Genomic DNA, 288,358 nt, shown 5'->3' with positions numbered 1-288,358 from the left:
CCTTAGAGATGTGTTGTTTTCAAATGTCCATCCTTCAGACATTTACATTACTCACTGCAGAATCCCATTTCACAGGTAACAGTGTTAAATGGACTGTCAAAATGATCAGGCCATGGTCATCCTCCATTCAGAGAGATCTGGCTGGCTTGCTTCTGGATGGGAGTGTGAGGACTTTCCTAAAGGGTCACTTGGCTCTTACCTATCAAATGACTGTGAAGTTCTGGGTATGAAGACCAGATTCAGCCATCTGTAATGTCAAGTAGCAGAGAGTAGCTAGAAAGATTTCTATGCTCTCCTTACACCCACAGCAGCCCTCTTCTCTTCCTGGTACCAAATGGAACATTAAAGAGAAGACATCTAGAAACCACAGATGATGAAGACAGATTATTTGCTTCAATTGAGGCATGCTGAATTGTGATATGCCTCTCTGCACTGCAGCATGGATCCACCCTGCTGCAGAGAGTAGAATCACAAGCTTTCTCCTGGCTGACAACTCTGGTTAATGCAGAAATATATTTGTGTCTACTCAACAAGTATTTTAAAGCTTCCAGAGGGATCAGTGCAACTAACCCACCACAAGCTACTCCCTAGAGGTTTATTCTGCAGAGCCCTACATCTTTTTGACAGCGACTTTCTGGAAGGATTGCTGTGTAATTATCACTCTTGAAAAAACTGTTGTGAGTGCAGTCTGTAAACACTAGAGTGAAGCCCCTCATATGCATCACTTGGGCACTGGATTCACTTTTGTGAATTTCTCAAAAAGGCAAAAAAGGAGTAGCCAGTGTTTTTGCTCTTCATTTGGCAATGATTTTGTGAGGGCTGCACAGAGTTAGGACATTCAGTAGTCTGCAGTTTTAGGCCCCAAGATGCACTTGGAGACTCTGCTGAATCCACATTTCACCAGACAGAAGGTATTTCTGGTCCTCATTCTAAATATTCTTTATCAAAATGTTTCCTGGGTACCACCCAAACAGTGCCTTTCCTTTTTGCCTACTCTGTACTGCAGCCTGCAGATCTGCTTTACAGCACTATGTCAGGGGAGAGAGATATAGGGAGCAAGAAAGGAAAGATAGGGTAAATTAATTTAGTTTCAGGCAGGATCAGCACATACTGCACATTTTATAGGGGGTCCATTTTTCCACAGAACTGCTCAGATGCCATTGTGAAGGAAGAAGCTAAATCATACATCTTAGGATACATAGACAGAGAGATGAGAACATCCATTTAGCCCATGCAGTCTAATTTACAATAACTTAATTCTAAAGCTCTGTATCATCTACTGGCATTCCAAAAAAAAAAAAGAGTAAAACAAACCTAAGAACCACTGTACTTACCAGAGGCTCTTACTAAATCCATTTAGTAAACAGCCTGTATGATTTTCGGTGACTTGTGTTGCAACAGGAAATAGGCTGCAACAGGAACTGCCAAGATAGATTTAGGCTGTAACAAAGTGAAATTGACTGTTTTCATGATATTTAAAGTACATAGCAAACCATCATAAATCCTGCTCTCTGTGTATATATATTGCCATGCCCAGCAGCCCACCAGCAGCCCATATTTTAAATAGCTCCAAAATTGGCCTATTTGTAATGTTTTTTTATTTATTGACTGTATCACTGATTTTTTTTTTTATTTTTTTTTTGTTACCATGTAGGTAGGAAGTAATGCTGCTCAGTCCACAAGGAGCCTGAAACAGAGGAGTTCTGTGGCAGAGTGGGTATATCTAAACAGTGTGTCCTTAAAGCTGTGGGGTCTGCTGCAGAAGGTTTATGTAAAACCAAGCCTGCCACAGAGAAGCAAGAAATGTTTAGTGAGATTGTTTGATTGTTTTTAACTCCCTCTCGCATCCTTCTCCTCTGTCAGTCAAGAACATTAAAAGGGAATTAAAAATGGAAGTTCAAGATGGAAAATAGCTAGTGGAAAAGGGTGGGAGAAATCTGACAAATTAAAAATTAACCTGCATGCTGGAAAATAATTTTCCCTATAAGCCATAATTGCAGTTTCCCTTGTTTCTCTAGTAAATGAACTGTAAATATTTAACCAGAGTACTGGCATCACAATGCCTGCAGGATGTGCCATCCCCTGCCCAGGAGAGGCAGAGCAAATGTTGCAGAACTAAAGCATCCCTGCTGCTCTCCCTCCATGGGGCTGCCTGGCTCTGCAGTGCACCCAGCCCTTCCACTCGTGGCAGCTCTACTATCCCCAGGCAGCTGCAGGGAGTGCTTCCAACGCCATAGAGATGAGCCAGGAGGTACCAGGTGCTTCTGTTGATGCACTTCACATCAGATATGAGCAAAAGCCAGTGGGACAGCAGCCCTTCACAAAGAGTACCGTGGTCTACTACAGCCAGGTAAAGAAGTGAATCATTTGCGTGTTAAAAGACTAAAAAAAATCCAGCAGTTCTTTCATTAACACAAAATTGGGAATGAAATCATTGACAACCTGTTATTTTTCCAAAGAATTTAACACCCACAAGTCTTGCTAAAGTCAATGTTAGAAATAGCCATGTGAAGCATTTAGGAAATCAGACCATAAACCAGGTAACAGCCAGGCTCCCTCCAAAGACAGCATGGTTCCTTGGGGTGTACTCAGTTACATGTTACAGCGACCTGATGAGGTTGTCAGGGTGAGAGAAGTGGACGAGAATCTTAGTTGATGATCAGAAGGCTGGATTTATTGATATATGATATATAATATATTATTACTATACTAAAGAGAATAAGGAGAGAAATTGCAGAGGCTGCTAACCTTAGAATAGCATAGAAAAGAATGAATAACAAAGTTCTGTGTCCAGCAGAAAGCAAGGACAAACTCTCCTGTAAGTGGTCAGCAAATCCAAACACTCACAGAAGACCAATCACCGCTGCACCTGTTACATTCCACACCAGCCGATAACAATTGTTTACATTCTCTTTCTTGGGCCTCAGCTTCCCAGAAGATGAACAAATCCCAAAGAAAGGATTTCTATGAAAAAATGTCTGCGACAGTTACATTCTGTCCAGTCTGCTTTTTCAGATGGTATATGTAGCAGATCCTCCATCACAGCCCTTGGTAATTGTCCCATAACCTAACAGCTCTATTTTCTTGCTGTTCTGCTGAAGTGTTCCCTCTTAACATATTTATCCTCATCCTACCCTCTTGTACTCACTTTAAAATCACTTTATGAGACTATTTGGACTGCACTTCTAGATGCTCCAAGACTGCTTTTCCTACACTTGTTTAAAGATTAATTGCTTCCCTTTTGTAGGGACACTAGGAAGAGACACTGTAACACTCTCTCTTCTGTGCCTTTGGCACACAGTAGGGATCATGGCTGTGCTAGGCTTGGCTAAGGAACAGGCATGGATAAGATGCTTTATGCAGGATATATTACTGTGGATATTAAAAGTGCATAAAAGCAGTGCATTATACTCCTTTTTCCAGGTAAGGAGTTCTGCTCAGTGATTCTCAACCAACATAAAAGCTTGGACTCTGTCCTCATATTTATTGATATCAGACTTACCAAGTCATCCTTAAGAAGCATAGGCAGCTGAGAAAGGCTTCTGCCTGACCAGACCTCAGTCAGGGGACACAACACAGCACACTTTAGGATGAGTTGAATGCCAACAGCTGAAGCCTGAGTGGAGCCTTTAAAATGAAAATCAAATCACAAGATGACAGCTTACTCTGATTCCAGCATTGCCTCACATTGGAGCAGAAGCCCAGGCCTTCTGGGGCACAGAAAGCCACACAGAGTAACTATTACAGCTCATTCTGATATTAATACCTATGAGTGTCTAAAGATTCATCTCCTTCTCTGAAAGTGAAAATCTATAAATATTGACAACTCATTTCACAAGGAAGGAGCTATAATAAAAAAACCAAACCTTTTCTTCCTAGTGGTAAAGGGCATATAACTAAATTTGCCTCTCTTTTGCTTCTAGTAGCTTTGTTTTTTTGATGCAGGAAAAACACTCTGTCTCTGCAATAATCCCCCTTTTTGCTTTTCTCTTACAAAAGGTGTCTGTAGTCAAATTAAATGCCAGAGAGAAGGAACACCTGAGTTCATAGGGTCTCTGATCATCAGAACCACTAGACAATCTGTGGGGTCCTCCACAAGCAGCAATTGGTTTTGCAAAGTGTTTTTTTGAGAATGGCAATATGATTTTCTACAGTGCCATGTGAGTGAAGGGGGGGACAGGGAAAAAGGTGAGTTTTTATTTGATTTTCTTGGTTAGAATGCTAAGATTTTACTGCAGTGATTCTAATCAGAGGTAATTCTTTAGATAAAAGGTAGAGAGAGTTTGGGACTTCATTTGTGGCTCTTGCTGATGGTTCCACTTACAGAACAGTGCCTTCTCTAGGATGCTGATATTTGAACATGAAGTTGCTCTGCCTTGTAGCTCCCTTAAACTTCTGTGGGAGGTGAATAATTTAGAAAGAAAAACAACAACAATAACACAAACAAAACAAAAACCAAATAATCAAAAAACAACAACAAAAAAAAGTGAGCAGACCAGTAGAGGTGGTGGGGAAAATTAAGGGGATGGGAGGAAGGGTTGTGAACAGTTTTGTCTAAATTCTTTAGTGTGAGGAAATTACTATGGCCAAAGAAGAGGACCAAAGTCAGTGAAGGGCTCAGAAAACAGGATTTATGAGAAATAGCTGAGAGAACTGGGGTTTATTCTGGAGAAAAGAAGGTTCAGGGGAGAACTTATCATGCTATACAGCTACCAGAAAGGTGGTTTTGGCAGTGGTAAGTTTATGGTTGGACTCAATAATCTTGAGGGTCCTTTCCAACCTAAACAATTCTATAGAAAAAGAGTTTGTCCAGTCTCTGTATGTCACAAGTATAAGGCCTCATCCTAGCCAGATTATCAGTGCATTCATACCCAGAATGAAGAATTCTTTAGGAAATAGATAATATCTCTGCACCCAAAGCAGCTTCTAAATTAGCTAATCACTCTCTGGAAGTTCAGTTCCAATGTTACACTTCTCAAAGAGACAGTACATTCTGACAGAAAAACCACACTCTTCAGGTCACCAAGCTGCTTTCACCCTCGCCCTCAGAAAGGTCAGACTTTGAGAAGAATCCAGGTGGGTGGAAGCCTAATGTATAAAGTCACAATATAAGCCTGATTACAGTGATTATACAATATTGTACCCTGCTGAGTTTCTTCTCTTTTAGCTAATTCAGAAAACCACTTCGGATTGTAGTTGAAATTTCCTAGAAAAGTGAGATAAGTCTCCCTGAAGCTGCAGCCTGGAGCAAATACATGCTAATTTCAGAAAAAAAAAAAGAGAGAGGAGAAGAGGTGGTGCCTTAAAGCTTGGCACACATAAGTCTATTTCATCATTCTTGTTTGAAAAAGGAGACAAAGCTTCTTCCTATAATATGATGATTGCTTTTGAAGAAACAAGGAATAAGTGTTCCATTGAGAACCGTTATACCTATTTTATCAGAAGAGTTTTCTTGTGTAGTGAAGATCCCCCAAGCTGTTTCACATAGCTCTTCAGAGAATTCAGAGAATAAAATGAGGCAGTCTTTTGGAGGAGTACTAATTTAGCAGGGTCATGTAGCACTCAAAGCGAAAAGTTAAGGACTCCTGAGGGTTTTGCTGGTTTTCCACCTCTGCTATTGATTTGCTGGGTATCTTTGGGCAGCAGAATTGATCACTGCAGGACCCACTTGTAAAAAAAAAATGGGTCACTCAACATTCTCTTACTATGTGGAAACTGCTGAAATGGGTTGGGTAGAAGCACCTATATTGTGAAAGATAAATGCTCCTTCATTAAACAGAGTGCCCAGATCATGAGAAAACTAAGAGAAGTTAAGGGAACTCGGTCAGCTCACGCTACTTCAGACAGAATCCTCTAACCTAGGACATATGAAAAATACAAATGAAAAATACTCATCTACCATCTTTAAATCTCTTGAGAAATTGCAGACTTCAGATCCTTACCTCACTAAAATCTATCCCAAAGTGGCAATTGTGTAGACTGAGGATGAATTAATGTTTTAAAAAAAGTAGATCTATAACTCAGTTCTGTCTCAGCAGCAGGACAAGCATGCTCTATGGCAGCTACTGATCACCTCTGCTGGCAGGGCAGGCTCAGTGAATCACGGCCCCTCCACCCTCTGTGCTGCTGTGTGATGGAGAGCTTGGCCACACCACAGAGAAGCTTATCCTTGTTAAAGTAGGAGGGTGCCCTGCCTCAGTCAGCAAGAGTCTCCCTGCACAGAATTAAAGGCCAGCGTGTACTTAAGTGCTCCACACCTTGAGGGTTTAAGCTCTTATCCAGCACAAGTCTAGTACTTCAAGAGTCATATTCTGCTTTCATTTAACACTGGTGTAAGCATTAATAACTTCACTGAGATTAGTGGCATTACTTTAGCTTATAGCGCTGTGCAATAATACCAGAATTTTACTGTATTAACTCTTTCTTACTGTGCTTGGCTCTTCTGAGCATACTTTTGCCAGAAATTCTATATTTCTGCTGAACTGTCGATTATTTGGGGCAATTGAGAGATTTCCATCTCTGTAATATTAATTTCTTGGCTTCTTTCAGCATGGCCCTAGGGAGCCATCTAACTTCTTTCAACAGAGATATTGATAAATTCCCTAAGACATATACTGCTTTCCTTTTCAGTGCTTGAACTGAATAGATTTATAAGGCAGATATTACTTTAATCTGGAAAATATTCCCCACCAGTGAACATACTATTGTTCTGATGGCTTAGCTGAGATGCTAATGTTCCTTTCTTTGCCCTAGTAACAGCTTTGGAAGTTGATAAAAATGTTGAATCAAAGAGATCTCCGGGCATCTAGTGGTTCACTGGGAAAACTGCATCTGCGTGCCAGAGGCTCGGGGATGAACTGAGAGCAGGGAGAAGGAGATGAGGAATTCTGCAGGGGAACATTGCCACCTGTTCCGAGCCCGGCCAGCCCTTGGGACTCAGGCACACAAGTTCAGTGTCTCTGCATGCATCGCTGCCCAACCCTCATTATCACCATTAGATGACGCTGATAGGAACCAGGCAGGCTGGGGAATGCAGAGATGTGATTGTTTGCTCTATTCATCCATTCACAAACAGTGATAAATCAGATCTTTCCTAATGGAGCAGCAAAAATGAGGACTACCCTTGTGATTAATGGAATACAAAGCCAAGAATGGGATATAAAGAAATGCCTCCATTTTCCTTGTATTAATGGCACATATTAAAAATTGAGTGTTTACAATATGGAAATGCTGCTCACTCCCACAAGAACTGTCCCTCTCAGTACAGCAGCACAGGAGATTAAGTGCAGCTATCACAGTCACACACATATCATTTAAATCCTTATTTTTGTCATATAATTGTAAATAGCTTGGCTAACCGTGATCATTTTGCAGGCTATTATTCACTTTTTTAAGGGTAATGTTTGGCCTAGAGCTAGACTACAAGGGGCTTCTTTCTAAACTCTGCATCTTGCAGGCAACAGTTAAAATTTAAATTTCCAGAGGGCTCAGCTGAGATCAGAGCTTTGTGCCAAGCATTGAGTAAATATATGAAAGAGAGACCTGGGTACAAATTAAAATTCTGAGAGAAACTGAGGTGAAAGGAAAGGCAGTTCATGTGTAGAAACAGACATTTTAGTGCAAGGAAATAGAACAGAGATGAGCAGGGAGGACAAGTAAATGGAAACCAATTGTCGCTTCTATGTCCATCATCCTAAGATCTCCCCCCAGCCTTGAAGTGTTGCCTTGTGTTTTAATGTAGTACAAAATAAAGCACGGGCTCTCTGATTTCAATGCCACAACTGGGCATTGAAAGCAACAGGTACATTTCTCCCTTGATTGTAAATTAGATGTCTACACTATAAGAAGTGAAAAGCATTTTATTTGAGTTGTAACTTCACAGTGTGAAATTAGAAAGTGACAAAATAGTTGAGGTACGCAGAATCTTGGTTCAGTCCTCTTGTGTCTCTATTACACCACACTTCAGTTTCTTGATTATATGCTATTTTTCTCAGTAGCCCCCTGACATATATTGCAGGCCTGGGCTGAACTGATCATCAAAATAATGCATAGCAACTAGCAGGGAAGCTGTCAGCTACTGGAGAGATTTACAACGAATTCAGTAACACCAGCAAAAATGAGATGCCTGTAGTTCACCTGAACAAGGTTAGAGTTCCAATCCATGTATATGCAGAATTTTCCAAAATTGCATTTGTGTGTCAGAAGTTCTCTAAAACTAACAGGAAAGACAAGTGCATGATCAATGTGCTTATCAGACAGTGAACAGCTTAATATGTAAATATGTTTGGAGGCCCTTAGCAAATGCATCATGCAGTGGCAGAACACATTTCCACATAAAGGAAGTCATGGTTGGTGTAATTTGGGTTCAGGCTACCACATAGAATGCTGCTGGCCATTGCTTTCCAGCAACATACAAATACTCTGCTATTTCGTGGTTGCCAAAGTAAAAATATCTAAATGGTGGTCCTGGGACAAGATGAATAGCCTGGAAAAAGTAAGCAGATTAAAGATGAGTACCGATGGCTAATTCTGCCAGAGCCACTTTATTAAAAGCAGTTAGTTCAACTTTTCTCAATAGCAATTTGTTCTTGGAGAAGATAAATCAGTGATGTGATCTTTCTTTGAAATAATACACATCAAGACAGATGTCCTTGAATTCCCAAGGTGATGACAGATTTGCATTTTCAGTAGGTAATTTTAACAAATGTTATTCCAATTTAAATGTCTCTCTCAGTAGATTGATCTCTGCCATGTTAAAAACCAGCACATGAGAGATGGAACATATCTATCTCATTCAGGCTACAGAGTCCAGGTTGATGCCAAATACCTCAAAGAGACACAATGCAGTGTGAACCAGAGTGCTTGAGTTAATTTCAAAGTGAAGTATTCTGGGCATTAAGATTGCTTAAAGGGATGAAGAAAAATAAATCCAAACATTGACCTAAAAGAAAGAAAGTTATTCTAGCTGTGCAGTGTTTAGTAATTCAATCACAGGAAAACTACTTGAGGAAAACAGAGATTTAAAATAGTGACAGATGTAATATAGAATGAGATCATTCAGAATTATTATGAAGAATAGCACTATTAAGAGTTGTGTTTTAATGCTGAATGTTCCTGCCAGGATGAAAACAGAGAAAAAGGTTTGTGTCCTTGCTCCAAAATACTTAACAAAATTGTTTTTAAAAAAGCCCTTATAAGATCACTGAACAAGAATACTCATGTATGAGTACTCCTACCTATCCTACCCACAACTCTTCATGCCTATTTAGCAGTTATCTGAGGAAGGCTTCTACATATCCTTAATATTGATATATTTTAGTGTCCTCTTCTTGTAACTCCAACTTGAATACTCTGCTAATCAGTTTCCAATAATTTTAGATAAAAAGCAGCTCCCTGACAGAGCTGTTTGAGGAGTTCTGAAAAATGTGTCTGTGAAGGTTTGAATAGGTGCTCTGTAGGGCAATTTTTTAGCTCTTGGATGAAAAAAGAAAGTTGTTTGCACACAGGTGTATCTACTTTTCCATAAGATTATGGAAACAGACACTGGAGAAAAAGAACCTCACAATGGTTCTATTAGGAAAGGTAAGCAAGACCCATTTCTTTATTAAAACTGTGTTGTTTTCTCTCTTGCAAAAATATAAACTGCATTATGTGTCAGCTTCTGGTATTTTTTTTTTCTGGAGTATATGAAACTCCTGATAGTAGCACCGGGAAAGTGGAATTGTAGGAAAGGGATCCTAATGCTGTACAACAGCATCAAAAGAGATTGCTTTAGAAGGCCCTCACAGCACAGGTTAGACGGATGCCATTGTTTCTTGATGACAGTCTTGTCAGGTGAATGGACTGACTACAAAAATATGTCCTACTTGCTTCAGGTGAAGAACAGAGTCCTACATCATCTATTAGGGAAATCATATAGATTGTTTTCTTTTTTTAATTTTCTTCCTTTTTTTTTTTTCTTTTTCCCTTTTTTTTTCTTTTAGCCCTACAGCCTTAATGACATTCAGGGTAGCAGTCTGACTTAATCCATGATGCAAGACTATCCAGTTCCTTTCTGTAACCTTATGCCAAAAATCTAACCAGTTCATCCCCTTCATCTTTTTTAAGACAAAAATCGTCAAAACTGGTGAAAGGGAGAGAGCTGTGCAGCAGACCTGAGTGTCAAAACTGTTTTATTCTCTCTCTGATCGTGCTCTGATTTGCTGTGGTACCTTTAAAATAAGGTGGTTGGATCTCTCCTTGCCTCTCTTGCTTGAGCTCTGTGAAATGGAGGTAATTAACACCTGCCTCAGGGAATGCCTTACATTGATACTTAATGGATTAACATTTGTAAAGCTCTTTGAAAGCCTCAGATGCGGGTCTGTATGGAAATTCAAAGCATTGTTATCTTGTGGGATAAACAGGCCAATTTCTCAAGGCCAATCCTGCTTAATGTGAGAGACAACAAACTGTGAGGGTAGATACATCATCATAATTCAGACAAAGCAAAGCCGGCTGGCTTGCCTGTGCATGTAATAATATCATCCTGTCTTCAATATAATCTGATTATATATTAGCCTGAAAGCCCCTGTGCATGTAAGGGTAACTGGTATCTATGACAAAAATCCATGGATTTTTAAAATTCCACGATAGGTGTTGGGAAAAGGCATATCCTGGTCAGAATCCAGAACAAATATGTGTTTTTCCTTCATGTAGTGAACAAGCTAAGAGAGAAGAAACTCTATCAGACTTTATCCCCATGGCTGTGGAAGGATATCAATCCTTCTAACTACAAGTGACGCCCTCTCCTAGTCACTGGCACCAAGGTAACTTTGATAGCCAAAGTTAAAAGTTATCTCTTATTTCTAACAGCAAGGGCCTGTACACTTCAGAGATAATGGGAAAAAGGTTTAATTCTAGTTTTCACTTGTTTTGTAGCAGGTTTGTCTGTGAAGGAGAGGCCCTTCTTCATAAAATCTTGCCAGTGTGTAATGGAGTTCATCTAGCAGGTCAAATATGTAAATAGCACAGCCAAGGTCTTCAGCACACATCAGATTACAGAACTGCAAAAAGAGATGGATACTGCATTGTCAGACCATAGCAATATATGCATTCCCCATATCTTGAGGGAAGTGAAAGCAACTGAGATTAAAATCAGGTTATCCTTTACATGTGTCTTGTGACTCTTCATAATAGATATTTTTGGAATACAGCTTTTAAGTATAGCAAAATGTTCTCATCCCTGTTCTAATTCTTCTACTGCCTTCTTCCTTTCTTACAAAAATTGCACCTATCTGTTTGTAATCCCGCCAACCACAGGCAGAGGAAGTGAATCAAGTCTTTTTTTTGTTGTTGTTCATAACAAATATTATATTAATCCAACACCTTACACACAATCACAAAAACACTGATAATCTTAAATAAGGTAGTTCTGATGAAGAGAATAAAGGAGGCAAAATAAAACTATTTCAGGCTGAGAAAATAACTATGAGGAAATCTTAAAAAAATGTATATTTGTTTTCATCCTTTAGAAAAACATAGAGAGAGAGATTAGTTTCATAATGAATAAAATATTCTCTCTTTATAAGCTGGGAAAATAAGAAAGTATTCCTTTATTTTTAGCAGAGATTTAGATTGAATATAAGGAGTTGCATACTATGATATGGACTAATGATGTGCTACATTGGGCAGTCTAGAAATGTGAAATCTGCTTCATTAGTAGTTTAAAGGAGAAGCCAGACAATCTTAGGATGGTTCCCAGCTAGTTAGACTTGTATGAGAATTGGTGGTTGGAATGTTTTTGGTTTGTTACATACACACCCACACACACACATGATAGATTAAAAAGAGTCCTATGGGTTCTTTTCAACATCAATAAGCAGTACAACTTGATGTACATTGTGTGTTAGTCAGCAAATCTGCATTCCTATAATTTCAACTTGTGAAATCAGTGAAGTGAAGTGAAATCCTACTGATACCCCTAAACTTACCCTTCCTGACACCCCTAGAGTGGAATCTGACCCAAGAGGTGACCAAATAGGAGTGCAGTGTACTCTGGAACTTTGATCTGATGAGGAAATAATCAGTTAGTGCTTGGAGCTCCAGTTCTGTCTGCATGCTGGTTTTGCACAGGAGCAATTTCTTGGTTTCATTGAATTTGCATCAGAATCAAGCTTGTCCCCTCTTATTGCATATTTGGATACATTAATAAATGTTTATTTTACAGGCAGAACATTGCTGGATTTCAGTCACTTTCTCTCTCTGGGATTCCATGACTAACAGAAGCGGGATCCTGGCCACATACAGCATGAAGCAGCATGACTGTGACAGCACAGTGTTAAAAATGAATCACTTAACAAAGGCAGGGAGTGATTAGTACAGAACAGAATAAATTGTACTCAGCTAAAAATATTTTTCCCTGCTCCATTCTTTCAACTTATTTTTTCTTTGAATTACATGGATTAGGGAAACCAGGCTGAAATATTTCATCATAAATTTCCAACCTGAATATTGTGCTAACACATAACAGCGTAAGTTAAATGTGCAACAAGTGACTCTACAGAGACTCATTTCAAGTTGAACTGGGTGAGGATCTGCTCTGACAGGGGAATTTTAAGTCAGCTAATGGTGACTCCTAGAATACTGGACAGTCAAATACATTCTCTCTTGTATGTCTTCACAAGTGTCAGCCATTTATCTAGAGACAAATCATAAGGAAAAGATCAGGTGTATTAACATAGAAATAAGGGAATACTAAAAATTTACAAGTTTATGTATGATGCTGTAATATATCCTATTTCTGACAATCAAAGATGAATATTTTCCTCTTCCTTCTGATTATTGACTTACAGATTGCTTTTATATATTTAAATTATTGTACTCGGTTTTGTACTTCTTGTTTTCTGTCTGAATCTGGAATAATCTCATCATATTGTGTCAGGTCATTTAGTCATTTCTTGTGCCATTCTTCTATTAAACTAAGCCCGGCTATTAGCAAGCTTTTTCTTTCCCTTACTTGCACTTCTCATTTCTGCTGCCTCTTTTGTTGATCATCTCATTACTGACCACAGCTCACTAAAATTTTTTTCTTAAAAACTCAGCAAATTCTGTGTACTGTCTTCTTGATGGTCCATGTTTCCATTATGAAGAAAACAGGATCGTAATCAATGCATTTGGTCACATGAGCCTCCTCTCAAGGGTTTATAGGGGCAATTCTCTGCTCTGCTGATATTCTCCACCTCTAAAATGGAGATAAAAATTGTAGTCTACAGGAGGGGAAGGTTAAAAGAGTTTATGGATGGTTTCAGTCAGATGACAGGAGTTATTTTTACTGCAGAAATAACAGAAAAATGCAAATCACAACCAAGGCAGAGAGAAATCCCTGGACTTAAATAATAAAGTACTGCAAGACAAGGATGGAAGATGCACTATAAGGTAACTTGAAAACTTTCATGCAGTACAAAACTGAAGCCCCACTGACCAGTCCTCTTTGTTAAAAGTAAAATTCTGTCATAAGATGAATGTTAATAGGAACACAAACAACTGCTTCTGATAAGCTTCTTATGGACTCTGATGTATCCACAGGAAATTTAGAGCAAAAGAGAATGTGATTAGAGGCAGCTGCTAAAATTGGAGGGTAGATGGAAACAAAACTTCAGAGTTACATAGGAAATGAGGTAAAATGAAACGAACTAGCCCAGCTGAGATAATAAAATGGTATATGCATTTGCCACACTTATAAATAAAACATTGACTTATTATTGCACTTCTAGGGTGTAAACGTCCCAGGGAATTTAACATAGCATGATGCAAATGTGGGGGCAGAAGGTAAGGCCATATACAAATATGTGATGCTGAAAATTACTTTCCTGGAGTCTGTAGGGGGAGGAAAGGAAAAAAATAAGAGCAAGGACCATTCAAACCTGATTATTGTTTTTCCCTTTAAAACAAAATTCTAATCAGGGCTTGGGTACAGAAAATGCTTTAGCCTTCTAACAGAGTTGTTCAAATTATAGAGGTAGAAGGGTCCATTTATTACAGTTTCTGTATCTCTTTCAGTTTTTGTCACCATCTCAATCCACTGGAGCATGATATTCTATTCATTTCCAGTTGATTCTCCTTCCTGGTAAACAGGAGAAACCATCCAAGTAATGTGAAGTGTCTTGTTGAAAACTAGAGCTACAAACATTTGGACTTTAAAAAGCAGGTTCTCTGTCTTTAACTCCTAATGTTTTGAAAGGAAGGAGAAACTCAATAGTGTATGCTCCAAACAGAGTGGGTGAGTATTTGATGAATGATCAGAACATGAACACAATACAGAGGTGTCCTGTGGAGTGTCTTTGATGTAAATGTGATTTCAAGTGCTTTATGGAATTTAAATTGGGTAAGAAGGATGGAGAAATTAAAAGCCAGGGAGGCAAGGAGATTAGGAGAATTTCTTTTCACCTGATGAGATGGAAAGATAAAAACCAATTTTCAGCTCTCACATGGTGGTAGAGAAAATTTTTGCACTGAGGCAGCAGAGATAAAGTAAAAATTAATAAAATATATATGGAGGGAACTTCTGAATGTGTTTATAAAATTATTGTATTTGTGGGGTTCCTTGTGGGAGGAAGGAATGATGAATCTGACTCCAAGTTCTCAGAAGGCTAATTTATTATTTTATGATACTATATTATATAAAAGAATACTAAACTAAACTATTCTAAAGAATACAGAAAGGATACTTACAGAAGGCTACAAAGATAATAATGAAAACTTGTGACTCTTTCCAGTGTCTCAACACAGCTTGGCCAAAGAGTGAAAACAACCCACAGCAGAAACCAATAAAACAATCACCTGTGGATAAACAATCTCCAAACACATTCCACATGTGAGCACAACACAGGAGAAGCAAATGAGATAAGAATTTGAGAATTTGTTTTCCTTCATCTCTAAGGCTTCTCAGCTTCCCAGGAGAAAAATCCTGGGCAAAGGGATTTTTCCAGAAAATGTGAATGCCACATAAAATGTGTGTTTAAAATTCCCAGATGTTTTTACACAGTCAATTGGAAACCTAGAGCTTTAGTAGAAGGAAAAATACAAAAGATTTTTTAAGAGAAGTAACTTCATAGCCTCTCAATAGGTGTGCCAGAAAGACAAAAGAATGTTTGCTGCCGCTCCACAAATATTTTGGAGGAGGCAGAAAAACTGGCTCTCTATACAAATTGAACAGTTGTCACTTTTTTTACAAATCCTATATTGTAAGCAACTGTTGGCTTTTCCATACCTGTTTCTTTGGGGTAGTTTTTCTGGTTTGTTTTTGTGGGTTTGCATCCTCTCCTTCAAGCAAGAACTGCCTTTGGCAGGGTTTTGTTGGTCCTCTGAAACACTATAGATGTGAAATTGATTCTACCTTCTTAGCAGTTATTCCCTGAAAGTCTTTCAATGACTCCATTACTGCTGACTTCAAATATTTGTCCTTGTGGGCCAAGGAGGATACAACAGGTATGACCTCATGTGCAACACCTTGTTGCTGCCTATTACTGTATTCCTGCTGCCTAGAAATACAGGCTGAGGAATTCTGCCTTCAGTTCATTTACTTTTTCATGAAAGTGCCTTGGTCATCTTGGCAGACACTTCTGTGTTGTGGGCAAGATGTGATACAAAGGAGCTCTCGAGTCTCAATTCTGCTTATGCTGTGCAGAGTGTGATAATCCCAAATGCTGGATAGAGTGAGGCAAGTTATGTTTGTCATTCTTTGTAATTTTAATGCTGGAGAAAAACAGTACCTGTCATTCAGACATAGGGACTGCTTTTGATTTATTTAAGGTATGTACTTTCCAATCAGTCTTTTTATCATTATTTATAGCAACAGTGTATGCACTATTTGGTATCTAAAAGTTTGCTCTAAAGGCTTACTAATATTTACAGCTACCTCAGACATTTGCACTACAGGGAAATTGACTACTTTAATGTCAAAATGGCTCAATGCATTTGGCCAGGTCCATTAAAATGAGTTAAAATTAATCTAATATCATATTCAGAGAAGCAAGGAAGGTCATTTACAGGGCACATTGCCAACGATCAGACTTCCCTGATGGTTTTTTTCTTTGCAAGAAAAAACAAAACAATATAGTCCTCTTTGTCCATTTTTTCTTGAGCACATTGAACTGCCTTACTCTGTACTGACAGCCTTGCATTTACAATTAACTCCTTCAAATCAGCTGGCAAAAGCTCATGGAAAGCACAGTCTTATGAAAGACCTGGCATAACCAATGACCCAGCCATCTGACCAGCCTGCCTGTGTGATGACAGTGAAAAATAGTCCTGCTGAGAAAAAGAGCATCATCCTCTGGTGGCTACACGGTGACGAAGAGGCTCCGAGAAGGGCTCAATACATGCTCTGCTTGACGCTTCATCAGCCCGCCACCTCAAAGATGGATGTTTTTATAAGAGTGCCCAGCAGGATGCTAGCCCAGCACTGAACTGTGTGTTCTGGCTGTGGCTGAGAGCATTTTTGCAGAGTTGCTACAGAAAAGAGGGACAGGGCAGCCTGTCACAGCCCACAGAGGCATATCCCATCCTACTGACACACATGAAGGGCTGCATTCCCAGGTTTGTATGCACCACATCTGCAGAGGTAAAAGCCACTGGATTGAGCCTTCTCAGAGTAAGGCATCAGGGGAACTGATTGTCACACATTAGCTTGCAAATGTGATTATGAGAAATATTAATGGAAACCTTCCTCATTCCTATTGCTAACCTGTCTGGCTAAGGTCCCCTGTGATGATAATAATATTGGAGTTTCTCATGGCATTAGTCATTTCTCTATATTTGGTGGTTTTGTCTGGCAAAGGCATAAAAATAAACAAGACACAATACAGATAAGCAGTAGGTAACAATTTTCCATACAATTGCTCTGTACACTGACTGAAAATGTCACTGTAAGAACTGTATAATCAAGGCACAAATAAGCCAAGAGCACAGAATAAATACAACAGCCCCCTTACTGTAACTTATACAACTTGTACTTACTGAACTGCAAAGAGTGTACTGAACACTAAAGCACCGATCACCTGCAGTAAGCTAAATTGTTTTTCTGCTGATGATACAGTTCCACATGGTGTGGTGATTCAAAGGGAAGAGGACAGTAAAAGAAGTAAAAAGAGGAGGAAAGAACACAACTCTCTAAGAGAATGAAATGCATAAACTAGAGGAAAGGCAGCTCAGCTAAGAAAGTCAGTAATAAGTGATGGTTCCCCTCTTCAAGTGCAGGAGGAACTCAAAGATTTTAATCTATTCAGTGATTTCAAGGTTGGACTATAAAGGTCCTTCTTGTGGCACAGAACAGGGGCTTAATTTTCAGGTAGCACTTGAAGTCAGAAGGTCGCTGAATCTTTTGGCACCTAAATCGCAGACAAGTCTCAGTTCAGATGGAGTCCCTTTCCTAGTCTGTTAATGCACAACTTCCAAAGGCACTGTGACCATATGAGCTGCAGTAAGCACTGGAGCAACAGCCAAAATGAACCAGACTTCTAGACAGATGCATGTGTTATGGAAAGAGATTCTAGAAAACCACATTGCCTACTTCAGCTGAACGCTACATTGCACTAATTGTGTGCTACTGGGTTCAAGCTAGTGAGCACACAGTTCTGATGCTCTGTCAAATGCATTCATGTAGTGATAATGCATTTGTAATCTGTATCATTTATACTGTGCCACACAGTAATGTAAAAAATAGAAATTGACCTCAAAATCTACATTGTTAGGAAGCACAGGAGAGATTCATCTAAATTAGTTCTGAGAAGCTCAAGAGTGGTCTGAAAGTATGCCATCTGGAAAATAAGTCTTATAAATGTACTTAACTTGTCATTTCCCTCAGTTATGTAAGATTTCTGTGCAAGTTTCGTAACAAAATACTTGCTATTTTTCAGATGTTTAGGGGAGTCAAGGAAAAGTAAAGGAAAAGTAAAGGAAACAAGTGGATTACTATTTAAGGGTAAATTATAAAATGTGAATATAGTATTCAGGAGGATATCACTAGAGTATGAACTTCCATGTACATTACTAGCTGAAGACACCAAGCATTAAATTTAATTACTCTGTACTTTCTCCTTGAATTTTCTGTTGATCAACTCCAGTCTGTGTCATGTGGTTTTGGTAGATCTTATTTCATATTTAGCACCTGTATGCATGAGTTTGATGAAAAGCTCATACAGAATTTCATTATATGTAAGGAACACATTACTACCTAAATTCTGGTGCTCCACATAGGATCTTGTAATTTCTATTTGATTTAAGGGTGTCAGGAGACAGGAGAAAATTCTGAAGTGACTACTTTTCCTGCAGTACTAGAGACAGCAAAACCCATCCTCTGAAGCAGCTTCTGACTCCTAGATCACAGCCTGCTCTCATAGACCACCATGCGTAGAATGAAGTCCTCTTATACAGCGTCCCTAATTTGATTGGCATTGCATAAGCCTATGGCACCACCTAGCTGCAAACACTTGGGGTTTATTATTTTTTCACTTCAAACCCACCATTTTAATTTCAGTAGCACTTAATTAAGAAGGAGGATATATATTTACTACAAATGTACTTATCATGTGATCTATGGTTCCCCAGACCTGCTCCAAGTCTTCTGCACGTTCTGGATTATCTCACTGGTTTTTTATAGGATGGTGCCTTAGTGCTGATCTACTGGCACTGATTTGGAAAGAACTTGGAAAACTTGGAGCTGTTGGAAAGAACTCAGCTGTCTCAGGCTCATGTCAAAGTACAAGTCTGAGCTGAGATCCTAACTGTATTTCCTCCTTCTGAACTAGAACACTTCCTGAAGTTATTTCATTAAATTATGTTATCACCCTAAATAGAAAAAAAAAAAAAAAAAAAAAACAAAAAAAACCAAAAAAAAAAACAAAAAAACAAAACAAACCTAGGGATCTAAAACTAACCACCAAGAAAATATATTTATTTTACAGGAATTACAGAAACTACAGGAATTACAGTACGAATTACAGATGCACTTTGGGGAAAAAAAAAAGCTGACAAATTAGTGCACCAAACTGTCTCTTCTTTTCTGCAGCATCTTAAAAACATGAAAAACATATTTTTCTACAAAAACAAACACTTTTTTCAAGTTTATATGAAAAATGAAACAAGAAATTACACAATATCCTCAATATAAGTGTCAAAAGGAACATTCTTACTCTATACAGAAGTGTGTTTTGTCTGCTTTCTCTAAAAATATAGTAATTTCTATGTTAATGTAAGCCAATTCGTCTTCATTCTCTTTCCTCGGATGTTTGTCACAACCATTGAACAAAATCAAATACCTTGTCATTTGGTCAGCTCCACAGAGCAGTCTGGAGACACATTAAATGCATTAATATCTTCATTTCTTTATATGTTTCTCAGAAACCTTGGCATAAAAGAAGTGGAATTTGACATTTACAAAATGAGCCTTTTATGAACTTGACGGCTTTTTATACACTTACATTCAGAAAAGATGCTTGAGTTGTAATGGAAAAGTCTTCATGACTGAGTGATCATTATACCATTAATAGTTATATTTGGTCAAAGAACAGCAGGCTGATGTTTTCTTTGTTGCTGTTCATCTCAGGTAGAGTTTAGAAAAATGCCTTTGAGGAAAATGCAGTACATGCTTTAGAGAACAGAGAATACCTTGGGTGTGTTTTTTTCCTTAGGGATGGCATTTTAGATATATCAGCTTCCTTGTCTCTTTGCAATATGCACAGAAGATTTGCTTATGCCATTGCCCAGAATTACTTAGCCTTATAAACTGTACAGATGCTTCTTTCTGTACTATTATCAAAAGTCTTGTAGAAAAGTCAAAATGACAGATACAGCACAGTCAGCCATGCAGCTATCACCTTCACATGTCCTCTACTTGGTACTTCAGAAGATTTATTTTAGAAGCTGAAAGAAGGAAAAGCAGGTGAAAAGGAGCTCACAATACCAGCACCTTCAATCTTATTCTCCATGCCTCAAAGAATGCTACCACAGACATGAGCAAGATGCAAAATTTCTCCCCCAGAATGTATTATATTAGCAATTAACCTGAGTGCTATGAAATTTTTACTAAGCACACCAATGTTTTTGCCGTATGGCAAGGTGAGCTGTTTGAACCAGAGAGGTAACACTACTCTGCATTTCAACGTTTCCAATGAATTGGAAACTTAGGTGCTGATTTCCCTTAAACAGCACTGTACACAAAGGCTTTTCTAGAGCTTAGGGAAGTTACTGCATCCTTCTTAATGCAATATTGCATTAAGCTGTCACTTTCTTGACAGCTCTGGGAAGCTCTGGACTTCTGCTTCCTCAGGCCAGAGAAGCAATGTGCCAGAGCACCCTAAAAAACAGTATAGTTGAGGGAAAGGGTAAGGGGAAATGCATCATGTCCCCACCTTCTTTTTTTTTTTTTCCTTTGCGTTGTCAGAAAGTACTTTGATATTTCATCTCCTCCACACTGCATTACCAGAATCTCCTTTAATTAAAAAAAAAAATAATTCCAAAGAACCAAAAAACCAAACCAAAACAAAAAGAAAACAAAAGGGAAAAAAAAAAAAAACACCAAAAAAAAAAACAAAAAAAAAAAAAACCACCAAAAACCAACCAAAAAAAAAAAAAACCAACCAAAAAAAAAACAAAGTAAAATTTTATAAAAAAGATACTTGGCCATGAGAGTTGGGAAGAGATTTTGAATCTTTGTTAGAGGAAGATGCTGACCAAAATGTCAGAGTACACTCCCCATTGAAAAGAGCAACAGGACCTAAATATTAGTTTGTTCTAGAATTCTTAATCTGGTGCACAAGAGATTTAATTTTTTTTTGCCACAAGTCCCTAAAACAATAACAATGGCTTGTAGTTACAGTTTCTTTCTATATGGATATTATAAAATAATCTAATAACTGCTTATACTGATCATTAAGGAAATTATTTAAAGTCCTTAATTATTTAGTTTAATGGGACAGATTTTGAGAGATAAATTTGCTGAAGCACAGGCATACAATATACTGAATAGAAAGGATTCTTTTTCCTATTTAAAAAAATGAAAAGTGATTTACTCATGGAAGTAAGACAATTGTTATTTCCCTTCTGTACCTACTCCTGCAGTGCCTTACCTGACACATTTGTTTCTGATGAGTTTGGATAGCTCTTATCCAAACTGGGTCATTTACATCCCAGTAAAGGGGAAAAATCCATAAGGATGACCTTTGAAGATAAGATTTGCAAGAATATTAGGAATAAGAATTTTGTGAGGAGGAAAGCTTTGACCAGAAAAGAAAGTTATGCTTTGGTAATCCAAAAAATGAAAGTACAAAATTAGTTGGAAAACATTAATGTGCTGTGTTTACAAAAATAAATGGAAAAATGTTGCTTATTTGTATAAATAAAAACTAACACATGAAACAAGTGGTGCTGCTATATATAAGGATAGTATGGACTGAAGATAACTGATACATGAGCAAACAGTCAGTAATATGTTGCTCTCTGTTCTAAGTACACATTCTTATAGAAAGGACAGTAAGGGCAAGACTATTAATACAAAAGAATAGATATAGAAACTGCATATTCAACAGGGAAATAGTTGATCCCAGGCTGGTGGAAAAGTTACTTAAAATGCTATCCATTCTAGTCTTAAATGGTTCCATGAGATTTGAGAATAGGTTATTTATATTTTCTATATAAAAAGGGAGTAGAGGTATGATTCAGACAACTGATCTCTTAGTCTGATCTCAGCTCATTAAGCACTATGTAAAAACAACAAACAACATCTTGCTGAAAGAAAAGGCATAGAAAGAGATGGCTAGTGGAGTTTTCCTTGATCTCTCTTCTAACTTCTCTGGTTAAATATTTTCACCAATAATATTGGCTCTGTAATCTGGTGCTCTGATGAAATTTGTTGCATACATTTGCAGTGATTAAAAAACTATAGGAGATATTGAATAATCGATAAGAAGAAGGAAAAACTGGATTAGCATGTGGCCCTAAGTACTAGAAATGAGATTAAATCACAGAAAACAGCAGGTCATACTTTTATATCATACGTCATCACACATACATCATTTCTTTAGTGATGAAATGACAGAAGATCTTGTGTTAACTAGTTAGTCATAGCCTGTCTAATACTACCAATGTGATATGGTCTTCAAAAGGAAAAAATACTTTTTGGGATCATATCAGAAAAGATATTTCCAGCAGTCAATGTATTGTGAAATAATGGTTTTTAATATATAAGACAAAGTTTGAATTTAAGTTTTTGGAAGGAGGTATCTTAGCATGAATCTCTAACCAGTTACCAAGGTGCAGAAGAGGATTTTCTTCTGTCTTAATACTGGATAATGTGCAAGGAAATTACTGGGTCATGTAGAAAGTTGATGAAAATATGTTCCATGTCTAGCAGCATTGAGAGTTTACAGCCCTATTGGGCGGCTGAGCCTCCAGGACTCACTGTCAACAGTATTAAAAAAAAAAAAAAAAGAGGAGGAAATACGTTGCAGGAAAAACTGCAAACACTCACAACATTCAAAGTGTCACTACAGACATGAGCAGACCAAATACTCTCTCAAGGCATCCAGCTTTACAGTCCAAGATAACATATTCAAATGAGATAAGGTCAGAATGTTTCATTTAACCCTACAGCTCTGTTTTATCCTTTTAAAGTAACAGAGGCTTTGTTTGGTTTTGATTTTTCTCACCTATTAATTACCTTAAAGGGAGTGCTTTATTAAGGATATGTTCTAGATTAGAATTTTCTGTGCCAGTCAAGAGTTTTGATAGCACAAACACACTACATGGAAGTAACAGTCATGACTCACTATTGGTTTGTGATTACAGAAGGTGGTGCCACTCCAGTTGGGCGGAAATACAGTGACTATCACCAGATCCTGCAGGTTTGGAGGTCACTCTTTTTTTTTTCTTTTTTTTTTTTTTTTTTTTTTTTTTTTTTTCATTTATGTCTCCTCCTCACTTCCCTGGCCCTTTTTTCATCCTGCATTTTGCTAAATCACAACTACATTCTTCATGATAGGTACTGAGTTCTCTGATATGGGCATAGAGTGCTATAGCACAAAAACTTCAGTATGACTTTCCCTGTAAGAGGATTTTAGCAGGACTTGCTCTGCTCTTGCTTGGATCTTTCTTCTCTGTGGGAGTTCTGTGTGCTGCTACCACCAACCAAGAGGTCAGTCTCTTTCTGCCTCCTCAGAATATGTCCAGATAGCTACTCAAAGTACAAGCCCACAGACTAAGGTCCTGCAGGCTGATGTGCTATAGTAGGTCTAAACTGCAAGGTCATTAGATCACATTACCAATGCAGGAAGTGAAGGATGCAGACAGTGACATTCTGTTCCCTGCCCTGGACTCTCACATATCTAGCTGTTGGAGCAGTGAAGCATTAGGATACACCTTGGCTCTGTGACAGTGCTTTGGCAGTTTCTCTTCAACATTACTTATTCATCATCCCTAGGAGCTAAATAAATGAATGGCACACTTGACAAGTGGGCCAGAGGCTGGAGGGATCCCACATGTCAGGTCATAATGATGAGAGCAGGCAGCAGCAAGCACTGCAGTAAAATTAAGCAAGTATTCCTAGTTCACATCCTTAATGAGGATCATTTTACAGCTATTTTGTCAATCCTTCCAAAACTATGCTAGCAGCACATAAGCATAATTCAACAGTTCCTGGGTTAGCAGTCAAATGGTAGCACCAGAAGCAGAACAATGTAATCAGAGTACAGCTGCATGCACACAAATTATCTTTGCTAGGATGCAGGTGCTGTGACATTATGTCTGTGCTTCTCTTGATCTGATCTGATGTGATCTGATCTGGTAGCTCTGCAGATCCAGGCAGCGTACCCTATGATTGTATCTGCTCCATTAGCTTCAGCTTAGCAGGGTCCTGGCCCTGCTGTGTTGCGCAGTATAGATAGCTCTCTAGCTTGTAAAGGGTAGAGTTTCTCCTTGGAAACCCTGCCGACACCACAAGCTGCTTTTCAAGCCAGTTATCTTTCTTAAGATGTGTAAACTGAAAAAGAAGTTCCTCTGGACTGCTGAGAAATGATACATGGCGTTACTTTCTTGTTTGTCTCAAAAAGACATATTGTTCAAAATCCAGTACTGAAGGAGTAATCTGAACTAAATTGATTTCATATTCTTCATTACTTTGTCCAATATTAAAAGAGTATAAATAAACATATAGAAGTGAGTGAATATAAAAGAAATTAGGTTATTATAATGAAATCCGAGAATTTGATCAGACTGTTTAAATCATGATACCTCAGAAAGTGTAGGGTAAAGAAGGGAGCCAGTAAGGGAGATATTTTGTTTAGAACCAGTCCTTTTTGCTGTTACTGTCATTGAGACTGGTGTACATATTATAACAAAAGATATGACAGGGAAAGTGAAATTTCCAGACTGGAATTAATGTTCCAAGCGCGGTCTTCTGAAATTACAGGTAATGAGGTTATAAACAATCCTTTTTACCAGAGGCAGGGTTGCACACAAGGGGAAAATCCAGTTAGAAGACATCACTTTTCCAGGTGACAGTAGTGGGACATCACAGCATTGCAATTAGAATTCCTAACCAGTGAAATGCATGAATCTTTCAGACTGCAAGGCTGAAAGCTATCTGTCCTGCAGATATTTGCAGTGAGTTTTACTTTTTTTCTGTGACTATGACTATCTGTTTCTGCTCACTAATAGATCCCCACATGATAACACATGTCTCATTCTCCCATCTGAGATGCAAAGCATGTAGATGCGAGGGAAGGGATTTAAAGGAGAGAAATAGAAAATTAGAAATAAGGAGGCTAGAAAAGGAGATGGACAGTAGGACAAGTGGGCCAGAAGTCCTGAGAGGAATTTAGGAGAATAGAAAAGACAAGACACATACACGTTGAGAAAGACATGTATGTAAGGGAATGATTTAAGAGTGTTCAGAGATGGATGCCAAAACTGGTACCATTTGTTTTGTCTCAAATGACTTGGTTTTGCAACTTTAACATAGGGATTGGCTGTTGAGGGGAATACCCTATAACTCTGGTATTAAAATAAAATAAAGGGGAACATTATTATCCAAGAGGAGAGATTTGGATGTCCAGCATTGGGAATTTCAGCTAATTTTGTCTGTAGCTTGGGACTGATGGTCTTTCTTGTACATATTTTCTTCACATCTTAAGTACCCTCACTGTTTTTCAGAAGGTACTGTGTTGCACTGCAGAGACAGCTGAAGTTATGTGGAGAAATCAATCTCTTGTCAAAACACACTGGAAGTTTAACAGAACAATTGCAATTAATTGAAAAACATGCAAAATCATTTTAGAAACTTCAAGGTCATGTTTAGGAGTGTTTGGCTCCAGGTTTCTTGATTGCAGTTGTCTTTTTCAGCATATATCTGAAATTTAAGTAAATATGAAAATCACATATCTCAGTCCCACTTCTCTGCCTTGGCCTTGTTCTCTCCTTTTTCTCTTCTTTCCTGCCTTTTCTGTGTTCAGAGTGCTCAGCTTTCTTCTTGGGTATCTCATGAGTGCATGTGGAGATGAAGGACTTGCACAACTGCAACATGCAGAATGTCTGGCCAGTTCTGCCAAACTTTGTTGGATGCTTTTTGGAACAGAAAGACTTCATCAAAACAAAGCTATTTTCTTCTTTTAGAGGAAAAAACAAACTTGCAAAGAGCAGCCACGTGAACCACCCTTTGATTCAAAGTGTTAAGCTAAAAAAAAAAAAGTAAAGTTGTTCCACTGGCTAAGATGGAAAGACTTTCCAACAAAAAAGAGTCCATTCAGGTCAACATCAAATCAGCCTGTTCCACTTTTGTGCTTTGTTTTATAATTAATTTTCTTTACACACACAGCATTTGAAATTGAAATAACTAGGTCAGGAGACCAGATTTCCAAGGCTGGGATTGCAATGAATACTTCACTATCCATGTGGAAATAAAAGGGCCGGTAGAGTGTCCTGCATGCCTTTTTCCCATTCTCATTTCCCCACAAGACAGTATTTCAGAGGCCTAGTGGTCAGCCAGCCACAAGGGCTGAGCAGCTACCACTGTAGTAAGAGAAAGGCTTAAAAAAAAAAAAAAAGAAAAGAAAGAAAACCTGTGACAAAAAAGCCTACCCCTCTCCAATGCAGTGGGGCATAGCTGTCATAACCTTTGAAACATCAATGCCTGATGGCTTCCCTGAGGTTAGTTTGAATGCCATCATTCAGACACTACAGATACCTCTCAAGGGCTTGATTTTCTGTTATCTTAGAGGTTGTTTGTAATCACTGATGTGAAAGTGAGTGGAAGGAATCAGGAGAGCAGAATTCTCTTCTTCTCTAGGCCCACATTTCCACCATCTAAGTAACCAAACAATGCAGAGCAAAGTAACAATCCTCCCTCCAAAAGCTCAAATTAAATTCTTGCAAGGCATTGTCACATTTTCACCTTTATTTTTTGGAAACACAGCTGAGAATCTGGCAATGCTGAAAACACTGGGAAGAGGAGATGAGAGAACAGAGTGAATACACAAACAGCTCCTCTCTATTTTCTTTTACAGTATCATAGCCAAAGATGTGAAAGAGGCAAACAGTGAGATTTGGTTTATGGAATCACAATTCTTTATTGTGATTTGCAAGAACTCAAAAGAACTGAAGTGCTTAAGGAATCTGAAATGACAAAGAGAAATTAAAGCATGATGCTAACTCTGGAAGTGACTTAACAGTGTCTGGAAAAGTCTTTGATATAAGCATCAAGAAAAAAAAAGCCAACAGACCAAAAATATGCTGTGATATTTTTTCTTTTGTTGTTTTGAGGTTTTGTTTTGGTTGATTGGTTGAGAGTTTTTTTGTTTGGGTTTTTTGGTTTTTTGTTTTTTTTTTGGTTTTTTTGTTTTCTTAGTTGGTAAAATTTTGTTTTGTTCCAGTTTTCTGCCTTCTGATTTTTTAACATGGTAAATCTCTTTGGATAAAAAACTAACTTTCTCAGGGTGATTTTTATTACAGATTCACTTACCTTGTTTAGATGCTTACCAGACTGGAAATCGAGGTATTTTATACAGCAATTTAAGCCAAGAAACAAGAAGAAAAAAGTTGTCTCCTAGGTAAACTAAAAATCTGGCCATAAACACTACATAAACCTAGTTGTGAGAGGCACAATGCAAGGCAGGTATACTGTAGAGCCTTAATGGAACTTAATTGATTTCCAAGTCACATAAAACTCTTCCATCACAAGAAAGTCCTGGATGTCTTTGATCTTGCTTACTGTTTTGTTGGGGTTTGGAGGTTTTTTGTTGTTATTGATAAAACTTCTTGCTTTGATGCAAATTAAATGAGAAATGCTAATCACATTTCATCAGATCATATGTCCCGCTGTTTATCTAAATTAGTTGCTGTTCCAAATACAGGAGTAGCTTCAAGAGAGCAAGACAATACCAGTATTGAAAAATATATTTTTTTCTTTTTTTACATAATGCTTAAATGTTTCTGTTGGAGCAGTGAAGGTGTAATTCCTTCTCTTAGAGTGGATGAAGACCAAAAGCTGGATCTGCACTTCAAGGAAAATGGAGGACCATGATTTTTTTTGGTCCAAAATACTGCAGAATTCTCAGTATTGAGAATCATCTTTCTGACCCTGTGCCTGACTACTGGAGTGTCACTTGTGCTGCTACATGGAGGACCGTCACATACAACCAGTAGAGTTAACTTCAGTCCATTAAGTTAAGCAGGATTTCTTTAACATGGAAGGGAGCAATGGGAGCTACTCATTTGATGAGAGGGCAGAGCATCAGAAGTAAAGGTAATTTTTACAAAAGCAAAAAGAGTCTCCTGGTGTTTTCTAACTCAGGTACCTCCTTTTACCATGCCCTTAAATTCTGTCAAATACAAGAAAATATAGGCATGCTGACAGATTAAACACAATCCCACATCTGGAGCTGCCTGGGCAGAAGAAGCCCACCAAGAGTTAGGTTAAGACAATGTACAAGTTTGTCAAAACTTTCCTTTGGTTATGTCTATGTCAATCTGATTGGATGGGGCTGTCCTGTGACCCTACATTCTTCTCCCAGTACTCGGGCATTAAATGCAATAAGCACACAGTTAGACCAGCAAAAGTGTTATCAGCCCATGAACAGTCTGTTTACAAGGAATGTTGAGTAAGGGTGGAACTGTGTAATCCTGCTCCAGATAAACAGAAGTTTTGTAGATATCCTGCGCACAACCCCCAGATTAAAAAAAAAAAAAAAAAGAAAAGAAAAAAAAAGCAAACAAAGTGCTAAATTGTGTAATAATGAAGGTGAGATGTTGATATTTCATGTAAAGGAAGGAAGCCAAGAGAGAAGGGTATGGTCATGCATAAATGATAAGGTCAAACTCACATCAAAATCCTTTCCTTCCTCCTTTCCTCTCTCTCTCCCTTTCCCTCCCTCTCCCTCCTTCCCTCTCTCTCTCTCGCAAAAATCTTTCCCTCCCTTCCTCCCTTCCTTCCTCTCTCTTCCTTTTTCCTTTTCTCCCTTTTTGCTCTTCTTTACTTCCTTCCTTTTTTCCCCTTTTCTAATTATATCAACCTCTGCTTTTTACACATTTCTTAATTCCCTTAATCCTCTTGTTGTGTGCCTTTGCAAAAGCATGGAAGAGTAAACATATTCTTTGCTTTAATGTGTAGGATCAGTTGGATTTCTCAGTATTATACAGACTTTTACTCTGGACACCACTAGATACTGCTCAAACAGAGAATGCAAACAATTTCAACACTAGGTTTAGCAATATTAAATTTCCAGTTTTTCTTTTCTCATGGTTGTGAGCAGAAAAGATTAATGATATCAAAGGAAATGCAGAAAAGGAGGAGGGTAATAGGCTGAGGGAAGAGAGGGTTTCTCCAGCACACAGAAGGTAAGGAGGAAAAGGTGAAGACATCATTGACACATATTTGCTAACCAGCATGGCTGGCTCCATACAAATTGTTTTCAGACCAATTTGTTCTGATTTCTTCTGCATCTGTGCGAGTGCATCTGCTTTTGTGGCAGCCTTGGCAGTGGTATTTACCAAATCCCTGTTTGTAAGTCTGTGTGCTTTGCAACACATGCTTTTTAATTCCATGGAAGCAGCATGTTCTAGAGAACTGCAGATGTTATTTTGTATCAGCTACCAGGAAGAAGCCCTAGGAAGGCTCTCACTCCTCTTTGCATGTAATGAGGAAAGCAAACAGAAGCCTCTGCTGTATCAGCTCCCTAGGATTTCTAAGCATAGACAAGAATGATACAGTGGTGTGCTTTGAACTGTAAAATGCCATGATGATCCTGAGCAACAGTGAGACATTCTAAGGTAGTCATTTGTACCTCACATGTGCCCTGAAGTTTGGCAGTGAATCTCTTTGTAGTAGTTTCATTTAAGAAGGGCCTGTGCTGTTCACAAGTAACAAATGTGGAGAGGGATATGTTCTGTTGTTCTGCTCTTGCAAGAGATAGACAAAACAGTGAATTTGTGTTGCAAGTTTTGTTATTTCATGCTCAGTTTGCAGGAAGCTGGATACAGAGGCTTTCCCTTGGCTTACACCCATGCAGTCTTTCCTAACAGCAGTCGCAGCACGAGTCCTGACTGTGTTCCAGCTCCACGTGAGGACAGGATCAGGTCTCCACTTTGCCCCGGTTTCTGTTCAGGCATGTGGCCCAAAGTTTCAGAAAGGTGTTGAGTAACTCTTGATGGATGTCTTGTCTCTACAATGAGGCAGTTGTGATTCAGCGTGGCAGATGCATCCAGCTCACAGCTTGAACTCTCTCTTGAGACTTTTAAGTCATTATTATTTTATTAGTAACATATCTCTAAAACTTTGTTCAGTGCTTATTTGAAGCACTGCTGAATAACACTGAATAACACTGGAAGTAGTCCAGTACTTTGCATTTTTATATTGTTTTGGTATACACTCCCAGAGGATATGGATAGGACTCTGCCCTTTAATTGCCCATGTGAGTTTAACACCCCTTGGCAGGCACACAGACCTTTACAAACAGCACAGTGCAGAGCCTTTTGGGGAAAGTTAGCTAATCCCTGGATGTGTAGGAGTGCCAAGGGAAACCCACCCCTAAGGTATTAAGTGTGAATTCAGCAAAATCTTGAAACAAATAAGCAGGTAAATAAGACAGGGCTAATCTAGGACCCCTGGAAGTCAGAAAGGAAGGCAGCAGCAGGAAGAGCAGGAAATGTCTTTCTTTGAAATTTGGACTAAATAAATACCTTGTGTCAAAGACAAGTGAATGTCTTCATGATGCCTAGAAGACAACTGAAACACCAGAGGCAAGAGTTTGCTTTGCCTAAATGTCTCGAGCCTCACTAGAGTGGGCCCTGCAGGTAGAAGCAGATAGGCCTTATCTTGCCAGGACAGAATGTCACACCCAGCTTTGGTTACAGCACAAGGGTATGACACCACACAGCATCTTGGAGTAGATACACAAACCTCAAACCCTTCATTATTTTCTGACTACCAGTCCTTTGGATAGCTGCTGAAAAAAAGCAAAGAAATCAAACCTCCAGCTGCTGTCTGTGGTGCTTACTCTTCATGACTGTGACATGGCATGACACAACATTACATGACACGACATGACAGTGCCCCAGTGAAGTGAAACGAAATCATGTCTTATGCAGATGCTCTTATTTCATTACACTTATTTCATGGCTTCATTTAATGCTGGGCAAGTGTTTCTGAAAACCAGCAGTAGATATTCCTGAGAGTAAAAGTTTGCCTTTGGAGGTATAAAAGCTAATTTTATGCTGGTTTAATGAAACATGCCTATATTTGTACAACCTGAAAACTGAAAAAAATATAAGGCTTCAAGTATGCAAAGACAATTAATTTCTTAACTTTCCAGATATGCTGAACATCAGCATATTCAACTACTGCAGATTCTGATGAAGCCAGCAATATTTTTTTTCTCTTGATGAGTTTATAACAAATTTTCATCTTTACTGATTGCACATCTAATTAAACCTCTTTTGCAACTGAGAAGTTCACTGAATTGAACAATTATTATATTTAATATGAAGCTAAAGTGCCTTCTGTATTTCAATTGCCATTATCACTTGCTCTTCAAATAAATCCAGAAAATCCTTTAATTACAGTTATCCTAGTTCTACAGGGAGATGTGACGCTTCATAAAGCTACTGTAAATGTCAACATCAAATTTGTTTCTGAACCTTTTGAAAATTGTAATTTGAACAAAATTTTGTCTGTGCATGTGTTACCTTGACATCACACTGGTGGACATGGCTTCAATCTGGATATTTAGCCACATTGTAGATCAGTCAAGTCTGTATTTCTTTTCAAATGGTTTAAGCTTTGGGGAGGAAAAAACAGCAATACGGCATTAAGTTTTCCTGTTAGTCTGTAACCAGTCTAAATACTGAATAAAGTCTAAAGTCTAGAGTTAATTGGACAGCAGAAGGGGTTTTGCTACAAAGCAAAGATTTAAGTATAACCTGACTAAACAATTGAACCTGTACCAGCACACATAATTTTGTCTGGAAATAATGGCTGACACAAGCAATAGTTACTCAAACATCAACAAGTAATGCACAGGTCAAACACTAAAGGATTAAGACTGTGCAGAGAATTGCTAATGTGTTTTTAATCGGTAGCTGCAAATTAAATACCACTGACACAGCAATTTTGTAATGGAAAACAAAATTCTTTTAGAATGGAAGTGTGATCATGCAGTAGCATGATGTGTAAAATTGTGAGTTTAATACTTAACAGCTGCACAGTTCCAAGTCTGAGAGCAATAAAAGTCATTCAGGGAATCACATGTCTTTTGGAAGAATAGCTGACATGATTCAGGGAAGGTGATCCAGGGAAAATTTGGGCACCCTGCCAACCACTCCTTTCAGGTGTAAAGTATGTTCGGAACAAGTGGCTGTGGCTCAGCTTGGCAATGGGTGACCATTGCAGACCCTCACCTGGAGATGGACATCAGAGTACTGGACTTTTCATCATGAGCCCCTTGTCTGTGAAGCACTGAGAGCATGGGAAAAACTACATAAGGCAGGAAAACTGAAATATTGCTTTCTTAGGCTCCGTAAGATCCATTATGTTTCATTTAGTCACTGTCCCTATCTTCTGACAAGGTTGTACAGATTTCACTTGAGACTGGTGTTGACTAGAGGAGTTGTTTCCACCACAGATGTGTGGAACTAATGACATTCATTATTTCCGTCCTCTGGCAGCCTTGCTGGGATACCTGTCTCACATGCATGCCCTTCAATGTGTGCGTTTCCCTTGATGGCAGCCAGCAGTCAGAGCTCAGGCTCCACACCTGGCTATTGGAGGGCTGAGGTGAGGGTGGGGAAAGGCAGAGAGCAAAGGCTGACGGCGCAGGTTTTGCCCTTGCTGCTGAGGGACATGGGACTTGGGTCACCAACAGAGATGGTGTCCTGGTTTCGCATTCCTGGAGGAATTTGGGGAAGTGAAACTGCCACAGATGGTGACAGGCCTTTGACGGGAAACCATATGACGAGTGGCTGAGGCCACTTGGTCCAATCAGCCTGGAGGACACTGAGGGGAGACCTCATCACCTTCCCCGAGAGGGGAGGCAGGGAAGCCGGGCAGATGCTGATCTCTTCTCCAGTGACCAGTGACAGACCTTGAGGGAATGGAATTAAACTGTGTCAGGGGAGGTTTAGGCTGGATATTAGGAAAAGGTTCTTCCAGGGTGGTTGGGCCCTGGAACAGGCTCGCCAGGGAGGTGGTCATGGCACCAAGCCTGTCTGCGTTCTAGAGGCAATACTCTTGGGCACATGGGGTGACTATTGGGCGTGATCCTATGTAGGGCTAACAATTAGACTCTATGATCCTTGTGGGTCGCTTTCAACTTGGGATATTCCGTGATTCTGTGAATTGCCCGGTACCGCTGCCCCGGGCGTACACAGCGGTGCCGAGGGACCTTGCGGGAAACCTCCCCCCTTCCCTCGGCCAGCTCGCCTTAGGAGAGCGAACTACAACTCCCGGCGTGCAGCACGGCACCGGCCGCCGGCCGCCGCTCCGATTGGCTGCCTCCCCCCGCCCGCCCTCCCCGCGTGACGGCGCGGGGCTGGCGGCGGCGCCCCCCGCGCGCTGGGGCAGTGGAGCCGCATGGCGGCGGCGGCGGCGGCGGCGCGGTGGGGGCGGCTCCTGAGGGGGGCGCGCGGGGCGGCCTCGCGCCGCGCCTGCAGCAGCAGCGGGGCGCGCGCCAGGGCCGCCTCGGCCGCCGCGCAGGTGAGGCGGGCCCGGGGTCCGGCGGGGCCGCGGTGCGGGCGGGGGGCGCGGGGGAGGTGAGCCGTGCCGAGGCGTGCCGCGCCGAGCCGTGCCGTGCCGTGCCGCCGGAGATCACGTTTGGGAGTTTGGGTGGCGGGCCGGTGCCTCGTCCCTGGGAAGATGTGTTTCGTGGAGGGGCGCTCTGGTGACCGTGGCAGCCCCGGCGGGGTGGGCAGGGATCTTGGGCACCGCGGGCGGAGGCTGCCGGCCCGTTCCCGGGAAATGCAACCTGTCCATAGAATTTTGCAACATATCCCGGATCGACCGGTGGTTTGTGCGGTGAACATGACCTGATTGTGTATAGGGGGAGGGAGGAGTCAACAAAACGTGTAGTAATACATAATGCGGTGTATGCTTCATTTGTTGAAATGTCACCCTTTCTGTGGAAGTATGTGGGACCCGTCTGAAGGACCGAGCCGGTCCTGTGCTCCTGCCCAGCCAAAGGAGAGATTACACAACACTCTTTGATCAGCCTGGGTCAAAACCCGAGTGGTTTGGCAGCTTTCGGTGGTTGTGCTCCCATGGTCATGCGAACTTCGCACTGAACCTGTTTGTGCTGGTCCTGGCGTGAAGTCAGCTCATGAGTTGCCCTGATACGGCTTCTCCCGGTTTAACTTTTGGTCCCTCGGGTGGATTCGGTCTCTTGGTATCTCTTGTTTTTGAGAAGAAAAAGCTACACGGAAAGGCTAGATTCAGTAACTGTCTAGCAGAAACAGGGCATGGCACACAGAGCAGTCCCAGCTGGAACATGATTTATTGAGTTACTTGCAATTGCATGGCTGGCTTCAACAAACAGAAAATAAGCTAAAGCTACTAGTGACAGACTCTGTGTCGCCAGAATTGAATGCATTCACTGCCACTTACTTATTTACAGGAAACCAAATGGATTTGAGCGTTGCTTTATTGAATCCTTACTTGGCTCCAAAAACTAGAAAGGTTATTGAATTTGTTTTGTTTGGTTGTTTTCCTAGACCATAAACATTTTTATAAATTTGGATCAGAATTACTTTTCACTACTTTCTATACATTGGGTAGTTCAGTAATAGTTTTGAGGGAGCTTGATTACAACACCCGTCTGAAAGTCCCTTAGGGGCAAAAAGCCATGGTACCTGGAAGAATGGGCTGGGGGAAACACATTTGTCGTACAGTAAATATTAGAAGTGTGCCAGGCCACTGGCTCATGTTCTGCAGGGCTTGAGAAGCGAGCTAGTGTAAAAAACAAAGGCACTGCAGACTTAGCAACTATACAGTGATAATACACTCATTGCTCCTTTCTGTTCTCAGTTTCTCCTGGGATTCATCTGTAGAGAGAAGTAATTAGCGTTACAGCCATAGGGGACAGTGAAATGTGCTTTCAAATGAGAGAATATTCAAACATTCAAAACAGTTGTGAATACTGCTTGACTGTTTCCTGTGCTGGAGCTGCAAGTATTCATGGGTTCTGTTTAGTTTCCTGAGGTTTTGGGGAGGAGGTGTTTGCAGAGGGGAGAAGAGAGCAGTAGACTATATTTCAGTCCCCTTTAAAAATGGTCATTCCAGCTATGGAAGGAAGACCTCGGGCAGTTCAGGAGACAATTGGGAGGCTGTGTCCAAGGGCAACCATTTGAAGTCTTTCAGTTGGGTTGCAAACAGTGGGGTCAGTACAGCTGTTGTCCCAGTGGTGTGTGGTGAGCAATTTACTTGTTTGAATCTTGGTTTTTGAGATGCAGTTGTCAGTCTCGGAGTGTGCATGGAGTGGAGTTCCTTTTTCTAAGACTAGAACAGGGCATGAAGCTACAGGCACTCTGAAAGTAGCATTTTCACAGTTGTTCTGTTGTGTGCAAGCATGTCTTTGGATTTTTCGTGACTGGTTCACAGTTAACGAAGTTTGATGCCATCCTGCCATCTTTTACCCATGATAATATATGTCCAGAGTCTGTTCTTGAACTAAAATGATCAGGTAGGATGACCCGTTTCTACTACAGAACTGGAAATCAGCATGTTTTTTTAAAGTTGTGCTGTAGATGTATCATGCCCAATAAGGGTCTTGCTACAAAGTTTCACTTAATCTTTCTTCATCTGCTCTTGTAGAGCCTGTAATCCAGACATCACCACCTGAGAATTTCTGTGGCCACAATGAAGCCTTCAGTGCTGGGATAAAGTGGAGAGTCCAGCTTGGCCAGAAGGACCTCACATGGCCCTGATTCTCGGCCAGTCGTGTCTGAAACGCTCTGTGTGCTGTTGCTCTGTTTTGTGGGCAGCCAGTGGCAGTCCCTGGGCAGTGCTCTCCGTGCCAGTACCCGCAAGTGGAGCCTGCTGTTTGGGGTCAGCTGTTGGGCAGCAGCTGCTGAGCCCTCACAAAAACATTTGTCTTGGACTTCTCAGCTCAGACCTCATTCTGGCACTTGGCCTACTTAGACCCATTTCAGCCTCTGCGGTTGTCTGATTTCCAGGTTGAAGCAAGGACATTATGTCACCACTTGCCTGCAGACTAAGATGCTAAAGGTGAGGCAGGGAAGAGCAGAGCTCTTGCTGAGCTGTGTCTGTGACACTGCAGCAGTGGTAGGTGCTATGCTGGGACAGCAGTGCTGTGCACAAACCCAACGGGACTGCAGGAGCTTGAAGAGCCAGTGGGTACAGGAACAGCACTAACAGCGTCATGGGTACGCAGGTTGTGGTAGTCCCTGAGGCCTGTGCAGAAATCTTTGCAAGCTTTAGAGTGCACAAATATCACTGGGAATGAAGTGAAGGTGGAAGAGTAGAGCAAGGATAGTACTTGATCTTCAGCTTGATTAGTAGGTAAGAATTCTGTTGTCTGCCCCCTTGTGTTTAACTGAGCCTTTCTAGCATCTGTCAGTTTGTGGTGTTCCTGGTAGTTATTGATACCTCTGCTGACAGCTTCCAATTTTGCTGCATTGTTAAAATAGTTCTCCTGGAAATCACAGGTGACTTGTCAGGTCTGAAGGGTTGACAGCTTGTCAAAATATAGCTGCTAGGTGCAGTCATCTAAACTCATTCTTTCAGTACTAGTATAGAGCCTGTGATTGACAGCCCAGAGAATGAATGTAGTTTGTTCATGGATCAGATAAAGCGTACTGTGTGACAGGGCATACACCTCCCATGTGCAGAAGTGTCTCCTGTCAACTATGGAGAGAGGAGAGTGGGGACTTGTGGGTTACAGACATCCCTTTTGAGTGAAAAAGTTATCTAATTGGGCATTGATATGTTAAAATACCAGCACCCATCTACCTTTTCCTACTCCAGGAAACTGAATAACCTTTTTCCTGTTGCCTGGGAACTGTAGCAGGCTTTTGCTTTCTTCCTGTTCCAATAGCTCTCACAAAGGCTGCAAGTGACAAGGTTCAACCTCAACCTATTCTTCCCCTTTGGAGAATCCTACTTGCACAGCAACCAGAGGGAATGCTTCATCCTTGTCCTGAGTTACCAGGAAGGCAGCTGAGTTCTCATCTTTGATAACTGGCCTTTTCTGTGGTATTGATAAAAATATGAGCTGGGGCTGGGTGCAGTAGCAGTTTTGGTAGTACAGGCTCCACCTCTGCTGGAGTTCAGGCTGATGGGTATCAGCTATTATGGCTTATGGGTATCTCCTAATTCCTCTGTGCTGAAATCTAATTGGTCAGAAACTGAACAGCTTAAAAATTCCATCTCCTGTCATTCTTCCCTCCTAGACAAACCCAGTACTATACCCAACAAGAAAATGATGGAAATAAGTTCTAGTAGCTGTGTAAAACATTTTTCTTTCCCCTGTACTAAAACTTTGCAGCAAGAGTTACTTATTTCCAATAGAAACTTTTAAGTTTCTTGAGACCAATCTTTGCTGAGTGCCTGTTCTTTTAATGCTGCTTCTTTACAGTTCACTTTAGAGGAATTAATGAAGGGCAGTGTTATTGCTCTTACTTTAGCTACCTTACCTATAGCAGCCATGCAGATGGATGACAGACCAGCAAGAGAACTGGTCTCCTGTGTCCCGCTCCAGTGGGGGCTCTTTCCTGAAAACAGGAAATTATTTTAAGCCTTTTAATGTCTTTGAAAGTATGCAATTTTGTCTTTCGTTGCATAAAAGCATTAAAGTGCCCCTCATTTGCCCCTGCCTTTCTTCCAGGGAGAACATATTTTCTCTTCTTTCCCTGCCTGTAATGCACACTCTAAAACTGGGAGGTGGGAGGTTTGTTCTATTCTGTCTTCAAGTGGAGTGGTAAGGAAGCCCAATCCTGAAAAAGATGCAAAAAAGCATTGGTGGGAAAGAAACAGGAGAGGAAGGCTCCCGCAAGAGTGGCTCAGATAATTTTAATAAACTTGGGAGTGCTTTTCTTCTCAAAAGTGAATACCTTTCCAAAATAATAAAAGGAGAACATCAGATATCCAGCCAGGCCAGAAAGCAGCATAATTTTCAAGAAAAAAAACACTTTTTTGTGTTGTGTTTTTTCTGGGTTTGGCTGATATAAAATATCCTTAGATTTAGTCTGTTCAGGGTTGAGTTTTCTGACTGAGGAAGATGAAGAAATGAAGTCTGGGTATTTACCTGGGCTCTTTGAGTTAACCTGGCTTGTATTTGGAGAAACACTTACTTTCAATAAGTGGAACAGAGCCAGCATTTCTGTCAAAACAAAGGATTCCCAACTTAGGATTTTTTTGGTAACCTAAAGCTGTGCAGAGCTCTGCCGCTACCCACACAGCCCTAGGCTGGAGCATTTTCCCAGGGAGTTTAAAAACCCGATGACTTGTTCAGAATGCTGCAGGAAGGGGAGGTGAAGTGTGTGAGCAGTGGGTGTGGCTGCAGAGTGGTTTCTAGCTACACTTGGGATGCTGCCAGGAAGGGAAGGCCAAGTCTTGGCAGGGCTGGCCTTGCACCCCATATGACTCTGCTGTTGCAGCCCCTGAAACTGAAAGGCATTGCTCTCTTCCTGCAGAAAAGCAATTTCTTGGAAACTACTACTGCAGTTTTATCAGGGGTAAACAGATGTGTTCTGGGCTTTGAAACAGCCACTTTGTATCTCTCTTGTCTCCTCTAGCTCCTCACTGCTATGGATGTTCTTAGAGTAAGGTCTTCTTATCTTACCACAAAGCTTTTTGGATCATGTATAGTGGATTGTTTAAAGGTTAGGGAAAAGATTGTGCTGCTAAGAATGACTACTCCTGCTTGTAAGTTTAGCAGGAGCCTGGTGTTAGCACAGCTGGAAACAAAATTGCTGCTCCTGCTGCTGGTGGCTTAAGTTGGGTCTCTCCCCAGATAACCTTTGCTGTCTGGCTGATTTGATCACTGAGGGTCTCCTCTATGGCTTCCACTCACCCAAAAATGTTTCTTACAAATGTTTTCACAACAAAATGTTTTGAGGAGGCATACTTGGGTGGTTCACCATTTTAGCTGGCCATTTCTAGATTTCTTGCAAGGGCTGTAGGGAAATCCTGTGCAGGACTAGCTCCTTTGGTCACTAGTGATAACCAGAGCCAGGAAGCTGATGGCTGTGGCTGGGTGTGTTCCTGCCCGGTGCCTTGGCATCATCCCATACATTCTGATTTTGGTATGTCTGGAGAGTTCATGTCTGCTTTTCACTGGATGCGAGTCATGACTTCAGCTTAGATAAGCAGTTTAAATACCCACTAATGTGTCATTTTGTTTGGTTCCTAATTCTGGATCTTAAATTCATGTCAAAACTTTATTTAATCCTTTGCCTGCTGCAGCCTATTGAGACTAACGAGCACAATTTTAACTTGAGGCACAGTGCTGCAGCTGATTCACACATGCACACCAGCACGAACTTTGTGAACACCATGTATACAGGAAATGGTTTTGTATGTGCGTTTTCTTCACTAGATATGAAATTCACTGACATGTGCCTTTTCACTTGATATGAAATTCACTGACTGTTAAATGTCTGTATGTGGTTAACTAACGAGGATCCAGTGAAGGTGGTTCCCTTAATTATTTTGTTTTCTCTGGTTCATATAGTGATGCTAGGCAGCTGGCCTCATTCATGACTTACCAAATTGACCTCCTATAAAATGTTAATTTAACTCTGATGTAGTACATGAAAATACTTAGCAGAGTTGGTTTTGGATGTTTGTATATAGTGCCTGAAGCAAGTATCCACCAGCTGATAAAAGTATGTTGGTAAACTCTTGTTTTTCTGCAGTACTGTGATAAGAGTTTACTCGGTTACTGTAAGTTTCACTTAAGGTACCAAAATATTATCTGAAAGTAGCAGAGTGGTTTCAGCTGTGCTTTACAGGTGCAGAAAAAGAGAGCTGCAACATTGTAATTGGAAAGTCATGGGATAAAGGCAGTAAGACTCCCTGCGTTTAGACCTTGCTGTAATTAATCTTTCTGGCATTGACAGTACAGATATTTTGAAGTTACTTGGTATAAACTGAATTGTATTTGTTTGCAGCTACTATTTGGGCTATTTGTTACCTAAAGTGGCCATAAAAGCCTAGAATGGTTTGGGTTGGAAGGGGCCTTTAAGATCATCTAGTTTCAGCCCTCTCCTATGGGGTGCCTTGCACTAGACCAGCTTGCTCAAAGCCCATCCAACACTTCCAGGGATGGGCATCCACAACTTCTCTGGGAAGCCTGTTTCAGTGCCTCACCACCCTCACAGTGAAGAATTTCTTTCTAATATCTAAATCTAGTCTTTTTCAGTTTAAAACCATTCCCCTTTGTCCTATCACTACAGACCCTTGTAAGAAGTCCCTCTCCAGCTCTCCTGTAGTCTCCTTTAGGTACTGGAAAGTGATAATGTCTCCCCAAAGCCATCTCCTCCTCAGGCTGAACAGATCCAGTTCTCTCAGCCTGTTTTCTTAGGAGAGGAGCTCCAGCCATCTGAGCAGCTTTGTGGCCTCATCTGGTCTTGCTCCAGGAACTCCTTGTCCTTCTTACTCTCTCATTCTAGAGGGCAAATACTCATACTTCCTAAAAATCATGCTGCTCTAGAATGTATTACATTGTGCCTAAAAAAAACCCCCAAATTTTTAAGTAGAAATCACTTGTAATATTCACTTCATGACAGTTAATAAAGGAATTGTTTTAATTCTGATATTTTTTATTCAGTTTGAACAGGTGTTCAGAATCACACACTTTTCTTCCAGTTCCACCATGCCCTGCATTATATGTAATCTCTTAACTGAGACAAGCCTTTTGGAGGTATTCTGTTACATGGTTTTAGGCAGGAAGCCTTCGTTGGAAATTAAGACAGGTGTCATGAAACTTTATTGTATATAGCAATAATCCAGTTTTGCTGTTAAAAACATGTTAATATTGCACATGGGATATGGTAGGAACACAGGCAGAGATGCAGTGTTTCATCACCTTCAGATTCTCTTGTGCTGAAGTGCAGGAAGGGCCTCTTCTCTATAATTTCGTTTACCCAAGGGCTGTAGTGAGCATTGGTGATCCTGGATCAATGATTCTGGGAAGAGACAGGCAGTTGAACAAAACCACTTTCCATTCTGCACAAAAAGCCTGAAGCTCCTGTGGCAAAGACAGGGAAAATTGTAGAAATGGATTATGGTAGGGTGTGAAATTTAATAAATGCCCACTTTTGACAGTGGTTTTTTTTTGGGCAGCTGTCTGTGTGGGGAAGAATGGAATAATAATTATCAGTTGGGTTCAAAGTTGATATTTATACAGCAAGTTGACAGGGTAACTGTTAAAATATTTAACGCTTGTTTTTGTTGCAGGAATTACAAAGCTCAGGAAGAGAACGCTTTGTGCTAGAACATGCTGCTCCATTCTCTGCTTTTTTGATGGACAGCTTTGGGCGGCAGCACAATTACTTACGCATTTCGTTGACTGAGAAGTGCAACCTCAGATGTAAGTGTCTGCTCTTTCCTTGCACAAAACTCCTGCACACATTGTACAAAAGCCAAGGTTTGGGTTAGGGTATTATTGCTGTGTTGGCCCTGTGCTGTTTCTTGTCTTCACAAAGTAACAATAAATGACAGATAGAGACTAATTGGATCTGAGCTACTGGTGGGGTGGGAAACCTGGAGCAAGCCTAGGGATCTACCAGAGACAGGTGGAAGTGACAGATCTTTTATCAGACTTGGTGTGGTTTAGATAATGATGCCTGTGTGTCCAAAGTCTCCAAAAGCAGGAGAGCTCATACCTAGGCATTCCCACAGTTACATCTGCAAAGTCTGGTGTTATGTCCCAGTGCTTACACCTTGAACTTGCTGTCTCTGCTTGAATGCAGTTTAGACAGAAGTGAGGTCATCTTTTTCTTCAGAGTGGATCCATTGTAATTTTGAGGCACATCAAATTAGTCTTGGGTTTTCCTCTTAAGTAAACCAGGAAATTGTTAGAAGATTGTAAAATTTTTGCACAGTTGGTGTCGTTTGGCATCCATTAAAGACAGCTGCCCTTGGTACATTTTGCCCATCAATATTAGATCAATTGTTGCGGGTTATTCTTTGCCTCATGTATTTCTGTAACCTTTGTTTCAGGTCAGTACTGTATGCCTGAGGAAGGTGTTCAGCTGACTCCGAAATCAGAGCTCCTAACTACCCAGGAGATAATCACCTTAGCCAGACTGTTTGTGAAAGAAGGTGTGGACAAGATCCGACTGACAGGTGGAGAGCCACTTATCCGTCCTGATGTGGTGGATATTGTGGGTGAGTCCCAGATCAGTACAGAGTGTTTCAGAGTGACTTGGTACGTGTTGGTGCAAAAATTGCTCTTACAGCTACCCACTGACACAGTCTGGCAACTGGAAGAATAATTACATATTTACTGTGGTGTTTTTTCCCAACATTGTGAAATGCAAGGTGCCTTTCAGAAAATTTCCAGTTCTGCTCTGTTGCTTGGATGGAGCTTACGTGTCTTTGTATTATACCATCTAAACTTAGCATTGTTTTTATATTCAACATCTACTACAGTAGCTTGCAATAATGCAGCCTGATGGTGAAAAATTAGGAACTTATATGATCAGGTCCTCATTGAGGAGGAACAAGTGATATGTGCTTACAGACAAAACAAGCTTTCTCTTTGATTTTTTAAGAGTGTGTTTTTTTGGTGGTTTTGTTTCTCTGTATTGATAACAGATGTTGCTTGTGTTTAATAAGGAATGGTGGAAAAATCTGTTTTTAAACTTATTGATGAAGACTGTTACTTCAATGGAGGGTAAATTACTGGGTAAATTTTAGAAGTCTGTTTGCTTTGATTGATACTGTGTTAAATGACACTGCCTGGATTTTTTTCTTGGGTCAGGTGCTTTTTGCTCTGTCCAAAGTCTCATATCTTGAGGTAGATTTGTGTAGTGGCAGTGAATTAGATTAAGGCTGTGTAGGTGGGTGCACTTTGGTGTATTATACACAACTGAACTTGTCTATTTCTGGCCATACACTCTTCTAAGTACTGAAGATAAGAAAAGGTCTTCTTTCAAGACCTTCTTCTTATGTGGAAGAAGAGGGTCTAGAAAGAAGAAAAAAATGCCTACCAATGCAGTGAGCTTTTATGCAGAAAATGTTCACTGCCTCTGGTCAGTTTTGTTCGGGATTTAATGGAAGACCTTTTCCAAAGAAGATGACCTTCTAAAGGAACCAGAAAAGCTGTTGTAGTTTGTAGAACTGACCTGTTCATTGCTGGAAAAGGGGCGACGGGAGTGAGCTGGGGTGTGTCTTTTTGAACTTTGATTGTGAATTCTGAAATTGCACTAACTTTTTAGAATTCTGAAATATCATTGTCCAGAACATTTTGCCCATGCATGATGGGTTTGGGGTGGTTTTAGTACTGAGGAAGCTATATGCCTTTCAAAAGACATGTTTCTTTCAAGATAATAGATTCTTTCCAATGATAATAGGTATAATTATTGGCTCCTGTAAAAGGGAACTAGATTTATAAATTAGGTTGCTGTTTAAAATACAATAAAGCTTTGCAGTTCAGCACATAATATTGGCATGGAAACGAGTTGAAACCAACCATGTCATCAGTTCAGTGCAAAGCTTTCTTTTCTAGTGTATTGTAGGCAGCTTTTTTATTTATCAGTGGTAGCTGATGACTTAACACAGCTCTTATGATGTTGATAGTCTAAGTAGAGTAGTCAGGTCACTGCAAAATCATTATTGTATTGCTGCAATCGAGAAGTATTGGTAATGGAAGGATAGACATCTTTTTGTTTTGGTTTACTCCAATGATAGAATTCTCAAAGGTTTATTTTTGTGCCTGAAAGGAAGAAATGGATATTTTTGAACCACTGGATTTTCATTATTCCGCCTGTGTTCCTGTTCACAGCTGAACTTTGACAGATTCATAGTGATCATTTTAGTGGATAACAGTAGTGCTCTTGGGGTGAAGGTAAGGGATGTCAAGATGTTTGTCATGTTCTGTTAGTTCATTCTGTTGTGGATTTGTATTAGTCTGGCTGAGTTTTTTTAAGGCTATTGAAAATTGTTGAGTTAGGTCCACAAACACTCTCTGTTGTCTCAGACTTTGGTGTTACTCTATGGTGCCCCAGTCCAGGATCTAGATGAGACTCAAAAGAAAATATATCAATGTAATAACTATGGGAAAACTCATTGAGGGAAAATCAAGCCCAAAAATGTCTTCTGCAAAATTTGAGTAAAGTGTCTTTATTGAAGCCATCTTAGCACAATGTACTGGTTTGGTCTGGGATAGAGTCAGTCTGGTTTTCTAGATGGTTTTGGAGAAGCTGCCTACAATATCTCTCATGCTGAATTGGGTTGGGGTTTAAGTTAGGTTTACTTTCAGCAAGTATTTCTCCAAACTATAAATGATCTGTGAAATACCCTTGCTCTTGTGAGTAAAGCTCAAAAATGTTCATGCTGGATTTCTGTTTCCAAATTTTTCAACACACAAATTCAAGTTTTTTAGTTGTTTCAATGAACAGATGCAATTTGAAGCTACTGTAGGAGACCATGCTATTCAGAGACCTGCTACAGTTCTTTATTTAAAATCTTTTAAAAGATGCACATACATAAACTGTGAGTCAGCATCTAACACTTGCTGAAAGCTAAATTATGTCCTGGGGACTGCTGAAAACATATGCTTGAGACTTTTCTGAAGCAGCTGATAGGGGAATATAGAATCCATCCCCTCTGAGATACTCAAAGTTCAAATAAGCATCGAATATAAACTCTCTGAGAGCTATTTGTTATTAGTAGTCTGAGGAGTATGCATCTGCACTGATGAAATCATTTTCAATGGGGTGGAGGGTGGAATATTGGATGCCTTTTCATAGCAACTTTTTATACCCATTTCAAGAGTGAAGTGGTTTAGGATAGACTTCATGTGCTAGGAAGCATGCACACCTTTTCTGGAGTCAATCGGGACAAGTGCAGTTAAGGAAATTATTAGAGGAGAATATGTAAGAAAATTGTCTATTTAAGAAGAGGCTCCATATCCTAAAGGAAAACATAAATGTCAGTTGGTTTATTTCATGGCTCAAGCTTGACATAAAAGTTTTCACTTCATGCTATGGACTTACAGCATCTGTTTTGTTTCCTTTTCTACTTCTTAGTTTTTGTCAGTTGCCTTTGCTTGTGCTGATTGGTGGTAAGGCAGTGACCAAAGGTCAGCAAACAGGTTTTATACAGGTACAAAGAGAGTTACAGAGTTATGAAGTCTCTTTAATCCCTTTTAATTTTAGAGGTCAACAAACCAAGACCCTGTGAAGGTTACACCTGGTAGAGTGTTCTCACTGGTCCATTTTAACTTATTGCTGTTGGTGTTAAGCCTCCACCTCTAACTTCTCACAGTTGTCTACTGTCCAGCTTGTTACTACAGTTGATTCCATGTATTAGTGTATTTCCAGTGTCTTATCCTGTATCTCACCCTGTCTGATGAGGAAAAAGATGCATGGACATCAGCTGCTGCCTGTGGTGATCTAATCAACTAGTGCTGCTTCTTAATTTTTTTTCCATTTTAGGCTGCAGAATGACATTAGTTTTATTCAATGCCTTTAAGCATTTATTTTGTATATTTTCTTTATTTGTAATAAGTATTTATTTATAATATTTTATAAATTTGTAAATGTATAATTTACATTTCTAGCAATGAAACCTGTATGGCACCTAGACTTTTTTTCCCAGTCATTCTGAGGTTGAGCATTATGTGTGTTCTGAGGCTATAAATAAAAGTAATGATGTTCCCAAACTATTCTCTGGCTGTAGCATGTATCCTTTACTCTCACAAAGATTAGGCTGCTAGTGATAGCTAGTGTTCAATAATCTTTGGCAAAATTGAGCCACTAGCACTTACCCTCTAGGAAGAGATTATTCTTGGTCATTTGGGAGAACTTTGAGAGCTGAAGGTCAGGAAAAAAATCTCTCTTAGTAAAGATTACTCTTTCCCTACAACCTCATGTCTTTATGGAGCTCCCAATCATGTTCCAAAATGCTGCTGCTGTAAACTTCAGCATCTTTGCTGTGACCTAGCTTGACCCATTCCAGTGTGCTGGACTTGGCTTAGGGTGAATATTTTGAAAAGAGCTAGGCAATGAGATAAAGCAGAAATAAGGCCGTTATCAACTTGAATAAATAGAAGTAAAATAGTGAGGTACGAAGGGACTATGAAATATTTGTGCTGTAATTACAGCTGTCTCAAGAGTAAGGGTTCTTCAAATAATTCTTAAATAATTAGGGTGGAGGTTATGAGGGAGGGAGGGAGGGAGGGAGGAAAAACCAAAGTAAATTATTTTGCTGTGGCTCTGCTTCTGCGAGTTGTTTATGAGGGTTTTTTTCTTGTTTGTTATTGTACTGATAACTGGAGGTTTGAAAGCTTGATCTCTGGAGATCTGGTATGCTGAGGATTTCTGCATTTGGCTTATGAGGAGGCATTTCTTTTGTAAATCTTAATCTCATGATATTAGCTGTTTCTTATGCTGTTTTCTTTTGTTAGCCATTTTTAGTGTCTTGCGTAAGCCCTCTCCAGTCGGCTGGGCTACCACTGGTAATGGAAATATTTCAGTTGTCAAGTACAAATGTTTGGTCCCTTTGGATGTTGTTGCCTTGGATTCTCTGTAATAGTCTAGTATGTTGACCTTTTTCTGTTTAGTTAGGACTGCATGTGGTATTTCTTTCATAAGTTTAAACTTCTGCTGGCAGCTACCTCTGGGTTAGAGCTGGTTTTTGGTAAAGCATTGTAGGATAGAAGTTCGCTTGCAATAAACTGTTCTCTCATATCTTTTGACATGGATATGTGCTAAAATTGGTCTCTTAAACCAATACAACTGGAAGAAGGCCGAAGCACTAAGTGTCCACATATTCTTCACACATAGAGTGATACAATTTTCTTTGTTTCACAAATCTTTTGGGTTTTCTGTGTAACCTTTAAACTTTTTAGTTTAACTACTTTTTAAAGTGTTCTTTTTACTTTTCTTTCCTAGGTGAACTGTACAAACTGGAAGGGCTGAAAACCATTGCTGTCACAACCAATGGGATCAACTTAACCAGACTGCTGCCCCGGCTGAAAGAAGCAGGACTGAATGCCATTAACATTAGCCTGGATACTTTGGTGCCAGCTAAATTTGAATTCATTGTCCGAAGGAAAGGTACAAAGTTGTCTTCTAAGGCAACTGTGTTAATGCTTGCAGGAATGTCCTGAGTCGCTTACTGTATCTTTCACAGTTAGTTACTTTGGCGGGGGGGAAGTGAATTGCTATCCTTCTGAGGGTAGGAAAAATAGTCTATACTAGATTATTGTATTATAATAGTGACTGTTTTTCCTCCTTTCTGTAATGCTTAGCAGGTGGAGCCTTTTTCGTTGGAGCTGGTGAAGTGGAAGATGTTCAATTTACCACAGTTAGTCATGTGGTTAGTCATATAGTCTATAATTGGTTAGTCATACCTCTCAAGAGGACTCTCCAAATCTTATGTTGGTCTTGTGTGCTGCTCTTCTTTTATACTGTTCAAAAAACCCAGATGTTTCTGCTATACCACGTGGGGACAAAGATGCCACAAGAACTGAACTTCATGTCATGAAAAGTGGCAGTTTCTGGAAGTTGTATTTGGGGTGTGCTAGCAGTGGTCTCACTTGTGGTTAGTGATGTTCTGTATCCACTTCTTTTTAATAGGAATAAACATAAACCATGCCTGAGGTAATTTGAGGAGGTCTGTTGGCTTTGTAACTTCTCTCCTACTGAGCAAGTAATTGCAAGTAAAATTTGAGAAACACTTGGATATGCCCAGTCTTACAGATTCTGGTTTAAATGGATCCTAAAGCTGATGGAGCTCAGCTTCATGGTTGGGCTTCCTTCCAAACTAAAACTGATTTGATATTGTATCATTCTCTTCCTGTCCAGCACTGTAACTTCAGCAGTGTGTGAACTTCTAATTCTGACAAAACCTCTAAGTAGCCACCAGATGGTGCAACAGCCTCAGGTACATGTAGGGAAAGGATTGTAGAAATCTGGAATGCTGTGGGAAGTAAAGTCAGCATTTGAATCACTGCTAGCAAACTGTAGTTCTTCTGGCAGGTGCAGGAAGGTGTCCTTGTCAACAGTCTGTGGGAGCACTACTTCATGTTTCTGTGTCATGGTGCAGAAATCAGTTCCTGTCATAAAGCTGGCTGGAGCATTATCCTTCCAGTGTAGGCTGTTCCATTGATCTGGTTGTGTCATGGCACAGTTGGCTCCCAGAGTGGTATCCAGGAGTAACTAATCACAAGCAGGTGTTGACTGTGCTCTTTCCTTCTGCACTCTGTGTTTGAGTATTACATGGTTTGTGACATTCATTAGGAGCAAGCCCTTCTTTTGCCACTGAAGGGCCAAACCTGAGCCTCCAGCTTCCTGAATTAAAGGCCAGAGATCTTCATATCTGATTAGAAGCTGATAGGAATGTGCTGCCTTATAAAGTAAACTAAAAGTTATGAGGGGATGAAGGTAATTTTTATTTATATAAATGTTCTCTTCCGCCTTTAAAGAGATAAAGGTCTTTTACCAACAAAGAGAGAAATTGCTCAAATGAACAGCATGGACAATGAACAAGGAAATTTCTGTTACTGAATATTTTTTAAAAGGAGAAAAAGTCTCTAAATCATAGGTATATTTTCCAAGCAGAGATCAAGTAAAAATAGTAACATTGAGTTCTATCGCTTTGGGGTTTTTTTTCCCTTTTTTTTCTTTTGTTAAGGTTAAGGGCTGAAATTATGTAAAATGCCTAAAATGCCTTTTTTTTTTTTTTTTTTTTTTTTTTTTTAGGGTTTTTACTTAATAGGAGATTTCCAATTATGGAGTGAGCAGAGAATAGAGTGCCTGCCCTACTGAGTTACCCTGTCTCCTATGGCAGTTCCAGAGGCAACAAGATTTAGCTCTGTTAATGTGACAGGGATCCCTGGACTTGGCTGATAACTTCTCTGGAAAGTAAAGGTGGCATCTGATTATGGAGCTTACCAGGAACTTGAGAAACTTGGAATAATTTCTCTCTTTTGCTGGAAAGTTGATGTAGGGTTTTAAGAAGATGCAGAAAATGTGTATCTTTGTTGCAGGTGCCCTGCATCACATCTGCTCCTACTTGCAGATGGTTGGGATAGACAGAATGACTGTGAGATCATCAGAGATTTCACTGACGTGTGAAAGCATTTTAGAGTACTGTAATATTTCTACCTTTTCCAATCTACCACATTCTAAGGGATGAACAAATGAAGAATGCTTTCATGCAGGCAGCCAGTCTAACCTGTTTCATGGCCTGTCCTTTTTTTTTTATGTGTTTCATACAAGGAAAGTGAGGTACTGCTGTATTGTATTGTTAAATGTAGGCCTGAAGCCTTTTTTCCTGTAAGGATTAACTGATGGGAGGTTTTGTTCCATATAGGATTTTTCTGGGTGGCTCTAAGGTTCTCTATACTATAAAGCTGGCTAAAGTTCTGACTTCAGTAGAAATTAAATATGATGAAAGTACTGAAATTTTTCATTGGGTAAAAGAGGAGAAATGGTTTTTTCCTGGCCTTTTTAGTTACGTTGAGTTTCTCCTTTCTATAATCCTGTGGTTACATATTAGATTTTCTGAGCAGTAGCAGAGATTTTTGATCCCATTTATGGCTCTGGCTTGTGTTTACAGCAATATATCGTTATCTCTGTTGCCATAATCTCTCTGCAATCTTGCTTAATTGGAATGAGATCTACCACAGGTGCTGGAAACTTCCTGGGCACATGCACAAGTAGGTGGTGATTGAGAAGGGTGACAGGCCATAACTGCAAACAGTTGTTTGCAAGAGTTATTTCACTGTGTGAAGTAACAGTGCTCTTCACCAGTTTTTGCAGCCAGGATTAGGATTAGAACTGGTTTATTAAATAATTGTATCTTCTGCTTTCCTATATCCATGCTTTATGATGCCTTTACTAGCCAGAGGGCAGTGAAGTGAATTTTTTGTCTCTTTAGTTTTCTTTTTTACTCATGCATCCCATATTACATATGCACAGAATACTACTGAGTTACTGCTTGTATCTGCTAAAGCACCTACAGAATAATGAAGCTATGACCTGTTCACTAGAGAATCTGTTTCCAGTAGATCATAGATAAGAAAGGGAGGATGATGGACCTGTGTAGAAAAAACATGGCACTAGGAGCAGCATGGGGATTATCATCAAAACTTCTGAGACATACTGCCCTTTTATTAGCACATATAAAGCATTTGCTGTTGAAGATGACAGCTTTGGAAGAAGGAGCTCAGTCTCATATGCTGTTTGGTCTCTCATACCTGAGTTTCATGTGCAGAATAGGAATGAAACTTAGTCTAGAACCTGCCAGGGTAGAAGAGGCATTCACAAACATGGGACGAGCAGCTGAGCACCCCACTCACCAGAAATGTGTGCCCAGAGCTCGGCAGTTTGCTGTCTCATTCTTCTCACTTCTGTTCTCTGCCGGCTGCTGGGTGTGGCAGGGAGGGAATAATACACAAAATATGGAATGGAGGTCCTGATGAAAGGTCTTAACTTTAAAGAAAGTAGACAGAAGAGGGGGTTTGAATGAGATCGTTAAGAGGCTTTCTTAAGTGACCTTGAAATTCTAAAACTGCATTGTTAGTTTCTTTCAGCTTTAAGAGGTACATGTACGGGCAAAGACACTTGCCCTAAATTAACTATATATTTCTCTTTGAGAGCAGCTGGCAGGTGTAGGCCACACCAAATGGTAGGATGAAACTGGGTACTTCATTCCTTGAAGTTGCTGTAGTTTTTTATCTTTGTTTTCAAGGGTCAAAGGCCAATTGAATTGCTTTCCTAAATGCTCTAATCCCTGCCACATTTTGTTCACTAATTTCCTGTGTTTAGTCATAAAAATGATGATCCTGAAAAATGCTGCCTCTGATCTTCTGACTAATGGATAGTCAATAGCTTTGGGAAGCCAATTACATCTGGAGCCAGGGTTGAACAGGGAATCAAGGGGCTTTTTGTTGTTCCTAAACCCATTGCAACCCAAATTTACTTTAAAAAAATGCTTTTAAAATTCACTTAGCAACATTGCTGTCTGATTCAGAACAGAGAAATTCTGTCATTGTAGAAAAGACACAAGCCATTACTATAAAATAAACATGAATTTATTATTCCTTCTTCAGTGCATCTGGAGGCAGTTCATAAATTCTTTCCACTCCCTTTAAGAAGAATGTAACACAAGGAAAGCTATCTTACAGGGGAGTGCAGAATCTTATGCTAATAATATGTGGATATCTAAAGATATAAAAAAATCATACCAGTATTGTTGATTACTTAAATATCAGTTAAATATTGATCTCAATGACTTGAGTATAGTAACTTGGTAGTCTTTGAGGGTTGTGAGGGGGGGGGATAATTAAAGTCTTTTTTTGCAGCTGTTCTTACTTGCAGCCCTGTCTACTGAATCAGATTGATTTTTATTTGTCATCCCTTTGTCTTCTACTAAATAACCACCTTTTGCATTCTGCTTTGAAACAATAAAAATTATTTTTCACTCTTTTTGTATCTTAGGCTTTCACAAGGTAATGGAAGGAATCCACAAAGCCACTGAACTTGGCTACCATCCTGTTAAGGTAAAGCCAGTGTTATTTACTCTGAAACTGTTTTGTTTTACCATACATACCAATCACCTGATGAGGAATTTATTATATTCCGTCTCACCTCCCACCCCACTCCGTGAATAATTTTTAGTAAAACTGGAGAAAAACTTGAAGATCTCATCAAGAAGTAATGAGCAGAATTCATGTCATCTCCTTGTGCAGCTGGGGGTGCAGGTCACACTGTGTTCACTGATTTCAGGTGTGTGCTTTACCTGCAGGTGAATTGTGTGGTGATGCGAGGCTTCAATGAGGATGAAGTGCTGGACTTTGTGGATTTCACAAAGGATCTGCCCCTTGACGTGCGGTTCATAGAATACATGCCCTTTGATGGTAAGTACTGCTGCTTTGAGATTCTTCTTGGACACAGGTGAGCTGGCTGGTAGATGTTCACCCCATAGGTTTGTCTCTGGAAGTTTTGGTAAGCTCTTCAAGGGAATTAGGAATTGCCTGAAGCTTTTTGCAGGTTAGCTTCTTCCCTCCATAAGGTGTAGAAGGACTCGTTGGGGCTGGGACACCTCATTGTCACCTTAAGTGACACTTACAGAGAATGTGAAGGTGGTTCTCTGCTAATTAAGAAAATAAAATAAAGTCTAAGGTTAGGCTGGTTTTGTTAATTCTAGGCAATAAATGGAACTTCAAGAAGATGGTGAGCTACAAAGAAATGCTTGATACAATTAAACAGCGATGGCCGGAATTGGAGAAATTACCCTGTGAGACTTCCAGCACAGCCAAGGTGGGGTTGGACAGAGAATGTGTGAAACATGCCCTTATTCCTTCCCTGCCCCAAATCCCCAAATTATTCCAAGTTCAGCATTGATATTTGACAACCAAAGTAATAAATACTCAGCGTGGTAACTCGTAGGTTTTGATCAAGCTGCCTGCAGGAGACTTGATCTTATGAAGTCCTAGTCATAGTCTGTACCTTTATAAATACAATGTGTTTTCTAGATGTATTTTTAGTCAAATATAAAGAATGCCAGGCCTGTATCCTGTATTTGCAGCTTTTGAAACTTTTGTCAGTCTATGTCTGCACATTAACAATCCTGATGGAAGAGTTGCTCAGTGAAAAAACTATTGTTTTAGAGTGTAGAGTGCCAAATGGGGAATTTCTAGCTCATGCTCCTAGAGGCATCACCTGTTAGTTGATAACTACAAGACCAAGCATTTAACAAGTATGAGATTTCTAGGAACGGGGCAGAATAAACTGGGACACCTGAAAAAACTGACTTTTATTTTTTCTTTGATAGGATCTTAGGGTTGAAGAAAATCTATGTTAAAAACAATTTTCTGGTCTTTAGGCAAGTGGAGCTATAAAAGCTAGGAGTCTGTATTTGACTCTTTTTTTTTTCTCTTCTGTGTTTCTGTAGAGTTACAAGGTGCCACATTTCCAGGGACAAATCAGCTTTATCACCTCCATGTCAGAGCACTTCTGTGGATCCTGCAATCGGCTGAGGATAACAGCAGATGGGAGCCTAAAGGTTGGTAGTGAAGCAGGATTCTTTTCCAGTTCATGCAGTGAAAATAGTGTTGAAATTCGTGCCCTAAAAGTAGCTGGGATGTAAAGATGCATAATTATTACCAGCTAGCTCCTGTTTATTTATTCTGTATGAATTCTTGTTCCATCTTGTCAGGCTGTTAGGGAGATGTTACATCACCTTTTTTTTGGTTTCTCTGTTTTCCTAACATAGTTAACTTCAATTGTAAAACATGGTTGCAAGGCCAGTAAATATAAACATTTCTTCTAATCTTTGATTCAAAATCATCTTAAACATGTGACAAGCAGATGATTTCTCATTAAAAAAGGGTCCAAGCAGCTGTGAGAGCTTGGCTTTTGCATTCCACAAGGATCTTGTCTTGTTTCCCAAACAACTTGTAGCTCTTTTCCTTCAAGAGCAGCCTGTACATTTGCTCAATGGCTGTAGAACAAGAAGGGATAACCATTTCCTGCCACGTTGAAACTGGCAGTTTCTGGGGGAAAATTAAAGTTTTCAATTAAAAATTGGCACTTATGCATTGTCACCTGATATTGACAACAGCTGTGCTGCTGCCTAACATCGGATGACCGAGGCAGCCTGAAGGTCCAATGAGCCTGGGCTGCATAAACATCCCAGGCTGTCTGCGTGTACATGAGAGATAAAGAAAACAATCTCCATAAATGTTCCCTTCAACAGGGTATGACTCTTCAAAGCTCTTCACTCTGGGGTTAGTACAAAATACTTGTAAAAGTAATTTATTTTATTCTTTCTCATTTCTCCTCCTCTGCTTCCCTGGGTTGGCTGCAGGTGTGCCTTTTTGGGAATTCAGAAGTGTCCTTGAGGGATCACCTACGGTTGGGTGCTTCAGAGGAGGAGTTGATTCAAATTATCGGAGCAGCAGTGGGCAGAAAAAAGAAACAGCATGCTGGTATGTTTTTTATACTTTGTTGAGAAATAACAGCAGTGATAGGGAAAACAGTGTCCTGGTACTTGTAACCTTCCATGAGAGTTAGAATCCAAACTGTCTGAAAGACTTTTGGACTGACTTCTGCTCTCAAATATATGCGAATACCACTGCTCATAACAGCAACAGAAAAGTGCACAGCTAAGTAGTTGTGTTGGATCCCTTTTTTTTATTAGTTTACTGTAAAAGAAGGACTAAATTGAGCTGTTGATCTAAGTACTGCATTAAAATGTTTCTAGAAGTGACGAATCTCTTTGCCACCATTGAGGACTTTTTGGGTACTCATCTAGTGCTCTGCATAAGGTTGTGACTCAAGGTCCATGATGTCACATTCTCAGGCTACATTTGTCTTTTCTAAATTTATATTAATATAAACATTAACATCTGAACCTGAATTTTTGTAATCTGGCTCCAGCTGGGAATGCTGACCTTTTGTACATGGACTGGTTTTATAATCATGGATTAGTCCCCTGTACAATAAAAATATGTTTTGGCCCTTTTGTTTTCTTGCAGATTCTGACAGATTAATAGCAGTAGGTTTTTCCCTTTTCTCCTAATGTGTGAAACAAATTTAAAGGTAGCTTTTAAATCTAAGTGTAGACTAACTTCCAAAGGACATTGGTCTGACCCAGATAAAATAGTGCCTTATAAACGTAAGGAAAGGGGAGGGATTTGTTCCTTTATTTGTAGACCGTTTATTTATGAATTCTGGTTTGGGAAAGGAGGGAGTGGATGGGGAAGAGTCTATTAAAGTCATTTTACCATCATCAGCATTTACCTGACATTATCTTCTCTCAGTTTGTGTTAATCTCATTATTGTCCCTGGGGCTTTCTGTGATTGAACTTCTTTGAACAGGAACACTTATTAACAGCTTCTCTATGGAACTAGAGCAGAGAAATGCTGTTACAGACAAGATAGTCTCAAATAGATTGAATTCTTTGGTAGGTAGGCTGTAATTCATATTATGGCAAGCTTTCTTGGAAAGAGTTCTTTCGTGTGTTAGACCCACAGCAGCTGGATGCCTGGAGACTCAGGCAGATAACAGTTTTAAATTATACCGTGCTGGATTCCCCTTCCTCTGGTTCCCTTTGTCTTTACTGAGCTTTGTTTTTCCTAGCATGCAGGTTGCACTCTGAAGAGCAGAAAACTGAACATGTAAACCAGATGCATGACTTAAAGCCTAGAAAGCTGGGATTCTTATGTTTTCCTAATTTTATTTCTAGGCATGTTTAACATTTCCCGGATGAAAAACCGGCCAATGGTCCTGATTGGTGGGTGACAAATCAGTACGTAAAAAACATACAGTGATTTTGTTGGGTTTCTGTCTTTGGGGGAACAGAGAAAATTTGGCTTCTAAGTCTAGCTTTTGGTTCTGCCCTAGGTTTAGGCAAAGAAAAGGGCTTCTTAATTAGCCAGTTATAGTTAACATGCTGAAGTGGAGGAGGAGGAAAGGTTTAGTGTCCCTACTGAGCCTTACCTGGTTTTCCAATTGACAGTCCTGGTTTTGTCTGCTCTAATTAAGACACTTCATTACATTTTCCAAAGGGGTAATCAGCCTTCCTACCATCTTTCTTTGTACTTAACTAAAACAGTGTAGTTACTTACAAAACGGTTTGAGGTGAGTCTTGACTGTATTGCTATATAAATGTAAAGGATGCAGAATGGAGTTTGTCCATGGATTAAGCAATTCAGCTTTGTTTATAATATACATAGAGCCATCAAGCTGACAGAAGTGCAAGTGTTCCTACCTCACTTATTGCTGCAAAGTCTCAGAACATAATCATCAAAGACCTATGAACCAAGAGCCTTTCCTTTCCTTCTAGTGTCTATTGAAGCTGTTTGCTAACTCTCCCTTCTGCTTGAAGCTCTGTTCATGAGTGATGTAGCACTGCTGTGTTTCTCTTACTGATTTTTAACGTCTCCTTCAGTGTGATTTTACCTTGTCCATGCCTATGTTTACCTCTTCTTTAAGAGCTGTCTTTCAAAAAACCTTAAGAAATGGTTACAAGAGTTAGCTTTGTGAGGTTAATTGCAAGATGTCATTGTTCCTTATCAACAAGGTGTGGGGGGAAAAAACAAACAAGGGTGAAAGACATGAATATTACATTTCAAATCCAAACTTATCCTCCCATGGTGTTTTGGAGCAGGTTAGCTGCTAGGCAGCTTAAAACACAGGTTTTAAAACAGGTATTCTGGAGGAGAGGAGCATGCATTAATTTGCAAGTCTTTGCAGCAGGTGATACTATAATAGCAACTACTCTTTTTTTAAACCAAGCCCCCAAGGCTTGTACATATGTTGCCATTATTAGGATATAGGATCCACAGAGATCTTTAACATAGGTCTTCACTGGGAATGTTTTTCACTTGGTGCCTCACTTTAAAGAGCCATAATTTTCCCTGTTGCCTGGTACAAGATTGTGCCTTTGCTTGCTCGTATATGGCCACTGCTGCATTGTGTTCTAGAAAAAGGGTAAGGAGGACCCTTTGTTTAAAGTGTATATTGACTTGATGCATGAGGAAAAATTTTGTTGTTTTATTTTTTTAAGATGAAAAATACTTTATTAAACTCTTGACAGCTCACTGGGACCTACATAATTTTTCAAGTTTTCTTTGAAAGAATTCCCATACTCCAAAGTTAGCATTCATAGCAATGTTTGGATGTCTACAGATCAGAACAATCCAACTTCCTTTTGAAAAGTGCTTTTACATTGTCTTACATGCAGTGAAAGAGGCAGCCTGTCCAGGTCCTCCTCCTTCAGCTGTTCCATCTCCCTTTGAGACTGACTGCTGGCAGTCACCGCATCAGTGGAGAGACTGGAGATGAGTGGAGAGTATCCCACTGTGTCACATGGGGAATCATTAGGAGATTTCCTAATTGTGTTTTGAGTTAGTTACAAACTTCAAATAATGCTGGCGTGCAAGCAGTCAGTGGGGGAGTGTGTGTATGGAATTAATTTAATGAAATTTAATGACTGCTGTGGAAATCACTAATTGGTTTTGCTAGATGCAGTGAGCCAAACCTGGCGTCTTCTCTGCACTGCTGTTGTCTAATCTTTTGCTATATGGTTTGTATCTTATTTCCCTTAATCAAAATATTCCTTTCAGCAGGTTGTTTTTCTCCTGGGTTCACTTCAGTTATGGGAATTTCCTCATTAGTTTAAGTATCTCTGCCTTCTTTCTCCCCCTGAGATTGTGCTAGTTGGAAGCTGACACAATTAAACTTGGGGTGCAGTAATAGTATATAAGGAGATGGAATTAATCAGATGGTTTCAGTATATGGTTCAGTAGAAAACTATTACTTTTTTTTTCTGTAGGTATATGAGCAATTTGGTTGCAAATAGAGATGACTAGATAGAGAACTTCAAGAAGTATAGGCTGCTCAGAAAAGCGAAGATGCTTTGCCCTCATTACTGTCTCTTGCAGTCTGTTTATTTCCCACTTTACTTGAGCAAACTTTTCTCCCTGCTCCCACCCATGTGTGTTTACCCTGTGGAAGGAAGTACTTGTCTGCCTTTGCAGTCTGGCTTCTCCTGAAAACAAGACACTTTCACAGGGGTTCAGCATCAGCTTTAAAGCTTATCAAGGAGTCCAGAAGAACAGAGTGGTTTGAGTTCCTGGATTTTAAAAGGAATATTCAGGTTAGGCCCCACTATGGAAAGAGAGAGCAAGAGAAGAAGAATAAGAAAATAATTTTCTATGCTCTTCTAAAGCAGAGAAATGTTTCACTCAGCACATTTATGTCCATTTAATCCCATTTCTCCGAGGTAAACACATGCCTTCAGATATGCAGGAATCTTGCTTATGGGCCATCAGCTGTAGATGAAAAAAGGCCTTTGCCTGAATTTAAGTTATTGCAGTGATTATTATAGGGAAATCTGTGGTTGATTTAAGCTTCAGGAATGGTACTTTCAGACCAATGTTTGGAGGGTACTCTGGATGACAATGGTGCTAAGTGCATCAGTCTTGTTTTAGCAGAGGCTGGAACTAACAAGGAAGAGTTTGGTGAGTTTCTTTTTAAAAAAGATGGAGGAGCACAATTAAACACAGTCCACGCTGTGTCTATTACTGTCATGTGGACAGTCCCTGGGCAGCAGAGGTAGCTCAGCAATGTGCAGAGGGGCAGGAAGCTGCTTTGATGCACCTGTGGATAGGCTGAAAAGGGAGTCCTTGAATACCATAGCTACCAAAGGAGGTTACTGAGCACAGCCTAATGCCACATTTCTTCAGAAACAGAGAAACATGCTTATCAGTGGTGCTGTTAGACCAGGGCTTAGCCACTTACCTCTATGCTGCTTTCTTTACTTACAAAACGTTTTATTCACTTTTATGTGAAAGAGACTCCTTCTGTCTTCACAGTTGGCATTTAGCCCAGTGCAAATGCCAAAACCAAAGGATTAAATGGCGAAAAGGGGCAGGAGGGCTTACTACCTCTCTGCCAGCTGGGAGCTCTGCCAGCTTAACTTGGAACATGCTTCTGAGTAAATTTAAAATCTGTCTGTCAGTGAGGGGACTGTGGTTTTTCCAGTGCTTAAACTTCAGCTGTCATTAACGTGTTAAGAGCTGGCAATAATATGAGAGGTTCCCATCACCCTCTGAGATTGTAGACAGTGCAGTTGCAGTGCTTCTGGTCCCTGTTGTCCTCAAGTGCTGGCATGACCCTTCCCTGCAGAAGGAGATGAAAGGAGGAAGTGCAGCTGCCTGTGCTGGGAGGGAGGTGTTTGGAAAGGCAGAGCTGAGAATCTGAATGTAAAAATTTCCTCTTAACCCTGCCAAGGTTTTGAAAGAAGGCTGGTGCTGGGATGGTCCCAAATGGATGCTGAGATGCTGTGATTCACTTTTCTTCAGAACTGATGCTTCTATAAGCTTTCTTGGATGCTGTTTCTCAAAAGGTGTTGATACATTTAGAAAGTAAGTTGTTTCTTTTTGTCAGGGACCTTGAAATGAGTCTGAGTCTTGTCTTTTTTAATAGCAAACCAGGAAATGCGGGGAACTGATGAGAGAGAAGAGAAGGAAGTAGGGGAAAAAAAAGTGGGTGTTTGCAGGCTTATTGAGGTTTTTGCAACACAGATAGTCCAAAGCAGTTCTCTGACAGGGTTCTCAGCTGCTACAGGCAGTTTAGCTTTCCAGTTAGTAAGATGTTCTTCTCATCTTACTTTTTTTTTCTCCAGAGCCTGCACTGATGTCATTCCCACTATGCCAAGATGCCCTACAGAATTCCCCAAATTCAAAACGGTGGGGCCACACATTTAGCCATTGGCTGACTTTGAGAGCAAGTTTACCCAAACAAAATGGAAAAGCATCAATGAAAAATAAATTCACAGGACATATTTTCCTACCAGGATCTCACCCAGAGAAACAATGGCACATAGCAACAGGAATTCTACAAACCCAGCTCCGAGGCTACAGTGTCTTCCAGAAGGACCCAAGCTCCACATTTGATACAAAGTGCCTTGATGCTTCTGTTGGCCAAGTTCCTGTGGATTGTCAGTCCAAAGAGGCATGTTCAGGATCTGAATTCCATAACAGGGATTCAGGATCTTGCACCAGGGTACCTCGTGCCTCTGACAATTTGACTCACACTGATGAGGAAGGACGGGCCACAATGGTTGATGTTGGAGGGAAGCCAGATTCCAGAAGAAGTGCTGTTGCTGGTGCCGTGGTTCTCCTGGGTGAGAAGGCATTTGGGATGGTGAAGCAAAACCAGGTGAAGAAAGGGGATGTGCTGGCAGTAGCCCAAATTGCAGGAATTCAGGGAGCCAAGCTGACCAGCCAGTTGATCCCATTGTGTCACAACATCCCTCTGTACCACGTTGAGGTGTCTCTGAGCCTGGATGAGGCCAGGCATGCAGTGGTGATTCGCAGCTCCTGTCACACCTGGGGGAGGACAGGTGTGGAGATGGAGGCTCTCACAGCTGCCAGCCTGGCTGCACTGACCGTGTACGACATGTGCAAAGCAGTCACTCATGACATCATCATCCAAGAGCTCAAGTTGATTAGTAAGACAGGTGGGCAGAGGGGAGAATTCTCAAGGATCTAGATAATATTCAGATACCTCCAACCCTCCAAGTGACCACTGTTTCTGTTCAGCCTCTTACAGAAGTCCTTTTGCTCAGCTGCTGGGCTTGGAGACCTCTGCAGCAACCCCATGCCTCCAGCATTGCCTTACTCTGTCAGCTCACTTGAACAGTGGAGCCACTTATCCCTGTTGAAAACCATGTGTATTTTCTAGAGGACAGACTTCTCTACTCTGCCAGTACCTCCATTTCAGTGTTCTCATGATCGGATTGAGAAAAGATTCCTGCTTATACCACAGAGCTTTTTGGTTTTGGTTTTTTTTTTCCCTTTGTGCTGTGAAATACACCTGCTATCATCACACCATGCAACTGTGAGCTCTGGAAATTAAGCCACTGCTGAAAGTGCTGTTATTTGGAAACTATTTTTAAGTCAAAGATTAAGATTTCAGAATTGTGTTTGTCAGTCTTTCCCCTGACCTTCTTCATTGAATTTAGAGGGTGACAGTGAGAAGAACACAGCTGGGGAACTTCACCATATGGCAGAGTTTATAAACATGGAACAGCCAGAGTCAAGGGGCAGCTCCCATCCCTTTGCAGTGCTACTGCTTCCCTTCACAGAATGAAAGAATCCCAAAATGGATGGCTGAGGTTGGAAAGGCCAACAGTGGGTCACCTGCTCCAACCTCCCCCTGCTCAGGCACCCAGAGCACAGTGTTGTGTCCAGACTGGAATATCTCCCTTGTGGGAGCCTCCATAACTTCTCTCAGCAATCTGTTTCAAGTGCTGAGTCACCTGCAGAGTAAAAAAGTTCAGGTGGAACTTCCTGTGCCTCAATTTCTGTCCATTGCCTCTTGTCCTATTGCTCAGCACCACCAAGAAGAGCCTGGCTCCATAATCTTGGCATCTCCCCCTTAGACACTGATATACATTGAGACATCAGTCATCTCTTCTGGATGCTGAACAGACCCAGCTCCCTCAGCCTTTCCTCATAATAGACACATGCAAGTAGGAAATACCCACATAACCAGTTTCAAAAGGAAAAAAAAAAGGTAGCTGCCCAGTTTTCTGCCTTGTGCTCTGTAAAACATGATGCAGAAAGAGGATTTCTGGGTGTGGAAGAATTATTTTTCTGATCTGAAAGATAAGCTTTACAATGTTAGAAGCATGTTCCAGCATTTTGACCTTAGCACTGAAATACATGGATGCCTTGTTTGCATGCTTAAGGGATTAATTTTGCCATGTACAGAAGTAAGTATTAAGCTCTCCCTGACTTTAGAAGGAGATGTTGCACCAAGCTCTAGAAGATTCCAAATTTTTAATGCCATGGTGCAGCCCCTAGTAACCAGCAACCTGTGTAGTTCTGACAGATAAAACAGACTTTAATACTAGTGGCCACTTGGAAAATGAAGGTAGTTACTATTGCCTTTGCCAGAGTGTTTTCCTGGATGTTTCTCTAATTTGCTTTTCATGAAGTCTTCTGGCCTTGGAGCACTTAAGTGTCCCCATAAATGTAGCAGTGGCCACAGTCATGTAGCATTAATTAGCCTTGATGATTAACTGTCCTAGAGAAGAAATTACTCAACATTCTTGTTAATATTAATGGCTGCTTTTCAAATGTTAATTTAAGTGCTCTAAACAGGGTGTTACTGGTTGCTTATGGCTAATGTGAAGCTGCACCATTATTCAGGGTGCTCCCTCCATACATACAGGGTTCAAGACAATTCTAGTAAGGTCAAAGACTACCAAAAATCATCTTAAGTGGTTAAAGTACTGTGAGCACACCACACTGCCATGCACATCCTGCTCATGTAAAGTAAGCACAGGTCTCAGATGAGGAGGCAATAGGATTTGCTACAAACCCCTCACAAATCTTGTACACCAGCTACAACAAATGGCACTCTTTCCATTGCAGGTGAATTGATTTGATTCTTGTTTGTTGTCATTGTGAGATAAGGTGCAAAGAGCAACAGACATTTCAGCTGTAGCTGAAAGGGAAAGAAATCTGGAACTCTTGGTGCCCAAAATCCATAAACATTTGTACATTAATGATGTGGTTTAGGAATGGTATTCCCCAATTTAGTGTTCCATTTTCTCTCACTCCTCCTTCGCTATGGCAGGCTGAAGAGGAGAATTTGGAGGCACAGTAAGTAAAGATCATGGGTTCAGCTAAGAACAATTTACTGGAAACAGCAATGGCATAAGAAAATGAGCAGTAACACCTTCAATAATAGAGAGAACTGGCGCTATGTGACCGCTCCCTTACTGGAAGAGACCCCTTCCCTGGTCCCCATAATAACTCCCCATGCTGTTAGCCATGCCCTCTCTTGGCTCCTGCAAAAATTACCCATGTCCTGGCACGAGCCAGGCCAATCTGCATGCATTATTACAGTCTTGACTCCTGTCATTCCCAGGAGTGTAGCCAGCACTGCCATACTGACACAATAGTCCCACCCAATCCTGCACCTACAAGAGATTGCATTCATCTATGGAACTGCTGTGCCCATGGCACAAAAGTTTCCTTAGCTCAGCTTGGAAACAAAGTGCCAGGAAAAAGAAGCACACATGGAAGTCTACTGACTGATGCAAGCACTTACCTCCCCTCACCACGCGCAACACACCCTGCCCTCCTGGCCTGCCCCAGGCTCTAGCTAATTCTGAAAATTAAAAGCAAACTCTGTGTACTCAGTAGCAATAAAACAATACTTTGGGCATATGATTCAAGTTTGCTGTTATGCTGCAAAGCTCACACAAAGGACTCAGGGCAATACCAGGGACTACTGAGCACATGCATGACCACCATGCACATCTCGCTACTTACGCACATTTCACTACTTCCTTGGTTTGAGAGTGGCTGGAAGTGCAGGGAAAACTGACTTTGGTGCCATTTTATGCTCATGTTACATTACCAAGTCTTTAAACTATGCACATTTATAGGCAATGAACCAAACATGAGTCAACATTTTGTGAGAGAAATGGATTGAGAGCACTCTGTGTCTCCGTGGTGCTGGGTGGGCCAGGGTGTACGTTGATGATGTTGATGACTACTTTTTGGATGCTTGCTTTTTTTGTCCACTGTATTTTTAATAAATACTAGTTGCAAGGGAGTGTGGTTTGCATTACTTTGAATATCCTTTTTATTTATCTTTATGTTTTAACCCAAAAGCTTCTCTGAACAGTTACTTGGGAAAAGCAACAAGGCAGGCTTTGCAAATTGCATGATTAGTCAGCAATTAGCAAGGGATCAGTCATAACTTATTACCATAAAGAACCTATTTTTTTTGCTGTTGTTGAAAGAAACTCATTTTAATCTGGCTATTCTTAAAATGTGTAATCCTCTGGGTTTAACATCATAATTCATCATCTGTTGTCATTATTCCAGCTTCTCCCACATGCCTGTTCTGAGCCAGTGGCTGTATAAGACATCACTGTTTTTTGTTGCAGAACTGGGGCCTTCAGAGCTCTTCGTCCTAGTCTGAGTGACCACAACTGAAACCAAGGTTCAGAGAAGTGCCTGTATAAAAGTCCATCCCTTCTGTATCATGAATAAGCCTTAAGAGAAATTCCCCTTCTCATCCATCTGAACTTGCAAAGCTCTCAGGTCTCCTGATAGCAAGAAGGCATCAATGACCTTAGAGGTCTTTTCCAACCTAAATGATTTTAAGATTCCAAATGCTGTCAATCCTAAAATAAGCACATTATTTTTCTAGGGGCAGAAACAGAGTAAAGCCCCAAGCGCACCACCTCCTTCTCTTGAAGGGTGCCATAACAGTTCAAGTTGCACTTTTGTACATGTCAAACACAGCTCAAAATACAAATACTGCAGATTATGGCAACCCTCACAATGCACACAGTGGATCTTTTGCCTGCTGGAAACTCAACTGTCCCAGCTCATGGCCCATTGGTGTGTTACAGTCTGTTCACTGCTAATCCAGGCTGAACCCTTTGGGGCATCTCAGCCTGGCTTTCCCTCATGCCCACATCCTGACACCGTCCTATTAAAAACTGGATGCAGCGTATAAGGAGAAGCTGGCACAAGCTGGTCATTAAGAATTCTTAAAGAGATTAAATCTATGTGAAAAGAGCAGTCCTTTCAGGAAGGAGAATGGGCCATGGGGAGAAGACAGCTTGAAATATCTCAGGGAGGGACTTTTTTTTTCTGAATGGGAACTGCTCAAAACTAGTTTCTAAAAGCAACAACAGCTGAACAATAAAAAGAGCAATGAAATTTGTTAGCCATTTTCAGCCCCTGCAGTGATTGCCTGTAAATTCCCTGTTACTCAGCTTTACATGGTATTTGGCTGAACAGAATCGGGCCCTTGGTCCTGCCCCTTCCTTGGTGCTTTGCTGGTTCTCGTCTCCCTCTGGCTGCCTCAGCAGAGTCAGGCAGGCTTGGAACAGCTGAAAAATGGCTGGTGCATCGTGTGTGCATTGGCCAAGACACAGCTGCTAATTAGTTAAACGGAAACACAGTTAGTTCACCTCCCTCCACGCACCAGAGCCTCGCTCCAAGAGAAGCTCAGCATTTCAGGGAATCTGAAATCAGTTGGAGGAATTGCTGGTTGCAGTGGCCTGGCCAGGTTCTCAGGTTTTTGAGATGTCAAGTGAAAGCCTCAACTTAGGTCTCAAAACCAGTGGATGTGAGGAGCTCTCCAAAGTCATGATGATGGCAGGCAACACCCTGATATGCCAGGCATGGTGCCAGAAAGGTTCAGGATGCAGAGCTGAATCCTTTGTCACAGGCTGTGCCTGAAGGGCTGTGGGTGAACTCAGTGCACTCTGTTATAAAAGCAGATTCTCACTTTGGGTAACAGCAAGCTTAAACAGTGGGTGGCTGAGACACAAATCCAGCTGTCTCTACCTTCCCCTGTCTCTCCATGCTCCCTGCCAGTGCCACATTTAGAAAGCTTCCAGTTAGCATCTCTATCTTTGTACTTACTCTGTTTGCTCCTTTGGAGAGTAAAGGGTACCCAAAATAGTAGCAGTAAAGTACAGCTGAATGCAAGTCCACAGGAAGGGATGGGATGGATGCCATGACACTGCTGATCTTCCTTCCAATCAGAGAAGCACAACAAACCAGGCATTGCTCAGCTGCGTGTGCACAACCCAACAGCAATGGCACGGCCGTGGCAAGCTGCCTACTGCCCTTGGCGCTCTGAGGTGCCATCCACACAACACTTGCTCCACAGAAAAACGTTTCACACTTCATGATTTCTTAAGGTTTGCTTCCAGAACTCCAAATTAGCAGCAGAGACAATTACTCCGTCAATGACTCCAGCAGAGTGGGCATGATCTCAAATTCTGGCCAGTCTGCTCAAAACCAGGAACTCTTAGTACTACTAAGCTCTTCCTGCATCAATTTAAAATTAAGTTGAACAGAAACACTCTCTACCCCTGATACTTTCAGGGTGCGCAGCTGAAAGGATGTAAGGCCAGCAAAAGCAGAGTTTGTGTTTGCAAAGTCAAGGGCAGCTTGGCTGCAGTGGGACAAGAGGTAGGGAAGGAAAAGGAGGAGATAGCAGGAGGGCCAGGCAGCTGTAACGTTGTGTTAATATTATGCTTGGAAGACAACACAGGCTATCAGATACACAGCTGCTCCATAGGTAGTGCCCTGGGCCAGTTACCTGCTGGTGCAGGTTGTGGCAAAGCTCTGTCAACACCAGCAGAGCTGTGCGGTGTCACACCAGGCAGCATCTGCTGCTGGGAGAGAGGGGTTCAGCTGCACAGCCCTGGCCTGCCACTACTGCAGCCTTTACGAACTTGGGTTTCATTATCGGGGTGATTTGGGCACTCAAGTCTCCCCACATGCACAGTTGCAGCAAGGCTGGAATTGCTGTTGTGTGAGGCAGTGCCTGGAATTACACCACCCATCCATCCCTCGCTCCCTCCATCCCCTCCCCAGCTGCCACCCACAGTCTCAGTGCTTCAGAGAGCTGCACTTCCCCACCCTGGGCCTGACACTGAATGGAAATGTTTTAGCTCTGTGTGGCTCATTTGGCTTCTGCAGATCAACCCTTGAGGCCATCCTCAGCCCAGATCCAAGAAATGAGCTGAGCTGAGGGAAGGGAAGGGAATAATTTCTGCTGCCCCTGAAGCCTCATCTCTCCTATTGCAGCTGGCAGCTCAAAAGGCTCCATCCTGCCAAGACTGAATCTTAATTGGGATCAGTGGAAAAGACAAGCTGCTGCCAGGGCCGCCCTGATCCTGGGCTCACAGAGAACATGGGCAGAGCTTGCCCAGCCCCACAAGAGAAGGCCTTCACAAGGGTTTACAAAAAATAAAATTCCCTTCAGAGTATCAGTGGAAGCAGCAGGAGGAGGCCAAGGAGAGGACATGGCTTAGCTGGGTAGTTTGCAGAGGAAGAGGAGGCAGAACCACATCACATGGAAAATCCTCCTGTCCCTGTAGCCTGCTGGGAAGAGAAGCCACCAGCAAAAGCTGATGTACAGTTAGTAATCCCCAGGCCCTGCAGTGAATTAAAATCCATCTCTGAAGAAACACACAAAACTATCACAGTCGTGCCCAGAAGTGCTCTTGCCAAGAGCTACAGGAAGAGGGACAAGGTAAGTTTTCATCTTAGAAGAGAAAGACGAGCAAAACCTCTTCAGGCATGCCATCTGCACATGGCACCAGGATGCTACATAATGCTTTTTCCAAGCCACAGCTGCTGACTTCAAGCCCACTTGTTTCAAAGACCCTGGCAGAGCTCACTCATACCTCCATGATTAGGCACAGTCTAGCCACGCTTTTGGCTTTGTGGAGGCAACCAGAATCAGCACTGCCAACTCCTAATGCACCCAAGATGGGTGCTCCTGACCCAGTTTCATTACAAGCACAGAATCCTGTCATCTCAGCACTGTCTCGTCCCAGCAGCAGCAATGTGCAGCAGCAGTGGAGCAGAGCAAGTAGCTGTCAGCCTGGGTTATTTTTACACCATTTGCTCCACCTTGTGTATTTAGGTGCATCTCCAAGTCCCTACATCAGAGGAAGGCCACTGTGGCAGGCCTTACCCAGACTGGGAGCTTTAGAAGAGCCTCCCTTGCTGACTCAGGGGAACAAAGTTAGCAGCAGCTCATGCAGCAGATGCCATGTCAGAGCTGCTGGATCTGAGCAATGAAAATGGGCTCTTGCTCTGGTAAAATGGCTTTAATGGGATTTTCCAGCCAGCAAACATGCTTTGAGGGACACACCCAGGACCTTCAGCCATCAGCAACATATCTGCATGCAGAAGGCTCTTGGCCAGCCAGACGGGGAGGGGCATTTAAACACAAGTTTCTTGCCTGCCATCTTTTATAGCCTGCTATTTCTCTCCTGGGTTGCTAAGGATGCCCCAGAGCACATCCCTCTGGGATGTCCCAGATGCAGCAGAGGCACAGTCTGTAATAGCCCATCACCAGGAAGCCATAGCTTTAGGAAACCTGTGCCAGAGAACTCCAGCTGAACCCCAGCAGCTGGAGGGTTTTTCATTTCCACTTCTCCAAGGCTGGTATTTCAAGGTGTTTTTATTTCTTTTTAATCAATGCACATGGCCAGCTCTGGAGGGGGCTGAACCAAGAGAGGGAGGCAGTGCAGCCACTGTTTCTGTATAAAGTATTTCCACATGCAAGAGAAACGGGGCTCAACTCGCTCAGTGCGTATTTTGCAGTGTGGTTACGGGCTGTCGTTCCGCCTCCACAAAGCTGTTATTTATTTACTTAAAGACTTGCATTCCATGGAAAAAGATGCCCCAAGATAGCACTGTGTTTCTAAAATTAAACCCAGCTGCATGGAGTGGTGAGCAAGCAAGTGAGCACTCCTGTGCTCCCAACAGCAGCGGGAACAGGGTTCCCCCATGTCCCGGCCTCCCCCACCCTCGCTGAGCAGCAGGAGAGCCTGGCAAAATGCCTCCCGTGTCCTCAGCCATGAGGGAGGCAGCTCTCTGGGAAGGCAGACCAAGTGCTTTACTCAACAGCAGGAGTGCCCTACAGGGGACCAGAGTTTAAGGACAGTGATAGCCCTTCCTGCCCCAGCAGCTCTGCAAAGCCTCCACCCTGCTGCAGGACAGCAGACACCTCACTGTGTGCCTGACACAGATTTGAGTGTGGCCAGAAGTCCTTTAACAGAATTTGTGAGGAAGGCTGCATTCATGAGGCTCATCTCCCACCTAACCTAGCCAACATTTTCATCTAGTTTATGTGTCACTGATAGCATCCTGCTCACAGTAAATTAGCCCTTGCTGTTGTAACCCAAGTTAAGAAACCTGTTCTCACAAAATCCATTTATAGAAGGGAAGGGAAAAACCCTAATATTCCTCCAACATCTCATGGCACCAGCAAGAAATCCCTGCCAGACACTCTCAGCACCTGTTTCCCTGTCCACATGAGCACAGGGGCTGCCTCTACATCCACAAGTGGCTCTGCTCAGAAATGAGCACACCAGCTCATCAGAGCAGCTGTGCCAGAGCTCTGCTCAGGGGCTTTACCATGGCCTGCATTTAGCCTCATCCCTCAGACAAAATGTCTCCTCACACACACAGCTGAAGCTTTCCAAAGGACAGGTTGGGCACTGGTGGGGCCCCCTGCACCCATCAGGGCTGGGAGTGCCTTGGAGGCTCTGGGGAAGCAAAGCTCCACCAAGGGCAGAGGTGGCTCTGCGAGGACCACGGGAAGGAGAGTGAAGTACAACTCCAGACCTTGCTTCTCTGCACCAGAAGGGTCACACAAATGTGGGACAAGAAAAGCTGGCAAAGAAGTCTGAGCCAGTCCCAGAATGAACAGGAAAAGAAATAAGAATGATGGCTGATGGGAATGGCTGAGCAACAGGAAAAATGGTGAAAAAAGTGGCAAGGTTACAGTGCCCACGCAGCTGCTGCCTCCAGGCTCATGTGCCAGCTCTTCCAGGGCCCCAGAACCATGTCCTATCCTGAGTACAGGCATGAGCAAAGAGACAGTCCCTGGCATCACATGAAGCTTGTTTCAATCCAGGCAGAAAGGACAGCCCCACCACTACTGGCCTGGACTGTGATCCAAGAGAATGTGACCACATGTATGTGGGCCAGACCACATGTCATGCTTGGTAAATCACTCAAATTATTGTTTGCTGATGGGGACACTAACCTGGTACATTGACCTGTGCACTCTACAGTGAGCACCTGGAGACAGATTTGCAAGCCTGAATACTTCTCATGCCTGATGTGCAATTGGAGAAAATTGCATATTTGTTACCAGATTGACAAGTCTGTTTTTAGCAGATGGGCTTTTGTCCCTTGATTTCTCCTAAATATTAGAGGAAGATTTCACCTTGCTGCCTCCCAAGGCAAAAGCTACACATATGTTGGTGAGAGCCCAGACCCTTTTCTAAAGAGAGTGAGAGCTGCAGACCCTCAGGGTTCATTGCAGAGCTGAGGGAAAGGGGGAGGAGGAATGATAAGTGAACTAGCCACCAGAGAAGATCTCAGGAAAGAGCCTGTCTCCCATCAAAGCTCAGTTATTTCTGTGACTATGCCCATTTTCCCATAATTACACTGGTTCTGCTCTACACAGCACTAAGTCAGGTCTACTGATCCCTGTCCAAACTGCTGCTGCCCTCCTGTTTGTATTAGGGCGCCAGCATGGGTTAAAAATTAGAGAGTAAGATTGCCTCAGTATCTGATTTTTCCCCCTTTCTTCCTTCCATCTTGATTTGGGATGTACTGGTCAGCATCCCCCAGGGAGAGGATTAATCAGGAACAGACAGAGAGCTGGCAGCCTGACAAGGACAAGACCATAGCTATGGGACAAGCTGCAATTTAGAATCTCTTGCTTTGACCCTAGTACAAGTCTAAGACATGCTTGCTGATGCACCCCATCACTGACACCCCAGGAGCTGGCACAAGATCAGCACCCCCAAGACCGCAGCTAGCTCTGGTCCCAATGTCACATTGCCTCAGTGCTGGAGATGATTCTGTGGTGAAGGGCTGCCCATCCCTGTGACTCCAGAGGCAGCTCCTGCTCTCCAGCTGCAGAAAAGGCTTCCTCTCCACTTACAGAGAAGCTCTCATTTCAGGGACCAGAGCAAGGGAAGGTGTTACTGCCATTCCAAAAGGGCAACACAACATCTTTAACATTTGGTTCCTCGATGAACATTTGGTCCAGCTGCACCACAAGGAGGACAATGGGAAGGTAGGACACAGCACTCGATCTGCCTGGCAACTCCTGCCCCATGCAAAGCCAAGCTGAGTGCAGAGCAACAGCGTTTGTGCCAGGGTCAGTTCTCTGCCAGGAGCCTCACCTGGAGACTGAGGTGCCCAAGCTCCTGCAGCTGATAATACCACAGAGAAAGGGCAGCAGATCCTCCCAAGGTGGGCAAGCAAAGGGTCATGGCAACAGAAAGGAATTGTGAGGGTAAAAGAGAGATGTGAACAGGGCTCAGATATTGAAGGAAATCAGAAGCAGAAGCAAGGGGTACTTTACAGCAGAATGGGGCATGGCTCTGAAGAGTTTTCTGCTTGGGAGCCCAAAAGGAAAGAAAACACTGGATTGGACAATCCTGGAGAAAATCTGCACTTTGGGGTTACCCAGCTTCTTCTAAACTTGTTCAGCAGCAAAAACACAGTGTGTGTAAGCCATGGAAACTCTTGCCCAGTCACACCACGTTACTGTGAGTCCATGAGTAGGCGAGTACTGGGCTGATTCAGGCTTCTGTCCCTGAAAACACCTCATGACTGTGCAGGAGCTAAGATAACAGTTACTACTGCCCCCAGATGCTGTCACACCATGACAGCACTCAGCCAGGCAGAGCCTGATCACTGGAATATCCAGTGAGACACTGCAGAACACCATTTCCTACCTCTCAAATGCAGGAACCATCCAACCTTGCTGGTGTAGGGGGGGAATCCATCTTTGTTCTTTTAGTGTTGCTACAACCAAATGAAAAATAGCTCAAGCCTAAAGCAGATGAACATTAACTTTCCTCCTATTTTGTTTGCTTCCTTCTGTAGGCAACGGAGCATGCACAAGTTTTTGACAGTTTTTTGCATTCCTCAGCCACTGTGCACAAAGCACCTTCTGATACCTTTACAGACCGCTGGCTTTCCAGGAACCACCACTGGCAAAACAGTGGCAGAGTTTGACAATCAGAGCATGAGCTATGGATTCACCAGATTCAAGGCAAGTTCTTGGTAGTCTTCCATGGGGCATCTAGGCCAATTCTTACATCACTCGTGATATTTTAGGGGATGATAAAACATAAGCTTTGCCCTGCAGACCTACTGGTAAGGGAGAGTCTTTACTTAAACAGACGAATAACAAGTATTTATCAGATTTTTTGAGACAATCACAGTTCTCCCCCTTCCTCAATCTTTTAAAATTTCTACAAGGAACATGAAGAGACAGAAGCCCTTCTCCCTCCTCTCTGCAGGGGCAGGCAGCAACACCACACAGTGTCCAACACACCCACCGTCCTGTCTGCCCCAAAGGAAGGGGCGTCCAGGGCTGATGTCAGCCCTGATCCCCAGGTCCCTGCAGCCTCTATGTGGCTGTTGTGCTTTCCTTCATTATCAGCTGCCTCAGTCCTTGCTGGAATTGTTCTGAATAGCCCTTCCACAAAAGGAGAGTATGGCAAAGGTCCTGCTATAACATGACAGATCCGACCACTACTGGTCATAGACGCTTCTGGCAAACAGAAGCCTTTTTCCACATCTCACAGCCATAAATTATCAGTCTTTTCCCACATCACAGAATATTCTGAGTTGGAAGGGACCCACAAGAATCATAAAGTCCAACTCCTACATGAATGGTCCATACCACAATTGAATTGAACCCACAGTCTTGCTGGTTTTAGCATCATAGTCTGACCAACTGAGCTTATCTTCCCCTTTCCATTTCCTGATTCTTTTTTTTAATTAATGCAATTAGAGATGTGTTCTTCCATGAGCACTCGAGAAATTGGCTCAACACAATTGTGTCCCACATCTAAAACAAGGTGGGCAAAGAACAATTCCTGGGTCCCATGCTAACCTATTCACAGCACTCCAGAACCCTTCTGGACCCCTGGGGTTCAATGCTGTCACATGGTAGCAAAAATGCAGCAGCTCACTCAAAGCAGGCCCCCACCTCACTGCTGAGTCTGGCATGGAGAAAATTAGGGAAAAATGGAAAAAAAAAATCAAAAGGGAGAGGAAAAAAAGGCAGAAGAGATGAAAAAACAGCAGAAGAGGGGTAAAGACAAAAAGGGAAAAAAGGATCTTACCTCCTGGTGAGCCTAAGCAAAGTAGAGATAAATAGCAACTATGCCTCAGAGAAAACAGCAAGAAGCCCATTAACTACAGGAACATCAAACAAACTCGATCTCAACAATGTTGAAAACCAAAACTTCTGGGCTTTGAGAGAGGGGAAAAACTCCCAAACTTTAATTATTTTATTTCCCAATGGTACAAATCCAGGGCCAAGCAGATTTCTCCCAGAAACCTCCATGTCCACTATGGCAGAGATAAAATTCAGCTTTGTTTAAGCAGAAGGCAAAAGTTATAGAAAGAGAAAACTGAAAAATTACAGATTCAGTCCTTCCCAGCAAGAGCAGAGAGCTCCCCTTACACTCCTCTTCACTCCCAGTCATTCAGCGCAGCTAAACCCCAGCCCTAGATTTGTTCAGAAAAAGCCATGAGGCACTTACCTTGCTTTGTGCAGTGATGACAAGGACAGGGAAGTCCACAATCATGGGAAAGATATCAACCAGGAAGACGGAAGGAGGCTTCTGTGATGGACCCATGCTGCAGGGCAGAACACCAGCTCCTCACTGTGTGCTCCAACCCCAAAGAAAATATTAAAGTCTTCTTACAATCCAGGCAGGATCTCTGCCTTGTTCACTGCAAATAATTCAAATGCCACTGGGTTTCACCTCTAATAAGAAAAAAAGCAACAGTTTGACTTCCTCAACCAAACCCCAGCTGCCAAGGGTAGAGCACTCAGGGAGGCCTCTGCATTTTCATCCTGCCTCTACCACTCACATGATACAGGTATTTCAGAAACATCCCTTTGACTCTGCCCTTGCATTTGTACAACAAGAACCTAAAAGTCAGAATTTTAGCAAAGCACTAACCAAATGGATCAAAACAGAGAAACTGAAAGCCTAACTACTAAAAGCCAACTACCTTCCCACAAAGCACTCCCATTTGCTGCTTGTTGATCCTCAGGCTGTGCAAGCCTGATTGCTTTTGCTGATTTCCACACTTCTTCCCACCTGAGAGCCAGAGCCAATGGCTGGGGCTTTGTCTGGGGTCCCTGAGAACTTCAGTGCTGCAGCAATGTGCTGCATAGCCAGCAAGGCTCCCACTGGAAGCTAGGCATGATCTCAGGAGCTCAAGCTTAAAGCACTGCCCTTTCATGGGTTGCAGATGGGTTTCACACATCGCCTCTATGTTGAGGACAAGGTTCTGCCCCTGAACTCCAAGGAATTCCTCAGCACACTCTTCAATTCAGCCACAAATTAGCCCTAACCTTTGTGTGCATCTTGCTCACCTGTCTGTTCTGTGTCTAACTTCACTCCAGACTCCCCACCCTGCCTTTCTGAAGCCTTCACTACTGATGTTGGCTTTTCTGCTTTCTTTTCAGCTGGTCTCATTTAACTCCTTCCTTGGCAGCAAGGCTCTCCTGCCCATTCCTCCTCCTCCGAGTTGATGCTCTTGCTGTCGGGATGTTGCTCAGTTACATAAGTGAGCTCAGGGTCAGTGCTGCTGCCCTGCACTCCCTTCTTGTTTGGAACAGTCATATCCAGCCATGGATTACGAACTCCTAGACATCAGGACCATCTTACTTTCTTCTTTTTCTTTAAGTGAACTCCTGTGTACCATACATAGTTCTGAAATATGAACAAAAGAGAGCTTTTAAAGGGGACCTTTGGTTATAGTAACCTGCTGGCTCTTTAATGAGCTCTTCACCATTGCACAGCATGGGGAGAATGTGCTTGTGTTCCACAGTGTTGCTTTTGCCCCCAGAACAACCTGTGGAGTTTCTCACCAGCTCTGCAGTGACAATGTCACCTAAAGAGCTGCACCCTCTTGACCAAAAATCCAGAGCTTAACAAAAAACTGCACCCAGACTCTGACTCACCTATCGGACTTTGCGGCAAAATGAACAGAAAATGAAACTACCAAGAAATGTACAGACACACAGTGGGGGCAATATATCTTTAATTTTTTTTTGATTTTGTCTTTTAGTATTACAGTATATTCTTATAAAAAGATACAGATAAAAAGGACACTACAGGATTTGTACATTTAATTCACCTATAGTCTTAAACTGACTAAGAAATGAGGATAGGCCAAGGCATTACAGCAGCACACAACCTCCCACTTCAGTAAGCAGCACTGTACTTTCTAGCTTGGCAGGCAGGGCCACCTCCCAAAGTGGCCTGCGAGTTTCAAGCTGAGCAGGCTTGCAGGGGAGCAGAACAGCTGCAGGTGGGGATGACTTGGAAGGGAGGTGTTAAGCACAGAGTGGCTCAGGTACCGAATATTCCCTCAAAACTCTAAAAACCGCAAAGAGCTTTAAAGAGCCTGTTTGTATGCAAGCAGGAAGGGGGAAAATGGCTTGTCAGAGAGGTTTTTCTAGATCACTTGGCTCAAAGCTCCTAGTGGGGGAGACTGAAAGGACCATGCCCTACATGAGCTGTGGTAGAATATCTTACTTTCTTACAAAACTGCCTAAAGGAGAGTTTTAGTCCAGACCTTACTTTTAATTATGCTGATGTAAAACCAGAGAAACATGAACCAGTTACTGTGGATCAATTCTACATTACTACCCATAACAGAAGACTCTGGTTTGGAACCATCCAGACTCTTTCATTAAGTGAGTTTCCAAAACACCAAACTAGACTAGCATCCTTCTCAGCAGGCACAGTGAGCAAATCTGGCCAGCTTCAGAGAATACTGGTCATCACAACTACTACTTAGATTAGTAGATAGCTTTTTACTGCATTATGTAAATAAATATATAAATTCTATATTTTCAGTTGGCCAAATTGTGTTATCCAGGTTGGCCCCTTCTACCTTTATAAGAGAACCAAGGATGGCCAATGGAGACTACATCTTTGCATGGCAGGCAATCAGAAACCTCCTGTGTCAAGCACAGAAGCCAAGGAGCCATGGCTAAACACCTTCTGACTGCCAGAGACTCCATGGGTTACAAACCAATCAGTAGAAAGATTTTCCTTACCTGAGGTAACCTGGGGAGGTGGGCTGGAGGAGGAAAGAGGTAAAGTAGATGAAATAATTCTTTGGCCATAAAGATAGGGAGGAATATTAGCTCTGGGGAAGGAGAACTGTCCCAATCTTTCTCACTAGTGTGTTAAATCTGATGAGAAATTACAGGCCATGAACCACTTCTGGCCATCTAGTCAAGCTTCTCTGGAATTATGGACCAAATTTGTGTGGAAGAGTGAAGTTTGGGCATGCAACTATGCACCCTAACTCTTTTCAATCTTCTCACCATGACGCATGATTAAAAAAAACATATTTTGTAGAAAGTGGTCTAAAATACCCAGTCTCCTTTAGATCAACACAAGCTTCAAAATGAGAGCTTTCCTAGAACCAGGATCACCAGGGGCAGAGGAATTATGACAAAAGGCAAAGGGGTTTTTTTCCTCCCTCCCTTCCCAAACCAAGACTGCTCACCTGCATCCCCTGGCCTGGCTCAGCTGGCACAGGAGCCAAGCCAGCTCTCCAGCTGGTGTAATGCCCTGGCACGGTCTCAATAGTCTTTGCTGTAATGCAGCGTATACATACATACAAACATAGCAAACTAAAATAAGGCAAAATAAATAGAGGTGTCAGATTTACAGGTTCCCCTTAGAGATTCCTAAAACCTTTTTTTTTTTAAATCATTTAACCCCCAAACAAACAGACAAACAAAACCCAAAACAACCAACCTAGAAACAAAACTGCATATATCATGTACATCATCTACTGTACAACAGATCTCTTTTCCCCTCACGGAAACTCCTGATACAAGCTTCTCCCGTGCAACCCAGCTCAAAGTGTGATCTTTCCTAAAGAAAAGGAAAGATTTAGCCAGTGGGGCTGATCATTATGGAAACGCCTGCCCCACAGTCTCCCATCAGGATCCTTTGCAATTCCTTTCCCTTCCTCAGACATTGTGAACACATTACAGAAATGCTTCTGAAGGACATCCAAGTTTTTTTCCCTAGTGAGGAAGTCTCTCGGCCCTGAACACTAGTCCTGCTCTCGTAGGGAACTGGTGCCTGGACAATGGCTGTGCTACAGAGCATGGAAGAGTCTTGCTCCTTGAAGTTACTTGACCTTGTAGCATTTCTAGAGACACAACAGACTGAGAAGAGTGACTCAGTTCAAAGCAAGTGGAAGGGGGAGGGAGTCTTCTTCAGTCTTTTCTGGGCTCATTCTCATGCAACCTGCACAGCAACAGTGAAGACACGCAGAGGTGAGTGAGCACTAGACCTCTAGGGATAAATTCTGGAGAGTTTGGAAGTAGCTCTTCTAGGTGTGAGGAACTTCATAATAAAGTCAGCAACTACTGTATTTCTGCAGGAAGCAGAACAAGCCCTCAATTATGCCTTTTTTCCTCACATCTCCTTCTTCTCCACTTATTTCCAACCACAGAGTGACTTCTCTTAAAATGCTGGTTCTGTGCACAGGTGCAAGGACAACAGCAGACCCTAGCTCTTCTCCAGCTTCTTCAGTGATGTTAGACCTCAGACCTCTTCCTAAACCTATCCAGGAATAAGATTTTCCTTTTTCCTTCAGCACCAGGCAACTCAACTATAACTGCTGAAGAAGGGAGCATTATATGCACCCATAGTACCCAAGAGATGAGGAACATAGACAAACTTCAGCAAGAATCTGATGCCCTACAGCAGAGCCAATTTTTTCCTTATCTTCTGTGTGGGTAATCTCATCTCATACTGGTAATTTAATGAGCCACTCTGCTTGTCACCACTTGCATGAAAACACTGCTTGCCTCAGTGTGAAACTGAGCTTTTCCAAAACCTTCTTCATGAACTTTCACCATGGAGTCAAGAGCCTGGGGGACTGTCCAGCACACTGAACAAAACTTTTGGCCACCATCGCTGATTCAAAATGGGGAGCCTGGGGCACTGGAGTGCTGAGAAAGTTGAGCTGCATTGAATCAGGGCATGACTCTGAATTTCTGTCCATCCCCTTAAGGATCCCACAGCTGATTTACAGGAGTTGCACAATCTCTCATTATTAATGTATGAGTTAAAGAGGTGGCAAAACTATAGCAGCTTTCTTTGACTCCCAGTGTGGCTGGAGCGTTGTTGCGTACCATCATGCACAACCTCTTTAAAAAATCAGGGCTGAACTGTGTACACAAAGGGACAGAGGATTTATCACTCTCTCTGCTTTTGCTACATTTGTGCCTGGCAAAGTGACTTCAGTTTCAGACAGCACAGCACAAACCTGGTTTGACAAATACTGGGGCAGGGGAAATGCTGTATTTATATTCAAAGGGTTTGCCCTGAGGTGTTTCTTCTCTGGCAGCTGCCACTCTGACAGTCTGCCTTATCAAACAAGTACCTGGGGAGCAGGCAAGCAGCTGTACTTGCACATCATCTTGCACTAGAACTGACCTTGGCACTACACGTGAAGTTCTGGGTGAGTCCTAAACCAAGGGAGAACAAAGAGGGAGGAAAAAAACCCTACAATGTTCTAATGCCTAAAAGCATAATCTTTGGAATTCAGGGATTATTCAAATCTAATCTCAACTGTATACCAATTTGGCACATATTACCACCTCTCATATGGCTTACATGGCATAGGTTACATGGCATGCTTTAAAACAAGACAAACAAAAGGGCTGGGATATATAGCAAGTCTACTTCAGGGAGCAGCAAGGAGCTTGTTAATATAATTTACAAGAGACATTTCTAAAAATTCATTTGTAATTTAAAATAAAAATGCTTAAAAAAGTGAGATTTTTTTTCTTAAACTTTCAAAAACCTTTATGAAATAGTCTTTCTTCTACAAGGTGCTTGTGTCCACTGCAATAGGCATTGCTGTTAATAGCTAATCCCAGAAGGGGAGTGGGATAGTAAGGGAGGAGAATGCACCCAGCTCTTGTAAGATACCAGCTCTTTACGATGAGTATTATACAGAGGCGCGGCAGTCTGGAATGTCCTAAATAGGGAAATTCTGGGGTGGGAGACTCAAAATCCAGTAAACAATGAAACATCAGAGTTTAACAATTCTGACTTTTTTGCTTCTCTTCTCTCAACTCTCTTTTTTGCTTTTAATAGTTTACATAATTATTTAACTCTCCAAGTGTTCAGAAAACCACCACAGTTTGCTTCTCCAACACTGTAGTGTGTAATACTGATCAGGCAGCGTGCATTGCAGAGGAAGTTCTGTTCTGCAGACTCAGTGCAGAGCCTGAGGTTAAGTGACATTCAGAGAAAAATCAAACCAAATGATTAAACTTCCCTGGGATTCCTTGACATTTTGTGCTATCGACTAATGCAGCAATTTGTAGATGGTGGGTCCCTCTTCTCAAATGTTCTCTCTTTTCTTCCTGTCTAGGAGGAAGAATCCATCACCATTTTTTCTTTTCCTCTTTTCCATCCCCAGGGAAGATAATAAAAAAAGAAGACAAGTTTGAAAAAAAAGGTGAAAAAAAAGGCCATGACAGCCCACACAATCCAATTCCTTTCCTAGAACCATGAAGACACACAGAATTCGAGCCTCTTCTTGGGTACTTTGCTTTTCTGCTTATATATTTAATTCATGTAACTTAACTACAAATGTATTTGTTTCTTCTGAATTAAGTCAACTCCAAAGCCTGACTGGCTTACACAATTCTGTGTCCTCCTCGAAAAATTCTCAGTTTTAATTATGGAGCTGTCCCATGGTTCACCCCAAGTGATTTCTTCAAAATGAAAAAGTCGGTGTGCTCCAAGGCTCTCCTTTTTACACCATTCATACTTTTCTAATGACGTGGTTCCCCTCGGCAGGAGTGGAGTGTGTACAGTGGTGGCCAGGCTGTTAGACAGAAAGATCAGTTCATGCCAACAACAATCACAGCTAGCATCAAGTGGAAAAGAAATCTCACTTCCGGCAGGCAGTGGACCTGTTCACTGTTTGCTACTGGAGACCTGTGAATGATACTAGGGAGCTCCCAATTTCCAATCTTGCACAAAAAGATAAGAAATTTTCCACTGATTCTCTGCCAGCCTCCAGCAATGACAACAGACTCTACAGTCATCTACTTGTAATCCCAACCTGGCAGTGGCTTAGTTTTCTAAAGGAAAGCCAGAGTTTCTTTCCAAGAAGATCCATTTCATAGCCTGGAGACTCAACCACCAAGAAATTCCAGAAAACTCATTCTAGCAAAGCAGAATCCAAAAGACTTCTTCAAATTATTGTATCTTGATCCTGATTCTTGATTTTCATTTTGTTACAGAAACTGAAGACTTCTTTCTAAGCTTCACTTGCTTTGGACAGTGTAGGCCACACAAAAATACCATACAGGACATGAGCTAAAATGCTTTTTTCAGGTGCTAATCAATGGCTTATAAAATCCAGTTCTAGAAGGGAATTGGAAACTTGAGAACCACATCTCAACAAACCCCTGAAGGCCAGTCTAGATCCTGAAGAAGTGATAGTTGTTTACAGAGTTGGTCTGAAATTAGTCTTCCTTGTTATCAGCAAGATGGAGATCATGACTAGTTTTTACTTTGGCACACAGAAAATTATCTTGTTCCAGCTGTGAGGCTGTCTGCAAGGCGCAAGTACTTTCTGTCATCACCATGAGGCCTTTGATGACACAACAAACTCCCAGAAGCAGATCTGTCAGCTCTGCATGGCCCAGTCACAGGCTCTGCTGGATCCACAGAGGCACTTTTATAATGGTTCAAGTTAGGAGCACAGAAGAGGGGTGAGAGGAAAGCTGATCACGGAAAGGTAACGTCTCTAGGTACAGACCAAAGCCTTTGGGGCAGCTGTCAGCCAGGCGCCATCACACACATTCATCTTCCTTGCTTTGCACTTTTTCAACACCTTCTTTTGGTTGATTATTTCTCTTCCTCTTGTAGTTAATAATTTAGCTTTGTCACCACCCGCTCACGGCTCGTCTCTAAGCCTTGGTTCCCCGAACGCTTGCGGTTACGCTTGAGCTTGGATAAGTCTTTGTCAAAGACTTCACCTGACCTTAATGCTGACACCAGGTCATCAAACTCCCCACTCTCTTCAGAGATGCTTCCAGCTTTTGCTTTCTTTTGTCGCCTCTCTTTCTCCCTCTGTTCTTTTAGCTGTGGAGAAGGACACAGAGTTTTAGGATTAGCTAATCAAGATGCCAGATCACTAGGTACACTGCCAAGAAGTAGCTAAAATGCATCAGCACAGATTAGGGGGAAAAAAGAGTAGGAGCTTATCCACAAGGCCATCACCTGTGCCAAGAGCAACAAGAGGCCATGCTGGGCTTTTCTTCTACACAGGCGAGAAGAAAGCAGGAGAAATGAGGAATGAGTAGCAGCACACGTCTGCCTCACAAAGCACAACTGGCCTGCAGCTAAAGGACACACGGGATCTCTCCATGCTGCTGCTGTTTTCCACTAATTTTACAGCAGGACAGTGCCAGCTCAGCTCTCTCTTTCCATTGCTCAGCTCCAGAATCAGTAGCACTGGCAAGGGATGGTGGTGGCTATCGGGAAGCAGATCACTCACTCTGTAAATGCTAGCCCCACACTGCAGGAAGACTCTTTCCATGAGGCCTCCCTCACAGCGTATTAGGCCTATGAAACCATCCTACAGTGCTTTAACAGTGGGCCCTGAACGTTCCAGGCTGGCTGAGAGGAAACTTGAGCCTATGTCCTGGCATTTTATCCCTGCATCCAACGCTGCTGGAATCCCGGTGTTTTACCTCTCTCCTCTTCTGAAAGGCAAAACCCACTGCTTTTGGCTCAGCAAACATTTAAATCAGCACCTCCCCGCAGCACGGCCTGGGGCTATGGCAGCAGCAATGGCTAAGGTGGCAGCAGGGGGGAAGGAGGAGGGACTGTGTTCTCAGGCAGCACAGAGGCTGGGGTTAGAGGTGGAGGCTGGTTCACACGAACCCCTGGGGACACACACGTCTGTCTCCCAGCAGCAAAACCCACAGAAAGCTCTCTGCCACGTCAAGGCTAGACACGGCCCCAGTAATGAATGAAGGCATTAAGGCTGGCCAGAGACTGCCAGTGTCGGGGCTGCAGCAGGTGCCAGGGCATTTGCTGTGTCACTGTGCACTGCCAGATGACAGGCACACAGCAGATGATGATGGAGTCTGACTGGAAGCTGACTAGCTTGGCAGGACTGAAGGAAATCTGGCTTCTCTGCTTGCTGCCCAAAAGCTGAATAGTCTGGCATGGGGTGGTGGCAACCCCATCCTTCAAAGTGCCAGGGCAAAAATGCCTGGGCTAGATTTGGTATCTGAATCCAAAAGGAGGTAATTTGGGAGTCAAACAGTACATCCTCGAGATCTGACAAAACACACAGCAGGGAAAATGTCATCTAAAGAACAGAATGATGCCAAAGAGAGGTGTCAGGAAGAAGAACACAAAACAGTGACAGGACATGAGTACTGGAATTTCACTCAAGGCATGAAAAGGTGAAGGAAGGTAACATCTTCCTGTGCCCAGATCCTCACCATGGCCTCCATTCGTGCCCTGCGCTCCTCCTCTTCCTTTTTCTTCCTCATATTCTCCAGATCTTGCTTGGCCTCTCCAAATGACTGTAAGAAAGTGTCGAAGATGCCAAAAAATTCATCTGGCTGCATCTTGCCCTCGGTCTCTCCAAAATGCTTCAGTGCCTTGGCATACTGTCAAGGGGGCAGAAAACACAAGAGCCATAATTAGGGAGGCAGTTTGGTGAAGACAGCAAGGATAGCTTATGAGTAACCACACCAAGTAATTTAATGCCCTCTAGGCATTCATGTGGCAAGAGTAGAAACTACCCCCAGCAACAGAAGTGCTTCTCCTTAAGGCAGGTGCCTCCATCCCTGAAGAGTCTCCTGGATATCCTTTGGGTAACAAGCAGCAATAGTGCTGGAGAGCACTGTCCACTGATACAAAAAGTGATCTTAATTCCTGAGGGCAATGGACTAATTTCAGAGGATGACACTGTGGCCACATCTTGGCTGCAGCTGCAGGACAGCCAGGGTATGGAAGACAGTGAGCTAGCTGGGGAAACAAGTAGTTTTAGTCCATACTTTTCCCTTCCATCTTCCCTTCAAATACACTTTTTAAATGCCTGGAGGTAAAAGGTCTTTGCAATAAAGCTACAGTCTCTCCTCTCAGAAACCTCCTGCCATGTCATCCATCTCTCTGGAATTCTCTGAGTCAGGGTGTTACCCGGGAGAGAGGAGACTATAGACAAACAAGGCATGAAAGAGGGGCAAGGAAAACATCCAGGGCTCCCAGGCAGACTTAAAAGAGAGGGAATACATCACAAGTGGTTTTTATTTTAAAAGGCAAATGTTGAGGCTGCAGGACACATATGGAGGCAGCCAACTGGCAGGACTTCAGTCACAGGGCAGTCCTGATGGGGATATGGTAAATTCACAGCAACCCCTGGCTCTTGGACATCAGTCCTGCAGTAGTTGTACTCTCTCCTTTGCACTCTCACACTCCCAAGCAGGTCTCGCTGCTCACCAAAATGCACTCAAATGCAAGCACATACAGTCTGTCAGCAGCACATACACACGGACAGTAAGTGCTGTGTAAGGAGACACATCCATCCACTGCCCAGCCACCCTCCCTCACACTCCTCAGCGCTGTAGCAGGCAGCCCCCGGAACACACTCCCGACAGGACTTGTGCCCTGAGGCACAGCTTCCCTAGCATTCCCTGCTTGCACTTCAGCACACAACCACAGAGCAGCAGAGCATCCTTACAAACCTCAACATTTACCAAACCAGGCTATGGACTGTCCTCAAGCTTTCTGATGCATGTTTTCAGTCCATACTAACACAGCCCATTTTCCCTTTCCTTATGTGAGTGCTCTTGCAGAATGGAAAAGACAGTAAGAACAGTTCAGGCTCTGATCCCAGCACAAAATTAGTTTGGAAGCAGGTCTTATAAACCCCTCTGGCCCTGTACCAGGTAAAGCATAAACAATGTCTCCCAGTCAACTGCAGGGGGAAGAAATCTCCAAAGAAAGCAACTTCCTTCTGGCACAGCCTGAGAGATTCAGCATCTCCCCTTCTCTGCTATCCCTGCCAGGCCCACAAAGCAGTTTGAAGCAATAGATTCTTTTTTCTTTCTTTAAAAAGGCTGTGTTCTCAGCCAGAAACAAACAAAGAAACCCAAAGAATCTTGGAAAAAAGTGCTGGAAGAAATGCAAATTGCTTTGAGCTACCAAACATGGCAGGAGTTGAAGGAAACACCACATAGAAACAGCAACAGATTACTTCTCTGTTTAACTCCTTTTCTCTGAGGCCTCTGAAGACATACCCAAAGTATGCACACCTACACCCTCTCCCCACTCCTCTCTGTAATTTTATCTGTATATAATACACACATAAGCTTTTTGAATATTAGGGAAGTGCAGCAGTCTACAGTAACCCACGCTGAACCAGCACCAGCTCTTTGGCAGAGAGCATACAGGCTGTAAATACCACAGAAGGAGATAAAGCATCTCCATATGCTCTATTTTCTCATCTTGCTTGCTTCAGTGTGACAATCAGCCAGGGAAGCAGAAAAGTGCCAGAGAAAGACTTCAGCACAGGCATTGCCGCCACTGCCTGAACACACAGAGCACCTGAAGCTCATTGCTCAAAGGGAATATGCTACCTGGAATCTCTTCCCACCTAATTTGTCATTAACTCCTGTGAAAATTGAAAGTAAATCATAAATTAGGAGCAGTGACTAGAGCTGCCAGCTAGAAGGAAGGCTTATCCAACTGCTGCACAGCCTGAAGCCAGGGGCAGCTCACAGGAGATGGCTCTTGCACCTTGCAATGCACTCCTCCATCCCGTGCTCCTCCTGTGCTCAAAGGCAGAGTGAGAGGGCCAGAGAAATGAGCTGACTGAGTCCATGAATGTCCACAGGGATTTCCTAGTCACTCAAGGAAGCTGGAGGTTGAAAAGGCAGAGGTTCCTTGCCTGGGGCTCTTGAATCCTACATACATGGAAGTCTCCTTTAGAGGGTGGTGTTGTCTGCAAATGTTTTGCACGAGGCCTGTCACCCAACTACTAGGACCAGCTAGTTCGTGTCATGCTGGCAAGAGGGGCTTTAACCACTGCCTCCCTGAGGAGGAACAGTGCTGCTGTGCTGGAAAGTCTCAGCAGCCTGGGAGCCTTCCAGACACACTCATGAGTCTAAGGTGTTGCAGTCTCTAAGCAGCAGCAAGGAGGCTGAGAACAGCCTTTGGTGCCCTGTAACACAGAGCTTAGGAGGTCACAATCACTTACTGTAAAGCAGTGAAAGACAAAAAGCAAAAACTCTGTGAGCTGGATGACCTAAAATAACTACAAAAGGAAAAATCTGGACTTCACTGAAATAAACACTCTCCTTCTTTCTCTACCCTCTCTGGAAAAAAAGCTGACTGAGCAGAGGAAGGCAAGTCAGGAGATCCAACTTCTTCTGCCAGCTCTGCCCATGATGTGGCTTGGGAATTCATGCTTCCTTTCTGAGCCTTGTGTTTTCCACTGGTTACTGAACAGAAAGTGTCGCCCCACTGATCTGATACAGCAAATGGCAAAAGCAGTTCACATCTGTACAACAACTGCACTAATGTAATGCACTATTGTAAAGGGACACATGCTGTCTTTTCACTGTTTAAACTACAACAGACCCCTCTAGCTTTATTACTTCTACTTCTCTGCAATTCTGGTTCTGTGACCACATGGGCTTTTCCAAAGCACCACTGCTGGGATGAGGGGCAGTGCTACAGACAGCCCCCACAATGCTGTCACAAAGCCCAGGCTTCTACCTGCCCACAGTGGCTAAAATCACACTGCCTGCCTCACTCAGGGCACTAAGAGGCAGAGTGGCACAGAGGAAGGTGCTCTGGATCACAGCCTTCTCCTTTGCTCTCTGTCATGGGATTTGTGTCACCGTGTACAGATCACTTGACTGTTCCATGTCCAGATTCCCTGCCAAACAACACCAGCTCTTGTGCACAGTTGTGAAATCTGTAGCTAAGTCCTCATGCATGAAAAATGCTTCCCAGAATTTTGCCATGCGCTCTAATATTGTGGAACAAGGGCTGAAACTTGCTTATTCCTGAAGTCATATGGGGACAGATGACATGGGCAAAAGCAAAATGGAAAACTCTGTTTCAGCAGGTTTTCCACTGTAACACAGAATGGTATATCTTTTTTTTTATTAAAAAATTAATTTCTGCACCATAAGGGCCCCCAAGCTCCATGATATAACAGGTCCACGAGCTCAGTGCCAGTTCTGCTTCCTCTGCCAAACTTTCCACTGAATTTATCCTCTTGCCAAAGCAAATCGTTTAGACAGTTGTTTATTTTAAAAAGCCATTTTAGCAAGGAGAGGGAAAGCAGGACAGCAGCACACACAGACTCTGCTGTGCTTGCCAATGAAATGTTAAACAGTGGCAGAGGACCTCTGGAAACGTCAGGAATGGGGCTCTATGAGGAGAAGGAAAAACAGCCATGATAAAAATTTCCTGCTGTCTGTGCTGTCTGCTGTTGTGGGAAGAGCCAATACACAACTGAATTATACCACGCAGCCACGGAACATGAACTGTATTCCTCAGACAAGTACTCTTGAGTGTGCTCTTATGAAGATACCAATTCAGTACTGAGGCAGGTCAAATAAATGCCTTTTCTCTTGATGGGACAAATTCAGATCAGTTAATAGAAAGAGACCTGCCAATTTCAGGCAGGGCTGGGCCTAGCTCTTCTTGTGTCCAAATGCTCTTAAAGGATTCTCCCAGGAGTTACATTGAGCTACAGGTGCTTTAAACTTTTCTCATGTGTAAGATGCCAACCTGCACTGCAGCATCTGAAGTTCTAAGTTACTGTACAAGAGCTGTGTGATTTATTTACCAAATGGCTGGTGGTGTCTTCTGTAGAATACTTCATCTTTCTCAGTCTTTGTCCTGATACATTCCTTATTCATTTCCCCAGGGGCTAACAGAAAACACCAGTCCCCAAAATACATAATTGAACTGCACAGCCTATAACTAGCACTTGAACTATAGCATTTCTTTGTGTTTCATAGCATTCTGCCATTAATGACTATTTTCTTAAATGGTTTTTAATCAGCAAGCTTTCACTGCCTTTCTGTTCTTCAAAACAGTTACTATAGGTGCTAAGCTTATTAAATGTATGTGCTGATTCTGAACTCCTTTCTCCATCACACCTTGCTTGAGCGGAACTGTCATCAGAAAGACTGGAAATAGACACTTTTCCTACCCACCTTGCCCAGGCAGTAGTCTCCACAGTATCTCTATAGAGAGGCTTAAGTTTGACATTTAGCACAGGAATGGCAATATCTAACCAAGCAGACTTTGTACTTCTAACAAGATCCAAAGTGTCTTAAAAACAGGTTTGTTATAAACCAAGCACAAAGCAGAACAATTCTGAGGAAGTCTAGTGATCTAAGTTCATACCTGTCAATATTTAAGTACATAGTAAAGATTCGTATAGGACAAATGTCACCTTTTTCAAGTAGAAAAATAAAATTCATACCATAGGAGGTTACTCTTCCTCTGCTTGGACATTTTCACTGCTTTCCCACAGGAAACAGAGAAAAAAATTTCATGAATAAAATTCAACCACTTCTTTCTTATGCTAAAAAAAATCAATTTTTCATATGTTCAAACACATAAAAACTGGTGAAGGATTCCAGGGCAGAGTTTCACTTTCTCCCACCTCCACCTTCCAGTTTATGGGAAATGGCAGAAAACATTATCCCTTGATCTAATCTATATACTCCCTTATAAAGTGGTATTGAAAGTGAGAAAAACACAAAAAGAACAAGAAACAGCTGTGCTAGAAAGCCTGTTTAGAGAGTTGGTCTAAGTTTTCAATCAGTTCTTAACTGAGCCATCTGTTTACTGCATGAAGATAAGTACAGCTACAAGGTTCCTCTGCAAACATGGATGCCTGCATCTGAAAACCTGGCCCTTTAAATTTAAAATATCACTTCCTCCTCACAGCCACTGACTTTGAATGGTTCTATTCAAGCAAAAGGGGCAAAAAGATACTGCATGGGACTCTGAAAAATATTGTCTGCTGAGAAGGTCAGCACCACACCTTGGTAATGGACTGTTTCTATCACTAAAGAAATTAATTTTGCTAATATTGAAAAAGTTTTAAAAAATATAAAACTTCCCCAGTTTGAAAAGATAAGTCATATTGTTTTAAATCCCAGCTGAGGAAACATGGCTCTGATTAACTCATGACAATCAATTAACCACATCTAAATTTAGGATATCCAACTCCAGCTGTTAAAACTAGGGCTTCATTATTATTAATAAATCTGTGAGTCAGACCAGCTCTTCCTAGGTTCATTTGGATATTGTTCAAAGTCTTCCCTGCCCCACTACCTTTTTTGCTCAATTTTCTTTGCTTTGAGAAATCAAAAAAAAGAACAGGATAATCAGATGTCTTGGTCCTTCTCTTCCTTTAATTGGCTATTCCATTATGTTTCCATGGTAAGAAAAAAGCTTGTGATTCAACAAGCACAGAGAGCCCATTGAGGTTGGAAGATGTTATAAGCTTTGCAAAGCACATCTGGTTTGTTGAAAATTTCCAGCTTTTTCCTTTTTATTTTTTCTTTTTTAAGAAAGAAAAGAGGAAAAAGAGGAAGAAGAGAGGGCCAAAATAATATGAAGCAAACACGAGAAATAGCTCAACACTGGTAAGGACAGACAGTTCCCTTACTGGAGTCCAAAGGCAGCTTTTTGCCAGTGGAAGAACCAAAGCCATAGGCTGAGCAAAAGTTGGAATGGTGTGTGTTCAAACATAGCAAGGGTGTGTGAGGAGAAGGTAGAGTAACGTTTCCTAAGCATGTTATAGTCATTAAAATAAACCATCTCTTTATGTTGAGTGCTTTATGTTGGCTATGTCTAAAAAAGTGTACAACAACTTCCAGACATACTGCTCTGTCTGCAGGGAGTTTCTCTGGTTATTTTTAAAGCAAAAGAATGGCATTTTTCCTGAAAGTGTCTGATCAAGGAAACTTGCATTGCTGTGCTGGACATGTACCACTTGCTGGCTTTTAACCCCCAACTGAACTTATAGAGAATCTGCATTGGGTTTTTGTCCTGGTGTGCCAAAAAGAAAGGAGCACCACCATCTTTAACGCCAAACCAAAAGTGTGCAGTGTAAGCCATGCACAGAGCATCTTTCCAGAAATGTGTGCCTAACTATAATGAGGTTGAAAAATTTACCCAGTCATAATACAAAAGCCCCAGACCATAGAAAACCAAGTTTTTCTCAGTAAATTTAATGGGGTCACAGAAAGTAAAGGATTTTTTTCTGCTTAGATAGCCAGTGTGAACATTATTATACTGAAAGTAGTTTGAATTTTCTCAAGCAACATGACAGCAATGAAAAATTGAAGTGTTCAAGGCCAGGGTGGAGGGGGCTCTGAGCAACCCAATTGAGCGGGAAGTGTCCCTGCCCATGGCTGGGGGGAGGACGTTGGAACTAGATGATCTTTCCTTAAGGTCCCTTCCAATCCAAACCATTCTATGATTCTATGAAACATTAGTCATGTTATTCTCCCCAGAATGTTTTTTGTGGTGTTGTACTGCCCAGCTTTGCCCTCTGAGTGCTGCAATAGCTACTGCCCCACTGGTGCTTGCCAGGGCAGCCCTCACTGACAGCTGGTGGCTCTGGCATTTGCAGCTGCAAGTCACTATCACCAAGTTTATCTCCACAGTGAAGAAATGTTTTTGAATCACAAAATAACACTACTGCAGAGGAACTGTATGAATGAGGAGTCTTACTGTCAAGATCCTCAGTCTCTATTTTCAAAGTCTAAGGTCTTCTGATCCAACAGCACAGCTTGCATTAGTAATGCAATAGGTCCTTTAACACTAAAAGGACTGACACCAGAGTGGAAACAATTCAATCCAAAAGAAATAACCCCTTTGCTTCATATAGCCAAGCACTTTTAACATGCCAGCCAACAAGGGCAGATTTGCCATTACATATAATTTACTTTAAAACTTGCTCTTCTCTAAACATTTTCATACGCTTATGATCTTTTCACATAAATTCTTCCTCATTCAGCTGAGAAACAGAGGGATTACTGCCAGATTCCAGCCATCAGCAAAGAACAAGCACCTCCTTAGGTGTACCAATTGGTAATGGAGGTGCAGACAGTGAAAGGACAAAATGACTGCAGCAGCACCTGAAGAATAAACATGCACATGGTTCTGGGTGTGTAAGAAGAAACCAAAAACTTCAGACAAACCACACATGTTTGGGATTTCTATCTTTGTACTGAAATACACCCAGTAACAGAGAAGTGGAAAAGATCAAGCTGGTGCAGCACTGTACCAGCCGCTGAGAAGAAAATTAACTCTATCCCAGCTGAAACCAGGATACCAAACTACCAGGTACATTTTTAAAGGGAAGAGACAAAGCACAGATGTCCCCAGATGAATGAGCAAAGTGGAATGCAGTCAGAAGGAGAAGGTAAAAAGATGTGAAGTCGCCATCACTAACAAAGGACCCCTTTCTCAGCAATGGTTTAAAGGCCATTCCCTTCCACACTGTGGCAAGGTGTGGTATCCTGTTGTGCAGGATACTGCCACTGCGATTCTATGCCACACAAGAATAATGTGAAGGAAGATTAGAAAGAAGTGGGTAAGAACATGATTCTTCTTTTAATCCTAAAATATGTCCTAAATGGATATAGAACACATTAGAAAAAATAAGAAACTTCAGCCTAAACAATTTTCTGTCTCTATTAAGTTTTCACAGCAGTTCCAGCACCTTAAATTACTGTTTCCATTTTAATTCAGGCTTTTGACTGAGCTGATGAAACTCTAATCACTGCAAAAGGAATTCTTACCTTGTCTCTAGCCTCGTTGAGAAGGTCTTCTAACTCTGAGAAGCTGAAACTGGCCACAGTGATGAAATCACTCATCACAGGAACAAACCTGTCCCCTGATTCTCGCATGCGTCTCTTCTGATAATCCAGCTCCTGAAAGAGAAGAGATAGAGACAGGCAAGTGTCAAAGATTCCTCAGTGATGAGGAAAGCAGCAGGAAAGTCCATCTGTTTCACTCACTGCAGAGCATGCTCTGCTCCTACATGCATCCAGAGCTCTAACTTAGAAAGCACTTTCTCACTAAGTCAGAAGTTTTTAGGTGAGAGAGGGCAGGTCAAGGTGGGATGAAGGAAGGTCCTGGTTACAGTTTCATTTATCCTCAAATGACAACCACTCCCAAGAAAGCTATCAACATGCTAAGTTTCTAAAGCAACTTTATAATTTAAGCATCAACTACATGAAGTGCTGCACTTTTTTCCCCTATGCAATATGACAAATGATAAAAAGCTTTGTGCAGTAAGTGACTTTAGGATTTTTAATAGTGAGTTTTGTTCCATCGTCTCTTCCCATGGTCAATCGAAATGCTGTATACTTAGGAAAATGTGTTCTAGATCTGCTCTTTATTTCTCTGAAAAGCAGCAGGTGAACAGCAAAAAAGACATCAGAATTGGTTCTTCCACTGAAGGACAAGGAGACAGATGCCAGGTGCAACATTTGTTAGCACCCTAAGCATTATCTTGGACATCATAAAAGTGACATAGTTAGAAACTGGGGCTATTGAGCTAAGAGTTATGGTAAAAGTAAAAAGGATACATAAAATCATAGGAAACAATGATCTATTTGTCTGCTACCTACCAAAATAAAAAATATGAGAGCAAAATTCTTTCTTTCTGGCTCAAGTTTTTTAGTTTTAAGCCAAGATTACCCATAGCTATCTCTTCCCTTACTTTAATCATCATGCTTGAAACATGGAGAGAGCTGCAGAGCTCCTCAAACTGACTAATTTATAGTGACATTGGATGTCTCTCATGCCTGTGCTTGGCTTGTGTGCTGTTGGCAGTCTCATGGGGTCAATAAAAATGTAATCTGGGCCTCATCTTTATTCTCAGCTGAATAATCAGTGGGAATGATAAAGCCTGACTTTCTCTGTAGGGAAAGCAGCATGAAGCAGCAGGTCAAGTTATGATCTGACCCTCTGTTCCCTTTGGAAAAAAATACTTTTGTGCTGGCTGCAGCTCTAGCTCCATGCATATGTTGGGTGCTCTCTGTTAACTGCTCATCAAAATAGTAGTTCATAGAGCTGAATGGGTAGGCTTATAAGCACCTATGGGTAAGTTTGTAAGCACCTATGCTGAGAAACATCTTGGGATTTGCTCCACACAGTGCTGCTGAATGCCAAGAACTACTTTGGCCATCAACAAACTAAAATCTGACATGATATATCTTTTGGTCTGGCGTGAGTTGGAAAAAAAAGAATGCAACCAGCACATGGAAAGACCACAAAGGAGAAAAGGGGCGGCAAAGGCAATGTGGAGGTGGCCAGAGAAAGCCCACAATAAAGAAGTGCTACTTCCCCTGCTTTGCATTAAATTCTCTTTTCCTGGTTTCCTAACAGATCACAAGGGACAGTCCTGGGAGCACTGCTCAGTACATCACTTTGCAGTGAACTTTGTCTGTTACAATCACGTTTAAATGAACCTTACAAATACAAGAAATATCACTTCACATGCTTCTAAGAATATTTTTTTTTCAGCCACTCACTTCCATTCTAATTTTGAAGCTTATTTTAGCTGAAAGTTGCTCCACTCTCTCCTTCCCCCTTTCTCTGGCAGGTGAGTATAACAATTCTGTCATCTTACTCTCAGTTGAAAGCTATGGCATTTGTGACTGCTACTTGAGAGCAGGGTTTTTCAAAGGAAAATCAAGATTAGGTGGTCTGCTCTTCAATTTCAAATTCAGTTCTTCTCTGCAGAATAATAACCTCAAAATGCAAGAAAGCTTTAAACCCACACAAGCAACCAGTATGACTATGTAATCAGCCAGAGAGTGACACCACAGAAAAATAAATTCCTCTGGATCTTCTGGAAATGGTCTCTACTAATCATAGTAGCACAACAGAGGCTGGACCTGGCCCTGGTGGGCGGGGCTGCTGATTCTCAAGAGGAATGAAATGATTCAGCCATGGGAGTAATTTCTCAAGTGGGTGGTTATGATCTTCTTGCTGTGTGAGAGAAGGGCTCTGCTGACAAAGTTCCCTTCCATTACTTATCTGTCCTTCTGGAAGCATTCTACACAAAGGCAACAGCTGTATGAATGTCATTGAAAATGAATGCATCTTATTTTTATATAGAAGTGAGCTGCAAATCCAGAGAGCCAAATGGTTCATAGTACCTTTAAGAACATCTGACTGTGAAACTATTTTTAGCTTTCTATTCTTAAGGGGCCTTGAAGAAACACCAGTCACTGGAGCCAAAGCTGTGGTGAGAACACACTGGAAGAGAATCAAGAATCACACCTTCCCCTCCTCCCCCTTCCACCTGACAGTGATCGTCTATTGTTGCTACAGTGCTGCTTTTTACACGCCAGAAAACCACGGACTGAGCAAGCAGACTGGGAGGTGCTGGCAGCCTCAGAAGAAAAATACCATGGCAGGAAGAAGACTGAGGCAGGAAGATGGTGATTGTATGGGAAGGAGAGGTTGCCCATGGAACCCATGTATGGAAAAGAGAAGAAAAATCAGCTGTCAAGGTATAAGGACAAATAATCTCATGAAAGAAAGGAAAACAGAGTTAGCAACTCACATTTCAAAAGGGGGGAATTGTCTGTCCCAGCCAAAAACTGGGCCTCTCTTCATGTCATGAACTCCATGTCAGCCTTCCCTTTACAGGTTCTTTTAATTCCCAAACACTGTACCCCATGTATGGAGCAGTATTTCTTCTCATTGCTGCATTCTCTCTTACCCCAACAATCCGGAAATAAGCTTGGGAAGGTTTGGGGGATTTTTCTTCACAGGAGGATCACTGGTTAATTACACAATGAACTGCTGGCAACAGCCAGACAGCCTAGGGGCCACTGACAGGACAAAGATACCTTCCTCTGTCCCAGAGGCAAAAGCAAATTCAGGTCATGTGAAAGAAAAATGAACTCATCACTGTCTGGTCTCATGGTGAATGAGAAGCACTGGAGGGTCCTGTGTTAGTCCCTTGTAAACAGGTAATCCTTGCATAGAAATCACCCAGTGCAATTTCCAACAACCAGCTTTCATTAGTAGCAGGAAAAATTCCACCACGGTTGCTTTGCTTGCCAGCTCAGCTGCTTCATTTTTAACTGGTTTCTATCCTTCCCTTTGCCTTCCCAAGGAGTGCTTAGGGTAGAAGATAGGGTTGCATATAACAGAGCACTACCTGCTTACTACTACTCCAAGAGCCATGTGAAACACTTGCTCAGCAGCCATCCATCCCTCAGTAAGAAAAAGCATGAATTTTATTTCTTCTTTCAGTCCATGCCACTTTTCAAACTGTCCTTTTACTTTCCAGGTTGAGATCAAACAAGCTTTTCATTAGCCTTAACTCTGCTAAGATCATCAGCAGGAGCTCCACATGAGAAGCTTTTATTTGTTTTTTCTTGGTTAATGCATTCTGGAATGGAATGGAAAGGAATGAAAAAAGAAAGCCCACTTTATCTTATCATAAAATATATACTGCCCCTGATTCTGAGAGAGATATTTTAAGTGTGGCACTTTGGAAACCTTCAGATACTTACAGTTTCAACAGCTTTCAATCCAGTCTTTATGTTGTTGACTTCCTTCTCCAGCTCTACCAGGCTGCACAGGAGACAGAGGCAGAGCAGATAAAACAAAAAGAGCAGTGTTACTCAGGGGTACAGGAACTGTGCAGCAGCACAGACCACTGGCCCATCACGTCTGGGATCCGGCCTCTGGCACCAGCCACGCCAGATGACTCGGAACGAGGGGAGGGGATCTGTTGATGCTCTGTGCTACTTTTGTATGTAAGATGTAAAAGGAGACAGACCCTGCTTGCCTGTGGTCACACTGAAAACTGGGATTTTCCTGGGAAGGAAGGGGTAGGCTGCCCTCAGAACATCTGCCCTGCAAGCTGTGCCTGACCCTTCAGCCAGGAGCGTACACACCACGGCCAGTTTGCAGAGATCAGCTGACACACCAGCAAGGAGCACAGCTTTAGCGCACACATCACTGCAGTCTCAGATTATCTCTACATATGATTCTTACACCACATAACTACTAAATCCCATTAGCAGTACATTTACATGTGATTCCTTTTTTCTCCCTCACAGTTCAAACATCGTTTTTTCCATCTGCACTTCTACCATATGGTAATCTGGGCCAGCTTACACTGTAACTGAGCATAGAAATGTACTGTTAATGTTCATACATGCTTCCCTAGACACAAATGTTATGCTGAATGTCTGCTCATCATACATAAATCTGAGTTCTTTTTTTTCAAGGACTTGTGAGAAAAATAAGTCTTTAATTTCCAGATAACTAGTGAGTACCTATTTGTGAGTCAGCAGGCATCCCCTCCAAATTTTTGGGGAGCAGTAGCTAACATCTCAAAAACACCCCTAAAGCTTTAATGAATGACTTTTAAGTGTGAAAATACATTAATTTTTCACTTGTCTTTCATTAGTTGGAGTAGTTCCTTACATGAAGAATCATGTGTGGGTAAATATTATGTGTAATATTTTTTGAGCAGTGCTTTGGAAAGAGAAAAAAAAAAAGGTTTGTATTTTGGGGGCTGGCTTCTGTATTCATTTTTCACAAACACTTCCAGGAATGGACCATTGACTTTTTTGCAAAAATATGATGCTTTCCATATTTCTGTGCAAGACTGATAGGTGCAAAAGTCTGAACAGTCTTCCTGAAAAAGATTTACTGTAGCCTCTGTGCCTAACTGGCCCTATCTTAAAAACAAACCTGCAATTACCCAGAAAAAATAGCACACTTAGATGAACAACCATAGAATATGGTGGATGAATCACAAGCAACAGCCAGCCTAGTTAGAAAGTCTGATTCAGAAATAAAGTAAATACAGGAAATTCTAAGTTAAGCTATCAATTCAGTTATGTACAACAAAGGCATTACAACTCTAAGGCTGGCCACGGGTTTGGAAGACAGAAGTTAAAAAAATTTATGACAACTAAGTTAACAGAAATCACTGGGAACTCCAGCTCTGAGAAGAAATAGCATGGACTTACTTGACTTTTGCTGCTTCTGGAAGGTGCTGCAACTCAGACTGGATATCTAGGATATCTGGATAATTCTTTTCAAAGATCATAATTAGGTAGTGCAAGAGTGTAATGTTCCTAAAGAAAACAAAACAAAAACAAAAGGTAGAAATGAGAAGGAAGATGATCATGAGAAGGAAAGGTTGGTGAAAGGATTGTGACAAATCAGTGAAAAATATTTGGGTAGGAAATGTGCTTGTTTGAACAAAATAAACAATGTGTCAGCAGTTAGCAGCTGTGCTACTGAAAGAAAAGTGCAAAAGATTGAAATGGATTAGTCCTTTATGAACCATCCTTCCTAAAACCTCAAGCAATATAATGTATCCTAATTTATTCTGGGAACACCAGCATGTTTCCATCCATGTGTGTAGATGGTGTAATAGAAAAGAAAATTGCATAACACTGTATAATATTTGTCACCAGATACTTCAGAGAATAAACAACTAATAGTACTAAAGGGACATTAACTTTTAAGGGAGAAGCAAGCTGTCCTCAGAGGCAATGTGGGGAAAAAAAACCCAGAGTTGATTAAGAAGAGAAAAAAGTTCTTGAAGATTGGAAAAGTTGCAAAAAAACTACTGCAGTAATGAAACAGCTGAGCTTATGTGTAGTGGTCAGGCTCACTAATGTAAAACCAATGGCAGCCCAAGTAGGAGCAGATGGAATTGTGTTGCATGAAGGATGCAGGAGAGGGTTTAAGGAAATTTGTAAAGTAAACAAGAAATTCTGCTTGTAAAGAGAACAGACAGCCATAACAGCTTCTTTGGGTGGGTGTTATGTGGTTAACTGACAGGGGAGATAGCAGATGGCCACTGCTTCACTCAGACTGGAGCCTTGGAGCTGGGAACTGGTGAGGGAACAGAATCTGCACAGGACATCTAATATATGGAAAAATTAGGTCAAGCTACATTAAGGCAAAAAAGAGTTCAACATTTGCTATACAACTGTTAGCCTTGGAACACAGAAAAGGACATTTTGGTAGTCAGAACAGTACTCCGTTAGTTCAAACTCTATTAGGGATGAATTTCTTATAATATTTTACTGCCATCATTCATTCTGTCACAGCCTGAAGTAATTTAACCACAACTATGGTCTCAGCAGGTCTTAAAATTCAAAGAATTTTAGTTCCTTGAAGGAACTAAACTGAATTCAAGGAACCTGCAAGGTTCTTACTCCAAGGAGTTTCCTTTCTCCAAGGAAAACCTTAGTGCTGCTGTAGTTGAGAAGTCATATTCTCTACCCAGTCTCAGCTGGATTAATTTCCAGGACCAGTATAGGGATATGGAGCAAAACACAGAGTGACTATAGAGACCTGCAGTCCATGTAAATGAACAGTAAACTCCACATTCCAAAACCAGCTGTTTTCCTTATCTGCCCTAGATACAACCAGGATCAGTGTCTCTGAGTTATGCCTTACGGTTTCATTAGTGGTATACATAGAGAAAATGTTTGTGACAGTCCTGCCTCAGAAATATACACCCTGTTTCACAGGAGACATAAAATTGTGCTCAATTTTTTTTTTCATGTTTCTATTTTTGCAAAACCATGGCCATAAAACTTTGGTAGAAAGAGAAAATTCCATGGAAATCCTCCTCCTCCCTAAACTTATTTCAGTTTTTGTGAAATACATTTTGTCATCTATGCATAAGGTTGCAGAAACACACTCCAACAGCAGATGTGCGCAACCCAGAGAAACAGTAGAATTTGGTTGCTGTGTTAATAGCTGATCTTAATTGCTGCAGAATCTTTAAGAGTGAAAAGCACTACTTAAATGGCAAATAAGACATGATTTCCAATTGTCTACAGAGCAAAAACCAAACAAAAACCCATTTTCACTACTATGCTAAGAGATGCAGCAGCACAGTTACCAACATATTTATGGCCTTTCACCCCACCTGTCTATGCTGGATTTGGTGTCCGCAATTTTGTTCAGGCTGGAGACTTTGAAGCCATAAGCGCTTCCCCTTTGGCCCTTGTTCATGTAATTCCCAAAGGCAAGAACTACCTCCAGGAGTTGCCTCAAACGCTTGCTTCGGATGAGTTCTTTGGATGCCAGAAGAATGGCTTGAAGAGAGAGAAAAAAGAAGAACAAGTTGTTGCACAGTGGCGGTTTTTAGCATGCTGGGGCCCATAATTTGAAATACCCTGAATAGCATTTGCACAGCAACTGCTGCAACTCTGTGCTGTCCTTCCTGCACCCACACACACCCAGAATGAGGACAACTGGAAGGAAAATGCACTACATCAAACTTGTAGGAAGCTCCTTTCAACATAGAAGCAAGGCTGTTCTCCTGTTACCTCACATTCTAAAAGCATAGCCAGTGAGAACAGAGGGAAGGCTTGAGCTCTTCTGAAAATGTAGAGTAGAATACACTCACTTGTACTCTGTAATAATCATGGATGTGGTACACACCTCCCCTGCTTCTAGGTTACACATTCCCAGAGCATCAGTGTCCTGAAGTATCTATTCAAGTGCCATTTAAAGAGGGAAGGTGCAAGGACCGGAGGGTGAGAAGGGAGGGCTGACCTGCACAGAAAGGCTATGAAAGTTTTTGGCAGCTCAGCACAGCCTGACAGCACGCTGTCATACTTGTCAGGTCATATTTACAGTGTAACAGTCATGGAACAGACTTTATTAAGTCAGTGGGTGAGAAAGAAGAGTGTCAGACAGAACTTATTTCTTAGGATACGACACACCTTGGGCTCACTGGCTCTACAAACACAGCATGCATGAAGACAAGCCTCTCTTGACCTTCCCTACCCCTCTACCCAACTCTTAGAAAAAGCTTTATTAACCATACCTTCCACTTTTGGTTTTGCTTCTGCCAGCCTCTCTGGAAACTTCTTCTTAAAGAATAATGCTTGCAGCCGCTGCTGGTAGTGGTCAATCCTGCATGCAGGGCAGAGGAAAGCCAACAATTAACTGGAGCTCTTGAAGTCCAGGGCCAGTATGCTCCCCACATAACCCAATGGTTGGATGTTCAGTACCATGAAGCCAAGGCATGGGATTATGGACACAGTTCAAACAGATACTACATAATCAACCTCGTTATGAAAATGGTGGACCTCAAGTCACATTTTGCTCTCAACTGAAAAGGAGCTGGAAGAATTCCCTCTATATTCAAAATATAGTCATAGGAGATGCCAGCTAGACCTCCATTAGCAGAAAAAAATGTTATTCCTTATCAGGGGTGTAGCAAAGTTGTAACAAGAAAGAGAGTCAGAGGATGAGGAGATGAGATAGCTTAACAGAAGAAGGGATCTATATGAAATCCTGACCCCTGGCTACACTACATCTGACACTTGTATCTGCATTCCTTTTTGTGAACAAATTTAGGCAGAGGAGGCAGATTTCTGCCTGTTGTCAGGGCACAGACCCTTATGCACAGAGAGTGCTTCTTGTCAATTAAGTTTGTGTCATGAATAGAAATATTTGTAACATTCACAGGCTTCTGGCAAACACAGGGTATAATGCTGGCCCTCAATCTTGCACATTCCCCACAGTGCCAGATGATCCATTTTCAATAACAATTACACCTGCTTCCAAGAAGTCCTGCGTGCACTCTCCTGTAATGTACCAAACAGACCTGCTCATTTCGAAGAGGAAACGATCCGCCCGGGCCATGCGCTCGATTTCGTGTTTGTGCTCCTCCAACAGGTCAGTATCGCTCTTTTCAGGAACAAACTTCAGTAGCTAGAGTGAGAGACACAAACCAAACACTGAGAAGTGAGATCCAAGGAAAATGAGAGGGGGACAGAGGAGCACAAACAAACCCTGGTGTAGTGAGAGCCCTCAGATTTCTCTGCTACCACTGGGAAGCATTACATTGACTCAGCTGTGTGACCATAACTTCAAAAAAGTGCAGCTGTGTCTACAAAACTGACCTCTTCTAAACCTTTGCTTGCTGTTCTGTCTTTATCCTTCACTGACCCCATTAAGATTCATTTTTAATTCTATGGGGAATTTCCCATTTCAAAATCCTAAAGGCCAAGTGCTACTGCAACTTACCCAAGGGGAAGTACAGAGAGAACTTGATTCCCACAGCACTGCTTGGAGTTTAGATTGGTGCAAACAAGAGCAGGATGTGTCCCAAACACAGTGAAGTACCCATCATGCCTATCGTACACACAAAGCCTCATCTATCTCTCTCGGGTATGCCCTACACTGCTGAAACAATAAACAATAACCAAACAACTGGATATGTGTCTGACACTGGCTGCTATTCATCTGCTGACCTTAAAAGCTTGTCCTTGGACAGACTTTTGACAGAACTGGTGGTAGCTGTGCTTTAGTATGGTTACAAATACTACCCTGCACACAGCCTCAGCTCACACCCACAAAACCCAATGACAAGGCATATGAAGCACTCTGCCCTTTACCACTTGCTAATACTTTATTGCACTCTGCAAATATGTGATATTCAAAGGTGTGGAGCATCAGGAGCTCGCAGTGACTTCTGGAACAGCTGTGGTCATTCAGATAACATGACAAGTAGGCTATAAATTTCCAAAATGGAAAAGCTTTTTGTTCATGATTAAACACTGACTGCCCAGAAAGAAGGAATCACATTTATTAGACAGTTCATAATTATAATGTTTTGCACACTCCTAAGGAACTCCATCACATGTTTCTTTGGTCAAAGCAGCGTCTCTCACCTTCTATAAATGGAAATTGGGCAATTATGGTGTAATTGTGGGGGTTTTTCCTCACAAGTTATACAGCCAACCAGGTGCTGGGGATGGAAGTATCTGGCTCCCCTTCTAATGTTCCTGTGAGATCCCTTCTAGTCCTGGCTCTAATCATTGACCTACATGGCCTGGTTCCTGACACTTCCCAATAGAAAAGGCAGGTAAAGAAGGGAGAAGAAGAAAAAGAAAAGAGAAAAGAAAAACAACAGCAATAATAAATAATCAGCAGGAAAAAGTAGAGATGGGAAAAATTATGGAATACAGAGGACATAAAAAGAAACCTCATACCACCTGTAATCATGCAAATTTTGTACCAAGAAGAGAAACAGTTACATGACAGAGGTATACACAACAACATTGGAAAAAATACTTTTCTCATGCTCTCCTGTGTAGCTCCACTGACAGAGCCAAGTTCTCATCTGCAGAAAAACAGCAGTGCCAGTACACAAATCCACTTGAGAAAAGGCAGTGAAGGACCTAAAAGTAAGTTATACCCGACTTTAATCTTTCTCACCTGCTCAAGCATATCTTTCGCTAGGTCTTCTTGCTCATCCATCTTCAAGATTGCTTGTCTGATTTCTTCATTAGACAGCTTCAACCTTTCAAAAGTATCAGCATTGTGCCATTAGTGCAAAGCTTAAGTGACTCTGACAATTCACAAAGTAGGAAGCCTGAAACGCTGCACCAAACAGGCATGAAACAACCACAGCAAGGTCTACTCTGACGTTGCTATTCTAGAATATTCAGAAAGAGGAATAAATCAGTTCTAAACACAGAGGTTTTATGGATAATATACTTTTATCCCCTTCAGCTAATCAAACACACATCAAAAATCAGACAGTGATTAATAACAATCAAGTCCTCATAGCTCAAAAGTACTTCTAAGCTCCTCCATACCAGATGCCTCCCTTATTAAGTTCTTTTGCTATAGTAAAACCCTTCATGCCCATGTGACTTCTGACTGTGAGCTCATATAACATCCTGATTTGTGAATATTAAAGCATCTCTCAGAGTAACAAATAACGGGACTGAAAACTCCCTTACTGAGAAAGAGTTTTCTTGCAAGAAAACTGCTTGTGCATCTGAGGTAACAGAGAGCACACTCTCCTTATCATCTATTTCTGTGTACAATGAGCAGGAGTCATCAGCTACAACTGAACCAAGAATCAATAAAGAAAAGAAGTCTCAAGGTCCACTTGAAATTCGGGACAGATCAGGAGTCGTCAAAATTTGTCATTACCAAGATGTTGCTTGATGGATACCTGAAATGAACTCGGTTGTTCTCAGAGCAGATGGCAACAAAGAAATGCACCAACCCCAACCCATGATACTCAGTCATTTCAGGAGAGTAGGAAATACTGAAATGAACCATAAAGGAAAAGCCATTCACAAGAAAATCTCAGTTTTGGGACTGAAAGAGTGTAAAAAGAAATATTTGAAGAGTGAAGTCTAGAGTCTCCATGAACTTTCTACTATCAATTAATTAACAGTAGAAAGAGAAAATGCAAATATAAAGAAGAGACAGGCTGATGCATGAAGTAAAATGTTTTAGTCTTCAGTGCTAAGAAGTTCCATGTTGAAATTTCATATTGCCATTAGCATTTGGATAGAATCACCGTTTTGGAAAAACATGGTAAAAGCAAAAGAAAAAGCTTTTTTTTTTACAGACAGGAAATATTACTAAATATAAGACACTTAAAATATTTTAATATTGCCCAATATAACCAACAGCTGGAAAATAAAATATGAATCAAGAGACATTTGAAATCTTGTAAGTGTTACATCTCTGAACTAATTTCTCTTATTGTGTTCCAAGCTGGGCATTATGCAGTCTTTCCACAAGGAGAAAAAACTGATACCAGCTAAGCAAGATAAAGAACTGAACATCCAGAAAAGCTTCATAATTGGGCCATGTTCAAATGAGATATAAGGATTAATAGTTTTACAATGGAAAGGTTGGAAACTTTTTACTTCAGGTTATTAGTTTGAAACTGGATGAAAAAAACAAACTTCAGTACATGAGGTTCTGCATAAAGCTCTACAGCCTCAATCAGAAAGTGTAAGGGTTACTTTTGGCTTAAACAGTGAATCGTAATGGCCATGGCTATGTGACTCTGAACTGATCACTGTGACCAGAGAAGGGCTAAAACTGGTGGCTGTCGGCCTGGTCCCTAGGAGATACATACACACATGCCCTAACAATTCAGTGCCTGAAGTTTTTAAAGTGCTCCATATTGTTGATTATTTTTCCTTTAGAGAGCACCTTTGCATTTTTCAGAAGCTGCTGTCTGCAGATTAAACTTGTAACACAGGCACACAGTCTGTGAGAGGGAATGAAATAAAGCAACTCATTATCACCAGGGTGGAGGGGTTTTGTTGCTACTTTTACAGTTTACAAAGAATGAGGGTGCATTTTCACGTGTTTTCCATGCCAGTAACTCGAGCAATCACTCATTGACCACCCATTATACAGGGGAAGTACCTCTGTGTGTATTTGGGGATGCAGTAAACAGGACCAAATAAACAGGTTTGAGGTACAGCAACACAACAGTGTTGCATATATGACCACTGATCTTGTTGTTCTGTCCAGAAGCCCAAGGATTCCATGCTCTTCTGTTTGCTGCCATTCATCAGCATTAAATACACTTGAAAACATCTTCTGCTCAAAAATAATTGAGAGCCCCAAGGACAGAAAGTTATACAAACACTTTGATTTCTTGGATGATTCTGTGCCCCGCCAGCTATCAGCAGAAAAACATCTGGTTTGAATGGTTTAGCCCACAGCAGAGAGAAGCAGAAAGCTTGCCAGTCCCCTGCTGAGAAGTAGTTTAACTTGGTCATTTACAGGACTGCAACAGGGTCATGGTGCCTGCAGGTGTGCATCCTAGATTATTACCAATCTAATTACTAGTACGGAAGGATTTACAGCAGAACAATCTTACTCTTCCAAAACGGGTTTGTTCTTCTTCTGGGACAGGATGCCTTTCAAAAGCAACAGTGACACAAAACAGAGATCTTCCCATTTAAAAATGTCTGAATATGGAGCCAAAGAATTGTTAATCAAGTGATTCTTCTTGTATTTTCAAAACTCATGCCCAGCCATGTAGCAGATCTTAAAGATGGCCAGCAGTAATGTGAAACAGATGTGCTGCTTTTAAACAGAAGCAGGTGAACTGATTAAAGAAGAACCTAAAGCAGATGCGTAAAATCTTTCCATTTAAAACTGAAAAGAGGCATCCCTCAGCGCCTAAAACTCATATGAGAGAGCAAAATTAAAGTGGAATTATGGCCCAAAAATTTACACTACAGAAATTACATTTTGGTATCTATTGGAAAGCTGCAATGACTTTCTTACAAGCTTTGCAGATCCAGGCACTCTTCCTCCAGCTGCTGGAGGTAACTCAATTTGGAACAGCACACAATTCAAGCTGTATTCCCTCTGCCTTACACTTCTCGAAATCACGTATCCTGGAATCACGACACAGGAAGTAACTGTGACCAGAACAAAATACAGTGCCCCTTTGCTCAGCTGCAGCACATTCACTCATAGCACAGATACTGCCTGTTTTTGTTCAACAGGAGCCTGACACTGGCCAGATGAGGAAGGAAAAGGATCTTTACTGAAAATGCTCCCTCCTTCTTCCCTCACCCATACATCTGGTGGCAGTATATGGAAGTCCAACTGCTTGAGTCATCTTCAAGCAATGTTAAAGCTCAACAAGTACCAAATAACTTCTGATATGGTACTTAGCCTGCCTCCCTCTATCCCCTCCGGCGTCATAAATAATCTCTATTGACTCTGCAGAGTAATTCATCACTAATCTCCCCAGGACACCTCGACTGATTTAACACCAGCTTCACTTGCAGACATCAAGTGGTTTATTGTTTCGTCCTTTTGGAGAACGCCGGCAGCCTGACTCAGAACATGCCTGGGAGACATGTTGCAGTTTTACATCAACTTCCCTTACAGACACCCAGCGCTCGCTCATTTTTTCTCCTTAAATATACCCATTGATTTAACTCACAGTAACCCCCCCCCTCTCCTTCTCCCTCCCATGAATCAAAGCAAAATGCTTGTCACTCATTAACCATCTCCCCCTCCAAGGAAAAAGTGAGTTACATCATGGGCTTGTTCTTTGGATCTTTCCTAGCTTTTGAGAAGGAAGCATACTTTCCCACTAACAGAGAAATTGAGGTGTTTTTCAGCTGTGCTAAGTTCCCATACCACAGGGATCACAGACCCACTACCCACTGTTCCTTTTACCTTGGAGAAGAGAACTGATTATCATGTATCAAGGACATTTTATACCTCCTGCTGAACTATGGTGTTCCCAACAGATGCCAACATAGTAGCTGTGACAGTGACAGGCACTGATTGATACTTAGCTACGTCCTAAGGCCAGTTTGTACAGCTCACCCAAATCTTAGCTTTAGTGACTGCAGAATACTCCATCTCCACAAAGTCATTTCACACAGGCGACTAGTCAATTCATTCCCAAACTTTGTGACTGAGACAGAAGACTTGCCTAACTCCTGAGCTCTCCTAAGGCTCTGCACAGCTCCCAAAATGCAGGCTTTTCAATATCTATGTTTTGGGAATACTGATTGTCACTAACCTGTAAAGGCCTCCTTTTAGAAGCAGCATTCCAGAGGCAGGCTGGTCTAACTACACATTCAGCCAGAGGACAGAGAGATGCAGCCACTCCTCCCACATCCCCTTATCCCAGCTGCCCACTCATCTCATTAGTGAAGACAACAGTGCTTTCTCTTTTGTGGGACAACAGCTGGGACATTTTACCAGGTACATCTTACACCATTATATCAACACGCTGGGGGAAAAAAATCCACCAGTGCCTTTTCAGAACATCACTGTGGAACTATTCTGGCAAGTACAGAAAGAAACTGGCTTTTCTTTTCTTGTTCTCTTTCAGCAAAAGCTCATGAGTAACTAAGCAACTTTGCATTCAAATACTCTCAGTTACCTTCCAAGAACGATCTGGGGATGATTATCTTTCTGAGCCAAGAAGAGTAAAGCAGAACCAAATATGGAAATCCCCAAATTACCATTGGTGAAGCAGTGGTTCATCTTTTATCGCAACCCTACCTTCAGGTTCCTAGTTGTGATCTCAGATAGGAGATGCAGGCACTGACAAATGTGTTCAGTTTGCTGTGGAGTATCATACTCAGCATACCAAGTAAAGCCATTTATTGTGGACCTTTATTTAAACCCAAACAATCTCTCCAGGAACCCAGCAGGCACTGGTTACTGCCCAGTGTTTTTCAATACAGCACACTGAGGAACAGGAATGCTGAGTCCAATCAGTTTTTTCTTTATCAAGATATGATTGGTACTCCAGAATATCATACTGCTTCAAATTTACCTTAAAACAAGGGTGAACACTAAATTGTCCCATGGCCGAAAGGCACACAGGGACTGGGGCAGTGCAAAGCTGGTACACAGAGAGTGACATTGGCTGAGGTGCCCCCTTAATGTCTCAACTGAAAGAGTTTAAAAGCACTGAAGAGGTACAGTCATGTATTCCGTATTCTCATTGGAAATTCTGCCCAACCCTTTTTACTTCTCCCTTACTTCAAACGATGTTTGAATTGATAAAGCCAAATATTTGATAAACCTGCCTGCTAGTATCTGTCTAATGTCACATTCACATTTAAAACTATTCTTGTGTAGTCAGATTCTGCCTTTAGCTACTACTGGTCTTATGACATTTTGCTAGCATGCCTACTGTTTCCAGCCTCTTGAGAAGGTTACTGCCAACTCACTGAGCCACAGAAATAACAAACTCATCACATTATTCAGAAGAACACTGACATAATTATTTCACGGGACATCATGCAAAATAATGTGCACAAAGAAGTTCCATAAGTACACGTTCAGCCTTCTTCCAAGCAAGATGTCTCAAAGAACTGAATCTCTCCAGAGCATTCCACAGAGCAAGACAGTGAACAGTACATATCTTGGGCATATTCTGAAATAACATTTAAAGAAATGACACTACAAAAACAGAGCAGCAAAAATATTAACAATTACTTAAGTAATGGAGGCAGTGAGAAGCCATGGTGGTGAGAGAGGTCAGAAAAATTTCCAGCTGCCAGGTGAAAGCAAGGAAACATAGGGATCTGGGATGACTCTTCCAGACCACACAAGTCTGACAACAAAACTCCAGCCTGGAGGAAACTGAAGACATCAGGAAATTCATGAGAGATAGCAGATTTCTAGTGTGACAAAAGTAACTATATGTTTGAAATACCATTAAGAAAGCTAAATTTGAAGCTGGTGGCTGCCTGAACTGAATACAAACAGATGGTTCCATGCCCTGGTTGAACTATGGCCTACTAGAAGTACTGTGAGAGAAACTCATCTTATGCTTTTTAAGCCTTTGAAGATGCCCTATGGAACAGAGCTTTATTTTAGATCCATCAGACTCTATTAAACAGGGACAATTTAGTCCTTTCTCTGCAGGAAAACTGAAAGATGCTACTATCGAGTAGTTGAAACAGGTATCTTTTTATGGAAGTAAAGATGAGATCGGGGAAGAAGGTTTATAAATTTGTTAGATGTCAGCAAAAATCAACTAGCAATTCAATTTTCATCTTTTTTCAGCCTACCATGTGGTAGTCTCTCTGCAAAAGAAAGCAAGAGACATCTATTTCTCACTCTTGATAGGTTTTGGCTTGTTGGACCATATGAAATATGAGCTCTGCCTGACCCTTTCTAACACAGTGTTAGTAAAACAAAAACATTTGGGTAGGGGAGGGAAAGAAAACCCAACACATGCAGCTATTTTACTTTAAAGGACATGATGGTTTAGTGTAAACAAAGGGGGAATAAACTACAGGGATATATGCACCGTACAAGTCAATTGGAAACAGCTGTTGGCACACACTGTGGCAACCTGAAATCTGGGGCTGCAGCTCCGGGTTGCAGAAACTCCTTTTGTTTGTCCTCAGTTTTAAATCCCCTCTCACTGCATGTGAGTGCACACCCCCATGCACATGTATGAGCTGTGCTGCAGGAGCAGCAAGTGCATGGCAGCAGGGCAGAGCAGTGCAGGGATGATTTGGCTGGGAGTGTCTCTTCTTCAGGGTCTAACCTCAAGGAGGAAGATGTGGGGTATGAAAAAATCTGCAAAGGGGTTATAAAGCCCTTTCAACTATTGTCTGAAGCCATTCTTCCCAATTCCTGTCTTTAATATTAGAACCATATAACAGCAAACTGCAAAAAAATAGGCAAGAATGTAAAGGTGCTATTTCAGTTCCCAAAGATTTTTGCTTTTCTGATTGCATTTAAAAGGGAAGTTTGTGGAGGAATACCAATCCTGGGCCAACCTGAACAATATTTCTGATATTCTGGGTGTAACACTATCTGTTACAAACATTATATTATCTAAGCCAGTGGGATAGGCCTGGCAGGTGGAGTTTCCAATACCACAGCAGCAAAGTTAACAGAGCACAGTGCAAACTTGCAGGCTCCATAGGGACATCACAATTGCCAAATCTCTATCGTCAGTGTTAGACACGCTAACAATAAGAGCAGAATATTTCCTAGAGAAGAAGCTGACAGCCACAAAACACAGCTTTCACCTCTGGTTTGAGTCCAGACTAGCAGTTCAAGTTGCACTAACTTCATGGCAGACCTGGAGTGAACAGATGCCATGGATCTTGAAGTGCAGGGTTCATGCTTCAATGACCTTGCTGCTGGAGGCAGCAAAAAGAAAGATAAAACACAGAAACTGTCCCCTCTCTCTTTCTGTATGGAGATGATTCTTCTCAGGTAAGATTGCCCAGACTTGCACACCAGAGGAAGTGAATGTTGAAAAACATGCATTGCTGCTGTCCAGATTGCTTTTTTTTTTGGAGATGGAAGATTTTTACAAAAAAATATCTAGTGCAATACCAAGTCATGGACCACTTTCCTGGATGCTCCTTAGCCCAGCCAACTGAAGACATGATGTTACCACTTCCAGGAAATGTTCCACCTGCTTACAGAGTTAATCTGAACCCCAGACATATTCAGTAGGTTTGTCAAACAGCATGAAAATCCTGGTGCCCTTATGCCTCCCCATGCCTCTGCCCCAGCCTCAGCCAGCTGCCAACACCAGCAAAGACATGTGTTGGCAACTGCTGCAGAGAGAGAAATGTAAGCCTTTCCTCAGGGAAGGTTTGGATGGTGGGGGTCCTGCTGACATGCAGGCTAATGCCACATAAGTAGCATAATGAGAGCCTCCACAGGTTTCACTAAGCATGGGAAAGAACTCACTCCATTCCTGGTGGTCTGGCTGCAACCTTGCTTTAACTATCAGCTTGCTAGAGCAGACAAGCCTCCCATCCATATGAACCCATATTTTCTACCGCCCAATCAGACACTTTTGCTGCTCAGTACTGCCACAGTTTTTTCAGGTTTTGTCTCCAGCCTTGCTGCTCCTCCTCTGGTAGGAAAGGCAACTTTCTCAGTTTAATCAGTGTCTGACAAATCTGATAGCGACAGACCTCAAAGCAGCACTTATGTTGGTTGAAAGGCATGAAAAAAAAGGGCCCTGATGCCTCTGCATTTGAATGCATTAGTCATTGTAGGAATACACAGGAGCAACTCTTGGCTTCAAAAACATAATTTACAAATAGAAGACTTCTGATTTGGAAGGGACCCACAAGGATCACTGAGTCCAACTCTTTAGTAAATGGCGCATACAGGCATTTAAACCACAACCTTGATATTATTAGCACCATGCTGTAACCAGCTGAGCTCATCTCAGGTCTTGAATATGAATGCCTGTGTTTGCCACTGCTCTCAGCACAAGTCCAAAATGAACATCACACTCAGTTCTGCTCTGTTCCAGGGAGGTGGTCAGAGCAATATTTAGAAAGAAACACACAGAACAGAGACAAATGACAGAAATAGAACATGGGGGACACATTACTTAGAGTGAAGTGCAAGCACTGCCAAAGAGCTCCTTTCATCTACCAGTGAGTACTGATCACTTTCTGATGATGAGTCTTCTGAGAGAAGCTGATGCCCTCCTGTTTGACACATGAAATGTGTGTGTGGATATTTTTATTAAGTGAGAAAACATGTATGAGAAACGTCCTTTTATGACACCGTAAGAGAGGTTTATCTGAGACTCTGCAGGTATTAAACAGCAGGGAAAAGAAACACATCAATTTGTTTAATTTCATCCCCTCTTGCCTCTGCATTGATCATGGCACACCCTGTAAGCTAAGGCTTAGCACACTTACTTGGAAAGGAGAATGACACAATTCTGGGCCCTCCGGCCATCAATCACAGAGAGCTCTTTCACCTTTCGTGTGGAGAGGTAGAGGTCTTCTGTTGAGCCCATCTCTTTCTGCATGTATTTCAAAATGGAGGGAAAACAATCAGTTTTATGTTGCTCACTCAAGACTGATAGACTTAGCTCAGTGTAATGAACAAACCCATCCCAACCTGGAAAAATCCACCCACATAATAAGAAAAGGAGATAAAAGCAGAAAGCATGGGGGTAGATCGTGTGTTACTGGACAAACAGAAATAATTCATTAACATCTGTAAGCTCATCTTTGATCCTAAATACTAGACCTGTTTCTGACCTATTTGACTCACTCTACCAACAATTCCATTATGTTAATGTGAAAAATTGGCGTGATAGGAGAATCAGGCACATTATGAGGAAGATCACTGGTGTCACAGCATATCCTTCAGCAGATGCCTCCTCTAGGGGTTACACAGCATTCTTGAAAGGCTGCAGCACAAGCAACAAAACCCCCTCTGTTATGTCTTATGGCTGCCATTGGACCTGACCGATCCATATTATATGAGAGATGTAAATAGTAGAGCATGATGGCATTTATCTTACTAAATATATCTTACTAAATGGTAAAAATCTACATTTAAACTATCTTCTCTTTTAAAAACTAATGAATACATTTAATCATTCAGAAATCACCCCTTTGCAAAGTTGTCTGTATAACCCCATTGCCATACTCATCACCTGAAAAGCACTTGAAAATCCAGTCCAGAACATTTGTCATAGCACACAGAGATAAAATATTTGCAAACTCAGTCTGGCCATCAAGTTTTATTTTCTCAGCTAACTGCTGCAGGAACTATTTATAAAATGCCTTTTCATGACATATCCATATCGTCAGGCCTTGAGATTTTGAGATTTATCAGAATAATATAGCTTTGAATGCACCCATCAAATAAGCAACATGACTTCTTTTTTAGCATATAACAGCAAGCATGCTGAGTCAGATCAAAAGGTCCATCTACCCCAGCATCCTGACCCTGGCAGTGGCCAATAGCAGAAACTCATGGAAACATGTCAGATCATGGCAAGCACACAGAGTGGGTTCTTCTCAGAATTCACTCTCAGGACTCAAGGTTCTGCAGCTCAAGGCTTACTTACATCAGCAAGACTAATCTCTAAAGAGAGTCTGACACCCAAGCATTTGAGAGTTCAGTGTAAATCATAGGTTCATACTGCTAGTTTTCATTTCAGTTATTGTTACAGTCAGCTACCACAAATCTGTGTTGCTCCTGGATATAGAAAGATTCATACAGCCACTTCCAAAAATGTTGCAGTGAGCCACCACCAACAGAAAGTGACATTTTTAAACAACGCACCAGTTGAAGACATGCACTTAGTAAATTCTTCTAGATGTGCCCAAAGCATCTAGCTTGGCAGAAATACAATTGCAATGCTACTCAATAAATCAAATAATGTTTCCTAAAAAGGCAAAATTGACTTTAGGTAAGTTTATTATTTCTGAGAGAATATCTAACGATACCATCAAGAGGAGTTTCCCCAGTATGATCTGGCATGCAGAGATTTCAAAGTTTTCTCAGTTTGTGGGGAGGAAGACAGGGGAATATGGAGATGGGGAGCTGTTGAAAGGAAGAAAGCTACTTGCTGGTCTGTGCTCTTGGTTTAAAAGCTTCACTGTTCCTCACTAGCTAATATTTGCAAAAAAGGACACCTGGAAAGTGACAAGCATCCATCCCAAGGGAAAAAATGTTTCAGTCCTTGGCTATGTATGTGAGGCAGGGGTTCAGCCAGCTTTCTTTAAAGCCATCCAGCAGGAATTGATATAATAGTGTCCATGCCATTTCCAATTCCCCAACTCACAGGGCTGAACACAGATGAATAACTTGAACTATTCAGACATGGCCCACTCCCTGGTCATAAGGGCTAGATTCAGCTAAAAATATATCCTCTTCAACTCATATTGAGGAGAGAGGTATTTATAGCTACTTGGAGTCATGTGTAAGCAAAAGCAGATGAAGCCTCAGGTTTTACCAAAGCCAGATTCCAAGCTTAATTCAAGGAAAACAGATTGCATGTGGACTATCCATATTTTCTCAGACACAGAAAAAGAGGAGCAAAGGGGCAGTGGCAACTAGCTTTTTTAAGAGAGCCCAAGCCCTGAATACAAGAACACTTGGAGCTGGTGTCAACCTGACAGCCAAGATGACTAAGTTTTATGCCATCATCCTTTACTGATGTCTCATCTGGGATAACACTATGTTATGTGCTTCAAAGAATATTTCAGATTTGATATTTTAGTTGCAAATTCAAAATGCAACTAAAATTTCAGTGCTGAAACAACTATACATGTGGAATCTGCTCATCACACTGGTGCCTTGCTTCAAATACAATTTGATTTTGGTTAGCTGAGGACTCGTACCATGGCAGCACCCTAGCTTCTAGCAATTATCAATACTTCAGAGAACTACGTCTACCACATTGACTTGTTCTGATATGCTGCCACGTTAGCCTCCCTCATGTGGCAAAAGCTGTGACCAGACTTCCCAAATACCTGAGCACTCATGGTGAGAACTAATTTCTTCTGAAACCACCAGAGATCATATGATCATTTCTGATCAATCCTTTCCTGATAGCATCACTCTTACCAAAATTATTGCCAAGAATTTTGCTTGAGAGATAGCCAGTTTAAAGACATGTGCATAACCTAATATCTCTATCTAAACACCATTTTAATCTTTTGGTGAATTTTATGAGGGTTTCAGCTGTCCATTTGGAACACTTCTGCCCCTCAGATGGCACAAATCCTTCTGCCAAAGTGCCCAGTTCTATGAAAAGAAATATTTCCTTTATCACAAAGTCTGTGGCTAGCAAGTGCATCTGAAGACTTCAGTACTGAACAAAGCAGACAGAACAGAAATAGAAACAGTGGGAGAAAAGGCTCCCTGAGAGACTCTTTTGTTCTTCTCTCAAGAGAGTATTACTTTGGTTAAGGAAGAGTTGACACTGACATTCTTCTTTGTCCCTTTTTCCTCAGGATCATAAAAAAAGGGACTACAGACACCAGCAGTGAGATATAAACAAGTGAAAGAACAAGAACTACCTCCTATCACAGAGATAATATAGCCAAAAGAATGATCTGTACCACCTTTCCCATTAAGAAAGCAGAGTGCAAGGGCATATGAAAGAGCAGCACGAGCTGTGACCCCACAGTGGCATGGTCCAGGACTTCACCTTCACACACATGGCAAGAGGACCAGGAAGCAGACAATGATACTCACCTGCTTACAGGAGGAGGGGTTAGTTAGCAGGTCCTATGCAGGCAGCAGTCGCAAATAACGAAGAAGGAAACATGCCAAAAATTAGCAAAGAGAAAGGTACCAAGTTTAACAAGGCAGCTGAATTTAGACACACACTATTTTCTAAGAGCATATAATGCTTAGCAAGTAATACTGGCCCAGATGGTTCAAAGGTATTTCAGCACCTCTTGGCATATTTTAAATCAGCAGATGTCACAGAACTAAGAGCCCTAGGTCTTTTATGAAAATAATAAATTTGGTCTCCAAAGCATAAATCTTTTAGGTCTTTAAATATTAACTAGGATAATGCTTAAATACCTTTACAAATCCAGTCCAGAGCCTTACTGAAAGAACTGCCAAGGTTATAACTTGAGGGTCAGTTCTCCTCTCCTGATGCACAGGCACAGTTTGTGGGTATTAACAAGCATAACAAGCAACAACTTGTTTCAATGGCACGCTATACCCTTTAACAACTTGTAGCCAAGCATTTTGAAAGCACTCAGTAACCACCAAAGAGGCGGTACAGCACTTCTGGAAGACAGACTCAAACTATTTCATGACTTACTCATTCCTCCAGGAAAACATCAGCTATACTGAATCAAAAGGTCAATATTACACAGTAAGATTAGAGCAAGGTCAAAAGACAAGTGTAAGAATACTTGGTCCAGCATTCTGTACAGTGGACAGTTTTGCTTTCCCTCACAGCCACCAAAAAGGACACGCTGGGCTTGAGAGAGGAGAAGAGACCCTCTGTCATTAACAAAATTGAAAACAGAAAAATTGTTTAATGTAAATGAAACTGGAAAAACATGAAGGTCATGTTAATAACAGCAAAGAAAGAAAAGTCTTTATCTCTACCCATTCAACATTTCAGCTGCAAAAGAGCAGGGCTTGGCATTGACATTTTTCTTTACAGACATTTGGATGAAGTTTAAAAGTCACAAACCCAGAGAGAACACATACTTGGTCAGAGTGGAACATTTCCGAAAGTAAAAGAGGAAAAAAGACTAAATGTGAACTGAAAAAATTCTCATAAATTTTTAATTCAAAAGCAATTTTGGTTGCTTGATCTTTAAAAAAAAAAAAGAAAATCGATGAGGACTTGTTGATTGGAATCGAGTTCACCTTGAAGCAAGTATGGATGAAACAGGAAGAAGTATCATGTAAAGTAACAACAAAATATTTAAGGAGAAAAAAACCCCAACAAAATAATGTAAAAACCTCAACAAAAGCTGTAAGGGCAACAAGATGTCTAACTGCACAAAAATACAAGAAGCTTACATAAGTGTTACTCTAGTGTCTGGAGCCACTGTCATGAAGTGTGTTTAATGAGGATGGAAGAGTACAGCTTGGAGACCCACGGAGGCAGGGGTAAGGGTCAGGTTAGTTTATGGCTGAAGAGCTCAGGCTGCCTTCCAGTGATTGGTAACATAGTCATAAATATTATGATTCTAACTGAGACCAGGACAGCTTTGGCTTTGGTTTTTGGGGACAAAAGGAAGCAAGGCTTTGCAAGGTCATTCCTAATGAGGAAGCTGCAAGGTTTGCACCTGAAACATTGGAACAGAAGCTCTTGGGACAGGGTCTAAATCCAATCTTTTAACAGCACTGAAGTTTTGTGTGCCTTTCTTCCCTTCTGGGAACGAAGTTCTTCTTTCAAGGAATGTGATTTACAGAAAGAGAAAGGGACCCACTGAAACAGCATCAGCTACTTGCAGAAACAGAATGAGAAATGAAATCTCATCATGCAACAGTTAACATCACATTCTTCATAGCTTATCCATGTGGCTGTGAGCTCATAAATAAGAAGAGTTATTCATTATGTTTATTGGATTAGAAAGAAAATAAAAGAGAGAAGGGAGGAGATGGAAATTCCAAACACAAGGGGTTGGATTGTTAATTTTAAGGTACTGAGTCAGTTAATGAAGTAGCTATCATCACTGTAAGGAATAATCATAAAGGTTGTTTATGACAGTTGGGTCTGTGTCTTCTCCTAAAACTTCAGAGTAATGATCCAGTTCTGCAACATATAAAACACTGAAAATAGTCCAAAAGCAAAGGAAAGCTGGGGGAGTTCAAGGAGTGAAAGTACAATCCATCTGCTGCTAAATCTCATTCAGTGGAGATAGACAGATTGAAAGTGACTTGCTTTCCAAGAAAAAGAGGAGGGAAAAAAGACATTCTAATAAATGGCCAATTTTAAAGTATGCTGTTTGCTCTATAATCTGTAATTCAGACCATTTCTATCACCTAACCACTTCAGGCAGCTGGCTGTTTAAGAAAAAACAGACAAAATGAAAGACAGCTAATACAGTCACCCTGCTCAGCACTCAGGGAAGTACAGCCCTTTTTCTCTGGATGAATGGGAGAAACAGGAAGTTTGACATGCAAATATAAATGTAAAGCTCCACAGCTTCTAGAAGTCAGTGGCCAGTGACATTAACTAGAGCATTACCTGTTGGAAGGTGCTGAAAGCTGCCCATGAGTATGAAGTATATCCATACCAGAAGTTTAGACCCTGCCCCGTGTGGCCATCCCAACTTCTTCTGCTCTTCAGATTTTCTGAACAGTGGCAGAGCATCAAGTGATGCAGCCTGACTGCAGGTGGCCAAGGGCTCAGATCACTGTTGTGTATTCATTTCTCCTCCAGAAATTCAAGACAGAAAAGTTATGGAAGAGTTCACTCCTACCTGGTGCCTCTGATATGCAGAGAACATCTTTTCAAAATCTTCTAGATCCAGCACCTTGAATGCCTTTAAATCATCAATCTCATTCCAGATTGTGCCATGGATCCTCTCCTAAAAGGAAAGAACATATTTTAACTAGATAGCAAAAGTGTTTAGCTTGGACATCCAATCCCATTTGGATAAATCATTTTCTTTTCTTCTTACTGGTCACACTGCTATCTACTGCTGCTGTCATTTTAGAGGACACACTTTGTTTCAAGAGTCAGAGGAGAAAAAATAGTGTTTCATTTTGGGTTTTTGGTTTGGTTTTTTTGTTTGTTTGGGTTCTGTTTGTTTTAAAATACTATTTTGTAGTTTTCATCATAGCAAGCCTCTAATGAAAAGGCACATTCCAAGACTAGCAGACCACATCTCAAGCATTATCCGTGATCCCACAGCATATTTCCTTTCAAGAGTGGCCATCTGTGTAACACAACGATTGTGGTCATGCTGAAAGGAGTGTTACCATCAGGAGGAAAAAGCTTAGGAAAAGCACTGATGCATGACAAACCCCAGACACATCTTCTCTGTTGCAAATTTTTCCAGGATCTTTTGTAAAGCCTGAAGGGTGTGTGGCTTTCATTATGTCTGCCTGTGAAAGTAGTTTAAATTATTATTTTATTTTACTTTTAAGCCTTTGAGTCTTTGAAGTCTAATTGTTTCCTATTACATGAACTGCCTTGTCTACATGAGGTCTTTGTCAAGCCAGATAGACACAAACTATACCCAGATCCCTGAAACAGCATCATTCCCAGTAACTGGAAATGTTCACAACCCTCATGATGATACATTATCCAGAATGCCAGGGATCCTAGCTGTTTGGCAGATAATTAGCATGGAGGGAGACAGGCACAGACTTCTACTCCTACTTGCTGCCCATCAAACCCAGAACAAACAGGCTCCTCTAGTACACAAATTGGCTAATTGGCAATCATCCTATACTAAGTGAAGGTCTTGGTGTCCTGCTGACATTCTCAGGACAGATATCTATTCTGGCTGAGGACACAAAGATCAAACTACCTCCTCCTTCCTACTGACTCTTACGGTGCATTTGTGTGGGACAAGCTTTGGGTGCTCGTCACACCACTGACACCACTATTCTTAGTTCATTTAGTTTACTACATGTATATTTATTATTATTAACTGCAAAAATAATGAAAATGCTGATTAAAAGAAATAAGAAATGGACAAAAAGACTTGTAAAAAAAAGACCTAAGCAAATCTCAGGAGATTAAGAGCCACTGAACAGTGATGCAGAGAAAGCCAGGGACCACAAGCAATAGCAATGAAACCCTCACACACAGGTTCCAGCTCTGAAGAATCTGACTCGTACCTACACAACAAAGTGTGTTAGCACTTCATTATCAGAACTAATTAGGAACAGGCTCTACTTCCCATTCAGAGTCATCAAAAGGAATAAGGGAAATGTGCTAAGCCACAAGGCTCAAGGAGCAAGGGAAAAAAACTGAGGAGGATAAAATGAGGGGGAAATAAAAGTGTGAAGTGTTCTGGAGGAAATTCCTGGCAGGGCAGACACTGTGGAGGAAAACCAACACCCTTTCTCCAGAGACAGCCTGTGAGTGCCGGAGGGTAAGGAGGGGCGTCTGCAGTGCTATTCACAGTGAGGGCATATCCTAGATGGGAGCAGCACCCATCCCTGAGCAGGCTCACCACTATCACTGTATCACCCCTTGCAATCAGCGTGGCTCTTCTTTCCACAGCAGGAAGAACATGTGACTGTAACACGGCAAACAAGTCTGAGAGGCTCGTCTCAGCCAAAGCAATAGGAGACAAAATTAATTTTCTTTTTATCCTAGCCCTGAACTCCACTGCCAATCTTAGCCAGAAGCATCCAGGCAGAGTGATCATTCTCATTCAATTTCCAGGTTGGCTTTGTAAACCATGAATTATAAATCCTGAGGGATGTATTTGAACAGCAGAGCAGTTCTCTGAGAGCCTCACTGTTTCAGACTGTCCAATCAAGCACTGAAATGGTTGACAGGAGTCCTCAGAGTCATCACGGGGATAGAGCCCTGGGGATGCCAAAAAGCTGTATGCTGTGTTTGGCAGAGGCTGGATGTGACTCAAGACAGCTCCTCATGAGTCTTGCCCATCTACCTGTCCAGCTGCAAAAATCTCATGGGAGTGAGGTTTCCTCATTAATGGCAAGAACAGTGAAAAAGTCCTACAGAACAGTCTAGTCTGAATGAACTGCAAAGGGGCCAAAACAGGAAGTTCTGGGACTCAGAAAAGGACTGCAGAGAGTAGTTCTCCCCCTGCTTTCCCAGGAAAACAACCCAATGAAAATAATTCCAACTTCAGATTCATTTTAAGAGCCTGGTTGAATCTGGTTCTGTACAGGATGGTTTGTATTCTACTTGTAGCAGAAAGACAAATTCCAAAGCAGCACCCATTGCAATGGTGTGCACAAACAGAACTTTGACCAAAGCAATCCAATTTTAGGGCTAATGCAGTCAAAGAAAAATCAAGGCAGGCAGAAGTATAAACAATTTAACACTTTGCAATGGGCCTGTCCCCTCTATTTGTACTATAAGCTCCATCCTTGAAAATTTTCATGTTGCTGCCAGATAACTTCCTGGACTGAACTCTTCATACACAGTTTACACAGTTATGGATTAACTGGCTGATAGTTTCTTGTCATCAGCCAGAGAAGACAGAGTATTTTAAGAGAAACAGACTTGCATAATGTGGTTGCTGTGATAAATGATTCCCTCAGCACCATAAAAATATTTATGGTCTCTAAATAACAATTTAAAAATAAATCCTTTATTCCTTCTTTTCTTTTTTTTTTCCCTTCTCTGCCCCTAGAAAGAAAAAAAAAGAAACTAAAAAAATAAGAGCAATCATTTTATCTGTAATGTTTTTCTCTCCATCATAATTTATTTGTTTATTCATTCATTTATTCATTCTACAAGTCTTCCAGGATCTGTGGTTCCTGTGCTTTGGAAGATTTTGGCCCACTTAGAGAAGCAAACCCTGTGAACTGTACTTCCCAGCATCCTCTAATGGAATGGTCACACATACCAGGTCAGGAAACATCTTATTATGAGAAAAAGTATTGACAAAGCATTTGCTCCATCAAGCTGAGTTTTTGGTATGTTGCATTTAACAATTCACTCGCTGTAGCAGTTGCATCATTCCACCTTTATAGTGAATTCCAGTTTGCTGAGAGACCTAACGACACTAGAAAATAGCAGAGTTTCATGGCACTGCAAATCATACCAAGCTGTCCTCTGCTATACCTGATAGATAAATAATGATATTCTGGAAGGCATCAAAGTCCATCCTGCCTCAGTGACTTCACAGCATGAGTGAGAACCTACAGTACCTCTGTTTGACCTGCAGGTTCAGAGAAACCACGGAAACGATGAGTGCTCTGTGGATACTGGAACAGGCAATCCTGCTTATTAGTAGGTTAATATTTGTAGAATACTAGCCAGAAAAGTGGAAGCAACTTAAAGTTTTAATTAAGAATTCCATTATGGATCTGAAAAGTGATATGAACACAGCACATTTTCTAAGTTTTTATCTTACTATTAGATCATTACTTTAGTGTGAGAAAAATCCACTTCAAGCAAAAGCTGTATTTTTTTGCCTGTTTTTTAATCAAGACAGCTATTTTATTACATTGTAGGCCTAGGCACCACCACAGCTATTATGGGTAGCTTCACAATGAAATTTTGGAAAACTCTTTCCATTAACTTTGAATCTCTAGCAGCAGTCCATCATTTTATGCCATAAACCTCAGTCTGTTTTTAGGAAAAAAGTTCCAGAAATCAGAATCATTGATAACATTATAGAAACATTTTTTTAAAAATAAGTGTCAAAATGAACATTTTCTGTTTATGTGACTGACTGTTTTGGAAATTTGGGTTTGGTGGTTTTGATTTGTTTTTATGTGTGTGTGTTTTGGGCTTTTTAAAAAACTCCTATATGGCATGTAGAACAAATACCTTTCTTATGAAACTATTTCAGTCAGGTCTATTTAGGGCTGGCTAAAGAAAGCCTCTCTGACATCACTGATGAGAGTCATTACCAGGACACTTGATGGGAAGCTGCTTCTCCAGACATGAGATAAAAAGCAGAGCAGTTGAAGGCTGACTTGATTTATTCTGAGAGCTTCAAATCAGTGCTTATATTTATCAAATAGGTAACTATTAGTCCACACTTCCAATTTTCTTGAAACCAGTCCATTGCTTGGATTAACCATAAATGTTTGGTCTCTGATTGACCTTTGGTGTTGTGTAAAACTCAAGAGTGAGAGAGTATTGCTGCCCAGAAACAAAGAACGGAATCCTTCCAGGATATTACAGTGGTTATATTGCAATATCTTTTTCTTAAAAAACAGAGACCCTTGGCACCAGTACTACTGTAGTGCTGTATGAATGGAACTCACAAACAATGCCACAGTGCTGTATGAATGGAGCTGTGGTGTGGAAGGGCTTCATCAGAACTCAGACCATGCAGGCATCCAAATGTCTTTGCCACTGGTCATTAGCTTACATCAAAACTAGCACAAAGTCCTTAATTCTCAATGGAAATTAGTGGGCTGTTGGATTGTCCTTGTTAGAAGCATAGATCCCTTCCAGTCAAACATTTTCTTGTGGTGCCCATGGGAACTGTGGACAATCTGTTATTGTCAACTGCTAAGAGCCTGACTGCATTTGATATTTCTCCCAATACCCAGCAGCTCAGTTCTTTTCTTCCAAAGACAAAGTCAGCATCGGAAAAAAAAGGTGTCACATGAACTGCCCTGGAGAAAGCCTTGATTCCACTACTGAGAAAGTACACTGCAGACAAATCCCTCTCAGCCAGCCTTGTCCACACTCCTGTTGGCCTCTGTTGGCTTTCCCTCACTGCCTTGAGGCAGGCTGCAGGGATAGAGAGGAGTTTGCTCGCTTGTGGGCTGCCTCAGTCACCTCCACACTTACCTGAACAATCTCCTGAGAGAGATTCTGTACTAATTGCTTAAAGAGAGGTGATCTAAACAGTATGCAGAGATAACTAAGATATGAATATTTGAATACCTACTTGCATCCCTAACTTTATGAAAAGCTGTTTCCGATGCTGTGTTCCCTCATCTTGCAGTATTTCATGTATTGTTCCTCAAAATGTTTTTGTGAAGAAAAATTGTATTCTTGTGAACTGGAAGGTAAACCCTACCACAAACCACAAAAATACTGTGCACACTTCCAAGCCTCAGTTTCCCAGGCTCAAAAACTCACAATGTGCTGCTCCCAGACAGTGTGCTTGTTTTGAGTCCTCACTCATTCCAGTCTGGCTACTCTGACAGCTCAGTTCAGGAGAACACCACTGAAGTGCAGCAAAGTTAACAAAAGGCATGACAAAGCTCATCCAACCTACTTATGACTTTGTGCTCACAAGATTCATACCCATGTGAATAGAAAGATACCAAAGGAAATCTAGGATAAATGAGGAAGATGACCAAAACATATCAGCTTCTCCCCAGCAGTCAGTGAAATTAAATAATTCCATAACACAGTGCAACCCAAGTAACAGCATGAGACACCTGCATTGACACCACAACCTCTGCCCTTTTGCAGACACCATACCAGGTTCAAAACACTAACACTGGCAGACACTCCAAAATGAAGGCCCCACCCTCTTATGCCCCTTTTCCCAAATATTTTGCCATCCTCAAAATAGTGTCTTTTAGCCATCTCACCACCCAGGTCTTCAATTTTATTAGCACAGCTGCCTTCACTCTTATCCAGAGGGCAGGATAAGCCTACAGTTACTGTACACTAAACAGAAACACCTGTGACTCTCTCTTTTTCATATAAATTCACATATATACATGTATTAGTTATTATTTCTTTTCTTCGGAGCACTAAGTTCCATGTTCTGCAAAGGAAAATAAATCCTCGTCCTTACATTCTCTCCCACACCCCCCACGTGGCCTTGACAGACAAGCACAGACGGTGCAGCAAATATTTCACTTCACTTTATTTTAAAGAAAAGGGGAGAGGGGGAGAGAGAATTCTTGTGGCATTCCAGAGGTCCCTGGACACTCATTCCAAATGCCAGAGTTGGGCCCTGGGTGAGTTTCAGTCTAAAAGAGAACCTGGGTTTCTAGGCAGAAATCCAAACTCAACACAGACATTTTTTTTTTCCTAAATCAGTTAAAAAAATTAAGACCTAAAGAGAAGAGGAGGGAAAAGAATAAGGGAAAAAGAGAGAGAAGGATGAGAGAGAAGTGAAGGAGAAGGAGACACAACCAAGGCAGAAGAAAAATGAGTGCAACAGGAAGAATCCAAGTCCTCTGGGGTTTGTTGTTTTGTTTTTGCCAATCTGGAGTTTTATCACCTACAGACAGAGTTATAACCATTCAAGGAGAGAGGCAGTTTCCCTCATGGCCATGAGCAAACAGTGAGGAGAATCAGGACACCTTTCTCTCCTTGGTGATGGCTCCTGCCAGAGTAGAGGTGGCTGGATGTTTTTCCAGATGGCTCTCACCGTGTTTTGCCCACATTGCCTCTGGTCACCCTTTTCCCTGGTGTACAAGTGAGGGCAGCTCTGGCACACCAGTCCTGGAGATGTCCAGCTCTCACTTAGGTATTCAGCCCCACTACAGCTTTGCTGTACCAGACTATTTGCATGGCCACACCTATGCAGCTCAATCTATCACAGGGGATGCGCTGCATGATGGAGAACTGGGGAGACTCCCTAAATACAATTAATGACACCTACTGACCACAGCCCACAGAAGGCCACTTGTTTCTATGCCACTTTGCATTTCATGGCATTAATCAACACTGGGGTATACTCAGAAAGTAAATCAATTGAGTAATGCAGTTTCTTACCTCACTCAGCTTAGCCCAGTTGAAGGATTTCAGTGGATGTGAAGGCTGTGGGATAGATTTCTTCTTCAGACTGGGGCCACTGGTGCTGAAGGTGGTTGTGGAAGGGGGTGGCACCCCCATGCTGAAGAAAGGTGGTGCTCCTGGTGGAGGAGGAGGTCCTCCTGGTGGAGGTGGTGGAGCAGGAGGTGGGGGACAGCTGGAGAAAGGCAGAGGAGGTGGCAGTGGTGGCAAATTCTCAGACATATGAGAAGAGGACAAAGCTAATGGGCCACCTGGAGGAGGGGGTGGTGGGGGTGGGAAGGAAATGCTGCCCCCTTGCTGGAAAATAAAAAACACAGAGAAAAAGAAAGCAAACAGTTTAAAAGGCACAGTAACTCCATGCTGCCAGCTGATGTGATTTTATTATGACTCTCAAAATATTTGATGTTTTCTTTAAAGCCTCCTGCACTCAAAGCCATGCAATAAAGGGAGGAATCTCAGCTTTCATTTAAGAGAAAGTTTCAAGCCCATGGAGCTGTGGAGAAGAGCTTGAAAAAGGAACCATAAATGGCTCAGAAAAACAAAAAGCTAGTAAAAGAAGCCAAAATGTATTATTTTCTCCTTATGTATGAAAAAAGAGAAAAGTTCAATCTCATGAACTTTTGAACTCCTGGGTTTAAAAGCTAAGGGTTTGAAACACTGAATACCTGTCATTAGGCCTCAGTAATGCAAAGTGGGAGAGGGGAGGAGGGAATGAATCTGCTTTCTGCAGTGTCTAACTTCTCACGGCTGAGTTCTGGTGGCTCAGACACACTGCTGGGATAGAAAGAACACCAAACAGGAGGGAGCATCTGCAAATGCCACTTTTCCTGAGATAGTTCAGATGCTCTTGCAGCATGACAGGAATCCTGTTTCTTCTATACTTTTGTATCAGGGAGATTTCTCTCTATTCCACTAAATAATAACCAGGGCCACCCTACTCAGATGTGAAAATTATGGCTGGAAGAGCACACACGTGCCTCAGCAGCTCCTGCAAGGAAGGTGGCTGAGGAGAAGGAATGGAGAAGCCCATGCATGAACCATTCTATACCACCAGCTCAGGGATTTTGGTCTCAGCTAAAAGCTGAGCAGCTTCTAAGTATTCTCTGTTATGACCACAGATGTGCTTCATGCATAACATGTTTTTTTTCATCATTCACTAGTTAGCAGCCTTTAAACAAGGATGGGGAAGACTCCCAGTCTCATACCGAGAACTCATTAAGCTGAGCCACCAGATCATTCATCTGGTCTCGGGTCTGGCGCAGCTCCAAGGATTCCTTCTGCAGCTTGTCCTTCATTTTGTTCAGGGTCTTCATCATTTCATCCTTCTCCTGGGTTTTTGTTTCACATTCCCTCTCCTTCTTTTCTAGCCGGCTCATCAGCTCTGCATGGTCTAGGGGGAACACACAAGTGGGACTGGTGAAACAAAGCTCATGAACAGTCCCTGGGGATATGTAGGTTAATACAGCTGAAATAAAGCTGACACTTCTGTCAGCTCAAGCAGGGATGTATAATGAGAGCAAGAAAAAGAAAATAGAGTCTGACTGTCTTGACAATGACCTTCAATGATCAAGACAGCAATGCCTAAGTTTCAGTTAGACTGTAAAATCACTTCATGTGAGGACTGAAGGAACCCCCATCCTGTGAAACACATAAACTGTTCACCATGACACAAAATGTCTGCAAAAGGAAAAGTTGTGTCCAGCTCTGCTGCTCACTGCTCTGTGAATGAACTGGGATCAGTTTCTGCCTATGCAAGCAAAGAGGATGAACTCACCTTTCCGGAACTTCTCTGCCTGATCCCTCCACTGCTTGACCTCATTTTCATTCACCAGCCTGAAAGAGGAAATGAGATCATTTAAACTTTTCCTGAGCTACCCAGGCTGAAAGGCAAGCGGTCATTTTGCAAAGTGATCAGCAAAAGGCAACCTGGTAAGTGTACAAGTTTATACAGGATCACACCAGTGGTCCTTCTGGATCCAGATTCTGCTCCCTAGCCTACAGCTAATAGGAAAAGGATGCCTTTTTACTCAATGTCATAAAAAGGGATAAAGGAAAGGCTGTGGAAGAAATTCCTGATACATTCCTGTCTTCAGGTAATGCTCTCAAAGTGCCAAGTCTACTTATTTTGGAAGAGAGAAGTCATCACTAAAATAATCACAGCTGCTATGGGTTACAAATTACCCCATCCTTAATATAAAATCAGATTGCCATTGTTTTTTTCCTTATCGCTGTGGTTCTATTTTTTCTTTCTTACAAGGAGGAAGAACACTTCTCTATTGGGTAATACATCAGTAACAAGGCAATTCTCGTATCTCACACTGGCACAGCTATTTCCTATTACTGACAGAAAATATGCAGGGCATGCTGGGGATTGATTAGATATGCAGAATGAGGAGTAGCTATGAAAGCAGAAAGGGAAGATCAGGCATGAAATCTACAATGAAGTCTGGTATCCAACACCACTGTATTTTTCCATGACAAGAAATCAGTTTCGATTTTGGCTCACACCTATAACAAAAGGAACTGTAAAATTTTTAGTACAGGAGAATTTGGTTTCATATAGGACTTATATTCTATAAATGTTCTTTTCAGTGGATAATTCGGAAGGGTAATGGGCCATGAATTACCTGCAGAGGCAGTTGGATGAAATGAAGAATCCAAAAGTTTGGCTAAAAAAGGACTGAGAACAGGGAAGTTGAGAAGAGAGCCAGCTCATGTAGCTAGACTTCTCAAATGATGCATCCTATGGGAAAAAATAATGGTAATGCCCTCAACCAAGTCTGTGGGTGAGAGCAAACAGACATTTTATGAAGAGGTAAGGGGTTTTGTGTGCCAAGTGGGGACTGCTTTCCCCTATTTGCAATCTTTCTAAACCATGTGCTCATTAGTAGGAATGGGATCTACATAGAGAATATGATATTATTTTTACTTTTTAATATCAAGGAAAGCTTTCATGAGCATCCTGAATTTAAAAAGGCACATGAGGAAGCCTTGTTATAAAATCATGAGCATTTTTTCTGATCCTCTAACCAGAATAACAGTTACTAGAAGTCAAATACAAGGACTTTGCAGGGAAATACTGCCAAGCTAAGATGTCATTAGAAGGAAACTGCTTAGAAGACTTAACTACTTAACAGGACAAGGAGAAGCTGTAAGTTGAAATAAGGAAGTCCTCACATATGATATTTTATTTCTTAAGCACCCGCATACTGATCATATTCTTATACCTGCATAACAGAAATAAACAATAATAAAGCAGCTTACATTTTAATGATATTTTTGACATTGAAGTTTTCCAATGGAGCTATATCTGGATCATCTCCTCGTTCATCCTGTAGAACAATTTGTTGGAGTATTCTGTCCAACAGCTGCCACTGCTGGAAGTTTCCTCCATTCCTCTTATCTGTATTGAAAAAAGACCAACCCATGAGATCTTCCAACTCCATGCCAAAGTGCCCAGACCTGCCAACAAACTGGCATTCTTTCCTCCCCACCTTTCATCTCAGTCCTGTGTGTGATGAATTACAGAACACAAAGACTGACTCTGAACAGTTGCTAGCGGATTATTTACAAACACCTGGCATACTGGCACAGCTCATAACAGGCACAGGCAACTTTGTGCCTGATGTGCACATTCAGGCTATGCAACCCTTCTGACAGGTTAGCTATAAATTGCACACTAAACATCTATAAAAAGGATTCCTTTGTGATAACTAACACTCAGTGTTTTCTGGGGCTTGATGTTGAGGTCACTGTAGGAACAATGAGATGTTCTATCTGCATGCTTGGTTATCTGCAGGTCAGTGAAACTCAACTGGCATGAAAAATTCATCCAAACATGACTGGAAAGTGCAGAGATAAAGAACAGAATTTGAACCAAAGGTACTGATCCCACGGATATCCAAACAGAAGAGCCAGAGCAACATTAAGTCCACCTCAACTCTTTAAGTTACATAACCTAGATCTTTATAGACTCTTTAAAATTGCTCCAGTACAATCCTGCCCTGGCCTAACAGGATTTGGTCTTTCTGCTACCAAAAATCCCAGTCAACACATAAAGCTCAAGTTCTATTCTAAAGAGTAATATCAAAGAGGACACTGAGACAAAGTACTGCTCAAATTTGTGCATCGCTGTACTTGAATCTAAGGAAAGCCTGAGGACATACCACACATCACACTGCTTGCTGAAAAACACACCCCAGTGCATCTCCCTCATGTTCCCTTCTCGGTTTGAGTGCTCAAATACAGATGGAAATCATGGAAGACTAGCACCTCATCCCTAACAGGATCAAGGCAGACAGTTCTTTAGTGATCCTGCTGTTACACTCTGGATGCATAACTGAATTATTCCATTGCAGTTAATAAGAAGATTCTTATCACTTCTTTGGAAGCAAATTTCAGTATTAGTTTTCACTTTGTGTTTGGGAGCTCTCCATTAAAGCACTGCCATGAGATAGCAGCCTGATGACTTACTGTGGAATTTCCCAGTGGCAGAACAGCTTTCAGTACTGTACTATTTCACCAGAAAAAAATCTTCAGTGTCTTTTTTTAATATTCCAAATGCTATCTCTTTCTGGGAATTCCCTGATCTATAGCATAAGGACTCTTTTTTAAAACCTCTGATTAAAATCATTAAAATCTCTGTCAGTGACTAACTGGAATGTCTCAGCTACTCAATTTTATCAGTGTAAGATATCAAGTTCATTAGCCACAGCCAAGCGCTGAATGGGAGACAATGGCAGTGTGTGCCCTGGTATCTGTGAACACCAGCGTTTCTCCCAGTTCTCCAATACCCCTCCCTCTGGAAGTCTGTAAATGTACTCACATGGCATCTGCAAGCAGTGCTGGAGGATGGATAACAAATAGGGATAGGCGTCTGTGTGCTTCAATCTCTTCTTGATCAACTCAAACATCTGAGAGGCACTTTTTGTATCAATGTGGATCTGAAGTGAGAGAGGAGAAAAACCACCCACAGTAAAAACCTGATTAACTGTGAAAGAGCCAATCAATACAAAGACAGGCAAATTTCCAGCAAGTGGACCTCTGCAAAGTCTTCTGCCATGCCCAGATGCAGCTTCCAGGAACAGGCACAAGGGTCTTTGACACCAGCATTGTCATTCCTATCCAGTATAGAAAAGATCTCCACAGTAAAAGCTAGAAAGGGAGCCATGCAAAGCCACCAAGAACTGTTCTGGAGCAAGCAAAACATTTGGGTCCTGGAAACTGGTGGCACAAATAGTAGAAGCTAAGCAAGAAAGGGTCAGTTGTTCTCTATCTGTGTGTGCAGCAAGAGCTGTTCACAAAGAAAGAGGGGACAAAACCATTCAGGACCCTACAGCTTTTTATTGATGCTACAGGCTGTCTCTATGTTAGTCTTTAAAATCCACATATACTAAAATACTGATCCTGTCCACAGGCTCTGAGGCAACAGGTGTCAGCAGAGTTACATGTGATCTTGGGAAGAATATCAGAAAATAGCCCAAAATTCACCCATAGTCCTGCAAAGGGGATGTCTGAAACTAGAAGGCATCCAGATCATCAGGACTGAGAACCTGAGAGCATGGTTGAGAACCTCCTTCACTCCTGAACATTCAGGCAAGCAAAAGAAAGAAGTTTTTATCAAAAATGCTCATCAGAAGCCCTTTGTGTGACCACTGTTTTCATTGTTCACACAGTGCAAATCTCCTGCTTGCTAAATGAGAAACAGTGAAAACAAGAGCGTCAACCACTCTCAGCATCAAAGTCAAACATTAGTTTTAGGGAGCACAAAGGAAAGGTGCAAGAAGCATCCCAACTGGATGCAAGTTCAGCTTTGGCCAGTTCAGGTACTACAAATTAAAACTTACCAGGTCAAACCGCTTGGCAAGCTCCAGGTCATCTTCATTTCTGACCATCTCAAAGAAATCTAAATGTCTAAGAGGAAACAGAATAACAAAACATCAGGCAAAGTTCATGGCATGATTCAGACTTAAACTAAGTGTGTCACTAGAGAAGCAGCAAAACCTCAGTTCAGCTAGAACATGTAGAAATTGGCAAGCCTTTCTCACATGAAGTGCTGACACAGGTATGCAAGGCAAGGGGGTCAGTGACAGGCCAAAAGAAAAGGCTGGCAGAGGTGCACACACTCTCTAACTCTGTAACACTGTGTTGAGGTAAGGTGCAAAACATCAACATAAAATAGGAAAGGGATATTCTGTTTTTGACGAATGCAATGCCTGCAGAGATAATACAATTCTAAAAAGTCCACACCATACTTGCTAGGCAGGTATGGAATCATTACAAGTTGTTTCTTTTAAGCAGCGAAGCAGAAATGCATTCAGTGGATCAGTTCTCAACAGCCTCTAGGTATGCCTATTGATAAGCACAGCAGCATGACTATGTCTGGATCTGGGTGACCTGGTGAGTGACACATTTGACCATCTGAAGTTTTCTTACACAGAGACTGGAGCACAGTAGGTGAGGTGGAGAAAGGCTGTGGCACATCCCCCTGTACAGATCTGGTACAAGAGTCTTTGTAATCCAGGCATGTGAGATCCTCTCAAACCTTTGTTATTCTCCTAACTTGTAAAATCCAGCTAAGTCCCTCCTAAACACTCCTGGTTACAGTCCAAAGCAATACAGATCATCTATAGTACAGATTTTCTTATTTTTGCTTATAATGTTGCGGATCAAAAGCACCATTCCTGGCTCCAGCTCTGCAGCAAACTGTAGTCATACAACTTGGAAACTCAGAACCTGCACTTAGACCACACATACTCAGTCACAATGAAGTCCACGAACTACTGGCTTCCCTGCCTCCTACCAGGACAGGCTTTTGTTCCAGTGTTGCTTCAAGAGAAAACCATTAGAATACTTTTTGTATTTTTCATTCTGCCTGCCATCCCCCACTGAGAAAAAAAGCAGTTGAGGAACTCCTTTGCCACAGCCTCTGCCAACTTAGCATGTACATTCCTACTTCATCTGCTGATGTTAATTTTAGGATAATTTTTTTTTTAATTTTCTTTTTGTTTTTTTTACGGAGTCAGTTTCAAGAAGAGACAGAATAAGCTCTCTGAAATAGAGAAGAGTTTCTAAGAAGTCTTTCTATTCATCAGTAGCAGTTCTCAGAAAATAAGTCTTACCTGTCCAGTGTGGCATTCTCGTGTCCTCTGAGCTTGTCAATGACGGGTTGAATTCCCAGCATTAGAAACTCATATCGGAGGTGCAATCGGAACTCCAAATTGTCCTTAAAAAATGGGGGAAATCCAAGTTATTTGTTTTCAAAAGCTGTCAATCACATTTTAAAAACATTTGCTTAAAATTTCAGTTCTTCTCTTTTTAATATTCTCTATCCTGACCCCAGATTCACGGGATGAATAATTCCAGTAAAGTAAGCAAAAAAGGAATTAATGCCATTGCTTCCATTTCACTTAAAAGTACATTTATGTACTATGAGTTTTGCATATGCAGTCAAAAGGACAGCACACTCCATGTTGTTCCATGAGGAACAGAAGCTACTGGCACTTTTCCTGCTAGTCCATTAGAGGTTCCTCTCCTGCTTACAGATGAACAGCATCGCAGTCTTCCTCCTAATTTTTTCCTGTTTATTTGTCATAAGACCATAGACATAAAATCACCTACTCTGACAAACCTTCTGACACCTATTCAGTGGGATGCTACAGGATTCCCAGAGATAGAGACAAATACATTGTCAGATAGCTCTCAGGAGCTTGCTGTCTTTTGTGGTTTAACCAAAAACAGAAAAAAGCTAACGTCATAAAAGTAACACTTTTAATGTAATAAATTAGTTTAAACTATCCTTCAGATTCAAAAGGAAGTCTTGTTAATAAAAGTAAAACAACTAGGACCTGGGATTTTTTTTCTGAACATTTTTCTGAAATGTCTCCCCTTGATATTTTAAAATTAAAATGCTTTGACTTTGGCTTTGAGTCAAAACAACTTAACATTTCAAAACATTTCTGAAGGTAAACCAAAATATTTTCTAAAAAGGATGAAATAAAAAGGTAGATGCTTTGCAGTTCTTAAAACAAACAAAAAAATCTTCCACAACCAAAACAGCAAAAAAACCAACCAACCAACCAACCAACCAACCAACCAACCAACCAACCAACCAACCAAAAAACAACCCAAAGTAATCACTTCAGTGTAAGCAGTCTATGCTATATTGAAGAAGCTTGAAATGAAATAATATGGAAGACATAATTTTAAGACTGATCTTAACAATTAAGCATTATTTTCCACAAAATATATCCACCCACTACCACAAGATTTGTGACTTAATCTACTAACTATTTCCAAGGTAAACTAATTTAAACATAACATCTCAGAAAGAATTTCCCAGGCAGTGACTCACCTCACCAGCACCTGCATTCAGAACAGCATTGATAAAGGACATGATGGCTGTTTTGAGGTTTACTTCATCTCGGTATCGCCCCATGCTTCGGTCCAGCTCATTTAACAGCGACTGAAACAGAACAAGCTGGGTTAGAGGACATAAGCTAATTTCTTGCAGGATAGATTGCACTTCTGTATACAGGTGAGATAATTGCAATGAGAAGCTATCCTTTAAGGAATAAAGCCTATGCCTGAACCTTGAAAGATCTATCCTTGTTCCTTCACTTACCACCCCTTAACATGAAGCAGACAAATATTACCTCTTGGTAAGCTCCTTTTAGGGGTTCTCAAATACCAGGAATATCCCTTGTGCATACAGTTCCAAAGCTCAAAGTTGAATTACACATCTCCACTGGAAGTGCAGTTAAGCTCCAGTCTCCATGTTACAGACTCATGGAATGGTTGGGTTAACAATGACTTTTAAAGATCATCTAGTCCTGACTCTCCTCCCACAGGCAGGAACACCTTTCTGCCAGACCTGGGCTTCTCCTCAAAGCGCCATCCAGCCTGGCCTCGAACACTTGCAGGGATGAGGCATCTACAACTTCTCTGGCCAACCTGTTCCAGTGCCTTTTCACCCTCATCTTAAAAAACTCTCTTCCTTTTACCCATTCAATGTCTAGCTTCTTATAGTTTAAACCTTTTAGCCCTTGTCCTGTCATCACAGGCCCTGGTAAAATGTCTTTCTCCATCTTTCTTATAAGCTCTGCTTACTGAAAGGCTGCTGGAAGTTCTCCCTGGAGACTGCATGTCCCCCTGTTAACCAACCCACAGGGAGTGTTCAGCACAGGAATGTTTGTGGTCTAATTTCTGCATACATACTGATATTTTACCATAATCTTGTGAATATCAGGAGACAAAAGAGAAAAAGACTAGACAAGTAGCATTGGTGGCCTTTGCCTTATTCCGGATTAATTCCACTTGAATATTTACCAAAGAGGTTATATGCAGAAACTGATTAGCCATGAAAGCAACTCTACGTTCAGCTTTCTGCTGATCACCATTAATATTCTCTTCAGGATCTTCTCTGATCAGTTCATAATTCCAAGGATGATTTTCCTTACTGGAAGAGTAACAAATTCCACTTCAGATCTGTGAGTTCAGCTGTATGAGTCTCACTCCAGCATAAATAATAAATGCCTCACACTCATATATTTGTTTTGCTATCACACTAAAAAAGAGAATTCTTTTTCAGTCTCCTTAAGAAGTTTTGACCATAAAGGGATAATGAAGACAAAAATAACTTTTTTGTGTTTGGCTCAGCAGACCATCTAAATAACATTTTGCAGCTATGATGCTGAGTAAGGAAGTTCATTTTCCTCTAGTCAGTCTTTTGTCCCTGGTTACTGAAAGTGTTCATTCATAGCAAAATCTTTCCTCGTCTAGTCACCATAGGTCTATCTTGTTTACTGCAGAAAGACACAGAGATATGTCTCAAGAAACAGGAGGAATATCCTCCTGTACATTCTTCAGGAGAAAGAATAACCTCCTTGCTTCATGCTTATTTTTGTGCAAAAATATTTTGACCTATCATACACTGCTACTGACAGCTGTTTTCACATCTGAGCATGGTATGTTCATTACCAAACAAGCTCGATTTCATTAACTCCATTCTCTTGCTGCTTCTAAATTTCCTATCTGGAATTTTCAAATTACCCTACTCCAGGCATTTGAGTTTCAATCCTATCCATCATCCCAGTAACTGTGTTACCACCACATAATATTTTGCTAGAAATGGGAACGAGTCTTACATAAAAGCACATGAAATGCTCTACTGAGCCAGACTGGTGGTCAGCTCAATCCACCATCCTATCTCTAACAGTGACAATCAGAAACTACCTGAGAAGTCTTTAAATTCACCAACAAAAACAACTGTTCAACTTGACAAACAAGCAGAAGTGAAATAAATGAGAGAATTTTATTCTGTTACTTCAAGATTTGACACTGAAATTCAAAACACATGTGCCTTCTTGGAATAAGTGAATTAGCCATCACTACAGAAGCAGCAAAACCAAGGATAGTTTTGCTGGTTTTCTTCAGAGGCTCTTCATTCCTATCATACTTTCTCACAGACTTGTAGGAACATGACAGAATCTATGAAGCAGCATATCAGGTACAGCATCCATACAGCTTGAAAGATGCTAACAAAAGTTTTCTATTCCCCATTTCAGAATGCTGAACTAGGAGCAGAATGCAATGGGAGGCATATCAAATTCTGGGCAAGAAAACCCAAAACTCTGTGTTGCACTAATCCAATTGAAGAGCAGCACATCTTCATGTAATTGTTCAGCTTGAGAAGGAAACACTGTAAGTTCTTGCTATTCCTAAAAATCAGAGTCTACACCCACATACTGTGGCCAAATTCCAATATCTCCAACTCTTTGCAAATGGCTGAGGTTCAAATCCTCACTTGAACATTTCCTGTGAAAAAGATTTCACCACACCTCTTGGCAGCCACTTCTGTGGCCCAATTGATCTTATGATTATAAAGGTTTTTCCTACTATTTAAGCAAAACTTTCCTCACTTAATCCCATTATTCCTCATCACTGACAACCAGTAGGGTTTCACTCAATCTGCAGCAAACCTCAAAAGGCTTTGGCTGAGCCCTAAAGGGAAGAAGGAAATCAAGAGTGAATACAGCCTTTTAATTTGTTCCTTGTTAGATCCTCTACTACAATTCCAAATTGATCAGCTTTCTCCTTACAAATTATGGTCTGTACTGACAGTGTTTGGTATAAACCAGGCAAGGAGGCTCTGGAAGGAATGCTCCTGGCCTCCACCTTTTCAACTGACAATATCAAACTTTCTTTATTCATTCACCTCAAGCTTCAAAATTTCTAGCAGCATTAAGGAGGAAAACAAGAGTTTTCTGCCCAAAGCAGCCCGTTAATATTTCCTCTGTGAAGTGAAACCAGCTTCTTTCAGACAGTACCTAACACCTAGGTTCTCTAAAGACTAAAAGGAAAATTCTTTCTCCCCACAGGGATCCACAGCTAGACGAGTATTTTAAATAGCAAGCTGTGCTGGAAGAGCACTGGAACATCCTGATAAACTTTTTAGGCCAATAGAGCATTACGACTGCAATATTAGTTTTGTCTCAAAATATGGCATGTTAAAAAGTATAATGTGATACAATGCCATGACACAGAGAGAAGGAGGGGAGGCAGAAAGCAGAAAAATAATCATAAAGGCAACAGCTTAGGGGAGAGAAAGAATGTGCCACTTTCACAAGGGAAACCAGTCATAAATACAATAATTCAGACATGAATGACTTTAAAATCAGAGACTCCTCTTTCTCAGTTTTCACAGCATTTTATTAAACTCTATATTCACAAGAATAAAAAAAAAAAGACAAAGCAATGTTTTTATGATCACACAGTGAGCCAGTGACAGAATTATGCTGAATACATGGAAAAAAATCCCAGCAAGGACAATAAGGGCTCAAACAAGAGCTCATCTTCCTAATTCCACATTTCTGCTCTGAGGATTTACTGTTTGGATTTCAAGTGTTTTCTTTCATGTCTGTTCTTCAAGGAGCAGAGTAGGATTTGTAGGCAAAGTAGCATGTTTCAAACAATTGGATGAAGACAGAGTTTTCCAGATTGCCTCAGGAAGGAGATTGAAGGCATGCCCTAATACTGCTGTGGTATTTGAGTACAGAAAGAGTATTACTCTGAGGAGGACAGTTTTCAAGGAACATCTTAACATTAACTACAGACTACCCTGTTGGACATTAAAGTGAGAATCATTCCAGGCAGAAGGGCATTATAAAAGAAGGGTCAATAATTAAAGAAAGCAAAGGGAAAAGTTCAGGCAAGAAGATGCGGCAAATGTGAGAAAATAGGTATAGTGACTATATCAATTGAGACACAAACATAAAGTATAGAACCTTGTTGCAAGTGCCAAGACAAGGATGATCCTGATACACCTATTAGCACCTTGAATATCAAAGACACACGGGGAAGTTGCAGTATGTAATGTCAATCGAGTGAAGACTGGAACCTCAACAAAAAAGAGTAAGTTCTGGAGAATCTCCCCAGGGCTTTAAGGTGAATCCTGACTGAAGTTAGGGACTGACAATTATAGACAGTAGATGAAATGCTGGCAATTTAGAAGGAAATAATACTTGACGTCCATTTCAATTCAGAGTAAAATCACTTTTTTTTTTTTTTGGTAAGGAAATAGTCCTTCATATTCATGTAAATTCTGTTTATATTTTCCATTAACTTAATAAAAAAATTAAAAAGAGAACATATCAGGAAGCAAAGACATCCTTTCTGAAGCATTTCAGTACTGCTTGATTAATGGTCTTCAGTTGATATTACTTGGTGCAATTAAGTTAATTTGGACTTAATTGGGACTAAATATAAATGTTGAATTTATAATGCTCAGGAATTTCACTGTCATTTAATTTTGACTTCAGATACCCTAGCATAAAACTATAAGCTTTCTATTCAAGAAATATGAGCTATTGCAGGACAGAGTTAACGTAAGTTTTGTAAGAACCATACCTTAAGTCACAGCTTTCTTTCTCCACTAATTCACCAGTTGCTGAGTCTTCTGACAACTTTTGGCAGCTGTGCCAGGTAGCAGGAGCTGCATTTAGAACATTGACTGGCAATAACTCCTCATATTAAACAAAATGTGCCATGTTTTATGTTGCTGTGTTAAACACATGATCTCTACACTCCACCACACTTGTGCACACTGGAAATAATCACTGTTTCGATCTAAAGTTGTCAGCAGCAAGTTATTCAGGAGCTCAAGTTTTAGATGGTTGCCAGTAAATCATTCTGAACCTCTCTTCCTTCTTCTTACAAAAAGGAGTGGAAGCAGAAGCATGTACCCCAAATTATTACTCATCACAATGATATTTCTCTTCAAAAGGAAAAAAAAATGTTGGGGAAAAGTAGATCTGTATTAGTGTTAATCACATTAACCTCCTGATGCCCCAACAGACATAGTGCTGATCACCCCAAGTGACACGAGGAGGAACGGGACACCTAGGTTTACTGCTATCTGCAAGAGTTGAAAATAAATCCAAACAGATAATATACAAAGTGACAGCTTTCACAGATGAGGATGAATAAATTGACAGTGTAGATGGCTGAATGGGATGATGAATATTTTCAACCACTGTTGTCAGGAAGGCAACTTAAGGAAAAGCAACACTGGCACTGATATTGTCAGTGGTCAGTATCACCTGTAAGTTATTTGTTGGACATTCCAATAAAAGTGAGCTCAGTACAATTTCCAGAAAGCTCTGCACTTTTACTTCACAAGAACTGAGCTGATTTCCAAAATTTGAGATTACTTTGCTCTGATGCATTGTGGCTCTAATTTGGCCAATGTCTTGCAGAGCTAGATAAAAAGACTGAGCAGTGCCTTCACAGTTCCCAGCTTTCCTTCCCCCCACCACTTAGAATCAGCCTACAATGATGGACCATAGAGGCAAAGGAATAAATTTCTACCCTGAATAGTTTCTCCTGTTCCTACAGTTTAGTTCACAGTTTTATTACTTTCACAGAAAGAATTCTTGTTTGTGGGTTCTGCCAGATTCCTCACTTGTGGTGGAGAGTTTTCAACATAACAGTGTTTAGGTGTGGCTGGTCAAGGTCAAGCTGCCAAGTATAAAGTTTGCTGCAAAGCTCCACAATTTCTGGACACTTCAATACACCAAATGATGCTGCTAGATGCTCGAGCTGCAGGAAACACAGCCCCCAAAGGGCTCTGTTTCGCACCTACAGGATCTCTTCAGATACTTGCAAACTCTGGGTTACAAAGATTACATTCAGGACTAGGATTAAAAGAGGATAGAAAAACGCTTTCATTGTACACTACATCTTTGAAGCTTACAGGAAAGGTAAAGAACAAGCATTTTCAGCTCATCCTTCTTTTAAAATGGCTTCCCATATTCAAGTTACAGTGGATGCTTTTCCTGACAATAAGCTGCAAGACTATTCTGAGACAGAGGTGCAGGAGGGCAAGAGGCAAAGAGATGGAACACTCTTAATTTTAAGTGCTGCAGTATCAGAGAAGAATCCTCTAAAACGTAAGAAAGACCATCACCACATTTGTTTCTTCAGGATTTAAAAAATCCCTAGTCTCTCTGTTAGAAGAATAACTGGAGATGGACGAGGAATGTCTTTGGATGAACACTTACCTCCTCAAAATTAAACTCAAGCTATTGCTGAGTATAGTGGAAAATTGAATTTCAGTCTCTAAACACAAGCATAGTAATTGCAAACAAGAACACATTCCTTCTGCTAAACCATTCTGGGGATTGGGTGGGGCTTCCTTTTTTTTTGTTTTACTTGAGAAATAAAAGAGAGTATCCATCTATTTTTCATTTTTTCCTGAATGGAAAAGTTTTTTGACAAGCACAGTATTTAGACAAAGTACTTTTCATGAGTGTAAGAGACTGGTAAGCACCTGCAAATCATTCCACCAGATTCCTCAAAAGCTACCACATTTTACCCAGCAGTGACTTAGCTCAGTTATTCAGTAACTTTTAAATCAACATAGAAACAGAGAGAGAGAACACCCAGCTAGGGTTAACACAGCATCTGTCCCATACGGAATTATTAAGCAGAGTCAGTTGGTCCAGTAAGGGCGAGTTAACATGGGACAAGTGTAGTCAGGCTTATGAGTTACTGCTTTTCCTAGAGCAGCTCAAGTTATCCCCACCTGTCTCCCAGGTATAAAAACATGCCATATTAATTCAGGAAGGTTTCTTTATTTCAGCTAATTACTAAGGAACAAAATGAATTTTAATGTTTTCCTTCTCCTCCATAGGCAGTACCTAATAATCTCCACATCATAGCTCACGTATGTGGCTTACTTCCTGCACCTGCACTGCTCATTCCTATCCTCCTCCTGTACTAAAGAATGGTGACACATTCTTATGACTGCAGCTGTAATCTCTTCACCTTCCAAGTTTTCCTGTAATTATGATTTTCTCCATTGAAGTAGCCTCGAGAGCTTCCAACTGAGGCTGAAAGGCCCCCACTTCTGCAGCCATCCATCATATGTGTCAGACTTGCATATCAAAGACACTCATTAAATCTGAATGGACAAGCAATGCAAAGGAGGTGGTGCACATCGAGGGACGGACCTGACAATGCCAAATATAGGTTAATACCAAATCAAAATCTCGTGCATCCCTCTCCCAGGTCTGAGTCACAGTCAGTGAATCCCACAGTGTATTTGGTTCTAACACAAACATTGGCAGCTACTGTCCATCAGCACAGACTGTTTCCCATTCACTATTTTATTAGTCTAAAATCCATTAGCTGAGAGGAGGTAAGAGATAATGACTGTCAGGCATTGGGATCCCATGCCTGTTGGCACAACACAGCTCTAATGATTTCCTCTAAGGACAAACAGTAAATGGGTTGGATTATCCCAAAGTTAAGGAGCCACATCTTCACACATCGCAACATTCTCCACTATCTTTTTGTAAAGAAGCTCGGTTCACTGGGAGGAGGAACATTATAGTAGCAGCCAGGAGTTTCCACAATAAAAGCCTGTCACTGACCTATTTCAAGGTCTCTGAGAATGCATTTCCCTTCTGTGGTCTGAAAGGGAGTTATTTCAGCCAACAATTGCTAAGTGATGACGATTCACAAGTTGATTGCTAAGTGGCAAGTGAAGTGCCTCCACCATACCTAATTTAATTCTTCATCTCCACTATTTAATCCACAATTCTTTTTATTACTAAATTAAGGATTTAAGATCATGACAGAAGGTCCTGAAAGTCTGTGGCTTCAGCTTCTAGGACAGAATAAATCATTACCATCCTAGAAATGCCATAAAGCTAGAGTATGAGCAGATAATCAGCTTTCATTTAGCAAAGCAAACCCCTATTTTCAGGCAAGATATATGGAATTTTAAGTTAGCATTAATGACAAGCAATATGTCTTGAAATAGAAGTATAAATATAAGTATACACGTATAGTAAGAACCTATTTGAGGAATTTCCCTTCCTAAAACAAAATGGCAAATATTGCCTTTTTACTACTTAGCAAGCTTGCAATATATGCACTCAAAAATTACTCCTGGCAGAGATTCCTCATTCTGGGTATTTCTGTCAAAGCATCCTCCTTTTACCTGGAATCTTGTCCTTTCTGCAGCATAGACTTGGTAGTGGAGCATGGCTTGCAAGACTTTTTTGTGACCATCTGGTACCAAGCAGACAGCCCCTAGGATCTCCAGCACAGCAATCTTGGTCTTAATGTTCTCAGTCCGCAAGCTCTGGGATATGATGTTGATACTTTCAGGATGGGCCAGGACGTGAGCCCGTCCCTGGGAGTTGTTCATCAGTGCCTTGATACACCCTATAACGGATGTGTGGATGCGACTCTCCGAGGTCTCATAGTCCATGCTCTTCAGGAAGTTCAGCAAACAGCTCAGGCCATCCAGCTCAATAAACCTGGTCACAAACCTGAAAAGAGAAAACACACAAAAAAAAAAAAAGTAGGAAAAATAAGGAAAGCAGACCAAAGGCACTTTATTCAAAAGACACCATATTATTCAACTTCAAATCCTTAAAAGCTGGCTAGTTTTCAGCCTAAATTCACAGAACAATTCCCAGGTATTTAAGAAAAACAAAGCAAACAAACCAAGAGAGAAAACATTCCAGCTAATAATGGTGTATTACATAGTTTCAGGGTAATTATATGCTATCATCTTACACTTCTGTTTGGTCTCTGTGTTCTTTGTTGCAGTTACCACCAAAAACTGCTGTGGTTCACCTCAACAGCTGCTGCCTTTTCAAGGCTGAAGGGATTCTTTTGAATTGTTCCATCTTACATACGTGCTAATACACCCAACACACAGACTTGTCACCACACTTCTAGTTCTGAGTTCAGATTACCTTGAAAACCATTTTTAGGCCTAGCTCTAACTTTCAGCCAATGCTGCTTATAGGTTCCACCTCCAGGATCTGGGCACACTGACAAAGGGGAAGTCATTCCCACTCTGTCCATCAGCCATACTGCCTTCACACTCTAATCCCATGAGATATGTGTAGGAACATGTTATATTTAAAAGGGACATGTTCTTCTGTAAATGGTAATGCTCCTCTGCTTTTGTTGAAAACCAGGGTTAAAAATCCAGATGGGTCAATTTAGACCATGCAAACAGTCCTGTAGACAAATCACTAGAAAAGGATAGAATTAGATGAGCTAATTCAAACCAATCATTCTAGCAATATTTTGTTTGAAGTTCCTAGGATTAAAAATGGGGATTCAAAGACATGGAAAGGGCTGCAAATAATTTCCTTAGATTGCATCGTTTGCCTCCTCTAACATGTTGCTCAGGTAGGTACAGTTTTTGGAATGTCTGAATGCAAAACCATGTGCATCCCACTTGAATTTTCAGTCTACAAAAATGTACACCAGCCATGATTTGTCCATGGCCATGCTTTGAACAGCTTTCTATAGAAAGACACTTCGAGCAATTGAAAAGGTTGCTAACAATTGCCAACTGTGTAACAAATTAAAAGTACCAAAATTCTGTGTCATTGAGCTTCAACTCAGTCCCTCTTCTTCCCTAATGTACCATCTTTCTTTTTCTGTCCATGAGATGCTGTTACTTATAATCAGTAATAATGGAAGTACCGTACTGAAAGACCAAATTTCACTGGTCTCTGTTCATGTCCTGGTACCAGCAAGAGAAACCCAAGCCATACTTCTGTTTCTCTGGATAACATGGATTCATCACATGTATGGTCTTTTGATGGTTACACTCCACACCACAAAGGAATTTTCAGAGCCTACCTGAAAGTTACACTCACTATGCTGATAGATTTGTCAACTTTCAGTTTATGTGAGCCAGTAATATGACCAAAAATATGGAAAAGCCTGGTGTATTCAACAAAGTTTTGGTCTGATGTTTGGCTTTTGTTCAAAACTTAATTTCAAAGTGACTATCAGAGTAAGGGCACACACAGGAACATGTGCACACCAAAATGAAAACATGATTAAACTGAACTCTGCTAAGACAATCTGCCAAATTTGCAAGGTCTGATTGCACATTCTGTGGATGCATCATTTTGTCTACCCTAACAAGTCATAGGAGCAAAAGACCCTCTCTCTCCAGGCTTGAGAGCAGCACTGACATTGTGCACCAGGAAGTCAGCCAAAGCAGCTTGTTATTCAAACTGATTATGGAAAGATTCAGATTTAGTTAAGTTTCTGCAATGCATTTAGCTGCTAGCTTAAAAAAGAACACTGAAACAAGTGCATTCACAGCTAAAAGAGTTGCCGCAAAGGATTTATTTGAAAAAAAAATAAGTACAAACTCAGCATGTTTCTTATCAAGGATGCAAATGAATTCTGATCAATTCCCTGGGCCTATAAAGAGTGGAGTTACTGTTGTCTCTACTACTACTTTAAATTGTCCCCCCTACCTTCAAGTCCCATTCTATACTTTATCTGTTCCCTGTGTCTTTTGGGGGTTGGGGGAAAAGCACAATTGTTTTTCCCTGTTTTTTTAGCTTCCAGGGCTGAGGGAAGACTTAAGATGAATATGTTTCTGAAGTTACAGAGCAATACTGATGGAAACATCCCAAGAAGCAGCAGAGGAAAGGGTCCCCTAAATGCACTTTGGGATAGAACACACAATCTTATGACAAGACAAGCAAGGCACCACGATTTTCATGTATTTTCGCCTGCTCTGATGACCATGTGAAAAAAAAATGGTAAATGCACAAAAGTCACATTGTCCCAATAAAGTACAAACTCTCACTAAATTCACTGGCAGTGCAATTTTTCTAGGACTGTTAGGATGAGGTCATTGCAAGAAGAAGGCATGTGCTGGAAAGCGGTGTGTGTGACAAAACTTGATTAATGACATAATTTAAAACAATGTTGGGACTTTCCTGTACTATTCCTAGCCCAGAGAGCAAACAGTGAGTCGTGTTACTCAATAGCAAGAAAGTACCCTTCTATTTCAGCTGCAACCAGAAGCAAGAATCAAATTATGATTTTCATCTCCCTTTTACAAACACTTAGTTCCTTATTCTCCAGAAAAGCCAGAAACCATGCTGGGGGAGGCAAAGAAATGGCAAAGCAGTTCCTGGCCCAACAGACACACTCAGTATGAGGATTTGTTTGGTGTGGGGAGGTGTGTCAGTAAATGTCTGTAGAAGGTAGAAAAAGAAGTGGGAGTTTAGCCGACAGCCTGAGAGCCACAATCCTCACAGAGTTGGTGTTGGTGCATCTGTCTGCCTCTATGCAGGTGTCTGTGAGTATGTGCAAAAGCAAAGTCAACTTATACAAGTCAAGAACCTTCTTGCACACAGTACACAGCACGTGTGTAACTAACTCCTGCCCTACCCAGCCTCTGTGCTGCAAAGTAAGGTCTTGTTCTAGACTGGGAGGTGTAAAGTTAAACATATACGCCAATGCATTCTGGCTAACACATTCAAATACTGAAATGTAAATAAAGCAGAGTGTGTTTTAATAGGTGCTAAACACACAAATTAAAGCCTAACCTCACCTCAGACTCTCACTTGACCAGTTTAGCACACTTTAAAAGGCAGGGCACCTCTTTGCCTTTCAAGTTTTAGAGAGTGCTGATCAGAATGAGCTAGCTAGCTCTAATAATAAACCTTTCATCCAAATACAGATGTGGTGGCCAAAGAGGAACTGACCCACTGATGGATTCCAAGTGTTGGGGGTACAGCTTCCCTGTAAGACCTGATGCAGCTCAGGAAAGACCAAAAGATCATATGCTGTGGGTGTGCAGAGAGCAGGATGTCCCCACCCTGTTAACAGGCAAGGCTGCACTTCCCTGCAGCATTAGTTTTTGAACCAGGGGGCACACATAATCCTGATAACTACTGAACTGCTGAAAATTCGGCATCATGGATTTTGCTTGCTAGTTGCATACATGATCATCTTCAGAATGTACCTGGATGCAACACTGCTAAGTCAAACAAAAAATAGCAGGCGGTAAATCTGAATAAAACAAACAGAGAAATGCAGACAGTAAAAGGAATGAGTGATGACTCAGACTAAAGAAGGTATTTTTCAAGGGCTCCAAAAAAGCAATTTTTTTCCCAGTCCCTTTTAAGTTTTTGCTTTTGCAGCACTTCTGAACCTCCATTTTGGGGCACTAAAATACCAAATGAAAAGCTCTTCTCCCACTGCTTCTGTCCAACAGTTTGTCATCACAATTGTTTATAGTTCTGAGTTTTTACAAACCTGAGAGAAAATGTGTTTCTTTACAAGATGCAGATGTAGCATTTTTGTTCTCTGTGGCTGTGATCGTTCCCCTGCACTAAGACATAACCTGGCTTTATTATATTTGGGCAGCTTCTAGATATCAGACAAGGTACACTTGCTCAAAGGGGACCAGAAACTGCCCCAGGGATACTCCTATCCCATTTTCTACAAAGAGGATAGGAACTTGAGTTTGGATAGGTCTGCTTTATTTTTAACTGTTAGAACAGGTGGGTTGGAATAGAGGCAGAGCTTAGTAATTACTCTGCATTATCTACTAGAAGAGACACAGTTTACAGTAAAATAAAACAAAGACCCAAATGCAAGTATTTTTCTTCTTTTGATCCCTCTGGATCAGAGAATTCAAGCAGAGGAGCCTGTTGGTAAGCTGTCAGAGCCCCTGTGTAACCTGCTATCATAAAGGGATTCCAGACAGTTCTGGAATCCTGTGTGAATTTAGGTCTCTATTTTCTTCAGAGGCCTGATGAATTGAGGTGGCAAAGAAAACAGGATTTGATATCCAAATTAAACTAGAAAGACTAGTATTTTGAAGGCTGAGGTATCACACTGCTTATGAGAGGGATTTGATGGAGCTGAGGGCCTCTCTACTGCAACCTTTCCATCAAGAAGAAATTGGCTTGTTGATCAGGCACTGGCATGCAGCCCATTTGGCAGCTAACGAATTGAGTCGCTGGAAATTAGTTGAGACACAGGACTTAACTCAAAATTTGGCTTGGCTTAACCGGTTTTTTTTTAAAAAAAGCCCCACAACCATTGCCAGCAATTGAGAAGACTTTATAGGGCAGCCTATAGATGCTTCTACCAAAGCTTGTGCTTGTCAGGGTTATTACAAACAGATGAAGCAACAGGCTGCTGTTAAGGGGATCCAGCAGATGCAATACAGGTTGGAGAAGAAAAATCTTGCAAGGATTCAAGCAAAAGAATTTGCTCAAATGCTCATTTGAATTTGTTCTTTCTTCTTCTCTATTGCATTGTCCTCAACAAGGAGTTTGGGCTGTCTATTCAAAATGACACAGCAGAACAACCAATAGTGGCCACCAAAGTGTTCCAGCTGGACAAAGCAAAGAGGCCTTGCTGCTGTGGCTACATTCAATGAAAGCTGTCACCTTCACAGAGCAATCATCAAACCAGCTCCACATTAACGTAACAGTTCTGTTATATAAAGTCTCAACTGCACAGGACTTTGGTTTAAAAGCCTGGAGAGAATTGGGAGTTTGACAGTTGCCTCAGCTTCCATTTTAACATAGAGTCCAGCTGCATTTTACGGTGTTCTCTGCTTCAGGACAGTGATACACAGCATCAAACAGTCACTCTTGACTTAGGTCTCAGGAAACAACTTCTCTGCTTCCACGTTAAAAGCATTCACTCTACCTACATGTAAAATTACCAAAGCCTGATAAATCTGTATGCTTGAAGAGCACCAGAATATGATTTTGTGCTCTCTTAAAGCCCATCAGAACAGGAAATAAACAGGAGGTAAAAACTAGAGAAGCTGCACGCAGTCAATTTTTTAAAGATTATGAAAGGGAGAAGCACAATCAGCACATAGCTCTGCAAGAAGTCCCAAAAAATCTTCACTTCAAGTCAAAGTAACTGCAATGAAAATTCTTTGAGATTATTTTCTGGATTGCTTTTATTTATTTATTTCATTTGCTTGGTTAGGATCCCCTCCCCAAAAGAGAACTGTATTTGGTTAGGCATTACTGAAGCTCTCTGAAACTATGACTTCAGCATGGTGTGGGTACAAAAGTATTTGGCCAATATAAAAATCATTCAGAATTTTTTTGAGTGTTTCCTGAAATCTTATCAACTAAAGTTATTGTTTCTCCCCACTGCTCTTCCAAGTGTTAAATTGAGAAGGTTTCTATGCTAGTTAGTTTGCTATTGTTCAGAGCTTTGTTCCCAGAAAAAGAAAGATGACCTTACCTTCAAAGACAGTACACAATAAAGTCTCTTTACATTTTTCTGTGCCACAGTTACAACACAGAATGAATGGGAAGAATGCCAAACCAGGTGATGTCAGATGGATTAGCTGCTTTGTACGAAACAGTTCACATTACTAAAGATAAGGGGAAGCTTAAATTCAAAGTTGAGAGTAGAGGCTGAGACTTTGCCCAAAGTGAATCAAATTACATGAGATGGGCAGGGGGCTGTGAAGACTAAAATCTGATCTTCACAGTCATTCCCTGTGTTTGCAAATATCTGCCACAGATTTTTCACAGTACATTTTGTCTTTTATTTTCCTGAAACTTTATGTTTCAGCATTAGTGTGAAATTAGCCTGCCAGCTAAGCAGGCCCAGACCAGGGACTGTAGGGCCCTCTGAGGATTGTCTGAAACCTCAGAGAGGCTTGTGTGAGGTGGGACAATGAGATTTCTGTCCTTGCCACTGCTGGCAGTGTCACATGTGGCCGTGTGGAGGCAGCGAATCGCGATGAAAGGCAAACAGCATTACCTCATGGGCTGCGTCCGCAGAGCTGTCTTCAAGTCTTCAACTATTTTATTTTTCATTTCTGTTTCTTCTTCATCGAAAGCATACAGAGTCTGCATCTGGTCACAAAAGAAGGTGGCAATTAGGAAAGCCTGAGCTGTGTGGAAGCTAAGAGACAGACCAGGAATTATGAAAAACAACTGTCCTATCGACACATGCAGAGGTGCCCGCTGACCTCTCACTAGGAAAGTAGTGCCTCAGCTACAAAACTGAATCCAGATGAGGCTGCTCGTGTGGACTGGCAGCAGTGTATCACTTTGCCACACTGGCTAAACTAGGGTTCTCAGATTACCCCCCAAAAATCACAGTTGCCAGTATGCCCGCAGAAAACTGTACCTAATTTGGAACAGCAATCTGCTGTGGTGATCTATGGATGTGTGAGGCAAAGTTTGTAGGGAGAGGCAATATCTTTTATTAGAGTGACATGACTGGAGGGATTTGGGGTGGAGGGGAAAAAAAAACCCAAACCAGACTTTTGTGTCAGGTTTCAAAGCATAAAATCTTCAAGTGACTAGAAAGCCTGCAAGTACCCTGAATTACATTTTCTTTATATACATGTTTGACTTTTCTTCCCCATGCAAAGGATAGCACCTGTTTTAAGATGCTGGTGTTCCCTGTACACTTTGCCCTTATTAATTAGGAACGTTTACTGGAAAAATCTAGAGCACCATAAAAATCTCATCCTTTTTTTTTTAACAAGTAAACTGAAACACATGAAGCCTAGATCTCCCTCCCCATATGCAGCTTGCAAATACTAGAGCTTGCAGTCAGCTGGAACTGAAGTTGCTGTGGGAGACTGTAAATTAAGGTAAGAGACAATGAGTAGAATACACACAAAAAAAATACAATTCTCAAAGTCAGATAAAGCCCTTAAAAAAGTGATATATCAGTGGAAAATTAGGGTTCCAGATCTACACTCAGCACCACTGCAACCTTGTCATGTGAGGCAAGACTCTGAAGTGCCCTTTGCATATATCACCCAGGCTCACAAGTCCCATGTGTCTTTTGAAAAAGTCAAGACTTAATGCTGGAAATTCTTAGCCTATAGCTCTGTCTTCTTAGTTGCTCAAGCTGTAAAATGAGAGGATAAATGACTCTCTTTTTGGCAGGACTTCTTGTGGATATCACTCAGTGGTATCTGGAAAGCAGCTCTGAACCCCTTCTCAAATGAATAACCCAATTAAACTAGTATCATCTATCAGGGATCTGATATTGTACCTCTCTGTGGTGGAATCTGAGTAGCTACAATTATGGCTCACCACAGCAAAATATTTCAGTCTTTATTTTACTGTTTAGCAAGCAGCAAAGAAAACCTTTGTCTCACCAGAACCTCCTTTAACCTTCTCCATCCTCGCCACCATCCCAAGGAACCTCACTTTCCCTGGAAGGGCTCCCACTGCTCTTGCAAGGCACGTGATGCCAGCACATGTCGGATGCCGAGGGTGGTCACTTGGCTGCACGCTGTTGCTGTCTTATGCAGAACAGCTGGCATGGGGAGATGTGTTTAACTCTAGGGCTCCTCTCTCTGATCCACGCTAAAGTCAAATTCACTCAGTCACAGAGCAAGCTATTTCCTGCCCTAATGCAATGACAGAGCGCTACTGATGGAAAATGAGCTGATGATGTTTTATCTTTTGCCAGCATCCCCCGACAGCCAGAAACATAAATTGAAATTCTTAAGCCAAGCCGTATATGATCCCCCTCTTCGAAAAATAAACAGAAATCCTGACCAGGCATTATGGATGGCAAAGTCCTCGGGTGTGATTTGGGGCTTGATTTGTATTTTCTTGGGTGACAGCCCATCTGGTCATCTTTCCTTTGGCCCATAAATGCTCCTTTGAAAAGTTCCCGTTCCTCCAATGGCTTAATTTCTCCTCTGAGCCATTTTGGGGGGAAAGCAAATGGATGGTAGGAAGGCACTCAACAGTACTTCGTTCAGAGTGAAAAAGGCCCATTTCCAAATGAAACAAATACAAATAATCCTGCCTTTACAACAGAGGGTGATTATGGAAAACCCCTTTTCTAAAGCTGCAGGCAGCCAAGAGCCCTTCATTTCTCACTCTTGTGAATGGCCAGGAATTCAAATCCTCATGCCCTCACTAAAGAAACTGGGTTTGCATTGTGAAATGGCTTTCTCAGCAAGAGTTATAAAAAACATAACTGTCCCTGGGAGACAGAGGGGAGGAAACTGTCATTATTGGAGTTTGGATTTCATTCACGTGGCTGACTGATGAATTGCTTTCCTGAAGAACAAACTGCACTCGAGGACTAACGTCTGCTGGGCTCAGGAGGCAGATAGTTACCATCAGTTAACCAAAATACTAGGAAGGGGAAGCAAAAAAGTGCCAGGTCCTTTTCTGGCACTAAAAGATAGTTTATACATAGGGCCCTTTTCATAAGCATATTTAGTATATTTGAAGTTTTCCAGATCAAGTGTATCACCTTGGAAAGTACAGCATCTATTCACTTGATTTGCCAGTTAAAAAAATTCAAGAATTTGTGAAAGCAATCTTTTTTTGTGGAATTTTATATGTAAAACTTCAGGTAGCATAAGAAATAATTTTGAAATTTTGGCTCCACTTAAAAGGAAAAATTTTAGTTTTTTTAAAAGCACAGATTTTTCCCACACCTTATCCTAACGGCTAATCATTCCCCAAAACTACCAGGAAGGAAAATACATGATGACAGCATGTGGGGAAAAGAGAGAGAGGAAAAGAAAGAAAAGGCATAAACCATCAGCAACAATACACTCTATAACAGACCTAATTTTACTTCATAGCCTCACATGTGTGAAATGAAAAAGGTAAGACACAAAAAGAATGAAGAGTGAAAAATCAACCTGGATGTTCTGACTTGCCATTATACTCAGTTGAAATTCAAGGTGCATATCTCTAACTACATTAAGGCTGAACTAATAGAATAAATTATTATTAGAATAAATTTATTTGAAAAAATTATAAACAATAAACTATGAATGGATGTAATTTTAAAAAAAACCTGAACTTTCATGCAAGTAGAGTTTAAAGTAACATATATGTCATCCAACTTAGAGGAGAAAGTTATCATCCACCTGCTAAATTCTGCTGAAAGATTTATATATTTTTAACCTCCTGTGAAGCTGCTCTGCCTCAAATAAATGTTTTCTGAGTCAAGGAAAAGGTCCTGGTTACAGCTGTATTTATTAATCTTGACCCATCTCACAATCTCGACCGAGCGACCTCTCCAGAAAAGCTGAATTTTCAACTACTGCTCACCTGAAAGTCTCTCCGTGAAAATGCATCCACAGCCAAGATCATAAAAGCAACACAGTGCTGTAAGAATTTTTCCCCCCCAGGGAAGTGTGAGCTGTGTTTATTTGTGCTACCAAGTAGTGTCATGGGGCAAGGAGAGCAGGCAGAACACAGGGACATTTCTTTACATGTTATAATAACAGGGCAGCTGCTCTATTTTTAAGAAAAGAAACTTCTGTGTTTTGATGAATCAGCAGATGACAATGACATTGATAATGGAAAGAGTCTTCTATTGTGGGCATGCACCATTGCACCCTGTCCCCCTCCCCAGTATCATTTATAGCACACAGAGATCAGGGGACTAGACAAATTTGGAGGCTTCACTTTCTAAATTAAACATGATTAACAGCTGTCCCTTTGTCTTAATGACTGGTCCAGAAGACAGTGTACCAACGTTCTACGGCCTTCCAGTCAGACTACCTGGAGTCTGGGACAATGCCTCCACGTGCTGTGAATCACACACTAGTAAAGAGATACAGTTTTAGACATTTGCTCTTGTGAGAATCTAGCTTAAAATGTGTAAAAATCTGAGAAGTCATAGCAACAGAAACAATTATGGGAAGAAAACCGTACATAAAATACACGGTTTTTTGAACTGGATCAGGAATCTGTGACTTAAAGTGCTTCCTAACATAGTGGTCTAAGGTTACAAGTAGGGAACGTCAAACATGTCAGGAATCACCACATTGCTCTCAAACATAATCTGTGAAGGGCAGACACAGCAGGGCTTCTGAGAAAGCAATCCTTGAGCACAGGAGCCCTGGCCCACTGAAGTCCACAGAAAGATACCTAATGATATCAGCATGAAAAAGGTGCCATTTCCACTCATTCAGTGAGTAGGAGGAACATACTTGCCAAGCTAGTATATATTTAAAAAAGACTTCATAATTTAAAAAAAAGGACATAAAAAATGATGTGCAAGACAAATATGAAAAGATTCTAATGTGACAAATCCACAGGAGATGCAAAGATAAAATTTCCTTAAAAGCAGGATTTAAGGCATTTTAAACTAACACTTCTGTGATTATTACTACCACTTCAACTCCAATACTTCTTGCAATACTTCCAACTGAAATATTGCAATACCTGATAGTGCCCAAGAGACACAAACTGAAATACACTAGATATTGTCAGGAAGCAACATGAAACATGTTTTTCTTTCACAGTTTCAAAGTCAACTCCACTTGGAAGCAGTTTAAAAAAAATTTTAAAACCCAACTAAATTTAGAACTGAAATTATACGGTACCCAAAAATAACTGTTTGAAAGTTAGAAATCTCAGAGGTCTAAATAATAATGAACAGAACATGTCTTTTAAAGTGTGTTGGAGCTGGTTCTTAGCTGGATTACTCCAGTTTTCCGCTGATACAATTTCAGCAAAATCGAGTCAACTTGGTTTCACCTGCTGAAAAATGAGGGAACCAAATGGCAAATCAGAAGCAGGGGTTTTAACCCCAGTGTGTCTTCTCAACACCTCAAGCATAAGAATGAATCACGAGTCTTGAAGCCAAATAAAAGGTTATCAATCATTCAGGCATTGGCATCCAGGCATGCAAACAACATTACCAGGGCTGGTGTTTATTGGTGCTCTTAAAACACGTTTAAAATTAGAAACATAGGCCAAAATATAGTCTCATTCCATGGGGCTGTTCCAGATTTGTAACAGTGGTGTATACATATTCATTCCAAGTTTACATCAAGATCATTTAAAGACTAACCAAAAAGTCACTGAAATCAATGGAAAAACTTCAGTAGATTCAAGAGGCCTTGGATCAAATCCTACCAGAAGTATTTGGCTCAGTAACACTGCAAGGTTTCATACTCATTTTTTCCCCCTTAATGGCCCTAGTAGAGTAAATTTGTTCAGTCAGGAAATCAAAGCAGAGTGTCATGCCAGTCACTAAAGCTCAATGTCTTTTCTAAAAATAAGTCCATATTCTTTCTATTCCCTTACTCTGTCCCATGAAAATACAGCACAAAGGAAGGTGATAGTTTTGTTTATTCATGACTCTCAGTAGAAAGCAGCTTTTCCTCTATCCTCTTAAGTGAGTTATTGTAGCTTGCAAATCTTAGGTTGTTTTACTTGGCAAGACATATTTTACCATGAGAAATACATCATTACCGCATATTTAGCATCCATTAAGACATTAGTTTTATGAAATTATTTCATAGCTCATAACAATACAAAAGGCAAAGAGAAGTCTTTATTAATCTAAAATAAAAGCATAAGTAAGCAAGCAAGGTGTACTACCTAAGATGCTAGGAACAGAACTCTTATCGACATTTTTGCACAACCATCAACTACAGCCAAGTAGACACTGCACACGAGTAATTGGAGGAAAAATATTGACTACAAATTAAGTAAAAAAAGCAAATTTAAAAATGTAAAATCTATCAAATCAAAGGAGATCAGTGAACACTATATGCAGATGCTCTGTTTCTGCTGGTGACCAGCTTAACTGGATGTTTCAGAGGAAGAGACACAGTATACAACTATTGAACAGGGACAATTAAAAAGGTTTTCCTCAATTACCTTCTTGGCTTGTATCTTACATCTAAGGTGTTACAGCCTTATGCTCTTTTAATTATGTGCTCTTATATTACTGGATATTATCTTATATAAACAACTACCTTTTCTTTAATTCTTCTACTAAACTAAGAACCCAAGTGTTATTTTGCAGATTGGTTACAAATCAACTTGAAACCATACAACAAAATAAAACTTCACCTAGTTTTTAAATAGTTGCTTTTTGCTGATTCATCAAATATTCTCTTCAGTTTTCATTTCAGACCTGAAATGTTCAGTTTTCATTTTAGACCATAATTTGGTTGCTTTCAGTTCTCAGTATTGTAGAAATAATAACAGGAAATATTTATAGTGCTTTCTAATATAGTGCTTTCTAATGCTAGAGCAAGGCTCTTTCTTAATTCTCACACTCTTCTTTTGAAAGCCCTATTTTAAACCAGTTATGCCTTTGGGCTAACATTCTTTTCCTTCAAGGACTTCTTCCTAAAGAAACACATCCCTGTGGTAGGAAATCTTCCCTGTTTAGCAGGAGAGGTAACTTACTGCTGCCATGGAATTGATGCGGTCAATGTAGTAGTCGGGCCAGCTGGTAGCAAGCTTATTAGGATCTTCTTGTTCCTGAAACAGAAAGTTAGGCAAGGTTACACAAGACAACTTTACAGGATGAAAGCCACTCAAGAACCACCTGGGATTCTTCATTGCTCTGCTCTTTATTGTGTTATCTCCCCTGTATTCTTGTACAATGTACATGGATGTGCGGCATTTATTACAAACATTTCTGAAAGTGTAAAGTCAGCACTGTCACCGTGGTATGCCAGATAAAAAGAATCCCTTTCAGCTCAGATTACTGAACACAGAATAACAAAGTTTGATGGAGATACAGTTATCTTTGGCATCTAAGCAGCAAACCTCAGTCCCTTAAACATATTGTGTTTCCAATTAGAAGGACAGCCCATTTACAGATAGCAGGTTTACATTTCATATCTTTATTCTGACAGATCTTATAAATTATTTGGTCTCCCTACTGCTATAGTGATGGTGGAATTCACCAGCAAAGGGGTTTAACAACTGCTATAGGGAAAAAAAATAGGAACCTGAAAAGAAGATAAAGACTGCATCATTTTGATGTAATAAATCAAAAGAGGTTCAGCCTGGACATTCCGAAGCACTGCTTTACCAAGAGGTTGTTCAGACACTGGAAAAGGCACCCTAGAGAGGTGGCTGATGTCCCAGGACTGTTGATTATTTAAGAAGCATTTGGACAATGTCCTTAACAACTTGCTTTAATTTGATCAGTCCTGAATTGGTCAGGCAGTTGTAGCAGGTGACTTGTCAGTCCCTGCAACTGAAATATTCTCTTCAATCCTGTCCTAATCCTACCATACCATGTAAAGCCAAGCAAAATCTCAGAACATCCAAAGGAGCACAAAAGCATCCCCTCTGTTACAGCAGGAGAAGTATTAATCCTTATCTCCTTACCTCCCAGGTAATCTACCTGAAATCATCTTCAGTAGGCTAATCTCAATGAACCTTCTAAAAGAAGACCTATACTGACTCAGGAACTAATTATTTTTGTTCCTTCACTGCTTAAAGGAAATGAGATTTCCTTCTAATGAATGTATTTATTTCTACATAGGTTTAAATCACCGTTAACGTGAGGATTGCTTTCCAAGAACCTCATGGCCCATTATAAACCAAGAGTAACTAATACTAACACTCCTAGCATATGGTAAGAGATTGAACCACTCGACTCATCCTAAGGATGACCAAAGGTGTATGAAGACTGTGGATCTTGCCAATCTTTTTTGTGTATGCAAGCTTACTCACACTAGAAAAGCTACCCTGGAAGATATACACAACAAAATTAAAAGTGTAGGCCTATCAGAGTACCTCAGCTATTCCACCATTATTTGGTTTAGAGATGAGAAATAGCTCTAACACAGTTTTTGAGCCACATTCAGAAAACACCTTGGAACCTGAGAATTTCCTGCCAGGGTACATACCAACACACAACAACAATTCTACACAACTCAAAATCTTCTTATTTTGAATTAAAAACAAAGTCATGACCAAGATTTGGATCTTCCCCTCTCTTCCTTCCACTGGATTTTCAACATGTAAACTGAAGGAGCATCTCCATTCATGACACTGACAAAACAGCTTTGTCCTCATCTAGAGGAGGATTGCAGTGCAGACACACGTCAGGTCAGTGTCAGGTCACATAGCACAGGTCATAAGACTTTTTTAATCCCTTGCACCCAACTGAGCAGCTAAGAAGAGCAGAAGAATTAAACAAAGCATCACGCAGATGAATATTACTGTACCAAAAGTATGAAAGGCTGGCAAGGCAATAAATAGATACCAACTATATCAACAAATGCTATGCACACACCACGTACCACCTCATGATAATAGATGGTGCAATTAATAACAAGGTGATGTTTCTCACATTAATTGAGAAGTTCTGCTGATTTTCTCTATTTCCCTTTCCGGGCCACAATAAGCAGGAATCAGACAGACCCATATCTGTGTTAAATGTCTATGTCTGGAGCATTACAGAAATATGCAACTCCCTACCAACAGCCAGTTAGAATGGCCACACCTCATGTTTTTGGTCGACTGCCTTTTGCTGCCCTTTTCTGTGCAAAATAATGTCTAGTGGCAGCCACAACCCTGACAACAGGTTCACACTTGGCAGACCTTAACCTCCCCGGCAAAAAATCAATATATGACCTTGACAATGGAAAAGTAAATTAAAACATACAATGGATAAATACAGCATTATTTTTATATGATAATCTAATCATCCTCAAAGAGAACAACAGGAATAGGGAGCTTAATCTAGAAGTGTGAAGTCAGGTCAATCTGCAGGGAACCCGACTGAGCCACCCATCTGACATGCAGCAAGTGCTCATGTGACCTTCTGAAATGTTTCTCTGCAGAAAATTATAAAAGTCCTAATGACAACTATAATAGTTTGCAGAGTACACCTGACAAGAACACTGTCAGAACAGTAAATACATATGTATTCTCTATATTTCTCCTGCCTCCATTCTGAATTCCAAATAAAGAAACAAACACACATAAATTAAGGAATGCCTGAACTCATCCTTTATATTCCAAAATAAGCTACAATATTTTTTCTCCTTAAGATTCTTTAGGAGAAAAAATAAGTATAAATGCTTGAATGCTACAACTAACATTTCTAGATGTCTTTGTTAAAGGTGCAGACTGAAAAGCATCAGGATAGATACACTAGAAAAAAAAAATCAGGATTCTGAACAATTTCCTACCTGAACCCAAACCACTAGAAATCTCACAATCAGAACCAATGACAAGAAGATTCTGATACCCTAAATTATATTTGTATATATGATTAGCTTGACAATGAGGCAAGGTCTTGGATATATCCTGCTTTTGACCATTCTCCATTCATTACAAATTAATCTGAACTCTTAGTCTAAGTCTTATTTTTTGAATTAAAACTGGGAAAAAATTTGTTTCAGTAGAACACAATGTGTAATGTTTTTTCCTGAATTAAAGCCCAGACAGAAGGTGTGCATTGCTGAGGTTAAAAAATTTTAACAGATACTCCACTAAACAATCTTCACTTTCTGAAGTTGTTTTGGTCTGGAAGCATATTAAGCAAAACAGTCCATTCAGTCTCAGCAGTCTTGCACACTCCCTGCTCACACCAGAATTTTATGGTTGTCAATGTGTGGTTTACTTTGCTAGAACAAATGATAATGTGGATAAAACCCGGCATTCTATTTCAATATGAAGTCCCAGAAAGCTATTTATACTTGAGTCTGTAGAATTTTTTTCCCACCCCATGAAGTCATTAGACTTATTTACAGAAATTTCCTGAGTGACATTTTTAACAGAGAGTCATGTTCACACCTGTAACATCAGAGCAATTGGGAAAAAAACCCCAAAACAAACATTTAACTGCCTAAATTATGTGAGTTCTGTCCATGCTAAAAGTTGGTACACCATGCTTTCTGTCAAGAAGAGGAAGATGAATTGAAAATAAAAAGCAATTAAATCTGTGGTGTGGGGTGCAAAAAACAGGGTGCTGGGTTGCTCTTTTGTTGGTTTTTTTTTTTTTTTTTTGCCTTTTTTTTTAATATATTCAGAGAAAACCACAAGGCAACTTGAAGATAATGGCAGAACCTTTCCCTTCCTCCAGGAGCACAGAGAAGGGCAAAAAAGCCAACCAACGGGAAAAAAAAAAAAAAAAAAAAAAAAAAAAAAAAAAAAAAAAAAAAGGAGCTTTAATATATAAAGCTGCATAGGTATCAAAAGCTGGAAACAATAACCCATCTGTATAAGGAAAAACATTAGCTGAAGGAATCTATTAAAGCAAAGCCTTCTTTTAGCTCCTTGAATAGTGTAAATATTACATTAAAAAACAGGCGTCAGCTTGTGCACTTTATAAGGGGCCATATCATTCTTCACTGAAGTAACAACCATGTAACTGCTGTGAAAACAGAATCTTGATACTATACAAGCCTGCAATATAGCCAAGGCATTATATAGGCTTTGACACTAATTTGGACAGGCTCCATGACTTGGTGGAAAGTGGAACTTATGACTTCATCCCAACTAGGACTTAATGGAGTTCTGCAAATATTTGGACCATCTGAACCAATCAAAAATGAAAGAAAATAAAACAAAGTGTGCCCAGCTCAGCTGATCCCAAAAGCCTTTTCTGCAAATCCTGGGAGACCTGATCCATTGGGTAAGCTGTTCTCTGAGACCAGACACTTCTACAGGATGCCTTGTCAGTGGGACAAGCATTTGCCATCCAAAGACTGCCATAACATATTCAAGGAAGCATTGTAGACCACCGCCTTTGTTGCAAAACTTCCTAAAAAGAAGTATCTAACACTAGTGTTACAAAGATCATGCAGAAATTCATCACTGAGCGGATCATGAAAATGAAAGACATTGTTTATATGGTGTTTTTCAAGATGACTTCAGTCTTTAAAGAAACAGCACAGGGAAAGCCTGTACAGTAACTGCCTGCATTGAAGCTCTTTTAGGGCAAGCACTGGGTTTCAGTTTCCAGTGATGACACATTGCTATTTAACTCTGCACCAATCCAGCTCCATAAATATTGAGCAGCTCTCCAGAGCATGACCTGAAATTTTGAGCATCTCAAGGCATTACTAAATACATCCACAGAATTAGCAGCTTTGGAAGGCTTCTTTCCTACAGAAGGAGACAGAGAGGTATATATCCTGACATGACAATTAAAACTCATTGTCAGAGTTAGGAACACAGTGGCACGCTCTGACACTAAACCCAGTACTCCTTTATTTCTACCATCATTTCTACCTGAGTAGATATGTCCTCATCAAGTCCTAACAGGCAAACTATAACATAAAACTTCCTCCTTGAACAGATGCATCAAGAAATGCATCCTCTGTTACAGATGTCACAGGACAAGCATGGGTACTCTTGGTATGACGTCTATTCATTAGCAACATGACTTCCTTCTCAATCCTGTCTCTTCTGTAGGGCAGACAGCTGACCTCTCTGTTTTGCACTGCTTAGAACAGGATGGGAATAAGCCACATGCCTGATGCTAGAAAATGTGGGTTTAAAATCTTTCTTGGACAGGAAGCCATGACACTGTTCACTGAGCTCCCTTCTTTATCAATAAAAACAATGTGCAACACAGATGAAGAATATAAAATGAGGCCACTGTGATATAAATTCCTGTCCAAGCTTGTTCACTGCATCATGTCCAGACACTGCATGCTCAAGTTTATATCCGGGTCAGAAAGAAGTGCATTTCCTTGCAAAAGCCACAGTAAGGTTAGTGTGGTTCCTCCTCTCAACATCTTTCCAGTACATTACAGAGCTGAAAGATGAGTTCTTTTACCTGGTTTGAAAGGTCAGCACCATCACATACAGCTCAGAAAATATTAATAATGGAGTTCAAGTCATTAAAAGAAACTTAGAAAATTTTTGAAAAACTAAAATTTATTATTTTTCACAGCACTGTAGCTGTTTGGTTCTTTTTTTCACATTTCCCATTGAAAAACAATGGTAATTGGAACCTTGATTACAAATTAGTGCTTTTCTGGGGGGGCATTTGGATTTTTTTTTACTGACAGTTGACTGAAATTTTAACACGACTTACATCAATTAAGATGAAAGCTTTGCTGGATAAAGATTCTCAGTTTGTTGCTGAAGCCCTCTCACACTCTTCACAATAACAGCTTAGCTGGTAAAATGTTCATCTGAGACATGTGGGATTCAGACTCATGTCCATGTTCTGTTTCAAAGTGAAGGGTGTGACCCTCATTTTGCACATGAATATTTTGGCCCTAAAAGCAAGGTGGGGTTTTTGTTTGCTTCAAGGGTAGAAGATGGTTAATACTGGTTCTTCATTTCCCACAAGTGCAACTCTTTTCCCTTCAGTGATGTAAAGACTCAGCTCACCACAACATCTACTATTAGTGCTGAATCAGTCTTGCATCACTTTGCACTGCACACTGACAAAGGTCCTTCAAGAAATTAACATATTGGGTTTTTCAGTGTCTCTATCAGTGAGATCAGCAGAAATAGGAAACATGGGATGCAGACAATTACACAGTACCCAGTTACACAGGAAATCTGAATTACAGCCAAGAATCAATCCACATAAGTTGTACTGCACTCTCATTCAAATCACTGTTCTCCCTTTTTTCATGTCTGACCTACTGACTTTCCCTCACTTTAAGAAGTTCAGCTTTCAAAGAAACATTTACTTTTTTATTAACACACTGTCCAATCTATTGGCTATGTGGCAGTTCAGAGCAGCCAAAGTATCACAAATAAAAAGTGCTTTCATTAAAAGACACAAAATGTGTTTGATCTGCTGTGGGACAAAATGCTAATTCAGAAGTGGAGCTGAAATGCATATAAGCTTTTCAGACAGTTTATGCCTCCAAAAAGCCAACCATGTCCCAAGAGATGCTAATTTTGAAACAGCACAGATCATAGGACTGAGCCATTCACTAGACAAATGCAGTCACTGCTCCGTTTCTCAGACTTCATGACTAGCATTTACACAAATAGTCTCAGAGTTTTGGGAAGGAAGCTATACCCAAGCCTTTTAAGCACAATTTACCAGATTGAGAAAAACAAACATTACTTCTCTCCCTGGAATTAAGCTATTGATGTGCAGATAATAACCCTTCTGCCACAAAAGCAGTCTACTGTGTAACTTATTACAAGAGAATATTCATTAATGACCAGTTGGAGCATGCAACTGAGGAGTTCTAATTGCCTCTCACAAAGGTCAAATATATCCATACATGCTTACAGTTCACTGTATTATGACACAGAGGTATTTTCTTTAACTGATCACAGGATGTTTTTTTTCTTTTTTTTGCTTCACTTAGCCTGAGCTCTGCCCTGTTGCCAGTAACTTGACAAACCTAATTACGACTTCTGATGCTGCTTATTAACAATTCTTTCAAAGAAATAATCAAAGGTTTCAGATTATTATTTAAATTACAAAATACCTAATATGTTCACATTGTGGAACTCACTGTCAAAACATAAAGTATAAAAGTAAAAAAGGGATACAACTATGAACAATGAAGATTCCTGCTTAGAAAGCATTTCCTAATACTGAAAGAAGCTTCAGTTCTGCAGAAATTCACCAGCCTTTAGAAATTAAAATGGATTATTAGTAAATTTTGAAAGATGGTCGGCTCTACCAGGGCTGTAAACTTTCCAGTCAAGTTAAATATATAATTTTTTTGAACTAATTATGCCATCTCTCACTTTTTTTTTCTTCCTGAGCACTCAAAGATACAGAATCTCCTGAAGTTTTACCTTATATATGACACATGATTGTAATTTCCAACCTCCTCTAAAACTCAAAGGCACTTCAAATCAATTATTGATAACAGTCGAAGGGTGATGAAGGCCATACTTTTATTTCTTGTCCTCTAGAAAACAGAGGACATCCATTGCATATACACACCAGGAGAGTTTCTCACAGAAAATAGACTAGAATGATAAAACTGGCAGGCAGAAAAGTGGTCAGTGCATTGCTTTGAGCTAAAGATAAGAATTAGTGTTGTTTGAAACCTCAGAATTCTCAACCACTGATTTTAATTTATATTTTAATGTAGTGTTTAAACCAAGATTAAGCTTACAATAAACTTATCTGGCATAAGACTAACAATAGATTATTGATGGAGAGAGTCCTTTTTAATGAACTTTATATTTTAGTAGGACTGTATAGCATACATCCAGTTTTAAGAACCCCCTCTTCTCTTTGCTCTTCTTTTGGTGTTTTATCATTCTCTTCAAGACAGATGGATGTAAACTTGCTGCCAGCACTGATTGCAGCAGCCTCTTCTTATCACTTACAGATCATACAAGCCTGCTTGTCCCTCTTCAAACATATTCAGCCCTGCTATAGGATGGGAATCCCACTATCACCAGGAATTATTTTAGGGGTATTGTGTGTGAAGTGACCAGGGAGATAATCTCACCCCTACATTTACAGAAATACTTAATTGTACAGCTGAGGTTACTGAATTCTTCAGTGATCTCTGCCCTCAGGACAAAGCTTTCTTGCCAAATTGAAGTGCAATTATTGAAATGTATTACTGAAATGTAATATTAAATATTGTTTCACTGCTGAATGTTTAGCCTCTGCCATGAAAGTTGTTCTCTTGTTGAGTAAGTTCTCCTGACTCTGTTGCTGCATAAAGATCCTTCTGTAATATTACCTGAAGTCCATGTTAAATACCTTTTACATGCTCTACTTTTCACACGTGTGATATTTTGTTGTTGATAAGTGTATAATCTAAACCATGAGTTGCCAAATAAGGGGATTCATGAATTCCCTGCACTTTCAATGAGCATATACCCAGGAGCCTACCTTTCCTCAGCCCATCCATTCCTATTGGATGTGAAAGAAAATGTCCACTAGGGAGGCTCCTACCAGCCAGAAGATTGAGGCATGACCATTCTGCCCAGAGGGTGTTGAGAAGACAACAAAACGTTTCTCATGGACATGGCCTGCTCAGGGGGTGTGTGGCTGTGGATTTAGGCTGCACTCCTGAAGCACAGCTCTGTTCCACAAACCCGCAGCAAGCTTGAGGTCACATCCTGCAGTATTGTGTGCCATCTGTGGCAGGTGAAGCCAAGCAGCAGTAGCAGGACGTCTTCTGTTGCTTTGTTAGCAACCCAACTCTGCATTGTCCCTTCTACTGTTTACTCTGTGTTTATACAGGTACTGTGTGTACATTTCCATTAACCCCGTTCAGGTTACGGTCAACATTCCATGGACACACAAAGGGACTTTTCCTTACCCAACCAGATTACCTTGTCTCCTTTCTAACAGCACCGTTTTAAAATGCATTCCTACCACATTAGAATGTTGTCACTTGGACTGCCTCCTTCTTCACTTCCTTTCCTCCTCCTCCTGGCACTCTTTAGGCTATGTAAAAAGCCACAGAAGAGGCCAGACTGTGTAACTGAGCCTCCCAGTTTATCTTTTTGTCCTACTGTTTATCTCCAACAAGCAATGACTTCAAATCTTTTGTAAATAAAATGAAATCACCTACGATTCATGGCAAACAGCCTGCATGTTGTTTGATGATGGGAATGAAATGTCACTTACTGTGCTCAGAGACACAGAACTACCCAGGACACACCTACACACAGCCAGCAGAGACATTTAGGACAAGTCCTTCTGGAAGCACACAAGAGAATTTTTTAATGCCAAGTTCTAAAAGGTTTCTCTTCACTGTTCATAACATGTCCACTGTCTGTTTTTCCAGTGACACTGCTTGCTTTAGTTCACTTCTGCTCGTGGCCCTTTTTTAAGAATGATGACAGTAAGATGGCCAGGGCAGCCAATGTATTTTTAATTTTTCTCCATCATTTAGCCCTTCACTTTTGAAAAAAAAAAGTTAGGAGTTGTTGGACAGGTGAACAAAGGAGATAAATACAGTCTGAGGGGCCCACAGCTCTTTAGCTGCTAGCCCAGCAGATATTTGATGTATCACTCGGGGGCTTTATCTCCATCCTTTCAAAAAAATCAGGTAAAACTGTTTCTACCAGCTTTCATTTTTCTCACTTAGTACATCTGCAAAGTGTTTGGGGTACCAAGTACCTTTCAACATGACTGAATTATCATGGAAGACACTGTAACTTTCACCTCAATTAAGACACATCGATGAAACTCTCACATCTGCAATGAAAACTAAATAACTCTCCAGAAAGTAGAAGGCAATTCCTTTCTTTCTCTTCATGCCTGTCACTATATTCTCACAACAACTCTTTCCTGTGTCCATTTCTAAACTTCTCACTTAAAAGATAGGAATTCAGCAACTCTTCCTGCTCAGTATTCACTAGCTTTTTTAAGGCTCATGAACACTCAGTAAAGTTCAGAGTGATCTCTGCCAAATTTGCTTCTCAAACACCACATTACAATGTATTACAAATAACACATAACAATGTGTTATTTACACATTCTTTGCTCTTGCATATCCACCAAAGCAATAATCTGAATGGTGAGAACAGTGCTGTACAAAGTATATGTTATTATCATTATTGCTATTATTACATGCCATTAGCAGGATGGGCTCATACTTGGATTGTGAAGAACCAGAACTTGTGCAAGAAGACAGACAAGGACAGAACATAATCCAGTGGTATCAGCATTTACATGTACTTCCCATGCAGCAGAACTGGACGGCTCGCCATTATTTTTGTTTTTAAGTACATCGAATTACACCATGTTAGCAGGATGACAGCTGGATAAATGTTTCTCTTTTTTTTCCCTTTTTTTTTTCATGCTAGGGTCAAATCTGCTTCCACTGAGTCCTCCCAAAACTCCCACAGAAGGCAAGGCAAATGCAAAACACAGCATTAGGCATGATGATGACAATTTTCTAACTCAGGACTATTTTGGGCCTGATTTTTGATTAGTGTTGAGTTCTAACTTCAATGGAAATTAGAACTCTACTACTAGCTCACCTGAAAAGCACAGACCTGCAAGATGGACACACAAATTCTGCATACTCATAATCTCTATAGCAAATACCATGGCAAGTTTATGGCACTGACATCTTCAGCAGTCTGACTAAGGAGGTAAGAAGGTATTTTTTTTAAGGAGCAGCTAAATTTTTTTTGTTGGAGAGGAGAGGGAGGAAGGAACTAAAAATATTCCATGCTGTTCCCATGGGGAGCAGGGAAGAAAATACTTTTCAATTATACATAAATAAATATATAATTTCAAGACCCTGACCCAAGGTAACCCCTTACGCTAGGATAAATAAATGAGTCTGCAACTGTTGGCATTTCAACGTGGAAAACATAAACCAAATAAAGCAGGCAACTTGGAAAAACTTATCTCCTCTTACGTCCACTACAATGTGGCCTTTTAGGTGTTACAATTCCAAGCCATAACAATGGCATATCCTCTGAATTGTGCATGCATTTTTGCCTTCTTGACCCTAAACTTACACTTTAAACCATTACAAGAGTGACTTCAAGGAAAATAAAGAGGAGTCTCTAACATCATTAAGCCTGCTATAGTGTTTCTTCAAGTACACACTTTGAGGTCTTTACTACAGAAGCAAAACACATGAAGAAACAATTACAGGAGGTCCAAGAGAAACCATAAAAAACAGGCAATGATTCTTCTCAAGCAGGCTGACCTGCTTAAAAATAATTGGGCAACATCAACAAATTTATATTATAATTATGCAAAATAAAATTTCTAAATTCATCATATGGAACCATAAAAGTATGAGACAGTGTCTTACATGAATCCCCAGTTTTATTTTTCCAGTGAGAACACATTCTCTGCATTAAAAGATGTAGAAGGAGATGTATATAATTTTAGCCTTTACTTTACATTGTGTTAATGGTGCTGCCCAAATTTGGGAGCTAGTGCTTCAGCCAATGACACGCATTGGCAGGTACCATCAATCAAACAGTGTTTCACATTGAAAAGGCCAAGTACACCACTACTCAGGAAATGTGTGGTTTTGCTGCACTGGCGACACTCTTGCAGCATTTTATTGTTTTCTTTTAAGTCCTGTACTTGTCATAGGCCAGAGTTTCTGAATTTGATTTTCTTAAGCCTACTTGCATTTATAGTAAAGTAATTTTTGAAGTCTTGTGCCTTTCTTCCATCCCTAGACTAAAGATACTGATATGACCCAATGTCAGCATCAAGCTAACAAATCATTCCAAACATCTGAGCATGAAGTCATTCTGCTAACAGAAAAAGGAACAGATGCTGGTGGGAAAAAAGGAAGTTAACTCCACAATTGCTGGCATTTTCCAAACATCAAGCTGAAGGAATGCCGTGGTTTGCAAAGGGCAACATCCTCCCACTGTGACTTCCCAGCATTATGAGATTTCCAGTGAGCCCTAGGCAAACTGAAAGCAAGTCTATTTTCAGAGAATTAGTTTGAGAGATTCTACATTTCTGACTGTTTCACCAGAAGCCTTCTAAGCTAAGGAAGTCATGCAATCTTCCCAGACACAAAGAAACCATGGATCCCAGGCACTGAGAGGGAACCAAATAGCATCTGCTACTGCCTGTTTCAAGGAGATGGCCTCACAGCAGTAATACAGGACAGTATACAGGAGGTTGCATGAAGCTTTATTGATGCTCCCTTTCTTTACAGGGCCATACAGCTACTTTCTTAGTTTGATTTATGAACAGTGTAGAGAATGACAAATCAATTTAGGATGGAAGAGGCCTTGAGAAGAAGGGACCCACTCAGAGCTGATGTCAAAGTCTGTTAAGTTTGTTCAGGTCATTGTCAAGGTTTGAATATCGAGTTAAATTAAAATGTTGACTGAAGCTGAACTTCAGCCACAAACTTCCAAAGCATTGGTAGGAAGGGAAACAATTTTCTGATGTACCAAAGACTTCAGATAAAGTATAATTCTTCATATGCAGTGTGGCTTTGCTGGCCTTTGCCCTGTGGCCATGAGACACCCTCATTGATTAATCATCAATACTGCTAATTGTGACATTGCTTACACTGAGCACTCAAAACACCAACACAGCTTCTTCAGCCTCCTACTGCCCACCAACTGCTATTGCTGTTAAGCTATCACATGTGCCGTGAGGGTTACCCTGTGTTTTCCAGACTTCCCAGGGAACAGAGAGTAAAAGTACCCACCCCCACATCCACTCATACTCCCCTTCAACACTTCTGCAGAGCTGAAAGAAAATCTCTCATGAAGTCACATCCAAGACTCATCAAACTGTGAGTCCTTACAAATGGCTTCTCAAATAGTGCAGCAAACCATCCTCTGTGCTCACGTCTGCTGCTCCCAGATACCACATATGGAACAACAACTCTAAAGAAAGGAACTTATAAGGGACACATTAAATGCTCCTTAAAGCTATAAATCCATTACCAAAACAGTTTAATATTCCAAATCAATAACAGACTCTAAGAGTATTTCAAAGAGGAAAAAATAATGCAAGAAGATAGAATTGAAAACAATACAACTTCAAACCACCCACTTCATTTATTATGGGACAACCACGTGCTTGGCAGTCTTCATACAGAAAGGATGAACCCCAAAGGGCTTTCGTAGCTCAGAACAGACAATACAAAACCAAAAACCCACACTCAGACAACACAATAGTGTGATCGTCATCTGGCATACTATATCACTAAATGAGACCAGATGAAGAACCATTTTCTCTCTTCTTTAGGGAAAATGTATCATCTTCTAAATAGCTCAGAACGGGCTGAATGGCAGATCCCAGAGGGATCTAGTGGCCCAGGGTCTATTTAGAGGCCTTTCACTAGTGATGTCCCCTAAGGTTCAATACTGGGTCCAGTACTGTTTCACAAGTTCATCAGTGACTTGGAAGAAGGAACAGATGCCTCCTCATCAAGTTCACAGACAACACCAAGCCAGGAGGAGTGGCTGGTACCCCAGAGTGCTGTGCAGCCCGTCAGAAGGACCTTGACAGGCTGGAGAGATGGGCAGAGGGGAACTGACTGAAATTAAACTATAAGTGCAGGGTCCTGCACCTCAGGAAGAACAACTCCACGGATCAGCACACGGTGACAGCTGTGGTTGACCTGCTGGAAAGCAGCTCTGTGGAGAAGGACCTGTGGTTCATGCCCTGGTGAGGCACGTCTGGAGTGCCGTGTCCAGTTCTGGGCTCCTCAGTACAAGAAGGACGTGGAGCTCCTGAGTGCGTCCAGTGGAGGGTCACAAAGATGATTAAGGGACTGGAACATCTCTCTTACCCGGGAAGGCTGAGGGAGCTGCGCCTGGCCAGCCTAGAGAAGGAATGACGGAGAGGGGATCTTACCAATGCCTATCAGTATCTGAAGGGAGGATGCCAAGAGGATGGAGTCAGGCTCTTCGTGGTGCTGAGCAATAGGACAGGAGGCAACAGGCAAAAACTGATGCACAGAAAGTTCCACCTAAATATGAGGCAAAACTTCTTTACTGTGTGGGTGACCAAGCACTGGAATAAGTTATCCAGAGAAGTTGTGGAGTTTCCCCCAATAGAGATATTCAATAATGGTCCAGATGCAACCTTTGCCACATGCTCTAGAATAACCCTGCTTGCCACAGATGATCCCACCAGCAGTCCCTTATCCATTTTGTGATTCTATAATCTCAATATGTATCTCCTACTTTAAAGCAGGAACCCGAAGACGTGAACTCCTATCTAAATACATCAAGTGTAATGCAGTCTCCTGCTCTTAGAACCTCCATACGAAGACTTAAATGCAAAGAAAATACTTTTGTAATAAAAGCCCTGTCAGTTCACTTTAGCACAGAAATATTTCACTAACTAACTGTCTCTCCATCTTAACCAATCTGAAACTATGCTTCACAGTGCAAAACCACAGATGCACAGCAGCCTTAGAGCAAACAGTAAGTGGAGAAATTTTCACTCACTTCTGAAAGCTTTCCCTAAAGGCAAGGAAGACTCCAGATTTTATATTTGCATCTATCTTGTCCTTCATCCCTGGTAGGCTACAGTAATTATATAAAAAGCTGCAAAAGCAGCTTTGAAATCTGCTGGAGGGATTTAAGTATCTATATCCAGCTGCACAGTATCAAGCTATACTTTTTATGGGGACATTTTGCTGACAATCCAAACCTCAAGGGCAAAGCTCAAACAGAAACTCTCAAAGAAAGAAAAAAGGCCCAAACCAGACATGTAGACATTATCTTCAATAATGCTAGACAGGCAACATGGGACCAAAGTGGGAGTTTGTGAAAATGAGCTGCAAATGGTATAAAAAGACCGTAGTAAAACTACTAACAGCTGATGTCCCACTAAGGCTAGGATTCTCAAGAGTATTTCAAAGCCTATGAGGATGCAGCCCTGAGGTTAGGAAAAGAGAACTGAATGCAAAGTGATGGTGCTTCTTAGTGAGAGAGGTGTAAATCTTTTTAGGAGGACACCTGGGGTATTCTGCACCTGGACTGCAGCCTCAGTGGTTCAGCAGTGATCTGTGACCTCAGCCCAAAGGACTTGGACTCCTTAATGATTGTGCAATGCACAAAAGTGTCTTCTACTCTGTCATTTCTGCTCCTTACAGTGGGCTCACCCAAACCCAGAAACTTCACCACAAGATCATCATAGAAGACAGGTAAGTGCAGAAAAGAAAAAGAATGAACAGTGCTTCATTTGAAAATATATTCAGATATTTCAGCATCTGTCTTGGGGAAAGGGATGCTGTATGTATCCAAGGCATATGTAAATAGCGCAGGGAAAAGGTATAAGATGATGGCATGGCCAAAATGCTTCCAAAAAGTTTGCTAACTACCTGTTCTTTCCTTCAGGTAGAGAGAAATGCATTTATGCATAAACATAACAATGACAGTTCTTTGAAAGTTTAAAACAATTTAAATCAAAGACATTTTGGAACCAAGGAGTTTCCTGACTCCTAATTTAATATCCAGCTTATTAGTTTTTATAGTCATAAGGTAAATGAAAAATATAATTAATAGATATTTAAAAAATAATTACAGAGGATGATGTCATGAAGGATATTCTTTTATTTTCTGCATATTGGCTGTTATAAACTATGGTTCAGGTAAATTTTCCTCAATTTTTATATAATATTTTGCTATTGTGGAGAATCTCTTTCCCATAATAGAAAAAGTAGAACAAATTTACATATTACAAGTACACATTTCTTCTCAGATGCCATGAATGGCTACTTCCAGAAAGTTTCAGTGTGCTGCTTATTACCTCACTACTTGACTTTAAATAATATCACTTGAGTAGATAAAGCACAAATCAACTCAAAGCAACTATTTTAGGACACCACTAAAATCACAAGAGCACAAGATAACACTGAAATATTTTGGAGATCTCAACATATTATTAGAATTGAAGAACTGAGATTTTTGTTGGGTTTTTTTTTTTGTTTGATTAGAAAGAAGCTGCATGATACAGCTAGTCCAGTCTGACTCTTGTTTGGAAAAAGCTTTGCTACCAATTTTTTCCTCAAAGAAAGACAGAAGTATTAAAAAAACCTAACTTGTTTAACTGTGCAAAATGTGTGCGCTTGCTACTAAAATCTACTCAGCCAAAGTCATACAAATTAGTCTCTGGAGGCAGGAAAGGCCATAAAAAGAAAACAACTTGACTTACTTTCCAATAGCAATAAGTCTAACAGCTTGTAGGGCTGTTCAGAAGGCAATGAGCTATGGCCTGCACAATGAGGGCTCATTCTTAGAAACACAAGCTGCATCCAAAGCAATGTGTGCTGAAGCACTGCAATACCTGCACTTTTAGGGATCCCAAGATGAGCTTGTTTATAGATGAGACAAACGAGCAAACAATTATTTTGTTCCATATAATTATTTGATTGCTATTTAATGAGGTTGTGTATGTTAGAGTCAGCTCCTGGGAAAACAGCACTGAAGAACACTGGTTTTCTAAACTTTGACTTTGGAAATTTGTAAATAAATATATTTGAAATCTTGGTCTAGTGCTTGATTTAATTCCTGCAAAACTCGTATCTGTTAGCAAATCTAGAGAGAGGAGTTACAGAGGTGTTTTTTGTAAATTTAATTTTCAGCTTAAGGTGAGACATGAAGATTATTCTAAACAAAACCAGAATAAAATACCTGAACTTAGGGAGGATGCTATGATTTGTATTTTCTACATACGGCCTTAATTAACAATATCAGTGGAAGCTCCTTCTACAGAGGAAGAGGCAATCTAAAACATGTACTGGTGGTTTGAGTAGAGGGGTGCCATCAGTGGTGACTAATCAATGATTCCTCTGATGCAAATAAAGCCAACTGCATTTCCCATTTTCCATCCTGTACTGGTTAATGCCAAGGTATAAAACAGCTAAGATTGGGAAGACATTAACATTTTCCAACAGACCAGCCTTCATTCCTTATAAATAGCTACTCCACAAATGAGAGCAAAGCACCCACTAGAGCTGCTAGCTAGAGCTATTCTTTTAGGTCAAATAATCAGTGATTTGTTTTTAATATTAACGGTCTCAAATATGTACCCAGAATAGCCAAAAGTGACCAAAGCAAGCATGGCTGTGAAATACTGTGTGAATGCTACTCTGTAGGTATCACTCACAATTATGAAATTTCAGTTCAGAATCCAGCCACCTTTGACTCCTGTGGGCTGTTTGACTGACAAGCTGTGCCCCTGGCACACAACTTCCAGTGCACAGACCTACCTGCCTTCCTCCATCTCTTCAGAATGGCTTGATATTAGGAACAGGTGGAATGAGTTTTGTAATACAATAGTGACTTTCTGCCACCACATTGGAATCAAATACCATAGAAGATTACATCTAACATCTGACTGCCAAGATAAACGTGTGTCTACAACAATGACTAATCTTCATTTTTCCAAGTGACATTTGCTTATTTAAGGCAGTCCAATAATCTCACCACCTTTAGAGCACATCAGGAAGCTCTGAATTTCCATTGTTTTTAGAACTAAAAAAGGCACCTGAGATTAAAAATTGAGAACAGTTGGCTCAGTCTGCACTTCTTGACCTTGTAATTTATTTGTTTCTACTTGCCATATCTCAAAGCATAGGGTCCTGCTTGCCAAGAACCCAACATCAGCAAGACAAAGCCCTCTGGGGGCTTGTCCTGGGTGTGTGGAAGCTGAAAGTGTTCTGCCAACTAAGAAATTGGCCCTTTTGTGGCTAAAATCAGACAAAATTCTTCACGGAAAAGGGGGCTTTGCTTTCAAGTGAAGCCTGGCACAGGCTTCTCTGTCACTGCAAAAAAACAATGATAGGTGGATTAGGTAGTGGGCTAGAGAGAGATGTCATCACCAATCATCTGACTGCCTGTGAGGGAAACAGTGAATAACAATGGACAGTTAAGGTTTCAAGTAATTGAAAGTATCTATAATGTTATGAATAGACATCTGGCAATGGTATCCCATCCCAGTAAGAACATCATTTGGGATAGCTGGAGTTCAGCTAACTGAAGTTGCATAAGTGTATTATGAAGATTTTCCAGTATGAAGCTTCTTTAACTTTGGAAGTTTTTAAGATTCTTACAGCAAAGCCACTGCTGTAGAACACAGGGGAAAACGAACAAACAAAAAACCCCAACAAAAACAAAATTCCCAATGTAATGAGTGAATCCAACCAACATACTAAATACATTAAAGCCCAGATCATCTTGCCAAGACTGACTGGTCCGGGAGGTAAGATGTCTCTAAGACAGCAACCAGTAGATCCTCTCCTACCAGAACTGAAAAACCCAGCTGAGCTGGCCAGCAAAAATGTCAAGCAGACATTAATCACAGCAACCTGCACCTTCCCTCCACTTGCAAGCACTGTGTACCAGCAGTAAAAAGGAATGGAGATAGCACGGAAGACCATGGAGCCTAGACTGCTCTTGTGCTCTATTGCTAGCTCAAAGCCATTGTAATTAATTGATTTCTATTAACTTCCCTGTGTGAAGTTAAAAAAAACCCCAACCAACAAAAAAACCCGAAGACAAAACACCCTGATTGGACTAGTTTTCTTTAGTTACATGGTAAGAAAGCTCACTGCCCTCACTTGGAGACAAAAAGGCAGCAAACACAGGATTTAAATCTGCCAAGCTCAGTATTGAAGTCTAAACCTCCTCTTGTACCTTCTGTTACGCAGACTTATGTTTAAATACTATGATGCTATCATAGAATGACTTGCACACTTGGGAAATAAAATTAACCAGCAAACCCAGCACAACTTTTTCCTCCTAACATGTATGGCAAATAAATACATGCTATTGGAGTTATCTTCATTTCTGACCTTGTGTTTCCCAGAGAAGCAAAACTCTTCCAATGCCACATTAGTGTAGAAATTCTTTGTTGAGAAGTTTCACAGCAATGACACAACTTATCCATTCACTTGGCCATCATTCTGCCAGCAACAAAATATTAGTGCTATTGATCAACCTCTGATTTATCATCCCTTTACTGGTTTGGCAGAAATTTGAAGACCTTGAAGGGAGGAGTGTTACGAGCAGGTGCTCCTTGCTTTCCAGTGCACTGTGGAACATTTCCTACAAACTCTGGAAGACCTTGATCTACCAAGTTCTAAGACATCACTATTGTTGTGTACTTTACAGGTATTTGAAGACATTCTGAAAGACTTCAGCAATACCTTTTCTATTTTAAGTAACCTACAAAAGTTTTTAAAAATTCCTTAATGCATTTCCATGATAGCTGTTCTTTCAGCTCAAAGAAAAAACTAACAAACCAACCCAATCCCCCCACAAGCCCCAAACAAACAAGAAAACAAAAAAAACTCCAAACATATAAACGATTCAAAATTAAACAGTGTACTATTTTAAGATGTTAAGACCCTCTTCAGAAATCACAAGTACATACATTACTTATCAGAAAATTGTGCCATATCCATGCTGATAAAAATCCTTCCATCACTTACTCATGTTCTTGAGTAAACAGTAGATAAACACATGGCTCAAATCAAGATGCAGTTATGAACATGCACACAGAATTTATTGGTGAGTTACTCCATTGAGGACAATAGTAGTACCTTCTTTTTGCTGCAGTAAATCTGCCATTTCTTCTCTGGAGGGAGTGCAAACATAGCCTCTCTGTTCTTGTCTGTGAGATCCAATTCATCCTGGAGATGAGAAAAACAGTAAAAAAACAGTCATCAGCTGCATTGGTAAGTTCTAATAGGTTGAGAGGTTTTTGGATCAGGCATGTTTGACTAGCCTTCAATCAAGAGGACTTAACAGCTCCCAAACACTCCAAAGATTTTTGGTTTCGTGATGATTTCCTTGCTACCTTGAGTTCTCCCTGTCAGAGCACAGCCTATGAAGAAAGGCAGCCTGAACAACTCCCATGTCAAACTTCCATTACTAATGATGAGTGAAGGATGGGACGGATCACAGGAATAGGATGAAGTGAAAAACTCAAAGCACTGGATTATGTGACACAGACATTCCTTATGACACTTAGAGAAAGGCTGAAAGTTTGATACATCTTTTTTTTTCCTGGCTGGGAATACCAAATTGCTCTTCTGTAGAGAAATTGAACTATTTCCTTTCTATCCTTCAAGCAAAGGCCATGAGACAGTTGTCATGTCATCAGCAACCTACAGGCTGAAATGTTTTTCCAGATGTTTGTTCTCTAAACCACACAGTCCCCATCAAAGACACCCAGGATTTCAGACATAAAGGACAGAACTCCACAGTGCCACATCAGGCTGATCAGAGCAGCATATTCAGTCTCTGTTAAGAAAAGTGAGCTCAGAAGAACATACCCTCTTAGAGCTGAGCCAAGTTTACAATTGTAAAATGAAGGATTATACTGTGATCTGGAACTGAGCACCAAATTCCACAGCTTCGGTTACTCCTCCGTAAAAGGTGAATAACAACTGATTCTTTTCCAATGCATGTCTCTAAAACTATCAAACAAGAGATTGCTACTTCCTCTGTGTCAATCCAGTACTGACCAGAACAGGGCTCCAATCAAAGCTGCCAGTTTTAGATGCTAATAAAGAGAGCTAAGCAAAAAAGAATGGTCTTCAGGGCAAGCAGACTGTATGAGCAGGGACAGATGAAGATGTCTAAATTAAGAGTTTCAGTAATATAAAGAAAATCTTCCAGTAATGTTTCAGTGAAGCAGTTCTAGCAGAGGTTTGAGATTTTTCCCTATGTATTTGAAATATTTGGAGAAGGAAGTGTCCAGGGGTCCTATATCAAGATGACATTGTGGCACTAAAATGCTGCACACACAGATTCTGGCACCCACACTAACCTTGTCCAAGCAGAGACAATACCTCTTTAACTCAGCCCAACAATGGCTCATTTGGAAAGTGTTCAGGGCTGGGAAACTTGTGAAAACAGTGAGCAAAATTGCACACTGAGCCTGGTAGCTGCTGCTGACAGATTTAAAAGCCCACAGAGATTTAAGCTGCAAAAAGGTACAAAAGAAATGCAAACAGTAACAAGGCGAGGTCAGTGCCAGCAGCCCAAGGTAGAAGAAGCTGGAGGGTTATTTTAAACAAGGAAAAGTTTAAAGGGAAAAAAAAAAATTAGCTGTGCAAAAAGAGTGCAAACCATGTGGAAATGTTTAGTGTGAGTTTCCAAACAAGGGGGCAGCCAAGCGAGGCAAGGAGTTTTATCCTTGCTATACACAATTAGAAAACTCAGGCCAGGATCACATTCTTGGGGGGAGAGGGAGAGTGAAACTACATGTAAGGCCTTAAGACAAGCAAAGGAATGCTGCTAGAGGTCAAGCATGTGGAAGGGAAAGGAGGGGCAGATAGGGAATCAGAAATGCCAAGTTTGGAAGAACCACCATAGAAGCCAGAATATACATGAGCTGTCTGGGCTCAGCTGAATTCTTAGGAAAAAAAATGATTGTTTTATTGACCTGCTTAATGAATGCTCTTACTTTTTTTTTTTTTTTTTTTTTTTTTTTTTTTTTTTTTTTTTTTTTTTAATACAGTGCAGCTAACTTGGTTTTTTTAATCCATAGTTCTTTTTCTGGAATCTGCTGACAGATCAGACAAGTAGCAGAAGCTCTGCACAGAAGCTGAGCACTAAACTAAATGAAGATCTCAAATCAATACAGTTCAAGACAACCATTTCATCAAAAGAATGTACCTGTTAACCAAAACCACCCTGAGGACAGGATTCTGACACTGCAGCTTATAGACACTGCCCTGGATACTGGCAGTATCAGGGATATAAAGGTAAATCTCCTTTCAATGGGACAATAAGAATATGCAACTTCATAATTTTGCATCATGACATGCTTTTCAGGACAGAAGTCTAGAAAGTTAGTTTGAAAGGGTGGAAGATACTGAGGGAAAATAGTGCATCCTGCATTATTGTGACTCAGGAGGGTAGAGGGAGCCAAAAGAACTTTAGAAGTCATCCATTAGCTCAGGTAGCATAGTAACAAGGAAACTATTCAGGATTTCTAGGCATAAGAGGATCACCAGAGGTGGACCCAAACACACCTGCCTGGAAAACAGCGCATGAAAAATGCCTTACCCTTAACTTTGAAAGTTTGTGTGTGTCTTTGTTAGGAGGTAAAATGTTGGGTTCTAACACCCAGGACAGATGGGCAGGGAGCAAGCACAAATATTCAGCAGGGAAAGAAACATGTCCAGAATGCAAAGCAGTTGAGTTAGAACTCAAGCTCCTAAACTCCCTTTCCTGAAGTTAGTGTTCAGCAAGGTGTGCCCCTTCACTGAGAAGAAGAAAGGAGTGGGAAGAACTGAAGAGGTCTGCATGTCCTCATCTACCTACACCAATCAAAACCTACCCTATTAAATTTTTTTTTTAATTTAAAAATTTAAAAAAACTACCCTATTTAAATAAAAAAATCCAAAAAATCCAAGAAACCCTTGCAAAATACAAGAGACATGAGATCTTCTTCAGGAACTCTCCAAATCATTTTACCTCTGCCATTCTATAAAAGATGAAGAAAAGATCACTGTGACTACAGGAAAACCATGGATCTAGCTACAAAAAAAGACCCTGAATTAGGCAGGCTATTTTTATTTTTCTATTTTGACTTGGGATCCTAATAGATGGCACATAAGGAAGCCTGCTGCCTTGGAGGGAAGCAGGAGGAACAAGAAAGAATAAATTTCAGGAGGGTAATTTTGTTTGTGAACAGGTCATTCTGACCCAAAGACAGAAGCAGATCTGTCAGCATACAGAAATGCAGAGTGCAGAGTTAGCTCAGTGATGGCAAGTGGCTATTGAAAAGAGAAAGGAGTTGCCAAATTTGGCAGGAAAGGGGAAGAACGACAAACTGAATGCGGTCATCAAGACTGGGGCTGGAGCCAGACTAAGGAAGCCAATGTGATTGAATGCCCAGGGAGCAATTGTAAAGGGCAAGGAAAAAAGGGTCGGTCAGAACAAAGCAGGGAAAAGTCCCCTCCCCAGCACCTATGCAAGCTTCCCAACAGAAACATTGTAGTCCCTTCTACACCTTGGATGGGCTCCTTGGTTCCAGCAATTCATGCCAGCGTGACCCTGCTCAACAGAACTCAGCCTCCTGGCTCTTAAAAATGCTTGAAGTTGCAGAAACAGAGATTAAAAGGATATTTGCCAGGTTGGACTGAGGAAGACATAAAGCATGCCTAGTTAATAGTGTGTACATTTCCCTCCTTCATTTATTTCCCACTTTATTTTATCTAGTGGTGGTTAATTCAGTTAATTTTCACTTTCTTGTGGGCATTTTATTTACTTACGTAGATTGAATTTCAATGATAAAACATTTAAAAAGAACTGGAACTGGATTTGAGGTTCAAATGCTTCCAGTCCAGTTCTCAGGCCAAAAGAGAAGATGGCCTCCATTCAAAATGGCTACAACCCAAGGAAATAAGAGACAGAGAGAAAGAAGCAGAACAAGAAGGAGGAACGGGTAGGAAATGTAAATCCAGTATTTTGCAGCATTTAAAACCACATTACGTTCCTTGTTTTTGGGAACATTCATCAGAGCATGAAAGCTGGATTAGATGCTGGGCAGCCACCAGCTCAGTAATGATACTCAAAGCTCTAGAAAAGCATTTCTCACCTAGACTGGGCAGTTCTTTGTTTAGTGACACAAAATGAAATTAATAAAGGAGAAAAGTAAGATTTTGGTAATGTAGAAGAGTGGTTCACTTGGAGAGAGACACACTAAAGGTCAACTGTTAACACCTACCAACATGCCTGCCTCTCTAAAGGAGAAACCTCAAGGCCATAAGTACACAGAGAACCACAGCTTCTGCTCTCCAGCATCCCCTGATTTGAAGTCAGAATCACAGAGACCAAGAGCCCCAAACTTGGTTCTCCAGGGATATATGGACACTCATGGGAGGAGACATCCTCAGTTTCACTTTCTCATTCTACTCATCCCAGGTCCATTGGCTGCTGGACTTACCAGTCATGGGGAGTTTCACACTGACTAAAGGTCAGACAGCTGCTTTATTTTGAAAAATACAAAAACCAACAAAAACAACCAACCAACATTTACAGGCTAGTGGGTTGTTTTGTTGTTGTTGTTGATGTTTTGTTTTAGCCTCATAAATGTTTAATGAGTCATGCACAGCATTTTCAGCATTACGAAACCCAGACTCCTCATATGATATGTCTACTGCAGGCAATAACTTGATTAATATGGGCATAACAAATACTTTGCCAGAAGAAAGAGGACATTTTGCTTATTTTCTTATGTTCAGTTGGATAATTATCTTATTTCATCAATTTCTTATGTTTTCAGCTACAGAGAATTGCAGTACACTTTTAATTTTTTTACCTGTAGGTCACAGTTTCTCTTACTTACTCTCTTGGGAGAGTATTCTGTCTATAAGCATCCTCCCCAGGCCTGTGTTTCACATTTAATTGCTATCTTTGTGATTGAGAGATGTTAATGATATATAAGCATATTCTGATTTTTTTTAAAACTTTGTTTCTACCTACAAACATATTCAGGCAACTATTTAAGCATTATTTTAAAATGATATGCTTTTATGATCCTCAAATGGAATAGCTTTGACATGAAATCAATCTTTATTTTACAACATAGAATCCAACACTAAGCAATAACTCATATGCAAATAGGCTTCAGAGATGCCTATTTTGACTGTCTGATTATAGCTCTGTTGCATTTATTGGTTCTTTAACAGCTGATGTGTACTCAAGCAAAAGAACAGCCAGGTCTTCACATTAACAGGCTCCTTGGGAACCAGATGGCACAAACTGGAAAAGCTCCCCAGAAACTCTACTCTTCTTTGTTAAACTCAAAATGGAAACTTTAGAACTTCCAGAACAGATGAGGGCAGCAGTTATTTGACCTGTGACCAGCACCAAAAGTTTCAGAAGGCTGTGTGAAACCCCTTCCAACTCCCTACCTCAAACAGCCTGGCTGATTTTGTGTTACACGTGATTTATTGTCTCTTTCAAGATGGTGATAATAAAGCTATTTGCAATATTTTTTGTGCAGTTTGCTCCATCACACCAGCACTACCTTTAATGATTCTTTGTGAGTCATCAAAAAGGAAAACTGAAATTTTACACACTCTAGGACAGGCTTCACAATTTGAAGATTATTTATTATAACAACTTGCCTGGAATGCTCACTTCAAAAATTTATGTTATGTTCCAAGGGTACATTCATTTTCACGTTATACCCACTGTATGAACTTTATTTTAATGCACTGCTCTTACTGTGCTTGTTGTCCATACTCCCCATATTCCTTTCATTCCCATGTTCATATTCATATTCCTTTTTTCCTTTCTCTTGTACACACCTACCATTTCTTTTGCCCCTCACTAATCTTTTTCTCATTCCCCTTGACCTTTTCACCTGTCAAGTACAAATGCACTCTCCCTCATCCACTTCATCAATCATTCTTTCTCAGTCTCTTAACAGCATCCAATTCATCCAAGTTACAAAATCAATTACAATGCACTGCTGCCAGTATAAATTCCCTGTCCAGTATGATACCTGTTACTTCAGGCTCCCCGAGGTCATTTATATAGATGTCTGTCACCATGTCCCCAAAGAAGCCACATTCCAGTTCCACCAAAGCTCCCAAGTGCCTTAGCACAGCTGACAGCCTTATGCTCTGAACAAATTTGTTTAAATCTTGTACAAAGTAAACAGTGACTATGGCACACCGCGGGATCCCACCCAGCATCCACTGGCAGGCCTCAGAGAAGGTTCATGTTCATGTGTAATTACTTCAAGAGGATTGTTGATGGTGGGTTAATCAATGCTGAAACGCAACTCAAGCAAACACAGGACAGAAGGCACTGGCATGCCTGGGACTTTAGAAGAAAGAGAAGCAGCGGAAGGATATCAGGGGCAACATTGTCAGCAGCACACTACAAGCTTTTGGAATAGAGAATCTTATCCAGCATAACACTACCACTTTAAAAAATGGACCGAGTAGAACCACGTTGCTAACACATGACTGAAAGCTGCATTTTCACATTAACAACAGCCCCAGAAACATTTATATTTCTGTTATATTTTGTTTCATGCTGCCTATGCCAGATTCCATTGGCAAATAACAAGCAGGTTAGTCTGGTTGCTCACATTCAAGCTGTGCCTACCAAAAAGGGAGTAGCAGAAATGCTCTTGTCGTAAGTCCAGAGGCAGCTGTCCAAAAAGCAGTTTCAGAGATAAGTGCAGTGAATGAATAAAGTAATGAACCAAAACAATCTTACTCAGATCTCAGTCTCTGCAAAGAACTTACGAATCCTTCAAATAGAAGAGATAAACCTTCCCTATTTAATCACTGGGTCTACCTCCAGGGAACAGTATAAGCTTGTTCCCCTACAGTTTTCCTTCCACTGTTTTGTTCATTCCAGCTCCCCAGGCTGACTATAAGAGGTAGCCTGCAGGAAGAATGCTCATTTCCAATGCTGAGGAGGTCGATGAGGCATTCTGAAAGACTGCCTGTCTGAACTGTCAGTGTATGAGGCTCATTTGACTGCACAAACCACCTACACTCCAGTACAAACTGGAGCAATGAACAGTGCAAAAGTTTTTGGTCAGTCAACAGCATTACCTCCCACACAGCCAGCATATCTCCAGGTGAAACATACTGGTCAAAAACTGCCACTAGGGCACCTGGTTTATGTGCTAAGCCACAGATAACCCATGAAGTAAAAAGCAAAATGAACCCCAAAACAAGCCAGTCCCTCCCCTCAAGCTCTTCTATCTCATCCTCACCCTTTGAATAAAAGCAGCCTTTGTAAAGCACACGAGCAGCACACTGTGAGAGGCATGGCAGTAACATTTTGATCAGTTTTACAACTGGTAAGCATTATGTTCATCATGGTAAAACATCATTGCGTTCCATGCATTTGCACACACATAGTGTGTGTATGTGCAGATATGCATGCCTCCCACACCTTACATACACAAGAACCATACACACAAGGCATATCACGTAACATCGGCCCATACCCACAATGTTTTATCATTACATTCGTGCATTAGGAAACCACTGTGCACACATGAATTGCTAACCCAGCCTGTTGGCAGAGGAAGCAATGTTTACATTTCAGCTACTGCCACGGATCTGACTGTAAAGCAGAGAAGCAGACAAACAAAAGGCTGCGATTCCCATTACACTCTTTTCCTCCTTGCTTTTTCAAAAAGTTGCAGCTTTAAAACACCTTCAGTATTAGGGGCCCAAATCTCTTGATTCTCAGTCATAACAGTACAAGACAGAAAGCACCTGATGTTTACATACTGAAAGATGTGTTTCTCCTCTACCCTGCCAACACAGAAGTTACTCATTCTTAAGGCTTAGGAGCAGCATCCATGAAAGACACTGCTTTTTGGTGGAGAAATTCTTCATATACAAAGTCAACTAACATGGCTCCCTCTCATCTCCAGATGAGCCCCTCATTGTACTGCTTTTTTTTTCCCTTCTTAATCACTGGTTAATTGCTTCCTTGTTTCCTGGAGAAGAGCTAAATCCTGTCCTTCTCCTACTCCTCAAAGTCCTCTGTGACTTGACAGCACACAAGTACACATAACCAGCAAGGCCTGTTGTGGCAATCCCCTGTCACAGACCACTTGAAACAGCATCTGCTGTTCATTTTTCTGTCCTTCACAGGCAAACCACATGCTTTAGACAACAATCTGCTGGGCCAAACAGAAAGAGAAAGAATGAGGAAAACCAGTACCTTCAGCACTTCATGCAACAATACACACAGGTGTTCAGAGAGAGAAAAAGATCAAGACTCAGACATGCACTCTCATATGCAGGGCTATAATACAGGTAGAGCAAGAGGGACATTCCATGGATATGATTGGGCATATGAGAACAGTAATGTAAAACAGCTGTCTGTCATCACAGCTTTTTCTGTTAAGGTGGGCTGCATGTCCATGTCAGTGAATTTAAATGAGCCCAATGAGAGGGACAGGGATGAAAACTGAATGGTCAGGCTCATGTCTAATCTAAATCCCTGCTGCTGCAATTTAAGCCTATTACTTCCGGCCCTATCACCACTAATGTGGTGAGCAGATTTTTTTCCTTCCTCTTGATAACAGTTTCTGAGGCTGTTAAAGACTGTTGTAATGTCCCTTCTCACTGAGGCTAAACAAACCCATCTCTTTCAGTCCTTCTTTGAGGATATGTCCTCTGGATCTCTCACTCCTCCTCTAATTGACTTCTGGCCTTTACCCAGTCAAAGTACATCTTTCTTGAATTGCACTGTTCAAAAGTGAGGACAGTGCTCCAGCTGAGACCTTACCAAAGCTGAGTGCAAAGTTTATTTCAGGCATCTTCCAGACTGCCCTTCTGGTTGTATACTCCACATATTCCATAGAGCCAATGACCTTTATTTTTATATAAAACCCCTCAAAATCTGCATGACTTATGTTCACTCATGCTCAACTATAATCCCTAGTTTTTTCTCTGAAAAAAATAGTTCCTGGCTGCTTTCTGTCTTGAATTATCAGACTTGTTATTAAAAGGAGTTTTAACTGTCCCCCATGAATGCCATAATTTTTTCACACATTTTCCCACTTTATTTTAAGCTTATCTTTTAACATATGTACAGTATAGGTATGTGCCCTGTGACACACTCTAGAGAGAGGCCCTGCTTACTGAGGACTCATATTGGGGATATCACTGAGAGATTACCAAGCCTCACACGGTCAGCTGAGTATTATCCACTGCTGTTGTTTCAAGTGGGCACAAGCAATAGGAGCAGGAGCAGTCTGAGGAGTACCCAGAGGGATTACAGAGCTCTGGGAGCTATGGTAAGGGACTCTGGAGGGCAGGTATCTTTTCCATCAATTCTCCTGGTCAAAGGGAAGGGGTTTGAAAGGGCCAGTTCAATCTGGTAAATCAACTAATGGCTACAGGACCAGCGACATCAGCCATGGGTTTGCTATTTAAACCATGGGATTCATTTTAATAAACCTGGTCTTCTGGTGCTGACAGGTCCATCTGTCAGAGAAGGGGAAGAGCATCTTCAGTTACCATGTCAGCAAGATGGTGAATAAGGCTTTCAACTAAAGTTGCTGGGGAAGGGGAGCCTCAATCCATCCACTCCTACTAATCTGATGTCAGTGTCAGCAATAGATATTAGATATCTACTAGACAGGGACCACATGTCAGCAGGAGAGCACCTAGAGAGCAGCAAAAAGGAATTCCAAGCACTGCTGCCAGTAAATCAGAGTCATCAGAGACCCTACTAAAATGCCTCCATACACCATGTAGCATGGGGAATAAACAAGAGGAGCTTGAGATGTGCACATGCCTGCAGGGCTTTGATCTCACTGGCATCACAGAGGTGGCTCCTCTGAGCTGGAATGGAAGGCACTTTAGAAAGGTCAGGTAGAGATGATGAGGAGGCAATGGTGCCCTCTCTGCCAGTAACCAGCTGGAGTGCATGGAGTTCCACTTGGGGATGGGTGAGGAGCTGACTGGGAGCTTGTGGGTCAGGTTCAAGGGAGGACAGGGACAAGTGACATTACAGGGAGTCTGCTGTAGGCTGCCTGACCAGGAAGCCCTTCTGCAAACAGGAGCAGGCTCACAGTCACAAACCCTGGTACTCCTGGGGGCTTCAACCACTCCCATATCTGCTGGAGGGACAGCAGAGCAGAGCATAAGCAATCCAAGATTTTCCAGGATCAAATTGAGGATCATTTCCCAATAGATGTGCTCTATATTTCACCATCCAGTCAATTAAATGAAAACACCAAACAGAACTCAAGCTATTCTACCTTGATAGAGTTTTTTCACCATGACAGGTTGCAAGTGCTCTAGTGCAAGTGCCAAATTTACCTCCAAATTCTGATTATATACACAGTACCAAATACCTCTCTCAAACAGAGCTTCCAGCATCAGCATATATAACACTAAATAAAAATAAAATCTGCTGTTTCAGCACAGTGCCCATTTCCCACCCCTTATTTCCTTTCCCTCCCCTCATTTCCTCCCTCCCTTCCCCCTCCCTGTGCCAGGGTTTGTTTTTCGTGCCAAGGTCCTCTAGCTGAGACCCTGTATGGGAAGGGAGTTGTGGGAAAGGTTATTAGGAAACTGCCACCTAAACTGCTACCTTTCCGGCTTCCACACCCTCTCCCTCCCTACAAAGTCCCCTCTGTTCTGTTTTAATACTAATGAGTTCAGAGGAGGTTCCTAGGCTGGAGCAATTCACAGTCTAGACTGTGCCAAAGCACACAGGCACACACCTCTCTGATCGCTTCCTGCCCAAACACAGCCCTGCTGGCTCAACCTTCAAAATGTGGGCTGGGGATTGCTGCTGCTGCTGCTCTGCCAAAGGCAGCCTCAATTTCCAGGGGCGTCAGTGCCACCTACTCCTCCCCTCACAGCTTTATCCTCTTGTGTGCACCGTATTTGCCATATGCCCCTATAGAGGAAAACAAGGGTAAGTCAGAGCTTGGCTGACCTTTAAATCTCTAATAAAATATTACGTAAAAGGGCAGGAGGAACTGAGACGCTGGTTAAGAATTTAATGAGCAAAATTAACATCTTGTTGAGCTTTGGTTGTGCAACTTAGAAGCACATGCTCAAACTTATACACAGGGTAAACTCACAGGAACTCCACTAAATAAACATCATTTTCTGGCAGAAGTTCAGGTTTACACAGACAAAAGCAAAATCAGAAGCTACTTTAGTTGTTCGCTTGCCCTCTGAGTTATTATTCCAAATTTGGTAGTGCAAACCAGAAATCAAAATGGCCCAAGCTCCATTAAATTGAGTGGACTTACTCTGGATTTATACCAATGGAAAATATTAATTGAATAACCTCTTTTAAATTGTAACAGACTAAACCTCTGAGCCTAACCACCCTTAACAGTAGCTAGCTCTATAATCTACAGCATGGATTTCCAACATCGAATAGACTGAGAAGTTTATCAGTCTCCTTTTCACTAATTGTTAACTTTTACTTCAATAAATAAAGATGATCTGTATTTACTACTAATCAGTCCACACCAGCAAGAATATCATCCACATATAAGACTTCTGTTATCTCCTCTGGGTTGAAGAGGAGGGAAATTCCACAATTCTCTTCCCTCACATAAACAGAGTATTTCCACAGTCAAACAGTGAATTGAAGGCATGACAGTATATTTGGTTATTCACTCACACCCTGTCCTGTCTCATTGCTCAAGTATTCTGATAAGCAGAACAGAAACTACTGCACTGACATCACTGGGCTTAAGAAAACACCCCCTAAGATGCTTTTCTCTCCATGTTTCCACTGAAGAAATTATGAGAAATTTTCACAAAATGCAGCAAAAAGAATAAGAGAAGAATGAGCACGTGCCTTGCATTGTCTCCTAACAACAAATCATAATTGCATTTAGTATCTGGTTAAGCATTTGTAATCCAAAGTTCTTCCACATCATTAATGTATAAGCCAACAGCTTCACACCAAGCAACAAAACTTGTGCAGCTGTTCCTCTCTATTCAAGATGTAATGCTGAAACACAGCCACTAAAGCAATCCCAATGGATTTTCCATGACTCAGGGATCTCCCTGGACACCCTCCAAACTGCGAAACTGCAATCTGCTTTCCCCTTGTAATTTCCTTCAGAGAAGTTATTCTTCAAGCCTCCACCTAGTAAACTATTGCATAACACTGTTGTGCATGCTGCTAACCTTTTCCAAAGGTTGTTAAGTGTGGGCAGTCTTTCCTTTCCTTTATGTGGTCAACAAATGATGGGAAACTGCAAAATTAAAAGACGCCCTGAAGCGTTTTTAATGTAAAAGTGCATAGAATATACAAATTTCGACTAGGGCCTTTTTACATACACCAATGGGTCTACAGGAAGGCAGTAGAGTCTTGCATCAGATTTTACCTACAAAAAGAACCAGTAGATAAGAGTAGGGCGATGTCTATGACAGGAGGCCTCAGAAGCATTACTATTCCCTGTTTCACACAAGGGGAAAAAAACCCTCACAAATGCATGAATTTAGTTGTGTAAATTTGCAGGGGTAGCTAGGAAAATGCAATGTCCTTGCAAAGTTTTCCTCCCATCAAGCTTACAGACAAGGTAGCTAATGTTAAAAGCTCTGGGTCAGTGCTGTTGCAGTGCCAGGTGGAAGGCATCTGTCCATACTCCCTAAGAATAAAAAACATCAAAACAGAGCAGAGTGGCAGTCTGGTGTGATGAGTAACAGAAAAAGCACCTTCTGACACTTGCTTTCTATGTGCTGCTCGCACCTGGTGCTGAAGGATGAACAGAAGGACCTCTGCTGTATTGAGTGACACCAAAAGCTTCTACTTACCTAGTGTAGAGCAAGGTGCCAGGAAACTGCTGACCTGAAAACCTTGTGCCCTAAAAAGGGGCTACTCCATCCACCTCACCTGTAGCACCTTGTGCTCTCCACCTTGGAGTCTTGCACACCAGGCAAAGAAGAGGCCATTTCCCTCCAATAATGGAAGAGCAATCCCAAATCACCTCAACATATCCCCTAAATGATAAACAACCTTGAGTACTGTTTGAAGATAGAATCCACCTACAGAAGGGCACAGAGACATGACATAACAAACCCTTTTCCCCCTCTCTCCCTCAGGCTGTATGATACACTATCAGAGCCATGATTATATCTGATATAAATTGTTACTAGGTGAGCAACTACAGAAACTAATCTTAGTCAACATATTAAACAGATGATACTTCATGATTGTTATCATCTTCTTCATTCAATTATCTAATTTTGTTAACAGTTCCACTAAAACCCCAACTGCAGTCTACCTCCCTAAAGATAACTACTATCTGGCAAGACACATCCCATCCTGTTTCTCAATCTTTTCTCTTCACTGGAAAATTTCACTGCTTCCCCAGCTTCAGGTGAGGAATTATTATAAATTATTACAAATTTATAAGGTCTTCATTTACAGAGGGCCTCCCCTTTCTCGCTGACATCAGGCTAAGCATCAAAACATACCTCCTACAGTATCTCAGATCTGGCTCTTCCTCTATAAGCTGCAGAAGAAATAGACATCTGTCATTCAACCTCCCTTTCATTCCCATTCATTCACTCCAAAAACATAGCCAAAGATCTTGACCTAGAATTCATTCCATATCATCTCCATCTTTGCAATCAGTCTTCACTCTCCCTTCAGCACCACAGCTATTTCATTTGTTGTGTCTTTTTCTTCAATACTGTGGAAGACACTTTTCCTTCTTATCACAATCTCCTGCCCAATTACAATCTGGTCAACGTGGTCTTTGCAAGACGTGGTACTTTCCTATTGTTATTTCTCACAGATGCATTTCTGGCTGGCACTTTCTCCTCCCATATTATCTTTCTTATCTGTTTTATAACAATCGCTCACCTTTCCTTAGCAGACCAAATCTAGATTCAAATATTCTCTCCAGAAGGTGAGGGATGAGGTCTTAATAATAGCTTTCTAAGCCATCAAATAGAACTCTGAAAAACATAAGACACTATAAAGAGAATTGAAGGATAGAAACCGCAGAAGGGCAGGAATCATACTCAGAGAAGCCATCCCAAAATGTTGGGGCAAGAGGACATCCCTGTACTGCTGCTGTTCATGCTATTTCTACTGAAGAGAACTCACTCTCTAAGTCATCAGGCAAAGTTGCAGGAAATATATAAGAATGCCGGTGCAATATTAGGAGGAGGGTAGAAAATTGTCTATTCTGTATCCATCCAAGTATAGCTGGAAAAGCTCCAGAAAGCTGAAATAGAGATAAGTTAATTTGATCCTTCCAGCTAGCATGTATGACTCCTACTATCAATATCATCTCAGTGTTTTATCCCTTCAGCAGCCCTCAGGCTCAATCCAGAAAGTTGCTGACACTTTGTTATAGCCATAATGGAACACAAAAACCATTCAAATATTAATTATGCCTTACTAAGGAACAAGGCCAGAGTAGAGCTTTATGTTATTTTTTTCTTCTTATATTATGCTGTCTAACATTTGCATCTATGCAAAAACATGATAGTATTAGAAAATCAGGTGATAAAGGTATTAGAAACACATGGCCACAAGATTTCTGCACATTAAGCATATCTACCCTATCCATGATTTCAGGGTTAGGATATCATGACAGCTCTTGAGCATTCAATAGAGGGAAGACGTAAGATTTACAACTTAGCACTTCCATCCTCTAGTGGTAGATCTGTTCTTTCCCCTCCTTCTGTATCCCAAGCTACATATCTATTGTGGTCCCAAAATCCAGTACTTCTCTTTTGCCCTAGATGTACTGCATGCATTTCCCTGCACGTTCCCATGAAACAAGAGCACTGCCCTGATAAAAATATGTAGTTCTGTGAGAGCTTCCTCAGGCATGTCATGTCTACTGTAAGTAAATCATTCTCAGAACACACTCAGACTTTCAAGTATTCCAACCTTGACCATGACCCTTCCCACTTTTCAGAAAGGCAGTCAGTATGCTCTTCTTGGGATATTCAGAAGCCAACAAGCACCACAAATACAAAAAATACCACACAGGCCAAATTTCAGTCAATGGAGAATGATTTAACTCTGCTGCTGTCTTCGGTGAAACTGAACTGGTTTACACTGGTTTCATCTATCCCTAAGTTTTGTAGTAAAGCAGTAAGATCTAAAACTCAGTATATGCCTGTACAAAATCCTTAAAACTGCACACGTGCTTTGGTGGCAGCCCCAGCTTCTTCACACCCAAAATCTCACACATAAGACCAGGTTTGGATTTACATTTGTTTACACAGCTCTATCGATTCTCAGACACAGAGTGTGAGACTTGGCTCCCATCTCCTGCTCCTCTCCCAGCAGCTGTGTCTCACACATTTGCACAGTGACTGCTGCTTCTCACACAGCTGGTCAGGGAGCTGGGAGCTGCCAGCCAGCTGCACCTGCTGGAAGGGAGATTGAAGTGACAGAGTAGCTGGTGCTGCACTCAGGGCCATAAGCCTGTCCCTATCACAGGAATCCAGATGTAGGTGAGCACCTGAAAGGGGAAGCTGTCTCTGCCACAAAGCCTAAAATGCAATATCTCTTATGGATTTGGACTTGAATTCAACTACAGAAAGCTTCTTATAGTGCATTAAAATCAGAGATTTCAATATGCAAAATACATGTCCACATGTATTTTGGTGTTAGAAACACATATAAAGCATAACGAGCATTACAAAAACCTCTCTGTAGAGCAGGAAGAAAAGAAGAAACATATCCTCCACGTGAAAAAATTAAAAAGAGGAATCCTGAGTATATACAAACTTGGACTATGCTGGACATAAAGGAATTTTGTGCATAACTAGCCAGACTTTGATACCATGAAAAGCTTTTACCTTCTGAGCCTTAGTACCCTTTGCTTCAGAAATTTTAAACCACCTGGTTCTTTTGCCATTATTATAATAGAAGACAATTGCATCTGAGTGCGTGAAAAATATTGATCTGCCAACTATAAACTAAGCCAAAAGAAAGGGACGTCTTTGTGGGCTGCCCACCATCAGTGAAGAAAGTGATTCGCAACCTCAAAATTTTGGACTGTTTCTACTTTCAGAGACAGCATCTTCTACTCAGAGGGCAATGCCAAGGCTTCTTCCTGGATATGAGCCTCTTTTCAGGAAACTTCTGCCTTGGTCTCACCAGCAGCATTTTCTTACAACCTCCACTGGTTCATCCTCATTAAGTGCAAGAAAGGAAGTAATAACTGGGGTGGGGAGTCTCCACTGAGCCAGGCCCAGCAAAGCCTTCTAGTTTGCTGAAGTCAGAGCTCATCAAATACAAATAGAAATTAAGGACCTCTCCAGCTGTCAATTGTGTTTGGCATAACCCTTCCTGACAGATTAGGTAGATTAATTAATTACAGAGAAGCACAGAAGGTATGAGGGATGGGAAGAGGGCATTAAATAACTTCCTCTTATGGGAAAAACACAATAGAGGGACTTTTAAATTATGGTTGCACAGAAATTTGCATTTAGCAACAACTCAAAGCTGCAGGCCAGTCGGAGGCATAGTCTGAAACTATGATTTACATGCAGGGCAAGTGACACAGAAAGTAAACCCCTGTATTCAAATGAATCCAGCATTAGGACAGAATGACTCAAAAGACTAGTAATTTGAAATTAAACACTTAGACCTTGGTAACATGCATGAACTTAAATGAGAATAAATGTGGTTTAAAATGCACATGACAAGTGTTTGCGGGTTGAAGCAAGGAGCTATCATGCATGTTTTTCTAAGTCAATCTTTCAATGAGAAACTAAGGACTTAAATAAGCTTCAAACATAGAAGATACTTTTCTGGAAAGGTGTTGCTCCATGCTGAGCCAGAATAGGTAACACTGCATCTCTGCTTCCCAGAAATATTACAAGAGCTGGAGGAGAAATAGGGAACATTTTTCTTCAAGCCCAGCAGAAAATACACAGAAAAAGACCTGATGCCCTCTTGTTCTTACATACATTGACAAATATTGTCTATATTCACATGAAAGATCACAGTGGAAGCATTTCTTGAACTTTTTACCACATAAATACTCTTTCAGGCTGCAGAGCCAAAAATGGGGCCTCACAAACACTGCCACCGCTAGGACTTGGCAAGCTTGAGTGGGACTGGTGATATATGGGAGTGCTTATTCAATGCGGTGAAGCCTAGTTTTCATCTGAGCTTTATGTTGTATCCATTACACTAAATGGTCTGCAAGGGAGAACCAGGCATGAAGGGAACTTGCTACTTTGAAGTCAGCTGTTTGCAGTGGAAACCACTACTACAGTTACTTAGGTTTGGATCTCATCTCCCTGTAGCTGCTGAAGGTATGTTATCCAGTGTGTGCCAAACTTATGCCTTGCTCAGAAATTGCTTTGCTTCCTTTGACGAAGTAAATAAATAAAAATTCCCATATGCTTCCATAATTTACCTTTCTTTCAATATAAACCCCCTTTCCTTTCTTTTCTCAACTTTCTCTTCTCTGGGAAACAAGACAATAATCACAGAGTTTTACTCTCTTTTAAGGCAGAGAAGGAACAGATGTGAATAGATTTCACAGAGAAAGCAAAGATCAGAATTTTTCCAAACTTTATGCTACTGTTCAATTCATCCAATGCTAATATAAGCATGTCTATGGTGACCTCACTGTTCCTTTGCCTCTGTGCTGAGAGAATTAGCACAGATACCAGTTGTGTGGATGGCTCATGTACTCAGAGAAGACTAATAAACTCTTTTCAGCATTCTGGCACTAAAGTGCTCACAAATACTAGCCTGGTGTGTTGAGAAATCAAGAGATCACCGTAACACACAAAACGGGAGCAAACATCAGCCTACTTCCATAGTTCTGTTTCAGGAAAAGATGAAGACACTGATTTACTTAGGAAGGGATTTGTTCACTGCCATTTTTTTTCCAGCTAGACACCTTGGCTAGATCGTCTTTAATTCAGAAGGTGAGCCAACTTTGATGCTTAGGCATTATATTTCATATAATGAACTCAGAGGTGATGAGATGAAAGACTAAGAGTTGAATTTAGGGTTGTGTCAAGAAGGGACACACTTTGACGTTCTTGTGGTCACTGTTGCAGGGCACTTCAGACAGAAACCAAGGTCACAGTTTCAATCATGGCTCCCAGAATGGGCTGAGGGAAGGACAGAGACCGTGATTCAGCACTTGCTTCCATCTTCATTTAATTGCACTCAGGCAATATTACAGGGAAAATATGGGTTTGATTTCAGTGGTCTTATTGTTCAGGAATATATAGCTGTTCCATATCCATCTTCTCTACAAAATCTGGGGGTTTTGGATAGGATCAAAACACTAGATCTAGAGAGGGAGAGAGAGAAGAGTGTATGCTGCCTCACCTGAGCAGCAACCTAACTCTCAGCAATTCAATGGATGAGAAGAAGTTTAAAGGCAAGCCAAAACAGATGGTGGATAATCCTACATTTTTTAAATATAGAGACTTACTAAGCATTTATACTACTTCTCAACAGTAAATAATGTACATTCAGATTTTATGCCCAAAGTATCTATTAAGTTTTGTTCTGGAAAAGCCTGTGAAGAGGGTACATATCAATATGAACAAAAAGCACCCACAAAGTCAACAAAACTCCTTGCTTAGGGACTTAGAGGAAAAAAAAAAATTAAAAAAGAACAGAAAAATTAAGGAGGGAAAAAACTCCCAAACTGAAAATGAAGTGGATTCAAATACAATGTAAGAGAAACGGTGACAGGGAATTCCAGTCCAACATCCCACCTGAGCTAAAATGCAAGAATGCTTCAAGAGCAGATAAAACCACAAAAGTATAGCAGTAAGCATTTCTCAAATCTTTCCCAGTATAAGAATCTCATGTGCTGAAGGAACTCATTGAAGTTTGAAGGATATAATGACACTATCAACTTTGAAAACATAAACTTAAAAGACAATTCAATTTCTCCCCCAAGGACCTTGCATCTTAAAATAAGGATTTTTGCACTGCACCTTCTCAAATACCATGACCGTGTCACAGTCACTAACTAAACAGAAACAACAAAAGCACAAGCTTTTCACACTGCTCTTTTCTCTGTGCTAGTATTCTTCAATTTTTTTTTGTTTGTTTTTTCCGAATTGCTACCATTTAAGTCACCCTTCTTGGTACAGTCTGAGTTACAACCTGGGATCGGGCTGCTGTTATAAGAGATCTAGATGGCAAAATCTTTAGTGTCAAGCAGCACACCACCTTTAACCATCTAGAAGAGTCTTGGATTCTAACAACAATGAGAAAGTATCAGAATCCACTGTGACAACAATACACTGCTGCTAACAAATATGAACAAGGACATGGAGAAGCTGTTCCATGAAAAAAAGTTAGTTCCTTTGCCTTATAATAGTTCTTACAGATCCTTCTGTAGTTTCTGTAGAAGGGAAAACATGTGCCTAGCACAGATGTTTTTGCCAGCAGGCACAAAACCATTTTGGAGCCCACCAACAGACCACTATCTGCAGCAATACTTTGCCACTGTATGGCAGTATGGAAACAGAAGTGATGCTGGTCACATCAGCCTCGATGGTCAGGTAGGGCCAGTTTCACAATTTGCAAGGTACAGGACCAGTCCACACACTCTGCTGCCTAGAGCGTCCCTCTCTGCTTGTCCATTGAAGGGAATATGCTAACGCTAGCTGTTCTGTCCTCTTTCACAAAAGCAGCCTTTGGAGGACAAAATTTGTGGTCATAAATATTTTTGTTTGCTTTGTATTTTGTGCATCTAGACTTTGATAAGAACTTACCTGCACTGCTACCACTGCATTCATCCCAAGGCAGTTACTGACAGCAGGTGGCCTGAGAGCTGATAAATCACCTCCTGTCTTAGCCCAAACCAAATAATTCCAAATCACCATAAGCCATCATCTTCATTCAGACCTATTCTATGCACATGTTCCCAGTGCAATAAACCAAGTCAGAATTTAGTGCCCATCAGGAATAACTATTTCTGTTTTAATTTTCTAATTAATCAGAAAAGGCATAAACACAGGATCCAGATCAACTAATACATAAGCCTAGAATTGTTTTCCTGGTTGAGTGGCAACAAGAGCAGCCATTTCAGCTGAACTCAGCATCAGCTTATCATCTCACAGTCACTGCCTTGGTCAGAGTCCAGTCAGGCAGCTGCCATTACATAGCTGCATGGTCTGGGTACATCTCCCAAACAGAGTAGCTCACACACGTGTATCTGCCTCAGTCTGGAGGCTACACAAACAAGTTTGAAAGCTTGCAATGGGTCATTCCTAATTTCTTTCCCTTGAAAAATGGACATCTCCAAATTCACTTTTCATGGTACTAGTTTAAGTAGCACAACAAAAACAGAAGACATGCTCCTGATCCTCAAAATGCTAGTTTTCCTCAGAAAGGGAGGTAGAAACATACTGAATATTTACTGGATTGGAAAATTCATCACAAGGGAGACTTCTCCAGCACAGCTATGCTTAGTTTTTCTTGTCATTAACTCTTCCATGGGAAAAATGCCCCAGATTTTAACTGCAACAAGGGAAAAAAATAAGGCTTTTAAAAATTCATTCAACCACACCGATGTTTCATTATACCCTTTGCAGAGCAGATGGCAAGATGATGCTATACCCCCTGGGCCTGCTTCAGGGAGCTAACACAAATGCTCTTCTCACTACACATCTCAGATGATGTTGGTGTCATCATTTCACTTGGGGATTTGGGTCAAAAGGCTTTACACTCAAATCTGGTTTTTACATAGTACAAGTGCACCCCGACTAGACCCTAACGGATAAGCAGCAGGGAGCGAGCACACAGCACAGAGCTCTCTCAGGCACTTCCAGGTCGCTGATTTACCCTGCTGCATTTACAGACTGAATCTTTCTAATCCAATTAAAATCTCATCTGAGCTGTCAATACAGATGTAGCCTGGTTTATTTTAGTGTCTCATAGAACATGCATTAATCCAGGCCTGTGGACAAACTAGCCCTTCTAGGCAAAGTCTGCATTTTGCCAGCCCAGTTTCCAGCCCAGGTTCTCTCACACATAGAGCCCTCAACTGCTCTCATGTTACCTGCCTAATCAGGAACTCCTATGGACATACACTGCCATCCTATCTGGCTGCTTCGTAAAAATGTGTGATGTACACCATTACCCTTCTGAAAAACAGCACTTTTCTCTCCCATCTCACTTCTCATGCAATGATGGCTAGGGTACTGTCATTAAATATAAGAACTGAATATGATCTGTTTTCATTTCAATGGCTTCATTTGTTTGAAATGCATATGCCAGTTACAAGCTGTCAGCACATTTAATAAGTTATAGCAAAAACCAACAACTCTCAAACTACTGGGGCCAAAAATTTTTACAGATCATCACATATATTTGTCATTAAATTTTGCACCAGAAACATTATAAATTATACTTTTTAATAGACTTCCATAAGGCAGCTGTGAGCTGTTTTGCCACAAGCAAGCACATGGAACACCAGTGTTTGCCAGACATAAAACTAGAAGTTAAAAGCATCATTAATACCACCACAAACTCTCAAACTCCTCATAAAACTGATATCCTTCACGGTAAGCAAAAGCCCAGCAGCAACTCAAGCAGGTCTTTCACTATGACCCAAAGGTAAACAAGTTCAAAGTTTAGCAAGCCAAGTTCAGGAGCAAAGCACATCTGTTGGTGACGTCTTCAGCAAGGCTAGATTGAATGCTTCTGCAGATCCTGGTACTGGAGGGAGCTGAACTTTGATACAGCAGTTCAAGCTTTGCATGCGAAAACCAGTCGTTAAGCAGCATCCAGAAATAAATTGTCAGCAGAGCAGATTACAGGTTACACTCTTACTCTTGAGAGATACCTGTCACCACCAGGAATTCTCCACAGTTCGACAGCTGCATTTTCTAAGAGGGACTCAAGTAGTCTCACATAAAAAGAAAACTGACCTAAATATAGACCAGAATTTTGTGAAATATTTCCATAAGAGGAGATTCTCCATTTGCAAATTAGTTCAAAGGAAGTAGACTCTTCTGCTGAACACATTATTCTTCCTGAAACAGCTGCAAATCCTATTGACTCATTTCTATGCCCCTGCCACAGAATACTGAAAATCCTAATGGGTACTGGGGAAGTGTAAAGTTAATGGAAAAGAAATCCATACCCATTTACTATGTACACAGAGGGCAACTTCCAACTGAGGAAGTCCTTGAGATGAAAACTATTTAGAGGGTTGGAGAGTATCCTGGAAAAGACCACCCTATGGCCACACCTTATAGTCTCCAACACCTTACATTTTTCCCTAGCCATTTGCTTTGGATCCCATCTTGAACCTGAAGCCTGGGCTAGGATGTCAGACCACTGATCTGACAAACCACAGCTGTCCCTGTATTTGATATGGCAGACTACAGTTGCCCATACACTAACCTCCAATTGCTTATGCAAATGACATGGTTCTTTTCATTGCTATAGCATTTCAAAGCTCTGGTCACAGACAAGAATTTATTGGGCTAATGTTACAAGTGTAACATAGGAAGACTACTGGCAAATTCCTCTAATGCTGAGATCCAGTATTTTCTGTTCCTCACCTCAGTTGCACTCCTCAGGCATATACACACTTACAGATATCTCACTTTACATAAGCTCCAGTCTCAGAATGGTAATGAGAAACCTAATCAGCTGCATCAAATGGGCATCACCTTTACGACACAGTTTGCAAAACAACCCAGCCCTATGACCTCTGCCTGTGTTTTGCATTCCGGCTGAACAAGAAGACAAAGACAGTGAAGTCATTTGATGCCAGGCATGAAAAGCAAGTGTCTGGCTCCTGAAGTCTGCAACATTTACCACAAAAGAAAACAACAAAGTTCATCTGAAATAATTCCTTCTCTTCCTGTTTATGGCTGTTGCTGCAACAGCACCATTTCATGGTTCAAAGGCAGCTGTGTGATGAAACATAATGAGCATGGTCACCTGATTCTTATACCTCACCAGCAGAATGCTACTCATCAACAAAACCAAATAGCCCTCACTTTACAGATCTGCAAACCCTAAGATTTTCCACGTCATTACACTATACAGCAGATTTTATCCCAAAGCTGTAAACAAGCAATTGACTGTCAGCTCTCTCCAGAGAACTTGAGAAGTTCCTACTAACATACCCAATCCTACATAGTGCTATGAGAATAAATAAGCACATTTAAACATTTTATTGTACTTATACTCAGTGCCACTATCATCCTTTCTCCTACCAAATAACTAGTCATAAAAGAATGAAAAGGTTTTTTAAAAACTTCAACAGAAGCACTCTAATAAATCTCTTAAATCCTCTTATTCTTATTAATCTTTTAAAGGGAAAAGTCCATCCACCCCATAAATATATCAATCTGTCAGCAGAAACTTACCACAAGTTCAGCGAATCTGGCATTGAGCTCTTCTGCTGGTGGGATTGGGACAGAAAACTCAAGGAATTGGAGGGGATTATTGTCCTTGAGGTTGATTTCAGGGAGGTCGCTGCCTCCAAAACAACAAAGAAACCCCAAGGCATGACGATTCCTCTTCCGGGGGGCCATGATCATGGTGTATCGTGCTATCTTCTAATCATGTTCTGTAGAAAAAAAAAAAAAAAAAACAAAACAAAACCAACAGACATTAGATGATAAAAAAGACTGCTGAATCTGTGCAGCTCTGTGCAGTTAGAATGGCTGTCACTGGAGGAACAGATGGAAGAGGACAGAAGGATCTGATACCCAAAAGAACAAAATAAACACTCAAGCCAGATAAGGTAGCTAGGCCTTTGTATGGTATTAACATGTTCTTCCAAGGCAGTGTAGAATTGCTTCTCCCAGTTCTTCTGAAAAAAAAAAGATTCTACCAACTCAGCGTGGAATTCCCCAGCAGGCAGATGTCAGCAATGCTCAGTAGCCAAGGCTGAATGCTACCACAGAATGCTAATATTGGCCTTTTTCTCACTACTACAACAAAGGAAAGAAACTACCAGAAGGAAAAAAGCATGTATGGGAGAATTTTCCAAAAGTATGGGAAGAATCTTCCAAAAGTATCCCATTTGAGCAAAATAAAATGAACATGAAAAAATGAAGCAGACATCAATCTTCCACCACTGCAGAGCCAGACCACCAAACTTTCGCTTATTCCTTCACAGCCAGGAAGCTAGGACTATCACTGCAGGACCATTTTGTCCATCCCATTTTCAAACACATGTAAATAGTTTGGGCTGCTTTATGTATTCAGAGAAGAAACAGCACAGTGCTAATGCATGTCTTTAGATTTACATTTGAGCTGCCAGATCCCATCTTGACAGAACCTGGCTAGAGGGGCTTTGGTATCAGGAGTAGAAAGAGAGGCAGAAGGAGAAGCTGGGAAGTGACTGATTTCACTACCACACAACACCGTTTGTGAGCAGCCCATCCAAACAGGAAGTCTCCTGCCAGCAGTTTGAAAGGAGGGATCTGTGCAGTGCACAGAGAGCCACATATTTTGCCCTTTTAAGGGACTTGTTGTTTGACAGCTCAGGGGCTTATTTGTGTTATATTTTTAAGGACTTCACTTTTTCACTTAATCTGCAGAATAAGCCATATCCTTAGAGAGTAAATAATTAAAGCTTGTTGTGAAGCTGGTCTCCCTGGGCACAGGGCAGGAGAGCAGGAGGGAGGTGGCAGGTGAACCTAACCACAGGATGCTGGATGCTGTATCAGCAACAACACAGCTGAGCTTTGTCATCAGAGCAGCTGCTGCCTTAACCTGCCCTACAATGCTTTGGTCTGTTTGCTTGCCAGAACAAGGCTGCTTTGAGCTTTCATAGAGACTGAGTAGCTGTGCAAGGAAAAGCACCTTTGGGACAGCAGTTGCATAGTGGGACTTAACATACAGAGCACAGCCAGCTCTCCAGGGATGTTTTGTGCAGAAACTAGCATGCTTGCTTAAAAAAAAAACAACCTAAACAACAAACAACAGCCAAAAAAAGTCCAAACCATCCAAACCTCTACCCTTATGGCACTATGTGCTTAGCAGGAACCACCTGCCTTACTCTATGCTAGGATTAATTTATCCAGCACATTCTCTTATGCATTGGAGAGTCATCAGCTGCAACTCTCAGGCAGCTGAAAGAAAAGCAAGCTGGTAAAAAGTACTGTCTTCTGGCATGCCCACTCTGCTTTGCTCTCCATGCCAGCTCTGCAAGGGGTGTTATGTCCCAGCAGGATTCACTAGAGCAGGATGTTGCTGTCTTCAAAAGCCCATTCATAAAAACATTGGGTTCTCACTAGGAGATGCCAAAGGTCAACTTAAAACTGAACTGGTCATTGACACAGCTTCAGTCAGCAAAACCAAAATGCCCTCAAGTCTATCACAATGATGTGCATGGCAATTTGTGTTTCCTCTCAATAGTGGACACTTGAGAGATTCAGCTGCTAAAAGATTTCACAATAGAGCCTCAGAAATTAAACTTGTGCACTACAGACCATCTTCTCAAGTATTATTATTCCAAGTGCAATGCCCTTAATGGCAACCTGGTCATGACTGAGATTAAAACCAATTAGTTTGACAAAACTCTCTTTTGGAAGGAACTGAATTCAATGAGACAAAATTGATTTACATGCAATACAACACTACACTTGCATCAATTCAGTTGCAACCAAGCTCTGGCCCACTGTCTAAAGGCTTCCCCACCAACCATCAAAGAACCAGCATTCTCTGGGGCATGGACAATGAATCCTCCTTGGAAAAACTGGCTGAGCCATTGGAACGATAGGACCATAACAACCTCCTTCATTAGCTCAGGTCAAGGCTCTGGCATAAACTTTGCCAAAAGAGGTGCCTTACCAGGAAATGAGAACTATGTGAATGGATGTGAAGCTCAACATTTTCTACAGGGTAAATACAGCCCTGGTCTGGCTACCACAGGTTGTCCCGCACTGGAATTTCATTACTTGGCTCTCCTCTTAAGCAAGTTTATCTAAGAGGTTGTCAGTCTCCAGGCCTTCCTCATCCATAATGCTGAGAAATACACAAGCTGATGTTTGTTACTGTGATTTTTTTACAGAATCTGCAGTTCCTTGGGATCCACACTTGTGAAACTCAAGGCTACTTAATTTTTATTACTCTGCAAAAGTATGCAGAGCTCACATGGACAATAAGCTCACTTCTGCAAAGCATCATTCCATTGAACAACTCATACTGTTAACACTGGCATTTTCCAGGTGCATCTATAGGCAGCAGGCATGAAATTCATACTAACATAGAGGGGTAAAATAACACTTTTGTACTGCTTACACACTGTAATTGTGTGGATAGGTGAGGTGCCCAGATGCTTTCAAAATACAAACAATTGAGGACTGCTACAGAGGAATCCAGCACAGGTATTTTAGAATCAACTCACTGAAGGAATGAATGAACGAAATTTCTAAGTTGGATCACTGTCTCTCTAAAATTAAACCTGCCAATAAAGTAGATGTCCTTCAGAATCCTGTAAGTTGCACCGTTGATGCTATTTAATAACTAATTAAAACTTATTTATTTTGTTGGGGATCAAAAAAAAAATTTTTCTAATTACCTCCAAGTTTCCTTTCCCTCTTTTTTGCCTTTCCTCTCTCAAGAATCAAATCTGGGAAAAATGCGCTTCCAAAGAATGAGGAGGGTGGGAGACAACAAAGAAAATGAAGAAAAGAGCAACTTCCATTTTTCTGAGTGGCAATTGACAGCAAAGCTGATATAAAAAATTATGTAAATAACAAGAAGTGGGGGGGTTTCCTCTAATAAAAGTTCTATTGCCTCTCAACTTCAGGCAAGTAAAAACGAAACACGTGCAATTACGTATTTCTATATATATACACCCCCAGTGAGAATCAATAGGAAATCTCTCTCTGGAGAGAATCCCACTATTACACACAACTCCCTCCCACAGCCGTTCTCAGTTCTACTGTTTTGCCCTTTTGCACAACACAAACAAGTTGCTGTCATTTCAGCAGCTAACCACGCACCCGCTCCTCACAGCAATCCCTCTCCTGCTTCCCAGCCCCATCTGTGGTTCGGCTCAGGTCAGGAGTCACAGCCTGGAACTCTGCCCAAGGCCTATTTATAACAACGTCCTCTTCCTCTGACAGGGTGTACGTGTTCATTTCTAAACCATTTGGCCCAGTGACCAAACATAATTTAGCTAATGCAATTTTTCCAACCCTTATCAGAAGTTTTAGCCCCATGGAATCAGATCTATGCTAACTGCACACGAGGATCCTCTTTCAACTGCTTTCTGAGTTGCTTCATAAGCCTCACTCTTCTCTTCATTCTCATCTCAGAGATTGTAATTTTCATGCCAACATATGCTAAATAAGCAATGTTCCCCTAAAAGTAAGATACCTAAAGCAACTGCTCTGCCAGCAGCTCTCCTGTGCAAGACAGCTGATTATTGTAGATTTTATCTCACTGTTCTGTCCTTCAGCACACTTAATAGCCACAGCATAACTGTAACTAAAACAGAGAAAATTACTTTTGTATCACTGCCTTTGGAAAAAGGAAAAAAAGAGAACTCAGTGGGTAACTAAAAACACACAGTCATGCAAAAATAGTTCACAACATAAGGAAGCATTAATGGCCAACACTTTCAGAGCTTTATCTCTACTGATCATCAACAGACCCACGATGTCAGTGGATGCAGCCATAGCTCTCATCTGAGTGGGGAGCATGGGACTAAACGTATGATGAAGAATCACTGCCCACACTAGCTTATATGAACAAGAAAGGTAATAAAGTTAAAAATTTCCATTTCCCTGTAATTTATCTATCTTTGTCTGTAGCAGGATAAAACATATACATGTAAGGTGTGATCACTCATGTAGAAAGAAATCTGAAGTCAGAGTTGTTTAGAACACAAGCCAACTCACCCACAACCCCTAAATCCAAGTTAAAACTCCAAATTATTAAACTATTAAGTAATAAACCATGAGAAGTTCCCGGTATTAAAAGAGCTCCCTAAATCATCACTTATTGATGATGAAATGGAGGAAATAAGCACCAAGCTCAAAACTGCCTGTAGACACTGGATAAAGGGAAAGAGCTTCCTACTGATCCTATGCTCAGCTCCATGGACCACATTGCTTCTTCAGTACACAGATGGTGAAATGATGAGCTTCATGGCATGATTTAATTACCATGGGAATTTCCCATGGATGTCACATGTAATGTGACAGATGTCAGATACACTACATGGCAATTGCAGCAGGGGGGATGGGGAAAGGCAGCAGACAAGCAATCCGTTTGTTGCACATGTGATAATAATAACCCAACTCCTTTGGTTTGGATTTGGTATCCTACTAAGGACCCTCCTGGTCTCCAGCACACAAAACAGCAACAAAAAGCCCTGACCACTTAAAATCCACAAAGTTAAAACCTTGTTTTTCAGGGAAGCTTCCTGAAGATCCATGGACACCTGCTTGCTACGTTGGACAGGAAGGCACTGGAACCAAACCAAATCAACAGATTACTGGAAGTGATCTGGAAAAGAGCAGGGTCTGTGCAGCAATAGCTACTCAATCCCAATCAGCCATGGCCCACACGTAAGTTGCCACAGGACAGACGGCAGCTCAAATAAAGCTGTGCATTTTGAAGCTAGTTCATAGATTTTCCTTCTCCCAACACATTGAAACAAGAGTGCAGAGCTCTTGGTGCTTATGAGAACTTTGCAAGACAGTCCAGAAATTCACTGTTTGTTTCTTTTACACACCTTTTCATTAAAAATGAGATGGTTGATAATTTCAAAGCATTGCACAGACCTAAGGATTTTCTCCTATTTTATATTTATTTATTTGCCTCAGAAATAAGTCCTGAGATAAGGGAAAAGGCACAGACTATTTGAAGGCTGTCAGGTGTAGCTATATCCATGAACCTACTTACTGCAACGTGTCTGTCAAAAATCTCTTTATTTTTAATACTTTAAGGATGCTCAGGATGTGCTGGGTGACTAATGACCACTAATGTTAGTCTGTTAACACCCACAAATCCACTACATCCCACCTTATACCAACTTATCAACACACAACAACAACAGAAAAAGAAAGCTAAAGAACTGTAAGAAACTTCTCTTCTGGAATACTATTTGCAACACTTTCCCTGCCTTCACCTAATAAGGGAAAAAATAACTCTACAGAAAAATAAACAAACAAAACCAACCACCAAACAAAAGAAAGCAGGAAAAAAAATACACGGATTAATACTTTTCTATGCTTAACTGAGGTGATCAAACAACCCATTCATTTTTTTACCTGCTAAGGAGTTATTTTATTTTTACAAAGGTACTATAATTGTGTCACAGTTTCCTATGACTTCACACAGAAAGGTGCACAGTCAAAACTAATTTTTTCTCCTAGACACCAAATGCTGAGTCTTAATTGTACTCTTGCATCTCATTTGTAGACAATTAAATCTATGCATCTTTAACATTTCTGAATGGTGATATGACCACCACAGCTTAGACTGCTAACAAAACAAGTAAAACTCACAGCTTAACTCTTTATCCAGGACAAGCATGTCCCTCATCTCCTCAGGGTCTGATTGTACTGCAGATTTGCATCCTAATTTATCAATTCCTCACTGAGGCATGCTTGCTAGCAATCCAAACCACCATGGTGGCGGAACGAACAGGATTGCATACTGCCTAAAAATATAATCGACCTTGCTGGTTTGCATGAAGTAGTGTGGACTCCTTATCCCTCTCCGTATTTCTTCCAAATTCTCTGGTGTTGCAGCACTGCAGTGTCAGTAACATTTACACATACCCTCCACTTCCTTCTCAATCAGAAAGTCACTGCTACCAAGATCAATTTTCTTGTCTTCTTCATCATGAAACACATTTGTTATATTCATATACTTCACCAAAGATAACTCATTCCCTTCTACTAAGAAAAAAAAGTTGCTCCTTTGTAGTCTTACTTCTCCCTTTCTTTCTTTTCTACCAGTTTTAGTTTTATTCTCTATTATTTCACTGTTTCATTACAATATCCTCATTTTTTTCATGACAACTGTTAGAATTGAAATGGCTTCCTGTAGTCACTTCCTATGCTCACACTATAAAACCTTCTTCTTTTTTAAAGCAGATATTGAAGATAAAAATACTTCTAAAGAGACACCTACTGCATGACACAAGCTGCAAAGCCTGCATCACACTTCATATATGTTTTATTTTGTCTGTATTTTACTTTATTGTCCTAGCTGCGGCACTGAGGTTGTAGGTACTCCAGTGTAGGGTTTTACTCTTCTGCTTAAACCAGTTATTTTACAGTGTCAAACAGACTGGGAACAAACAGAAATAAAAGCAGTAGGCCTGCAAAAAGGTAATCACCTGGCTGGAAGCTGGCCAGGCCAAAACAGGCTCACCCCCCCAGTAATGATGCTGCTGTAGAGACAGCATTTAGCAGTGTCCACTAGTCTAGCATGGATAAATTAATTCTTTACAAAATAATGGAATTTATGCAGTGATTTCTCCTACCACAGCATTAGCTTCACTAGATGGGCTGGTTTATAATGTCTCTGTTCATCAAATTGCTGTGGCTGTGACCCAATGGGAAATACACTGCATTGAAAAAAACCATAGAAAAAAAAATTCCACAAACCCCACAGATGTCACCCCAAGACCCAATTCTGACTAAGACCATGAAGCAGCAAGTATTTTTAAACACTCTCTACAATTCACAGATTTTACTTTTGAAATAATTCAGATCCTAAAAATATTATTTTTAAGGCTTGACAAAATTATACAGTAATTCTAGGGCCATGAATTCAGGCCAAGGCTATAATTCTAGTTTGTGTCTATGCTACTCAACAGTGTATCTCAACTTCCTCTTCCAGAAGCTACGGACCTAGACGGTAGAGCCCAAGTTAGACTCTCAATTTTCTTTACTTTCTTTTGGTGATGGGTACAACACAGTGATGCAATTTCACAAAAAAAGTGCTGTGGAATTTGGAGTGCAAGATGAAGCTTTTATTCAAAATAAGAAATCATAGACTGAGGATTAAATGGATCATGCTGACATCAATTAAGCAGACACACACTGACAGCCAGAACCAGCACATCACTTCTTCAGCTTCAATGCAGAAGACTGCTATTTTCCTCTACAGGGAGATTATTTCCCGTACCTTGTACAGGTCTTATGGTATGAAATGCCTTTAAAGTCATTGTATAACAATGACTCTAATCAGTAATGTCTGTCAGTTCTATCTAATAAGAGCAAGTTCCAAGGATGGAACATCCATACACCCAGAGCAACATTTTTGATCAGTAAAGAACAAGGTGTCCCACTCTATCCTCTATTCCATAAGATCAGGAATACTAGTAAAGCTCTTTAGATTAGTACTAAAGCTTGATCTAGGAACTTATAATCTCTTCAATATTTCTATTGGAAAGAGTGGAGTTTAGTTACAAAGGAAGTCAACCCAGTGTTTCCCAGTAACACTACTGCCATGCTCAAAAGAATGAACGCACAAAACCCCATTACTAAGAGCGTCCCTGTCTTGTTTGGGTCATTGTAATTTTTCCATTCTGTCATTGCCCAATTATTTCCAGACATGATGTAACTATTTTGCCAAGGGATTTGGGAGTCAAAATGTTGCCGTTGTTGTCATCGTTATCCTGGGTGCTTGAATTTTCCAGACAAAATAAGCAGCTGAGGGCATTAGAGTGCCTCTACTGAGAGAGAAATACTCTGTAAGAACTGCCAGGGTGCTCCAAGAAAAACAAATAAATAGCAAAGGTCCAATTACATTCCCCCGAACTCCTTATTTCCATGTGAAATGCTGTTTTCTTATTCAGACAATTAGCAGAATAAAATTTCATCTGTTGTCTGATATCATCATAGCATTATTAAATTGATTTGCATTCTAGCACGCTGATCAAGGCCACTATGTGACTTAAAAACTCTACTCCAGTAGCAATGTGCCTTGATTATAACCCCTGAAAACTAACCACAGATGTAGGTGTACCAGTGCTGACTTCACTATTGACAGGTAAATCAATTACCTGCACTGGTAAAACTTTCCTAAATGCCACACACAGAGGAAAAAGCAATTCAGTCCTTATAGCAAATGGATATAACTGGGGGAAAACTCAATACAGAGACCATTTGGATTTTCACCTGGTTTTTGTGGATGGCACTGAATCTCTTCAAAACTGGTGTTCACCAATGCCACCTGTGAAAGCCAAGTTCCAGGCTGCAGAGCTGCCACCTTCCTGCTCAGTGCTCCAGCTACAGCACAGTGTGCTTCTATGTGTCCCTGCAAACCTGTACATAATAAAATGGTGGCTCTCAGTTCTGTTCCACAGACTGAAAAGCCAGTGATGTGGACAATGGTTTAAAACCTTCTTTAGTGATCCACTAATGAAAGAAACAGGCATTAGATGCATTTACAAAGGGAATGGGTCTCAGGGTTTTTATGTTCACTCCATCTTCGAGATGGCTCCCATAGGTCAAGGCACAGACAGGGGGAAAATGTCATTGATTCTACATACCTACTTTTTAAACTACTCAGATTGCAGAGTTGTCAATTTGGCACCAAAAATAAATTCCCTGTAGAAAATCAAGTTAAGAAAAGGTCACATACAGCATTTTATTCCAGCATTTTTATTTTTCTTCAACATTCTGACCAGGGATACTCTGAGTTCAATGCCCTGAAACCTCAACATTACGCAAGTAGGTTTGAACTCCAAGCCAGAAGCTTGGTGAAACTGCTGAACTTTTAACCTAACGTGTCTTCATGAAGAATGGATATTTGGAAAGAGCTTTGCTCAAAGATTTTGGGTTGCTTCTGTGTGTATTTTTAAGTGACATCCAGATAAAATATATTTTCTGGCTGCTTCAGTATTTTCAGGAGGAGACTTTACTCCAACACTGAAAGCTGGTTTCAGAGGCGTGACGCACTGCTTTAGGTTTTGGGGCTGTCAAGTGTTTCATTGCAGTAAAGTGAACAAGGCTTCCTCTGTATTTCAGAATCAAAATCTATGCTCTGATTGACACAGGTGCTGATCAGTTACAAGGGTCTGAGAAGAAAACACTACCTAAAACCAGCCACCTTCCTTGCATGGTCAATGGGTGCTCTGGCCAAGAGCATTATGTGGAAAATAATGCAGTAAAAGGAGGGGCAGAGAGACCTCCCTTAGAATGCACAAATGTGAGGTTCTTATCTACAAAGCAGTGCCTATCCATGTGGTCTAGAGCATTTGAAAGACAGGAGTGTTGTGCCTGTACCAACTGTGAACCCTCCCTCTTTCCAACCTTGAATAGCTCTAGCCTCCCAGATACCCATGGCAACAGCTCAAGTCCACATCAAGGCCCTTTAAGGTTCATGACTAAGAAACTTTTAAGTTCTGAAGTATATCTAAGGAAGACTTCCTAGAACTGTAATTGACCTCTAACACACTGTCCTTTCACAAGGATAGGTCATTTTAAAATGCATGCTCAGATACCCAAAGAAAACTGCAGCAAAAGTTTCGGTAGTCATCTCCAGACTTCTAAGTGTCTACAGCAAGTCAACAGCCTGTGTGAAAATACAGCAAGTTCTTTCAGCTTCTGAACCCAACCTACTTGTAGCTTGTTGACAAAGTTTGGAGCACACTCCACAGAAAACCAGATTGCAATATAAAATTCCCTCAGCTCCCCACCACAGCTGCACACAACTGGGGAAAAAACTCTAAAAATTCAACAAAACAACCAACTTGCTTCTAAACCACTACTTGCTCTGGATTCATAGCCCTCAGGCATGATTCATAAAGAAGGCCCATTATACACAAGTAGACGAGAAACCTACCCTCTATCAGAGAAAGGAACATGTTTATCCCCTGAGGGCTGCTAACATTGTGTATTGATGTATGTCTTTGCAAAGCATGTACCAATATCACTGCTTGCTGTCTCTAGTTTTGGATAGCACTGCTTTATTCAATAGCTTATACAGGATTTTATCCAAATCATCACTTGCTGCAGTTTGTTTTGTCACACCCTTTGGAAAGAGTGTATTTAAAACATACTTAAATCAATAATTTTTATTTATTTTATATCTTAAATTTATGGATGAATACATACAAACACAGTAAACAGTCATACATTGCCTCGTACAAGTTGAGGTCTTGGCTCTGCTGCCCTGGTCACATGCAAGAACATGTCTCACTGCAAGAAAGGCTGAAATTGCTGTTATTCCCTTTTTCTACTAACCAAAGAAGAGCCACAGCCAACCAGTATCAAAATCTTTTCAGTAACAAGAAGCAGCAGTATTTGCCCCTTTTCCTGCCCAAAAATCCATTTGAACAAGGAAGCAATCTCAGTTTCATAAAATCTTTGCCAACAGAGGGAACCGAAAATATCAGAAGCTCTGAAAAATCAAGACCAACTAGGTATTTGGTCTTGATTTTTCAGAGATTCTGATGGCAAATTCAAGAAGAAAATTCAAGAAGAAAAACTTTTATATAATAATTTGCGGAAGAGCTGACAGCCCATCACTAGATTTTAACTATTGGCTGTTGTACCGGTAAATTTGAGATAAAAATGGCATTAATACCATGGAACCCTCATGTTTTACTTCCTTCCCTCCTCCCAGTCATTCATGTTACAAGCAAAGGGTCTATCACACTACAGTAGTGAATGCTTAAAACAGATAAAATTGTACAGAGAAGTGTATCCATCTCCAAACCCCTTAAAAAATAAACTAGCAGATGTATAAAGCAAACACTGAGTCCATATCAATGAGATACTCTTCTGGGTGAACTCTTCCCTAGTGCTTGCTCTGTCCATACCCTAACAACAGTCAAACACAGCCCGTAAGAAGCATGGATACTGCCCAGGAAATGTTCTTACTGCTGGGTTTACAGTGTCATCAGCTATTAATCAAAAAAAGCTCCACTGGGATAACCCCAGAATTAAACAAATTAAGAAATGCACATCTAGAGAAGGGGGTGGGTGTGGGAAGTAATTTTAAGGAACGTTATTTTGTTTGCAAGGAAAAAAAAACTAGTTCTTTAGACAGGAGCGAGTGCACAAGGTCTTACACTATCCTGTTCATGCTGAGATCTCAAACACAGGCAAAAATTTTCTACATTTTTAGGAGGTCATGCATGATAAGGAAACAATTCATCTCCTACAGGGCCTACTAATAGCAGCACTAACTCTTCTTAATTCCCACAGCACATTTCATATCCATATCAATACTGAAGGACACATTTTCTGTATCTACCAGAATAGTCCTACAGTTAAGAGTTCACCTCAGCTTAAACTGCAATATTGTGATGACACGGTGAACACTTCACAATCATCAGATCCCAGCATGCAATCCCCAAGTCATCCATTTCCCTGAAAGCTGTTCTTAGTAGAAGTGTCCTTGAAAGGAGTGATTCTCATAGTACCTAAGAAACCTCTGTGTGAAAGAGGACGTCCAAATGAAAACAAAACAAGTTCCCAAACCCCCACTTTAATGCTGCGACTGGATTCACCCAGAGAAGGAGTTCTGCCTTGTTCATTTGATAGAGGAAACCAACACTTAGAGGAGCTTGGAAATGAGCTCTGTCTGTGCCTTCTAACCAAGCACTCCAGACCAAAGAAAGCAGATCTCTAGGTTGGAGGGAGTGCCTCTGAGGACCATAATTTGGGCTTGAGTTGCTAAATAACTTAAGAGAGGGGAAACCACTTATCACAAGGAATAGAGCAAAAGGCAAGAGGAAAGATCAGTTTTCTAGCTGGAAGGATGCTGTGCTCTGTGGGTGTACTATAGCAAGTCGCATGCTGTGGAAGGACCTTGGTGTGGAGGTAATGCCAGCAGATCAACAAGCCAACAGTTCAGTCAAGAAAATAAATTCATGTCTTTGTACTCAGTTCTTCAAATATTTAGGCTGAGGTTACTCCAGAGGAAATCTCTTTCTAATCAGATACTAAGGGGTTTATACTGTGTAAAGCAAAGTATTTCAGACATTTTTTGCTAAGGAATCCCTCAAAAATCATATTTATGTAGGCAAAGTGAGCAGAAAAAGAAAGAAAAGGGTAAAAGAAAAAACAAAGAAAGAGAAGCATTTTATTCTTCTCTTCAGATGAACTTTGGAAAGCATGCTCAAAAATCTGTTCATCATATCAAGGCAGTAATTTCAGGGTGAACATACTATTCAAATTAGGTTACAGAGACTTCAGAAGAGCCTTTCATTCCCCAGATGAGTGAACAACATACATTCCCTATATCATTTCCTCTACATGGGCGTAACAGACTCCTATTAACTCTGATGGAAACACATAACCTCACAGAACAAGAGATCAACTCTTCCAAGCAGACCTCAGACTCAGTTAATTTCTGGTGAAATGGCCCTTATTGAAATTGTGCCAGACGGGCACCTGAGATTTATTTTTTTTTAGCCTCCCAAAATATTTTATTTCCTCCAAAGCCCTTTGAGTTGAATTTAGCAAAGTCAATCCAAAGCATCCAGAGCATCTAAATCATCATTTCCTGGCTCCTGGGGCATGTATGCCAAGTCATATACAAACTTCAGGAGGGACCAGTTTTTAACCTTAGTCCTATCTCTGAAAGTCTCCTGACTACAGATTCAGAAAAGGAATGCATTCTCTATGTAAGTAGTAGTTATATGTTTCATCCGTACTTCCATGTTTTCCCTTAAATTTTCCATATCCAGGAGTACTTTTCCATGCTCTGTGTAACAGCTCAACCAGCTTGCCTCAAATTATAAAGAGATTGAGGGCAGAGTTTTCGCTGCTTCCAATACCACTAAGCAGAAGCTGCTCTAGAGCTGTGCACAAAGTAAAAGGTTTTCCCACTCTTGGCTCTGAGCAGGGCTTCTTCACCTGTACCAGCCAGTGCCAGAGTGCATAGCTGAGTGTCATGGACTGCTCTGCAACAACCTTCAGCTCCCTCCATTCTGCACTCCCATCACCACTGCCAGCAAAGACCTGGATGTGCGTTACCAGTGTTATCATAGAGCAGCAGTAGGTAAGCAGCACTGGCTCTGGAGGGGATAACTAATACAACACATAGGAGAAGGCAGACTTTCCCCTACCCCCATGATGATAGAAAAAACTGTTGGGATATATCACTGTTTCTGTATGCCTCTTAATTGGCTTCAAAGAAGCATTTTATAATATTTTCTTCCTTCTATTTGTAGGTTGTCTCCACTAGCTATAGCTTTGGTTCTCAGCTGCCTGTCACTTCTGAGACAATCCCATAGAAATAAGATAAAGGTAGCACACTAACATTCAGGAGGTGTTCAACAGCCATATCAGATATTTAGCATCAACCATCCACAAACATTAAGCAGGCATTTCTATCCAAAGGCACTGTCAGACTATGGTTTTACTATTCACCAATGTCTTCCTATTCAGCTGGTCAGTTAAGGTCTCACAAGTAACTCATGAATAACCATGTTAAAAATGGATAGCACTTTTGAACAGTGGAACATATACTTTAACTTCAGCTGTTGAAATATGAGTCAAAATTCTGAGCTTCTTTCACTCTTTTGGTAACATATCCCTAGCTTTCAGTACAAGGAAATTCTTCATAGTAAATGTGTCCAGGCTTTCAAAACCAAATACACATCACCCCCAATGCAGTTCTAAAAGAGTAAAATACATGACTTCCATGGAAGTCTTCCTTTGCTATCTGAAAACAATTAATCAGGCTCAGTCCAGACTCCTGCCAGCTCTGTCAAACTTCACTGACTGCCATTGTAGCAAAATATTCCACCTTAGCTCAAGTTCTCTGTTCTCTCTAGATAAAGCAAAAGGGTTTGCATTCCAGCTTGAAAATATTCAGATAGAAGAAATTCCCTTCCTCTAGTTTTATTAGAGCATTGAGAGCACAGGTTTTTGCAACACTTCTTTCCTATCTTCTTCTAGCCAAGCACTTCAGTGAGGAAATTTAAAGATAGAGGACTTAAAATAAGGCTTTATTACAGTCCATATATATATATGTTTCTCTCACTTCCTTGTTCTTGTTCCCACCATCAGGCAGACCCAAAAGCCCACAATGTTTTGATAAACACACCAAAAGTAGCTCGGGATGTAAGTATGAAAACATGCACAGCAAGTTTATTTTACGCCGGTTTGTTTTATGGCTCTCCTCCAGCATTTTGGATGCACAACCCCACTGGGGTCACAGTGCTAAAATTTTCCTTAAACAAGTCCATCTCAAAGGTCCAGGCCTCTTTTTCCCTTTCCATACCACCTGCATCTCAACACTCCTTAAAGAAAATAGAATTTATCCCATGCAGAAAAGACTAATGATGTGTATGTACATCCCTCTGAAGTGAATCCTCTCCTGCTCAGCTGTGTTCCACCTTCCTTCTTCAGTGCAGTTTCCAAAGTACTCCCAAGTGGGAAAGGGATCTGTACAAGGCTGCAAAGGTGACCAACTGCTTTAGCTCCTAAGATCCAAAAGTTGGTGGGATGGAAACTTGAGAGTTTTGGAAAAAGCTCAGCAGTATAGCTGGAGCATTTTGGAGTCCTCAATGCCTGAGTTAGATGAGACAAAGGTCAGGGATCTTTCCAGCATTACATCCCCCACAGGGCCCCATCTCACAAGGCTCCAATGCTTCAATCCATGTTTTTCCATTATCAGGACATTAAAATCCCAAACAACACATTTTATTCTGTCTAGGTCTGAAAGGTATCAAAACTTACACATCCACATTCATTTACCAGATAGCAGAGGCCAATTTCTATGAAATACATGGAAGAAATGGGGTTGGGGGAGGGAAAGGGAAGATTGAAGATGAAAAATAAAACATGGCCTTCAGCCTCACTGAAGGAGATTTGTGTCCATCTTTCTTAAGACAGTGCTTCTTTCACACACTTACAAAGAGCTTTTCTGCGCAAACAACTTCCAAATTAACAATAAAGATCCGACAAGTTTTCTTTAAAATGGGAGGTTTAAGAGGCAAACCAAACAACTCTTGGAGCAGCGTAGGGGCTAGGTGAGCCATGACCCACCTTTGATTCAAAAGCAGATAAACAAGCTTTGAGCAAATGGTAGAGGGAAAAAAAGGAAAGAGAGGTAGAGACAGCGTGAAATAACCAGTCAAAATATCCCATTTTAGAAAAAGATTAAGTTGCCATCTGCAAGAGGAATTAAAGAGGAAATTTAGAACCAATGTGTATGTACTACCAAGATTCCTTTTGAAGGAAGACCCAACTTCCTGGCCCCAGAAGCCACATGCTGAAAATTTTCACATGGCCAAAAGCCAAGAGACACACACCACACACCTAGTGAAGCTGAGGAAAGGGAAAGCACTAGGAAGTGGTTCCCAGTCTAGATGTAACAACACATACCCATGACTCCTGCTGCTCCTTTCAATAAAAGGCTGGGCCAGGCAGGTAGCCAGCTCCTAAGAAAATGCTGCAATACTGATCTCAGCAGCTGGAAGGAGCCTCTCAGGAGTGCCTTATCCAGCCTCCTCACTCAAGCAGGGCCAGACAGGGCAAATTGCTTGGGACCAGTGTTCAAACGCCTCCTCAGGAAAAAGTTCCTTGTGTTCAGCTGGAGTTCCCAGGGCTTCAATTCATGCTCATTGGCTCATACTATCACTGGGCACCACTGAAAAGAGTGTACCTTTCTGAAGCAAAGAGTCAAATTTTCCAAAAGGCCTCTTACCAGATAAGCCCTCTTACCAACATTTACAGCTCTATGTAATTGTCCAGGGAATTTACTCCTGTGTACAGATCTAGACTGTTTGCATGACAACAGAATATTGCAGAAATTCACTCTTGTGCCACTGTCTGCTCATGACAGACACAAACAAACTGCAGAACAAAGACCCATGCATAGAAGAGATGTGCTAGAAATAAAAATACCAGTACATTTTCCCATAGGCAAACTCATTATATGTTCTCACAGCACAAAAATTCACAGACAGGATGTCAGTCAGCCAAAAAAAAGACTCCTCATATTTGTAGAAGGTCTTCACAAATTGTTACTGCACTGCCCCAACCGTCTTCAAAAAAAAATGTTAACGACAGCACAATTTTGTCATTAACATTACAAGTTGTGAATCCCCAAACAATTTAATACCAATAGAAGCAACCTTAAAGAAAAGCTCTTCACTGGTAAGACTTATCAAACTACTGTTTCCCAGTTCTAGTGCAATCCACAACATAGACCTTGTCCTTGCACTAACACAAGTGGTGACAGTAACAGAGTGGACTTGTACATCTACTGGTCCCATACCAGCTAAGGTAATGGCCATTGCTGTTGCATTGCTCCAAGACATTCCCTGCACATTCTAGTCTACAATCTTATTACCCACCTGCTTGAAAATAAGTCCTTGTAACTGGTGATGTAACCAGTGATAAACAAAACAAATCAAAGCAAAACAAAAATCTTCTGTTTGGTCTGAATTCTCCAAAAGTTTAGGCCTTTACAGAATTTTTCCCTTTGCATGTCTCTGCTGCTTCCAATGAAGTCAGCAGATATTCGACCACTGATTTGTGTGGGAACGACATGGGATTTTAGCCACAGCAGGACTGCTAACCACTACCACCTATTATTTGCACTTCAGAAGCTTTTTCAGGGTAAATGCTTAGAAAGTAGTTGAATTCAATTTTTGCAAGCAAAGCCCCAGAAAACCCCTTTCTCAGAGGTCAAGCCCTCTTCCCTGAGGCCTTGGTGCAAGCTGAGCCTGTTGTGTGGAAGATAAGGAATTTGAATGATTTCCTGCTCTGCAGCATATAGCTCCCCAAACATCTGACAGTTTATGTCTCAGGGACTGTCTCCACAGAAACCTGGCTAGAGAGGCCATGATGTTGAAAGTGAGACTTACCCAGTGGCCAGCAGCTCATCTTCAGTCTTTCACACTCCCTGTCCTGTACTACTTTCTAACTACATTCTCTTGCCTGTAGCCCTCCCAAATCACACAAGGTACTGCACACCTCCTCCCAGCCAAGTCTGAAGGAAAAGTAATTAACTCCCACATTAATGCACCAATGCTACAGATAAAGCTCCTCCCCTGAAATCAAGCACTCTCCTATTCACCAAAATATCATGCACCAAGTGGGAGCACACTTGGCCCAGACTGGCTGCCCTCCTGCACTGCACACACTGTCTATCAGATAAGCCTCCCATCCTTGTGTGAGATCTTTTTCACACAGTTTCAAAATCAGAAGCATTCCCCCTCAAGACAGGTTGATTTTTATCTCAGAAGACTGAAAAAAACAGAGGAAAACTAAAAGCAACCTTCACACTTCAGGTTGTCCTAAACTAGAACTGCAAACCAGCCCCACACCAGAAAAACAACACAGCCCACAGGGACCACGAGCCAGGTGTTCTCTCTCTTCAGGCAATCTTCACCCCACAGCTGCTTGGTTTCTTTAGGGCACTCACCTGCTAGACTATACCCAGGAGATGCTGTGAGTGAGATTACTTCCAGCAAAATTGCCCAACATCCTTTGGGGCCAGGCCTATCGCATGCGGCAGCTGAGCTTATCCAGCCACGTCCAAGTTTCATGGAGTTACTCTTAGAGGACTGAGAAGAATTTAGCATAACAGTTCTAAAGGCTGACTTGCAGTGATGCCTGCAAAGACAGCTAGGCTGACCTCTTAAAGGCATATGTGGCCCTTCAAGGCATTCATTCAAAATGGGGATTAATTGAAGAGAACATCTCAATTAGTTGATACTTTTTCCATTCAACTGTGTGCCATAAAAGGAACATTTCACTATTTAGAGGACATGCAGGAAATCCCTTCTCTAAATGCACTTATCACTCTGCTCTTCAGCCTAGCACTCTTCACCACTGTTGCTTGCAAAAAGAGAATTATACATACGATCTGCAAACTTCACTTGTCATGCGTATACAAGATAGACTGAATTTCTATAATTAGAATTTAAAGAGACTTTGGCTCTTGCCTCAAGAACAAATTCTCACAAAACTAACCAGCTTCCATTTCAATGAAAAACAGGAAGCAAAAATTCAAAATAGTGCAGCTTATTGAACAGACCTGGTTAAAAGGAAAAAGAGCTGGCTTGAAAAAGAAAATAATTATTTTGAAAGAAAGTGCAAGCTATTCTAGTGCTGGGGATGCCTTTTGAGGTAATTTTTTTTTTAAGAAAAGGAACAACAAAGACATTTCCTCTTTCACCAATATTTTCCCCTTCTACTAAAAAAAATTAATACAATAAAGAAAAGCATTTAGAAAGATCTATCACCATTTCACACCATTCAACACCTTAAAAAAAGAGAAAGAAATAGTTACAAATAAATACATGTTTCTGGCATGATTTATCGCACATTTTGTAATATCCAACTCTCAAAGAATGTGGAAACATTTGGGAAAATCTGTGTTTTCTTCAAAATTTGGCAATTCTGAGTACAGACCTTTTCAATGAGAAAATCCCAATGGAAAAAGTTGCATGAGACACACTAAGCCATTTCAAAAGTCTGACCACCAGCGTCAGTCAGGGAGATGGACAGGTACCATATGAGACCTAGTCTGTCTTTTGAGAACAGTCACTCAGACAGTCAAGGCCTCTCCAACAGCCACAGGCTACCTCCAGCCACAGTCCTTCAGCAACAGCAATAACTGAGCTGAGGACACTGAAGTTTTCCCTGACCCCTGAGCTCTGCCCTCCACTCTCAACAGGCAGCACAGCACTCCTGTTCTAGGAGACAGAATAAACTAAACCCACTGGGCTCTTTCACTTGCACCAAAAGATACAGGTGGGAAATTAAAAGCAAATCTTTCTCTCTGACATAACATGGGGAGCAACTCAGTAGCCAAGAATCCTTTCTTTTGCTGAGTAGTTTTGAGTGCTACAGTGCTGGGGAAGAAAAACTAAAACTATGTAAATACGATTACAAATTAATGCTCAATATCAATGATTGCCAAAAGGATAGCAGAGTAGGAATTTCCAGTTTTGTCCAGCACGACATGATGTGCAGCTTTTTAGATCTCCTCAGACTTTATCACTTTTCAAATCCTATTTCAAGAAAACAAGCAAAACATAAGAGGAAACATCCCACAATTTTAAGACGTGCATGGAAAGTACTGTAGATTGGTAGCAAGCTAAGTGATAACCATGAAGTGCTAAGGAGATAAAAGCAAAACAGGAAGATATTTCTGTATGTTAGCTGGGCAACAAGTGAATAGAGGCTGGAATCATGAAGAATGTGAAAGGCGGCAGAGTAAAACCCTGGCCTCAGCTTTATTTGGGTTCCATGGGCCTCAGTGAGAATTACATTCACCAATCTGATAAAAAAATCTTATGAATTATAAAGCTAGAAGGGTTGTATCAATCAGCTAGTCTGACCTCATACATAGCACAAGCCACAACATTGCTATAAATTAATTCCTGCCTGAAGTACAATATAACTTTTCAATAGGCATCTCATTTGATTTAAAGATTTCCAGCCGTAGAAAATCTACCCCAACTCTCAGCAAACTGCCTCTCACTTTAGAAACTGTTTCATCTGCCAATTTTCAACTCCCAGTGTCTGGGCCCTGAGTTACTTTTTCTAGATTGAAAATGCTATCAGCAAATGTTCTCTGTATAGCTAATTATAAATAGCGATCAACAAGTTACCTTTTAAGCACCTCTATAAATAACTACAGGATAAGCTTTTGAGTCTCATCCATCAATACCTGGGATTAATCAATGTTAAATTCTGTAATGTTCCACTTATGGCCTCTGCAGCAGTCTGTCACATATACAATGGTCACTTGAAATACAGTTCATTCTTGGATCAAAAGAGTCAGTCAAGTTTAAAACATAAGTTATTTCTCATGGCAAGCTGGCAGGATACAAGAATATCACAATACAGGTATGAAGAAAAAGATGCTCTGCTTAAGATCATTCAGCAAGTACATGGCAGAGCCCAGAGTAATACCAGTTAATTCAGATTTTAAATCTTCATCCTTGCTCACAATGCCATCTATCTGCAGAGCACAAGACAAAAAATATTCTAAAAACAAAACAAGAAAACCACATCCTGGAATCTCTCCAGATTTGGAGCAAGGCTTTTGAGCTATTTGCATGCAACTGAAAGCAATATAGAAAAAAATCTTGGTATCTGCATAATAATATCCTTCCTGATTACTCTGAGGCAGAGAAAACATACCAAGTAAATGAAACTCATAGGCCTGTACCCACAGTAGGCCCACTCACAGATTCTTGTTCTTTTGCATCTGCAGAGGTGCTTGGCAAGACCAGCTCCAGCAGCGTACTGAGGCTTTACTATCAATTTGATTTCTAGGAACTAAGTAGTCAACAAAAAAAAGGCTGTCTCACAAATTCCAGTTTGCTAATGTAAACATCATAAAAAAACCACAACAACTTTAAAAACAAAATATTTGAAAGTCAGTTTCCCTTCTTTACTAGCTGCCAAGAGCAGAGTTCAGGGTGCCCTGCTTCTTGAGTTGATGAAACCATTAACACCTACAGCAGCGTCAGGAATGTTAGTCTGCCCTCAGGACTTGGTAAGTAATAAGAAACTGGTGTCAGTTTCACATTTAAAAACCAGTTCCAAGTAATAAATTTCCAATTTCTGATCCGGTTGGAAGCCCAACCCAAGCAGCATAGCAGAGGCTCCAAGCACTTCACTAAAAAGGTATCAACACTGGCAACCGTGCCAGTAAGATCATTGTGAAAACAGTTGGAAGATATCCAACACAAAAATATGCCTTGCTGCAAAATGCATCCAGCAGAGTGTGTGGAGAGTCACTGCAAAAACCCAGTGAACAACACTGGCAGCACAGAAAACCTGAGTCTCCCTTCAGTCAGTTCTTTTGTTGCTACAGACACCAGACCAAGACTTAGGGAGACCTTGTGTGGCAACATCAGGCAGCCAGTCTGGAAGCCAGAGAGCCAGTGTGAATTACAGGGTCTGTATGCACTTAGCAGCTTCAATAAAGAACCCCCTTTATACTCATTACAACACAGTTCTGTCTTCACTGCTACAAGGGGTGCTACAGAGGAGGCATTAGCAGCTGGTCCTTGCAAGAGTCACAGCCTTCTGACAGGATAAAGGTGGGGTGCGGCCCTCTTTCCAGCAATGTGAGTCTCAAGTGCCTCACAGCACATGGTGATAGCTTTGTCGTGGTCCATCTCACTCTTCCCCAAACACAGCTCAGCAGGCACCATCCTACACAAGTTGTACGTGCCCATTTCCACTTCATGGGGGAGGGAGCCATGACTGGAGTTCAATATCCATTCATTTATTTTGGTCTGCCCAAGAGAAGCACAGCCAACTGTATCATGCACTAAACCACTTAAAGCAACACTTCCCTGACTGTGTTACCTCCTATCCATGCCCTCTGGGCTCTAGGGCTGGAGCAAGAGATAACTGGAGCAAGGTAACTTGGCACCTCTCTTTTACTTTCCTGTTCCTCAGGTGAATTCACTATTGTGTTATTAGGTGCAGGGGAAAATAAATCCCACAAAGAAAACCTGCCATTTATTCTGTATCTATTTCAAGCTGAAGGCAAACTATCTTTCACCCTATTAGTATGGGATGCAGGGAGCATCCTAACATGCCAAATGTCCTGCAAGTTTCTGCATATTTTGATGCACTTCTTTTGACACTACTGCTGTGTTTTGTTCCTCTCCACAAACATACGTCAGATACCCTTCCTGAAAACACCTCCTCTGACGTATGGTCCCATGCACTGATAGTGCCAAATGCCAATCCCCCTTTAAAATTCACTTCCTTGTGTCCCACCAATAGCCCAATAGTCCAGGATTCTCAGTCATTTCCAGTCCCTTGAATTAGCATCCAACGATGTCCTGTTTACATTTCAGGGCTGTGGCAGAAATAAACACCATAATGTCAGGACATTCCATCAGCAGGATTCCAGAGCAACCATGCTGGGCTGTGACCAGGATGCTGAACCAAGTATGGTCTGACTTTTTACTTTATCTTATTTCCTCTTCCTTACATTTCTATTACCTACCAGAGGACGCCTTCTACTGAGATAGTCCCTGCAAGCAGTGAGCACACTGAAAGGGTCTTTCAATTGATAAGTTACTAAACAAGGAATTAATTAGTAAGGAAATAAACACAACAAGCAGGGAAGGGGTACTGGTTAACAGAAAAGGATTTTATGTTTTGTCAAACAGAAGTTCGAAGTAACATAATCATCCCTCTATCTGATAGATGAAACTGAGACATGGACAAGGCAAAGCCATTTCCTGGTCAGATGTTGCAAGGACTGTATTCTGCTGTCAGTTATGGTATCTGTAAAACCAAAGATGAGTCAAAACTAATTAATTTAATTTATTCTTAATTATATTTCACCTACTTAAGTAGCAATACTTGAATAATCAGAGGAGACATCACAAATGCATCTACTATTAAACCTCAGCCAAGAGACACTCATTTCTAAGTAGGTTATAAAATTTCCAGACCAGAAAACAGCCTGTTAGTAAAAAGGCTGTCCTGTGGTATGACTAAAAACTCTCTACTTCTCACCCCAGCAATGTACAAACAAATGCTGTCTTCTCCGTTCCAATTAGAATATCAAATGTAAATATTATGAAGAAGAATCTCTCAAGACACACAAATTGGGTGGCTACCAAGAACAGGCTGAATGCTTTAGAAGCAACATTTTCTATGATGCTCCGGATCTCTCACAATCAGAGAAAACAAAGAAGGGAAAGATAATACCAAGCTTGCATACTCTTTTTGTCCCAGTGTAAAAAACTCTATTGAATATTTCAATGAAGTGTCAGTTCAATCTAGACTTCAAGTGTTGCAATTTTATGCAGAGTAGAGTTAATGCATAGGTACTGATTCTTGGGGGAATATAACTGGAAAATAAATGATTGTCCTTTTGGAATGAATGCTTGCTCTTGGGGATTCAATTAGCATTGAAATGGCTCCCTAGCACTTGTGTAAGATATCTCATCTTCAAGTCACAACCCAGGGCAGAGCTGTCTTTAAGACGGTTTTATGCAATCCTTAGTCCCACAGATATCCACAGATACGTCATTTACTAAGACTGATAGCCCTGAAGACTATTTGGAAACTCCAGAAAGTGTGGTAAGAACTGCAATCTACTCCCTAAATAAATATTGGATAAAAGTTCCATGTTCTGGGCTTGCAATGGTCTCCTTCCACACTTCTAGGTATCAATTAGTAGCCGCTATTCACCAAGGGGACCAGACCTGGCAGATGCCTCATCATGGCAATGACAGCTTTGAGAATCTGCTTCAGGTCCCACTGCTGCTGCAAAGATTTTCTGTTCTATGAAATTTGTTCCAGGAGAATTGTGTGGAAGCTAAGCCTCACCACATTTAGACCATGATGCAAGACTCACCTCTTTGTCCAAAGCATAGTGTGAACTGCAGACTCAGAACCTCCTGGGGCACTTTTCCATGAGCTGTATTTGTCTTTCTCCCTGTCCCTGAAGTTTACAAGCACATTGTTGGAGGCAGGTAGGGAGTTCTGGTACTTTTGCTCCCCCTGTTTGGGAAGCTGTTGATTTAAACCATGTGCACACAGTGAAGTCTCAACAAGGACATTATAAATGCATGTAATGATGTGACGGCTGCTGGCGATCAATGGAAAAAAAGAGAGGGAGGAGGGGTTTACTGGGTCTTGGGCCAGCTCCTAATGGACAAGCTTCCACATCACAAAACCAAGCACTGCAGCTGCCAGAAATCACATCAATCAGCCCTCTCCTCAGAACAGCCAGGCAGCAAATGGACAGGCACTGACCGGGCTGCTCTTTCCTAACGGGGTTTCAGAGGACTCTGGAGTGCACTGGCAAGACAGGCTGTGAGCAAATTTGATGTATATTGCCCATGCTTTGCCTGCCACTTCAGCATCTTTAACAAATACTATACTAACTTTAAAAATAATCAGTGGGCCCAAGTTAAAAATAAATTGCAAGTTGGCTTCCATGAGAAAGCAACTGAGCCAATACCATTTATAGTAATTCGACGTGTCACTGAATAGCATCATTTTTATAAATACACTGAAAGCCGGACATGAAATAACTGGTTAACAGCTCCCTAATCACAAGGGCTTCCTCTGCTACACATTTTTCCTATTTATCCAATGGCTTCTGTTTTATATCTAGTTTGCTAATGGAAAGAGGGGCGGAGGGGGGGGGGGGTGGGGGGAAATTGGCCTTAAACTGATCCAGCAGATGCACAGAGCTGGGGCCTCAAACACTGGCTTCTTTTCTGCAGCCACCAAAGGGCGGTGGGGGAGAGACATTTCAGCAAAATTCTCTCTGCAGTAACTACCACAGAAACACATTTCCCTCTGTTTGTAGCCACTCAAAATAACTGCAGCTCAAATGTCAGAAGAATATTTTCTGCTCCCTGCATTTACAAGAGAAAGAAATGGGAAAATACTAAAGAAAGTTCCTAGTATGGTGGTCTCAAAACAGCAGTAAAAGGCTTCCAAAAAAAGTACACTCTCATAAAGAAAGCAAAACAATCTAGCCCAAAAATATTTGTTATTTAATGATACTAAAGTGTTTTACAACCATGCATAGGAAATACATCATTTTATAACTGTTCATCTTCTAGGCTGTGCAAACCATTCAGAGTTTTAGAACAACTCTCTGTACTAAATTTTTTACAAGTGCCAGGAATGCCTTTGCAAGCATGACTGTGTGCAGCACAAGCAGCTATCATCATTTATGAATGTTTTAAAATAATTAAACACAATTTCCTTAGGTATGTTGATTTCTGCCTGTACTGCTTCAAGTCAGGATGCACACTGAAGTCTGTGTACTTGCACAGTGAACACTATGCCTTTTCTTACTAAATGGGTGGGAAGACAATTCATACTAGCACAAGACCATAAGGCCAGAAAAAAGGTGAGGGATTCACCATCTACTCAAAACTGCACCTACCTTTGCTCTGTCCACTTGAATTTTAAGATGCTTGATAAATACTTTAATTTACAAAGATGGATGAGGGGAGCACTATACACACATGTAAAATGTGACTGTCTAAAACTGAAGTCTGTAGCAGAGGCAAGAAGCAAACACCTGCCTTGGGTTCTGTACCCATGAGGCCCTTAGCTTCAGTGAATAAAGCTTCACTGCATCCCTTACTTCTGTACTGCCGTATTAGTCCCAGAAACAGGCATGCAAATCTCCTAATCAAACTAAGTCTCTTGACATCAAAACCATGCTTATGTTATCTGCATGTCCTTCTACTCCTCCCTCAGCATCTAAAGGGACAGTTTTCTTTTTCTCTGTTGTCATGACTTATTTCCTAATCATTTGTCAATAGTCCGCCTAACCTGAGCAAAGAGAGTGGTGACAAACATGGGAAGGCTAGTGGCACTGAAATAATCTTCTGTACTCAGACCAGTGGGGGCAGGTTCTGGTCTCTAACCTATATTTGCGTAGGGTAGCCTGTGCGTAATGCACCTTCAGGTCTGAGTGAAAGGCATTTCTCTTTGCAAACGGTTGAATTTGGGAAAAACTTAATAATGCATTAGTAGAACTTAATACTGAAGTTCACTTCAGATGCAAAAAACAAACGAAGTTTATTCACACGTTAAGTTTGATCCTGACTTTATAAAGCACACCATTTATGGCTAAGTTTTATAATTCCCCAATAATGTGTCCTGGTACAATGGGAAACAACAAAACTAGCTACAGCTTTAGGAATGACTGTCTGCAATGCACCACCTTTGCCACCAGTAGAGTAGACAAAGGAGAAAGAAAAGCAAGAAGCAACTTTCAGTGTAACTATGGACACATGTGAGCCAGGGACACCATGAGATCTGTTCCTTCTTCCCCTTGGGTCTCCTTTCATCATCCACAGTCAGGACATAGTGTTGACAGGAACAACCCAGCAGGTTTAATTCTATAATAATGCAGTATTTCCAAGATAGTTCCTCTCCTCTTGCTAAAGACAGAGGGGAAAGGTGTTACCTGGAGTGGTTAGCATTGCTAGTCCAGGCAGAGATGCTCTGCCTTGTGCTGGATAAAGTCAGAGAAGACGGCGGCCCACAGCTAATGCCTTGACGTGCTGAGTGGGATTGCAAACCAAGGCCTGCACTTCATATGAAAAGGCACCAAGCAGACTGCCAAGACCCCTCTCTAAATACATTTCAAAGTGGGTTATTGTGAGGAGTGTGAGCATTATGATCTCAGCTGCCAACAAGTACTTCTGTGGGAAGCAGTTTGCAAGCAGGAACGCATTCTCCCAACAATCCAGGCTTTGACCCATATTTGTGCTGTGCAGTTAATCTAAGTGGAATTAGTGCTGATGAAAGGGGCCATATGGACAGCCCTTGAGACAGAAATCTTATTTACCCACAGAAATTTCCATGGCTAGCAGCACTGTAAGATACATCTTACAAGCATGTGCCAAAGCCACGTGCACTTCTGTGCAGCTGCCTAAACAAGGACTATCCAACCCCAACTTTCTGTAAGAAAACTTTTTTGATTCCTCAGTTCATGCAAAATAACTAGAAGAGTTATTCTACTGCATTTTTTTATAGCACACAGAAAACCTACCAGTGCGTGATTAGTGCCGTGTTTGTCTGGGTCTGAACAGAGAACATCCAAGAAGACACCTATTTGTAGTCTCAAAATATTTCCTTCAAATTTCAAAACAAACTCAGTGTGTTAAAACCAAAATGTGTTTTTGCACACTACCACGTATTTGCCTCCCTCTCTTCTCAGTCTACAGTCCCTTTAGTGGTATCCCAGAACTACTTAGACTAAAACTTCCAGTTAAGTTGTCCTTCAGTTATTATGAGAGTGTAATTCAAAGAGAAGCATAAAGCCAGCAAACCAGAAGTTGTGACTAGACTCAGATTCTACTTTTCATGGAAAGCGAGGCTTATAACATGATTCCCTTGTGTCCTCACAAGGCACATGGATTGTGTCTACACAAGCTTTGGAGGACACCATGCATATTCTTCACATGCAGCATATCACACAGCTGTCAGAGAATCATCCCTTGTTAACATTCTTCAGCTTGTTTTATGAACTGATATCTTTCAGAGAAGAGCAAATAGAATAAGCTGTCCAAAAAACAGTGCTAAATGATGGTATAAGAGTAGAGACACAGGCAAAGATAGGTGCACCAGGGGTCCATGCACTGACTGAGTAAACAGGAATTATTTTTCCTCTCAGTTAGATTACATGTGCTGGAAGAACTATGGCTGTCTAGGACTCTTTAATTTCTTAAAATGCAATGGCAGATGGCATTAGCAAAGCTGCAGTTGCATTCACTGTTGTTCAGCATGTGTTAGCAGAAACAACATCTGGTGCCCTTTCTTATATTTATTTAAGTCTTCAAATGGGAACATGGCTTATTTAATTACTTTCTAGCCACTCTATGCAAGCCATCCCACACACACTCCTCTGGCAGATTCCTCTGCATGAGCACAAGTTGAAGTATTACAGCAGTTCACTGCCTTTCATGTGCTTTCATGCTAACCACTGAAGTTGTGGCTTGACCCCCATTGACAGGTACACAGACAATTCAAAAGCTCATTCTTGCAGACATCCCAAAACTACCAGGCAAGGACAGAGCAAGTGCATAATGTCACCTGCAGAACATGCACAGCTTCAAAGACAAGCAGAAAATCTCACTGTTTACCGGTATCCTGTCATCCTTGACCACCATCTTTGCCTGATGGAAGAACATTAGTCTTTCAAAAGAACGTGCACATAAAGCAGAGGCAACATTACATCTTGAGTTATTCCTGTATGGAGATATGCATATGTGTGTTTGCCATTGCCCTGTTGCACATTCCAGAGCCAGATTACTCAGGCTTCATTCATCCCTGGCTTCTACAGGCAGAGAGAGGGCTGTATGTTTGACGAGATAGGGCAGGGATCCATTTGTGGCATGTCTGCCTGCAGCCCTGAGAAAAGAGACTGACACTGTATTCACTTCCATCTTTCTCCTGAGTTTAGGAGTAAATTGCAATTCAGTAATGAATGAAACACTTTATTCCCAAGAAACAAAGCTCAAGTGTTTACATTGGAGCTAAACCCTCCCTCCCACCAAAGCAGCGCACTGGAACAGTTACACACCAGGACAGCCCTCCTAGCTAAGGAGTGCTTGGGGAACTCCCAATAATGCATTGTCCAGCCTGAATTCCCACTTGCACAAGGCTCCAAGCACTAGACCTTTTCCCCTCCAAGTAGTAAAACAGCGATACTATCTCATGCATTAAAAACAACCCCAGTCCTGCTTTTACTTCTTAAGTTAGCACTGTTGCCACAAACTCTGTATCAGATCCTCAGTTTGTTTATACTGAAAGTTCCTTGGAGCAGCGGCAGCTTCTCCTTTAGCTCCTCACTGGAGCTTAGCTACAAAGAATAATAGTCAAATCTGCATTGGCAACGTCTTCTATGGCCAGGCACGAGGCCCAGAGAAAGTGTCAAAAATTCTCTCACCCCAAACGCATTCTCCTACGCTTGCCCTGCATTATCAGCTGTACCATATTCACCTCAGAGGGGGCGAGTTTGCCTTTGAATCCATTGATTACAATCACATAGCCATAGCAACACCTTCCCAAAACACTGCTAATAGCGGACCACCCAGAATGGTATCAAGATAATGGCATGAACTATCTCGAACCATACAAAATATGAGGCACTGAATTCACCACACCAGATTAGCACTGCTATTTATTGGTTACAATATCTATATAGACAGGAGTTTATGCCATAAGATCATCCATTCCAAGAATCTGAGCACTCAAAAAAAGATGGCAGAGAAAAAACAGGTACAGAAAAATGGCTGTACTTCTCCCTTCTGCATTATTCCCCCTTGCTAAAGGGCATTCTCCCTCCTCACATCAGTACTAAAAGCCTCCTGCAAGTACTGTTCTCCTTAGTGGTCAGGTGATACACAAATTTGTTTCATACACAAATTCGGCTCTAAATTTCGAATTTTATGGATAAGGTCACACTACCCAGCACCTGATAGAAAGACATTCCTGTTAGATGAAGGTCAGAATGGCCCATTATAATAATCAAAAATTACTTCTTGCAGAGCACAAACTGCAGTCTCACCTAATAACTACTGATCCACTCTCTCTCACAGAGGTAGAAACAGAGTTGTCACTGCATGATATAATGTTGGGTTTTTTTCCCTGACTCCCATGGACAACAGGCAGGAGATGTCTCAACAGCCAAAGACATTCATCAATTCATGTTTGTTAACCATTCACACTATTGTACTCCTTGACCCTCCTAACCAAGGATCAGTAAATGCTCTACTAACATCAATGAATTTAGAGCACTCCTTTAATCATGACATGAGACTTTCTCCTAACTCCAGATAAAGAAAGATAATCAGAAACCATAAAACTACACCTACACAAAGCAGTATTGGAAGATTGACAAACAGCGTCTAAGTGTCCTGTTTTCAAGATCAGCTTGATTTTTGGATCAATAGTTTGCTTTAAAATAAGTAACCAGGTAATGCAGAAAACTAGAGCTTTATTTTCATTGTTCAGTTGTCTTGCATAGGAGAGATTCCAGAAGTGATAATAATCATATTCTGTGACCTCCACTACGCTGAATAACAGCAAAGAAAGTTTGGCTCCCAAGATATTTTTCATGTCCTTCTCCATAACCCAGTGTTTCTCCATCAATGAAAGCAGTACAGAATTTTGCATGTATAGTGGAATGGCAGGACTGCTCAGTTATAGAGAAAGCAGCAATTCTTTTAGTGTGGGGCACCACAGACTACAAATGGGAAAGGAGAAACAAATCCAAGAAGACAGGACAGGGTTGATTTTGGCTCTTTGTGGGTTTTTTTCAGGAACAGAGGACTGGGGAGAAGCAGTGAGCTGAAAGAAAAAAGAAGATCAAAAAAAAAGTTCCAACAAACCCCCCCCCATCAGACTACAATAAAATTCATTGTACTTCAGTGCTTTTAATGTCTCCTGCATTTGTGTGAATGTAACACAATATGAAACCTGCAAAACACAAGTTTCACTACAAGAGTTCTTTCTGCAGCTCAGCAAACATCCACTGGTCGATCCAGCTCACTAGTAGATTACCAAGTTGCAGTTGATGATGTATAGGTGGCACTAACTCTCAGATATTGCAGGCAAAACATTTAGGAATACTGCTCAAAAGTAACTTTCTTTCCAGTATAGTATGTATTTGTGACTGAAGCAATCATAAAACATTTACACTACCACAAAGCTAAGAAGTTTGGTTTACTTGTAGCAAATAGCTACAAGTTTGCTGCATCTGGCCAAATTCTTTGCTTACATGTCTGACTTCAGTAGGATTTTCTTAGCATTGCAAAGGTGCCCTTGGTCTCCAATGGGATGAAAGGTGTAAACAAGCCAAGAACTTGACCCAAATTTGCTTAGTCTTCAAGACAGCTACAAGTTACAATTCCCAGCAAATTTTATGATGCCATTATTTGTTCCCATCAACACCACTTTAACTCAGTGGCTTTCCTTTTGACCTGTTCAGCTGATTCTTCTCATTTGCCAGGCTGATCAAATGTTCTGAGAAAGATATAGTCTCTTCCTATAATTTGCTTTTTAACAAATTAAAGCACTCTGGATCTACTCTTCTGAATCCCATCAAGTTCTACTTAATAATGATGTCGTTTCTTTCCTCAGAAACAGCAAGCAGGCTCCTCCATTCTTCCTGGTACAAACTGTTTATGATTTTCACCAAAGACAAGTGTTTCCAGTGACAAAGAATTCCTGTATGGACTATGGGTGTACCATGGATAAGAAAAATATCTAGAGATGTAAGACAGACACTTGAACTAGGAAAAAAAAATATATGAAAAACTGTATTTGTAACCTTCATGATTTAAGTGCACCTTGAACAGGAGTCAGAAAGAACATGTCCTCTCCACCACCTTTTAATTTGGAAAAAAAAAAAAAAAAAAAAAAAAAAAAAACAAAAAAAAGGTAAAGAAGAGAGATATTTTCCTTAAACTATAACTATGTCAAATGGCTCCAGGACAATGGAGAAGAAAGATTATCTCTACCCTTAAGTAAGAAATATGGGAACCTTAAACTGTGTGATTTGTATAGGATGACTAGGATGTAACACCATGAAGTTTAGCTCATCTTTTCCTCAGCATAATGCTTTTCTATTTTCCTTGCCAAAATCATTATTCTTCAAGATGTAAGTTGACCAGAAGTTGAGAGCAGGGACACTGGCAAGTAACATGTGCAAGGAATGCAGGGGAACATCCACTGGCTTTCATCAAAGACAAGACTCCAGCTAAAATGATTACTTGGTCCCCCTTGGCACAGTTGTTAAAGTGCTACATTTTGCTACTGTAACAGGACTTTCTAACCTTACTGTTTCTATACAAATTTAATATTGATTTCTGTTGCAGTTGCTGCCAATACAAGGTCCTGAAATATGGGCCCCACCGCAGTCAGAAGGAAAAAGATGTACAATGGAGCCAGGGATGGGTTAAAGAAAACACAGAGAAGAACATTGTACTTGGCTGTACAAGTAACTCATGAATACATCTTGAGAAATGTCCGGGATTATCAACTGCAATAAAACTCCCTCAATGAGGAAAACAGGGATGTCCTGGAGAACTAAGAGTTCTGGTTTTCTGTGTTCACTTCATGCATGGTTTGAAAACATTCCAGAGAGAGATGAGAGAGTGACAGAGAGAGGGAAAAGAGAGAGCAGAAGAGAGAGGGAGGAACAGAGAGAAGACAGTCACAGAAAGCTCATTTTTCCCAGTAGCTAGAGATAGATTTAAGCACTGTCCCTGTAAGGAGAAAGAGAGCAAAACACCATTTGGAACATGGATGGGAGTGCAGGGATACAGAAATAAAGGGTTTTATCTGCTTCTTAGTCAGTCAAGTATAAGTGGGAGACTGAGAGCACAACTGTTAGCTTGGGAGCAGCAGATCCTCCATAAAGAACATATTTGAAAGAAGGAAAATGAAATAAAGCTGAAATAATGACCAAAGAATGAAGTGGCCAATAATTCCACAGGTGTATGCTTAAAGTGGGCAACAATTTAAAAGTTATAAATCAAGAGCCTTTAGAAACAGCCATAAATATCTTTTCCACTCAATGCCAGCACATAGCATCATCCTGCCTATCATCTGCCACAGAGTAGTCCTTTTGCCTACCTTTAAGCAACATTTGGCAATACCTGTAAGATACAAGTCAGAAACAGCCTTCTGCACCATTACAGCAGTAATTACTTCCCCTGAACTGAAGAAGACTTTCCAAGTTTCCACATAAATTTCCCGTTTCCTATTGAAACATAATGGCTTAGAATGTGAACATTTCACTCCCTCCAAAACCTGTATGTGTTTGAGTAGGAAGAAATAACTACCCAAATTACTCCTTTATATTTAAAGCAATAGAAGTTTATATTTTCATGTTGACACCCTAGGAACACTTCACTGAAAGATAGGATGACTGCCTGAATGCACTTAGATGAAAGACTATTTGGGGTTCTTTTATACTTCCTTTAGCACCATCTTGATATGGTTGAAAACTTCTTCAGTCTTCAACCTTTTACCTGTTGATGTTAGGCTAGTATGTTTGCTATTAATTAATTTCCTTTTTTTAGCAACAGCCAAGACTTAAAAAGTAGTCCTTCTAAACTTTGAAAAAAGAAATCTAATAGTCTGTTGCAAGTGCTTGTAAAGGGGCTGAATTCTGCTTTATCTCAGGCATCTTTTAGGATGCCTCAACTATATGCAGCAACAAAACACAGTAAGAGTTTTAAGCAAGAAAAAAAGAGTAAGCAACAAACCTTATCTTCCCATCTTCATCATAAAAATGCAAAGCTACCCATATGGCCCAATGCAAAAGAATGCATTTCCTGGAGGCACTGTGCTGTCTCACTAACAAGCACACACAAGATGTACTGTACAGATATAGGCTGGAGGTCACAAAATCCCACTGCTGACCAGCAAAGAAAAAAAAAAATCCTCATATTTCACAGTCAGGAGATTCTCACAGAGCCACATTTCACAACACAGCAGCTGAGTAAGGATTTTTAAAAACAGCAACAACATCAAAGCATGTTGAAGGTTCCAGAAACATGATTTCTGCTCAAAATAAAAACTGCCTGTTCCCACTGTTTAAAGGAAGAGAGAGCTGGATGTGGTTGTGGATTTGTCCAGTGACATGCATGCACAGCATCATGGTAGGAAGTTTGCAGCTCCATGAGGAAGAGCACGAGCACATGTCCATAGATCCCAGGACAGAAGGGACTGGCTGCCTATTCACACACTCAGGCACACACGTGTGATCAGGCAGGACGAAGGCAGAAACACAAGTTCACACACATGCATGCCTTACCTCTCCCCTGTATACAAAACAGATTTAGAGCCTGAGTGAAATAGCTTTGCAGTCAGAAACGAGTGATATTTCTCATGTAGAAAATACCACCCAAGTTGCAGAAGTCATTATTCTTGCTACTCTTCCATTCCACATGCATGTTGGCACTTCATGCCGACATGAAGTCATAGTATATTCCAGGAACAGCTCTAGTCTTTTTTTCTTCCCTTTTAAAATTTTTTCTCTTTCTTACTTTTTTTTAGAAGCATAAGCAGCAAGTTTACCAAAATTGGCTTAAACCATGAAGACCAAGACCCTGAAAGATTTGTAGATGCTTTAATCGTGGGACAACCATCCCCCAAGAGAAAACTTGGGAATCTGCGTTCCTCTGAACACCAGCAGAGTCAAAACCACAGTGAGGTCAGTGGATGACTGTGGAAGACAGAGGCTTCTGCAGGCTCTTAACCAGTTTGCCTAAACTGTATTGATAACCTGGAATTTCTGACATTCGTAAAGCAATCCAATAATTTCTGATAGAAACTGTGGAGGGTTATGTACATTTTGCTGTATATATCAGCATCAATTGAGGCTTTAAAGTGACACTGTGGGTCTTGGATGGCTTCTCTATGCTTTTAAGTCACTGGTACTTCAACAGGAACCCAAATAGTGCTTTTCAGTGATTTGACTTCCTTCCAGAAATTAATTATTTTCTAAAGCATTCTAATGAAGCAAAGGATTGAAAATGTGAACAGATACACTGCCTGCTGATTGCTGCTGCCAATCTAAGATTTTCAATGACCCTAAAATCACAGAATCTAATCTCCAGTTTTCCAAAGCTGTGCCACAGGATCCATCCCCTCCAACTTCTAACCCACTAACAGAATGACAGGAGCCTCAGGCATTAAAGCAGTTATTCGCAGGCACCACTGGAATTCCAGGCACAGAATTAAAAGCTGGTTTTGCTTTGTAGTGACAAGAAATTACTCCAGCTAAAAAATGCTCTGTAGCAGGAAGACCCAATGACTTGGTCATCTCTGTCAACCCTGAAGAGGCAAGAAACTCCCAGCAGAAATCAAGTGTTACAGAAACCTACCACTGCCAAATATTGATACATCTTAAGCCCAATGGCCTGACGGAGCTGGGAAGAAAGAGCTCTCTGAAGCTACAAAGCCTCATTGTTAAAACAGTTACAGGATAATAGTTATTCATCAACCTGTTTCCAGTCACACAGCTCTGGTGGATTGGTTATTTTTAGTGTGTTTTTTGGGCTTCGACTCAAAGAAAAAAACACTATGCATTGCTTAAAACAGTGAGAAATAAAATGCAGAAACAGTATCTAGGCCAATCTTGCAGATCTGCTATTGAAAACTCCTGATTTATTAGCAGGGTTAAAATGACACCAAAATGTTCAGATCAAAATGCAATACTGAGTACAGATATTCTTTACTATATACACTTAACCACAGGTACCAAGAGGAAAAGAGCACTTTATCAAGGGATTGAGAGCAAGTCCAAATAGAAGAACAGTTTTATCAGATTTTCCAACTTGCCGCATTGGTCTCAATCACACAAGCAGCACTTTCATTTGCTTTGTCCTCTAAGCATAGCTCAGTTAAAGAGCACAAGTCCCTTTTATTCTGAAGCCTGCAGAGTGCAAGTAATCTGGACCATTTTTTCAAGCTCAGACACCACAGAAGAAGGCAAATGATTCCTGGGTCATGCTATTTTTAATGCCCGTCTCTGCCATGCAATCACTTCTGTATCACTTCTATAGAGGATGACAGCTTTGGAACAGCTTCAGTAGAGAAGATATGAAAGCCATATTAAAAAAAATGTATTAAGTATGTTCTTACGGTAAAAGGTATAAAGTTGTAGCTTTTTCTTTAGACCTTTGTGTTTAGAGGCGTAATATAAAGGTGATGGTCAAAATTTTTCACTGTTACTCTTACGCACTCTAAGGATCATGGGCAAATAAAAAAAAAAAAAAAATTAAAGTCCTGCAGAAGGGCAACGGGTTTCAGGATCAAAGGGATGTTTTCAGACCATCCAGTTCCAGAAGTATCCTTTGCTGTTTAAGGAAAAAACCTGTGCACTGTGAAACTGTTCAACTTTCAGTTCAGTTACATGCTGTTCATGATCTTTGCTACAATGGGAAGCAGAGGGAAGGAACAGGGAGAAGAAAAGGGAGGAAAACTGTATCCGAGAGTTTGGTAAAGGTGAAAGGAGTCTTTAGGAAATGGAAAGGAAAAATCTACACAGGATTATCCTTGAAGTTTAGCAGAGCCAGCCATTAAATACAAACAAAAAACTGTTAATCTTGATATAAGAATTATATAGAAAAATATTTTTTACAGTGAGAACAGTCAATCACAGGAACAACCTCCTCAGGAATATACTAGAGACCCCAACACTGGAGGTTTTCAAGATACAAATGGACAGGGAGCTGGATAATCTCATCAAGACTTCCTTCTACATAAAAGGTTGGATCAGATAATTTTTCAAGGTCCCTTTCAACCTGGGCTTTTTCATGAGCCTATGACCTAAACCAAGGATTTGGTTAAACCATCTGAGGTTTAATATCCAGCTGAGTGCATAACAGATTCTACTTCCAGAAGAAGTACCTACATGGACCAAGATTGCCAAAAAAACCCCACATGCAGTTGATTTTGTACATCGTGAAAATTTCAAAGTATAATCATTGCTATTACCAATGGTAATAGCAAAGATACTTCTCAGTGACAATAGGAGTGGGCATTTACATCTGTGTTCATGTCCATGCTTTTTCAGCTTCATCACTATTGATTTTGGATTCTCTGCTTGCAGTACAACAGTATTTACATTACTGCGATTTTTAGCTGCCCATCTGGAGCCAAGCAAACGTACCTAGTTGCCAGTCTTTAAGTTTAGACCACTGAAGTTTACACAGAACATCCCTTTGCTCTGCCAGCCTTTAGAGACAAACTTCCATCTCTCCTCCATGCATCTCCTGCTCTGTCCATAAAGAAGCAGAGGCAGCTGGAGTCATTAGATGAAGGGTCAGTGTTGGTGAAGGCTAATGAGGCTATGACACATGTGGCCATAGACCATCCCATCTCTGAAACTTCAAGTTACAAAGAGCTGCACAGATACAGGCACACAGAGGAACTGAGGTATAGGAAGAACAAGAGACTTTTCCTGCAGGGGAAAAGTAAGAAAATATTAAAACAGACATAAGAGAGTGAGGTATTTTTAAATCCACTTGGTATATGAAAAACTATGGTTATTTCCAGCTTTAACAAAAGGTCTGATTGTGCTGCATTAAGTCATGGCCTTCTAACTTGAATTTAGGTTACTCGGGTAAAACAGCACTGAGGGATCACAGCAGAGCCTTTTGTAAAAGCTAAACCAGCTTAGAAGTCAGGTTACTTATAAAGGAGGCTAACACGTTTTCAAGCTCAAGACACCACAGGTTTGCTGCCACTGATCTCTAAGCTCCACAGATTAAGGTTAGCTCAGATCTGTCTGTGTGCATCCTGCATTTCCCATCCTAAACTGTGGTGCCAAAACACCACAGTGGTAAGTTGATGTTACTTTCCATAACTTCATTTCAGCATCAGGTAACATGCGTACTAAGGGTTAGAGACAGAAGAAAAGGAGAATAAAAGGCATTCAGTACCGTACCTGTCACCACATGGAATCAACTGGTGTTGCCTCTGCACAGCAATATAATTTCACAACTACTTGTTTATAAGTATTTCAGGATTAAAACTTATTGGCCAAGAGTAAGTTTACTGTTTAGGTTTTGATGATGTTCTATAGAGCATGTACCTGTTTAAAACATCAAGCTTTGTAAATTCATCCACTCAAATGATGTTCTGTGAAGCAGGACAGGAAGGCAGTGATATTTCTCAGCTACTTTATCACAAACTGTCTTAGATTCTGTCTCAAAAGGTGACATGTGAAGAGTTATTTTCTTCCTGAGGAAGAATAAACTTCTGGCAAATCTATACCATTTATACTATTCCTCTGCATGGAAGGTTGAGATAGGAGGCCTGAATGCACACAGATAAGCATAATCTGGGAAAAATGTCAAATGCAGAAGAAAAGGAAGAAAGGTGATAATGGAAGAGTAACCAGAGCCAAAAATTCTGGGAGAACAAATATTTCAAGAGGTCCCAATCAGAACATTAAACATGGATAAGTAAAAACAGTAGCTGTTCAAGTTCAGTAGAAAGACAGTCCCTGAAAAGAACAGACAGCTGAAAGTAAAGAATGAGACAGAAGAAAAACCATGAGGCAATGACAGACAGTCATTCAGGCCCAGATAAATATGGAACTCGAGAGATAACAGTCCATGGGAAAAAAACTACAGGAGATGAATATTAATTTTAAGGCTGTAAAATTCAGCCAGGCCCTGTAATCTGGAAAGGCTGTGGTACTGTTTAGAGCCAGAGCTCTCAAAAACCCTTCTCTCACTACTTGGCAAAGAATCTGATGCCTGTGAAGCAGAGCATAGCTCAATACAAAAATATCATAGAGGCAAGACAGTATCTGTAACATGACAAGGGAAAACTTAGTTCAAGATTTTTGGAACCAACAGAGAAGGTGAGAATCTTTCAAATGAAACTTAAGTTCATGGAAATGGGAATATTTGAAGACAACAAAGATGTGAAAAGTCAGCCTAGGTCACTTTTACTTACTCCATACACCAATTCCATCAATGTGACAGATGGAAAAAAAAAAAAAGGTGAAGGAGGAAAAAATAATATTGAGACATCCGGGGTTTATGGAAGCTTTTCTGATTTTTTTAATAAAATATACCAAAGGAGTACATTTTAAAACCAAGGAGTATATTTTAAATACCCTAAATTTTCATTTTGGACAACTCAGATACCTAAGTTCTAAGCTGACAGTTGATACTTAAAAAAAAAAAAGGTAGGAGAAAAACACTCCTGTACAGCATGATTTGAAGTGGTGAGGTAATTGCACATGGACTGTCCAGAGGCAATGTATCTCTGTGTCTGTATATATGCATGTGCATGGCCACCCAAGATAAAAGTGAGGAGGAGTCACAGCTTTTCACGGAACATTTTGAATCTTCCAACCTAAACAAAGAATCTTACATCCACACAAAAAAAAATGTGACAGATGAATTTCATCTCTTTTAATTAGAAAGGGACTTTCAAGCTAATTCACCACTTTTATTGCTGTATAATATTTCTTTCATCCTAAAAACTCCGTAATTCAATGGAGTCAACCAGTTTAAGGCTACCAACTCTTGCAGGGAGAGAAAGCAGAGACTCAGAGATAACAGATTGCCAGTTTTTGGAAAATGCTGCATGCATCTGCAACACACAAGGAAAACATGATAAAAAATTAGCCCCTAAAAGATGATTATACAGAAATCAATCACATGGACTGTGACAGAAGAGACTTTCAGAGAAGCCAAAGTAAGAGTGCAGGCACCAACTCTGATGAGGTCTGGATCCCACCCAGAATAGACAGATGATTCAAAGCTGGGCAGCGAGTCAGTCTTCAGAATCACACACTGCTATTCCACACTACACCAACAAACCCAAAAGATATACTTAATGAACCAGAAATCCAAGTAACCCATCCTCTGACCTAACAGTGAACTATATTCCCTCCTACCTTATCCCAAAGCCAATTACAGAATCAGCAAGGCAGGAGCCCCAAGGCCCTCTGCTATTCTCTTGAAGAATAACTAAGAGTGCAGTAGTGCATAGTTTCTTCTGCAAGTTCCACTGGAAAGGTACACTGGAGTACCATCAGTTACTCATCATTATCTCTGTCTGCATAAGGGAGAACATGCTCCTAATTAGATTATAATGATGTCTGAAGTTAAAAATGAGAGAAGAAAAAGACCTGCTTTCGGGTTGTTCAAAGGAATTGGGATAAGGAAGATTTTTTTGTTTAGGTAGGGTCCATAGATGCCACTTAGAGATATTTACTTATTAAAAAAAAAAAAAAAGGGTAAAGTGACATCAATTTTCACTTCTCTGGTTATAGAACCGGAACTAGACTGTGTTCAGACAGGTTGGGCAGGGCATAGTTAGTGTTGATAAAGAAAAGACCCAGTAAACAGTGCCCAGAACGTGTCACTGAAGCCTGCCTCAGGAAAGCTGAGCTTCATTTAAAACCACTTAAAAAGGAAACTCTACAAATTAAGACTTGGTAATGAGTAAAAGATCAGAGGCAGAACTACATGCTGATTGTGAGAAAACTCAATTAAGGAAATTGTACCCATCTGCAGTCTGGAAATGACAAGTTCATTTCCAGAAAACCAATACTCCTACTTCACAAGAAGAATCAGAACAGTGACCAGCTTAAATCCACTTTCATAAACTAACAGTTGTCTACATATATTGATTATCTCTATCTTCTACATGAAGCACATCTAGCAAGAAGAAGGTTCCTTGTACAAATATTTTCAAGCAAAAACAAGGTCTGGATGTTAGACTCTATTGGGTTTGGGTAGCGCTGGCAGGGGTGTGTCAGGACAGTGACAGCTTCTCACAGGAGGTGCCAGAAGCCTCCTCTGTGTCTCACAGAGCCAATGCCAGCTGGCTCTGAGTCAGACCCAGCACTGACCAAGCCTGAGCCCATCAGCCACGTTGGTCATGGCTCTCAGGTAACATACTGGAGAAGAGAATAAAAACTGTGAAACAGCAGCTTCAGCTGGAATGAGGATATGGACAAGAAACAGTAATGAAGACCCCAAAGGCAGCAGGGGTACAAGTGCTTCAGGTGTAGGATCAGAGATTCCCCTGCAGCCTGTGGTGCAGACCATGGTGAGGCAGCTGTGCCTCTGTAGCCCATGGTAGTCCATGGGGGAGCAGAGATCCACCTGCAGCCCATGGAGGTTCATGGTGGAATAAATACCTGCCTGTAGCCTGTGGAAGACCCCATGCTAGAGGTGGTTGCCCAGAAGAGACTGTGGCTCCATGGGAAGCCCATGCTGGAAGGGGATCCTGGCAGGACCTGTAGGCCCATGGAGAGGGAAGCACATCCTGGAACAGGTTGCTGGCAGGACCTATGACACTGCATAGGACCCGTGCTGGAGCAGTTCACAAAGTACAGCAGCCCACACCGGAGAAGTTCATGGAGAATTGTCTCCCATGTGTGAGACCCCTCATGGGACAGCAGGGGATAAGTGTGAGGAGTCCTTCCCCTAAGGAGGAAGGAACAACAGAGACAATGTGTGATGAATATCACCCTGTGCTGCTTGAAGGCAGAAAGTAGAGAAACATGGAGTTAAGTTAAGCTCAAAAAGAGAGGGACGGAAAAAAGGTATTTTTAAGGTTTGTTCTTATTTCTCAATATCCTACCCTGATTTGATTTGTAATAAATTAAGCTAATTTCTCTAAGTTGAGTCTGCTTTGCCCATAATTGGCGAGTTATCTGTCCCTGACTTAATCCATAAGTCTTTCATTATATTTTCTCTCATGGCCAGCTGAGGAGAGTGACAGAGCAGATGTGGTGGGCACCTGGCCTGCAGCGAGGGTCACCCCAGCATATACTCATATAATTGATCAAGGAGATAATAATTTTGAAACAGCTAAGCTTCTGTCTTGCATAACAAACAGTCTGAAAAAAAGCTGTAAACCATACCAGTAGAAACGGATTTGGGCTTTGTTTGACAGCCAACTCTGCTTAGCCACCATAGAAAGATCCAGTCTATTTCCCATGTAGCTGTGAAAATCATTTGTACTTCAGAAGCATAATCTTTATACAGCACACGTTAAATATAATCCTGCATAAGACCTACCATGAGATTTTTCCTACTTCCACACCTGATAACAGGTGTGGCCATTCTGACTCCATACTTGGCATTGGCTGCTGTCCATAAGTCAAGGGCAACCCGGCCTTTTACAAACATTAAACGCCTTTGGTGTTGTCACCAGGAAGCACATCAGAAGTGACCATGAAATCAGCTGTGCACAAAGCTCCCATGAATATATCTCAAACACACAATGAGGAAAGATAACAAAAAGGGCATGAACAAAAACATTTAACAGAAGGTCCTTACTCAGACTGAAAAATTTTCCTACTGAACACCAGGACAAAAATCACCTGGAAATGAAATCTCAGTTGCTAATATCAGAGTGCCTAAAAATCCCCAAACTAGTCTAAAAACAGTGCTACTAAAAATATTATTGTAATTGAAAGCCTCTTTAGTAATGAAACCTTCATAATACTCTCTTTTGACAATTTAACTAGCTTTTCAATTTAAAGCACTATATCTTGAGTTGATAAATGGAGATGCTGTTTTTTTAAAACAAACTATCAGGTTGTTGTTCAGGCTACATCCAGATTATATATGAAGTGCTAGATAGTAAAAAAAAATAAACACAACAGAATGCTTTCATTATATGAGGACCTCTTTAATTAAAAAGCATTTATTTTCTGCTAAGACCATGCTATCCATTCTTTCTCATCTCAGCAACTGCATTACTTTTCAAAAGAGACCGTCCTTTCAGCAGCATTAATGATGCTGCATGCTTACACACTGCTCACATAGTGAAAGCTAAAGCTTTCACACGTATTTTCCTAAAATCATATCATATCCTGAGTTGGAAGGGACCCACCAGGACCACTGAGCCCAGCTCCTGGCCTTGCACAGGACACCCCAAGAGTCACACCATGTGCCTGAGAGCATTGTCCAAACACTTCTTGAACTCTGTCAGGCTGGTAGTGGCCACTTCCCTGGGCAGCCTGTTCCAGTGCCCAACCACCCTACAGGCGAAGAACCTTGCCCTGATATCCAACCTAGACCTCCCCTGACACAACTTCAGGCCATTCCCTCAGATCCTGCCATTGGCCACCACAGAGAGAGATCAGTGCTCACTCTGTTTCCTCCTCAAAGTGATCCACTGGAAATGGATTGTTTCAGTCATTTTTCTTGGCCTCGTGACTGAATGGCAACTGCATGATTTAGACAAACAACTGAGCTGCATTTGCAAGCAAGGCTTACAGTACCATGCACAGTACACTCAGTGTATCACAAATGTATATATTCACTAAGAAATTAAAGAAAACACAGCACGAATGTTCATCATCAGGCCCTCAGAGTTCGAACCTGTTAAATGTATTCAGTATCACATTTTACCAGGAGGGCGTTGACAGGTGGAAGGTAATAGCAAAGTATTTTGTCATTCCTATAAACTGAATGCAGCCATTTGTCTCCTTCTATGGACATTATATGACCTTTTAAAAGCATATTTATTTCTGGCTCTGCCTGTCCTGTATGAACCTTCTCCCCAGGATTACAGACTGAGAAAGTACAACTAATCCTGACCAAAGAGCTCTAACAAGAATCACCAGCAGAACACAGACTCGTGACTCTGTTTCTGTGCAGCAAGTGAGGAAATAAAAAGAGAGAACAGTGAGGGACTGTTTATTAATATTTGATCACAGTCCTCTGGAAGCCTCTGAAGTCCAGCCTCCTAAGTCCATGCAAGTACTGACCAACTATCAACAGCATAATCACCCTTCTCTTCTTTGGTGTCCTGAGAAGTCCTTCAGCATCTATTGCCTGCACACAGGGCTCAGAACCCTCACTGAGCCTCGGGAGCTGTGCAAAACTTGTGATACCTCCGTGGGAGGAGGAGTGCCTGGATAACACAGAGACCATAGTCAGGCATCCTCTCCCAGTTCTGTCGCATATTTCCAATGAGAGAATAGAGATATATGTATAGTACAATTAATGTCACTTCTTCATCTTGGGAGGCTATCAAAAAATGCAATCAAAGCGTAAGGGTATAGGAGCTAAAAAACTGAAAGACTTTCAACCAGACTAATTTCTTACATACAGGGCCAATCATCAACATTCCTATTTATAAACTAACAAAGAACCAATTAGTGACTACAAGCCTTTTTTTACAATAAAAGGGTATGCTGTGTTCTGAAAAAGGTACAGGTCATCTCCAGCTAGTTCTACTCATTCTATGCTGGCACTGATTAGAGACATTCTTCACCTGTAAATTTAGATTCTTCCTGATGAAGTTCATTAGGATGGATGAGAAAAGAAACACACTGATTCTGCTTCTTTGAATACAATGAAAGTCAATTGTAAATGTATCTAATTATGGTCATCAAAGCATAAGCACCTCACATGACGAATTATTAAGACTATGTAAATAAATCTGTTGGAGAAGAGGAACAGTAATTATATTGAATTAGGAAACAAGTCCCAAATATTCTGTTACACCATTCCCAGGAACTTGATTCCAGGAGTATCACAGCATATGGAACAGTTGAGATGGCCACAATACACAGAGTATCACCACACAATTTTAGAAGGCTTTAGCATTCACCCAAACAGAGTAACATCACACCACATCATAAGGCTGCAAGTGTCTACCCTCCCTTTTCTTTAGCCCAGCGTTTTATACCCCTCATGTTCCTGCATTGCACCTGTGTGCCTCTGTTCCCTTTGTGGTTGGTCCGTGCCCCTGGGCACTCCATGGCTCATTGCCTCCAATGCTGCTCACCTGCTGCTCACAGCTGTGCCCACTGGGGATGAGGCTGGGCCCAGCCCCACTCCCAATTACCACAAATCCTGTACCTACACAGGAAGATTCCAGTGATCTTACTTGGTAAAATCCCAGCAGTGAGGCAATACAGGGAGCGCAGGATACAGGAAGCTATGTGTGCATACCTCTTAGCTACAGAAACAGCGGAGATAATAAAAGAAGGTATATTTGAAAACTTGCTCTTGGAAAAATTAATGAAAAAATGCCAATGAAAAAATTTCTTCGATAATCAAAGAAAAAAAAAATCTCAACATACACAGAAAAATACAGACAACCATTTCAAAAGAGCTCTGAACCACTACAGTCTCCTTAAGATGACAGATCTGAACAGAAGTCCCACTACCCTCACACTGTCTGCTCTAAGATGACAGATCTGAACAGAAGTCCCACTACCCTCACACTGTCTGCTCTGCCTACCTGCTGTCTACCATGTGCTGTGATACTGGAGCCAGACCTTTAGTTTTGGCTTTCTCTCCTCTCAGTCTTTTGTCTTTTTTTCCTTTTGTCCACTAAAATTTTCCAGTAAACTTCAGACATCTTGCCCGAGACTGGTACTTCCCTGCAAAAATTCCCAGTTTTGATACACTCTGCTAAATAAAAAGCTGTGTTGTAAGAGACATTCATCCTAAATCATATTGCTTAAAGATTAGTAGCATTGGGGTAAGGACAGTATAGAGCAGCATGCTGAATGGACTGTAGTGGGTTTTTTTCTACTGAGTTTAAGGGCATTTGAAGAATCTTGTAAATGATGCCATCAAGGACTGCCCAGAGAGGGAAGCTGCATGGGAATACACTGAGGTCACAGCAAACCTTACTCAGCTTTCTCTTTCCCCTCCTTGCCTGCCCTCAAGTGCAGCTTAGCGTGGGATTCTGACAGCAGGAGGTTCCCACTGCAGGCCTTTGGCTTCATCTCTCCATCAGCCTCCGGCCTCTCAGTTCTTCTCAGGGACTCTCCATGCACTCTGAAGAACAAAGATCCCAGGCATTTGTCTGGGGCTTTGGGAGCTGCTTGCCTCATTCCTTCTGAGGAAACAGCTGGAAAGTTGCCCTCCAAAACTCATTTGTGAGCTGCATCCCCTCCAGAAGTTTTATCAGCTGCTTGTTTCAAGCAGGTTTTTATAGAATAATGGGAGAGCTGGACTAGATGAAAAGAACTGGATCAATGTCTTCACCTATCCCAGGCACCAGATCACTCTTTGCAAAGTCCCTAGTTAAAGCTTTTTACAGATGCAAAAACATGCAGGCCACTTTCTCTCCCTTCCCTTCTCACCCTCCTGGAGTCAGAGGCAACGAAAAGCTACACATACTGTCTGTCTTCGAAATGCAAACAGCTACCTTTTTCTGCTTCTGTCTGAGAATTGTCTGACAAGGCTAAAAAGCTCTCAAGTCCAAAGGTTTTATCAAAGCAAGACACAATGACACTGATGAGGAAGAATATAATGAAGAGATGCACGATTTTAATTATATTCCCTCTTAGGGAAAAAAAGGAGAGAAAGATAAGAATCTTCTTAGATCACAGGAGGATTGTAAGAAAAGGGAAACACTCTTAAAGTTAGAGAGTAATGTTGGCATAAAACCAAATGGGCATGAACAGGTTATGAACTAATTTCATTTGGAAATTAGAAGCAGATTTATAAACATCAGAGGAGCGAGGTTCTTGAATGGCTTCCCAATAGGGAGCAAGAGAGCAAAAGTCATTCGAGACAGAGATCAATAAATTAACTAAGAAAATCCTGCAACATCATTTCCTGCAATTACAGAAATGGTGTACTCCGTGGCTCAGGAGGTCTCTTTCAGTCTTGCACGCATCATCCTCTGCTGAACCAAGACAGGATAGATAAATAAAAACTAGACACAAGGTACATTAAAAGCGGAATATTGGCAGGGCAGCTAGAATAAGGGTGAATCTGCTTTCTTTATTAAGCAATTTTATGGAATTTTTTTGAGTAACATTTATTCACCTGTATGTACTTATGTATTTTCAGGTAAAAATTTGGATCATAAGGGAAACAGAAATAAAGTCCTGTGATATCTATGATCACCTGCAAGAAGCAGGATGGAGGTGAACCTTCCCACCTACCATACAATCAGTTGACTACATTGTTAGAATTATCTTCACTGACCTGCATCCAGGGGTTAAAGCTGTCAAAAGAACTGTAAAAAGAGGTAAATAAGTGAGAAAATTAACAAAGAAAATAATGCAGGAAGAATTCAAGTGAAACAAAGAAGTTTCATAGCTGAGAAACATGTGGAGGGGTATAGAAATGATCACCTGTCTTTTTCAGACTTTACCGAAGCTTTCCTGGAAAGAAGTCCTTGAAAGCATTAAAAAGAGTCAGCAGGGAGAAACCTCTTCACATTCTCTGTCTATATTGAAAAGCCCAGGATAATACAGCCCTATTCTACACACAGGAAAACACTAAACACATGAAGCTGAACAAGCATGAAAAATACAGCACTGTAACGTAAGAAATCATCTGTGAACTCTCCTGCAGCACATCAAACATGAGGTATTCATTCATTCCCACAAACGGAGTCAGTGTTGATCTATAAGCTGCAGCACAATATTACACATTTCAGTTTCATGATAAGCTGCTGCTCCGTATTACACATTTCAGTTTCATGCATTTAAGCCAGACAAACATTCCCAGGGGATTGAAAGAACCCACTACAGTGAATTGTGGTTCTATTTTGGATCATATCACAGCATAACAGATCACAGTTTCAGACACTGGGATAAGGGGCTCAATAAAGCCAGTAGCATGATAACTTCATGTATATCCCTTCCACACATGCAGCCATGTGTAGAATCAAATCCACCCCAGGCCTTTCAAACTATACAACTACAAAGTAATGATCACTGTCATACCTGCATATATCCATTATTTATCAATATATATATTCTTAAATACACATCATTTATTACATACTGTTGTACAGCAGTAGCTATCTAACCCTGTCCACACACATCAATGCTGTTTACCATATCTGATCTCTCATATTTGAAAAAAGCAGAGAACAGAAGTGTTTAATGCAGCAGTTCTTTTGGTGGTGCTTGTTTGTTCTGCTGATTTTTCATTTATGTCCCATACAAAGTGGTCCTCAGAAGCAGAGTCCCTATACTGGATCAATGTCATCTCTATGTATTTGGTAACCCCCCAGCTCCCTGTGACCACTGTCCCACAAGAAATTCTGAGGGCTGAGAATGATTCACTGCTCCCCTGTTGGTCTAGCAGATTTTTGGTGTCAAAGAGATTCGTAAATTAAGTAAGGAAGGAAAAAAAAAAAAGCCATAACTTAAAGACTGAATTGGAAAAATAGTCATATTGCAGGCACCCTGTGCTAGAACTCTATTACTGTTGATCTTCCCTCTGGTTCCCAAAGAAATCATGTTAAAACATGCAAGAGCACTAAAAATGAGGTTTTTTTATTAAAACACCTTACAGCACCTCGTACAGATTAGCAAATTCTTCTGAAATATGAAAAGATTTCTGTTAATCGCTGCGCAAAGATGGGAGACAAGACTTCCAAGAGAGTGCAAATATTTCTGAGGTACGAGATGCTATATTTTCCTAAAGAATTTTGCACATTAGATGCCTGACTATTCATGTCATTTTGTTCTCAAGCTGAGAAACTGAAAATTTCTCTCTGAGCTATTTTGATTGACTAGGCCTTGGGACATGAAGTCAAAGTAGCAAGCATGACTATAAGTCTCCAAACTTTCACAGCCATTTTCTCGTCATCCCTATTGTGCTCAAAGTTGAAGCACTGTAGTAGTTTCATTCCCTCCACCTAATTAAGTTGCATTGAAAAAGTAAATGAAACTGGGGAAAAACAACTTCTCTAGAGTATGTTTTCATTTTTCCATTTTAATTTCACCTACAAGTCAGCCACCTTAAACATGACATTGGATGGTTGGCAAAAGCATCACATTATTGCTTAAAACCTAACATCACTAGAAGTCCTTGTTTGTTTTGGGGTATTTTCTTAAGTGGAAAAAAAGAAAGAAAAAAAAGGGTTTTCAATATAAATAAATCCCTGAAGGGCTTCCAACCAAAATGCTTTTAGTATTAGACGATGAAAGAACTGTTAGGGAAGTGAACAAGAAACAGGAAGTTGGAACTACCTGGCCAAGTTTTACTCTATAACCTGAGTAGTGTGCCATTAAAAAATAACCAGCACAAAGAGGGAAAAACAGCTTCCAGTACAAATATATACTTTTATGATCAAGTTCTCCATAGACAGAAATTTAATTTTTTCCTTGAGAACATGATTAAAAGACAGTCATTGTTTAAATCTCAGGGAAAGGGGAAGCAGACATATATACAAACATAAAAATATAAAGTTTGCATAATATTTAAAACAGTATCTCTTTTTAAAAAATACAATATCTTGCCAAAAGGTTTAGTCCACACTTTAGTTACTACACATCATTGCAGGTAATACAACAAACCCTGCGGCACTGTCCCACAGAGACATATTGTCCCTGAAAGAAACCATCTGTAGTTCAGAAGCTTTGATTTCTAGATGAGCTTAATGCAAAATCTCACATGAAACTTTCCAAAGGGCCTCTGAATCAGGAAAAGAATATAGAGCCTAAAAACACAAGGCTTGTGTAATGCAAGTGGAGTACTGAAAAACCACATTCAATTGGGAGATTGAATGATTCACAGGGCTGGTAATGGAATACAATATGTCCTTCTACCAGGTCACTAGGCTGAATCCATTCTGGATGATGACCAAAAACCATTCCCATTTGATTACTGCTCATGTGAAATGAATTGATCAAGGCTGTCCTGATATGCGAGCAAGTTTGTCACTTGAAACAAAACGATCCACAGGGACTTCTGTCAGCAAAACCTAATGAGATTCAAGAAGAAGCCATCTCAAAATCTAAATAGTCGACTCATTGTCAGGTATCTGACAATGCTGGCCAAAAATAAAAAATACAAAAATACAAAAAGAAGTTGAACAGAAAGATGCCAAATGATAAGTGTCGGGTTTGATCCACTGACTGACCCAAAACATACAACTAGAGAGCAGCACTGGGGAAGGTGACTCAGCCATGGTTCAAGGTACCACCTCTTCTGTGACTGAACAAGGAGACTGCTGTCTTCCAAATCTGTCAGTTTAACAGCTTTCATCCAAAAAAATTAATTTTACCTTCTTAAAAGCAAAGCAAAAAAAATCTAGCTCACCAGTGAAGTTGTCCAAGATTTTTTGAAGATCATAATCCTTCAGCTTACTGGGATCTGTACTTAATAGACAGATAGGGTGCCAAGAGGTAGTTCAGCCCCAGCTGCAAGTGCACCCTTCTATTCCAGCAAACTCAGCTTCCTGCCTTTTAGCACACACAAATTTGGCACATTTAATCAAGTAAGTGTTCACTTTAATAAAGTATCAAATTGCCAGAAAAAATATTTTGCTTGCCTACCAAAAGATAAAAATTGAGCCTTTAGCATGTTTTCTTAGGAAAAAAAAAAAAGACAACAAAAATGTTGCCATCTTAAGGCAAACACGAAAGTTTTTACTTTATTTTGGGTCTGTTTCAGCTACTGTAAGATGTACTAAAACAAACAAACTCCTCCATCCACCTCTGTAACCCTGCATCAAGTCCTGAACCTAAGAGTATATGCTAATTTCCAGTGTGCTGTCACATGAGAGTGAAGCACTGGTGTGGGCATGCACATACATGCACACAAACACACACACTATTTATAAACCCACTGCTGTAAGGGATTTGGCGTTTATTTTTTTAATTAACTGCAAATGATAACACAAGAGCTTTTCATCTGGCATGAGCTTGGATTTCATCAGCTGCTGGAAAAGATTCTCGTGGAGAAATAAAATTACAGTGTTTCTTCATGTACTTTCCATGTATTTCAAAATAAACAGAAGTATATGGTCATGCCAGTTAATAAAGAGATGTAGGTAAAGTTGCAGATACATCTTGATACACACCCAGAAAGAGGCTGCAGAGCTAGACATGCACAACACAGCATATTGGCTAAATGACAAAACACCCAGGTGAGGAAAAAAGTGAAGCCCAAGTGAAAAGAACTGGGAAGGGCAGTTGCAAAGAGTGCCATGAGCCTTCCTGCTGCCCAGGATATTACATTATACACAACGTGGCATAAAGAGATTTCATTGTTTGATGCTCCTTCTGCCCATACACCTTTCTCACCATGACACATTTCTCAAATGGAAAAATGTGTGACAGCAGGAAACTAAAAGTGATGCAGATGACTTCAGAACTCCTTTTAATCTCTGCTCCATTTCAAAAGTCATAAGCTGCACTGTGAATCAGCTCCATGCCACACCCCACCCCATTCCCTCCACAAAGGGACAATTTGACAAGATGGTAAAAATCAGCCCTGAGTATAAAACTTAATTCTTTGCCTCCAATGAAGGCACTGAGAAGTGCGGCCCTTACTAAATAACAGCACTGACAGCTGCCACCTTGGTTTTTCCTTCTCACCTTTACAATCCATGGTCTCTTGAATTTATGAAAAAGGAGAACAGAGAAATCTCAGCAGTACCTTATTTGGTCCTTAGAAAGCTAAAAATTCCTACCTCTTTTCCTCATTTCACGCTACAAAACACATCAACTTGCTACATACTTTTGCCAAATGCTCACAGGATTATTTCACAAGTCTCAGGGTGTAACATAAAGAACAAAAGGGATTTTACCACTGCTTGATTTACTGGCTGGCAAGGTCAATGCAGTATTTAAATGTGATAATTTAATGATACATTTGGTCACTACCATGTTTTTGAAAGCACAATTAAAGCATTAGAGTGTCTAAAAATTTTTAGAGACCTCTTGTTTATTATTTTTACATTTAAGAAATAATACTCTCAACAACAGATTTAGATTAAAGAGAGATTGAAATTTTCAAGGATTCCAATGAATCTGGTGAAGAAGAAAAGAACTTTGGAATTACATATAATAAAAGGAAAATCTCAGTCATCAATTGTCTCAGACATGAAATGGTAGATGTACATATTTGAATTTGTACATATGTTCATATACGAAAATAAATTAATTCTTTGGAGGATGCTTATCCACATGATTATTGACAGATCTGACATAGTCCCCCTGAGATAGTCAAGACTAGCTACACAGAGGTATCTACTTCACTGAAAATATTCTTTGGGGAACACATTCCTGCATTAATTCCCTTCCATATCCACCTTCAGAGCTATTAAATCTTATTTACTTTCCTTCATATTCTGTGCAAGCTAACATGTTTTGATCTTGCACAGGACAACATCTTGAGAGGTCTCCACTTATACAGATAAACTTGTCCCACGTGTAATGGAAAATGTGGCATTCCAAAAGCTGAAGTAGAGACAGACAAATCAGACATAAAACCACACCTATCACTGCTCAGTATAAAAAACTACAAAATCTCTTCTTGAAGAAAAGAGTAAGTTACTATGTTAACAGCACAGTCAGTCTTTGATATGAAACTGGGGTTTTAAGTTGGGGTCCTGGTTCTGTTATGTAAAGCAGAAAGAGGCTTTACCTGCCACAAAGAACAAGGCCAGATTCACCACAGCTGTGTGAGCACCAACAAGCCTTCATAACCTGTGGTAACATCCAGCACTTCATGAGGCTGGAAACATTCTAAGAGAAAGGATTTTGCAGTAGGCTTCATCAAGTAAACTATTATAAGATGCTCAAAGATTAATTAACCTGAAGCTCTGAGAAACAATGACATGAACATAATATTAAAAATCAAGCTGATAGCAATTTGTTGAGTAATCATGAGTCTTGCTCTGGCTGAACTCACTTAGCAGAGTTACTGTCAATGTAAGCAAGTAGTAGACAAGTGCTCCAATGGCAGTCACAGAATTTATAGCACTGCCAGCCTGCTAAGTATCGACTGGCAGGTAAAAGGATTAGTGGTCTCTAATGGGAAAAGCTATTCAAGGAAGATCCATTTCTTTGATTTAGCATAAATACAGGTGGAGGATCCCTTTACATTTTAAGTATCACATGCATGTGTCATATTGAGCTAATGTTTTGGGAACTCTGCAGGAGTTAACTGTATGACCTAAGCATCAGCCACAGACAGACTTATAAGGTTGACTCCCAGGTACAAAGTAACTCCAAGCAAAACACCTGGGAGCAAAATAAAACAAATATTGAAGTGAATTTCCAAACAACACAATAAAAAATCAGATCTGGCACATCATACTATCTTCTCCATTTGTGAAGAAAACATTTAATTTGAAATATAGGCAATTAGGTGAATTAAACTGAAACAACTACAGTTACCACACTAAATGTAATGCAGACAAATAGTGGTGAGATGCAACTTTTAAGAGCTTAGCTGACATCAGCGATGGTGGAGGAGACACTTTGAATGCATAAATTAGCCTCCTACAAAGGCAAGCATCTGCTAGGTTCAAATGTGCCTCAGAGTGTCTGATAGTGCTATCATTCTCAATGAACGTGCAATCTGCTTGAAGGGAAGTGAAAAAGATTCCTCAATAAGTTACTGGGGCAGTAGTCAGACAGACATCTGACTAATGCCTGCTAGTTCAGAGAGGAACCAAAGAGGGGAATCTTTCCTCTGATGCAGTAAATCATTTTTACAGGTCATTCATACCTGGATGTCTAATAAAGCATAAGGAGTATAAAGAAATGGCTGCTTTTTTCTTGAAAAACTACTAACATCACACAGATACACTGCTGCACAATAAGTGTTTTATTCTCTCTTGCAGGTAAGAAAGTTGTCTTCTCTTCACATACTCCACTGATTCAGCAGAGGTAGCAGAACTGTAAATTTTTCAATGAGGCATAATAATTGGTAGTCAGAATGACTGTGTTCCATATGGTCATTCAGTTCTTTTAATCTGCTTTCCCCAGCATGTCTCACATTAAGGTCTCAAAACCTGCAAATCTTTCCACTCCACCGCAAGTGATTTGTAAGACACAGGAATAGAGTCAGACAGAAAAGTCTTGTTCAAGGCACAACCAAAGCCCTGGGTCACAAAAGAAACACTAAGTTCTAACAGAGGCGGGATCAGAGGGGAAATTGACAGCTGTGGTCCTTCTCTACTCACAAGAGAGCTGCATTAGTTAAAATAATATCTTTATTCCTTTAAAGCCTTTGATTTAATAAACCCAAACTCCTACTCGACAAAAAAGAATATTTTACACCCCAGGTGATACATAAGCAAGTATACACACACAAAGGTGTGAATAGATTATTGCTACATTTTCTCTTTGTATTGGGATTTCTATGAGGAAAGCTTTACACCTGGACAAGACCCTTTCCCCAAACTACTTGACAATATGCCGTTCAGTCATTAGGGTCTACAGTACAGTCTTCGTCACTTGCAGATCTCTAACCTCTGCTGTACGTCTGTACTGGATACAAAGGATATGTTCCCATGTCAGATGCCCAATTCCAGCCTGCAACGTGATCAACACTGAGTGACAGTTCTTCCTCATCTTCCACACCACTACTGAAGTAACACTACTGTCAAGAGATTCCACACTTTCCCTTCCCTTCTTGATCCAGTATGACTCCAAAACACACTCCAGAAGAGATAACAAGGTCATAACCAGGCTCTAATATATTTCTCTTTGTAATTCAGATCATCTTGTACAACACAATCAAACAAAAAAACTGCCCCCAAACCTTAAGGGAATGAAAATTAAAAGCATTTTGGCCACTCCAGCTGCATGCTACGTACTATAGCTTCGCGCTCGTGCGAACAATTGCTGGTTTAATGGTTTAAAACTTCTCGCCTCCACTCGGTTTTCCCTTGGATTTCCAGCAGCGCCCCGTTCCAGGGAGGCTGATGCCGGGCGCAGCAACAGCGCCCTCTGTCCGCCACGGGGGAAATGGCACCTCCTGCCTCTGCCCTCCCAGGGCTCACGATGTAGTTATTTAAATTTAAACAAATATATACAACATTTGCCCGGCAATGCTTTGGCGTGCAGGTTTACACTGACAGCACAGTACTTAAAAGTTCCTTCTGCGTGCTGTACAAATCTCAGTGCGTTTAAGACTTCAACACGAGACTTGTGTTTACTCTTGAAAAGTAAATGACAAGCCAATATTTCAAGCTTCTTGAAAGTTGGGGTTTGTTTTGTTGGCTTTTTTTGTTTGTTTCTTTCTTTCTTTTCTGAGATCTTTAATCATATCCTAAGGAAAATCCAATTACAACTCTTACTAGCTTTCTGTCCCTCAACATACAACAACACTTGCTGGTTTCTCCTTCCTCACTCCTGCAGCAAAGCTTCTATGTAGAAAGAGGATTTCAAAAATAGGAGCACAAACACTGACAAATCATCAAAGTTTTTTTACACTTTTAATTTGCCTCCATGTTTTCCCAGCTGCTCTGCTTAAAAGTAAAAGAAGAAAAAAAGCCTGCGAAGAACATTACAGATTAAGAAACTGGAAAGCTGCAGTTCCAAGGAAGAGGATGTGACTCTAGTTTGACTTACCAATTTCATCCAGATGTATATTTTCCTACTTGCTTTTTACAGCGGCTGAGCTCAGTGCTCAGGAACGTCCATCCCGTGTCAGGGAGCCGGGGCAGAGCGCGGGTCCCCACGCTGGATGCTGCCGAGCGAGCGGAGCTGGGGTGCCTGCTGCTCCTGCTGCTGCTCCTGCTCCTGCTGCAGCTGCTGCTCCTGCTACGTGCGCTCTCTCGGAGCCGGACCAGGAACTGCTTCCCATTCCCCAGCGCCGCTCCAGCGCTGCGGGCTGCGGGAGGCAGGGCCGGCCCTGCTACTGTGCTGCGCTGTCTTAAAGGGCCCCGCGCCGGCCTGAGGGAGCGCCGGGCCGGGGCCGCCGCCGCTGCTCGGGGGCGCTGCGGGCGGCAGCCGGGGGGGCTCAGCGCCGCCGGGACCGAGACACGCTTTCCTGCAGCCCTGGGGAACAGCAGCCCTCTTCCCCGCAGCTATGCGCTCACGGCCTCCAGGTGTGGCGGGGCTCACCCTTGCCTGCCGTGGCGCTCCCCGCAAGGCCGGTCCCTGGGGTCCCCGGGCAGCGGGAGCAGCGTCCCGGCTGCGGCAGGGAGCACCGCCGGGAGCCCTCGGCAGCCTCCTGCTCCCTGACTGCCACTGCGGCACGCTGTCCCCAAATCATTAGGGACGAGGGATTTCCCCTGGCACTCTGCTCAGTCTGACTTTCAGAGATTTTGTTCCCTGTAATGGAGAGGATATGATTTAACTGAATAAAAAGCCCTCATTTCCCAGTTTTTCCTCTCCATTAATTCTCCAGATAGCTTTAATCCCGTGTAAACCACTGTTTCTACCATGTTCGCTGATTTCTGACTTCACTTTTAACTGTATCTGATTTTAATAGCTAGATCAGTGTTGGGGAGTTGTCTGCCTCGTGTGTGTTGCTGTCTGCAGTGTAAGAAACCGCATTCTCTGTTAAATGGAAACACTGAAATTCAGAGATAGTAACACCATCTGCAAAATCTCTCTTTTCTTTTTTACTCATGGAACTATATGGTTTGCTCTTTGTATGTGTAAGACATTCATTTTTGTTGCAATAACTAAACTCTCATGATGACAATACCAATCAACACATATCACAAGGCAAAGCCATATATATACACACACAGATATGTGTATCTTTAATGACATATCCAGAGAAAACAAGTTGCAGGGGGAAAATGCTGCCTTCAAACTTGCAGGCCAAAGCAAACAAGATGAGGCCAAGTCACCACTGTCCTGTCCTCTCTGCCTTCATTTAAACCAATACACAATAAGCACAGAACAGGTAAAAATCTGCGTGCAAGCCATGATGTCTTTCTGTTTCTTTGGTCCTATGGAGAAGAACATGGGTACAAACCAAAAATTGAATGCACCCATTTAAATTATAATGGCCATCACAAACAGGCTCAGTAGGTGCCCACTAACTCCTGGCATGTATACCTTCTGCCCTGTAAGCAAAGTAGCCATTTGGCCACATGACTAAATTACAATACTCAGCACTATGAGCCTTCTATGAAACCACAGGGATCCATCAGAGTTCCTCTAGTATGAGCTGTACTATGCTCCTGCCTTTCTCAGCATAAAGCCTGAGAAAGTTTTATATTATTTACATATGCAAACTACATGTGATGCATGGTAGAACAGATCTTAAAATTCCATCAGTCTTCCCCTCTGTTCACACATTCCCATTGGTCTTCTAATTCTCACTTGCCACTCACATCTCTAGCTAACACCTTTTTCATCTCTTCTTCTAAGTCCTTCCCCATTTACTCCCTCTTTCCCTGTTCTGCATGCCACATACTTCTGTAGCTGATCTCCACCTTCTGAGCTCCATCTAACTGCCTTCCTCCCTCCTCCTCACCTTTAACTTCTCAGTTTCTCATTGGAAGAGGAAAGCAGGCCTGAAAGGAGACCTGGGAATGATTAACCAGTTCCTTCTCTTGCATCCCTCTCTACAGCAAAGGTTCTGGAGACTGACACCTCTATCCAACCTGGAAACTAACCTGCAGCAGCAGGCCAGGGCACAGGGGTTAGGTATGCTCACATTACCAAGGCTATCTGCTGCTCACAGGTCCACACTGAAGCATTTATTATGGCACAATGTAGCAAAGATAAATGGCCCTTGTCCATTAGTTAAAAGTTAATGAAATCCCCATCTTTAAGACAAAGCTGATCATCCATTTGGTGCCGTAGCTAAGGTCATTCTGATATGTTCAAAGCAGGCAAGGTCTATCTACAAGACAACAGGGTAAGGTGCTGCAGTGGATGGGAAATTGAATGGCAAAGATACCAATGATGGAGAGAAACTGGGGGCTGGGGCAAAGCTAAAGTGATGCTCCGCTGCTCCACACGCACAAAACAAGAACATGCAAAACACCAGAAAGTGCCAGCAGGAAACAGGCTTGTGCCACTGTGAGAATGATCTCATCACCATAAATGTTAAGATAAAAAAGGAATATCTGCAGTTCCTTACATATGTTGCTCCTTACTCTCCTCATAATCCCATGTGAAAGCTGGCCCCCTCTCACCGCAGCATCTGGATGTTCCATTGACAGAGCATTGTCTCATGGCTGCAGCACAACTCCTGTTTTCTATTACTGGCTGCAGGAGAAATGTGTGGTATATTAAACAAGGACATAGAATTTGAATTCTGATGCATGCTTCAGTATTTAGTCACCAGTAAATGAAACTAGGTAATAACTGATTATTTCTGTGACTCTGTTCACTCAATTACGAGGTATATTAAATTCTGGTGTTACATAAATTCAATACTTGCATTAGTAACTGCTTGGAATAGAAGTTTATGGTGAATCCAGTTTTTTATTATTAAATACTGAACTAGAGAAACCTCAGAGAAAACTGAAAAGTGTTGCAGTTTGCAGAAATGTTTGATTCAGTGGAGCATTCCCCTTGCACAAGAAGTGACATTTAATAGGAAATATTTTGGTGTCTTAGCTTATGGGGGACAGCAAAACCAAAAGTCCTGCCAAGGGTGCCAAAAAAGAAAAAGGTGTATTTATCTCTCTGAACATTGTATCACATAATGTTTACTTTGCAAGGCAGCACAAACATACCTACAAAGGCAGGTCCTTCTCAATTTAGGAATAAAACTATTAAAGAAATCACCTATTTTCACAAGAATTTCTAGGTTCTGAAGACCAAGGTCAAAACCAAAGAAGCTGTAGTATTATTTATGTATAAGGGCCCAGAATAGTTAGGAGTGAAAAGGGGAAAGGGACATAGAAAATCAAATAGTTTGCTACTCAAAACTGTATCCCTTTAAGAAGAGAAAAGCAAAAGCTTCTCTGAGATGTTGCTCCACCTCTGTAGATATGAAGTGTTTGTTAGATCCCTCATCAAAACAAAAGGACACGGGTATATTAATCTAACAACAAAAGTGTCCATTGTGAGAGGGGAGCCAGTGCCAGGCTGCCTGCTCCATCTGACAGTGAGAGTAAACACCACGGCTCTGTGCGCTTGGCTGCGTGCCTTGCCTGACACCACCACCCCACGCAGCCACAGGGTCAGCAGCTCGGTCACCACAGGGTACAGGACTAGCAGCACTTTCCTACCCTCACATCATCCCTGCAGTTTCTGAAATGCCACACAACATTTTGAGCATCCCTCCAGTGTGAAATACAGTATAGTAGTAGTACTGCTATACACTGACGTTGGATGTAAGGTGGTGGTGGAGCCATCGCTATTGTCACTTACCAATGAACCACACAAAGTTCTGTCCCCTGTTGCTGAGGGGCTGAAATGAGGCATGTATAGTCAATACAACAGAAATGTATGTACATTTGTTTAGCTTATATAATCCTTCTGAAATTAATTTTAACTTTAGGCTGAAACCACACCGTCTGTTCTAAAGGCTGGATTCCGCCCCTCACTGACTGCCAGATGAATAAGGACACTTCAGTTCTGGGGTACATGTGCATATATATATATGCTTTTTAGATTAAAGTTTTTCAATCCTAACATAACCAACATATTTAATGTTGATATCATCACTTGATATCATCACTATCTTGTTCATACATCACTGTGAGAACCTGCCTTGAACTTTTAAAAAGTAAGGATCTGGACAAAGCTCATCTGAAGTAACATTCATTATTATTTAAAATTTATAACTTGTAATGCCACAAGATTTTTTTTGCACTTGATGAACCATAATGTATGTACACAATTGTGCATGCATGTATGCATTTACACATGAGTATATTCAGGCAGATGTTTGAGGGAAACTGTGGCAGGGTTAGCTTGCATCTGATTTATTGCTGGTGTTGTTGTTTTCCTGCAGCATTCTTCACACTGTGAAAGAATATGGTTTTGTAAGATGCCACTGCAAACCCAGCACAAGCATTTTTTTTGGTGATTTTATTTTCTCAACTAAAAAATTAGTTAAGAATAGATAAATAAATTTGTTCCTAGGAACTAAACCTTATCAGGTCTGTAAGAGTTGTGTAGTTAATGGAAGTTATGGCATTCAGTATGAAGATAATTTCTTGAAAATGCCTGAAGTCAATGTACTAGTTATCAAGCTACTTCTACTAATTGTTCTTAAATGAAAAGATTGGGTTTCCCTTTCATAAAATGGCCCATACCAAAAAATTTAGGTCAACTAAAACTGCATTCAAATCTGTATCCATCATAATAAGATGGTGGACCTTTCTCAAGGCAGCACATTTCAATTTTAAACTTTTCCCCGTGTTTTTCCTGTGTTGTTTACAGCTCCTTGTAAACAACTAGGATTCCAACGCCTCTATTGGCTTCTCAAGCCTGTTAAATACTTGCACCTGTATTGGTTAAGATGCAGTAAGTGGCCTGCACAAGTTGTGTGCTGGCAGGGGAAAAAAGAAAAAGAAAAAGAAAAAGAAAAAGAAAAAGAAAAAGAAAAAGAAAAAGAAAAAGAAAAAGAAAAAGAAAAAGAAAAAGAAAAAGAAAAAGAAAAAGAAAAAGAAAAAGAAAAAGAAAAAGAAAAAGAAAAGGAAAGGAAAGGAAAGGAAAGGAAAGGAAAGGAAAGGAAAGGAAAGGAAAGGAAAGGAAAGGAAAGGAAAGGAAAGGAAAGGAAAGGAAAGGAAAGGAAAGGAAAGGAAAGGAAAGGAAAGGAAAGGAAAGGAGCATCAGTATTTGCTGCATCTTGGATAACAGCTATGGAAAGAGGAAAGGCATTTACTCTTCAGAAAGAAGAAGCTTAGGGCCTTTTAGAAAGTGAGTCGTCTTTACCTCAGCTGGAAGTAAAAAGAAAACAAATATGAAACTTTTAGGAGTTGTTTCTTTTCTCCCTGTAGTTTTGCTTGGTATATCTCAAACATCTTCAAAGTGAATCTCTATTTTCAGATAACAGCCCAACTGAAACCCACATCCCTGAAGGCAAGAGAGTCAGAATCAGCCAGAATTAGATTAAATTTCCTGCCACTAAAACTCTGATCATCTGTATGCAATTAAAGGTAGTTACCAGTCCCTGACAACTGTAAATATTTGTAGTCAGCAACTTCATCATGGTTTCATTTGCCTCCCTTGAAGAAATTTGTGTTGTGTTCACACTTAACACCTTATGACCATTTTGAACTTCTTTATGATATCTTGCACAGACCAGAGCTTTAGAAAAACAGTTTTTCAGCTGAATTTCATTTAGCAAATTAGAAGGCACTGATTTGTGCCCTCTAATTGCAATCTTCCTCTGTCTTCCCCATCATTTTTGATTGCTTCCTTCTATTCTGTATATATTTTCCCATCTTCCAGAGGAATAGTTTTTATTTTAAAAATCTCTGTTCTACCAAATGGTCACCTTACAGGAAGATGCAGTATGCAGGCAGGTGACCTGTATCACAAATATTATTATGAATATGTTGTTGTCTTCATTTCACTAATATGTGAACTAAGGTGACTGAGCTTGTCCCTAGGCAGCTGTTCCAGTAATGGTCTGCTTAGTGACATACTTCAATGTTTTTCATTTGAAGGATTTTTTTGCCTTTTTGAAAAAGAATCCAAGCTGATTAAGCTGCACTGCAACATAAATTTCCACTAGTAGAGTTTGGGCTCTGAATGATCAGGGGCTGTTTTCATTTTTATTCTCCTGATATATGCACATATATGGACTTGTTTAGCTGCATAGAGGGGAGGGGCTTGAGGGCCTTTTTAAGTTTTGGAAGTGATTAGGAAATACTGGATGGTGTATTGACCATCATTCAATTAGCAATGATCTAAATCAACATGTCTTGTTCCAACCAAGAAAAGGGCATTAAAACAGTCAGAAGTAAAGCCAGTCTCCATCTGTGAGGACAGAGATCTCAATGACTTCCAGGAAAAATCAAAGTGGTATCTATCAAAGGAACAGAGAAAAAAGGGAAAGGCTATTTTCCCTTCTTATTCTGATACAGGATCTAGGCCAGATCTTTCACTCTGGTTGACTACTGGTTGATACAAGACCAAAGTGAAACAGTAAATGTTGGTTTTTAAGCTGCCCTTGTAACTCTGTGGTCTATAAGCTGACAGAGGCATGTAAAGACCCTAGTGCCAATAGAATAGCCTTGGGATTTTTAAAACGATACTTGGCTGCTATTGGATCCTGAAACAGCTGCTCAGCAGGCAGGGAACTCCAGCTAAATATCTTCCTTTCTGCAGAATTGGTGACTGAGCTGTTCAACTGCTCCTATTCTACCAAGAAATCTCACTTCCTTTGAAAATTATTTCAATATACCCAGCTCTGTGTTCTTTTAATTGCTTTGTAGCATCTCAGTGAAAAAAAAGTAGCTGGAGCCAAAAGCCCTGGTTTTATCAGTGATGCTGCACAGGGGACAACATTTGTTTACTGTGTATTCTTTGCAGAAGACCTAGAAGAATTAATTTCAGTTAGTGTGTCTTGCTAAACTCTGATTACTCATATTCTTGGAAGTTTACATGCAAAGTAATCAGCAGCACTGATCCCCTCGTAAGAAGCAGAAATCAATTAGGAAGGCAGTTGACCTTATTATAGTAATTAATTGCAAATGACATTTACTTTCAGTATTTGATAGCCAAGCTCTTTATTTTGGCTTTGGGGGCTTTGGTGCTTTAGTTTAGCTTGGGTTTGTGTTTTTGTTGGTTTCTTTCGCTTTGGGGTTTTTTGCCCTCCCTCTCTTACACTACTTTTAACCTGCCCTGATTTTTCTTAAACATAATTTTTATCACATGAAATCTGTCCTACTTTGTGACACACACTTTCCCAAAGGATACTTGACCTTCTTTACAGGAATTCCTGTATGCTTAGGAGTCCTGGAAATGGGACAATGTTCCTACGGAAAGGTGTCTCCTTACTTCTAGGCAAAGGATGACTTGCTTTCTTGGAAATCAGCTTGACTGTGAGGGTGAGGGCAAGAGAGAAGAAAACTGTCTTTGTTGTACTTGGCAAGAGGGTTCATTTTACAGGGAATGTAGAGCACCCATGTTTCGGTGAGGTGCTAAGTAGCACATGCATGTTTACCAGAAGGCAGAGTTGCTCTGGAGACAAAAAATACATTTCTTTCTCTGTGAAGTAGTTGAGTGAAGAGGGGCACACCCAGGTTCTGCAAGCTTTAATTCCATCCTGGCAGTCTGAGCCGGAGGGAAACTTGGTGTATGCCAGGAGAGCAGCACATATTTAACTAGGTAATGGCCCTGATTCTGTGCAAGATGTTCATGCACAGAGACTGAGCCCCTCAAACCATTGTTTGCTCCTGGACCATTGCACTGCCAGAGAAGAACCTGGTCACCTAGAGGGATGTTCCTAATCAGGAATTAATTAGTCGGTTTTTCAAAAGACTTCAAATATGTAAAATAATAATGTTTTAAAATTACAGGGAGCAAATCTGTATATTTTGAATATGTAACCACACACATATAGAAAACTGGAGCTGTGAGCCATACATCATGTTTTGTTTCACGTGACAGAATCTGAATTTAGCATTTGTATTTTTTTGTATTGGTGTCTGTGAGGTTCTAACAGCTGTGGAAACTATTTAGGATATGACAGAGAGACAGTGTCATGCCTATGGAGACAACCACATGAAACTTACTGCTCAGTTCATCAGAAGGACGACGGAGCTTGAGCCCTGACTGCTGATTTACCACTGCCCTGCTCATTCACATCGGGCATCTTCCTAACTCAGCCACACTCCACACCCACACTGTTTAGTCTCTGTAAATTACTGTTGCAAGGCTACGAGAAAAAAATAAAAACGATACTGAAAATCATGAGACACTAGGTGTAATTAGGCTCCATAGACAAATTGGATGCAGAAATTCTTAATAGACCAAACCACGGAAGGAAGGAAGGAAGGAAGGAAGGAAGGAAGGAAGGAAGGAAGGAAGGAAGGAAGGAAGGAAGGAAGGAAGGAAGGAAGGAAGGAAGGAAGGAAGGAAGGAAGGAAGGAAGGAAGGAAGGAAGGAAGGAAGGAAGGAAGGAAGGAAGGAAGGAAGGAAGGAAGGAAGGAAGGAAGGAAGGAAGGAAGGAAGGAAGGAAGGAAGGAAGGAAGGAAGGAAGGAAGGAAGGAAGGAAGGAAGGAAGGAAGGAAGGAAGGAAGGAAGGAAGGAAGGAAGGAAGGAAGGAAGGAAGGAAGGAAGGAAGGAAGGAAGGAAGGAAGGAAGGAAGGAAGGAAGGAAGGAAGGAAGGAAGGAAGGAAGGAAGGAAGGAAGGAAGGAAGGAAGGAAGGAAGGAAGGAAGGAAGGAAGGAAGGAGCATAAAATGAAGAACGTTACTAAAGTATCATTTCCAATAAGTCTATTTACTAACTTACAAGAAATGCCTCCAGTTTAGACTGTAATTAGAATCTAAACCAAGTTAATATGTTGGCCCTCAGACAAAGTAATATGACTAACTCTTGTAGTAGAGCCTAGATACCAGTTCTCTTCTGCTGAAATGGTGATGAGGTGAAAACACAGATGGGATTGGAGGTTACAATTTTTATGCCATTAGGATATGTGCTGCTTCTAAACACACTTCGTTTTGGCTTTACTGGGGCTTGTGAGGCTCTGTTTGCTGTAACTTTGCTCTAAAGTTGAAAAACCATCTTACCACCTCGAAGTATGCAGAAGGTTCCTCTTGCCTGTTGAATGCAGGACACATCATACATGTTTAAGAAAACAAAATGATAGCTATTTTTTCCCCGTGGTATTCTGCTCCTCTTCCGTTCCCCATATGCAAATCAGTACTAACCTGGATGATCTGAGATGTTTCTGACTCACTCCTCTCTCTCTCTCTGTAGGTCTCTGTTCAGTTCAGGTCCTCACTGTGTAGGAAGAGCCCCTCTTTGGCTGCTTTGACTGCAGAGATGGTAGTCTAGAGAAACAATTTCAAATAAATAGTTCTTTTTAGCTTTCTCTCAATATAAAAGGCATCTCCAATGTTTATTCACTTTCAAATGAAAATACAGAATAAATATGTACAGAGGTTCATATATGGTCTCTTTTATTTTCAGTGCAGGAGTTGTCTTCACTGAAGCACTCAGCAGTGCTCTTAATATATGCTACAATCAAATCCAATATGCATATCTCACATTTTCCACTATATCTTCAACACTGATTGCAACTGCACTGCAGACAAATTAATTTGTTACTCTATACATTAACTTTGAGTATAGGGATCATAAGTGATCATTGATAAAGAAAAAAAAAAACCTTTTTTCTGCACATAGTGCGATTAACATACAAAAAATGTTTTTCAGATGGTACAGAACTATTGGTGTTGTCTTCTTTCTATGAGATGCTCTAAACAGATGATTTCCAGGATTTATAAGGAAATCTGTTTTGAATTATTTGCTTTTATCATTCAGCTAATTTTCTTGTTGTTGGGTTTTTCATTAGTTTTTATTAAAGCCAAATGAGTGTGCTCCAGGACATTGCACAAATGCTGCTGTACTGCCACTTTAGGAAATACCATTAAGGTGACCTTTTCCTTGTTTGCTTCCCATGGTATTTAACTAAGCTGCTTTAGGAGAAACATCATTAGAATTGTCAATTTCTCCATGTGCACCTTAAGGTTATTCATAGAAACTGTATTCTTTGGGGGATAACAGAAAAACAGGGCTTTGCTTTCCCTCATTAACCCCATGAAGTAACAGTATCAACTTTAACACAGGGCTATCAACATCAGCAAAATTCAGGCGACTCTGTCTCTCTCTCCTCTCTCCTACCCCCTGTAAGTGTTTGATACTGGTGAAAGACGCCACATTAGAATCACAAAAGAGTGAATTCCTCTACCCAACCTCGAACTGTATATAAGACAGGAAGAAATTCCCCACTCCACAAAAACCTTCCACCACAATTCCTGATTTTTTCTCTGGTGTCACTTATTTTAAGAAGATGTGGGACGGTCCATCACAAGTAGTACTTGGACCAAAATATTAAGTGCCAGCTATGATCACAATTCTTGAGCTGCTTTGACTCAGCCATGAGAAAAAATATTAGGTATCACAGAGCACAGAACAGATAAGGCTGGATGAGACCTCTTGCAATCATCTCCTCCAAACCTTGGGCTCAAAGAGGAGTACACTAGAGAAGGTTGCCTGGAGCCCCTCCAGTCAGGTTTTGAGTATCTCCACAAATGGAGATACACACACACATTAAATTATTATTCTTATGTTTAAATGGAATTTACTATGTTTCAGTTTGTGCCTATCAACTCTCATCCTGCCACTGGGCATCACAGAGAAGTGGTGATCCATCTTCTTTACTCCTCACATCAACAAGTATTCATATATACTGATAAGTAGTCCCAAGTCTCTCATTCTCTCCTCCTATGTCAGATATACCAGTCCTTTAACCATCTTTGCAGCCCCTTATTGAACTCTCTCCATATCTGTCTTGCCCTGCAGAACCCCAGAGCTCAACACAACACTCCAGATGTTGAGCAGAGAGAAAAGATCATTTATTTTGACTTGCTGGCAATTTTTCTTATTGTCCAAGGCTGTTGTCTGCCACAGTGGTACATTCAGACTCAGGTTCAAGTTGTTGCCTACCTGAACTCTGGGTCCATTGCACAAGGCTATTTTCCAACTGGTTGGCCTCAGCCTGTACTGACGCATGAGGCTTTTCCTCCTCAGCAAAGGGCTTGGTATTTTCCCTTGTTGAATTCCATGAGACTCCTGTTGAGATGCTTCCAAACAGCAGTATAACCGTCTGGTCTATCAATTTTCTTCCCAGTTTTATGTTGTCAGCAAATTTGGTTAAGGTACAGTCAGTCCCATCACCCAGGCCATTCATGAAGATGTTAAACAGTTTTGTATCCCAGAACTAAACCTGGGATAATCTATTTGTGGGGCCTGCAGCTGATCTGTTTCTGCTGACCACAACCTTTCTAGCCCAGCAGCTCAGCTAGCTACTAAGCCATGTAACTAATCACTTATCTAGCCCATAGTTCATCAGTTTGTCAGTAAGGACATTATGTAAAAGTGTCAAAAGCCTTACTAAAGTCAAGATAAACAGCACCTACCAGTCTCTCCTTATCTCATCATAGAAGGCCATTTGGATGGTCAGGAATGATTTCTCCTTATGGATTTGTGCTGAGTACTTCTGGTCATATTCTTGTCCTTCATATGTTTGGAATTGGTTTCTAGGATGGTGTATTCCTTCACCTTTCTAGAGATTGAGAGGAGGCTCCCCACCCTGTCCAGACAACCTTTCTTGTCCCTCTTGAAGATAAAAATAACAACTACTTTCTTTCTGTCCTCAGGAATCACCCCCAGTGGCTATAACCTTTCAAAGCTAATGAAGAGCGGCTTCACATTGACATTCAACAGCTCCCTCAGCATTTTTGTGTGGTACCAGGTTTATTTGTGTGGTTACTTGTTTATTTGTACAGTTCAGTTAAATATTACCTAATCCAATTCTTATTAATCAAGGATGAGTGTTTCTTACTCCATACATAGTAGCTGACAGGTTGACAGGAACAGGATTTCTCAAGGTGAGTTCTTCCAGTGAAGATTACAGTGAAAAAGACTTGAGCATCTCATCCTTTTTTGTGTCCTTTGCCACCAGGTTCCCTAGACTACTCAACAGTGGGTCTGCTTTTTCCTTCTTCTTTCTTTTGCAATTGTTCTCCCTTTAGACACCCTTTTTGTTGTCCTGTATGTCCCTTAGCAGACTCAAGGCCAGGTAGGTCTTGGTTTTCCTTATCCCATCCCCACACATTCAGATAGTGACTCTACATTCTTTTCAATCCACCTGACCATACTCCCACCTCTTGTAAAATTTCTTTTCTATTTAGTTAGAAGCTCTTTCCTTACCTTCATGTGCCTCCTGACGCTTTTGTTTCATTCCCTGCTCATCACGAGGAACTCGAGTTTAAAAGAGGTGATCCTTGAAAATCACTGGACTCTCACGGACCTCTCTTCTTGCCAGGGCCAAGTCTGGTGGAATTCTTTCAAAGACATCCCTGATCAGGCCACAGTCTGCTCTTCTGAATTCTAAGGTTTTTATCCTAGTTTTTGTACTGCTCCCTCCTCTCAGGATCCTTACTCTGCCATCCCATGGTCACTGCAGCCTAAGCTACCCTTAACTTTCACACCCCCAGTCTGTTCTTCCTTGTTTGTAAATGCCTGGTGCAGTAGAGTGACTCTTTTCTTCAGCTCAACCATTATCTGTGTTAGGAAAGTGTCATCACTCCAAAAACCTCCTGGGTTTCTTGTGCTCTGTGGTATTGCTCTTCCAGCAGACATGAGCCTCCTCCAGTTGTCCAAAGAAGGTGTGTGTTTACTCATTTTTTTTATCTTTAACAGACATCTACCAAAGTTCTGGTTTATTTCCCACAAGCTCTCAGCTGTTTTATGGTCCATCACCATGATGAGGTAGTGTGAAACAGGTCCTGTAATTGGAGAACCCTTTCACAGCAACATCAGACTCCTCCTCTGCTGCAGCTTTCCTTCCTATGTTTTTAGGGAGCACTCAGAAATTCAAATATATCCTGTTCTGGGAGACCTCATGCCCAGTCAAATCAATACCACAGCTCCGGGTCAATTTAAATCAGTTTCCCTGGATAACACAATTCCTTCCCAGTCTGCTGGTGTTGATATTTCTTTCATAGTCTCCAGTCCTACTGCTTGGGACTTCATCACACTAACACATGGTAGACTTGTATCTCTATTGTTGCCTTAGACTGGCTAAAACTTAAGGCATCACCACCTTCTGAGAAAGAAGTTTCAACAAAATCTTTTCACCTCATCAACGTACAGAAACCCTCATGTGGGCCTGTTTACTCTAGGGCTCTCTGCTAAAGGTTATCTCCATTCATGCCCTTGTTACCATTTCATGATTCAGTCTGTCCTTAAAATCCCTGAAGAGCTATCCTTAGTCACACAATTCACGTGGCATTACATCTTCTCACTCCTGAGTCTAAAAGTGAGGTAGCTTGTCCTAGAACATTTGCAATTGTAACAATTTTTCATTCTGATGAAAAAAATGGATTTGAACAGGAGATCAAATCTTTGTTTGGCCACATGTAATAACTCTAATCTTACTTATCAAGCAGGCCTGCTTCTTCTTATAGTGTTGCTTTTGGTGTGAGCATTGTTTGCTTCTGTATTCACATCTGCATCTATCAGTGCCATAGCATTTCACTGTGCAATGAAGTGATCCTTTTCTCCACCTTCCTAACACACCATGCAAAAGAACTAGGATGTAACATCTGACAAGAAGCAACAGTCATACTTCTGTGTAATGCTCATTCATCTCAAAGGAAGTTCCTGCCTCAGCTGATGCTAAGGCAGTGAATGCATGGAGTTCTAAGAAGCATTGCCTGGCAAACTTTTAAAAACACAGTCCTAAGTGGTTTTCTTAAAAGACCTGGCAGAGATGGAGCAGGAAAAGAGAGGTTTAATGCCAAATTTCTTTACTTAATGCAAATATCAACCCCCTTGAGTAATAATTTGACATTCCTTAGCAAAGACACACTCTACTTTTGAAATATTTACCATTCCTTTATTTTTTATAACCTTAAGAAAATTTGGAAGGAATGTGAACTGTTTTGATTTTTGTCTTCCTATGATGGCAGAGATTTATTTATAGCCAGGAACTGCAGGACAGTTCTCACGTGGCTGCTGAAAATTAAAACAGCATGTAGAGTTTTGTTTTGTTTTACTTTTATGCCTTTGCGGCTGCAATCTCTCCCTGCGTTCCCTAAACCCTTGTTATTGTAACCAGAGCCACATTTTGCATTGCTACAATTGCGGGGTTATGTAAATTCCAAAAGCTTTAAAGGAAAGGGCCTGCAGATTCTACTCTGGGACACAGGGAAGTTGACACAAACAGTTATGCCCAGCATTAAGGGAGAGACAAAAGTATTCGTAAATTGTCAAGAGACAGGAAACCCAAGTCTCAGCATCAGCATCAACCTGAAGTTATCTGAACCTTTAGAACTTACTGGTTTCATTTAAATTGATTGCCCTCTCATTTTCAGCATTGTGCTTTGTAGAGCCAGGAAAATTTTCTTCAATCACTTTTGAAAAATCTTCATATGCTCTCTCCCACTTTTCACCAGTGTGTACAGGTTTACCCAGAAGAGTCAATAAAAGAATGTTCTACAGGCACAAACATTTTCAGATCCAAAGAACTGAAGTTTTTCAATGATGATGAAAATGTACATGTTGAAATACTTTGCTTTAGTTGTGATTATTTTTATATTAAACAGAAAATCAAAATGAAAGAGAAAACCCATACTCAGAAAAATTAATAAGATAAGAGTATGACCTTTTAAGCAGTCTTTATGGCACTTAGGGTGGGAAGAAGTGTGATACATGTTCCACTTCTGAGTAACCAAGTTGTAATGCTGACATTACCTGTGCATTTCTGTGTGGGCATGGGCAAGCCAATTCGTGTCTCTGACTCTGCACTCTCTAAAAGAGGGATAATCACGCCTGACTCACTCAGTGTTAGAAGGTTCTGCATAAGCTCTTAGTCTCCAGTGTTTAGACAACTCAGCTAAATGAGAAAAATATTTAGCCCACTTCTCCAGATTTGCTTCTATTTAAGTTCTAAATCACTATTAGATAAATCATGTTTAGACCTCAGACAAGAAACCAGATTACATTATTCCTGAAGTATGTGGAGGTTTTGCTCAGCCTGCTGCACCCCAATCACTGGAGTGTGCTAATGAGAGTTCATGGACTTTGTGAAAAGGTGCAGTCAGGACTCCACAGCCAATTCAGCTGACACTGTAAGGAAGAATGAGGCTGTGATGGCACTCCAACATGCTGCTTTATATAGCTGCTAAATCTTCTAGTAAGCCTTAAACTTACTGCAGCAGATATGAAAAAAAAAATTACAAACCCCCCCCCCAAAAAAAAAACCCAAAAAAACCCCCAAACAAACAAACAAACAAAAAACCACAAAAAACCCCCAGATAACCACCAAAACCAGCAGGGCTTGCTGCATTGTTCACACACATCTCTGGTGCAAGGTCAGTCACGGTGAGATAAAAAATGAAGCACTGGCTCAACACTTTGGAAACAGGTAGGTCAAGTCAACACAGAAGGAGCATTCCAAGCAATTCCCAAGCTGTGATACTTCAAAAATAACCATTACAGTTGAAAAGACACTTTCAATGGTGTACAATAGTTCCTATTCACCTGGTAGTTGCTATCACTGCACAGGTGGCAATAGCTATTTTCTTTATAAAAGTGTAGCTGTTTAAATCTGATCAAGACCCACTTCTAAAGGTGCAGCTACACAAGATCCCTGCACAGCTCAGAAGTATCTACCAGTCTGGCATGTGTGTTTATTTACTTGGATACAGGAATTGCCCTGTGGTGCTTGATCCTGACCATCACTGTGACCCTGGGCAAATGACAGAATGCCTCTGCACCCACAATTTCTTTTGAAGTCAGCTGGTGATGTGTATGCTCACTAGTTCTGAAAAAAAAAACCTAAGCCCTACAGGCTAAAGCCAAAATCTGTTAGAGCTGTGGTGTTTTGGGTTGCATCATAAATTATATATATTTTTAACACAAAAATTGAAGCATCAAAAGATAAGAAATATTTTTGTAAATGTTATAATGCAATTGTACCAGTAGAATCCAACTCCCAGACACAGAGCAGAGGAGTCCAAGGGACCATCTATATTAACAATTTTTGGAATTGGATAATTTGTTCAAAATCTGTGTTGAATCAGAAACAAGCAACCATAAGACAAAAAGAAACTAAAAATCAAAGTCCATTATATTAGGCTGTGTCCCATTCTTAGTGTACCTAATCATAAGTATCCGAGAACTATGTATATTGCTGAACCAAATAAAGCACTGACCAAAATTGTTACTTTATTTTATAAGTTATGTTTTCTGATAGTCTAAACTGTTGTATTTTTTCCTCACAGATTACTAGTTTAGCGCTCAAAAGCACTGAGGAGCACAGACAAGAAACTCTGATGTCCTATAATATGAAATTCCCCAGATTTTGTTCTTAGACCTGATTCCAAATTGATACGTGATCAGCACTGCTACATATACCCTTCAGTGTTTTACCAAAGTATTAAGCAAGATAGAGTTTGCTTAGCTTTTGGGACCTGTGAAGTCTGCAGCCTGTAATTATTGGCCAAACCAGCATCATAGCTCTTTCCTTCAACTCATTAGTTTCCTTGAGTTGACAAAGCCCTTCCTCACCCTCCATGCTTGCATACCCAACAGATACCACTTGGCTCAACACAATTAGCAAAGCAGGCAGGACAAGGAGCCGCTTAGTCACCTCTGAGGCATTTTACAGTAGAGAACCTTCAGTAGCTGACACATGTCAAACAAGGCAAAATAATCATAAAATACTGATAAACATAACCACACAGATTTCTGACACATTAGAAAGACCATTTAAAGAAGAAATCTAAAAAAAATCCTTGTTCTGATACGAAATGACAGTAAGAATATAAAAGGCCTCTGTTGGCCCAGTGGTTCAGTGTGGTGAGGTTTAGTTATGCCCATCTTGGATCCTCAGTGCTATGATATTTCTCTGCTGCATGAAGAAAGTAGGGCAAAAAGAATGAACAATGGTAAATACATGGGTAGAAGCCACACATAAAAAAAAAAAAAAAGTTTAAAAAAAGCAAACCAAGCCTAACAACAGCAACAAAAAACCTTCCATAAGCAGGAGTAGAATAGAAGTAAAATTAGAACAGTTCAGTTGGAAGGCACCTACAATAATCAGCCCAGTTCCCTGATTCCTTTAATGCTCTCTAATGATGCAACACAGGTGAGCTGCAAAAGGCAGACTTGTCTTGTCCTCTCAACCTGCTGCAATCAGCTGCACCTAAAAATATCTGGAGAGAAAATGACACCTGACACAGACACGGCAAAAATGATCCAAACTAAGAAGTAGCAACTCCAAGGGTGTGGGAAAGTCTGCAAACAAATCACTGGGTGTGTCAGATACACAGACGCTGGTATAATGCGGTGATTAGTGTGTCTCAGTGAATATGTAAACGTGAGCTTGGTGTTTTAAAAGCCAGGCACAATGACTGCTGAACAAACTCCGGTCTGGCTGCATTTGCCTAGGAGCAGTACACCATTTGCTGTGACCCTAAAGCTTCGTGGGATGTTCAGAGATAACTGAAGCCCAGAGCTACTAAACAAATCCAGCGTGACATCTTATTCTACATGGATATTTTCTAGGCTAAATATCACAGGACTGGGAAAACTGCTTCTGTGACACCCATGAGTGAATTTCTCTGTGAGCTTCACTGAGGCTACAGGGCCCACTATTTCCCACCCTGATAGCATCACAAGATGCAGTGTGTATGATCCACATCAAATGGCAAAATTCAGGCCTAGAAACAGTCCTCCAAAATGTTGGTGAGAAGCTTTAAAATCCAAATGCAACAAATATAGGAACATAGAGAGCTCATAGATTTAAGCTCACACAGTCTGTACAGAAAACCTAAGAAATAAACCTTGTAGTTTTGTGCATCCTTGGTTGTTCCATTGCAAGCAGAAAAAGAGATAGATAATACACTGAAAAGCACATACCCCAAGTTAATGGCCCTGGTCAGCCAGCAGAAGCAAGCCTAAGATTTACAATGAAGGAATTCCTAATGAAAGTTAAAGGGTTTTCCCCATTTCTCTGGAGGCATTGGCCCCCTGTCTGGCATCAAACTGTTCAACTCCCTCTAGTTTCTTTGTGAATTAGGTTTTGTCCTGAAGAAGCTCAAGAATACCAAGAGACCATGACTAAAAAGGGCTCAGAGTAAAAATGAAAGTTGCCTATCTCTCTCCTCCACTGCGTAACCACTTATCACTGAGTACCCAGAACTGTAGACAGTGTTCCCAATGTTGTTTCAGCCTAGCTCAGAGACATGTTTCCCCAGCAGGCTATTTGGATCAAAGACTTCAGGCAACGTCCCTCAAAGAAAGACAAGGCAAAACACAGGGGGTACTTTTTCACCATCTGCTTCCATTTTAATTTGCTGCAGTCCCACATGTCACCAGAGTCTGTGGGGTGGTCAGCTGGATTCTGGCTCATGTGCATTCATGGTAGGATAAGACTACAAGGTCATCACATCCTGTTTCCTACAATCACAGACAACTGTGTAATAGACACGTAGTCCAGCGGTCTCCACAGCACATTTATTCCAAAACTATCACACATTAACATATGCCTTTTCAAGTGACCAATGGGAAACAATTAGATAAGTTTTCCAGTCTGAAGTGAGGCAGCAATTCTCATTCTTGTTTAAAGCAGCTGACAATGACAAACTAGGTATTTCATTGTACAGGGGTATAATATCATCTCCCTGACCTCTGTTAACTGATTCTAGAGACTATAAAATTTAGTCCACTCTATGGATAAAAATACATAAAACTAGAGATAACTTTTTATTTATGTCAAAATTAGAAAAAAACCCAAAATACTGATATGCATGTAATCTGAATCGTATGTTGACGTATATTGCAAAAATCAAAGCCAGTAATTGAAAAACTGATTCTCAGAACTGATGAAGTGACAATCTTATCTTGCTTTTTGATAAAAGTACAGTGGTACCATATGAAAATGTTACTACATTATGATAGGCCAACTGTAATTTGTATTTACAGTATTTCCTTAGGTAAGGTTCCCATTCCACAGTAGCTTAGCTACACTAACAGATGTGTAAATCAGAAAGAGTAGGGGCTCCTGGAGATGTCCCAATAGATGTGGACATCCAAAACATCACCACTGAAAGTAAGCAGGGGATGAGACAGTGAGGAGTCACTTGCTAAATTTTGCCTCTGATTTAACAGAAAATGTGTCATGAAGGAAACAGTAGGGCATTTATAGCACAACACATGTCACCCAGCAGGTACATGAAGCTATTCTAGATAAGTCCAGACACAGCTGGAAAACAATTCATGGGAGCCCAAGGAAAATGTCAGAAATTTTCAGTCAGAAAACGCATCTGTTTTTCTCCCTATAACTTAGTAATGGTGAGTGCCAAAGACTTTGTAACATTCACGCAGACTGCCTGAATCCTGCTGATGATGAAAGGCTGAGGTCAAGCTTTGTACTTCTGGCATTGGCAACACATTTCAGGGCCTCTACAACAGAGCCAGAGAGATTCACTCATTGGGACGCCTGACCCACAGGGCAGTAAAAGTATGAAACAAGTGAAGAGGGCAAGTTCATATCTCAGTAGGGCACAGTTGGAAGACAGTTCATATTGGCAGGGCCCTAGCATGGTTATTACTCTATCCCTGCATAACAGTGCAGGAGGATGCTGACACATCAGAGCTCAAGTGAGAACAAAACCAACTGTCTCTCTGCGCACTCAGCTGTTAGAAACAGTTTAATTCGTTCCCGCTGTACACACGGCTGCAAAAGTAGCAAAGGACTGAAGTCCCCTCATGTTTGGTCAAGATCTTGCTTTCTTTCATCTGTTGTGCAGATGCTGATGGAGGTCACCTGCCTGGAGGGGGGTCATGATTCTGCCGAATGGATTTAAGGAGGGTACTCACAGTCCAGGCATCCCAGCTTAATGGTCAGTGACTCAGTAAGAAAACCAAGATTGTCTGCACTGGTGGATGGCTCCATTTCCTGAAGCTTGTAAGGAAGAATGATATCCTGGCAAACCTTCCCTACAGATGTATGCTGTTTTATCTAACAAATAAACCCATTCCACCCAGTAGGGAAATTCTCTTACAACCATTATCAGCAGTACATAAGTTCCACAGTTTCAATACAGGCAAAACCCTAAATGAAGTGTGGAGTGGAGGAAGAACGAGAGATTGTAACTAAAGGCTCTGGGAAGATATGAGGGAGGGAGTAAAAATGGAAAGAAGTACTCACTCTGCAATAGGGTGACATTCTTGCATTCTGGGAGAAATATGATTTTGGTGAATATATGGCTTGTCTATAGACAGGAGACTAAAAACAACATAATGATTATTATAATGTTATAATATTTTAATTAGTAACCATGGCTTTGCTACACTAACACTTCAGAAGACATAAAGGTGTGTGAAAAAAATGGGTCTAACCTACCCGCAGTGAGAGTACTTGTATGACAGGACAGACCCTCATTAGTTTGTAGGCTTCTGAGAAAATTGTGCCTCAATTTCCAAAAATGCTAAATTCATTAATATTTGTAAAGTGCTTAGAAATTTTTCAGACGAAAGTGCTGAATGCAAACAATAAATTGCAGACTTTAAATTGCTATATCTATGTGGTTTATCCTCACATTTTTATACAGTGTATGATTGCAGACAAGAAAATATTCTCAGCATTTAACTTCTGGTCAAATAGGAGCAGACCATTGACATGACCCAGCTCTATCAGGAGCAATCTGACTAACGGTCATGCAATACCCGCAGCATTCAGGGCTTGATCTTAAACCAATGGAAAGTACAGAACTTGCTGTATTGATGATTTATTGACTACATGTTTTCAGAGGGAATGGACTGTTGTAACACACTAGGGGGAAACAATGGATTTATGTTAAAGGGAAATCATATTACACCTCTAGAAGAGTCCAGGAAACTTCTTGGCAAGGATCAGCAGAGACAAAGATGCTTAAACATTTCCCCAGTTGTTTCATTCCTTCTTGAAAAGGTTGTTTTCTTTGACCTGACAAGCAAAGGAACAGAATTGGCAGGCTGATGAAGAACAACATGGATTCCCATGTATTTCTGTCACAGCCTTCTGGAGATTTGAAAGAAAACAGATGGCAGTGCAGGACCAAGAGCGTGCAAAGAGATTAATGATTTTTAAAGACCAGCATGATTTACTTAAAAAATATCCTAATTTTTTTAATATTTCTAAAGCACTGAGATTTCCCGGAAAATGGAAGAACTCAAAATATTTGTTAGTTACGAAAGTATCAGCAAGAATATGCTACTGATGAGTATGCCTGTTTGAAATGTTTTAAGAAATATTTAAATGCAAAAGAAAATACAAAATATCCCTAAAAATAACTAGAGAAAGGTTAGCTAGTTAAATCTTTTCTGAAAAATTGTCACTCTTTGTAATCTACTTTTTAACTGGGGAACCAGCAGAGATGCTGGTCTCTTTTTTCAATGTCAAGAAGACACAGACAGTGCTAAAAATGCAGGTATGGTTTCTTCACATGCATTCTTGACACTTAAAGGCATCCAAAATATGAATAAGTTTCTGGAGGAAAACTTTTATGATATATCTGGTCAGCTTCCTCAGTCAACATCTTACAAATATGACTGCTGAAACATTGGAGGATCTTCACATTGTTATCTCTCACAAAGACCACAGAAATATAAAATGGACTACACAGAGTCAGAAGTCCATCTAAACCAGTACCATTTCTCCAAGTAAAGGTCAGTTGCAGATATTTAGGGAAAGCATTTCAAAAAACCGCACATAGTCTGATCCTACCTCTGTTCAATCCTTTCAGTTTAGGACTTGCAGATGGTAGTACAGCCAGATTATCATGTTTAATAGGGGACCCATCCTCCAAGATTTTTCACCTCTTCCCACAGCTTTGTCTTAGGAGAAGAAAATATTGCCATGTGCTCTTAAACCTTCAAAGGTATGCTTGCATGATTTCTTCACAATAAATCCAACCTGGATTGTGCTCCTTGGCAGAAATGTTCCTTCTTTTTTGTGTCTGTGTTTGTGTATTTATTCTGTGAAGCTGTCCTGGGAACACATCTTCATGTCAGACCTTATAATGTTAAATTGGACCTAATCATAGTCTTCAAAGAGGAACAGGGGACTGTACAAGTTTCTATCACTTAAGTCTTCACAGCTTATTAATCCAATTCTTTAAGCAGCTGAAAAGATTGTCCCTCCAAACAGCGAACAATATGAAAAGCCCCCCAAATCAGGGTTGTTCACTGCCTTGAATAATAAAAGCTATAAAACAATTGAAAGGAGTTCTTGTTTATGCCTCCTTTATAAAAGTCCTATACCAGAGAGACAGAATAGACTTGTTGGGTCTCACAAATCAGCTTTGTCCCCATTTCAAAGAAGAGCTGGGCTGGCACATACATTTCTTGAATTTTAATTATTTTGGGACACAGTGAAGAGAAAAATACTCTCCAACAAAAACAAATGTGAACTTCAAAATTCATTAGCAGAAATACCAACTTCAGCAATTATTACTGGGAAGTCAGCAAACACTTGTTATTCAGGGATGAAGCCTATTTCTTCCTTGCTGCCAAGGTTTTTCTCAGTTCGTCAAGGTTACCTCCATTTCCATTTTCACAGTCTAAACACATCCTTCTGATCTCCAGCTCCCATTCCTTGAATTCCAGCAAGTCTTCTGATCTCATCCCTTTCTTATCTACTTCCTTCTTTTTACTTGAAGTAGGAATCTTTAACTCCAGAAAAGCCTCATGTCTGGTGAAAGCCTGCCATACTGTCAGAATAACTTTTCTACTAAATCGAAAAACCCCGAGCTTCTCCTGATCAGTTTTGCTACTCCATGTTACAGAATCACAGAATATCCTGAGTTGAACAGGACCCACCAGGATCACTGAGTCCAGCTCCTGGCCCGGCACAGGACCATCCCCAAGAGTCACACCATGTGCCTGAAAGCAATGTCCAAAAGCTTCTTGAACTGTCAGGTTGTACTCTGATCACTTCCCTGGGCAGCCTGTTCCAGTGCCCAACCACCCTCTGGGTGAAGAACCTATTTCTAATATCCCATCTAAACCTCCCCTGATACAACTTCAGGCCATTCCCTCAGGTCCTGTCATTGGTCACCATAGATTTTGTCCTGTGTCTAGTAAAGTCCTACTATTAGGAGACATTATCTGACATCATAGAGATCACCAGAGAAGCCAAAATTTCAAGCGTTGAAATACCATGTAGGAAACTGAAAAAATATATCTAAAGGGAGCATGAACGTTGAGCAAAATATAAACCAGACACAAAGCCTCAGGGAAGGAAAAGCTTGTTTAACCAACACCAGGTACCCATTTAACAACACACAGCACTAAGATGGCTTGAGGCTACTCTACCAATAGCACTGCCCAGGGTGTGATGTGTTCATGTGCCTTCGTGGTTCTCAGCAAATCACAGCTGGGAACATCCTGTCAAGAGAAATTAACCACGAAGACAGAACTGACACACCAGAGCTCATGGAAGCTTCCAGCAACATAGGGCACATTTGTCTGTGCCTTCCACTGCTGTAAACCAGCAGTAGTTTCAGTAGTTTCATGGACCTTCAGAGTTACTCTGCTGTAAGAAGTATGTGAGCAGAATCAAATGCACTCTGTAGATTTGCCCAAGTGCCTCAGCCAGCATTTCAAAAACAGCTTATAATTTTGGCTGCCTCAATTTTTGAGTCTCTTGGTGTCTTAAAAGACACTAAAAATAAAGAGCCAAAATTACAGGTTACTTTGCACAACTTGGGCCTCAGTTTCTCTGTACTAAGTTCTGATGTTACTTGGACTTAGAATTGAAGCATGGAGTAAGTTTCATGAACCATTCAAAGCTCCAGAAAACTTTCACTAGATGAGAGCTGACTTGCACTCTCTGTGTCTCAGGTCACTCAGGTTGGAACATAACAATTCCTTGGCCTGATAACAGACTTGTGCCAAACAGAAGTAACGTCATTGTTAAGTGGAATTGCAGAAATATGATAAATTATTCATACTACTGTGTGTTAGTATGTGTACTGAAAAACTACCAGTTTTCTCCACATGCCTGAGTTCAAAGGAATGTGATATTAGGGATCACAACTGGCAAATGGAAAAGCCACATGAGACACCACTGTCAATAATCAACAAACCAAAAAGCATGGGAAAATACACATAAAATCTTTCATCCAATGAAAATAAGAGCAGTCAGCTTTCCTTTAATTTAGGAACACGCTGTGCTTGCCTGGGGGTTGCAAGGGCAGGGAAGGGAGAGAGGGTCAGCTCTCCATAGGACTGACCCAGGTTTGAAAATTCACAGCAACTAAAGTGCTGAAAGCCAAGCCTCCCACACATCCTTCCCCTTTGTGTCAGGAAATAGTGTCCCCTGATTGCTCAATCTCTAAGTCAGATGGCTGGCCTGGAGGGACTAGATGGGTTTTTCGGATACCATCAGACCTTGGGGGAATTTTATATTGACTAAAGCAGATGGAGCAAACCCAAACAATTTTGGAGATCCCTTCAAGATGCTATTCAACTCTTGATAAGCCTCTCTGTCAATGAAGTATAGTAAGTGCAACTCATATCTGTACTTGGTAAGAAAAATTTTTGTGACTGATTTTCAGGATGAACAGAACTACACATAAGAAGCACAACTAAAAAAAAATCCAGCAGTGATAGCAGCAGACAAGTGATATGGTGTGGTAAAGCCACTAGGCTATCCAGGGAATTTGCTTACTCAGCTCTGTGAAACCATGAGACCTCACTTCATAACACATAATATAGACTTTTAAAACCTCAGGGCTACACTGACTGTCATAAGCTGCAACAGGCAATAGCTTTCTGTTCCACAAAACAAAACTGAAAAGATGCCTGCCTTGTTCATATTGTGTTTTTTTAATCTTGCTTCCAGGGTTAGTCCATCCATAGTTGAACTAGCAATTTCCTGGCTAGTACAATCTCATCCAAATTCAAGGACGCTAAAACCCATGCATTCTCATTGGAACTGAATTTATGTCCTGCCAGATCAATATCTCCCTACCCATTTTCTTCCCAGCCTTCCACTCAGTGTGCAACTTTCCTGTTGAACCACAACTGACAGTCTACAGGGAATTTCCAGACTTGCAAACCCCTACAGGTACTGTTGCGAACCTATTGGATGCTGAGACAAAGGAAAGAGAGAGGAATAATGAGACAGACAGGAAGCAGTCAGATGAAAACAAATATGGAATTATCCCCTCCTTAGTTCCTCTTCTTACCCTCTCAGCTTTCAGCAGTTCTGAATATATGAGTCCTTAAGTACTTCAGAGAGACTAACTGTTGAAACAGGTAAAAAGTGTTTGTGGCTCCAGACACTTGCCTTGGCTGTGACAGCTCTCAATTTTTTATTGGGGCATAAAGATTTCTAACAAGTTACTACATTCCTTAAGAAGTTTTTTCTTTTACATTGCCAGCCAAAGTGATTAGGCTTTTGTTAAGGAAAAAAGCAGCTTCTTGTAAAAGGAGCTGCTAGGCCCACTGGAAACAAAATCTAGTAAGAAATAAATGGAATTGAGGAAAAAATTCTGATATGTCACAGCAAAGTAGCTCAGATCCCAGTATGATTCCTTCCAAGTCTGAAGACTTCACTTCCAAACTACATCCTTGAAGGATCTGCTTTTTGAGATCCTTGCAGGATCTGCTTTTTTCCCCACATCCTTACGCATTCATCAGTACAGCTTCTTATTCTCCAGCTCATTATTTGCATAGCATGGCATCCCTTAGTGGGGATTAGACCTTGACCACCTGCCCAGTAAAGGGTATCTCCATCACATTAGCCAGCACAGTGATTACATCAACCTGCAAATATTCCAGCACAGCTAACTACACTTGCTCAATTTCGATACACAGTGGAGATCCCAGTAACCTTCCTTCCTTTCAGTCCTCAATTTTCCTCTTTTATTGCCTTCTCCCTGCCCCAATAACCCACTCTGCCACCTTGAAGAGGAAAAGTATTTGCAGACTTTTCCCATTATCAAAACAGCCCGATGCAGGGAATGCTGACTTGCAGCGGCCTTTCTTGTGACTCTGCTTGTTGGCTGAAGCCAATTGCTAACAGCATGGGGACCCGCATTGTGCAATTCACATGGCTTCTGCTCCTCAGCCCAGCTTTCTGTTTATGCTCAAGGGCATCATCTCTCCTTCCAGCAACTGCACAGGCCAACAATGCTCCTGCTGGCCAAGAGTTTCCTACGGTTACAAGTGCTTGCAAAGTGTGTCATCTTCATGCAGGAGGCCTCAAACTGTTCCAGGGGAAGCAAGCTGCTTCTGTCATGGGTCTCATTAGAGAAGATGCCAACGAAAAGGACAGCTGCCTACACAGCTGTCCCCAGAACTGCTCCCTTCCCCACTTGAAGAATGAACAGTCACCCAGGTGTGAGGTTGTTTTCAATCTCACAGGAGGTAAGGTTAATTAAATGCAGCATTGAATTTTAATTGCAAATAGATACAGCTGTGTGCCCCACTGAAAACATCATCTTCTTATGGAGTAAGCTTGGGAATCTCTGGACTGCAGAAGTATAAAAAAATTACTAAGAATCACTACCTTTAGTTTGGACTTGGACCAGGTGCTGTATCAGTATCTGCAGGGAAATTCTCCTTGTAGTAGGTGACTTGTTAATGTATGACACTGTTACATCTAGGTTTTAGATGTGAGAGACACCTCTTTTCTGCAGAAGTAGAGTTCTTTCGAGAGCCCTTAGTATCAAGCAAGTACAGGCTCTAGGTGCTAAATTTGGCAGATTTAGCCAAGAGTCCCCTCATTTGTTTTAGTATTTTTTATCACCAATAGCCTGTCAGAGTGGGACAGGACTTCATTGTCAGGGGCCAAGGAATTGCCTGTCTTATTCTTATATGGAAAGAGGAACTGCTTGCTGCACAATATGACAAGGAACTAAAGAGTTAAAAAAGAAATCCTATACTTTGGAGTTGCTTAAGGAAGTTAATTTTTGCCTAAGGCTTATTTGGGATTTTCCTTTCCTGCTACCAGAACATGAATTTTAGTTAATTTTGTAGTCTTCTAAAAATATGACCATCCCTACCTTGCTCTCCTCAGACCTCCCTCATCCCCTGTCACCCCCATCCACATACAGAAGAGTGCAAAAGCCTGCACTGTCAGCCCCTCTGCATACCTTTGGGAGAAGCAATCAAACTAAACCTGAATTGTGCGTGCTGCCAAGCTGGCTTCAGGATATTTCAGGGGAGAAAAAAAAAAAAAGAAGAAAGAAAGACAATCACTACTTGCAGGGATTTGTTCTTGAAAACAAGCAAAAACATGAGGAGCTTTGCTGCAGCAGCTGCACTTACATTGTAGTAGCCGTGTGTCTGCGCGGATCCTCCCTGTTCTGCAGTCCCGTAATCCACACAGAGAAATGCCTGTACTGTTCCTCTCGCTGGCACTGCTGTTAGAGGGAGACTGGAACTGCTGCTGTTTTCACTTTCAGACCAGCCTCTCTCAAATCCTCTGACGTCAGACAGCCTGCAAGAGATATTTATGGAATGAACAATCTAAAAGTTTTTCTAGGTAGATTTAAAACTGCAGTTTGGTGGGGGGGAATCTGTCATTTTTAATAGAAAACCCCTCCAAGGGGTTCAGGGAGGAAACTGTGGAGAACTACAGATGTGGTTTTATAAGTCCCTGGCAAAAGGCAGTACCTGTACTTTTCCGTCCATGGCATATTATATCCACACCCAGCCTGTAACTGTCTGTCATGAAAGTCCCCATTTGGAAAGTGGTTTTCCAGTCTCTCAGCTGTGCTTAAACAGGGTTTGAATCAAGCATGACATAGAGGTCTCTCACAGACACACTCCAAGCCCACAGCTCTCTGCTGTGTCCAGGCTTTTACTGGATTTAACTAAAACAGTTCTGAAACAGGGCCTTCCAAGCATCTTCTCCACATCCTCTTTCACTTTGTCACTAACCCCTTTTAGCTGGATTGTCTTCTCAAGCATGTGGGTTATTTTAGCCATCTTCCCTCCTAACTTCAAAATATCTTCTCTAGAAGTTGTGTCATCTCAGATAAATACCAGCTCAGGAAATTAATTTAGTCTTTGATTTCTATTATGCTTTGCCTATTTGCATCTTTCCATTATTCCTTTGCTATTGTACAGTATGACACTTTTCACCTGCTGTGAAAGCCACTTAGGTGTTATGTGGGAGAGAAGAGATGCTAGAGCAAAAACCAAAACAGTATTAGCCTTAATGTTAATCAGTACTTGAAGAGTGACATGCTCTCATGGTATAATCCTGCTGAGGTAAGTGGTGATAAATTTGGACTGATAAGACCTCTTTGTTTTGTATTTAGAAGCTGAGCTTGGCTATAAGCCTGTAAGTATCAGTAACCCCATCTAAGAGATAAGTCTGAAGGTGAAGTGATATATGGTGAAAGTCCTTGAGTGAGCTTTGCTTGATTACAGACAAACCTTTTTAAGAAGTTCAAAACTTATTCAACATTTTCTGCAGGAGTGTACAAATGTGCTGCTATTATAAGCAACTGGGTTTGTTTTTTTTTATACCACATCATTTCCATTTGTAGGCAGTTAAGAAGTATATGTCTTGGTACCACTTTTGGAGATGCAATTGCTATTTCAAAATGTGCCAAGGTTCTTTTCTGTGCAACTTACTAGCAGAGCAAATTTACCATTTGGGGCTGTGCAGACTATGTTCATATATATATATATATATATACATATATATATATATGCTTTCTCTTTTCTGCTCTACCATTATCACCTTCAAATCAATAAAAATCATCTGATCAACATCAAAAGACTTAAAATCAAATTTTTTGATAACTTTCTAATGGCAGCTTTCCCCATTCACTGTAATATCATCACTATGACCAAAAGTTTTGAGACACATTCCAGAATAAAATGGTATCTCTTTGAAGAGATTTCCACTTTTATACTCACAAAATGAGTCTAAGAATCGGGCAGATGGAGGAACCAGAATATTATCCCAGTTCCAAAGCAGTATTCAGTCAAGCGAAGGAAGTAAAATGTTTTTATATATAAAGAAAAAAATTAAAAGGTACCCAGTTTTGACAGTGCAATCGAAGCACTGACCAAGTGGTGTTGTTGTCCCCTCTGGCTATGAGATTTGTCACTTGTCTACTCAGCATCAACAAGGATCAGTCAGGGATGAGTACCCGCCTTGTTATGCTGCATGCTAATCTTATTAAAGATCAACTCTGGAGTTACATTGTTACCTGTTGGTAGTTTGTCCCATGGATATCCCGCGGGAACTCTGAAGGGCAGAGTGATTCAGGGCTTTTCTGTAGGATACACAAGCTGTTGCTTGCAGGGAGTTCCACATCACACAAGATTTATTTGGCTGAGCTCCTCTAAAGCACAGTAGAGGCTCCTGGTGTTTGCTAAAGATGAAATGGCTATCCATTACTCCTCTTTCTCCTGTTTAGTTTATAAGATTATATTACATCTTCTCCCTAGAGAGTGGAGTAGGAGGAACATGGAAATCCTGACCATCAGACAGAAGTAAAGCATGAATAACCACAGCCTGTCTTACAGGCTGAGCCAAGAACAAAATGGCATTCCTTTATTTTGAAAGATTTTGCAGCAAGATTGAAATGCCAAGAGACTGAAATGCTCTGTTTACCCATACATGACATGGACAGTGACAGTTAACCTGCGTCCAGTGCCACATTTCATTTCTGTCCTGAAGGAATATGCCCCTTACCATGTAGTTGTTAAGGTAGAAATATTCATCCCATAAGAAGTGCTGTAACATTCCAGCTACCGTGGACTAAGACAGTATTTCTATGAACCTGTTGCATTTCTATATGAAAATGAAAGTAGAATATCCAGTTGTGTGGTTGTATATTCATAGCCTCTGCATTGAATCCCACAGGAGTCAATCCCACAAGATGTCACAGAAGCCCTTTCTGGAACACAACACCTTGATATGAAGAGCACAAAGAAATTCTCTATGGGCAATCTGTACTCCTGTTTCCTATACTTGAGAATCCTCTCTATTAGATTGGGAATGCACATGCAACAGAAAAAATTGCTTCATTTTAAACAGAATTTATTTAAAATAGTAATTCTCCCAAAAGACACTAGAGACAGGCACTTTTGGAGGGAGAGGAGGATCAACTTTGGGCACTGGACCAACACAAGCATGGGCACTACTCAGCCCTAAAACACAGAGAAAATACAGAGAAATGTCTGCATCACTTGCATAAGACAGCATGTGCTCCTCAGATCCAAACCAGTCTAATGCATGTTCACATGTGCAACTGTAGAAGTCCAGTTGTCACTCCCTTAGTGCTACATAACAAAATAATAAACCAAAGGAAATGAAACCATATTAAAGTACTATTCTTGCTGCCATAGTGGAACAGGCCATTCACCTCACTAATCTAGTATGCTGCCTCAAGCAGTGGTTAGATACCTGATGATTCAGAGCATGAAGAATGGAAAACACACTACATCCAGCCAGTTGTGGGCTGGAATATTACGTAAGGATGAGTGGTTGAAGAGAGAAGAGAAATTCTTTCTTGAACCCCATAGTTGATCAGTTTACATATTTAAGCATGAGGTTATTTCAGATGTTGGGTTTTTTTCTCTTGCACTGGTGTTGCTATGTATGTTATTTCTGCATATATTTCAGTTTGGGAAACTGACAGGTTTTTTTTCCAATCCACTGAATTCAGGAAATGCAAAGTTATGGCATATGTTCAAAGAATAGCACACACCAAAGCATGTGGAGAGCTCTGTCTTTGTCCTCAGATGCACACAGACTTGGCCCTAGTTTTTAAATCCACCCAGTGATTTTCCTGTCGTTTTGAATGACGGAATTCTATTCACTGTGTACTCTTGGCCCCGGATTTAATTCTACATTGCACTGACCAGAGGGAAACTACCTACACGTCTTGTAGATATCTTCATTTCCAAAGCTTGAAGCAGCATCATGGCTCACCAAGTTTTAGTAAACAGTTTAAGTGTTTGGAAGGAAAACTGGTGATGTGTTGCAGATAAATGTGCCAGGAAGAAGGATTGTTCTAAGACACTACCACATGAATTGTATAATTCCTCAGACAATACCTCTGAATTGTATAAGGGATCATACTCTAATCAGGAAAGGGGGAAGAAAGCTATACAGTATGCACTTGAGGAGTTTCTTTAGCCACAAAGGACCATGCAGAACACAAGAAGGATCTGAGTATCATAATCAATGTATAGTACTGAACAGACAGCATTTTAGACTCTGTTTCCTCCAGTATCAGAGGCAACATAAATTAAAAATCAGTGGAAAATAAGGCTCATGCAACAGAAGGAACATTTCAAATTAAAAGTAATGCTGTGTTAAGTAGAGTATGACTTATAAAACCTTCTTCTCTGCAGTACAATGTGACTGAACTCAGAGCCTGAGGCAAAGACTGGACTTCTTAAACTAAATCAGCAACTTAGATGGACAGTATTCATACATGAAAGTAGATAAAAGGCAGCACTAGCTGAGAACACCCTGCCTCCACCACCAGCAGAAGAGGAGGCAGGAAAGAGTGAGCTTTGTCCCACACAGGGAGCTGTGGCTAGGCTCTGACTCCTTTGCAGAAGTCAATTAGACCAAAGAGAATTGAGTAGGCAAGACTATTTGGACAGTTGGTAACTAAAATAGTTCTGCAGACATATAATATCAGAATTAAACAACATTTTGTAATATATCACAGCCTGACTAGCTATTCCCAGGGCTATCTTAGATCCATTTTGTTTTCCACCAAAAACTGTATAGTGAATTCAGGTTAACCAGGGTCCTTTGAGAGCTTTGTGGGATAACAGTTTCTTGGCTTCTTTTGTTCACATACTGTAGTGACAACTGCTAAAATGGAGATGCTTCAAAGAAACCAGAGGAAAAACATATGCACTCAGTAGAAATGCCAGCAATTATATACCATATTAACAGCAATCATCATGTGTTACAGGGGAGGCTAGGTAGGCAAGAGAGTTCAATTCTAAGGAATGTATAAAAATTAAGTATCTTGACTGTTTTTTTTTTTCTATTTCCTAGACATTATCTTTTCTTGCAAAAAGATTTATTTTTAAAAGGCTCCAGGAAGCCAAGAGAGCCTATTAGACTGGCAATTATCCTGAGTCACTTCCTACAATGATTTAAAACTCAGAAAATCTTTTTTGTGGGCATGAATGCAAAAGTGCATCAGTGGCCCACAGATCTGAACCAGTAAACCTGAAAAGAGAAAAAACTTACAGCTAGTTACATAACATTTTTAATTACATTGAAAGATTGTCAAGGTTGGAAAATAAAATGCTGAAAAATTATAATAGCAAACACATTGTGATATGGGTATGTTTAGCCAGTACCCATGCAAAACAGCTGTGGCAGAACGTGGGATGAGATCCAGCTGCCTGCATTTTAGTTCAAGACATTTAGCTCAAGACAACTGTCTCCTTGCAGCTCTTGCCACAGTTGATGTAAGCCTGATGGAAGCTCAGTGATGAAGCAAGCACCTGAAAATGCAAGCACACAGTTGGAGCTGGTGCTGCAAATTTCGTGCTTGTACACTTCTAGGTGTTTTGGTTCACCAATGATTATGCTTTTTACTGTACTTCTTTCTGTATTATTTGCTAATTAAAGAAAAAAACTCCCAACAGTTCCAAAACTTTTGCCCATGTAATCCTACTGAATTTTTGAGATATGAACATAATCCCCAAGGTCCCTGAATACAATTTTACTCCACTGCTGTCATGATATTGTACTTCTCTCCTCTTGTGAAGCTGCCATTTCAAGAAGCAATGCAATTTGGCCATGATATATTCACGTGTCTTCTCAGGCAGGAAATTATAGGCAAGTTCTTGAGCTTTGCTTCTGAAGCATGCTACAGTATTGTGGACATAGGCAAATAGTCTTGGCACAAGTATTCTTGGAATTTATACAAACTGTAGAGACTGCTATGCTTCAGCACCAAGTTTTATTACCACACCAGCCAAAAGTGACCTTGTGTGCTACCCCACCTGCAGAAGAAGAAATTAAGACAGCCTGTCTATAGGAAAAGAGCACAGAATCTTGACTGATAATGCCAAGAAACATTTCCTAGTGTTTTATGATATAAGAAATGAAACAAGCAAACAGAACAAAATGAAACATACAGGCATTCTTTTTCCTTTGTACCTATTAAATACCATGACTAAGAAGTCATTCTTATGTGACACATAACATTTATTGTGAACACTGTTTTCAGCACCTACACAGTAGTCTACAGAAATGTGTCAACTTAAAAGATTAAACAAAATGCCACCAAAGTCCAGATTACATTTATTTCTTCCTAGACAGAAGAAAACCCAGTGTTATAAATTAATAAAAGTTTGAAGACAGAATACTCATTTGAAGAATCAGGTTTTAGACTGGTCTTGGGCGGGCAGCGAAATATGACAGAAATATAATCAGTCTTCTAGTGAAGACAGGCAAGAAAAACAGCTTTACACAAATGCACTAAGCATACTGACTTCTCCAGGGTTTTAGTCACTGCTGATTTACACATGGTTCAACATATTCAATATCCCACAGCACTAGGATTTTGTGTCTGAAGTAAAGCAATGATGCTGTGTGGGTGTGTGGGTGGGCGGGGGTTACATTATGTAATGGGATGGCTATTGTGCTTAAATTAAAAAAAAAAACAAAAACAAAATGTAACAAACAAAAACACTTCACAAAACCCAGTGAGCTGGAAATGAGCTGGAAATTCTGAAAATTAAACCAGAATAACAATTCTCATATGTCTAAACCCACTGTCTCCCAAATCCTATAGTGCGGTCCTTACGATCCAAAGCATCTTGAAATAAACAAAGTTGGGCTGCTCAGCATATTCTAAGACCAAGGTACAACATATTGTCAAATGTGCCCTATAATAGTCCATTTTGTTCTGATATAACTATTTCTAGAAGACACACAATTGGTGAAATTATCAGTGATGAACTAGTTAAGATAAAATTTCTTAACTTGTTTCACAAGAAAAGGCTATTGTACTTTTGAATTGTCATTTCATTTGATTGTATAGATAGAAGTATAGACAGAAAGGTGACAGGCTTAAACAAATATTTGTACAACTTTTTGTTCATTTCACAGATTTCATATCACAAAAGTTATTACTGTAAGATTTTTTTAGGAATTATCAAAAACCTAAAAGTTTTGTTCCTTCTCCTCCTACCTTCCTTCTCCCACCATTAATTTGTCAGATCTAGGAAGGTATTACAATTTAATTGCCCTTGATCAAGTTTGTCAGGACATGAAAACACAATTTGCTCATAAGATAAATTCTTCAAACTTCTGAATAGTCAATAGTGTCTAGCTGACATATAAAATAATGCAATATCATGTTATATGTAAGAATTATAATATTATGAAATTATAATTATAGTATGTTTGGAGGAAGGGACACTTTCTAAAATCTTAAACATATGATTAGATAAAAATTTTACTAACTTAAATAATTTGAAAAATAAATTGAGGGCTGGAAGTTATGGAAGGGCCTGTGAACCTGCAGGAAGAGATTGGGCTCTGTGGGGACTGTTAACCAGTGAATCACAAGCACAGGATTACCAACAGAGGACTGGCATTGATGCCTCATTTCCCTGAAAAAATGGAATGAAGACACTTCTATTTCCTCCTGGTCTCTGAAACATGACAAAAACAAAGCTCTGTATTGCAACCAGCCATAGTAGCTCTCTGAAGTCATTCCAGAAGCACAGGACCACTGGAGAGCAGTAATGTTTGGAAGCAGCAGGGGGGACCAAAAGTGAGTGGCTTCTTTCACATAGAATCAAGCCCTCTGAGGATAGATAACTTGTCTGAGAGGTTAGTCCATGATCATTCCCAGAAATTAGGGAGTGTAAAAGGAATCCAAATGCAGGAGAATGATTAGAAATTGGTGAATGAAGTATTTTGTGAACCTTAGTGCTGACAGAAGAGCACAAAGCAGCTGACTTTGGCAAAGATGTTTTTTTTACAACAAAAAGCTAAACCAGCTTCTTTTCTTCACACTAGTGTTACAAGCCAGATTTAGTTAATGTCTGTAAATCTCTTTGAGATCTTCCAATGGAAATTACTATTCAAGTTTTAAAAAAATATTATATAATGCAAAAGTTGCACTGCCAGAATATATACAATGGTTCTATGGGAAATCATTATTCTTCCATGTTTCAAAAATTGTTTGACAAGTTTTGAAATTATTTCTCTGGGAACTGATCTGACTTAAATGTGCTTATCCCTTGCCATTTGTTAGCTCATGTTTGCATTTACTGTCCATTAATAATAGATGAACACAACAGCCTAAGGTACTTGATTCTTTTATGAAGTGTATAATTCCACATTTCAGTCCTACATAACATCATAGCATAGGGAAAACTGCATAGGGAAATAACAGCATAGGGAAAACTGGAATGTGGCAAGAAGCCCAGGAAAAGGCAAGTTGAGTTGGATTGGGAATTAGCTGGAAGGATAATAATCCTGCAAGCCAATATTCATTAAGTAATTTTATGTGCAGCAGAAGAAAATCATGATACACACTTGGCATCTGGAGACTTTAAAATGCTAAGAAAAATATTTCAATAACTGTACAAAGTGGTTAACAATTGTCATGCAAACTATTTATTTTTACGTGCCTTGATTCAACATTATTCAGTTTTACTCAGCACCATTCTGAAACTCCAATACATAATCTAAGGAACTGCTTATCAGACAGCCTAGGTATTCTCTGAGATGTTATACAATTCTTCTTCCCATTTTCCTTCTACAGCCATCATTTGCCCTACTGCTGAATCATGTTCACTTCAGCAATATGGGATTAAAATTCTGGAGGTGCTTTGGCATACACTGGGGCCTAGGTTACCTCTATGAGGGCATGCAAATATATCAAAACTGTAAAACAAGAATTCAAGCCAATCAGTAACTAATGACAAGAGCAGATAAAAATTAGCATATCTAAATTGCTATTCTGGAGTAAATTCATTTCTGTTCTTCAACCATTAAATATGTGCCAAAATAACACTATCACCTGTAGGCACACAGTTTGCAGTAATTGGGAGTGGGGCTGGGCCCAGCCTCATCCCCAGTGGGCACAGCTGTGAGCAGCAGGTGAGCAGCATTGGAGGCAATGAGCCATGGAGTGCCCAGGGGCACGGACCAACCACAAAGGGAACAGAGGCACACAGGTGCAATGCAGGAACATGAGGGGTATAAAAGGCTGGGCTAAAGAACAAGAAGGGCAGATACATCCTTCTGATGTGGTGTTACTCTGTATGGGTGAATGCTTAAATTGTGTGGTGACACTTTGTGTTGTGGTTATCTCAACTACAACACATGCTATGAAGCTCACCTTCCAAAGGCAAGATGTTTTATCCTCTTGTAGCTTGTGATTTGTACCAGACTGCATGGTTTAGTCATGTGGCTCTTCTTATAAGCTCTCCAGTGCAAACTACAAATAATGTAAGCACCAAGGAAAACTAAATGCTATATTGCTAGCAATAATTTAGTTGCTGAACTAGTAATGTGACTGACCCAGGAGGACAGTTATATCTTAAGGAAGGCTTTTGGATTGTCCCTCATAAGAAAGGTTGGTGCTACTCTGTCTATCTGGATGTCTGCTCATGAGTGAAGAAGATATTATTTATATGAATGTAGGTAGCAGATGAAGATTTGGGTTTTTTGCTTTTGTTTTTCAAGTACGTTTTTTGTTCATGCATCTTAGTGAATTAGAATAGACCTCTGAAAATGTAATGGAGTCCTTACATATCCCACTAGACTTATACAATGCGAAATGGTTTTTTCTTAGTCAAAAAATTATAGCCTTTTCAAAGACAATAACTGTTAAAAATCTTATCTGTTGTTTTAAAACTGTTTATGTACTAGTCATTTGCAAGAAAAAATATATTCTAAAGAAAGTATCAGAAGTTAATTTATTAACTGCTGGAATTTTTAATTATTCATATTAACAATCTGATACACCTAAATCTTCAAATATCATATCTAGTACTTCATGTTTATTACCTTGGGAAAAATCTGGCTGGAGTGTATGTAAACGACTGAGCTCCCCACAGGTCACAGAATAGTGCAAACTTGAGAAGAAAAGGTCCTGATTTTGTCAACAGTTCTCCAGTGAAAAATATACTATTAGCTTAATAATGACCTAACCTAAAAAAATTACTGCTGACATATATTTGTCTGTCAAATTGCTACCAAGAACTTTAGGAAGCTTATTCTCAGAATTGAGGATCTGTTCTCTTCAGCCATACATGACAAACAGGTAACATGCAGGTCATGTTACAAGCACAGGGTCACTTGTGCTTGTACTATTAGGGTCTGAGACACAGTTTTAATTTGATAAAGATTATTTTCAAGTATGAGAGAAATGCAACTCACTAGTTCGTTATATTCTTGGGGATTCATAAGTGAAAGATTCTAGGGAAGTCTAAACAACAACTAAGTACACAATTCGTGGCCAAGCCAGAGACAGAAGATCAACAGTGGTTAAATGAACATTTTAATGCAGTCACTCAGACAAGATGCCTGCCTCCTCACATTGGCAAATAATTCATGTCTGCAATCCCTGGATACCAACCCTTGCCCATTAATGTGATTTCTTGACTGCAGATGCATAATGTCAACATGTGACAAAATCATGCAGCCTTAAAAGTATCTGGCATTTGAGATGTAGAAACACAGAACGGCTGGGTTGGAAAGGACTCTAAAGATATCTAGCTCCAACCTCCCTGCCCTGGGCAGGGACATATTCCACTAGACCAGGCTGGATTTGCAATACCAGTTGAATAAGCAATAGTAGTTGATTTATTTTAAACTAAAAACTGATTATTAAAAGAAAATAAAAACTACCCAAACTAATCCTCGTTTTCCTTTCATTACCTGAAAATATCTAGAAAAAGGAGGGTTTAAAATACTATTGCACTGTGCTAACATGAGAGCTATTCTAGTTGATTTCCAGCAGATCAAGAATGCATGTTAATTTCTTAATTCACAGAATTGTATGGGGAAAAACAATGTTGTAATGTTTACAGCAAGGCACAAATACATGGAAAAATTCAGTGGGAAAGTTCATCTTGGTGTTTTAAGGTATTAAGTGCCTCACTACTTAAGAAACCATTTTCTCTGGCTTCACTGCAGGATGTGCTTGCAAAATTGAACATACTGTTTGAATAATCCATGGCTTACTTTTTTTCCTTGAAGAAAAAGGCAGGTACCAGCTCTAAACATTTCAATGTCTGGCACACCTGGCTGGAGCATTATTCCATCCAAATTGAAGAACTTGTGAGCCTGTGCAATTATTAGCATAATAAAAGAATGCTCATTATGACAGTTTCCTGAGATCAGTAGACTAGTTAACATAATTTCTCTCAGTTTTAGGAATACTATGCTACTTTGATTATGGTGCAGACTTTTGCTTCCTTAAAGATGGCCACCTTTTCTTGTGCAACTCCATCATACCATAAAAACACTTATCTTCTCACCCACTCAAGGAATGGCCACCCCATCCTAATCCATCTTCTTATGAGATCAAATATTCTCCTTCTGTATTTTTTCTTAATTATTCTCTGTCTATTCACTTTCCACATACGAGCTCCATGCTTCCATCTGTTCCATCCAAAGAAAAAGTCTGAACAAAAAGCCCTCAAGAGCTTTGTTACCTCTGTTTACCCTTGCCTCCAAAGTAACACTTCATTTTACTTTCTCATTTTCGTTTTTACATTACATAAACCATGAACTTTATTTTTACCAGCTGGAGTTCTCTTTCATACTTATATTCTAGAGACTCTTTCACTATAGCTCCCTGCATCATGCCCTCTATTTTCACTAAACAATAATTGCCAAACTGAGATCGCAACCTTTATCTTTCCCCTTTTGAGCTATAAAATTTAATTTTACTCCATGGCTGTGATCACCTTCCACTGCATTATTGTATTTTCCCCATGTGTGTCCTCAATGAATGACAGCTTCTCTACCCTCCACTCTCACTCTATCCCACACACAGACTCAGTGTTGTTGCTTAATATCATCCTTTCAGTTATCGTTCCATGCTGTCAGCAGCTGTGCCTCCTCCAGCAACTCTCTTGTCTATTACTTTGTGTTTCTTGAAGGCCCTTGTCCATACTGCAACACCATATGCATGACCACCTTGCAGATAAGCTTCTGTCTAAGATCTATCAACGGCATCAATTTCATTTTACACTTTCAAAAATACCTTTCCCTGCTTTCTGTGATGCTAGTTTTCATTCCCCAAAAGAGCTCTGCAGAGATCTGTAGAATTTTTGTCATGCTCTTTAAATTCTCTTTACAGTAACAGCTTGATAGGAAAATTCTAGCCTCTGACTATTCTGCTAATATTACCCATATTATTTCTATTTATTTTCCTCTTCCCCAGCATTGCCACCTGTCCTAAACTTAGCAATAGCTGTTTGGTACACCTGTAAATTTACACAGTGCCCAACAAAACTTCTAATCTTTGGCTTCAATTTAAC

The 288,358-nt window shown here is 40.8% G+C and overlaps 2 protein-coding genes across 7 annotated transcripts; one reads left to right on the top strand and one right to left on the bottom strand.

Annotated features, from left to right (window-relative positions):
• Nucleotides 1-33,156: 33,156 nt before the first annotated feature.
• Nucleotides 33,157-62,791, top strand: MOCS1 (molybdenum cofactor synthesis 1). 4 transcript variants are annotated; one of them, XM_063152022.1, is made up of 12 exons: nt 33,157-33,211; nt 40,928-41,060; nt 41,693-41,860; nt 46,591-46,755; nt 51,145-51,206; nt 51,452-51,563; nt 51,854-51,966; nt 52,601-52,711; nt 53,516-53,636; nt 54,897-54,944; nt 58,842-59,678; nt 59,761-62,791. In XM_063152022.1, exons 2-12 carry the CDS (start codon nt 40,994-40,996, stop codon nt 59,880-59,882), a joined length of 1,926 nt encoding a protein of 641 aa, XP_063008092.1. In that variant the 5' UTR covers nt 33,157-33,211; nt 40,928-40,993; the 3' UTR covers nt 59,883-62,791. The 4 variants fall into 4 exon arrangements, with proteins under 4 accessions (XP_063008092.1, XP_063008093.1, XP_063008094.1 ...); XM_063152023.1 differs by lacking the exon at nt 33,157-33,211 and having other exon boundaries at nt 58,842-62,791; XM_063152024.1 differs by lacking the exons at nt 33,157-33,211; nt 59,761-62,791 and having other exon boundaries at nt 54,897-54,959; nt 58,842-59,000.
• Nucleotides 62,792-73,813: 11,022 nt separating this feature from the next.
• Nucleotides 73,814-276,315, bottom strand: DAAM2 (dishevelled associated activator of morphogenesis 2). Of its 3 annotated transcripts, XM_063152019.1 has the most exons (27): nt 276,164-276,315; nt 257,977-258,099; nt 193,985-194,187; nt 170,738-170,827; nt 151,254-151,328; nt 144,859-144,953; nt 138,266-138,599; nt 130,115-130,225; nt 128,883-128,986; nt 127,608-127,674; nt 126,587-126,704; nt 125,026-125,164; nt 123,536-123,594; nt 122,967-123,151; nt 121,741-122,058; nt 114,860-114,967; nt 112,152-112,184; nt 108,848-108,954; nt 100,110-100,194; nt 98,494-98,600; nt 97,708-97,796; nt 96,802-96,970; nt 94,877-94,984; nt 93,404-93,464; nt 89,663-89,794; nt 81,311-81,481; nt 73,814-79,937 (listed from the first exon to the last, which is right to left on the bottom strand). In XM_063152019.1, the coding sequence occupies exons 3-27, from the start codon at nt 194,156-194,158 to the stop codon at nt 79,722-79,724; spliced, it is 3,255 nt and encodes a 1,084-aa protein (XP_063008089.1). In that variant the 5' UTR covers nt 194,159-194,187; nt 257,977-258,099; nt 276,164-276,315; the 3' UTR covers nt 73,814-79,721. The 3 variants fall into 3 exon arrangements, with proteins under 3 accessions (XP_063008089.1, XP_063008091.1, XP_063008090.1); XM_063152021.1 differs by lacking the exon at nt 112,152-112,184; XM_063152020.1 differs by lacking the exons at nt 257,977-258,099; nt 276,164-276,315 and adding an exon at nt 248,799-249,019.
• Nucleotides 276,316-288,358: the final 12,043 nt, after the last annotated feature.

The sequence above is a fragment of the Melospiza melodia genome, chromosome 3 (genome assembly GCF_035770615.1).
Source record: "Melospiza melodia melodia isolate bMelMel2 chromosome 3, bMelMel2.pri, whole genome shotgun sequence".
NCBI lineage: Eukaryota > Metazoa > Chordata > Aves > Passeriformes > Passerellidae > Melospiza > Melospiza melodia.
The sequence above is the reverse complement of the archived record's forward strand: the minus strand, read 5'-3'. Positions and strand labels throughout refer to the sequence as shown.

Bases quoted from the DNA above. Each gene is read 5' to 3' on its own strand.
- MOCS1 (XM_063152022.1), top strand. From the start codon at position 40,994: ATGGACAGCTTTGGGCGGCAGCACAATTACTTACGCATTTCGTTGACT. The intron at 54,945-58,841 runs GTGGGTGACAAA...TTTTTTCTCCAG, and splicing joins CCGGCCAATGGTCCTGATTG to AGCCTGCACTGATGTCATTC. The intron at 59,679-59,760 runs GTGGGCAGAGGG...GTTTCTGTTCAG, and splicing joins CAAGTTGATTAGTAAGACAG to CCTCTTACAGAAGTCCTTTT.
- DAAM2 (XM_063152019.1), bottom strand. From the start codon at position 194,158: ATGATCATGGCCCCCCGGAAGAGGAATCGTCATGCCTTGGGGTTTCTT. The intron at 123,152-123,535 runs GTGAGTTCATCC...TGTTCCCCCTAG, and splicing joins GGCAGAGAAGTTCCGGAAAG to ACCATGCAGAGCTGATGAGC. The intron at 108,955-112,151 runs GTGAGTATCATT...AAATACATGCAG, and splicing joins ACCCCTCCTCCTGTAAGCAG to AAAGAGATGGGCTCAACAGA.